The sequence below is a fragment of the Lytechinus variegatus genome, chromosome 11, assembly GCF_018143015.1.
Source record: "Lytechinus variegatus isolate NC3 chromosome 11, Lvar_3.0, whole genome shotgun sequence".
In the NCBI taxonomy this organism is placed as follows: domain Eukaryota; kingdom Metazoa; phylum Echinodermata; class Echinoidea; order Temnopleuroida; family Toxopneustidae; genus Lytechinus; species Lytechinus variegatus.
Window position 1 is genome coordinate 21,069,075 of NC_054750.1, and position 227,143 is coordinate 21,296,217.

Consider the following 227,143-nt stretch of genomic DNA (forward strand, 5'->3'; position numbering starts at 1 on the left):
ATATAGGCCTATTTCTTATTTTACCTGGGGCGGGGGAGGGGCTTGCCTAAAAAATCCAATCAAGTTTGGACAATATTTTACTCGCAGTTCAATAATTCCTTTTTTATAGTATATGTTCTATACATAATCTACTCGGTTTAAAATGAAATAAACGAAAAAAATAGCGCAATTCCAATTAATGGTTTTATACGAGATTCCAAAACCCAAAAGTTCAGGTGCACAAGGGGACCCATGTCCAACCCATACACTTCTTAAATTGGCTGTCGTAGTATTATTTTCACATGGATGATTATAGGATCTAGGAGGGGCCGAGGCCGAGGGGTCCCTATTAATTGGAGGAGCAAAAAACAGGGGAAGAAAGAAAAAGAAGGGGAAGGAGAGAAGGGAAAAAAGAAAAGAAAAAATACGAGGAAGGATCTAGTGAATAAAATACGATGAGGAGAAGACTTGAACAAACAATTGCAAAATCTTTCATGTTACTAAAGGCTCTTGCGCTTCGCGCTCACATTGCATGTCCTTGCTCAATAGACCGATATGTAGCTTTAGATACCCAATTTTGAAATTAATATATAAAACACATTTCAGCTCGGATATCGTGCTTTCAATATTTTGTTTGAGCTCTGTAAACTCTGTTTAATGGTCTAAATATCTAACATCTTCAGCTCACGCATTATTTGATTTGCCACCAAATAGGTCTATATACCTACTCAATCAAGTTCTCAAAATATCCCTGAAATTTTCAGGTATGACGCGTAGGCCTATCAGCCAGTGCCGCACGCTCGCATTTTGATTGGTGAGAAATGTATACCTCTATATTAATTCTATAACAAGCTACTTAAAATCCATATTTCATGCCAATTAATAAAAAAGAAGCAAAATCGGCTCCAGTTTTGCGCTCGTATTAATCATGTTAATTGATTAATAAGTTTACCCAAGCATCATATTCATAATTACAAAAATGTCCACTTTTCAGGCCTTAATATCGCAAATTCCACGCTCTCATTAGGCTTATCAGATTAATAAATAAGAAAATAACATTTTCATGGATTCATATCATATCCCATTTTTTTAGATTTTATAAATCTAACTCTTCCGAAAGATTTTTCACCTATATATAACTTTCTACCCCCACATGAAAGTCACTGTCACCTTTGAAAAAGAGATGTCAAATGGCTCAACTTGCCCCATTTGTGGGGATAGTTGGGCCACCTTCTGGGGTAAGTTGAGCCACAAAAACTATGTACAAAATGTATGGGGGGGGAAGAACCACCATGTCAATTTTTTTATTTAAAGTCTTTTCACTCACTTATTCTCTATAAATACCAACATCCTCTAAAGGAAAGGAACAGTTATGTAAATTTGTTCCTTTCTGCCTGCATATCGATGGCCTTTTAAGGTCTCTTTGTATTTTTATATACATTATCATAAGAATTACCATGGCTCATTTTGCCCCATGTTGGTTTGCTCAACTTACCCCAGTCCTAACTTAATGCGATAATTTCGCATCAACACATTTCTTATGCATCCATCATGTAAAAAACTACAAGAATGAAGATCCATACCTGGACTAACAATGTTCATCTTATGTCTTTATTATGTTTGAAGACGTGTGCATGTAAAAAGCACTTATCTATTTCACACCTTTTATACTTTTGGGGCTGAAATTTGTACATGTATTTTTCCCTCTAAAAAAGTATTTTTTATTTCAAAGTTGAAAAAAGTGGTGGGGTTAGGGGTTATGCAATATGGGTCATCAATACATGCCATCACCACGATGTCCGACTCATTCATTATTGGCCTGGGGGCGGTGGCTCAACTTGCCCTGGCCGCCTTCCCCAACACCTAAACAAAATACTCTTTGTAATCATTGTAATCATGAACATGATACTTATCTCACTCATCAAATATTGCGAGCGCGAAGCTCGCAAAATATTTGAAATTCTGACCTGAAGAGGGGCATTTTAAGGGCTATTTTAAGGAATTCATGAAGAGAAGATATATTTCAACAATCCACTATTGCGGACGTAAGCACGGACTAGAAATATTTTGTATTCAGACCCAGGGCCGTCATTCCCACCGCCTTTTGTTTTGGCAATCTAACCTGAATAGGGATATTTTGAGAACTAATACAGGAAAATAATAGGTACCTGATGAATCAAATTTTCGAGCGCGCCGCGCGAGCAGAAAATGTTAACATTCAGACCATAAAACCTTTACGGAGCACTTTTTGAAAATCAATTTGTAAATCAAACAAAACAATGAAAGTTTGATTTCCGAGCTAAAATATGTTTTGTACATTGACTTCAAAATTTGATATTTTAAGCTCCATATTAAGCAAGATATGTAAATCCCCTAAAAAGCAATGCGATCGAGCGCGAGGTGCGAGCGAGCATTATAATAAGTGTGACACGAAATATTTTATTTTATTATTTTCCAAGTCTTCACCTCATCTTATTTTATTCACTCGTCTTCCTCCACTTATGTTTCCCCTTCTTTTTTCTCCTCCCTTTTCCCTTCTTTTTCTTTTTTTATTTTTTCTTTCGATCCCCTTCCCCTTTTTTTTTTATGTTATCGGTAATTAGAGCCTCCACACCACCTAGTGGAAAAGGCCCAGCGACAGCCCTGCATGCAGACCTTAAGATGGGGCAATTGCGTTAAGTAGTCATGAAAAGGGAGCATATTTATGTCATGACATAAAACCATAACTCCAAGTGCGAGGAAATATATTTGTGTAGATTGACTTGAAAACGGGATGTTTAGTACAAAATGAATATATATCAAATTAAATAGATAATGCGAGCACCAGGAATGATGAACCCATAGGCCCTAAGCAAATTATGTTTCATAATGTTATGTAAAAATATTTATGTAATATGATCTTTATAAATATACATAATATGATATAACATAATATAATGCAAGGGCGGATCCAACCTTCGCCAATAGGGGGTCACCCATATTTTCCCCGATCGGCCGCTCGAAGATGATTTTTGGTTTCTTTGAAGGGGAAGTCCTAATAGTCACTTCTTAGCTTTATTCTTATGAATAAACATTAATATATGATATCATAATAACCTTATATTAATATAATGCGAGCGCGAAGTGCGAGCTAAATGTTTTTTGGAAATTTATGTAATGTTTCCTAAAATTTTGAACATTCTGGGCAATGTTTGTTATCCTGAAAAAGATGTGTATGCAAATGAATAATACGAACGTGAAGCGCGAGCAGAAATGTACTGATGGAAAAGATAATCGTTGAAGACTGCTTGCAGTTAGCCATGAAGACGTTACATATTTCAACAATCAAATAATGCGAGCGCGAAGCGCGAGCTGATTTTTTTTTTTCACATTTTTACCTAAGGAATGGAAATTTTAAGCACTTTTTGTAACTCAAACAGAATAGGTATATATTAATGCGAACGCGAAATTTCGAGATTTAGACCTACTAAACGAGACACTCTATTCAAGTTTCGTAAATCAAGAAAAGCATGAGTAGATTGATAATGCGAGCGCAGAGCACGAGCAGAAAGTTTTTATTTACGTTTTGAACTCATTGTCTAAATGGTACCTGTCAAGGACTGCTATTGCACTTAGTCATGAAGACGTTACATATTTCAACAATCAAATGATGCGAGCGCGAACCGCGAGCTGAAAAAGAAATCACATTTCTACATAAAGAATGTTAAATTTTAATCAATTTTTGTAATCGTAAGGATGATTATGTAACTAAACAATTGATGCTAGCGCGAAGCGCGAGCGGAAAAATTCTAGATTTACACCTAAAAATGAAACACACTATTCATTTCCTGTAAATCATGAAAATGATGAGCAATTGGAAATCTTCCTACATTAATATTGCGAGCGCAAAGCGCGAGCAAAAAAAAAAATGATATTGTGAAATTAAGCTGGATAATGATTTAAAGAGAACAAGCTGCATATCTGAGTGGGCATTCTAAATACATTTTTTAACATGAAAATCGATGAAGTGAGCGCGAAGCGCGAGCTTAAGATATTTGATATTCCGATCTGAAAAGGGTCAATTTAAACTCTGTATTTCAAACACTTTGTAGAAAACTTGTGAGGTGGATATGAATCGCATTTTAAAAAACGAGCTTATATGTTTTATTATTATTACTTTGTTTTTTTACATATAGACCGGGACATTCCAAGTACATTGATGACTATATCTTCTTTTTTTCAATTTGATTCTTAGATTAATATCTTTAGGGTTGCAAAGGTCTGGAAACTTTCCGGAAATTTTGGAAAATTTCCATGGAAAGTTTCGGGAATTTTCAGCTGCCGGGAATTTTGGGAATTTTCGGGAATTTTCATTTTTTCATGAAAAGTTATAAATTCTGTTTTTAAATACAAAATTATAAATTGATATTATCAAATATTATTCTTTCCTTTTGTATTTAATCTATTCTTCATTCTTTAAATTGCCCAGGGTATAACATACATGTATTCATCAAACTGTACAGACAATACATTATAGTACATGGATATGTATCAACTATACATGATGGAGCATTATGTACAAAATTAAGCTTATCAATTCAACATGAAAAAAAAATGAAACTTTGCGTTACACTATTTTTCATTTTTCTTTAAATGTCAAGGTTTTTTTTTTTATGTGAGAACCTGCCATTATATAACATTGCCCCCTATATGTACATGTAGTCTGCATGCACAGACCCTTATTGAAACTTTGATCCACAAGTGGGTCTTCACACAAGACTAGCATGAATACAACTTTCTGTTGAACACAAGAATCTTCTGTACACAAGTCATCGGCAGAAACCTTAGGCTGCATATTCAGACCACTTTCTTCGAGTGAAGGGTTTGCACTAGTCTGCTGTGCAAGGCCTTCACCCGAGTTAAGGGTCTGAATGTGCAGCCTACTCATGCTTTGTGTACTGAAGGCCCTCTCACTCAGGAAACAGCAAGATTTTATGTGATAGTCTTTGCGATGAGACCCACTTGTTGATCAAAGTTTCAATCAGGGTCTGTGCATGTAGACTAGGTTTGTATAGCAGACTTATCCCACCAGCAACTATGGTACTAGCTTCAGTCTTTAAATGGGCAAATCAGGTCCAGAAATGAAAAATGCCATATTACTAATTTATTTTAGATGCCCCCCCCCCCCCTCCACACCCAAATTTTTTTTGGGGGAATAATAATGGCTGACTTTGAAAACAATCAAGCAAGATGAATAATTTTTCACAAAGGGAGAAAAAAAACATGTACGAAGTTTGTTGACCTTTGACCTTGATTGAGATTAAGAAACTTCTATTAATTTCATATCTTTTGTACTATTAAATGACAATCTCATATCAGTTTCATTTAATTTGATCCAGTATTTCGAAAATAATGAACAAAATGTTTCTGTCTGAGAGGTTTAATTGAACTGAAATAAACTTTAAAGGAGAATGAAACCATTGGAACAAGATAGCTTGTGTGAAAACAGAAAAATCAAAGAAACAGATCAACAAAAGTTTGAGAAAAATCGGCCAAATAATGAGAAAGTTATGAGCATTTGAATATTGCGATCACTAATGCTATGGAGATAGCAAATTGGCAATGCGACAAAGATGTGTGATGTCACTTGTGAACAACTCTCCCCATTACTTTCGTATATATTTCACTTGAATTGTCTCTTTTATCACATCTATCCATAGATCATGTGTTCTTTCTACATGGGGGCATGTAATACATATTTTTTAAGAATACATCATGGATAAAGAGTTTGTATCATCATAAGAAAAAGCAAAAAGAGACATTTTGAGGGTATTTTTTTAGTCCACCAAAGGGAAAGTTGTTCATCAGTGACATCACACATCCTTGTCGCATTGCCAATGGGAGGATCTCCATAGGATTAGTGATTGCAATATTCAAATGCTCATAACTTTCTCATTATTTGTCCGATTTTTCTCAAACTTTCTTTATTCTTATCCTTTGATTTTTCTGTTTGTACACAAGCCTATTTGTTCAAAAGGTTTCATTCCCCTTTAAGCTTGAACCAGCAATCTGTATTTATACTCATCAAATTTACTATGCAAACAGCACCAAGTTCTCACTTCTGCTATGCAGAAATAAATGAAAGATAAAGCAATGATAATAAAATAGTAATAATAATGCAATCATGTTATAATCATTATTCGTAGTGATTGTCATTATCTGCAAAAAGGTCAGAATATTCAATAGGCATCATTCCATTAATTTATCCCTTGTGTAGAGCATTTGCAGTGTACATGTACTTCCATCGTACGTACCATTCAGCCACTGATACAATAAATCAACTTTTACATGAAATTCATTGAAATTCTGTCTTGTCTGACTGTCCTAGCATAATATTTGGCTTGAAACTTGCTGACAAAGCACAATCAAGCATCATCTACCAGGGTAATCCTTTTAATTCCTGTATATAAAAATCAGAAAATTGCTACTTTTTGAAAATGTCCAACCTTTTTTGAAAATTCCCAACATTTCTTGAAAATTCCTGAAAATTGCCGAAATTTCCCAAAATTCCCAATAAATTCCCTTTTTTTCCCATGGAAAGTTTCCATCACGAAAATTCCCGGGAATTTTGCAACCCTAAATATCTTATTTATTAATCAAATAAGCCTAATGTGAGAGCGCAAAATTTGTTGATATTATGGGGTGAAATCTGGACATTTAAAGCAATTTTGTATTTATGAATAAGATGCATGAGTTGATATATTTTGAACAATCATTGCAAGCGCAAATCGCGAGCCGAAATTTTAATATTCAGACCATAAAACAAAAAGTTTTACAGAGCACTTTTAAAAAATCAATTTGTAAATCAAACAAAATAATGAAAGTTCGATTTCCAAGCTAAAATATGATTCCTATTTTGACTTCAAATTTTGATATTTCAAGCTCCATATTGATATGTAAATAACCTAACAGGGAATGCGAGCGCGAAGCGTGAGCGAATATTTTTTATAGTGACATGAAAGATCTTACTTATTATTCTTTTCCTAGTCTTCCCCTCATCTTATTTTATTCACTCGTCTTCCTCTTCTTGTGTTTCCCCTTCTCTTTTTCCTATCTGTTCCCTACTTTTCCTTTTTTTTCTTTCTTCCCCCCTTCTTCATTTCTTTGCTCCGCCAATAGGGGGGGGGGCGGGCCCCTCTGCCCCCCTGGATCCGCCTTTGATACTGCATAATTAATTTTATTCTTCCCCCACTACGTTTCTCTTTCTTACTCCCTCTTTTTCTCCTTTTCTCCCGGTTTTTTTTTTTTTGGGGGGGGGCAGCCGATTGGGGGCACATGCCCCCTACGTCAATGACTGAAATTCATAGAAAAATGACAAAACAATAATTGAGGATATGACATCATCACTTCGCTCATTATGTTCATGCATATATTGTTTCACCAAAATAATTCAAAACTGAATATTCTTTGATTTTGATGAAATTTTCAGTGCTTCGTCTGAGTTTACAAGTTAAAGGAGAATGAAACCATTGTAACAAGATAGCTCGTGTGAAAACAGAAAAATCAAAGAAACAGATCAACAAAAGTTTGAGAAAAATCGGACAAATAATGAGAAAGTTATGAGCATTTGAATATTGCGATCACTCATGCTATATGAAGATAGCAAATTGGCAATGGGACAAAAATGTGTGATGTCACTTGTGAACAACTCTCCCCATTACTTTAGTATATATTTCACTTGAATTGCCTCTTTTATCACATCTATCCATAGATCATGTGTTCTTTCTACATGAGGGCATGTAATACATATTTTTTAAGAATACATCATGGATAGAGAGTTTGTATCATCATAAGAAAAAGCAAAAAGAGACATTTTGAGGGTATTTTATAGTCCACCAAAGGGAAAGTTGTTCATCAGTGACATCACACATCCTTGTCGCATTGCACATTGGAGGATCTCCATATTGATTGCAATATTCATATGCTCATAACTTTCTCATTATTTGTCCGATTTTTCTCAAACTTTCTTTATTCTTATTCTTCGATTTTTCTGTTTCTACACAAGCCTATTTGTTTCAAAGGTTTCATTCCCCTTTAAGTTACAGACTAGTAGCAATCTCCAATCTTTTGGTAATCTGTTAAAGTCAAATCCTCAAGTTTCTTGTTACTTGAGATCCCGCTTGAGATCCTTATGTAACTTACATGTATAAACCGTCATACTGATTATCAATCAGTCAAGAGAGCTTTTTCTTTGTTATCAAAATAATGAGTTTTGAGGATTTATAAAATATTAGTGAATATCAACCCCGATACAAACTGATGGTGAATTAGTGCCTCTGATGTGCGTTCTATATTGCTTGTTTGAGTTTTAAACATATTGAAATATGGCCCCTAGGGCCCTATAAGAAAATGTTGAAAATGCATGCATATACAAATATCGAGCAGCCTCCCTGGCGTTTAATAAGGGTGATTATTATTCATACAGACAATTTTAGAGCCCAAATACAAGTGTTATTTTGTTGGTGCACTCGACCCACTTAAAAAGTTTGTTGAACTCGCCTAATATTTTTTCCGAGGTGACACAATATTGAAAATATTGGACGACTAGAAGGGGAATTCCCGAAGTGTACGCACCACTCATCGCGCGCGCATGCAGTTTTCAATTGCAAATGCGCACTGTGTGTGGAACTGTGACTGCAGAGTGATGAACAATTCCTATTAAATTTTTTCTACAGAGGCTGCAGTAAATCTCTAAATGCAGAGAAAACCAACAACTGTTAGGAAGTTTGGAGTTATATTCGCTTTAATTTCATTTTATCCTATAATAATTTGAATATATTTTAGAAATTGAGGCACAGGAAATACTATTTTTTTGCATGATAAATCGAGTGCATAGCTTTAGGACCCCTTCTACATCGGGCGGCGAAATTAAGAGGTTTTCGAAAAACACGACGGGATTTTCGTATTAGTGAGTTTTGTGATATTTTCTACTTGGGTAATGATCTTTAGAATGTTTGCCACAAATTAGTGAAATATAATTTGTTGAAATATTAAAATTGTTACAGTTTTTATTGTTTGAAAACAAAGTGCGTAGCTTTAGGTCCCCCCCATCATACAGCAGAGTCAGAGTCTGAGGGCGGGAGGGAAAGTTAAAATTATTTGCTAAAATTCTCTGTATGAATAATAATCATAATACTGGATGTCCCATTTTTCGGTCAATACAAGGAAATATAGGACTCGCTTTGCAAAATATTGGACTCGTCTTCGACTCGTCCAATATTTATGCAAAGCTCGTCCAATATTTCCTTGTATTAACCTCAAGGCCATCCAATATTATATAAATATTTGCTGGTCCCCTTTCCGTTTTTTTTTCTTCGACGGAAGAGTCTTGGACCTAGATGATGAGGGAATTTCACTTTTTTTATTTTGTTTTTTCTTGCCGACCCCCCTCCCTCATACACAGTACACACACAAACACACACAATTTGAGCACCGCGGCGCGCGCGCAATCGAATCTGTTTGATATCGTGTGAAGTCTGAAGTGCTATGGGGGACTGGCCCAGCCTGGAGATGGATTCATCGAACTTGTCGTCGACTTCTCAGTCAAATGGTAAACTAGCCGGCATGCCAACTAACCATTATATTTTAAGAAAATACTTTAATAAAGATTTGAAAGTTTGATTAATTTTCGGCCTAGATGCACGAATATGCGCCAATTAATCCGTAACTCAAGTGTTGTTGCTTCCCTTTTTTTGGATGCCCCACATATGAAATTTTGTGTAGGGTGTAAGTCCGGGAAAGGGGGGGGGGGGGGGGGCGCGGCGTTCAGTAAGTGCGCGGTGGGTATGTGCCGCGGGCGTATTTTTTATTTACACCGCTGCTCCGCCAAAATTCCCAGAAATACGAAAGAAATGGCTTGCAGGCAAGTAATCTGTGTGCTCATGCAAAGGCCAAAGCTCTCGGAATTCCCGAGTGAGATTTGTACGAAGTTGAAATTGAATGAATCCAATTCCAAAAGTCACCCGAACTTGGAGTTGGGAGTCGTCCCGTGGCGTTACCACATTATTTTCTGAGGGTTTTTGTTGATATTACCGAAAAGGGTTTGTGACGGCTGATATGTGATTTTTAGTGAAAATGAATATGTAAGAGATTTTGTCTAGTAACGAATTGATGATGTTGAGCCAATTTCAAGTACTGAAAGAAAATGTTTACGAGGGCATTTTATTTTTAATCGTATTTTCCTACGGTATAGATCTAGACCTTCTAGTATTGACTCATTCTGATGTTTTCCCAACCTGAAATACTTTTCAAAATCACAGAGTATACATTTGCAGCAATGCTTAGTAGTGCACCTGTATATGGACAAAGTTCCAAATAGTAGCTGTGATAAATGAATGAGAAAGATGAAAAGAGCCCGAAAAGAAAGGGGAAGGGAGTGCATGGGAGTGCGAAGGAATAGAGAGAAAGGGTGAGGTGAGATACAAGGAGATTGATTTGGAAAAAAAAATATTGCGAAGAAAAAAAAGAAATGGGCCTTAAGCAAGAGGTGAGAATAAAAGAAGATTCTACCCAAGCAGAAAAATCAGATGAACAAAACAAAAAACGTTTGAGGAAAATTGGACCACTAAAAGAAAGGTATGAAATTTTAAATGGGGAAATCAAAAGACAAATTGCCGATTTTATGAAGTCATGGATGCACCACTAACCATTTATTTTGTTTACAAATGTATTTATACTGCAAAAATCATTATTTGACCAATCACATGATTTTTTCAGAACTCTAATCAAGTTTACATTTCATTGTTATATATAGGCCTTCTTTAAAATATCTATGCAAAGACCACTGTCGCCCAAATACAGTTGGGAGAATCACCAGGAATAGCGAGAGAGATGGTGAGTGCTTCAGAAAGGTGAAAAATTTAGAGGAAGAAAATGAATCTAGTCTAGCTGCAGCTAAGAACCCTAGTTCTTTGTTTCATGCATCTGAATGTCCGGAGGTGCGAACAAAATACTCATACGATTCCTACACATGTAGAATTAATATGAAATGCAAGCGGATAAGGTCGCAACAAACTAAACGCTTTTAACAAGCTATATGTCTATATTGAAATCATAAGGCTTGTTTTAAATGACCAAGTTATTATGAACGAAATCTAGCAGATATGCATGACGAAACGTGTGTGATCGCGTCAACGTGTTAGACTCTGGGATTTTCAATATTTTGGCCCGGAGGGGCCACTTACATTGACGAGTGGATACCATGCGCGACCAAAAAAACACGTAAAAAGGATGTCTTTTTCACGATAGGGCACGTTACGTACGTAACGTGATAAGGGTGTCAAAAACACAAAAATAATGAAAAAAGGGTATCTATTTCGCTAGGAAAATTACGTGTTTAGGGTCGAATTTGCGGGGATGATAAAACAAAATTAAAATGTTTTATAAAGGATGTCCTTTTGCCCCAACACTTCGTGTTTAGAGTCCGATTTGCGCGAGGTGTAGAAGATGGGGTCGTACTAAACCAAATAAGGTAAAGCCGACGACCGAAGGACCCGTAACAATAAAACATTTCTGTACTTGTTTAGGGGTTCATTTCAGGGAATATTTGCCAAGAGTATATCGTTTTGTTTCCAATACTTGTTAAGGGTAGGGTTTCACACGCCAATACTTGTTAAGGGGTGCATTTTCAGAATATTGAAATTACGTGTTTAGGGTGCTTTTTGAGACCCCATGGTCGCGCATGGTATCCACTTGTGAATGGAAGTGGCCCCCCCGGTATTTTGGCGGAGCAGTGGTGTAGATAAAAAAAATACGCGTGCCGCGGTGGCCTCTTGTCGAGGCCCTGTCAGCTGCTTTCCAAGCAAACATGGCGAAGCAAGGGATAGAGTAGCCTGGAGGCTTCAGGGGAGTAAAATTATTTCTACTATACATAGGCTTACTCCCCATGAAGCGTGGTACGGCAAAAAGCCAAAGCATAAGCCCACACGAAGTCGAAGGAGAGTATTTGGAGACAACAATGTTGCTCTAAAATACTTGATTTGTTTAACTTGCTTATCAGTATCACACAATTTTGTAAATGGAAAAGAGGTTCATTTCCCCCCATTAGGCACTTATAACGTTTTTTTATACAAAAAATAATACAAATATTAAGAAAAATCACGTAAAAAGATGAGCAGACACTCACAAATGATCTTGTCGCCATATTTCCGTCTTTGTTTGTAGCCTAGTTACAAGATGCGTATAAGAGAGGGCGATGATATCATGAGCAGTGCCAATTTAAAAAAAAAAGCTTCAATCGGCCGATGAACATCGTGAATTGTAAAATACTTGAATCCACCGTTAATTAATCAAAACGCTGGGAAAGATTTAACAGAGGTAATTAGTGTATGTATGAATGGCATTCTAGCATTAGCCGGTGAGGGTCTGGGCCCTCTCTGGCAATATGGCATCGTCCATTATTAAAGCTGATGTTAGCCTCTGGCGATTGCAAACTACCTGAGCCAGGGATTGCATCCCATTCATGCCCTCTGGATCTGATATGTGTCTCGAAGCTTGGCGAAGAGCAAGAGAACAAGATGGCGATGTAAACATCGGAAAGTTTTTTCCGTCTTCTCAAAATATTTTTCTTGGTTTTTCGAGAAATTTTTGTTAAAAGATGACATCAACATCATATAAATGTTGGAAATGAAGTTGTATCCCAATTACATGATTTAGGGCCAGGTCTTTTAGGAAAGTAGAAATCTCAGGGGCGAAAATTTCAGTTTTTTCGCGGTACACGCACATGAATGGCATGCAATCCCTCGCTCCGTGGAGAGTAAGCACTTGTTTGTGAATGATTTTTACTGGCCAGGAGCCTCCTGGCTATCCCCAACAGGAATTGTTTTGAAAATGTCATAGAAAGTCCTTTATTCACATTTGAAGGTCAATATGCCCTCTGCTTTTCCAAACATGCCAAATGTGATTGAGAATAGCTGTAAAGATCTAGTAGTTCAGTAGACTGATAAATCCGCTGTTTCAGAGGAGTTTTTCAACATTTTCTGATTTTTTTTTGTCCGACGGATGACGGCCATTTGGCTCGTAATGGTGGGGCAAAAAACCGCCTCTTACATGTAACTACAGCATCTATGGAGAAATGGACTTTTACTTTTTTGACTGGAGAAAAAGGAAGAAATAATAAAGATAAATTTATATGAAATACAATCAGCTATTCAGCTTATCTCCTTTCTGAAAAATATGCTGGAAAATAGTGAATTTTGATGACAAACAGATCGGGATCAGCCAGGTTCTTCTTCGATCGCTGTCAGCTGCAGCTGTGCTGACGGACGCGCCAGTGGATTGGCTGGGGCACTTTCGTACGCTCAGCTGTAGCTGCACTGACGGTGATCGAAGAAGAACCTGGGCCTGGCTGATCCTGATCTGTTGTGGCTGAAATTCAGGTTCTGGATCAGTGCCTGGTGGGACTGACATCACAAGATATTGAGCTCAAAGTCAGAGCTATTTTTGTTTGTTATATCGTTCTGTGGACTGTTTTTTTTTTCCTTCACTTTAGATGGTACCCCAATGTGGGGCATGATGTCTTCTGAAGATGAGGAAGCACTGAAGGATAAGTTCCAAGCTGAGAGCGAGAAGGTTATCCACATGTGGTCCCTTGGCAAGGCTTCAGCTGTTGGTAAGCTATCCTTTCAAGAAAAGCAATCAACATGATAACATTCCAACATTGTATGCATGTTTGGGAAGTAGACATGTCATGTGCAGAAAGGATGAAAGTTTTTAACTTTATCAGGGATGTCTAGGCTGAACACTGGAAATATTGAAATTGAATGAAAAAGAATAATGTATCCGCATTTTAGGTGTGGCTTATTTTGTTGAATTTTGCAACAATTATATTCATATCATCATGGATATGCAACCAATGATCTGATGGCGTCATCTTTCCACTTTTTGTCTCGCCTGCATAGCAGAGCGAGACTATAGGCACCGCTTTTATGATGGCGGCAGCAGCATCAACATCAAATCTTAACCTCAGGTTAATTTTTCAAATAACATCATAACTTAGAAAGTATATGGACCTAGTTCACGAAACTTGGATATAAGGGTTTATCAAGTATTACTGAACATCCTGCTTGAGTTTCTGGTCACATGAATGAACTAAGCATGTTAGGGGTATTTGTTGAATTTCCATCGTAACTTTAAATTTTTAGGGAGCTTATGCATAAAACTCAAACCTAAGACTAATCAATTATCACTAAACATCCTGTGCAAGTTTTAGGTCACATGACCAAGGTCATTTAGGGTCAATGAACTTTGGCCATGTTGGGGGTATTTGATGAATTACCATCATAACTTTGAAAGTTTATGGATCTAGTTCATAAAACTTAAACATAATAGTAATCAAGTGTCACTGAACATCCTGTGCAAGTTTCAGGGCACATGACCAAGGTCAAAGGTCCTTTGGGGTCAATGAACTTTGGTTATGTTGGGGGATATGTGGATCTACATTAGTTCATCAAAAATAGGCTTAAGGGTAATAAAGTATAAATGATTGTTTTGCTCACATCTTTGATCAGATAATCATGGTCAAAGGTCATTTTGGGTCAGTGGACACAGTATTTTATTATCATATGAATGTTTTCTTTTGTGAATGATTATTCAATCTAGCTGTTTTCAAAGTCAGCACTGCTGCTATATCGAATTGCTTAATGCAGGCGAGACTGCCATAGGCATTCCACTAGTTATATTATTCAGGGATGCCACTCTTCACATATTTAAGTGTGAATTCAGAATTTTTTATAACTATTTTCAGCCATTAGAAAATGCCTTGTTCATGTAGAAAAGGGGTCATTCTAGATGATTTGCAAGATATGGGCTATCAATATGAATACTACACTTAGAAGAAAAAACTTTTAAGTAAGACTTCAAAATGCATCTAGGTACATTTCAAAATGCATAATAAAGATTTTTGTTTTATACTGACAGAAGCCACAGTTTCCGTGTTGAAACAAACTTTGTTTAGATTCGATTTTTATAGTGTATTCTTGGATGTATGTAACTTGAATATTTCTGTTTGATATGTACCATACAGCAGGTGAAAGAGAAAATAGTGACCTAGAAAATACAGAGGATATTGAAATTTATCAAATACACTTTCATTAATGAACTCTAAAATAGTCTAGAGCAGAATAAAGCAGATCTGGTAATAAAAATCCTGTTGACTTTTTGTGAATTGTCTACAGTATTTTGCAGCAAGGATATAGTGTGAACTATTGTCACAATTGTGAGTGATAAAGCACTCAAAATTTCTGAATTCTGGTCAGATTGCATGTACACAATGCATCAGGGTGTGGGAAATGAGTGACTTTCGTCCACAGAGTTTACTTTCAAAGTTTACTATAATGTTTACACTTAGTTCCCCAGCCTTACTACATATTCATTGCTAGAAAAATACATGATTGGAAAGACCAAGACAATTGCTTGACAATGGTATCCTTATTTTGACACAAAAGCAAGGATCAGAGAAAATATCGCAAAAGAGCTACATGCTTGTGATTTCGGTTTGAGCGGTTTAGATTTCCCCTGTACAAAAACGCCATAGGGAAAACAACAACCCTGACCGCGATTTCAATGCGCGGGGTCAGTCAAAACATCGCTTTTCACGTGCAAAGTCAATGCAGTGCAGATAGCAGATACGACAGTTTGGCTGACCGCGCGCATTGAAATCGCGGTCAGTCAAAACGTCGTATCGCTTTGTTACAGTGCATGTTTGCAATGGGATTTGCGCATTTTGTTAAAAAATGTATGGCATCAACGTGAAAATCCTCTCATATCTCAGAAAATAAAATAAATTGCTGCCTAGAAAATAGAAATTTAGTTATGAATAGAGTACATGTAGGACTTGTACTTTAATTTTATGCAAAATCTCAAAATCATGTTTTTGACCAAAATTTACTGATACGACGGTTCGGATAACCGCCGACGATGTATACATTCTGTCATGCAGCTCTTGATGTGGAATGACAATATTCTGAGACTATTGTAAATCCTACATAAAATGGTTAATATTTGTTGTTTTTCTTCACAGAGAAAGATGCTGCAGTTACATTTTTGGTGCAGCTTGGAGCTGTACAATTCTCTGTTCAGTCTGGCAGTAATCTCAAAGAATCTGAGAGAGGTTGGTTTCTACTTTCTAGCACAAAATGAAGTTGTTTTTTTTTTCTTGTTATGATGAAACATGCAGTCTGTAATCTGTTATTGCCAATTATTGTCAGATTTATTTCAAAAATTTGTACTTACATATTATTATTTGATATAACTCATAATTATTATTTAAGTAAACTGAACTCTAAGTGGTCATTTTCAAACGTGAGTGACACGACAATCGGAGAGGTTTAAGGGCTCATATCTTCAAACTTAAAGGTTATGAATCAATCATGACTACTATATCATATGGGCAAGTCCAAGAAAAGGTCACCCTAGAAGGCAAAATTTCATCTTTAATTTTAGAAGTTATCTTTGGTGGAGTAAGAAAGCCTAAATGTTGAATTTTTAAATTTCATTAAGAAAAATGTGATAATATGCATATTTATGCTAATTTGGGGCACCTAATTTGCATAATTGGTAAAATGGGCGTTACGTATGGGACAATTATAAAAACTCATAGAAAATAAAAACAAAACTTGTGAGATTTAGTCATAGGTGGGACATAGACCCCCTAACATCTTAATACTTATGAGGGAAAAAAAGTGGTGTCATCTAATTAATTATGCAAATTAGGTCTTGTCCAAGGATAGAATGTCCCATACGTAACATTTTGAGGATGTTTTTTTAAGTTATTTCTCATAATACAATACTTGTATTGTTGCATCTCTGGGAAGTTCTAATTTACAAAGTATGAAAATGTTATGCTACAAAAAGTTTAAAAAATAGAGTTTACTTTTTAATTAAAAGTTAATTAAAAAATTGTTACGTATGGGACAACATGTTACGTATGGGACATTTACACACAATGTCAATGGGGAGATTTGTGTACAAAGTGAATGGAGAAAAACAAATTTCAAGAGTGCTCTAAAGAGTGATTATTTACCTTTTCTTTTGTTTTTAAAGACTGATTTGTTATAAATATTGATTAATGAAAACAACTGAAGTGAAAAAATTGTGAAAATGGAAAAATATGAAAAAATAAAAAACAATAGAAATACATAGAAATTCATGAAACCATAAAAAACAAGAAAAAAAAAATGTTGAAATGGCTAATTTCCTTTTCAGTCATATCAAATATGTCTCAATAGAACATTTTAAAAGACAGAAACTCTTTGATTATTTCCATATTTTAAATTATTTCAATTTTTTTAATTATGGGAAAAATTGTGTACGTTCTCTATGGGGACAAAATGTCCCATACGTAACTGTCCCATACGTAACATGTCATTAATTTGTTTAATTAGAGTCTGTAATTAGAGGGATTTTACTTATGACATGAAACTTGCCTTAGATATACTAGAGTATTGTGACTTCTATCACACTAAGTTACAAGTTGTCAAATGAAATACTTTCAGAGAATTCTCAACTTGAAAAAAATGTTTTAAAAATTGTCTTTTTTCTGCGTCCCATACGTAACGGCCCATCTTTTCTCTCTAAAAGGTCAAGGTCAAGGTCATATCTCACCATTTTTTCCACGATTATTCTTCTCCTAGATGTCTACTGTCATGAGGGTATTCAATCTAATCAAAGTCAAATAACACTATTTTTCAGGTCATTGAAGCCTCTGAAATGTCCCATACGTAACGCGCGCGAATTCTTGGACTTGCCCATATACAATGTAGGACTGGCATGGGCCACTACGAGTTTGATTTGAATTCAACAATTCGTTTAGTAGATATGATTAAAAAACGGTGCGTGAGTGACACGACAAATTTTGGACATGGGTTTCTGACCACTAACACATATGGTTGGATTCGTGCCCAAGTAGTTGTCATGGAGTACTGTGAGTACCAGTAAATGGACATAAATAGTGTACCTATCTAACACATATAGTCAAAATCAATCAAACCTTCTCTATGGAAAATGGTATTCTCCTATATACCGTGAGTGACACGACATCCAAAACGTGAGTGACACGACAAGTGCAAAAATACAACATTTATCTCAACATTGAAAGTATTTTTTGCATGATGTAGAAGAGTAAAATACCATTAACCAAAACACAAGCTTAATTACATAATAACTGCTTTCTTTTAAGTTCATAATATGTCATCCATTTTGTATATGTGTAGTCTAACTTAGATACACACAGTACTCGATAAATAACTGAGCATGACTGAATTCGTTGGTGTTACAATCAAGACTGCCTTTATTTCTACTAGTCCACTATATATATTATACACTGTACATAACATGATATTCTCTGTGGGGCAGGATGATATTGATAAGGAAGTATAGACCAGATGGAGAGAACAAGGGGTTGTTCATGATGTGGTTAATAGGGTATGGTCAATGTTTACATAACAAGTCTGGAGGATGGAGACAGGGATGAAGGTGATCCTGTGAACGGAGGTATAACAGCAGTTGAGATAATGAAGCATGAGGGTGTGGATGAATAACATGATAGAATGACAGAATGAGAGGATGACTTGATGAAGAATGAAATGTGTGTGTATGAACACAATATCCCTCCCTTGTTTGGAATGAAACTTATATCATGGTTGTATCATCATAAGATCCTCACTATGCGATCACTGGATCTCAGTTCACAAAAGTATAAACTCATAATCATCATTATCATAAATGAATCTTTCTTTAACATGTATATTTCATAAATGAATTTCTGCTTGTTAGATTCTTGCAGCTATCAAAATTTCAAACATGCAAACATGCATAGCATTTGCCAATCTACTTGAATAAATCACATGAGAACTTTTATTGGTTTAATTTTTTTTTTTTTTTTTTAGTTCTGTATTGTACCTCTGGGGTTTCAGAAGTAATTTGTTAATACAACGAATTAGCTCAACAAATTTTACCTTTCTTTTTTCCTTTTTTTTTTTTTTTTTACAAAGCAATATACATATCGAACATAAAACCTGGGGGTCAACTTTATGAAATAAAGCCTCTCATCCAGCGTATCATAGAAAACCATTACCATAATATAAACAAAACATCAAAAGATCTACTAATACACAAATTTTCAAGAAATATGAGGATAGATTAGAAAAAGTACATCAGGATGTAGAAAGATAGGAAAACAAACTGAATAACTGATCAAAATAAATTTTTGTACACATAGGTGTATGAGCAGAAGCGGAAAGATAGAGAAAATCGAAAGAGGACTGAATCTGAAAGATAAAAGATTCGAAAATCACATGGAGAAACAAATAGAAACTTATTTACATATAAACATTCATGGTAAACAAAACTGTAGGTTTTAAGTTCAATCGAGTTCTGAAAATATTGAGAGTCTGAGAGTTCGAGTTCAGTATGTGATATAAAGATCCAAATGTGTAATTGCAAATTGTTGAACTGTTCAATGTAATGTGCGAATAAAATTAGAGTTATTGAAGTTTTGTTTACTCACGATAGATAGCAGTTTGTATTTCAAACTAAGGGGTTCCCTCTGTCATAGTAATTAAGACGACTGGGTTCCCTTCGCTCTCTCGTTGACCGGCGGGGTGCGGTTGAAGAGCTGTTGTCGTTAAGATGCGGTTGAGGAGGCACGTAATCGTCCTCGATATCACTACCGACGTCGTTATCGCTTAGGTGTTCGTCGTGTCCATGGTAGCGCTTCACTTTAGACAAGTGCCGCATCGTTGATTGATTATTCCGGGTGATTTCGACACAATTTCCTTTGATTTTGACAACTTTCCACGGTTGTGGATCATATCTTGGGGCCATTTTATTAGGTCTGGGCCTTAGTATAATCACCTGATCTCCTATGTTAATTGCTGATGTATTCCTCTTAGACTTAGCTTTATCAGCATCGCTCATTTTGTTTTTGTAGGCAGAATCAGCCTTTCTAGCTTTTCTGAACTCCTTGCTCATTTTCGATTTCGACACCGATGGCATCTTGGTGCGAAATTCGCGATTACACAGAAGGCGAGCTGGGGTCGCTTTTGTAGCGGCATGTGGGGTGGTTCGATATACAAGTAGAAATGACTGTAAGGCTTCGTTCAATTCTCTTCCTTCTTGTCGAGCTCGTCGGAGAGCACGAAGAACCGTCGCATTAAATCGCTCTACTGTCGCGTTCGCTTGCGGATGGTACGGTGCCACGCGTCGATGTTCGATACCGTTGTCGCGCAAGTATTCTTTGAATTCCGCGGACACGAACTGCGGACCATTGTCACTAACGATGGTGTTGGGGATACCATGAGTAGCGAAAATGCGTCGTAGGCGGGTAATGATGGATCCGGTTGTCGTCGAAGTGATGATTTCTACCTCAGGCCATCTGGAGGCGTTATCGACGACCACCAAAAGAGATTTTCCGTTCGGAAGCGGACCACACAAATCGATGTGTAAAGTATGCCATGGCTGTTTTGGCATTTCTGTAGGGCATATTGTCTCTTTTCTCGGCGGAGCTGATTCAACTTGACAAGCGGGGCAATGTCGGACCGCGTTTTCTGCGTCATCATCGATGTGGGGCCACCACACCTTTGTTCGGAGTGCTTGCTTCAATCGAACTATGCCTTGGTGAGCCTCGTGTGCGATATTCATTGTGCGTTGTCGAAGCGATCGCGGTATGACTACTCGGTGGTCACGTAAAAGTACACCACGTTTCACCGAGAGCTCATGTCTCACTTTGTAGAAGGTCGACATCATGTCGTCTTTCGACCAAGAGTTCGAACGAATGCTTGCCATGACACGTTGAAGTTCAGTATCACTGGATGTCACGTTTGCGATCTCGCTACGAGTCATTGCCCGGGGTACTGCATATGACAAAATAGCGTCAATGTAATCCTCTGCGATGTCACGTTCACGATTAGGTGCATTGACCACGGGGAGTCGAGACAACGGGTCAGCAGGATTACCTTTTCCTGGTACATGCTTGATTCGGTATTTGTAGGGCTGCATACGAAGAACCCATCTTTCCACTCTGGCAGGCGGCTTGCCTGTCGGGGAGTACATGAACTGGAGCGGTTTGTGGTCGGTTAGGAGATCGAACTCGGTGCCGATGAGGTACATGTGAAATCGCTCACAACCCCATACAACTGCCAACGCTTCCTTTTCTGTCTGGCTGTATCTACGTTCTACATCTGAGAGGGTGCGGCTGGCATAGGCTACTGGGCGTGTGATACCATTGACTGTCTGCGTCAAGATGGCACCCAGCCCCACTGGGCTGGCGTCTACACGTAGTTGGGTATCCGCTCCGGTGACAAAGTGTGCGATTACCTTGTCGCTAGTGAGAGCATTGCGAAGTTCGTCGAATGATCGCTGATGTCGTTTCTCCCACTTCCATGGTGTATCTCCACGAGTGAGCTCGCGAAGTGGTTCTGCGATAGAAGCGAGATTTTCAATCAAACGAGCACAATAGTTGACCAATCCTAAGAATGAACGAACTTCCTGCACATTCGATGGCGTCTTCGCTTGCCTAATCGCGTTCACTTTCGCATCTTCGGCTGAGACTCCGTCTCGTGAAATTTTGAACCCGAAGAATGTCAAACTTGGCTTGCAAAATACACACTTCTCAGCATTCAATGTGAGATTCTTTTCTTGCAGACGCTTGATTACTGCGTGAAGGCGGTGGTCGTGCTCCTTGTCGTCCTTTCCAAAGACGATGATGTCGTCAGAAATATTCCTCACTCCCTCCAATCCACTGAGGGCTTGTTGAATGGCATACTGATATATCTCGGATGCTGAAGACAATCCAAATATCAGGCGTTTGTATCTCATCAATCCTTTATGTGTAACAAAGGTGGTGATATCTCGAGACTCGTCGTCGAGTTCGACCTGGTGATACCCCCACTTCAGGTCGAGCTTGCTGAAGACTGCTGCTCCATTGAGGGCTTCTAGAGTTTCTTCTAGAGTAGGAATGGGGTGCCTTTCTCGCACTACTGCTGTGTTTGCTCGTCGCATATCAACGCACACACGTACTTCTCCGTTGCTCTTGGGGACGACGACGAGCGGGCTCGCCCACGATGTCGGGCCTGAAATCGGTTCGATTATGTCCTTGTCAAGAAGCTCATCGATCTTTCCTTCGACCTTTTTCCTGAGGTGAAAAGGAATGCGCCTTGGAGGCTGGGCTACTGGTTTCACTTCGTGGTCGACGTGGACATGGACCTGGTAATCGACTAGCTTACCAAATCCGTTGAATACTGCAGGATATTTAGTGATAATATCTTGCCTGTAAGTGTCCCGAATTGGAGTCTGGCTCTTGATATTATTCAAATCAGGGTGTATTGTCAGGAGCCCGAGAGTGATTGATGTCTCCCGACTAAGTAGACAGCCACCGTTGCCGTCGACGATGACGATCTTTGCATGTGTCGATTTCTTTGTGTCCACCGATGTCATCTTGCTCGTGAACTCTCCGAGAACAGGGAGCTGTTGCTTGGAGCCATATCCGAAAATTTTACTGTGACTGGGGGTAAACCGAAGTCGGCGATCTCGGCCTCTCATCCAGTCCCAAACCGTGCCGTCGACGATATTGACAGAAGCTCCAGAGTCAATGATCATGGGTACATTGTGTCCTCCAATATCTATATCCGTGCGAGTAAGAACAGTTTTCGCTGTGTGAACCTCAAAATTACATTCCTCGTCAGTGAGGTGATCATTTGGTCCCTCTGAATGACGATCCTCGTCGTTAACAGTATGAACAGGGGTGCTGCGAGTGCGAGGTTGACGAAACTTAGAACTTCGACATACCCGTCCAAAATGTCCTACTTTCCTGCACTTGTTACACGTTTGCCCTCTGGCTGGACAATCAGAGTCCCTTGATCTGTGTCCTGTTCTGCCACAGTTTCCACAGAGTTCACCTCCCGGCGACGTTCTCGGCGGTGGCGGTCCACGCGGTGGTCCACGTGGTCGACGCTCACCACGAGATTGTCCCGGATATGCAGTCACTTTTGATGCGTATTCACGGGCCAATTTCCCCTCCATCTCATCAGCTTGGCTGGCAGCTGCTTCGCTTGCTCGGGCGATGTCGAGAAGGGTTGTCAATGTCAAATCTCGTTCTCTTAACAGTCGTCGTCGAAGACTTGACGACGCACACTTGTCCACAAATTGATCTCGGACATGCTCATCCCGGTTGGCGAAATTACATGAAGAGGCGAGGCCTTTCAGGCGGGTACAAAAATCATCCACTGATTCATCTTGTCCTTGTTTGGCCTGCCGAAACAGATGTCGTTCAAACGCAATGTTGGCTGCTGGAGCGAAGTATGTAGTGAGGGCAGCGAGAGCAACATCGTATTCATTCTGCTCGTCAGTTGGGCTGCCGACTGTTAAAGTGTCAAAAAGTTCCTGGACGTCTGGTCCTGCGATATGCAGAAGAAGAGATTTCTTCTGTGCAGCCTGTGTGATGCCTGCTGCTCCTATGTAATAGGAAAAACTCCTCATCCATTTAGACCAAGCGGATGATGACCTCGATGATGACATCGAGAAAGGATGGGGCGGAGGGACATCGAGACGCTGAGCCATGTCTGCTGCTGGTTCGAAAAAGAAACTTCACCTCGTCGCCAATTTTGTATATGTGTAGTCTAACTTAGATACACACAGTACTCGATAAATAACTGAGCATGACTGAATTCGTTGGTGTTACAATCAAGACTGCCTTTATTTCTACTAGTCCACTATATATATTATACACTGTACATAACATGATATTCTCTGTGGGGCAGGATGATATTGATAAGGAAGTATAGACCAGATGGAGAGAACAAGGGGTTGTTCATGATGTGGTTAATAGGGTATGGTCAATGTTTACATAACAAGTCTGGAGGATGGAGACAGGGATGAAGGTGATCCTGTGAACGGAGGTATAACAGCAGTTGAGATAATGAAGCATGAGGGTGTGGATGAATAACATGATAGAATGACAGAATGAGAGGATGACTTGATGAAGAATGAAATGTGTGTGTATGAACACAATAATCCAGATGTTTTATTCTTGGTTTATGGTCATATTTGCCCATCAACTCACATTCCCTATACCATACCACACTGTCACACTACATGTAGGGCTTCTACCACTCTCCTCTTTAGAGGAGGAGGGGGCACTTGAAGGAGGTGTTATGAGGTCTTGGCATTGACATCAACTCAAACATTCTTTTTGTGGCCTGATATCATTCAAAACTTTAACTCTTTCTCCCTATCTGTATATGAAAGTTTACAGGTTTATACAATTCAGCATCCACAACGGATGGAATGATTTTTCCTTGTAAGAAAGGTATTCTCAATAGTCACTCACATCATCTGGCATGGTCTGGAAGCCAATGATGTCATGTATGACTCCCTTTTCTTGAAATATTGGATAAGGATATTATCCTCCTTAATATTTTAGACATTGTCCAAATAGGACTTGGCAGCTTCAATGTCTTTTTTGTACACTGTATCAAACCACGGTTACTTGGCTGCACACTTCAGATGGACTATTAGCAAATTTGTGAGAAACTTAAATAGGGATCAAGTTCAACTCATCAAGCATTGGTTTTTTCCTGAACACTGCTTGTATGTGGACCTTCCCAAGGCAGTACATGTAGGCACTGTACCAAAATTCAGCGCTATGCTTTTTGCTGGAATTTGTAAGCGCCTTTTCATTGCTAATTATTTGATCATATACCATACCACGGGAATCCAGGGAAAGCCACAAGGTGAAAGAAGCAGTCAGTACCTGATTCTTGCAGTTTGCTACTATTACACAACTACAAGTCATTAGCCTTTCCTTTTCTAAGCCCTTGGATGTCACACTAAATCCAATTCAACATCCCAACCAGGCTCCCTTTACACCTCAATAGCTTTTTCCCCTCGAGGTCCAGCTCTGTTCTTATCAGGGTACCCCCCCCCAAAAAAAAAAAATTGATCTACCCATCCAAAGTTGCTCAAATCAAAATGCGGTCTCGGTTGGGACTTGTTGGGACCTACATGAACATGCATCATTTTGTTGTAATGAATATGTGTAAATGCAAATCTGCTCTGAACACACATCGGCCCACTTACGGTAGTTTGCTGTTCAGACCCTACATGTAGTTAATCACTAGCGGTATGAATGGTGGCCGAACAAATAATGATTTTGAACTTGGCATGTAGCTGCTTCAAGCAATATCCAAAATGTTCTGTCAAATCTCAGTACATTCTCACCTGAAATGTTTGTTTTCTTGCAAATTTGTTTATTTCATGTCCTGGAATACAAGCTTTATGGCAAATGAAAAGGTTGATTTAATCAATCAGAAGGAAAAGAAAAATATTTTCTTTTCCGAATTTGAAAAAATGTTTGGTGTTCATGGTGATCTCTTATATCTCATGTACACTACTTACCACTAAAATTTCTGCAAATTTTAAAAAAGGATCCGTGACTTTTCTAGCTGAGTATAACAAAGAAATAACATTACTCAAAAGAAAGGTGAACTTTCTGCTTATTTCTGTAAATGAGACAGAGAATGTTCGAGCAATACCTAGGTATGACTTGAACCATCACCAACCCTTTATGCATTGTAAATATGTCCATTGCTTAAGTATAGTGGTTTTTCTCTTGATACATTCATAATTTTGTGTTGATTGATTATGTTGTTATATTCTTAATCACAGTACATTCACCAAAATATGAATTAGGATCCGAGTCTTCACAACAATGGAAAATTGTCAGGATTTTTTAAACCAAGGCAACCATGGAGAGGAGAGAAAATAGATGAACTCAATGTCAAATTCAATATTTCCATAAAAAGGAGTAAAATTAGGAAGATGGAGGAAATTATTAGCCTAAAATAGGCCTAAATGATGTCAGGAACAACATTTTGACTGTATCCCTGGTAAAACGTTTCAAAAATTACTGGATGTCCTTTTTTATACACAATATAATACCGTGAGTGACACAACATTTCGTGAGTGACACGACATTGTGAGTGACACGACACAACTTTGACAGTTAATTTTAGCTTTACCTTAACACATTGGACCAAGTTACTTTATATACAATAAGGTACAGATAAACTGTATTTGCTCCAGTACTGGGATAAATTAATTTTCAGAATACACAGCTCTAGAAAACTTTTTGCATTTAAAACGTGAGTGACACGACAACCAGTTTTGAAAACTTCGAAACCCAATTTTTTTCAGAAAAACACTTCACAGAATTTTTTTTTGCTTTTTAGGAGTTAGATACAATACACAGCTTGTATCTTGCCAACAAATGTGCTTCTAATACAAATTTTATATTGTGATAGGCAATATGTGAATTTAATGCAAAAATCAACATTTTGTAACATTTTATTTCCCTTGCATAAAATTCACTGTATCTCAAGACATAATTAATAATTTTATGTAAATGAAATGGAAAAATATACTTTAAGATGTCTAGTTTAAAAAACATTGAAGCCTAATGATTTCTAGCAAGTTTTAATTTTCACCCCCATGTCCACTTTTGTTTGAAAATGACCAAGTATAATCTCTTGGAGCACCAGAAATATTTTTGACTTTGAATAAGAAGTGATAAAGGATATCTGTATGAAAACAATTTTCAACCTTGCCAATTATTTGACTTTAGAATTTCATCTAAGGCAGACTTGCAGAGTTCAATATATTATTTGAAATGATGATAATTATTAATTGATCGAGTTTCAAAATAATAAATTTCATATAGTGTTCCAATTTCCCAACCTATTTAATGGGTTCATCTTTTTTTTTCATTGAAATATTTTGCTGATGTGAACTTTACCATAATGAGATGGTGCATGTTGAATCAATTAGAGCTCTAAAACAATAAGATATATTTACCAGTAGCTGGAAACTTTTAAATATTTTCCATCAACCTGTAGTATTTAAATATAATATGCATCTAACATCCATTGATATATCAGTGTCTGTAAGAAGTATTTGCTCTTTTTTTTCTTTTCCGTAGTGTCGATTCATTTTGAGGAGGATCAGCCAGTGGAGACACAGCATGTTGCTGCTGATGCATTAAAGCCTGGAAAGTATGTCTGCAAGAGAGAGAAATCTGTTAGGTTGCCTATAGCTTCACAACAAAACACTACCAAAGAGATAAATCCAGAGAGAAAGAAGTATTCATCATCATGGATGACGGAATCCGATGATGATGTTGATGATGATGATGACTATGACATCCGACTACCAGTCAGCACTGAAATAAAAGACCTGAGACTTAGAGAGTCGCCAAGAGAGACATATCCTTGTCCTGATTGCCATGCAATCCTACACAGCACATGGGAATTAGATCTTCACAAATTGCAGGATTGCGAAAAGGCCTTGATTCGTCATGTGTACAATTGTGACCAGTGTACAAGGTCATTTTTTAAAAAGGCCCTGATGATTTACCATTTACGTAAAGTTCACAGTTGTAGCTTGAATCCATCTGAAATAGTTCATAAGCTTCAGGAACTGAAAAGTGCAAAAAGGCAAAAAAGTGAAAAGGAAAAATATGAATTTGAGAGGAAATCTGACAAGGCACCTACCCAAAAATCTCACAGACGTCAAAGCCGGAAAGAAAGGAGAGAACAAAGAAAGAGGCGTAAGGCTGCAAGAAGAAAGAAAAGATGTGAAGAGGATGCTGCAGAACAAGAAGAAAAGAATCTCATGATTAATGAGGGAGAGCCTGCAGACGATAACACAGAAAATGAATCGTCAGCTATATCACCAGTCTCAGATGTCAGTGAAACTGAAACTAAGGAGGAGAGTCGTTGTTCATTGACCATACCCCAGATGGATGATGACCATCGATCAGTTGATGAGCGGGTAGAAGAAAACAGGGATGCCCCTTCGAATGACATGAAAAGGGAAAATGAAAAAATAATGGTCACCGATGATCAGGTGGACAATGTAGAGTCGGATGAAGCAAATAGAATTCGGGAAGCATCCGATAAAGGAACAATAGAAGATGATCAGAGTGACTCTGCTACCAGACAAAAATCAGCAGAAAATGGGGGAAGTGCTATCTTGTGCATCCTTTGTGATATGCAATTCGAGACATTTCATCAAAGAGGTAGACACATGCTTGAGGATCACAAGGAATACGAGGAGCTGGCATTCAAGTGCAGTACATGTGGGAAGGCGTTTTTGCAGAAATCTGTGTACACAACTCATGTCAAAACCCATATGGACAAGGAGGAAAGGGAGAAACACTATTGTGAATTATGTGGTAATGTATATTTGTCAAAGTATGATCACATTATCCATATGGAATGGCACAGCCAGAGATACAAATGCGAAACGTGTGGTAAGGTGCTTTCGACCAAAAGAACTCTTGAGAGGCACATTAATAGCGTTCACACCAAAGAGATCAAGTTCCCCTGTGAGATATGTGGAAAGGAATTCTACAATCCAGAGCGGTTGAGATGGCATGCCCAGAATCACATAGCAGAAAGGGAATTTGAATGTGATATTTGCGGAAAAGCCTTCCTCCGTGCCCGTTCGCTGAAGAAGCACAAAGAACTTGTCCATACGGATGCAGGACATTGCATATGCGAGGTGTGTGGATCAGCTTTCAAGACTCCAGGGAATCTGAGACAGCATGCTCGAACTATCCACTCTGATGAATATAAGTACTGTTGTGAGATCTGCGGTAAGAAATTCAAGCGCTCATCACACTTAAATGCCCATATGAAGGTCCATTCCGATGATCCAGCCGACAAGCGTTTCACATGTCAACTCTGCGGGAAGGGTTTTAGAGTTCAAGCCAAGTTGACTGTTCATATGAATTGGCATTACGACATCAGGTCGCATACGTGTGATGTTTGCGGTAAGTCGTTTCTGACCAAAGGTAACCTGACCAAACACATGTTCATCCATCAGAACAAGAAACCCCATCAATGTCATGTTTGTCTCCGGGAATTCACAGATCTGCCAGGGCTCAGGAAACATCTGGATGTTGTACATAAGATCATCCTGAAGAAGGTAATGACACAGAGAAATCCTCAAGCAACCAATTCAACAGAGCCAGCAAGGGTTGATGAACCTGTTGATAAACCTGATACTAGGTTATCTTCGCAATCAGCTTCAGGGCCTGACCACACCAACAGTGAAAGTGCAGCATTTGGTCATCAGACCACCTTTGACAGAGGCAATGATGGTCAAGTCCCTGAAGCCTCTGTCGGGTATGGATCGTATGCGCAGACTTGATATGTGAGCCCCTTATAGATTGTAAAGTCAAGGAAAAATGGAATAAATATTCTGTCTCGAAATATATGTATATAAAATGTGCCCCTTGTTTCCTTTCATCCAATCACATAAAGTAATGTAATTACGTAGAAATGACTTCGCAGTATACTCTGAACATTCATATGCATGTATTTACCAAACAAATTTTTTTTGTATGTTTTTACGAACAAGATATGAGGCATGTTTGGGGATAAAATAGGCAATTTCTTGTAAAAAAAATACAGAATTTGAAAAATATCGTAACTTTGAAGCCATATTTTTGGCATGAATATTCTATTTTGTGATATATTTGAACGAGGGTCACTGTTGCCATATCATTACAAATATGAGTATCTCACTCACTGTTTTTCTTAGTTCTTGATTTGGAGAAATATAGAGCAAATTTCTCATTTTATTTACCTTAAAATGACAACAAAGTGGAAATGAGAAATTTACATGGCACTTTCTAATCAATGGTAATCATTAGTTTACAGCAAGAAACGTTAGTATTTGTTTGGTTTGATGTATGCCTTTAAAGTTTTCTCACCTGAGAATAATTCTTGAGGTTTCTGCTTGAATCCGAGTGTTCTGAACAGCTGAATCTAATGGTATGCCATCCAGGCTACTGCTGGGTTCATTGGCAATGTGAACACAGTCATGTACAGAATGGTTTCATTACTTAAAGGACAAGTCCACCCCAACAAAAACTTGATTTGAATAAAAAGAGAAAAATTCAACAAGAATAACACTGAAAATCTCATCAAAATCGGATGTAAAATAAGAAAGTTATGGCATTTTAAAGTCTTGCTTATTTTCAACAAAATAGTTATATGAACGAGCCAGTTACATCCAAATGACAGAGTTGATGACATCACTCACTATTTCTTTTGTGGGCGATTCCACACTAGAACTTCAAAAATATCATAAATTTCAACATGCTTTCAATAAGTCATAAGTAGTGTAATATTTTACTATGATACCTAAATTTTATGAAAATTATGAGTTTTAACCAAAAGTGAAGACAGATATAGTTTTAATTGGGGGAACAATGGAATTTTAAATTTTCAATAATTTTGCTCATTGAATAGTCAAGTACAAACACCGCCTGAAACAATAATTTGCAAAGCAAGAGAAGATTGAAAATATTGCAGGTCAATAGAATAATATATCATTGATGGTTCCAAATAATATCTACAACATTTTCATGATCCATAATGGGGGCAGCCCTGATTTTTCCGAACATATTTTTTGCAATGTCCCGTACGACACATGACAATGCAAAAGTTTTTCCTACAATTTTATTTATGATGATGCAATTTCATAAAATCAGTTTCTCTTTGTTTGTCCCATGGGTGATCGATTTATCCCATAAGGATCTAATTACTGCCCTTCAGTTTTCAATTATTGTCCTATTAAAAGTTGTCCCGTACGACACACAATATAATAATGCATTTAATTGCAGGATTTGGATTCAGAAACCATGAATAGTAGGAATATTTAAATTCATTTAATTGATTTAACATAAAGTGAGCTGAAAAGTACTTTGTTTATCTCCATAGAACATGATATATGTGATTCTAAACATTTTAATTGATTTCATGTAGGCTTATTCTTTTGTGAATCCCTTCAGCTAAACTGGTGATTTTCACTGATCAGAGCAGGTTAATTTATTTTCATTGAGCATGAAAAGAAAACTTTTATAATTATTTCAACCTAGCCTGGAAGATGACTTCCTCTTGCATGCTAATGTGGAATTATTATAAGATGTGTCACTTTAGTACAAATGACCTTCCTCTGATCATGCACAGAATCTTCTGATCATGCGCAGAGTGGAACTACGAACTGGCTTATTAGTGAATAACATATATTTTGTGTATACAGGTACTGGAGAAAAAATCATGACTTAATTGATAAAAGGTTAAATGTTCACAGTGGGTGCATGAGGAACACATCTCATTTTCAATATACCTTGCACCACGTATATAATTTTTGAAAATCATGAGCGATGGATCCATTTGACTAAATGTTTCAAAAAGTGATAATGTTTTTATTTTTCAAGTGAGTGTTCAATACATTGATTCAGGCAAGGCATATGATTTGACTTCCCATCTAGTTTGCATCTCCAAGAAGTTCATCAGAGTTTGGCATAAAAAATCTACAAGTGCATTATTATATTTTCTCATTGCTGTAAATGTAATTACATTTCCTTATTTCTGTAAATGTTTGGCACAGGCGACGCCAAACAAATAATAATAATACATTTGCATTTTTTGTAAGTACTTCATTATGTGCTCTCATCTGTATGTTGGTTCCTTTCTGTTGTATAAAAATACCCATTCTATATATAATAAAATACAAAAGAACAAGTGGAGATATGACGTCATCAGCCCACCTAATGAATATTCATGAAGACATGCCTAGAACTCTCACTGGAATAATGAAAATCTTTAAAATTCAATAACTTTGGTATTTGTTGTCCGATTTTGATCAAATTTTCAGCATTTTGCTCTGTGAATTTTAATCTTTTGATTGAGATATAAATATCTTCAGCCCAGAGCATCCCTTGAAACTTGAAAATTGGTAAAAGATTGTTTTATATTGTTATTGGAAATGTTTTTTTATTGTTATTGCAAATGTATTTTTATTGTTATGAATCTTTTGATATTAATTATTTTTCATTTAGATATATATTTATTCATTCTGTTTCATTATCATTTTTTGGGGGGGTGTAGAACATGCTCTATATTTGTGTAATATTTATGTTAAATTAGCATTGTTATTGTTCCAATTATTAATTCAGAATTCTGGATTTCTTAGCACCCAACAGTTACCATAGTGAATGTCAAGAGACTATCAAGCTGCACATTGTTTAGGGGTAAACTTAGTCAAAGTTTAGTCTTTGTTGAAATAAAATTAGTCGTCCATGGAGGTAGTGTTATGTTGTCGTTGGGTCGATAAATTGCACTTTTCTTTCAACCAGACTTAAATGAGACGAATCAATGCAAGATGTAGAGTTCATTTACATTTATTAAAGATGATGATAACTTGATAATGATGATGACAAATATATGAGTAAGTCTGATGGTGACTTTACTCTGAAGGTGAATATAATATAAACTCTGCATTGCGATCTGATGTAGTATAAAATGTAAACTCTTCTGTAGCTCTAAACCAGAACTCTAATCTATATGCATGCTGGAACCAGTCTTGAAACAATTCTCTATTCTGACTTAGGTTCAGAAGCGAACTCCTTTTATATTGGTCTGGTCGAGACTCTCTACAACCAAACAGGTGTTGGTCAATCTTGGATGCTTGACCAAAACAATCTGTATGTCATAACTTTACTCTAAATTGGGTGAGTGTACATTTTAGTGAGAAGCATGCAGGAATGTGGTAAAGAAGAAACCCATAAAATGTGTGTCCGTCAGAAGTTTAGAGCTCTGAAAGAAGAATGAGTAATAGTTTCTTAAAGTTGGAATTGTTAAACATAAAGTTTCCTGTGATACTTCCTGTAGAAGTATTGATTAAGTATTGATTGTGTATTTATATTTATTGAATATGTGAGAAATCACATAACAGGAGATTGGATCAACATTTGCCTTCCCGAAAATCTTACAGGTGGATATCTCTCCCAAAACAGTCAACATTTTTTTTCCAAAAGTCTAACGCCCCAAAAAGCCTCCCCAAAATAAACATGGTTGTCTCTCTCGAACCAGCATGAATCATGTATTGTAATTTCACAAGATTTTTGCCTCACCTGCATAGCAGAGCAACTTTAGGCGCCACTTTTCCGACGGCATTGGCGATGTCATCAACATTGAAATCTTAACTAAGATTAAAGTTTTTGAAATGTTGTTATAACTTTGAAAGTATGTTGACCTAGTTCATAAAACTTATGCATAAGGGTAATAGTGTATCACTGAAGATCTTACCTGAGTTTGAGTTCACATGATTAAGGTCAAATTTCACTTAGGGTCAAACTTTGGCCACGTTGGGGGTATTTTATGGAATTGTCATAACTTTAAGTTTATGGATCTAGTTCATTAAACTTGAACATAAGAGCAACAATGTATCCCTGAATACTGTGTGCACATTTCAGGAACATGACCAAGATCAAAGGTCATTTAAAGGTCAATGAACTCTGGCCATGTTGGGAGTATGTGTTAAATTGGAATCATAACTTAAAAAGTTTACAGATTTAGTTCATGAAACATTGACATAATGGTAATCAAGTATGAATGATTGTTTTGCACATGTCTTAGGTCACGTGATCAAGGTCAAAGGTCATTTTGGGTCAATGGACATGATATTTTATTATCATACTAGTGTTTTATTAGCTTTTTCCAAAGGCAGCACTGCTGCTACCCAGGACCAAAATCCAGTTGAAACCAATTAGAGCAAAACCAATTGAAACCAGTTGGCCAACTGTTTCAATAGGGAAATTGGAACAACTGGTTCCAATTGAAAACCAGTTGCCAACTGGTTCCAGTTTAAAACCAATTGGGCAACTGGAACCAGTTGGCTATTGGTTTCAATTGGTTTTCAATTGGTTCCAGTTGTTCCAATTTCCCTATAAAAACCAGTTGAATCCAATTGGAGGCAACTGGTTTCAATTGGTTCCAGTTGAAACCAATTGGAGGCAACTGGTTTTCAACTGGAACCAGTTGAAACCAATTGGTTTCCAACTGGATCCAATTGGAACTTCCAGTTGGAATTAACTCAATTAGTTACAAATTAATTAGCATTTGCACTAACTATTGCTCATGCCAACACAGAAGCAGTGTTATTTGTCTATTAATACCAATGTAAAGGGCATTGATAAAATACAGACTTTCATATGTATATATTCATATTGGAGTTCTTCAAATATATGTATTTTTATTTGATGTAATTTGGTAACAGTTAGTGGTGTACTAATTATCTTTGAATCTGTTTTAATTATAATCTATAACATTTATGAACATGGTTTTCACTGCTAAGTATTGGAAACATCTGAAAAAAAGTGTGGAACTTCAAATTGAAAAAAATAAATAGATACATTGTAAATTATGATGAATCTCATAAAACATTAATCTGTGCACACTGGCAGAAAATATGCAAGTTAACTGGTTTCAATTGGATCCAGTTGGGTAACTGGAAAATTTCCAATTGGAAACCAATTGGAAATCATTTCCAGTTACCCAACTGGATCCAGTTAGGATTTCCAGTTACCCAACTGGTTCCAGTTTTATTTCCAGTTACCCAACTGGTTCCAATTAGAATTCAGTTACCCATCTTTCCAGTTAGAAGTCATCTCCAGTTACCCAACTGGTTCCAGTTAGAAATCATTTCCAGTTGGAAGTCATTTCCAGTTACCCAACTGGTTCCAGTTAGGATTTCCAGTTGCCCAACTGGTTCCAGTTAGGATTTCCAGTTACCCAACTGGTTCCAGTTAGAAATCATTTCCAGTTGGAAGTCATTTCCAGTTACCCAACTGGTTCCAGTTAGGATTTCCAGTTGCCCAACTGGTTCCAGTTAGGATTTCCAGTTACCCAACTGGTTCCAGTTAGAAATCATTTCCAGTTGGAAGTCATATCCATTTACCCAACTGGTTCCAGTTAGGATTTCCAGTTGCCCAACTGGTTCCAGTTAGGATTTCCAGTTGCCCAACTGGTTTCAACTGGAAATTGTTAAATTCCAGTTAAAACCAATTGAAACCAGTTGAAACCAATTGAAACCAATTGAAACCAGTTGGAAATCCAACTGGTTTCAATTGGATTTTGGTCCTGGGATATAGAATCGCGTAAGGCAGGCGAGACGGCCAGAGGCGTTCCACTTGTTTAAGGGAAATTCCCCCGCCTTTCACCCTTTTTTTTCAACCTTACTAGCTCATAAAAACCAAGGATTCCACTGAGATTGTCAGAGCCTGTGATTTCAGTTTTTCGACACCTGAACTTTCATTCTAATATATATAAGCTCAGATGTGGAGAATGTATCAAAAACTTTGATTTCCTTTCATCTGAAAAATATATATCAGCTAATACTAACGTGGAGCGTTGTGGCCCAGTGGTTAAGCCTTCTGACTTTGAAACAGGGTCATGGGTTCGAATCCCAGCCATGGTGTAATTTCCTTCAGCAAGAAACTTATCCACATTCTGCTGCACTCGACCCAGGTGAGGTGAATGGGTACCCAGCAGGATTAATTCCTTGAATGCGTGAGCGCTGAAAGGCAGCTGGAGCTAATAAAGCCTGGGTAATAATAATAACAACGTGCCTCGGAATAGAATATTTCTAGATAGATGGTGCTATATAAATGCCTCTTATTATTATTACTATTTGAAAGTATAAATAATTAGCATTTGAATAGTACCTTGGTTTTGTTTCTAGGACCATGCATAGACTTTTATACTAGCATATGACTGCAAAATAGCAGGCGGTCACTTCAACTGTCCATATCTTATGGACAATTTATGAGTTTGTCCCTAATAATGAAACTGATGTATGTATTTACACGTAGTTGAAACTTCATGTGGATGGTTTGCACCTTTCCAAAGACTTGTAGAATTTGATTGTACATTTTATGAAAAGGCCTACAAGGACTTAAAAGCTGTAACTTTAAATCTACGTCTGACAATCGGATTGTTGTGTGGGTTTATGAACTAAAAAGAATTCCATATTCTTGCATTTTAATGTCTCAATACTGATAAACTTTACTGTAAATATAATAATGGCAACTCACTCAATACTGTGGTACCTTTCATTTTGTTATTTTGACTCCACTGTAATGAGCCATTGGGCTTCCATGGGTATATAGAAGAGGGGGTATTTATTTTATCTCTTTTTTCCCCCTTTTTGTCTCGCCCACCAGAGGTGAAGGCGAGACTTGGGGATCCAAATGTCGTCTGTCCGTCACAAACCTTATCACACATAACTCTGCAACCGTAAGTCACTTTTCAACCAACTTGGATGGTAGATGGACTTGGGGGACCTGCATGTTAAGCTGCAGTCGGAGGTCACATGGTAAGGTCAAAGGTCATTTTCAGGTCAATGTTAATGTTTACATGCAAGACTCTTATGACACCTAACTCTGCAACCGTAAGTCACTTTTCAACCAAACTTGGTAGATAGATGGACTTGGGGGACCTGCATGTTATGCTGCAGTCAGAGGTCAAATGGTAAGGTCAAAGGTAATTTTCAGTGTGTTCCACTAGCTGGAAGCTCCTGAAGCTTAATTCTTTTTGGCTTTCTTTAAAGGACAAGTCCACCCCGACAAAAAGTTGATTTGAATAAAAAGACAAAATTCCAACAATCATAACACTGAAAATTTCATCAAAATCGGATGTGAAATAAGGAAGTTATGACATTTTGCACAACAGTTATATGCATATCCTGGCCAGTATGCAAATGAGGGGACTACATGATGACATCACTCACTACTTCTTTTGTATTTTATTATATGAAATATTCTGATTTTTTCACCCATGTCATTTGAAGTCGAGCTTTATTCTTCCCTGAACTTGTGGAGTTAACATTGTTCAACATTATGTATTTCAGTATACATCATTGTCAATTACTGCATAAATTGAAACATTGTATAATTGAAACAATAAAAAACAAAAGAAATAGCGAGTGTTGGACATCATCGACTCTCGCATATGCATTTTACTAAGTTGTGAATATAAACTGTTTTGAGAAAAATATATGTGAAACTTTTAAAATGTCATAACTTTCTTATTTTGCATCCGATTTTGAAGAAGTTTTCATTGTTATGCTTGTTAGATTTTCTCTATTTATTCAAAATCAAATCAACATTTTCCTGGGGTGGACTTGATCTTTAAAGCTTTCACTCTGTTTAGCCAAGTGATTTGTTTAAATTTCAATCTCGGGGTTATAAATCAACGAATTCCGTCTGCGCTGGATGACATTAGCTATTAACAAAGATACTTTGCTAGAATTCAGAGCTAGAGCTCCATACACGTACCGTACACGTACGTAGTCAACATGCGCGAGGCGCGGTGAGGTACCGGTACCGTACCTGTCGAGGAGTGAGTTGACAAAGCTGCGATGCTCCGTAGGCGGGGAGAAAGCCAGGAGAAAGTGACCGAAAGTCAAGGATCACAAAAGACGAAGTTGGAGCTTGCTTAGCGTGCAACAACGACGTCGACGATGGAAAGTAAGTAATTTTTTAACTAGACGTTTTCATAATGATATAATAGTCCATGTCAAGAGATCGACGATACTTGTGATTGGGAGATCAATTCTATAATGGCAAAACGATCGTGATACAGGGAGATTTAGCTTTAGTACAATTCGAATGATTGCTGTCACGGATTTGTGATATCCGTATAAGAAATGCGTGATTAAGAATTGCATGCGTAAGGAATGGAAATGTCCCGACATCCTTTTGAGTACCGTTATGTTGTCTCTCTAGCATTTTTTTTTATTTTGGAGGGGTAGGGGGCAGGTCTAATTTCTCCTTTAAAAGATAAAAACTGGTGTGGCTTTAAATTAGGCCTTAGGGTGACCAGATTTTACCAAATGAAATAGTATACGGGACATGGTGACCAGATTTCACAAAATGAAATACGGGAAAATCAACAAAAAACATCAACAAGTGTTACACCTGTGAAAATTATTGATTGGAAGGGAGGGTGAACGAAAGAATGAAGGAGAGAAATAAAAGACGAAAGAAAAAGAGATGAATTGAGAAGAAAGAAAGAAATAAATAAGGGGAAATTGAAGGGAAAAAAATAACAAAAAGAAAAGAAAGTCAGAATAAATGGATGAAAGAAAGAATAAAAGAGATAAAATGTTTTCGTCATTCTTTGAATTGAATACAGATAGAAAGAAAAAGAAAGGAATGGAAGGAGAATACAATGTGTGAAAGACGACATAAAGGAGAGAAAGAAAAAAAAGTAAGAAAAATGAGGAGGAAAGAAAAATATTTCCTTCATTCTTTGAAAGAAAGAAGCAAACAAAGACAGAAGGAAAGCAGTAAGGGAGGAGGGAAGGGAGGGAGGGAGGGAGAGAAAGAATAAGGAAAGAATTGAAAGGAAAAATAAAATGTAGAATGAAAGAAAGGAAGAAAAGAGGGACGAAGAATTGAAGTGAGGAGGGAATGAAAACATAATGGAAGAAGAGAAAGAATTAAAAGAAAAAGGAGAGGAAGGGAGGGGGGGGAAGTTTTCAGAAAGAAAGAAAATAAAAAAGGGAAATTTGATAAAGAAGACAGGTAAGAAAAAGGAGGAAAGAAATAAAAATGAACAGAGAGAGAGAAAGGATCACTAAAGACAAAAGGAAATGAAGATAGATGGAACAAAAACGGGCAAGCAGGAAGGATAAAAGGATGAAGAAAGAAGGAAAGAAAAGAAAGAAAGAGGGATAAGGTTCAAACTTCGAGCAAAAAAATCCAATCATCTAACAAAAATCATAATGATATTTGGTGTTTTTCAAATATATTTTTAAAATTAAAGTAAAAGGTTTTAGAAATGAATAAAATTTCAAAGAATTTTTTTTAACTTAAAAATTAGATGAAACTTCGCGGCATCATACACAACAAGACTCAAAACGAAAGCTGAAACAACTAGATCTAGTTATGAAAACTCAATAACTTGTTCCTCCGAGATTACATCTCCAAATCAGTAATCTGAGAACCCATAATATATAGTCATACAAATTTCCGCCGATTTTGTGATTATTTTGGCATGTTTGGTGGAGAGAATCTGCTCAGATCTTACATGCCACACATTGGCAGGAGGCCAGTTCATTTGCGATGTATTGGGCTTCTAAGAAAATCACCACAGAACTTGCAAAAGTTTATTTATCGATTTTATTGTTGTCTCTGCTTCGTCATCTGTTGGTTATTTTGATGAAAATTCGTCACTTTTAAATACATTTTGTTCAATATTCTGAAATACAGGACAAATAGGCGTCCCGGAAGGTTTGTCGGGACGCCGGGACAAAGAAGCAAAATACGGGACAATCCCGGAAATACGGGACATCTGGTCACCCTGATACGGGACAATCGGTCCAAGTCAACTCTGACTAAGTCTAAGCACGGCGCGATGCATTTCTAATTCTAGACCAAAACTTAAAAACTCTTCAGTCTGTATTTTGGTTGTTCCGTTGAACTGCGTTGGCTCACTCACCACTGAAGAGCTTGGAGGCCCTTTTGTACAGACAAGGTATTTTAGCAGTGACAGAGCTCAGAGCTACCAAGTCTCACACATTATGCGCGAGACTCAAGCATTTTGGACTCTTGTTCATCCCCTCAAATCTCTGTCTCACGCAACTATCACAGCCTATCTCCATATACATTGTACACAATGTCTGTGATCTCAGATTCACAGAAAATCTCACGCATAGCTGGTCTTTGAACTTGACATCTCTGCTACCAAGTCTCACACATTATGCGCGAGACTCAAGCATTTTGGACTCTTGTTCATCCCCTCAAATCTCTGTCTCACGCAACTATCACAGCCTATCTCCATATACATTGTACACAATGTCTGTGATCTCAGATTCACAGAAAATCTCACGCATAGCTGGTCTTTGAACTTGACATCTCTGCTACCAAGTCTCACACATTATGCGCGAGTCAAGCATTTTGGACTCTTGTTCATCCCCTCAAATCTCTGTCTCACGCAACTATCACAGCCTATCTCCATATACATTGTACACAATGTCTGTGATCTCACTCAGATTCACAGAAAATCCATTATGAAAAATACGTACGAGACATTTGGCTTCTTCCTGCTCGTACGCACGGGCGTCCGTCGATATAACACATGATATTTTTATGAAAATATGCACCCTTTTTCTTAAAAGTTGATGGAGAGGGGGAAAAATTAATTGTATCAAGTCGGGGTATTCAGTAATGAGTACAGGAGAAACTATATTTCACTGATTTTTATGATTCATCCCATTTGATTAACTCATCTATTCGTGTTTTGGGGCTAATCTTTCCCTTACGCATTGCTTTTTTGCAGAAGTTCTATGGAAAATGCACCTTTTTTCACACAAACTTTGAGACACTCTGTATTCATTCCCCCATTGCTCGAGAATGAATGGGCAGTTAACGACGAGGTGATAGATTTATTGAAGAATGGAATGTATATTTCATGAAAATGAAAGCCATTTCCCCATTGGATGTTATCTTCAATACGTGTTTTTTTAGATGAATTTAGTTGTCGAATCGGCTCTCCTGGCATTTGAAGTCTCTATCAGTGACGTCACTCAGGATCGTCATGCCTGAACCATCGGCCGGGCAGGGGTCGCAATGGTAGTATGATTTATGCATAATGCACTCGATTTATACAATAATCTTGTCCTCCCGTTCAAATGAATGTGAAACTCATAAAATTTTCATCAGGGCATTCAACAGGAGTACTGAAGTACACATTTCTTTGTTATAAGTGAATTAAAGTCCCTCCAGTGAGTTTGATCACCCCTATTGTGAAAATGTATCACCCCTAAATTGTAACACAGTCAGCTGTTTGCACTCAGGGTCACTCCGTTACCTGTGTGTGCGTTCAAGAGTTGTACACGATTTTCTGTCTCATTTAGGCAGAAATCTTTCATAATGCACGCATAGCTGGTCTTTGAACTTGGCATCTCTGCAGTAACGTAACGTTAGATCTAACAGCTGAAACAAACAAAATGTTTGCCATCTTTTCAAACTTTCACTTCTTAATAATTGGCTTTTATATCTAGTGCTTTATCAATCTATGACTGGATCCATAGCTTTATTCTTTAACTAAGTTTGATGAATAAAGTTTTAGATTGCTCCTCTGTATGATAAGATTGATTCTCTTCTTGTATTTTGTTTTCCTTTAATTCAAGTCCTGATATCTCCTTTGGCCTATCTATTAATGGCATAATTTCTCTTTCCTCTGTTTTCACTTCAGGCCCTTCACCCATGTGGGACTTTGTGTCTCCTGAAGACAACAAGGAAATGATCGATAAGTTCAGAACAGAAAGTAAGAAGGTCATGGACAGGTGGTCCTTGGGAAATGCATCTACTACTGGTGAGCTTGCCTCGCTGTGTGTGTATTGTGATACTATAACTGTAAAACATGGAAATGAGGCCCACATCACAAAGTTTGATAATTAATTGTGAAGTTGATTTGTTTAAGTCGTTGCATGTTTGAATCAATGCAGTCAAGTTTTAAAGTTAGCCCTGCGATCAACCCACTCGAGACTAAACGATTTTGCTGTAACAAATATTTTTGTAGACTTCAGTCTGCAAATATGTGGGCTTTGTCTCCAAGGGGTGATTTCAAGTTTCATGTTCTGCGTTGGTTTTGGTGTTGACAGCACGAAAAAGTTGCTGAACCAAGCTCCAACACCGAGCTGGGTTCAGAGGAACGATACCAATCATGTTATCGATAGCCTATGATGTCACGCCTCTGCGCTGCTGATCAACTCAACTTTACGCAAGAACTTCTCGACGACGGAAGTGAAATCGGTATTAAGAAATGACAGAAAAATCTCATGAATACAGAATGCACAGGCTAAAATCACTTCAAGAATCTGATAGAGTAAACATTATAATTGTCCAATAAATTGGTTAAGGCTTTAATGATTTGTTCTCATCTTAACTGTAAAAATCAAATTTTACGGGGATGTTTCATCCTGTTCGTGGGCTTCAAGTCGCCAACACCATATATAATGGTACACTTAACAGTGCAAAAGTCTTATATGATATAGTCACCAGGGCTCCGTAACAAAAAGGTTTGCGATGGATTGCAAATATGAAAGAACCGCACTGATTGGTTTCTGGTCAGTATTTTAAACCAAATGTGCCCGTAACATTGATATTGATTGGCCAGTTCATTTAGCGATTGATCGCTAATCTTTGTGTTACGGAGCCCAGGAGTGCATGGGTAGGGCTGATTAACCTGTCTGTTCACACATAAACTGAGTTTCGATTCTCCTGATTAAATAGACATGTTGACATTTAAAACAAAGCACTGCATTTCTGATACACCAGATATTTTACCCATCTGATTTTCTGTTCTTGGAGAATATTTTTTATGTAATAATCCTTCTTTTTTTTCAGAGAAAGATGCAGCAGTTTCTTTTTTGGTGCAGCTTGGAGCCGTGAGAATCTCTTTTCAGTCTGGTAGTAGTCACATACAATCTGAGAGACGAGGTAAGTATATATGTTTAAGAAAAATACTGAATTTTTTAAATCGTTATAAGGGCATTTTCACGGTAACTGACATTACAAGGCACAATTTTACACACTTTTCATTGTGTGTATGATTAGCTCTAGAAAAACAAATGATGAGAGTTTGCTTTTAAGCAAACTCACATTTATCTTTCATTCAAAATTTACAATTTCATTGACCCATCTCTGTCATGTTTTCTATGGATAAAAGAAACGGTACATCAGGTTTTATTTATAAAAAAAAGTCAATTGTCATTTTTTCCCTTAATCATTATGTACACTTTTAAACTAAATAATTGGCCATAATTCTGCATGTATTAATAGAATATATACAAAAGTCAAATATAAAATGGAGTAGGTATAGAATTTTTTTATTCATAATTTGGTAAATTGGGGCATCGGAGAAGCCAGGTTGCCTCTCACTGGTCTTCATCTTTGAACCAGTACAGAGGGATTCAATTATCTGTGGAATATTGTTTAGTTCAGCATGGAAGGTATCTTTTAAGAAACATTTGTTCTTTTTGTTGCTTTCATAGTGTCCGTCCAATTTGAGGACAGACCGCTTTTGGAGACAAAACATGATGGTCCTGATACAGCAGATCCCCTACCAATGAAGAATGAGGACATCGATAGCAGAGAACAATCAGGTGCCTTGACGTCTGCTTCACAAGCAAGCAGTTCCAAAGATGTGCCTATCGACAGTGGTGATGATGGGGACAATGAAAATTGTTCAGCATGGATGAGCGAACCTAGTGATGATGATGATGATACAGTAACTGCACAGGAGGATGATAGAAGTGCAACTCAACAACCAAGTGAGGAACACCCATGTCCTAATTGCCATGCAATCCTACACAGCACCTGGGAATTAGATCTGCACAAAGTGAACGATTGTGAGAAGGATCCCATCAAGTATGTGTACAATTGCGATCAATGCACAAAGTCATTTCTCAGGAAGCTTAAGCTAATTTCGCATTTACGCATTGATCATAAAATGACCCCTCATGATGTTATTGTAAAACTTAAAGAATTGGAAAGTACCAAAATTCAAAAAGGTTTGGAAATTGAGGTATCCAAGAAGGAACCACACAGACGGCAAGGCCTCAAGGAATCTAATGGTGAAAGAAAGAGGCAAAAAGTGTCAGGGAGAAAGAAAGAGGGTGAAGGGAGTGTACAGAAAGCAAAACGAACCAGAAGCGACAAAGCAGTTGCACCTCCGAAATTGAAGAGACTGTGTGTCCGTCTTAAAAAAATAAAAATGGACGATAGGGATGAATATAGTTCTTCCAGCAGGCAGACAAGATCTAGTGAGACAGCTGTGGTTTCTAATGTAGAAATAGCACCACAGAACTGTTCTTCTAATGATCATCAAATCCTAGAAGCCTTGGATGCTAAATACGATTGTGAGAGACGTGCTATAGAGGAAGTTGATGAAAATGAAATTGTGAGGGAAGAGAAGACAGAATGTAAAGACAATGAAAGACCGACTGTGTTGTCAGAGTCTGAGTTCAGTGAGGCTAGATCATTGGAAGAGAATGGCAATTCATTAGTTAACTTTCAGAGCAGTGATGACAAGGGATTTACTGATGAGAATGTAGATACCCCCTCTAGCCCTACAAATGAGAATAGGAAAGGAGAGGTTTTAACTGACTCGATTGTTGCTGACATCCCGGAAGTCATGTTTGAGCCATGTGAAGAAAGTGATCAAAAGAATGTTAAAATTAAAAGGGGAAGAAAGGTATGTGATCAAAATACATGTAACTCCACCATTAGTTCAAAATCAGAGAGTAAAGAAAGCATTTTCGGATGCTTGCTCTGTGATATGGAATTTCAAAAGGCTTATCAATACCACAAGCACATGTTTGATTGTCATAAAGAAAGCAGGCATCAGGAGTTCACATGCGGTACATGTGATAAAATGTTTTTGAAGAAATCATTATACACAACTCACATCAAAACCCATATGGACAGAAACAAAAGGCAGAAATATCACTGCAAGGAATGCAATAAGTCCTTCTTGTCGAAGTACGATCACAATTTTCATATGGACTGGCATGCTGAGAAATTCAAATGTGAAATGTGTGGTAAGTTGCTTTCGAGCAGATATACACTGGAGAGTCATATCAAATGTGTTCACAACAAGTTGAAGTACCCCTGCCACCTCTGTGAGAAGGTGTTTGCAAATGAGAAGTATTTAAAGTTGCATATAGAAGACCACGAACTGGGACGGAAATATAAATGTGAAGAATGTGGAGGAACCTTCATCCGTCCTCATCAACTGAAATCGCACAAGGAACTTGTCCATTCAGGTGCCTGTCAATGCCTTTGTGAACTTTGCGGAGAAACTTTCAAGACTCCACAGATCTTAAAACAGCACACTGACACTGTCCACTCCCTTGTTTACAAGTACTCTTGTGATGTTTGCGGGAAGAAATTCCAACGCACGTCCAACCTGAATCGCCATAAGAAGCTCCATTTCAATGACCCTATGTTGAGGCGTTTTCCTTGTACACTGTGCGATAAGCGCTTCCGAGATCAAAGCAAGTTGAATGTTCATATGGATTGGCATAACAATATCAGGTCACATACATGCGATATATGCGAGAAGTCGTTTTTGACAAAAGGTAACCTAACCAAGCACATGTTAACCCACCAGGATAAGAAACCTCATGAATGTGAGATTTGTTCCGTAGGTTTTATGAACCTGCCACAACTCAGGAAACATCTCAAAGTAAAGCACAAGGTCATTCTGAAAACAATGAAGACCAAGTTAGTTGAAGATGAACACCTAGTCAATAAATCTGCCGCAGGGCCACTTTTACCATCAGAATCAAGGTCTACAGACAATGCCAGCGATAGTCCAGTTCATCATCAAGAACACTTGACCAACGATAGTGTTTATCAAGTATCTGAGGTCAGCATTTATCAAGATCCTGAGCCCAGTGTCAGTGAAAGTGTTGGAGAACTGCTTCTAGGAATGATGACTTTGTAGATGCATGCCAAATATACATATATATATAGATATTTATATATATATATGTATATATATATATATATTCTGAATATTGCTCAGAAGCTTTTGTTTGGATGACAGATGCTTCTAATTTGGCAGTGAACTACAACTGTACTGTCATTGGGTGTACTTAAGTGTTGCTCTCCTGTGACTCTCAGAAACAGTGGGTCCTAGGGCCCCGTTGAATGAAAGTACTATTATGGTAGCTTTGCCATCCAATGGTAACTACCATGGTAATGCTGATCAACGGCCAATCAAAATAAGGATTCCATATAAGTTACTGTTGCATGGCAAAGCTACCATAATGCTAACTTTTATGCAATGGGGCCCATGATTTGAATCCCACCCATGTTGTCCATTTCCGTCAGCAAGGGAGTTTCCATGCTGTGCCGCACTGGACCAAGGTGTGGTATGGTGACCTGGGAGCATTAACTACAGTAATACACGTGCAAATGGTTCAGTTGTCAATTACATCATTGTAAAAACATCCATCCTGACCATAAGCTCCCTTGTAAACTGTAAAAGGTACAGTAAAATCTTGAAAACAATGATCACCTCTCTTGTAATTGATTGTGAGGCAAACTGTTCAGATATATCTAATAGAGTTTCCTTTTTACCAGTAGGTAGCTTCTATTGGCGAGTTCTTACAAGGAATCCATGTGGGTGTTTCATCAAGCTGACCATAAGCTACGAGTGACTTCGTGAATGATTGGTGATCCTTTCTTGTGGCAAATAATACACACCAGATTTTGATTGGTATGCCATGGATGGAGTTGCTATTAGAAAGGGTCACCAGTGGCCCATCCAGAGAAGGTTATGGAGTTTTGTCCCCACTAAACCAACTTGGCAGAAAAGTCTACCCACTGCAGAAACAGTTGCGTTTCAAAAGCATATTTAGACAAGTGTAAGTCTCTAATATGCTCAGATATAGTAGTTGTATCAAAACTATTATTTCCGTTGATGTGATCAATATATTAGCTAATACATATTTGGAAGTATGAATTGTAATGATACATTGGTTTTGTTTCTAGGACTATGCATAGACTTTTATAATAGCGTATGACTGCAAAATAGCAGACAGGTCACTTCAACAGTTGAACTGCCCATATATTATGGACAGTTATTGAGCTTGTCCCTAACAATGCAATCAATACATGTATTTACAATTGGTTGAAACTTCTTATTGTTTACACCTTGCCAAAGACTTGATTTAGCATAAATTGTAATTGTAAAATATGATTGTACATTTTATGAATACGCCTACATGGCCCATGATATGAGAGCATTAAAAGCTGTAACTTTACACTGACATCTGACAATATGAACGTGGAGTAGGTTTAAGAGCCAAAAACAATTCCATATTCTTGCATTTCATATCATTGCTGGTAACCATTGCTGTAAATATATATTTCTTGTAACTCACTGCATAATATGACCCGTTTTGTTTGGTTGTTTCGCATCCACTGTAATGAGCTATAGGGCTTTCATTGGTAGAAAAAGGGTTGCTATTTTATCTACTTTCCTTTCAAGAGAGGCCCCATTTTCTCTCCTTTTCTTTTATCAACCCCCTTTCCTTTCCCTTTTCTCTTTCTTCTTCTTCCCCCTCCATTATGTATGCTCCCTTTCCCTCTGCTAAGAGTAGATCTAGGATTTCATAAAAAGGGTCTAAAGGGGGTATCAAGAAAAAACGTTTGTCTCCCAAATATGTAAGTCTAATTTGTCAGAAGCAAAATGCGTTACAACAACAGCTTATTTGATGCTAATGGGAGTAATGTCCATGCCAAAACCTCCCTTTTATATGAGTCCATTCTCTCAAGACTAGAATGATATAATTAAAAAAATTAAAATAAAATCCTTTAAGATGATATAAAATCTTATTTCTGCAATTTAGAAATACATGCACAATATTAACACTTTTAATGCAACTTCGGCTTTGTAACACAAAGGTTAGTGATTACTGAATACTAAATGAAGTGGCCTATCAAGTCCGTTAATGCATGCACATTTTGTTCAGTAGACTGACAAGGAACCAATCAGAATTGTTCTTTCAAGTAAACAACTAAACGCACTGAACCTTTGTGTTGCTGGGCCTAGGTGAAAGAGGGGTCGAGAACTGAATTGTAAATGAACTTGGAAAGAGGCTAGTCTTCAGGCGCAGACCCTGATTGAAACTTTGATCAACAATTTGGTATTCACACATTAAGACCAGCACAAATAAATTTAAATCCCTGAATGACTGAGAGGGACCTTCTGTACATGAGTCAAAGGAAGGAACCTTAGGCTGCATATTCAGGCCTCTTTCTGTGAAGGAATGGTTTGAACTAGAAGTAAGAAACAACGGATTATAGACTGACATAGAGAGAGGGTGAGAGAAAGAGAGTGTAAAAGGTGAGTGGAATAATGAAAAGACCCTTCCTCTATTAAAATTGATATGAAAGGTATAAATTTCATTCAGAATGAAAAAAAATGGAAGGATCTCAATTCAATCTATACCTAAATTTCTGAACTGAGAAATCAGAAAACCGCACATGTGATCACTCTACCCCAACAAATCATACTAAATATCTACAATTATACAAATAATATAAGCAAATAATACTTGTAGTGATACAATCATAGATGGTGTAATAATTACTATTTTTCATGCTACATATTGATATCAGAATGAGTGTAAAATATATATTTTTTTTAACGATTACTTGTCCATATGTATCACTTTCAAGTTCGTTTCCTAATTTTATTTACAAACATTAATTGAAAGTCCTTTTGAAATAGTTCATACATTCTCATGAATATACTATTTTAGAAATTTAAATTTATTTTAGTCTAGAAGTGAGTATATGGCACATTCAGGATGGGCCAAGTTTGCAGAGATGCCAAGTTCAAAGACCAGCTATGCGTGAGATTTTCTGTGAATCTGAGTGAGATCACGGGCATTGTGTACAATGTATATGGAGATAGGCTGTGATAGTTGCGTGAGACAGAGATTTGAGGGGATGAACAAGAGTCCAAAATGCTTGAGTCTCACGCATAATGTGTGAGAATTGGTAGCTCTGAGTTTGTTGTGGATTTTCCAGAGCATGGGGTCCACTGGAGGTTTTCTTTCAAGCTTTCAGTTTCACCCTGTTATGCTCAACCTCTCAACAAATGTTTATGGTTTAAAGTGATGGTCCGGGCTGAAAAGGATTATATCTAAATAAATAAAGTAATATTCACAGAGCAGAATGCTGAAAATTTCATCAAAATTGGATAATAAATACGGTAATGAAGTTATTGAATTTTAAAGTTTATAAATATTTTGTGAAATCAGTTATGTCATGTGCACATCGTCATCAATATTTATTAGGTGGGCTGATGATGTCACTTCCCCACTTTCCTTTATATTATGTTACATGAAATCATAAATGTTTAATTTTTTTCATACATGTGTACATATATCTCCATTATGATGAAATAAGCCGTAGCAATAAAAAAATGATGCACTTGTCAATCCAATTGCTTTAGTTCTTGGTAGAAAAAATTTGGATAAACCTAATTTCATATAATAAAATAAAAAAGAACAAGTAGGAATATGACATCATCAGCCCACCTAATGAATTTTCATGAATACATGCCTAGAACTGTTTCACTATATATCTATAAAATTCAATAACTTTGTTATGTTTTATACGATTTTGATCATATTTTCAGCATTTTGCTCTGTGAATTTTACTCTATTTCTTGAGATATAAATATTCCCTGCCTGGCCCATACCTTTAAATTAATTTTTGACAGTTTTTGTGTTGAGACTTGGCAACTCCCACCACCCAAATAAAATTTCAGTGACGGTCTAGTCTGTTTCTAAGACTAGCGCAACTAACTGGCGCAATATCGCAATTCGCGAAAATGTGGTACGGTTGGGCTTGGCCTAGATAGTTGTACCCGAAATAAACTTCATGTAGGCCTAGTTCGATCAGCAAAGACATCTGGCCGGGAGAAAGTGACCGAAATACATATGAAAAGACGAAGTTGAAGCTTGCTTTGCGTGGGCAGCAACGACGTCAACGATGGAAAGTAAGTTATTTTCTATATAGAGTCCAACTCCCAGCACGTCAAGAGTAGAGGATTAGAATATGATAATAATATCATGGCACAATGATTGTGATACACGGGAATTTGGCTTCTGTGCAAATTGAATGACACTTATCACGGAATTGTGATGTTCGTATAGGACATACGTGTATAAGAATTGCATGCATGGGTAATAGTAACGACATCCTATATTGTATTCTGTGTAGTTTGCTTCCTTCAAAGTTCAATCCTGAAGATTCTTGCAGAACTTGGTGGAGTGTCAGAGATACTAAGTTCAAAGACCAGCTATGGTATGCATGAGATTTTCTGTGAATCTGAGTGAGATCACAGACATTGTGATTGTGTACAAAATGTCAATGTATGATGGGGTGTCCAAACTTCGCGCACTTTTCAAAAATATTCATCAGGCTTAATTTTGTCCACAAATTATTATTCATAATTTATACAAAACCAATTCAAGAAATAGTAACCACATTGACGGCAAGATCGTAAACTATAAAATCATAGACGAAAATGTAAAGTAGGTCACGGGGTTTCGCCGGTATCGCGATCTCAAAATTCTATTCCGATCGGCGAATGCGGGCTGTGCTGGAAAACCGTTCAGAAAAAGTGTGACCTAACTTCGCGCACCAAAGCTTTTGTGGATATTTAAACAAAGACTCAAGCTCAAAAAGTGAAATATTTATATCAGATTGATGGCAAAATGCTATGGAATCGGTTAGTACCACATTTAACTCACATTTTTTATGATTTCTGCTTGTAAAATGGTGATATCGTGATGCTTGTTGCTTTCTTCAAAACTGGCGCTAACGGTGACAAATTTGCCGATCTTTTGCCAATATTTTCATGAATACTGGACTAATCCTAAAGAAACTTTCAGCGAAGGGTAATTTTAGGTCGCTTTTCACATTGATGATGTCAGATTTTAAGGATATTGGTTAGTTTTGGAGATAATGACCGTCCGCGAAGTTTGGACACGCACGAAGTTTGGACTCACTGCCATAGAGTAGAGTAATAGGCTGTGATAATTGCGTGAGACAGGGGAGTCCAAAAAATGCTTGAGTCTCACGCATAATGCGTGAGACTTGGTATCTCTGGAGTGTGTGTCACAAGGGTAAAGTGCATGTGCCAAATATACACATGGTACAACACTAACGCCTCGAAATATGATTTTTGGGGGGCAAGGCCACTTTTTTGAGGGGCACTTTCACTGAGGCCAGGCAGCAGAGGGCTCCAAGGCCACTTTTTAAGGGGCATGTAGTAAATTATTCGTAGGTATAATCGGGGCTCCACACTAACCCATTTTTTCTACTGGTCCAACCTTTTCATGTTGGACCAGTAGATACCCAGTTTTTCAAATTTTTACTGGTCCGAACCTAAAATCTACTGGTCCCCAAAAATAAAGAAAACATTGAAAAAGGCGCAAGTTTATTTTTCTAGCCTTGTGTTACCCCCCCCCCCCCCCATAAAATGAAGGAATGAAGGACACAAAGAAAGCAAGACAGAAAGAAAGAAAGTAAGGAATGACGGAAGGAAAAGAAAGAAAGAATAAGAGAAAGGAAGGAAGGAAAAGAAAGAAATAATAAGAAAAAGGAAGGGAGGAAAAGAAAGAATAAAAAAGGAAGGAATAAAGAAGGAACAAAAATAAGAAAGAAAAAAAAAAGAGAGAAGGAAAGAAAGACAGAGAAAAAAAAATTTTTTTTAAAGGATAGAAAGAATGAAAGAACAAATTAAAGATAAAAGAGAAAATAAAGACAGTAACAAAAAGAAGAAAGGGAAGAAACAAAAAAACATTGAAAAGAAAGAAGGAAAGAAAGATAGGAAGAAAACAGAGGAAGAAAGCTAAAACTATCATCATAAATAATTTATCAATTTCTTTTTGGCTCAATTAGAATAGATGTACATGTAGCTACAAAAGAAAGTCAGAAACCAAGTGTATCAACACACATATAAATGCATATATTGGGCTAATATGTACTCAGACGATACACCCGAAACCCGATCTGTTTGAACCAAACAGAAGTGAAAATTTATCCTTTTACTGCTTACAAATGACAGAGTTACTCTAATTTTTAGGAAATATGGACATAAGAGCCTTTCATGAGTATGAACCGTGAATTTTGACAGTTCTGTGAGAGATTTCTGCCAGAGTTTAGCCAAGCTTCGTTCGCGCAGCCAGTAGAGAATTTACCACATGGGTTGCGTGGCTGGCTACACGTACACTTTATCTACTCTAGTAGCAATTACGTGCAATTCATTCTGCGTGTATTCTGTGTGTGAATGACAGAATTTATCGGGGGGGGGGGGGGAATGGTTTGCAGTGAATTTGACCATTTCTGGAAAAGTTATTGGCCCAACAATGGTTTTTATTACTGATCTTGTCGGACCCTTAAAATCTTGCTATTTTTGGAAAAATTACTGGCCCGACAATGATATTTTTTACTGGTCATGTCGGACCAGTAAATCTTCCTATTTCTGGAAATCTACCGGCCCGACAGTGATTTTTACCGGTCTGGGACCGTCGAACCGCCGCTAGTGTCGAGCCCTGAGGTATTACAGTTTCGCGGCGTGGGGGGGGGCTTTCCATAGTCGATGTTATACATCAGATTCATTACCAAACCACATTATTTACTTAAGAAAAAATGAACTTTACGCACGACTGGTGATACCTTCTTGAGCTACATGTAATTAAATGTGAATCTGATTAGCACCCAAGAAAGTATAACCAGTCGTATGTAAGTTGTTCGTAACTGACGAACAGCTTTATGAAACACTCCCATTCAAAGTACTGTACTTACGCATCGTGCGCGCTCGCCAGGACATTACAGCTCGCGCAACATTTGTGTAGTACGCAAACGGAGCTCGCGCTCGTCCATTCTTATGCTGCAGCTTACATAGCATAGGTAAAGCGCGCTAGCGGCCGGCCGGCCAGCTGTGTATAGCTAGCTCATCGTTCGGCGCGGCTTCGGACTAGACTGCATACATGCACTGGACGTCGCTGGTAAAGCTAAAGTATTGAATAATTTTTGAGATCGGAGAAAAGTTTTCCTCGCTCAGAAAAAAAGGTGCATACTTTCAAAAGGGGTACATTATATATCAGAAAAAGGGCACATTTATGAGAAAAAAGGGCACCACGGCCATATAAAAAAGGGCACATTTTTAGTGGCCGTAACTTTTAGCAAAAAGAAAAAGGGCATGACGGCCAGTAATGGGGGCATCGACGGCCATGGCCGTCGATTATTTCGAGGCCTGGTGCAAGTAACATTAACAGGTATTGATCTATCATCTAGCTGTTCACTCATTCAGTGAACAAGGTTATGATATAACCTTGTTCTCAGTTACATCTCCATGTGTTGCAAAATAAGGGTGGCAATGTTTGGCTTATTTTCTCTTTTTATATAGAACAAATGCTTGATTTTCTTACTGTGTCAGTTTTCATTACAGCTATTAATCATATAACTTGGCTCTTATGTGAATTTAATCCTTTAAATTATTTTTTCATAATTAAAAATAGAGATTGAAAAATGAAAATTTTCTTGTCATATTACTTTCCACCAATAGAGGGCGTACACAAAAATGTGCCCAAAATTCAAGATTTTGAGCGCTCTAGTGAATACAAAAATTATTCCCAAGTTACTAATGAAAAATAGATTGCAACTGTATGGAAAATAGTAATTTTGGTCACAAAAGTGATACTTTAATTGATTTTTTAAAGTGTGTGCTATATACAGCATTGGCATACCATAGTCCTACCTGTAGATTCTCCACAGGCAGGATGGTAGCAGTGAACAAGTGTAGCTGTTGTTGATTTTCGTAACTTTTAGTTGCAGTTGCAGAAAAACTAAGGCTTCAGTTGATGGCGGTGCTGTCAACATTTACTGGGAGAGTGTGATTTTTACCTGATTGCTAAGAAAGCATGAATGCTTGTAAGCAAGCAACCAGAGGACCGGCGGCTTAAGGTCCTCTCCGAAGGACCTGGTAGTACTGAGGATTAATAATGCCTTACCAAAGGGCACTAGCGCACCAAGTGGAAATCGAATCCGGGTCACCGGAATACGTATCCCCGCTCTGCCGGCTGAGCTCACATTAACCTAGGCCAGGGAGCTCCAGCGGGAGCCCAGGGGCTTACCGTGTATTTGGCCATAGACGTGACAAGGGTAATTTATGGTCAAAATATTTATCAAACTGAATTGTGAGAACAGAAATTATGCACTTGTTAAGGGGTGCATTTTCAGAATATGGAAAATACATGTTTAGGGTGCTTTTCGAGTCCCCTTGGTCGCGCATGGTATCCACTCGTCAATGGAAGTGGCCCCCCACCCGGGGAAAATTTTCATTTTTCAAGCACTATTTTTAATTTAAAAAAAGATAAATTAAAGAATCAAATTTACTTAAGAGCCAAGTTATATAATGAAAAGCTGTAATGGAAATGGAAACTGACAGTGTAAAACAAGCATTTGTCCAAAAGAAAAAGCCAAATATTGCCAACCTTATTTTGCCACATATGGAGATGTAACTGAGAACAAGGTTATATCATAACCTTGTTCATTGAATGAGTGGATGTATTGTGATATCGATTAAGTGTGAATCTAGCTGCTCTGCGTTGGATCATTTCAAGCTTGTAGATGTTCTTGGAGGTTGATGGATCCCAGACAGTAGATGCATATTCCACCAAAAGTCTGACGAGTGATTGGTATGCTGTTGCTTTCAACTTTGGAGAGTTTACAGTTTTCTTTGTAGGAAGGCAAGGGTGTTGTTAGCCTTTTGACAAACATTGCTGATGTGACTGTTCCACTTCAGGTCTGATGTGATAGTGCCACCAAGATATTTTGTTTCTTCTACAGGAGTAAGGATAGCAGTTAGCACCCTTGAGTTTGTACTGGTGTACAATCCTATTTCGCTTCCTGGTGACTGTGATGACTTCACACTTATTGGTGTTCAATTCCATCATCCACTTACTGGTCCACTCACGTAATCTGTTGAGGTCTAGTTGCAGCTGGTCAGCATCAGCATCTGACTGAACTGTGAGGTAGATGATAGCATCATCAGCAAATATTCAAACTCTTGACTTGATCAGTGTCACAATGCGACTGTAAGTCTATTTAGTGTTAACCCCTAGTAACCATTCAGCTTGTATATAATAAAAGGAATTTGGGTGGTTGACTCTTGTCATAGTCCCAGAGTCAATCAACTGTATCTTTAAGTAAGTGATCAAACCCGCTGTGGTGTAAGGATTAGAATTTTACTTTGACTTCTTGACAATCTTAGGTCATGAGCATTGGGTCATTTAACTTGATATATTTAGTTAAGTTCAATGGAGCTCTAAAATTCTATAGATGTTTGTTTTTATGTATGAGAGGAAAAGACTGTTGAGAATGTTTGAGATGGGAGTTTTGAATAGGTGAAATTAAAGCTTGGATAGTTAAGTAGTTTTAATTGGATATGTTCAGCGTGGAAGAGTAAAGCAGAGGAATATTGAGAATGTTAATGACTTTGTCTTTGTGAGAGTCAAGATGGAGTGGTGTTTGAGTAAAAGCAAATCAGAAATCGTTTGATTCTCGGGAGAGGAAGACCCTTCCACATTTGGTCTTAACTCGGAGTGTGAGGGTGTGGTTCTCGTAGGCCATTACTTTGGGTGAATGTTGCAGGCTGTGTAGTGCAGGCACAGCTGAGTCTTAATCCCCATCGTTGGCAGGCTGGATCCAGGCAGCACAGGCCAGGTAAAGCCACCACATCTGCCCTCATCTCACCAGGCACGACTGTTCCAAAGAACTGGACGAGCTGGGCTCGTACTTCATCCTTGAACTCAGAGTTCGTGACTTGTGATTCATCGGAGCAATCTTGTGGCTCTCAGCCCCCATCATTTCGTCCGCGAATCTGGACTGGCTTTTCGTCGAGAGTTCGCTCGCTTTACTTCGCGTCGTCGAAGCCACCGCAGCTCGCTCTTAGACGACTATATTCATCAGACCAACGATAGTCATTGACGATGTCGAAGGGGTCCTTATTCTGAACTATATAAATTATAACCAGATTAGATATACTACGGTCCAGTGTAGGTATTCATCCAAGTATAAACCCTCTTTTGATGAAACTTAATTGGTGGAATTAATAACCAAAAATATTGTCACGTTTGGATGCCAAATTATTAGGCCTTGATTAAATATAAATAAATCACTCTCATTAGATACATATTGCAACATATTCAGTATAGGTTAATTCATGCTGATGTTAACTGCTGAATACAGTTTGATGTTATGTTGATATGCATGTGATTCATGATTTAATTCTGATTATTCAATTTCTTTAACTATATGTACATTTATAGAGCTGGTCGCTCTGAATTAAATTTATGTTACATATAGATATTGAATGATTGTGTGATTATTGCAAGTGGTAACTACTTTCGTTTCAAGCAGAACCAAATCTATTACCAGACTGGGAATTTCAGTCCCAAGATCTGACAATCAGGCAAGTCATTGATATAGTAGAGAAAGAGGCAGGGGCCGAGGACAGAGCCCTGTGGCACGCCTGAAGTTACGTCGACTTGAGATGAACTACGACCATCCAGGAGCACTTGCTGCTTCCTGTTGTGAAAAAAGTTGGCAATCCAGCGGTTATTATGTCCTCTGACTCCATAGAACTCCAGTTTCCAGAGAAGGCGCTGGTGACCCACCTTGTCAAATGCCTTGCTAAAGTCCAGCACTAAGATGTCTGTCTGCTTTCCAAGTTTGAATGTTGTTGCTCAGGTCGCTTACCAGTCCTAACAATTGTACATGTAGCTCACATGACCTGTGTTGTCTGAAGCCATGCTGAAGAGGGTACAAAATATCCTGATGGTCTCCATGCTTCATGATGTTACTTGCAAGGATATGCTCCATCAACTTACATGTGATGTAAGTTAGTGAGATGGGTTTGTAGTTGCTTTGTTCTGCTTTATCTCCCTTCTTATAGACAGGCACTACATTGGCATTTCTCCAGTCCTGGGGGGCGTTTCATGAAAGGACTTGTTGGACGTTTTATCCGACAAGTCCCATTTTATCCGACAGTTACCATAGGAACAGTGCCCCTCAGCCAATCAAAATCATGGAAAGATGTCAGATCTGACAACTTGTCAGATGGAAATATTGATGAAATGCTCCTCTGGTATCTCCCTGGTGCTATAGGACTTCCTGAAGATATCCCTCTTGGACGGTGCAATAATACCTGATAGCTCCTTGAGTACTCGAGGATTGATGCCATCAGGACAGTGTGCTTTCCTTGGCTTTAGATTGTCAAGGCAAAGAAAGGGGAAGTAAGTCAGGAGGCACTGGAGTCTCTTCAGTGAATACTGATTGGAATTCATGGTTGAGTGCATTGGCCTTTTCAGTGGGGTCGGTAAGCTTCTTTCCAGCTGACTTGAGATGGGAAATTCCTCCACTGTCACTTCGGTTGAACTTAATGAAGCTCCAAAATCGTTTCATGGCCATGAATTGATTGTCTTCATCATCAGATCCATCAAAGATAGACTCAAGATATTTCCTGTATTCTTTCCTGATCTCTGACTGGATGATCTTAAGACTGTTGCTATACTCTTCAAGGTTAAATGGAAGAAGTCCTCTGGATATCAAGATGATTTTACATTTCTTGATAACCCTACTCCTTTTCTTGATGAGCTTTCTAATTCTTGCAGTCACCCAAGGTAGGTGGGCTCTGGGCTTCAACATTGCATGAGGAATGTGTGCCTCGATACCATTTTTGATTCCTGCTTCAAATATGTCCCACAATTTACTAGTTTAGGCTCCCTCGAGCCTGGATGATATTTTATCAGCGACTTTTGACATGCTGTCCTTGAACCCTTGCCAGTCTACTTTGCTGTAGACTGGAACCTATCTAGGCATTTGATGTCTTCTTGATGGTGTCATGTCCAAGGTCAGCAGAGGACAGTCATGATCCGATATGCCAGGAAGGACACTCGCGTTGAAGGCAAGGGTGGGATTGTTGGTGAGGTGAGGAACAAGTCCAGAGTGTGATGCTGTCTTGTAGGTTCTTCTACGAGTAGAGTAAGGCCATGATCATCCAACATTTCCCCAAACTTATGCTGAAGAGCAGGATGGCTTTCAGGATGGCTTTCACTGACTGGTTTGTCCAGTCCCAGCCTTGGAGGTTAAAGATGCCCCCGATGACAACAAGCTGACTTGAATTCAATCTTGACAGTGAAATGCAAGTAGGCTGGTCTTATCACCTTCATGTGGTTTGTAGTATGATGCAATATGCAGCGTCCTGATCCAGCCCTCTCAAGCTTGCACCATACAATCTCGCATTTTGTCTCCAGTTCTTTGACTCTGCTAGAAATCAAATCTTTCTTGGCTGCAATAAAAACACCTCCATGGGCGTCACCTGGTCTGTCACTCTGATAGATGTTATATATTTCAGTTTGGAAAATTGCATTATCTAAAATATTATTTGAAAGCCACGACTCTGTATCTAGGATGACATCTGGGTCATGTTTTGCGACAAAGTCTTGAAATGACAGTTTCTTAGCCCGAAGGCTTTGACAGTAGACATTAAGTATTCTTAGCTGGCGTCCCTTTGCTTTTGTAGCCTTTCGAAGTGGTGCCATATTAGGTCTGGTTGGAGATGAACCACGACGTGGCAAGTCAAAGGTTTCGTCCATGGATAAAGATGTAGATGATTCAATGTCATCATGATTCAGTGAGCTGTAGACATTTTCTGAGACCGCGAGGTTGGATCTGCTTATGTTGAGGATACCACAATGATATCCAGACCACTGCCCTGTGTCCAAAAGTATTGTACCTCGTGGAGTTAAGTCACACTCAGAGTGGAACCACAGTTTACATGGTCCTTCACACTTTACACCCTTTGACTTCCAAGTCACTACCTTGTGACATAGGCCACATGGGAATTTTGGCTTTCTGGGCATGACCAATATCAGATTGTATTGTCTCTCTTTGGCTTTTTTGGGGGGAGGGAGGGGGTTAGATCTTTGTCCGTACAAAGATAAAAATTGATGTGGCTTTAAGTTTTGATTATGCTGTATGAATACTTGTCCGGGTATCCTGGTAAGTTAGTGGTCACCCTGGGAACATCTGCCATGATAATGGCGCGTGATATGGCATATTGATCAGCACGTTAAAAAATGAAAGAAAAATGAATAAACTAGGAAATATATATTCAGATATAAAGCTCTAGGGGGGGGGGCAAGTGCGAAAAATTTCCTGGTCATATCTAACGTTATGACGAGGTCTAACTCGGGGAGCTCCGGCCCGCAAAGCAAGGCACAAACCCAGGAGCTCACCGTGCATTTAATCATACTCGTGGGACTAGGGTAGATTGTGGTCACAATAACTTGGAAAGTAAATTGTGAAAACAGAAATTATGCACTTGTCATGATTGTATGGATAAAGGTCTATGGTGTGGCAGTATCCTGACGTCGAGGCACAGACTGGAACCTCAAAAAAAGAAAAGTTCTGTCGCGATACCTCTTTCAGACTTCATAGCAAAATTACCGTTTGGGACTGGTACCAAGGGTGTAGGGCGCATGTGCGAATTTGATTAAGTCTATATATGCGCTAGTGCTATAGCTTTGGTCTGACTGGGTTAGATCAGCCCCTGCCACATTAAAAAGGATGAAAAGATCATGACAATGGCAAATCAATTAACGAAGATTAGTTTGTTTACAAGCTCAAGCCCAGTCGAGGAAAAAAGGGAGGTGTAAAAATTTTATCTGAACAAGCTTTATTTTTATGTGATTTATTTTCTGTTTCATCTGGTTTTGGGTTTGTTTTTTTTAGTTTCCACGTGTCATATACGCCTTATCACGTGCCAAATTGCGCACCAAATGAGGCACCATATCGCGCGCCACATTTGTGTACAAAACAAATGGTGAGTTGTTCACATAATCAGTCATTTTGAAGCACATTTGCCAATTTGAGGATCCCCATAGAAATTACAACACGACACTGCAAACTTCCATGATTCCCTTCTTAATGATTAGCTTTTACATGTAAATAGCACTTTATCAATCTACAACTGCTCAAAGTGCTTCACAATTATTACCCGGTCACTGGATTCATAGTTATATTCTTTTCTAACCAAGTGTATGAATAACGTTTTAGATTACTCTCATTTTATTCTGTCTGATAAGATTAATTATCTCCTTGTATTTTGGTTTCCTTTAATTCAAGTCTTTATCTCCTTTGACCTATCTATTAATGACATAATTTCTCTTTCCTCTGTTTTCACTTCAGGCTCTTCACCCATGTGGGACTTTGTGTCTCATGAAGACAACGAGGCACTGATCGATAAGTTCAGAACAGAAAGTAAGAAGGTCATCGACGGGTGGTCCTTGGGGAATGCATCCACTACCGGTGAGCTTGCCTACATTGTAGCTGTGTTTGTATTGTGATGCTATAAAACATGGAAAAGAGGCCCACATCACAAAGCTTGATAATTGATTGTGAAGTTGATTTGAATAATACTTTGCACGTTTTAACCAATGAAGTGTTATAGTCAGTTGGAGACTGAATGATTTGCTATAACAAATATTTCAAAAGACACCAATCCGCAAATTTGCTTTCTTAAAGGGGAATGAAACCTTTGGAAAAAAATAGGCTTGTGTAGAAACAGAAAAATCAAAGAATAAGAATAAAGAAATTTTGAGAAAAATCGGACAAATAATGAGAAAGTTATGAGCATTTAAATATTGCAATCACTAATGCTATGGAGATCCTCCTATTGGCAGTGCGACAAGGATGTGTGTTGTCACTGATGAACAACTTTCCCTTTGGTGGACTATAAGATACCCTCAAAATGTCCCTTTCAGTGCTTTTCTTATGATGACACAAATTCTTTATCCATGATGTATTCTTTAAAAATATGTATTACATGCCCTCATGTAGAAAGAACATTATGATCTATGGATAGATGTGATAAAAGAGGCAATTCAAGTGAAATATATACTAAAGTAATGGGATAGTTGTTCACAGGTGACATCACGCATCTTTGTCGTATTGCCAATTTGCTATCTCCATAGCATTAGTGATCGCAATATTCAAATGCTCATAACTTTCTCATTATTTGTCTGATTTTTCTCAAACTTTCTTTGTTCTTATTCTTTGATTTTTCTGTTTTCACACAAGCTATCTTGTTCCAATGGTTTCATTCTCCTTTAATCTACCATGGGTTAATCATTAACCCTAAAAGGCCCGGGGGAAGTGGTGGAATCCACCCACCTCCTTTTTTCTTGATAAATTTGCAGCGTGAAATATTTCAACCATGCTTGCTGACTTTCCTTCAAATCTCGCTCAACTTTTGAGATCAAATTTGCGATGCCTGGGTAGGCGGTTACAAAATTACGCAACATTTTGTAAGTGCATGTCAGACCCAAAACTGCTCAAAAACATGAATTCATGTACAAACCGAGGCAAATTGTGTATTTTGCAAAAATTCATAAATGTACATGTATCATTATTTCTACTTTTACTGATTAAACTAAAGTAATTTTGTCTTGTTTATGATCAGAATTAAGTCTGCAACAATTCCTATCCAAAAAGTAATAAAAATAAAAAAACAAGAAATGCATAAGAAGTTTTAAAAATAAAATAAAATACTGAACAAAAATTTTTTGATACCATTTTTGGGGGAAGTACCTGTACATTTGATCGGGATCCTACAAAGAGTCTGTGAATGAAAAATAGCAGTTTTGGGGCTGTATGATACTTGATTAGAGCATATGTTTTATTTCATGCATAAATTAGCATTAGTTCATGAATTACAAAATCTTATCTTTTCAAAAAAATTTAACCATAGGCCCTACAGCCTTGTAGATTTCATCGCACACTACCACCATGCAAATTATTGCGGCGCTCACGGGATCGAAGGCCGAGATCTCATGGCTGTGAGATGGGTCCAAATACCCTGGCTCTTTTAAGGTTAAACTTTGTGTTACAGGGTCCAGATTCCCAATGTGGCTGATTTTATAGACATCTCTTCCAGAGGAGTGAGGGGGGTTGATTTAAAGATAAATTCCAGTTTTGGTAACGGTCTCAAAATGACTTTTTACAGAATCTAATATAATGACCACCCAAGTGTCTGTTTGTATGAATACAAAATATGTGCCAAAGGATTCTGGGAGAAACTGTAATTGCTGAGAAATAAGCAAAACAAGCGCGGATTCGGTCACTTCCGTCGGGTCTTTATTCCAGCAATAATAATACACTGTCCCAGGTGTGCCTATCTGTGTTGGTGATCTTCAGTGTGAATGTTTTTCAGCGTAGATTTCAAGAATTCACAAAGTTCAGTTTATGTAACTGTACCAGATCTTCATCCTCGATGATATACTGACAATTAAGCCTGGTTTTACAGACTTTCTCATGAAATCAGTGTTTACTGCAACTACTGGAATTTCTATTTAAGCCCTGAAATTGTTTTCAAATAGTATACATATATACATGTACAATTTACTTCATATTAATGCTGTAGGGCAATTCTATAAAATGATCAACCTTTTTATACCTCCGACCCCCATATTTTTGAAGTCGTACTTCACTTCATAAACTGACTAAGTCATGGTCCTTTGCAAACATTACAGACTTTCAAAAGAACAAGAACTCAGAGACATAAAATTTCATGAAGGTCTCACATACAGGGGGCCGGATGTACATATTTTATGGAATTGCCCTGTAGTAGAATGGTGTAAACGTAATACTTTACACATGACTGATGACCATTTCTTGCGCTAAATTATCCCTCTTAGCACCTAAGAATTTCCATTGCTCATACAAGTTGTGGGTAACATTACAAACATCTTTATGAAATAGTCACCAGGATGTCATTTGATGGGCAGGGGCTGAATTGCCATTGATATGTTTTTTTTTCATGCATAAACAGAGTTTCAATTCAACAGATTTTGACTTTGAAATTTACAACAAAGCATTACTTTTTAATTCAGGACATTTTTACACAACTGATTTTTTTGGGGGTTCTTGGAGAATATTTGCATGTGATGTGATGATGTTTCTTCTCTTTTTTTTCAGAGAGAGATGCAGCAGTTTCTTTTTTGGTTCAGCTTGGAGCCGTGAGAATCACTTTTCAGTCTAGCAGTGATCACATACATTCTGAGAGACGAGGTAAGTTTATGTTTAAGAAAAATAAAATCATATAACATTTCGCTTGACAGATGAAATAACAGAAATTGCTGGTTCAAACTTGCAGTAAACTGTCATCTAGATGGGGAGGAATTTTATCTTTCATTTAAAATCTACAATTTCATTGACCCATCTCTGTCATGTTTTCTTTAGATAAAAAGAGTCTATCAAAAATTAAAAAAAACGTCGCACCGCTTCTGCCGCAGAAATTTCCTTGTGAGTGCTCTATCAGCTGCATTTCTTCTCCGATCGTCTTCGAATTTGGCATGAAGGTCGAGTATGGTATAGCGAAGAAGCCTATTGATTTTGGAGTGGGCGGAGGTCACATGGTTAGGTCAAAGGTCATTTTCAGGTCAACATTAAAGTTTACATGCAAGACTCTCTTATGACACCTAACTCCGCAACCGTAAGTCACTTTTCAACCAAACTTGAAAGGTAGATGGATTTGGGGTACCTGCATGTTATGCTGCAGTCACAGGTAACATGGTACTGTATGGTCAAAGGTCATTTTCAGGTCAACATTAAAGTTTACATGGAAGACTCTCATATGACACCTAACTCTGCAACCATAAGTCACTTTTCAACCAAACTTGAATGGTAGATAGACTTGGGGGACCTGCATGTTATGCTGCTGTCAGAGGTCACATGGTAAGGTCAAGGTTGAAGTTACAATGTAACATGCAAGACTCTTTCTCCGTAACCAAAAGTCACTTTTCAACCACACTTGGATGGTAGATGGACTTGGGAGACCTGCATGCTTGGGTCATTGTCGCCATGATAATTGTATTTTTTTGTCAAATTTCTGTGTGAGCTCAATATATCCCAATGACGGATGACGCAGTGGGTTCGGGGATACATGTGCTCGGCTGCGCGACCTGCCAAGCAGCTCTAGTTGTGCATGTATTAATAGAATATATACAAATATGAAATGGAGTAGGTATAGAATTTTTGTATTCATAATTTTGGTAAATTGGGGCAGGGGAGGAGCCAGGTTGCCACCCACTGGTCGACAACATTGAACCAGTACAGAGGGATTCAATAATCTGTGGAATATTGTTTAGTCCAGCATGGAAGGTATCTTTTAAGAAACATTTGTTCTTTTCTTTTGCTTTCATAGTGTCCGTCCAATTTGAGGACAGACCACTTTTGGAGACAAAACGTGATGGTCCTGATACGGCAGATCCCCCACCGATAAAGAATGAGGACATCGGTAGCAGAGAGAAGTCAGGTATCTTGACATCTGAGTCACAAGCAAGCAGTCCCAAAGATGTGCCAGTAGACAGTGGTGATGATGGGGACAATGAAAATTATTCAGCATGGATGAGCGAACCTAGTGATGATGATGATGATGATGATAATGATGATGATACAGTAACTGCAAAGGAGGATGATAGAAGTGCAACTCAACAACCAAGCGAGGAACACCCATGTCCTAATTGCCATGCAATCCTACACAGCACCTGGGAATTAGATCTGCACAAAGTGAACAATTGCGAAAAGGATCCCATCAAGTATGTGTACAATTGCGATCAATGCACAAAGTCTTTTCTCTGGAAGCTTAAGCTAATTTCGCATTTACGCATTGATCATAAAATGACCCCTCATGATGTTATTGTAAAGCTTAAAGAATTGGAAAGTACCAAGATTCAAAGAGGTTTGGAAATTGAGGCATCCAAGAAGGAATCACACAGACGGCAAGGCCTCAGGAAATCTAGTGGTGAAAGAAAGAGGCAAAAAGTGTCAGGGAGAAAGAAAGAGGGTGAAGGGAGTGTACAGAAAGCAAAACGAACCAGAAGCGACAAAGCAGTTGCACCTCCGAAATTGAAGAGACTGTGTGTCCGTCTTAAAAAAATAAAAACGGACGATAGGGATGAATTTAGTTCTTCCAGCAGGCAGACAAGATCTAGTGAGACAGCTGTGGTTTCTAATGTAGAAATAGCACCACAGAACTGTTCTTCTAATGATCATCAAATCCTAGAAGCCTTGGATGCTAAATACGATTGTGAGAGACGTGCTATAGAGGAAGTTGATGAAGATGAAATTGTGAGGGAAGAGAAGACAGAATGTAAAGACAATGAAAGACCGACTGTGTTGTCAGAGTCTGAGTTCAGTGAGGCTAGATCATTGGAAGAGAATGGCAATTCATTAGTTAACTTTCAGAGCAGTGATGACAAGGGATTTACTGATGAGAATGTAGATACCCCCTCTAGCCCTACAAATGAGAATAAGAAAGGTGAGGTTTTAACTGACCTGATTGTTGCTGACACCCCGGAAGTCATGCTTGAGCCATGTGAAGAAAGTGATCAAAAGAATGTTAAAATTAAAAGGGGAAGAAAGGTATGTGATCAAAACACATGTAACTCCACCATTAGTTCAAAATCAGAGAGTAAAGAAAGCATTTTCGGATGCTTGCTCTGTGATATGAAATTCAAAAAGGCTCATCAATGTCACAAGCACATGCGCGCTTGTCATAAAGAAAGCAGGCATCGGGAGTTCACATGCAGCACATGTGATAAAACTTTTTTAAGAAGATTAGATTATGCAAATCACATCGAAACCCATATGGACAGAAACAAAAGGCAGAAATATCACTGCAAGGAATGCAATAAGTCCTTCGTGTCGAAGAATTACATCACATCACATGTTCATATGAAAATGCATGCTGAGAAATTCAAATGTGAAATATGTGGTCAGGAGCGTCCAACCAAAAAGACTCTTGAGCGTCACGTCAAATTTGTTCACACCAAAGAATTCCCCTGCCACCTCTGTAAGAAGGTCTTTGCCAGAAACAAGTATTTAAAGATGCATATAGAAGATCATGAACTTGGACGGAAATATAAATGCGAAGAATGTGGAAAAGCCTTCCTGCGTCCTTTTCTACTGAAAGTGCACAAGGAACATGTCCATTTAGGTGCCTCTCAATGCCTTTGTGAACTTTGCGGAGAAACTTTCAAGACTCCACATATCTTGAAACAGCACACTGACACTGTCCACTCCCTTGTTCACAAGTACTCTTGTGATGTTTGCGGGAAGAAATTCAAGCGCACATCCGGCCTGAATCGCCATAAGAAGGTCCATTCCAATGACCTGATGTTGAGGCGTTTTCCTTGTTCACTGTGCGATAAGCGCTTCCATGATCAAAGCAAGTTGAAGGTTCATATGGATTGGCATAATAATGTCAGGTCACATACGTGCGGTATATGCGAGAAGTCGTTTTTGACGAAAGGTAACCTAACAAAGCACATGTTTACCCACCAGGATAAGAAACCCCATGAATGTGAGATTTGTTCTGTAGGTTTTATAGACCTGCCAGGCCTCAGGAAACATATGGAAGTAAAGCACAAGGTCACCCTGAAAAAAAAGAACACCAATGCAAAACTTGAAGCCACCAAGTTAGTTGAAGATGAACACCTAGTCAATAAATCTGCTGCAGGGCCACATTTACCATCAGAATCAAGGTCTGCAGACACTGCCAATGATGGTCCACTTCATCATCAAAAACACTTGACCGACGACCATGTTTATCAAGTATCTGGGGCCAGCGTTTATCAAGATCCTGAGCCCAGTGTCAGTGAAAGTGTTGGACAACTGCTTCTAGGAATGATGAATTTGTAGATGCATGCCAAATGAACCTTGAAGATTGAAATATATTCTGAATATTGCTCAGAAGTTTTCGTTCGGATGACGGATGCTTCTAATTTGGCATTGAACTACAACCGTATTGCCATTGGGTGTACTAAAGGGTTTCTGTCTTCTGACTCTGAAAATTACTATTGTGGTAGCTTTGTCATTCAATGGTAACTACCACGGTAACGCTCATCAACGGCCAATCAAAATCCAGGATCTTGGCAATTTACCATTGCATGGCAAAGTTATTGTAATGGGATTTGAATCCCAGCCTTGGCGTTCATTTCTGTAAGCAAGAGAGTTTTCCATTCTGTGCCGCACTCAACCAAGGTGTGGTATGGGGAGCATTTCGTGAAAGGACTTATTGGACGTTTCGTCCAACAAGTCCTGTTTTATTCGACAGTTGGCATAGTACATGTAACAGTGCTTATAATCCAATGATAATTAAGGAAAGATGTCAGATCTGACAACTTGTCAGACAAAAATGTTGATGAAACGCTCCCCGAAAGCATTAATTAATGGTAGTGTGCAAATTGTTCAGTTGTCAATTTCACCATTTAAACAAAAAAAAAAACTGGGGGGGGGCTGATTCCGCCCACCCCCCCTCGACATTTTTCGCAATAAATCCGACGCTCGAAATATTTTGACCGCGTCGCTCAATGACATTTTACTTTCAAGTCTCACGCAACTTTTGAGACCAAAATACGCAGTTCCGAAATACGCAAAATTTCGAAAGTGCATTCAGACCCCAAATTACTAAAAAATGTGAATTTGTCTACAAATCCAATGCTAATAGCGTTTTCAGCCAAAATTCATAAAATGTACCATTATATTGCCTTTTACTGCTCGAATCAATTAATTTTACCTTGTTTATGGCCCCAAAAAAGTCCCCGACAATTTCCTTTGAAAAAACAAAAAACAATAAGTCGAAAAACAAAGAAATACATAAGAAATTTAGAAAACAATAGAATACATAAGAAAAAAAATATGATGTTAAAATTTTTGTAAAATAAATTTGATCAGATGCCTATCTAGAGTATGTGAAACAAAAATAAGCATTTTAGGGGCATTATTTTATTAATTAGAGCAAACTTATGATTTTACACATAAATTAGCATAATTAATGAGCAATGAGACTTCGCGGAATTTGATATAGATTTGTTGATAATGCCATGGGTAATGCGTGTGCCAATTTTCGTCGCAAACGAATGCCGAGATCATAAGGGGGGGCTGATTCAGCCCACGCCCCCCCCCCCCCCCCCCCCCCCCCCCCCGTCTTCTTAGGTGTTGAAATAGCCCACTCTATTTTGGGTTAAAAGTTTGAAAGTTCCATCCAGATCAAACCATAACAGGTACAGTAAAATCTTGAATACAATGATCGCCTCTCTTGTAAACTGAGAAAATTGTTCAGATATATTTATAACAGTTTCCTTTTTTCAGGTAACTTGTATTGGTAGTTAAGCTGTTTCGTAAGTTATGAGTGACATGAATGATCCTTTCTTGTGGCAAATAATGCACACCAGATTTTCATTGGTGTGGACACAGTTCCTATTAGAAAAGGTCACCAGTCGCCCACCCGGATATGGTTATGGCCACATGCTAAAACAGAGGTCCTTGAATTAAGTCTCTAAAAGTAAAATAAACCCTTTTCCGTGAAAAATCAACACACGGTTAGTAGAAATACCGAAGGGTCTCCCGGGGGGGGGCACTTCCATTGGCGAGTGGATACCAGGCAAGACTTTGGGGTTTCGAAAAGCACCCTAAACAAGTATTGGAAACAAAACGGTAACCTTGACAAGTATTCCCTGAATTGAACCCCTATAAGCAAGTATGGCGATATTTCAATTGTTATGTCACAGAGTCCTGCCCACCTCCCACACCTTGCTCAAATCGGACTCTAAAGTCTAAACATAGTGTATGGACTAAATAGCTATTGGACCAACTTGTTATAGACCAGTTCGTAATTACTTCATGGGCAATTTTGGTCAAATGACCTTTCATTTCTTTCATCATGATAGGCAGATTTCAAAGCAAGATATTATGTAAGCTTGCCTTACATAGCAGGATGAAGAAATTGAATAGACCAGGTGACTAGAATAGCACACCAATGAACACTTAATGAAGGTATTTGTTGCATTCCTACTTTGAATGCATATCTTAGCATGTTGCACAATGTGCTTGACAAACTGTGAAATACCAGTCGTTCGTGGAAGCATGGTTGTTTTTGTGGATGTAAATGAATACCACAATTCAAAAGAATATATGAATAATCAAGACATCAAAGTTGGTGCTTATCTCATTAGATTTTAAAGTACCATGTCACTTTAGTACAAATGACCTTCTGATCATGCGTAGAATCTTTTGATCATGCGCAGAAAGGAACTACGAACTGGCTTATTAGACGGAATGGCATTAGACTAAAAGTACACCATGTGGTGAGTGGAAGAACTGATTGTAGACCAAATGATAGTTGACAAGTTGGCAATTGGACGAATCACATTCTTAATTTCTGTTAGCGTACTATTAAGACACTTTTTTAGAATAGTTGTCCAGCATGTACACCGCAAAGCGAGCTGCATGCATGGCTTCACAAATCCCTTTTTTCTTTTACACTGCCTGGTATGTCTTTAGTTCCAGAAACCCCATATTTTATTCTTGTAGTAAGTTCCTTAGACCCCCATTTCAGGGTTTCGTTGGGCACACCCCCCCCCCCCACCATCAAAATATGAGTCCCCCCCCCTCTCGAATCTCTTTCTAATACTTTTTAATCTCTTCTTTCCTCTATTGCTAATTTTCTTTTGATTCACAATTTAACCGCTTGATTCATCTCTCTTCTATCTTTTCCAATGTAAAACATTCCCCAAGATTAATGAGAAAAAAAATCATCTGCACAACAACTTCTTTTTAAGAAAATATGAAATGGAAATTTATTGACTATTTATTGATAAATATCTCTAGCTACAGTCCCACCTATGAAATCAACCCCGAATGGACAAAGTGTTTGCCATTAGTAATAACATGTAATAATTTTTGTCAGTCTGTGGTTGGTTTCATTATTTGACAATGAGACATTCATTTGAACAACATAACTTTCCTTTATCAATAATTACACATATTGTACAATGTATATAGATAGGTAGGATGAAAAAAAAAGAATCACACACAAAGAGATTACGTAGAAAACAGATATTGCACACGCTGAAGTGTCAGTGGCAGATTCAGGCAGGGATGCATCCCCCCCCCCTTATTTGAGAACCACTCATCTAGTATACAACTAATTGCTACATCCAAGAAAACTGTTGTCTCTTTTCAACAAGTCTATCCTTGACACCACTATAAGACTATACTAGCTCCCTTTTCAGGGGCGGATCCAGGATTTTCCAAAAGGGGGAGGGGGCAAATTTTTCGGAGGAAAATTTTGACAAGCCCCCCCCCCCCAAAAAAAAAGAAAAAGGATATTTTGTGCCCAAAAAAATTTGACAAGCCCCCAAAAACGAATTATTTTGCTTCTCAAAAGGGGGGGGGGGGCGGAGGGCCTGTGCCCCCTGGATCCGCACCTGTTATCCTTTTTTTTAATCTCGCAAAGATCAAGTCGATTTGCTCCCCTCCATTTCAGATCTGGATCTGCCACTGAGTTTCTTCTGTTACTTTCTATTATGAATTGAAATACATATACTATCAATGTAAACTTGAGATGAATGAATACTGAAAATGAATTATCATGTGAAGTAATGTACACCAATAAAGAAATTGATAAGATGAATTTGAATTATGCTGCAATGTAATTATTTGTGTACTATTTCTCCCATCCATATATATATATATGTATATATGCACAATAAAAATAAATTCTGCACACACATACCCACAGTTCGGAACATTGTTGCAGTGTTCTGCTACTAAGCTCTGCTCCTCCTTCAAGTCAGGTATTTTAGGCCTACCAACTGTACAGCTCCCAACTTTAATCTTAAGCGAGAAGGCCAATATTTTGAACCAGGATTTGAAATAAACTGATCTAAGGTTATAGTTTAACTATGGACAACCGATTGTGATGCAATAGTGACCGTCTTGGAATAATTACTAACAAAAAAAAACAAGACTATACTGTATATTTTCAACTTCATATTATTTTAGCCGGGAGTTGTGTTGAATCGTGTGCATGGTTCGTTCTTATTACTGAATATGCATACCTCTAAGAACATGAATTACCAACTTAAAGGGATACTCTGGGCCTAAGATATTTATATCCAGATAAATAGAGTAAAATTCACAGAGCAAAATGCTGAAAATTTCATCAAAATTGGAAAACAAAGTTATTGAAATTTAAAGATTTGCATTATTCCGTTTAAACAGTTCTAGACATGTATTCATGCATATTCATTAGGTGGCTGATGATGTCGCATTCCCACTTATCTTTTTTGTATGTTATTACATGAAATCATAATTTTTCATACATGTGTAAATGATGTGTCTCCAATATGATGAAATACGTTGCAGCAAGAAATAACTAATCAGTTGTCAATCCAATTGTTTTAATCTTGGTTGAAAATTTTTGAATAAACCTAATTTTATATAATAAAATACAAAAGAACACGTGGGCATATGACATCATCAGCCCACTTAATGAATATTCATGAAGACTAGAGCTGTTTCACCGGAATAATGGAAATCTTATTTGTCCGATTTTGATAAAATTTTAAGCATTTTGCTCTGTGAATTGTACTCTCATAATTGAGATATAAATATCGTCAGCGGCGAGCACTCCTTTAACCATCATAATTCAAATCAGAAAGTAAAAGTTATTAAAATGAAAATAAGAATCAATTGCAATTTCTGTTTTTTTTTACCATTCCCATATTACAGGAAACTCGGTGCAAAACAGAAGTTATGCATTTAGTACTTTATCCAGAGAAATATTAAAACCAATTTTTTTTTTTTTTACTGGTGCGGATCCAGGGGGCAGAAGATGCGGGCTCACCCTGTAAAATTTGAAAATATAATGGTGCACATCGTGAAAGGCAGGCCCTTTATGGTGCACCCCGTAGAATGCCTTTATGGTGCACCCCATAGAATGTCTTCATGGTGCACAACATAAAATGCCTTCATGGTGTACCCGTAGAATGCCTTCATGGTGTACCCCATAGAATACCTTCATGGTGTACCCCATAGAATACCTTCATGGTGTACCCCTTAGAATACCTTCATGGTGTACCCCATAGAATACCTTCATGGTGTACCCCATAGAATACCTTCATGGTGTACCCCGAAGAATGCCTTCATGGTGCACCCCAAAGAATACCTTCATGGTGTACCCCATAGAATACCTTCATGGTGCACCCCATAGAATGCCTTCATGGTGTACCCCATAGAATACCTTCATGGTACACCCCATAGAATGCCTCCATGGTGCACCCCAATAGAATGCCTTCATTGTGCAAACCATAAAATGAGCAACGATCCTAATATTTTTTTATTAACTCGACCACATATAAGTCTGATTCTAGATCTGCACCCGTTTTAAATTCGTTAACATACTTCCTGGATATATCAATTAATCCCATAATCTTTATTTCCTTTTTTCACATACAACATGTTTCACAATTTAAAAAAATGGACGGAATAATAAATTGCAAATAGAAGATAGCAGTGAAAATTATCTCAACAGATGGAAGTACCATCATTACAACATGTACATGAATGTTTCTCCCCAAAATTATCCATGATGATCCTATGAGAGCCAATAAATTTGTAAACCTCGCTCTAAAATATACATCTTATGAAAGTAAAGTCACCATCATTTCTATATGTTTAATCAGCACTTAAAGGGGAATCCAACCCAAATAAAAACTTGCTTTTATAAGGAAGGAAAAATCAGACAAGTTGATAGGTGAAAGTTTGAACAATATTGGACAAACAACAAGAAAGTTATGAATTTTTAAAAGTTGTAAATATTGGTAATCACTATACCCATGGAGACTTCAAATTGGCCGCATATGGGATGTCATAGTGATGTAAGGCAAGGACTACTCTTCCATGTACTCCCAATACATATTATGGCTAAAATGTCATTTTTCCCAAAAGTTCTATTTCAAATTATATTTTTCTCTCATGGGGACATAAAACAATATACTACCTGGGTTATATTTAGATTACTGCCCCAGGGGAATGAGTACTTAGGAGTAAACCACAAATCCCTGATAATAAAGTGCATGGCCTATGGGAAAGTTGTCCTTGCCCCTTATCATAATTTACTTACCCAGTTGCCAATTTGAAATCTACATAGTATTAGTGATCTCAATTTTAAACAAGCTATAACTTTCTTATTGCTTGTCCAATAACTTTCAAACTTTCACCATTCTGTTTAATTTATTTTTCTCCTTCCCAACACAACACATTATGGCCAAGGCTGGATTCCCCTTTAATTGTGTTTCCAGTCTGCTTGCTCTACATAATAAAAATCGGAAATTGATGCAAGTTTTCATTTTGTATAGACATATACTTTGCTAACTTCATACTCTCAGTTCAATACATCTTAATTTCAGAAATCTAGACCATTTACATATTTCAGATTGTATTCTCACATCACATTGCAGACACAGTTTTCAAAAACATGACAGAATTTTAAGAGGATAGAAAATTCCCAAATATTAGTGATTGAATTAATTTGTAGCATTGATTGCACAAAATAACAATCAAGTGCTAGGCTATGTCTCCAGGCCTGTCCATGCTCAGTCCTAACCATGTGTTCTTCACTGAACAACACATCCTCTCATGAGGCAAAACCATCGGAGTAGGCAATCCCCAGTTTCGAACCATGAAAAACCTAAATCACCCCAGGTCAGTTATTTAAGTATCTATACATGCATTTCTTGACCTCAATGGGTCTGAAAAGAACTAAACCACAATTACATATGCAGCGTGCCGATTCGAGCACACTCGCTCACCAGCGCATGCAGTCATTTTTATTACTCTTTAATAGTTTCCTTATTTTGGGGGCGACTTTGTTCGAAATTGAAAACAAATCAACATTGGATTTCTTAATACAATATGCCTTTGAAAACTTGATTGATTATCAAATACAAAAATTTAATTCCGAAGTGCCTACTCCAGGTAGAGCTGCTCTTACATGATATCAGCTGTTGTTTTACGGTCTACCCTCAGCTTGCCTGATAAGAGGGATTATCGGTGATACAGGGTTGATATCGCTTTGCATACGCACCATGACAATTCAATCAAACTGCAGCCCACCTGCGCATGTGTAGCCCCTCTTACGGTGCTACATAAGTGTAGAAAGAAGTTAAAAGAGATTAGTCTCTATTAATTTTGTATTGTAGTGGTTATACCCATATTTATGTAGCTACAGAACATACAGAGTGAGAGAGGAGAGAGTGAGATGACTTGCATGACCTTTTGTACATACTGAGAGAGAGTGAGCGAAAGAGAGAGCCAATGGTCAGTTCTGGCTAGCGTGAGTAAGGGTCAGCTGGTCCTTATTCCCAGAAAATAATGACGTGAATGTCATGAATGACGTAGAAGTATTTTGGGGAAAAGTTGATGGACTCTTCCATCTTTGCTACCCTAAAGGGGTCAGCAATTATTAGTTACTGGTTTTTGTTTGTTAAAAGAGATGACCAAGGATCAACAAGTATTTCTAGTTACACATTTACACACCCCTTCCCAAAAATAATGGTATTGTCGAAAATACCTTTATATAGAACTACTGGAGGCATCCTCTTCACAACTTTTGAGATGGAGAGAGAGCATCTTCCTCCAGACATCACTTTTCAATAATTTCCGTATTTTCCTGATTCTCAGGTAAGATCCAAAGTCATCCTTCCATATTTCAGTTTTAAGATAATTTAAGAACTGATCTTATAGATTTATTTTTGAATGTTACTTTTCCAAAATTGTCTTTTACACATTTGGCTTATTATCAATCTTCGATTGAATAATATTTTAAAGTTTAGTTTGATATATCTGATGATAGATACAATTCTATAGTCTACATCTTATTGAATATTTGAATTTCTTATAATTGTTACTAACCATCTACGATTATTGTTCATGGTAAAGCACTTGTTATTTATGATTGTCTAGCAGCGCGAGCATGGTGCGAGTTTTATAGTTGAGCCTTTTGAACTTTGCGAATTACAAATTTTAAGCAAGTCGCGAATCCAAAACAACTCAACGGTATTATTCTGGTCAAGCGGATAGGCTGAGTTCCCTATCTTGCCGCGTTAATATCGTGCGGACTCTAATGTATCTGATTAAAGACTTTCCTGAATATCATTGTGCTAAACCATTCTATTTTTATTGTTTTGATATTATGTTATTGTAAAACCATTTACTAATCCTAGTTGATATAAAAATATTTGAGATGAAGTTTGATATTTAATATTAGAAAATTTAATCAAGTTTTGATTAAATTACACAACTTTTGAGATGGAGAGAGAGCATCTTCCTCCAGACATCACTTTTCAATAATTTCCGTATTTTCCTGATTCTCAGGTCACTGGTCGTCTGACCATGAACAACATCCACGTTTATGTATTTCTGCACTGTTCTGTTATTGTTAAGTAAAAGATCCTCCCCCACCCAAAACGGTCCCGTGCTACACATGCAATCATTTTAATTTCTCTTTAACATTTTCCTTATTTCAGGCTGATTTTCTTTGTTCGAAATTGAAAACAAACATTGGATTTCTGAATACGATATGCCTTTGAAAACTTGATTGAATATCAAATATTATTCTGAAGTGCCTACTACAGGCAGAGCTGCTCTTCCGTAATATCACAGCTGCTGTTTATCGTCTAATCCTGGCTCAACGCTCAAGCTTAAATGTTACATAAGGGGGATTAATTTGGTCATGCAGGGTTGATATGGCTTTAAAATGAAATATCTTGGATCCTCCAATAAGGTTTATGTTAAGGGGGTACAAAACCACAGTTATGGGCCTGAACTACGGTCGTTTCTCCAACAAGGGTTGACATAATGTTTACTTTCTGTCATTGTTTCAAAAGCTAATCTCTCTTTGATCATTCATGATTCAGATCTATTATGTCTCCAGCAGCAGTTCTTGTGGATTCTTCAAGAAGTTTTGACAAACATAAGAATGTCATCTTTATCCATAGTCCTACCCATAAGGTTTGATGTAAAGAAAGAACCCTGCATGTTGCTGGTCATTGGGTTTTAAGTGAAAATCAAAAATTAATTTTTAACTCTTGACCTCCCAGTTGTGAGACGGATGCTCTACCAACGAAGCCAACACACCAGTTTTACCATTCATCACTCCATCACAACCATTCTGTTTCTATCAGCATTTCTTCTAGACTCTTCAAGAAGTGCATGGCAAACCTAGTCCCACCCAAGAGATTTGATGTTAGAACCTTTTTGCTATATAAGGGAAGAATGCATGTTGAAAGTCCTCAGGTTGACCATTACTCAGAACCGTTCTGTTTCCATCAACATTGCTTCTGGATTCTTCAAAAAGTTTTTGGCAAACCTGAGGATATCATCTTTATCTATAGTCCTACCCACAAGTTTTGATGTAAGTGAGAACCCCTTTGCTGAAGGAAAGAATGCTGCATGTCGATGGTCATTGGGTCTAACCAAGCAGAGGCGAGGGTAGACAAAGAGTGAAGGCAGGATTTCTTCTGTGATCTCATCTTTGTGTTCTTCATATCAAAGAAATAGAAAAAAAGTTTGGTCAATCTTCAGTTTATCCAAGACAACTATAATATGAACAGAACAGTTTTAGTATAGCGCATTACAGGTCTCAATGCGCTTTAGGAAAAGATGAGGGAAAGCTGCTGGTACTGCTTTGATATTATTTTCAGTTAAATAAATATGTTTTCAATGCAGATTTAAACTGCCCAATTGTATCAACTTGCCTTAAATTGTGTGGGTTACTATTCCAGAGTTCCGGCGCTGCGTGCGCAAACCCCCGTTCGTTATAATTTTTACGTATATAAATCCAGGTTCATATTTTATAAGTAACTAAAATGGAATTAAGAGTGCATGATTTTATGCCATATGTAGAATTGTGCATCACATACATAATATTGGACTTACCCAAATTCTGCATCTGAAATAACCTTACATTTCTAAAAGTACCTTTGCACTATGAAAATGCCATGCTCTACTAGTGAGTCATTGGTTTATATTTACTCGGTTTACAAGCAGTTGCATTTACATCTCAGATACAGTACTTTAATACCACATGGGCTAAACTTATTTGATCTATTAAATCAACCTTATCGCTCTTTGATTTACACTAGACTTTGTCTACTACACACTGGCCCGTATTCTGAAGTCAGGTTCTTAGACCAAGGCCTAACTCTGGGCTAAAATTATGGGGAGCCAATAGAAAGTAGACAAAGTGGATATACCCAAGCCACTTACCAACTGGGAAAGGAATGATTTGAATGTTTCTGCTTACCTAAGATGAGTCTTTGATAATAGACCGGAACAAACTGCGCAACCCATCTAGGGAACTCCTCAACATCCACCCAGGTGAAGACTATGTCCTGGTACAGATCATACGCTGAAGACAGTAGAGCCTACATGAATGCAGCAATCAGAATAGACTTGATTTCTTTAAGTGGGTTTACATGTCACATAATTGTGACTGTTCAACCAAGAGTTCAATCATGCGAGTCTTTAATTTCAACCAAGAGGACTTTTAAGTTCAACAAAGAGGGCCGTTATGTTCAGCAATGAAGGCTTTTAAGCTCATCAATGAGGGCTTTTAAGTTCAACCATGAGGGCTTTTAAGTTCAACCATGAGGACCTCTAAGTACAAGCACAAGGACCTTTAAGTTCAACCATGAGGACATTTAAGTTTAACCATGAGGACATTTAAGTTCAATCATGAGGACCCTTAAGTTTAACCACTGGGGCGTCAAGTTCATTCATAAGGGTTTTTAAGTTCAAGTACAAATCCTAACTTACATACTGTCCACCCTCACAGACACAGGTTCATTGACATTTGCTCCTGCAACAAATGCTCCTACTCAAAATGCACACATTAAGCAAAACATTAACCGGAGCTCCAAACCTTACCTCAAAGGTAAATGTAAAATTATATTTCAATTCAAAGAAGAAATAATGCAGAACATAGTGGCCTTCATTTATCATCATGTTCACCAATGGAAACCATGACATTATTAGGTTGAGTGATGCCTCTCAGAATGCTTGAAATGCATGAATAATTTTCCGATATTTTGGAGTTATATGAAAGTTTTAAAGATAAATGAAAGTAGTTGCAGTAAACATGAGAATGTGTGTGAAACCAAGCTTAATTGTCACTATATCATTGAGGATCTAGATCTGGTACAGTTACATAAACTGAACTTTATGAAACCTTGAAATCTACGCTAAAAAATGTTCACACTGAAGATCACCAACACAAATAAGCGCACGTGGGACAGTGTATTATTTTTGCTTTGAATGTCGGCCCGACACTTGACCTGAATCCCATGCTTATTTGCTAATTTCTCAGCAATTACACAATTTCTTCCAGAATCCTTTGGCACATATTCTTTATTGATACAAACAGAAACTTTGGTGGTCATTACATTGGATTCTGTACAAACTCATTTTGAAATCGTTATAACGGGAATTTATCTTTAATTTTTGAGCTTCCCACACACATGTACCTTTCCCCTGGCATTGTTTATATATATTTTAATTGGCCACCATTTCTAGACTTTTTTTAAACACTCGGCATCTTTAGACACACAATAGGTACACACCAAGTTTTTAATTGACACTTTTGAAATGGCTGCCAATCAAAACTTATATACACGATTCAAGGAAAAGAAGTACATGTATGAACAGCTCAACTTTGATTTGGTACCCAAAGCTCTGAAAATTAATTACACACATATATATATATATATATATATATACATATGTGTAAAGTTATACATGTACAACAGCTTTTGGCAACTCTTTTTTATCGGATTGGGTTCGCCCTAGCCATTAACCCGTCTCTGTGGACTAGTGGTTAAGGCACCGGCGTTCAAAGCTGGGGGCCCAGGTTCGATTCCCGGCAGAGACATTTTTTCAGCATCACCAATTTTTCCAAAAGGGTAGATAGCTCTGGGCAACCTTGATTTAAGCTACGCCTACCATTGTTCTCTTCATCCACTTCTTTACAATATATATATATATGTTACTAACCTGTTGAAATTCAGCACCTTCGTCCATCTGCTTCCTCGTAGCAAATGCAATGAGAACAGGTAATCCACTCTTAAAGACAGACCCCCTATGCTTCGTGTCAAATCCAACACTAAATCAGCAATTCAAAAATAGAATGAAAATAGACACATATTCTCATATCTACATGTATATTGAAATAATTAATCATATCAATTATTTCTGCTAGATGAGGGCATTTACTGAATAATGAGCGTGGGTTTTCTTCATAAATATTGTGCTATGAGGGCCAATGGTACATGTATTTTACACACATTTGCTCTGATGATAATTTCTTAATTTCTAAGAAGACGTGGGTTTAAATCCATGGTTTTGGAAAGGTTTCTTGGGGTAGAACATGTAAGGATTAGGGTTAAGAGTGGAGAATAATATTTAGTTCAACCATCTTATTTTAACTTTCGCTTACCGGTAATGGGAAGATTTCCAATTTGAACAGAGCAAATATCAATTGGCATTAGAAATTAACCATTTTTTCTTAACGATTCATCCATTTCTACCCATTCATTTTATCTCTTTATGAATATGTGTTACGCATAATTTGCAAAATCAGCGAACCTACGTTCATATGCTTTCTGACCACAGGCAGCCACTTTATCAGTAGAAATTTGCTTTTTATCTGAAAGTTTCACACTCTTCAGGAGAACCTGGGCATAAAAGTTTCAGTATCTATTCCTCTGATGATTTGAGTTCTCAGTGTACTATACTCTCATAATAGTAATAATAGCCAATTTTTATGAAGCGCTTTTCCCAGAATGGCCCAAAGCGCGTCACAGCATATTATACCCCGGTCATTGGATTCATTTCAATCAAGCACGAAAAGTGCACAATTTCCACTCCCTGGGGAGCATTCTTTGCATTCGTCGCAGCCACATTATGGCACTGGCAAAATCAAACATACAATATCTTTCGCATCCTACTGGGTACCCATTTAGCACCATAAACAAAATGAGATTCCAAGAATATTTCACAAGGGTTCAAACGTTACTTGCCTTGGGTCAAGCATTACTAACCTTGAGTATGCATGGAATGACGTTATAGTGAGATGAGTGACCGGCAACCGACTATGGTCCTCTACAAACTCAGTGATGAGGTCAGTACAGCCGGCATGGTCATCCTCACACCGCTGACCAGACCGAAGATTGTACCTTAAACAAATACATAAATCAAAGTTCTGTGACCATTGAAGATGGGCCTGTTTCATAAAACTTGTTATGACAAAATTTCCAATAACAGTTAAAATAAGCTACTGAAATCTTCCAATATGTTTGGCTGATAGTAATCTTGTTATTGAAAACAGGGTATTTATTATTATGACAAGTCTTTATAAAACAGGGCCGTGATCTTACTCTTAGAGAGAATGTTACACATTCCTACCTGAATATACAGATTATCTTAATTCTTAAATAATGACATATTTATTGTGCCAAAATGGGGTTATACTCTGAAAGCGATATACATATAGCATTCGCAGTGAACCACAAAATATGGCGATAGCAGTGGGGATGAGTATTCCCTTATCCATTCATGACAACAACAAAAAAGAGGTCAAAGGTCCTCACCATTTTAACAAATTTTTCCAAAAGCAGAGCAACAACAAAAAAAACCCAGAAAAATATCATAGGTTATCATTACAATGACAGGGTATTTTCTTACTCTCATTTCCACCCCGAATATATCCGAGTATATTCCAATTTTTGGTGAAATTGAGTTAAAATGGAAAATTGTTCCAATACAATGACTCATCTTGTGTGAAAATAATAAAGCTGAAATCATTTCAGAAATACCTTAAATAAAGGAAGAAAATCTGGTACGAGTGTAAGAAAAGTCCAGGCTTTTCTTACATTCATATCATAGTGCCCTCTCTCATTACTTCTACTACTTACTACAGAAGTCTACCATGTACATGTACCGTATATGAATGTAAGAATGACCCAAGTCCATATGATTTTAAAAACGACCCAAGTACACCAGACAAAAGGCCCCGCCCACAAGTAACATGAATATTAATGCTCATAAAAATCTACACTTAAATTTGTTTTATGATAATTTCTGATGTCTTTTGGCCAAATGTACTTTAATTGCCCAAATTTAAAAAATATCCAGATTTTTTGTTGACCTTTTTTATATTTATATACTTTTAAATTCATATACTTTTATATTCATATACTTTTATATTCATATAATTTTATATTCATATACTTTTATATTCATATACTTTTATATTCATATACTTTTATATTCATATACTTTCATATTCATATACTTTTATATTCATATACTTTTATATTCATATACTTTCATATTCATATACTTTTATATTCATATACTTTTATATTCATATACTTTCATATATACTTTTATATTCATATACTTTCATATTCATATACTTTTATATTCATATACTTTTATATTCATATACTTTCATATTCATATACTTTTATATTCATATACTTTTATATTCATAAACTTTTATATATACTTTTATATTCATATACTTTCATATTCATATACTTTTATATTCATATACCTTTATATTTATATACTTTTATATTCATATACTCTTATATATACTTTTATATTTATATACTTTTATATTCATATACTTTTATATTCATATACTTTTATATTCAGATATATTTTATTTAATATTCACAAATGTACCTGTGGGGAGTGTGGAATTTATGGATCTGGGAATCGGCCTCAGCTTGAAGAGCAGCGATGAGACTCCGCCCACTCGTAATAATCTTCGATGTCACTCCATCTTGTCGAAGCATCTCAACCTAACAGAAGGGACAAGGAGATACATATCATGTTTACAAAATAATACTTTTATGAAGACATGAAATTAACAAAGAGTTTTCATGATTATGAAAGTACCATAAAATCTGTTGGACTTTTTGAAAGAGAATTTTCACATGTCAGTGGATAAGTCATCTTTATGGTTCATGAATTTGTTATCCTTAAAATCAAACACTGGTAGGTCCTGCGGTACATTTGGAAACAAATTCAATGTAAATGACAATTGCACAGTAAGATATACATGTATATGAACAAGATACCATAGGTGTTGGTCCGCTTGCACTTTCTATTCATTGGGGGGGGGGATGGCGCTTCGTATTATGTAATATCCCCCCCACCTGAATAGAACTTTCTGCGGATCGACACCATTGCAAGATACAGATATAAAAAGAAACTTGCAGTTTTTATAAATTTAATCTTTCAAGGCTAAAAAAAATAAATTTGCATATTTTGTTTTGTTTGCTTTATTTCTGTATTCAATACTGGTTTTAAGCTTTGGCATGAAAAATTCCAATGCTATGTCTTGTCTGGCATCTAAATTAAATCAAAATCAATGGTCAATATCCCTTACCTTTCCCACGATCAATCTCTCCTCCTTGCTCGTTCTCTCTCTATCCTTCGGTCGGATGTTCTCCCCGTAAGCCGCATAGCACCTGGCCTTCCCATAAAGCCTTTCGCACGCGACCAGGAAGCAGTCCTGGGGGTACCAGCTGTCGACCCCACCCACAGACCTCAAGTATTGGCTAGCCAGGGAGAGGGGGTAGACGGTCGCTAGGAGGATCACATTGGTATACTGGAAGAAGAATGTATTCATTTCAAGCATGCAGAAATGGGGAAAGGACTTTCACAATTCAATTTCTAGTGTGCTCAAATGGATTCATACTTTGTTACATTTCAGACAACAGATAATTTTGCATTAATGATAATAATAATAATATGGTCCATTTATATAGCGCAGCTAATATAATTGCATATACTCTACTGCGCTTGATACTTGGTATCATATTACAAGTATTACCCGGCTGTAGCTGAGCCACCATATAGAAACTATATATTCAAGAAATAAATCCTACTGGGTACCCATTAACATCACCTGGGTTGAGTGCAGCACAATGTGGGTAAATTTCTTGCTGAAGGAAAACATGCCATGGCTGGGATTCGAACCCACGTCCATCTGGTTGAAAGACGGGTGTCGTAACCACTAGACCATGAAAGTCTTCTATGAAAAATGTTCAAATGATTCTTCCAAGAAGCCTCAACAAATTACAAATACACCTATTACTAATATAACAACCTGGATATGTCACAATATCACCATGCATCACAACACAAGAATATCTTTTGCTAATACGCAATGTTAACTGCATCAGTAGCTCATGAACACCATTGCAGTATGTGCTCAATCGTTTTTAAAAGATGACAACTTGCAACTTAATCAATTAATTTTGCTTAGAGCTTATTAGTTTATTCTCTTAAATCATATATCATCATTGAGCCAAATATAAACATGCTGACTGACAACTTAAAAGACTTATTCAAGTACCTTCTGTTCCTGTTTGATTTGTTGAAGAGTTTTGATCTGAACCCTCGGAAGAGCAACTTCAGAAAACCATTCCATCAACTCCTTTTCCTAATAAAAGAAATACATACATAAAAGAGGGAAACTCTCAATCAAAAACAATTTGAAGAATATAAAATAAATGTGATGAAGAGAGTGTGGGCATCTTCTCCCTCGTGGTATATCCATCTGGTTTAGTGCCAGATCCCATGGATCCAGCTTGGTTAGATACAATGTCATTTCACAGGTGAAGTTAGTTGTTAACAATGGAGGGCCCAATCAAAGTACTTTGATCCACCTCAGATACAAAATTGAAGAAATGTATTGACGATAAGAGATTAGTAATAATTTCAAATAAGATTGGCCTGAAAAAGGGATCAGCATAACAATGGTAACTTATGCCATGTTTATGAAACATCTTGCTCTTGCTAATTGATTGCACATAAGGGGAAAGGAGCAGTGGGCCTTCTGCACAACCCTGAGGTATGCCAAACTTCATAGTAGTTAAATATGAGGTGGGATAATGACCTCAACATTGAAAATCTGTGGTCTTTAGTTTTATCAAAACTTTAAACAGACTTCAACTCTTGTTAACACTGTCTTAGTACATTCAACTTGCCTGTAATAGCCCATGGTAATCCATACGCAGTGTATGCTCGTGATGATCAGGCGAGAGACACCTTTCACTGCTGTGCTGACCAAAGGTACGGAATGCAATCACTGTGGGGAATCCCCTGACTTGATGATGGTCACAGGTCACGGGGTCAGATGTACAGTTCAGTATGTAGGCAGACCCACCATCTAAATTCCGAGGAAAGAGAATAGGAGAGTGTTTCACAAAACAGTGACGTTAACATACAAATTTTCTCTAAACCAATCAGATGCAAGGACTTTGGTATGTAGCTTGTAACAACAAGCAGAGAAAATCTCTATTTGTTTCATAAAATGCTCCACAGTGTATGTATGTATGCATGTAATGGATAAAATTGTGGCAGAAAATATGTGTTATGAACAACCTTACGAATGATGGCATATGAAAAGCCTAATGTTTGTCTCAATTACATTGCTAAACTTATGTAGATATGTAGATCTTAATTTACATTTCGTTTTACTTTATAAAGCACATGCGTTACATGCACTTTGAACAGCACCAGCTCAAGACCAAAATATACCTAGTTCCTAAATTCTTAATAACCAGGATGCAACATTTTGAGCATTTGTGGACTGTGATTGTTGATATGTTTTCACTATAATCATTTCACTACAGTCACCAGAGTAGACCAATGATTTAGACCGATGCTATTCCAACTGAGCTATCAAGCCTCTTGATGTGAAGGAAACTCATCAACGAACTCAACAGCCACAGTTACCCTCTCAAACATGGCCTTCTGTCCTCTACATCTGCCAATCCAATCTGAATTTTGATAGAAGTAATAACCAATTGCAGTATTTAAATCAAATTATCTTATTATGCAACAGTCCAGAGGGCCATTTCATAAAGCTGTTCGTAAGATTAAGAATGACTGGTGAACCTTACGTTCTAAACCATTGCCAATGAACATTTTGGTAAATACCATTTACCACAAGAAATTGTCACCAGTCGTTCTTAAAGTCGCTCTAAACTTACGATCAGCTTTATGAAACACCAACCTGGGGGTGTTTCTCAAAGATTTCAGTATGACTTAAGTCGCACTTAAATGCCGACGCGTACATGATATGCAAAGCGCAATCTTATTGATCGATACGTAGTACTGCGCGTCCTGACCAAAGCGGCAATGCCTTTTATACCACACACAACTAGACATTTAAGTGCGACTCTAAGTCATACTTAAATCTTTGTGAAACACCCCCCTGATTGAAAGAAAACTCACCTATGAACTTGACAGCCTCAGCGACCCTCTCAAACATGGCCTGTTGCCTTCGACAGCTCCCGCAGCCATCTTGGATGAAGAACACTAGGTTTGTCTGAGGTTTGTCTTTCTTTCTTGATGTCTTATGAATATTCATGAGTGCCTGTAGATCTTCAGGCTTCATGCCTGCGTGTGACTTCTCAATCACCTTCGACCAGGTTGCATCAGTCAGTCGATCTATGCTCCCAATACGGCTCCGTGGACTGGTTTTCTAGGCAGTCAAAATAATAATAAAATCACATATGGAGGTGCCATCGTGTAGAGGTACTGGCACAGGCCTCTTAAAGGACAACAAAAACTTGATTTGAATAAAAAGAGAAAAATTCAACAAGCATAAAACTGAAAATTTCATCAAAATCGGATGTAAAATAAGAAAGTTATGGCAATTTAAAGTTTCGCTTATTTTCAACAAAATAGTTATAAGAACGAGCCAGTTACATCCAAATGAGAGAGTTGATGACATCACTCACTATTTCTTTTGTATTTTATTAAATGAAATATTCTTATTATCTTGTCATTGTCATGTGAAATGAAGTTTCATTCCTCCCTGAACACGTGGAATTCCATTATTTTAACATTTTGTGCTTCAGGCAAGGAGGTCCTAATCGTCAAATTCATCATAATTGAAATATTGTATAATTCAAACAAAAGGTGGGGGATTAACAGGGGCTACAAACTTACTGTGACAATAATTTCAAAGTAAATGATAGACTTAAATGTAGATACTTCTACATGAGAATGAGAAAACTAACAATTCTAAAACCCATTATATAACATACCTGACTTAATATATCCTCAACTTCCACTGTAACTTTGGCATCTCTTGGGTCATCAATGATGGTATTATCTTCTGTTTCACAGACTTTATTTATGATCGAAGGAGGTCCCTCACCCCATATGTCTTCCACCCCCTCTGTGGAAGTGTTGAGAGCTGTCATGCATGTCGGGGCTATCAGGCTGGACTCTCCCATTGATACCTGAAGGGGGTGGGATGAAAAGATAGAAACTCAAGACAAATGATTACACAAGAATGTTTTCAAATTGTTTTGGAGAAAAAATATATACAAAGTCTAGTAAATTGACTATTACAGACAATTAAGATACACTATTTCAAACATTAGGCAAAATATATAATTAAACAAGTGGAATGCCTCTGGCCGTCTCACCTGCATCACGCGATTCAGCATAGCAGCAGTGCTGACTTTGAAAACTACTATAACTCGCACAAGATGTTCAGTGATACTTGGTTACTCTTATTTCCACGTTTTATGAACTAGACCAATACACTTTACAGAGGTAGGATGATAATTCAACAAATACCCCCAATGTGGCCAAAGTTCATAGACCTCACATGACCTTTGACCTTGATCATGTGACCTGAAACTTGCACAGGATATTCAGTGATATTTGATTACTCTTATGTCCAAGTTTAACGAATTAGACCAATAAACTTTCAAAGTTATGATGGTAATTCAACAGATACCCCCGATTCGGCCAAAGTTCATTGACCCTAAATGACCTTTGACCTTAATCATGAGACCTGAAACTTGCACAAAATGTTCAGTGATGCTTGATTACTATTATGTCCAAGTTTCATGAATCAGATCCATAAACTTTCAAAGTTATGATGGGAATTCAACAGATATCCCCAATTCGGCCAAAGTTCATTGACCCTAAATGACCTTTGACCTTGTTCATGTGACGTGAAACTCAGGCAGGATGTTCAGTGATACTTGATTAACCTTATGAAGTTTCATGAACTAGGTCCATATATTTTCTAAGTTATGACATTTCAAAAACTTAACCTCAGGTTAAGATTTGATGTTGACGCCGCCGCAGTCGCCAAAGCGGCGCCTATAGTCTCACTTTGCTTCGCAGGTGAGACAAAAAAAACCCATATGAATGTCTCCATTTCAATTAGTTATACAAATAAATGTTCAGATATCAGCTACCATTAAAAAAATGTCAATCTATTTTCAATTATTTCAATTAATGATTGACCATAAAGCACATTTATTACCTCCATGTCATATGTTGACAATACCCATGTTGGATAATGGAATGGTCCTCCATCAATACTCTCTAATGTTATATCATTCTCCTGCAGGAAACTTCCAATAGCTGCTGGGGTGTTGGCTCCCTTGGGTAGAGCAAGCTGATGCAAAAATTTACCTGTAACCATTTAATACCAGACAAAAAAAAAATCCCCATCAAAGAACAATAAAATTAATCTAGCACTGAAGCATTATTAAAATTACTTGAAATTATTTTTAGGGAGATGATCAATAGTCATGATAAAAAGCATTTTCAGAATTCACGTGGTAAATTCAATCAAATACATTTCATGATTCATTAATTGAATCTTTATATCTGGCTACTCCACAAAATATGTTCAGTATGTCCCATCCTATGTGTGTGTGTGTGTGTGTGTGGGAACTCCTGATATGGTTCAGAGCTGTTTCAGAGTTCATTGGAAAATGTGTAATGCTCTGCTTGAGCAGGTCATGAAGGAAAGAAAGAATGGAGAATAGGTCAAACTACGGGATTATTTGATGGAATTGCTCATCTGCATCTTGCTTTGTCTTGGAGGGAGTTCATACACAGGTTCATAAGTTATGCATGCCTTTGCACACAACCAACAAGACACCCCATGTAGTTTCCTAAGTGTTGGATTTCCTGTACCCATTATTGAATTTTGAGAAAGAACTAAAATTTCCATTCAGTTTTAGTCTTATAAATATTGGAATTTGACTGTAGCTGACAAGAATCAAATCAAGTGAGAATCTAATTCAGCACCCAAGAACATGTTCCAGTCATTTTTAAAGTCATTTACTTTACTTCAGCAAGAAATTTACCCACATTGTGCTGCACTCAACCCAGGTGAGCTTTATGCGTACCTGGCATGAATTGATTCCCAGAAATGCAAAGCGTATTACATCTACTCTGCTAAAGCCACAGTTATTATGTTGCATTATAGTAGACTACGAGACTTCTGATAACGTAAGTGATAGGCACTAAATATGATTATGCTTACATCAATATGATTTCGAACCTTTTTGTTCCTTCTTTTTTCTTTCCTGTATATATACGCATATATGAATAAGTTGACAATATTTTGTTCATTTCCAAGGGAGATCCACACTTTATAAGCTTTGCTTTTAGTGGACCCCCTCATTTCCATTTATGCTCAATATTATTCTTTTTTTTTTTTACGAAGTAAGAATGCTTGTCTGTAAAATTGTACTTGATTTATATTACTTTACATTATTTTGTATTATGTTTTGAATGGAAATGGAATAAAGAATTGAATTGAAAAATAATTTTTGCACAGCTTTGTGAAACATAAACCCTTCAAACTCACATATTTGAAACATGGATAGCATATACTTGTATAGAATCCTTACCTTTGCCAATATCAGACTTCCTCCTGAAGAGAAGAATGAAAGGTATCCCATCTATCCCTCGAGCATTCACCCAACGTGGAACAACTGTGGATTGTGGATAAACACAGAAAAAAAACATTAATACAATAAAGTGGACACATCTCAATTGTACAAATTCGGAACTTGATACTAGTTTGATTTCAATTTCTAATCACCGACTGGAATAACTCTAATATCTATATCTAAGCATTGTTCTTTTCAATTCAAATCTATTTCACTTTGCAATAAAAAATACATTACAAATAACTATTACAATAGCAAAAAGTCACAACTAAAAAAATGTAAATATACTAACAAACATAAAAAGCAGTATAAACTTGCAAAGCAGGTTGCAGCCAGTAAGGAACTGCCCTTAAGATAGGCACATCATCTCTTAGCTTTAGTTAATAGAAGCATGAATGCATCGATTTTTATAGTCAATTCCGTCAGAAAAAAAAATGTAGAGATACGTAACTGACTCATTGAATTACAAAGTAAAATCACTTTCCACAAGGGCCATCCCATCTACATAAGGGAAAAGATCAGATAAGGTGATACCAGTGTTTTTGCTACATCAAGAGATTTTTGTGAAAAAACCTTCAAAAACTCTTTTTTCATGATTTTTTGTTCAAAGATAAATGAAGACTGCATAAGAATATCAATATGGTCGGTTGCTCCAACCAATCATAGCGCTGTGGTTCCGGCACCAACAGCATGCAGCTTACGGTATAAAAGGCGCACGCAGCGATTGTCCACTTCATTGCTTGACGAAGACTAGCAGGTGCAGTCGAAACGTCAAAATTTCAGTTTGATGAATCATGAGACAACAGATTATTTCCTTTACCGATTCTATACTACCACAATGATCAACATCTTCCGTACTAATATCAATATAACACAATTTTTTTTTTCAAATCAGAAGGGAGCACTATATTTATCAAGGAGGTCAAGGTCATTAAGATGCTTACTATCTTGCTGTTCTTCCACGTCCACTATGCCGAATCCAAGTTTGGCCCCATGGTCTTTGAAAGCCTTCACGGATTCCACAAAGGCATTGAGGTAAGGAACCACGCCCTCAGCCCAGTGAGTGTAAAAACATACCAAGATGGGCGTGGCACCACCACCACCACCAAAGACCTCTTTCTGAAAGTTATTCTGTTTAAAAGATTTAAAGAAATTAGAACACTGGTAACCATAATTGAGTAATAACTATTGGGACATTGCAAGAAAGTTACATTCAACTGCAAATAAAGTGCAAGTCTCGAATTCAAATGTTATTTGATGCTGCAAGAAACATGAGTTGGAATTAAACAATAAATATGCAGTTAATCACTGGATTTATGCTTGATATGAGGACTTGCGCTTTAATTGCACATATGGAGCAGTGTATTATTACTGATTAGAAAATGACCCAACATTTCGCTTAAATCCAATGCTTATTTTGCTAATTACTCAGCAATTACACAATTTGTTCCGGAATCTTTAGGCACATATTTTTTATTTCTGCAAAGGGACACATGGGTGGTCAGGTCATTGGATTCTGTACAAACTCATTTTTATATTGTAAACACATTTGGCATTTACTTTTAAGAATAAATTCTCTTCTTTCTTTTACTTATTACAATTTACTCTATCAATTCTGTCCTACATTATTTTTAGATAGATTGAGGTATTGTCTTCATTAATCCATCAAATACTACAAAATGAAGTTTTTGCCTGCTGATCAAAACCCAGGCCATATCTAGCAAATACTAACCACTGTTAGTGTAACAGCTGGTGATGTCTGGGAGATAATGAAGGGTTCAACAAACTTCGGGGTCACGAGCGGTTCCTCAAACCTTTGCAAAACTCGAAGACGCTTGTCTGGATATAGGATACAAAATATCAAATCAAGAAAAACATTCAACAGAAAGGAAGTATGTTTGTTTCAATTACTTATTTGTTACATTCTAATGTTTATGGCATATGATAATGTTCTTAGGGATAGATAACCCCAGGAATATGATAGTTTAAAAATTGATAATAATAACACTGATTGTGTGGATTTACAGAGCGTTAATAACGTCCAAATGTGTTCATGTTGCCCAGCAACAGTTTTCTTGGGTATAAACAAATAAAAAATACAAACAAAATCTAAAAATCAACCTAATGTGACAATATGAAAAAGATGTCAACTTTTGCTAATATATACAACTTTGCACCATTCATTAAAATCCTTAATTATCAAGGATATCTATTATTTTACACAAGCAGAGTAGAGGGTAGAAAGAGGGCATCATAAATCAATAATGTTATTAAGGATATTATACACATATAAGAATGTGTTCTGATGGAAAAAAAATCTACTAATTGATGTCATTTACATATTTTCACGTCTTTGGAAGCACAAACTAATACATTTTACAGGGATTTCCAAGGCTTCATGTTATAGGCCACTGCCCACATTATGATTCATCTGCCACCCGAATTTGGAATAAACTGTAACAGAATTTGATGCTAATGCTGATACATGGAATATCTTTAATACTGTGCAATGTTCTAAATCATCATACAAATACCTATGTTCAAATCTGTGATTATGCTATCATCCTTAATAAAATAAAAGTGAATTTTATATCTAGTTGTAATGATTTCAAAGCAACTGTACTATTGGCTATGATTATTTTGAAATTGATTTGGCCTTTACTCCAAAATAAAGGCTTTCAATCATCCAAAACTGCTATATTAGTATTCTTTCACTTAATTTAAACCTCAAATAAAATATACTTTTCATTCACATTTTCCGAAAATGAGCAAAATGGGATTTGTTCCAAAATTGGATTGTAATCGTAAGGCGAGCAGTAGCCTTTAAATGATTACCATTTGGGAATCAAAATAAAATTTCAAATGGTTACCTACCCCCTTTCTTGAGAGCTAGTATAGTGGGCTCTACTTCGATATTAAACTTGTTTTGAAGTGAACTCTCATTCACCGAGCCAGGATGAACTATGAAGAGCTGAAGATCACTTGGGTGTGATGACTTAAACTGGAAAGAAATATGGAAATATTGTTAATGAAATTAAAGAAGAAAAAAAAAAAGACAGAAAATATGTAATTTATAAATGCACTTGGAAAAAAAATGTTTAATGTAGTATTGTGGTATCATTACTGTATAAAAGCCGTTGAACTTAGGTTAATCATTATACACTCTAAATTGGCAATGCAATAAAAACAATTACATCATTGTTTGAAAATGCAAATTGCTTTCATCATTCATTTGAAATGTGTTATATTACTGGTTATATTTACACTCAAGTTAAAGTATGAAATGAATATAAAATTGAAATTAAACCTACAGGTTCAGAACTCAATACTTTACCTCTAACAACATCCGTTCGATTTCAAAGTGTTTTTCTTCTCCAGGAAAAGCAAGGATGGTCAGCTTGCGCCCATCAGAGGCAGCCTTCCGCAGAGCGTCTATGTTGGCTTCCATCATACGATTATGATACTTGTGAGCCTGCGATTGAAGTCATATTCACACATTGTTGGAATTGGTGTTAAAGATTCAAACATAACCAGGGGAGTGTTTCATGTAGAGGATAATTGGTCATTTTCATGAACTTATTTGTTCTGAGCCAATCAGATACAAGGATTTCAATAGCTTATGACAGTCTTCAGTGAAAAAAGTCACTATTTGTTTCATGAAAAGCCCCCCAGGATGAAGACCATGTTCTTGATTTATTTCAGATTCACATACAATGATTAACAAGTACAGAACAATTTACAACACATACAAAGGCTGATCTAGGATTTACAAACAGAGAAGGTACAGATGAAAAGTACTAATCTATAGTACCTACAATGTATAACCCTTTGAATGTTTTCATCTCCGTTAAATTTACAACATTGAACTCTTCAAATCATCTCTCAAAACTCACTTATTTCAGATGTGTAGTAATTAGCTTCATTGAGCCTGCCCCTATGAATGTTTTTAACAGAAATGATGTAATAGAAATGCTGTGGATCATCATCAAGTTCACAATGTACAGGTAATCATCTTTATCATCATACTTACAGGATATTCTTTCAAGGCAAACTTTGTGAATAGTTGAATACTAAATTAAAACAAGTGGAGTGCCTTTGGCCGTCTCACCTGCATCACGTACTTCAATATAGCAGAAGTGCTGACCAATAAACTTTAAAAGTTATGATGGTAATTGAACAGATACCCCCAATTCGGCCAAAGTTCATTGACCCTAAATGACCTTTGACCTTAACCATGAGACCTGAAACTTGCACAAAATGTTCAGTAATGCTTGATTACTATTATGTCCAAGTTTCATGAATAACATCCATAAACTTTCAAAGTTATGATGGGAATTCAACGGATACCCCCAATTCGGCTAAAGTTCATTGACCCTAAATGACCTTTGACCTTGTTTATGTGACATAAAATTTATGCAGGATGTTCAGTGATACTTGATTAACCTTATGTCCAAGTTTCATGAACTAGGTCCATATAATTCTAAGTTATGATGCAATTTCAAAAACTTAAACTCAGGTTAAGATTTTGATGTTGATTCCTCCAACATGGTCTCAGTTCATTGACCCTGACCTTTGACCAAGGTCATGTGACATGAAACTCTAATAGGATGTTCAGTAATACTTGATTAACCTTATGGCCAAGTTTCATGAACAAGGTCTACATACTTTCTAAGTTATGATGTCATTTCAAAAACTTAACCTTAGGTTAAGATTTGATTTGACGCCGCCGTTGCTGGAAAAGCGGCGCCTATAGTCTCACTCTGCTATGCAGGTGAGACAAAAAAAAACACTTGACATTATGACAACAAAGTTAAGTTAGTAAGTTCTTCCTAATCATAACATATCACACTCACCAAAAATTTGAACCATTGGAGGAGCATTTTCAGGTTCGGCCTGCCAGAGTAGTCCTCAGGCTCGGCTGTCCCGACATAGCACCTCAATGAAGGCAAAGCAAAGGGTGGAGATAAACCTCTCAGGGGCTGTTGTGAGGAAGGTAATAAAACAAAAGAAATGCCATAAAAGTAAAATGTTTCATGAAGTGATGTCATTGATTTTCATTGTCGATTGTCATTACCTATTGAGATTCTTATATCTCATTTGGTGAGAGCAAGAATGGGTTAAAAGTCTTAACCTATTAAAAATCGGCTCTGTTGGAATGCAGTGGATTCGTTTTCAACTGCCCCCTTCTTCAAAAAGAAACAAATACATAACCAAACAAATATATGAATAATAAAAGTTGTCAAGCTTCAAAGGTTAGTTTGGAATACAAGAATTATAAATAAATATAAAAGATAATAGAAACTCACAAAATGTACTTATAATGACATCAATTATCAAAGTGTAAAAAGTAAGTCTTATGAATAAAATACATGCTAGGGGTCAAACTTTTAGTATTGAAATACTTACTCCATCGGCCACATCATACGCTCCTACTTTCCAATTCTTGAACATGGGATAGGTTGATAGATTGGCCCATAACTTGGAAATTTTTCCCTCAAGGTCAAAATCTAAATCTGGAAAATGCAAAACAAGGTCATGCACTCATTTTTTAATTTAAATTACAGAATTGAATGCAAATGTAGAAAACACTTAAGAGTGATGATGACAATGATGATCATTATGAATAAGATTAAAATGATGGATACGCTAAAAAATAATTATGATATTGACGATGATGATGACAACGTTGATGATGGAAATGATGTTGAAAATTATTACGAAATAACAGTGGTGATGATGATGATGATGCTGATGTTGATCGTCAACAGTGTTATTTCTATTAAATAGATTCACTTTGCATTCTTTCTGATGACACAATAATATCCAATTAACACATAAATACCACAGGTTTTCTGACGTCAAATCAAGTAGAGCATTATTTATTCGAAACTTATCAAGTATTCTGGAAAACAGGTAAAATGCATTTGATTCCATCTTGTTTTAAGAGAGAATGATAAAAGATGTTTTGAACTTGGTATCCATAATTACAATGCAATCAAGATAAAGAGAATAATGGCTGAACTTCGCAAGCGAAGATTAGGAAGATTTACATGACTTTTTGTGACTATAAAGTCCAATTTTGGAGAGACACACTCTCCCACATCTTGGACATGGATGGACTTGCTCATGGGGGGCAGCGTCCTGAGTGGAAATACGGGCTTTCCGCCTTCTGCGTCCTTCCTCTAAGGCTGCACGATGTCCTGCTTCGAAGGAAGCAGTTGCCTTCTTGGTGCATTGCCTCCATGCATTTCGATTCACTGCATGCGCTTCCCACATATCATGGCTGATGTTACACAAGGACAGGTTGCACTTTAGAGAGTCTTTGTAGCGTTTACGAGGTGCACCTCTCTTCCGCTTGCCGGAGCAAAGTTCACCAAAGAGCAAAATCTTGGGAAGGCGGTTTTCCTCCATTCTGTAGACATGCCCAGCCCAACGCAGCTGCAATTGTATGAAGATGGCTTCGATACTTGGCAAGCCTGCTCTTTTGAGAACCTCAACGTTTGTCACATGGTCTTGCCAGCGAATCCTGAAGATGCTTCGGAGACATCGTTGGTGGAAACGCTCTAGGAGGCGTATGTGACGGCGGTACAAAGTCCAGGACTCTGCCCCGTACAGGAGTGTTGAGATGACAACAGCTCTATAGACGCTCAATTTAGACTCTGTTTTAAGGTGATGATTGTTCCAGACTCTCCTTCGTAGTCTGCCAAAAGCACTGTTTGCTTTAGAGAGTCTATTGTCAATTTCCTTGTCAAGTCTAGCATCATTTGAAATAGTACTTCCCAGGTACGTAAAGTGCTTGACAGCATTTAGCTCTGAACCCTCAATGAATATGACCGGAGGAGAGTATTCCGCTTGAGGTGCAGGTTGGAACAATACCTCAGTCTTTTTCATGCTGATAGATAGGCCAAATAACTGAGCTGATTCCGAGAAGCATGTAGTGATGCGTTGTAAATCCTGCTGGCTGTGTGCTACTAGAGCACAGTCATCTGCAAAAAGCAGTTCACGTACAAGATATTCCCGAGTTTTGGTGTGAGCCTTAAAGCGTCTAAGGTTGAAGAGTCCTCCATCTGCACGGAAACGGATGTATACTCCCTCATGTATATTTCTCATGGCCTGCTCCAGCATCATACCAAAGAAAATTGAGAAGAGGGTTGGAGCCAAGACACAACCCTGCTTCACTCCTGTGGATATCACAAAAGAATTAGACAGGTCACTCTTGTACCTCACTTGCCCACGTTGTCCCACATGCAGCTGCTTCACTATGGATATGAATCTGGGTGGACAACCTAGTTTCTCCAGAATCTTCCACATCCCTTCTCTGCTCACAGAATCAAAGGCCTTAGTGAGGTCAACGAAAGTTACGTATAGGCCTTTGTTTTGTTCGATGCATTTCTCTTGTAGTTGTCTCAGAACAAATATCATATCTGTGGTACTCCTGTTTGCCCTAAACCCACACTGACTCTCTGGAAGATTTGGCTCTGCAATGGTGGGCTGAAGCCTATTCAGCAGAATCCTGGCTAAAACCTTCCCAGCGATGGATAAGAGGGTGATACCACGATAGTTGGAACAATCTGCCTTTTCGCCCTTATTTTTGTAAAGGGTGGTGATTACAGCATCCCTTAAGTCACTATGCTAAAAAATAATTATGAACATGGGATAGGTTGATAGATTGGCCCATAACTTGGAAATTTTTCCCTCAAGGTCAAAATCTAAATCTGGAAAATGCAAAACAAGGTCATGCACTCATTTTTTAATTTAAATTACAGAATTGAATGCAAATGTAGAAAACACTTAGGAGTGATGATGACAATGATGATCATTATGAATAAGATTAAAATGATGGATACGCTAAAAAATAATTATGATATTGACGATGATGATGACGTTGATGATGGGAAATGATAATGTTGAAAATTATTACGAAATAACAGTGGTGATGATGATGTTGATATTGGCGTCAACAGTGTTATTTCTATTAAATAGATTCACATTGCATTCTTTCTGATGACACAATAATATCCAATTAACACATAAATACCACAGGTTTTCTGACGTCAAATCAAGTAGAGCATTATTTATTCGAAACTTATCAAGTATTCTGGAAAACAGGTAAAATGCATTTGATTCCATCTTGTTTTAAGGGAGAATGATAAAAGATGTTTTGAACTTGGTATCCATAATTAAAATGCAATCAAGATAAGGAGAATATTTGGCTGACATATATACAGTTGATGATTATAAGGTCAGAACGTGTAATAGAATGAAAGCAACTCTGTCTGTTTTACATTCTACCATTTTTTATGATATAAATGATATGGTTAAATACCAAGATAATTCCATTCAGATATTTAAAAAACACCTAAGAGCATTTCTAAAAAAAAGTTGAGACATACACCATTCTAAATAATTACCTTTCTGTGTAAACAGAATGCAGACTGGTGAATGTGTGCTTCTTTTTAGATGATATGGCAGCAATGTCTGAATGTATCTGGGAAGAGGTGATCTGTGCTCAGTCTCCTTCCCTCTGAGTTTTTCTGTTTGGTTGGACACATCATCCTGATTTGATACTGGAGTAGAGGCAAATTCTGCCCTGCTTTTTGCAGGATCATTTGACAGCCGATCATCAAAAATCAGTGACTCTGGGTCCACAGTTTCTTCACTGGCAGCTGCAGATGAAAATCAAAGATAATCATGACAATGTGTGATATTAAAATGTTAAAGGGGAATGAAAACTTTGGAACAAGTAGGCTTGTGTAAAAACAGAAAAAAATCAAAGAATAAGAACAAAGAAAGTTTGAGAAAAATCTGATAAATAATGAGAAAGTTATGAGCATTTGAATATTGCAATCACTAATGCCATGGAGATCCTCCCACTGGCAATGCGACAAGGATGTGTGACGGCACATGTGAACAACTTTTCCTTTGATGGACTATAAAATACCCCCAAACTGTATCTTTTTGCTTTTTCTTATGGTGATACAAACTCTTTATCTATGATGTATTTTTAAAAAATCTGTATTACAACATGCCCTCCTATAGAAAGAACACATGGTCTCCTGTTAGATATGATAAAAGAGGCAATTTCAGTGAAATATATACTAGAGTAATGGGGAGACTTGTTCACAAGTGACATCACACATCTTTGTCACATTGCCAATGTGAGGATCTCCATAGCATTAGTGATCGCAATATTCAAATTCTCATAACTTTCTCATTATTTGTCTGATTTTTCTCAAACTTTCGTTGATCTGTTTCTTTGATTTTTCTGTTTTCACACAGGCTATCTTGTTCCAAAGGTTCCATTTTTTAAATATTACATAATAATAGTATGTACTTACTAAATTGCCGCATTATGTAGAATTTCAAGAATCACTGAAGGTGATGGAATATAGGTCATAAGACACTCTTGCGATAACCCACACCCCATTCACTTTGTAATTTTACATGAAGTTCCTTCACCATTCAACGACTCTAAATAACATGGGAGTGTACTTGCAAATGATTTAAGTTACCGTGGTCAAATCCTAGGCTTAATTTTCCAATATGACTATAAGGCAAAATGTCTGGTAAAATAGTCCACATGACTGTATTCTTTTCCTATTTTTCTTTTGGTCGTGTCGCCAGGATTTTTGGCTCAGCTCAAATTGATTTTAACAATTGGGTTTAAACCACACCCCCTTCCTCGCTAGAGTCTATCTTCTAATTTTTTCCCCTTTCTCTTCTTCATATTTAGAGTTTGACTGATAAATAGGTCTATTTCCGTCTGGGATATGCTCCGCTCAGACTTTGTCTGGTTCTGTGGCATCCCCTCCGTCAATAGACCGATGCGGGCCATTGGGCTCGTAATGCCTGGTGGAGCAAACAACCGCCACTAAACTACGGCGTCTATGGAGAAAAGGGTCACTTTTGCATCCTCCTCGATTATAATACTCCTAAATTTTGCTTTTTTACAGGGTAAAAGGGAAGAAATAATCAAGATAAATTTATATTAAATACATTCAGCTCACCACCTTTCCCAAAAATATGCCGGAAAGTAGTGAATTTCCATGACAAACAGATCAGGATAAGACAGGTCCTTCTTCGATGAGCGTACAAACGTGCCAGCCAATCCACTGCCGCGTCCGTTCGCTCAGCTGTAGCTGATGGCAATCGAAGAAGAACCTGGCTGATCCTGATCTGTTTGTCATCAAAATTTGCTATTTTCAAGCATATTTTGCATAAAGGTGGTAAGCTGATTTTATTCGATATATTATGATTTATCTTTATTTCTTCCTTTTTCCCCCGTCACAAAGCAAAATTTGGGAGTATTCTACTCTAGTCTTGAGGAGGGTGCAAAAGTACACCCTTTCAACAAGTTTCTCCATAGATGCTGTAGTTAAGTGGCGGTTGTTTGCTCCCCCATTACAAGCCCAATTGCCATCATCCATCTGTGTAGGAGGACAAAAAAAAAATCAGAAAATGTTAAAAAAACTCCTCCGAAACAGCAAATTTATCACTAGGTTCAGTTAACGTTCATCATCTGATCAGTGAATGACCAATGTTTGTAATCTTCTCTTTTCTTCCTTCTTCCCATTCTTCACTGTCAATCCTATCACCCCTCCTTCTTCCTCTTCAATCCTTCCTCCTAAAATTATATAAACGACATCGGACATGACATTGTCCATGTTGTCAACTGTCACTACACTTCTTTTCCAAATATCACCACTGCAAAACATACGATGTGGGACTGTACTAAAAGTACATCCCATAAACTATAAAATTCAGGTCAATATCTTACAACATATGCTCTGAAAATAATAAGGATGTATAAGAGTTTACTATGCTTATTTTCTACATGTCGAATACTCACTTTGGTGACCAGAAACGACTGATAAAGCAAAAAATAGGAACACGGATGTGGATCCAAGGAAGCTAGCAACAGACGCCATAACTGTTCTTGTTTATTCGAGAGATGGCGCTCTTCCACTATGAGCAAGACCAATTGAGCATGCAGCTTCAGGTTAAATTAAATTGTTTAAGTATTAGTATATAATGGCAATAAAAAGGTTTGTGGGGATGGAAATTATATTCTATAATAAATAATTGTATTCTTATTTTTATCATGTTTTTTTGCACAGCATGCATGTAAACAAGAATTATATTAATATAATAACTAAATAAAATGACTTCTTTGCAAATTCAAGGTAGAGGAGATAACAGTACATAGGCCTATAGAGAGCCTGGGGAGAGAGGGGGATTTGGCGAGAACAATGGCATTATAAGAAATTAAATAAAAGGGGAAGAGATTGGGTGAAATAATGATATAATTTTTTTCTCTTTTAAACCAGTACTGGTCTTCTTTATTTCAATAAATATATACACATATATATGTACACAAACAAAAGTTTTACAAGTTTATTCCATTTGCTCATATTCATATACAAATTTTTCCTTTCGTTTACCTTTCTCAATATCATATCTTTTTTCCACAACACATATGAACATAATTTTCAAATTATAAAACTTCATCTTTTTCATTGTAACTAATGTTATCTTGTAACATTTTTAAATAGAATATAATGCATAATTCAAAATTAAAGTAATTTCTTTTCCTTTTTCTTTTCTTAGACCGTAAACAATATGCTGAGGCTTCAAACGAAAATTTTGAATTAAACATTTTCTTATGAGTGCTTCGACGTATTTCCAAAACTTATCAACCTCTATACACAACCAAAACAAATGAAATAAATCACTCAACTTATTGCACTCACTACAAATATCTGTGTTTCTTAAATTCCATTTTCCAAGTTACAGAGAGTAGGTAATAAGTTATACATAAAATTGAAATTAAAGTGGGCTATGGCATATCTTGAATACTTTTGAGTTTCAGTGTCCATGTAAACAACCAAGAATTCTTATTTTCTTCATCTAAAATTTCTCTCCAAAATAATTCGGCCCTTGATCTTTCAACATTTGATTGCAACATCTCTTGGTAAATTTGTTTTACTCAAGAGTTACAATTAAGCAATGTATTTACAGATGGCATATACGTGACTCATCATTCAAAATTGAATTTTTTAATTTTCTAAACAAAGCACGATTATTTTCTTTTAGTTGTTCTCTCCACATCTTTGGTATTGACATTATACAAACTGCATATTCTGACAATCATTGTCCATCAAGATTGACTAACTTTTCTTTTAACTTATTTACAGTAAGAACTATTCTTAGATACCAGATCACCAATGAACAAAATATTTGACCGTATCCAATTCCTAAATAACAACATCCTTCCATTATGTCTGATATTGTTGTTAAACCATAACAATTCTTTGCAAATCTCTGCACTTGAGATTATTTTTTTTCTTTCCTTAAAGGAATTTTTCTTTATTAAAAGTAAAATAGACATATAATATATCATGATAAAACTTTGGAATCGTTTTCAATGACAGGATATATTGTGGATCACACTTACAATTTCTCAAAATAAAGCTTCCACCTAATTTATCAAACCAATAATCAAACATCCATTTCCATTTTGATTTAGTGTCATCGAAATATTTGAAAAGCCATCTTAACTTAAAACTGTTTAACTCCCTGTGTTTAACTGTATACCTAGATCTAACATATTTGACAAATGTGACATTTGACAAATCACTAATTACCATAGTTCTTTTTACTTTGTGAATTTTGGATCCCCAAAGAAAGTTCATCATTAATTTGTCTATTTTTTAAGCAGGTCGTTAGGGCAAAAAATAATTTGAGCAGTGTATACAAATTTAGACAATATTAATGTTTTTAAGACAATTATCTTACCTTTATATGTAAGATTTCGTTGTTTGCAAATGTTAAGCAATCTTTCTATTTTATTAATTTTGTCCTTTGACCAATTAAGTTCGCAGCTCATAGATTCATGTCTGGTAAAAAAAATATACCAAGGGCTTTAACATAATTCTCAGCCCATGGAATATTACTTATCATTTCTAAAGGTTTATCTTTCCCCAACACTTGTGTTTTTACCTTGTTTAAAATAACACCTGAAACTTTTCCAAAATCTATTATATGCTCTATGACTTTATTTCGTGAATAATTATTTTGCATAAAAAGTGTCAGGTCGTCAGCTATCTGACATAACTTTATTTCTTTAGATTTTTCTCCAACACAAATTCCCTATATATCCTTATCACTTCTGACTTTGTTGCTGACAAACTCAACCGCTAAGATAAAAAGTAACGCAGATAACGGGCAACCTTGCCTTATCCCTCTATTGGGGTAAAATGTTTCTGTAAAATATCCATTCAAAAGAACGCAATTTGACATTTGTGTATAAAGAATCGAAACCCTTTTTCTGAACATTATTTTGAAACCATATTTTTCTAAACATTCATCTATAAAATTCCACTCCAGACTGTCGAATGCTTTCTAGAAATCTACAAATAATACAAGTAATAATGATATTATGTTTAAAGGACAAGTCCACCCCAACAAAAACTTGATTTGAATAAAAAGAGAAAAATTCAACAAGCATAACACCGAAAATTTCATCAAAATCTGATGTAAGAAAGTTATGACATTTTAAAGTTTCGCTTCATTTCACAAAACAGTTATATGAACGAGGCAGTTACATCCAAATGAGAGAGTCAATGATGTCACTCACTCACTATTTCTTTTGTTTTTTATTGTTTGGAATATGAAATATTTTGATTTTCTCGTCATTGTCATGTGAAATGAAGTTTCATTCCTCCCTGAACACATGGAATTCCATTATTTTAACATTTTGTGCTTCAGGCAAGGGGGTCCTAATCATCGAATTCGTAAAAATTGAAATATTGTATAATTCAAACAATAAAAAACAAAAGAAATAGTGAGTGAGTGACATCATCCACTCTCTCATTTGGATGTAACTGGCTCGTTCATATAACTATTTTGTTAAAAATAAGCGAAACTTTGAAATGTCATAACTTTCTTATTTTACATCCGATTTTGATGAAATTTTCAGCATTGTGCTTGTCTGATTTTTCTCTATTGATTGAAATCAACATTTTTCTGAGGTGGACTTGACCTTTAAGTGGTAAAAGGGCAAAGTATAACCAAGCGAAGTGTAAATATAAAAAAAAATAACCGATTCCCTTCCCCTCCCTTTATTTCGTTTTTCCCCCGTCTCTCTTCATTTTATCTACCTGTGCAGACTTTTTCTTTCTTTTTTTTTTAAACTCGTTCCGGTCCTTTGTTTGTTGTATTTGTGTCAATTTGTCCGTTCTTGTACCATTTCGTATCTTGTTTTCATATTTTTTTGTCATGCCTTGTTCTTGTATCGTTCTGTCACGTCCTGTTTATAACGTTTAGTGTCTTGTGTCCTATCAATTGATAAAAACGCTTCCACATTGTCGTACTTTGGTGCAAAATTATTGATTCAATTCAATTCTTTTATTTCATTTCCATTCAAAACATAATACAAAGTAATATAAAACAATACAAATCAAATATCATTGGGTCGTGTGGTCCAGTGGTTAGAGCATTGGACTCATAATCGCAAGGTTGTGAGTTCGAATCCCAACTCTGCCATTGTCTCCACTTTGATAAAAAGGCCCGAGAGTGATATCTGTCGTCTATAACGTCAGCCACTATGACTGATTAACCTAGACGTAAAACGTTTCATAGGTAATTGGTTATATGCCAGCTTGGCGTTTACCAGCAAAAAATGCTGTCCTGCCGAGTTCCTACGGGAGTTACCACAAACAAACAGAAACAAACAGAAATACAATTTTACAGAAGGGCATTCTTACTTCGTAAAAAAAACAGTATAATATAGAGCATAAATGGATATGGAAATGAAGGGGATCCACTAAAAAGCAAAGCTTGTAAAATTGTGGATCCCCCTTGGAAAAGAAGAAATTATAGTCGACTTACTATATGCGTACATGCATGTATTACAGGAAAGAAAAAGAGAAAAAGAAATCATAATTATTGACGGAAACATAATAACTGAACAAATGCAAAGCTTTTCACACAAACAGGTCTTCGTTGTAAAGGATATGTTGCGCAAGACAGGAAAAAAGAGAGAGGGGATGACAAGACGTAGAAGACAAGACAAAACAAGAGACAGGACAGTACAAGACAACTAATTTTTAAAAAGGAGTAAAACTAAGAATGGGAAAGGGCTGACCATGAACCAGCTTGATCTGGTGAAATAACAAAAGATATGACTGGACAATATAGATGAAAAAATAATAAAATAAACGTGAAAAAATGTAAGGATTATAATCAAGATAATGAAGTGTTAGTTCCGTTGCGAAGAATTATAGGAATTAAGCAGGATACGTTTGAGTTTACGTTTGTATGAATTCAAGGAGACACTGTCTTTAACATTATTAGCGAGTGAGTTCCAGAATTTAGGACCGTTGAATAGGAATGTATTTTTGGCCAGTAAAGTTCTGTAAAGTGGGATGTGAAGTTCGTCAGAGTGTCTCGTGGGGTAGTTATGATAAAATTGATTTTTAGGGAACATGGCATAAAAAATATGGGGAAGTGCATTATTATTATAACTATACATGAAGTGCCCTAACTGTAGTAAATACAGGTCTTTGACTTTCAACAGTTTACTTTGTAGAAAAAGTGAGTCCGTATGAGAACGGAAACATGTACTAGAATAATACGAAGTGCTTTCTTTTGCAAAAGCAACAATTTATCTAATAAATATTGATGGGTATCACCCCAAATAAGAATCCCATAGTTCAAATAAGGCAAGATTAAGGATGAGTAGAGCATTATTAATGATGTGGAGGGAATGCAAAATTTTAGCCTATTAATAATACCAATATTTCGTGAAATTATTTTGGATATATTTTCAATATGATTTTTCCAAGAAAAATCAATTCATCCATTTAATATTTATACTTAAAGCATATTACGACCTGACTAAGTAATGTCCAGTCCTATCAGTCTTTTCCCAAATACAAAAAGGGTAATGAGAGAGAGAGAGAGAGAGAGATAGAGGGGGGGGGGGTAAGTTATAACTCTGACTCATCGTTTCACGAATATATATAATAATCTAAACTGAATGGTGCCACGAAGGTAATTTAAGAAATACTTTTCTGACAATTAAAGCATCAAATTTTGAATGATTGATGCACATAATTACTCATACTGCTTTAGGCTAGGGGAGAAATGATTAAGGTGTAGATTATGGAATAAGGTTATTGGAATGATTTAATCCTTAATGCTTTTATCATTATCAATCGAATGATTTGCGCCAATTATTGAAATGTCTCTGATAATATTCATTACACGATGATAATTAGAGCAACAACTACGGCAATATGATGTCGATTGTATTCACAGAAATGTGTTATTATATTGCATCACAATGAATATGGGAAATGAATATAGTAAAAAAATCGCACGTCTCGGAGATCTTAATCATTTGATATTGCTAATTATTATGGGAATGAATAAATACGAATTCGTATTGTTCTTTCTGTTCTTATTCAAACGGAGTCTTATAAGGTATAACTCTGATTGTCAAAATGTCATTTTTACACCCCCACCCCATCCCCGCGGTCATTTCCTGCCCGGATATCCCCTACCCCCCACCTTTTGTAGACGATGACATCTGACAACGACGGTTTTGCCCTCTTTTGGCAATGAAAATAAAAAAACTGCTTGTCTCTCCGCTGACATGTCGGTTTCTCATAAATTAGTGCTTGCGTTAATTTACTTATATTTTTGAGAAAAAAGATACATTCCGATTCTGTTGTATCCTCATATACATTAATCAAGTTAACGACTGTTATCCTATTCACTCACTATTAGAGTAACGTCAAACACAGTGTGTCTACATCTAATGTAGATAACCATTGGAAGTTAATACTTATAAGATTTCAAGGAACAAAATAAAATGTGTTCGTTTTATCTATAGGAGGAAGAAGAAATAACCTGTCGAGATCTTTGATATAGCTCAGTTAAAGGTCAAGTCCACCTCAGAAAAATGTTGATTTGAATCAATAGAGCAAAATCAGACAAGCACAATGCTGAAGATTTCATCAAAATCGGATGTAAAATAAGAAAGTTATGACATTTCAAAGTTTCGCTTATTTTTAACAAAATAGTTATATGAACGAGCCAGTAACATCCAAATGAGAGAGTTGATGATGTCACTCACTCACTATTTCTTTTGTTTTTTATTGTTTGAATTATACAATATTTCAATTTTTACGAATTTGACGATTGGGACCTCCTTGCCTGAAGCACAAAATGTTAAAATAATTGAATTCCACGTGTTCAGGGAGGAATGAAACTTCATTTCACATGACAATGACGAGAAAATAAAAATATTTCATATTTCAAACAATAAAAAACAAAAGAAATAGTGAGTGAATGACATCATCGACTCTCTCATTTGGATGTAACTGGCTCGTTCATATAACTATTTTGTTGAAAATAAGCGAAACTTTAAAATGCCATAACTTTCTTATTTTACATCCGATTTTGATGAAATTTTCAGTGTTATGCTTGTTGAATTTTTCTCTTTTTATTCAAATCAAGTTTTTGTTGCCGTGGACTTGTCCTTTAAGTACTTGAGCTTTGTATAATTATGAGCGATATTTCACACACACTCATATTACGATTAAAATAAAAACATGTAATTGTTAGATATCATACGATCGCTTACAAGTATTATGTAAATGAGGAAAATTAAGTTGGTTTAAAACAGTGCATTAACAAAGAAGAAAAAAAAAACATTGTCAGGAAGATAATGAGATGATACTAACAAGAACGTGACTTGTGAACATGGTGAGAAAGAAGAAGAAGACGACGACGAAGAAGAAGAAGAAGGAAAAGAAGAAGAGGAAGAAGAAGAAGGAAAAGAAGAAGAAAAAGAAGAAGAAGAAGGAAAAAAGAAGAAGAAGAAAGTTGATGAGAAAGAGGAATGTACAACAATAATAGGCCTACTTTGGAATCATTTTGTATAGAAATTAATAAATACGGATTTTATTGGAAATTTGAATCAGAAGAAGGTGAAAGAATATACAATATTCGCTGGACAGCATCGTTAATGCAGTTGCTTATTTTTTATTTTTTTAAATTTTCTTTTCATTACATGACCATCAACTGGGAAACCGTGACTTTCTTCACACCTACCCTTTTTAAATGAGAAATTCGATATACTATTTCCATTACGGATTTACGGTGCCGCGATTGGTCAATGACGGATTTTTTTTCGCGTTTCTTCCGGCGGGCACTGGTCAACTCAAAGTGTGATCGTGAAATCGATATCAGTCGATAGCTCTTTGACTAAATTTGGTCGAAGCGAACCATATTAACTCATCTGATAGCCCCCCCCCCCCGCGAGGCGACTGCCTTAACACGGCGTCAGTGCAGAGTGACTCACATCTTTCATGAATAACACATTGTCAACAAATTATGCTTCCATTCATCCCAGGAAACCAAATATTTGTCCAAAATTTTAGATTTTTCTTCGAAGCATTACGTGTTTATTTGCTGCTTTGGAATTCGAGAAGAAAGTCGATTCATCAGCTTTATTATTTATTATAATAACCGTCTGTATATACTTAGTGGGCAAAATAATAGCCATCTTTACTTTTTCCTTTGGTGGGTGAAATATTCATTTGTTTTGATTGTTTAAATTTCATCGTTCATTAAAATATGATCGGCCCAGCTAAAGCTGAGGTGATAACAATAGCAGGGCCCGCTGGGAGAACAGTTTTCAGAACTGAAGAGGCTTATTATTATCATTGTTATTATCATTATTATTATTTTCATCATCATCATTATTATTATTATTACTATACTACTACTACTACTACTACTACTACTACTACTACTACTACTACTACTACTACTACTACTACTACTACTACTACTACTACTACTACTATACTACTACTACCACTACTACTACTACTACCACTACTACTACTACTACTACTACTACTACTACTACTACTACTACTACTACTACTACTACTATTACTACTATACTACTACTACCACTACTACTACTACTACTACTACTACTACTACTACTACTACTACTACTACTACTACTACTACTACTACTACTACTACTACTACTACTACTACTACTACTACTACTACTACTATACTACTACTACCACTACTACTACCACTACTACTACTACTACTACTACTACTACTACTACTACTACTACTACTACTACTACTTCTACTATGATAAAAAAAATAACCAGAGAAATACCAGAATTGTTAACATGATACAGTGAAAGACGTCAAAGGTTTTTAATGATTATTAAGATTCGAAAAATAAAAGGGGAAACTTTGGGGCATTAAGAAAGTGGAATATCTAGAATGCATTTTATATTCTATAAATTTTTAAAAGTATCACTTTTTTATTTACATTTTCATTTAAAAGGGGATCAAAATTGAGTGTAAATCTAAATAATGGTTCTGGGACGTATAGACACAGAAAACCGTTGTAATATATCAATATATGATCTTGAATTTTTAGGAAATAACTATAAAAACAAAATCAAGCTAGCCTTTTCCTAATACTATACAACTCTGATTTCAAAGAGATCATTGTAAGAGCAGAGGGGCAGCTAAGAGAATTCTTATTTCTTTAAACCTACAGGGTTCTTGTCAAAATGGATACTAATTCATGTATATAACATACTTATCAAAATTACAATTTTTTTGAATTCATTTAAAAATTCCTTTACATTTGAATATTTTTTTTTGGTATGATATAATGAATGGTATATATTAATCAGAGTGTCCATTAATATCAAACAAGACATCAAGGTGAATTTAATTTACCTCTCACGAGGACATTCAAAGCTAAAAATACATTTATTTTTGAAGGCCCTAAATTTTGTCATTAAACTTTTGTGCCGTGTTCCCCCCCTCGAATTTCTCGCAGATTTTATTTTATTGTCATTTTATCTCTGACTCTTTCTCTGTAATCCATATACAGCTTTCATTTTGATTTCTTATCTCACTGTCGCTGTGTCTATCTCAGTCATTTTCTCTCTCTCTCTCTCTCTCTCTCCATACTCTCTACTGCACCTTTTATTTCATTGTTTTCATTTAGCGTATACTTCTTAGTGGCTTCATGTTTTTCATGTCACTCTGTTGGCAAACGTCATGTTCTGTTGCCATGTGTCTACAAATGTCATTATAACTTATGCTGAATTAGTTTGAGGGGTCCACAAAATATGAATCTATAGTTTATTGTCATATTTCATTTATTGATTGCAGTTGATGTAATGCTATTCAGTTATTTCAAGTATAACGATGATACAGATTTTATTGTCGAATTGACTTAATTCTTTTGATCAAACTGTGTTTTTCATATTTGTATTTTGTTGGAAATAAAATAAATTAAATGAAAAATGAGATGAATCTATTGCCAATACACCATGCACCTGCATGAGGAATGTTCTGTCACCAACGGCGAAAACCATGTAGGCCTATATACATACAATAAGGTGTCACGCGCGTAAAACATTTCCCTATAGACTTGTGTGTTAAAATGGCACTTTTGAAAAATTCATTAAAAAATAAATGTGAAATTAGAGGGTGGAATGTTTACTACCATTGGATAGGATATATATCTGACATTCCATATCTGACCAGGAAAGGGTACCGTAGCCAGCTCATTTTAAAAATAAATCGCCATTTATGAAGATAACTATGAATGGATCAAATTCATCAACTGAAACAGTAAAATAGCCCTAATTAGTCCGCCAGTCAAAAAATAGTTCCAAGTCACTTATTTATCTTCCCAATTTGGGCGAAGGAAGTTCAGTAGTTACCATTTCTAGAATCAGTGTTAGATTTTGAATCATATTCATACATTTTTGTCAATCAGCAACATCAAATTGAACAAAATTTGAATGGGTTGGGTCGAACGGATATCTTGAGCCCTCCTGATGTAATTAGGCTCATGGCACCATAAGGGAGTTTCGATCATCCTCTGCCTAGATTATAGACTACTCTCATTTGCATGCCACTGAATTATGCATATAGGCCTATACGCACACCACAAGATTGGTTCCAGTCATATGGGGGAGTTCCCCCTGACCTGTACAAAAATTGACGTAATTTATATAAATAAATTCTTATAAAATCAATGATGCATCTCTGAGATTTTTTTGATCACATGAATATGAATTGGGACTGCTTCAGATAAGTCCAGTTTATTAGTATCATTTTATCCTTTTAGTATTTTATGGGGACTTTATTAGTTTCCCAAGACTGATGCTTCATCCATTCCATTCCGTGTTTTTATTTGGCAATTAGTCATGATTGACTATTTTTGCCAAACACTGTATGTAAAGTAGGATGAAAATGTTCTTATATTTTTCTTATTCATCTTTTTCTATGATGAAAAACTATTAATCAACATTTAAAAAATGGGAGAAAACCAAAAAGTCAACACCAACAATAAGCTTACAAAAGAAACAAAACACTGATGAATGACATCAGTCAAGGAGAGTCCTTCCCAAAAACGATAAAGGTTGTTGATCGATGATCTATAAAAATGATAATGTAATTAGCGTACCTACGGGGGGGGGGGGCAGAGGGGGCAGACTGCCCCCCTGACGAGTCACAGCTGATCCCTGACGAGCCACAAGTGGCCCGCCCCTTTAAAATTGAAGACCCTTTTTTCTGGTACGAAATCCTTTATTTGTGCATGGTTGAAGACCTTTTTTTTTTGCTTGTCAAATTTTTTTTCTGGTACGAAATCTTTTTTTTGCTTGTCATTTTTTTGGCGGACGAATTTGCATCCCCTTTTGAAAATTCTAGGTACGTCACTTAATAATGTAAAAGAACAGGAATCATCATCTAACTTAGCAATTAATGCGAGCGCGAAGCGCGAGCTGAAATTTTTTTGAGATTCTGTCTTAAAATTTGGACATTTTATGCACTTTCAGTAATAAACAGAATGGGCATCTAATTAATCGATGCGAGCACGAAGCGCGAAATGAAAAGTTTTGATATTCTGACCCAAAACTGGTCATTCTAAGCATTTTGTGACCATGAACATGCAGGATGAGTATTTCTAAACGACTGATGCGAGCGCGAGTTGATTTTATTTTATATTATGATTTGAAATTTGGACTTTCGAGTACGCATTACTAAACAACTGATGCCGCAGAGCGCGAAGAGCGAGATGAAAATTTTCTTCTTATATTCTGACCTAAAATTTGGACTTTCTAAGCACTAATCATGAACAGGATGGGCATCTAACTATAAGCATTAATGCGAGCAAACATGAGTTTGGAGTCCCCCTTGTGAAACATGAATTTGGCGCCCCCGGTCAAACATCAAGTTGGCGCTCCAAAGGTGGAATATGAATTTGGCATCCGTCATCCCTATGTCGAACATCAATTGGGTGCCCCTGGGTAAAACACCCCCCAGGCTGAACATCAATTCGGCGCCCCTATATGTCAAACATCTATTCGGCGCCCCCTAGGTCGGACATCAATTCGGCGCCCCCTATATAGCTTTGACATCAATTGGCGCCCCTAGGTATATTCGGCACCCCTTATAGTGAAACATAAATCCTTCTTATTTTTTCCTCTTCCCCTTTTTTCTCTTCTTCTTTCCCTTCCTTTTCTCCTTTTTTCTTTCCCTCTCTTTTCCTCCCTTTTTTCACCTTCCCGGGGGACCCGAGTCCCGCCGAAAGCCCCCCCCCCAGAATACAACGTTATTTTCCAAATAATTCCAAGTAATCTCAGTAAAATATATTTTCTGGGGTTATAGGCTTATTTGACCCATAAAGGTAAAGACAAAGAGAGAAAGATGTTTTATGTAATCAAGTGACAAGACAAACTGATTTGGATTGACGGAAAGAGAGACAGGCACTACATTACACCAAATGCAGAAGGCACGTTGTCAAATCCAGTCGCCCTCCAACCACGAGATGAAATGGCCTGATGATTTTTTTTGAGGGGGAGGGAGTGTCTTTGGAGAGTAATGTCAACTAAATTAGTTGATATGTCTTTATCTCCCCTCTAATTTTTCTTCCACATCGATTATTTTTGGAGGAATACTATTACTTAAAAAAATGTTTGGCCCTCTTATTGGTCCCATGTTTACTACTGTAAAAGTTTAACGCAAGCAACGTCCAGAAACGCCCCCAAAATATTGAGAAAAATAATAGGTGATTGAAGAGTATTAAAAGATGAATAGACCAGGTGGGGACCGTTTCATCAACATTTTTGTCTGACAAGTTGTCAGATCTGACATCTTTCCTTGATTCTGATTGGCTGATAAGCATTGTTTCTATGGCAACTGTCGGATAAACTGGGACTTGTCGTAAAAAACATCGGACAAGTCCTTTCATGAAACGCTCCCCAGGTGAAGGAATCGATTGAATTCGAGAAGAAAAAATGAATACATAGATCTTAACAGCAAGAACAGTAGTGAATAGGTTTGTTGTTGAATATTTGATAATTCAGAGAATTAGCCCGGAGAATTAGTCCTGTCAAATAGGCCAAAATAGCATGACAAATGGTGAAGGAATGTTCGCATCGATCGGATTCCTCTATTCTTGGTAGCCCTTAGCTCCGTCGCCGCGCCGGATCGGATCAGCGGAGCGCGCGCCGTAGAAGCGTAAACGACCGGTATAGTGTCTTGCGTGCAGAATAATAATCGTACACACTGCACTGTCCGAGAAGTCGATCGTCGGAGACTTCGCTCTTGGAAAAAACAGCTTAACTTTGTCTCTGATTCTGAAATATATATGCACACTTAGAACCTGGCTGTAACGAAGTTAGATCTAAAGATTCTTTTCGGAGTCATCTAATCACAACTGGACATTCTCTACCACTACCAGTTCCGTTTTTGGGGTGGATTCCACTACCAATTCCCGTGTACGAAATTTCGGGACTTGCTCACCGGCCCTTTGCGTGGCAAGGGGGTGCAGCGATTGTTATCAACGCAGATTGTGTCAAGATTGAGTTTGGTCTTGGAGCTGAATGAGGCAGTCTGCATAATTTGAAGTTAACAAAACGACATTGCCAAGCCGGCATTTAATCTCCTGTTCACATGACTCATAGACTTTTCTACCAACTTGGATACTGCATATCGTTTTAATTGGAATATCATTCATTAATTTACGGTAGGTATATTTGCAACTTGAAAAATTCTGTTGGGTTTGTATGGTGTGGTCTGGAAAGGAAAACCTTGTCTGACATGTTGTCAGTAGAGCAGAGTAGGCAATTGTCTCTTAATTTGAATTAATGATTATGTATGAGAGTGTGTAGTATAGTTGGAGAGAATAGTTTGCTAATTTATTACTAAGTAATAGGTCTATGGTACCGTACTGGTAATTAAAATTTCAAATATTTTTTTGTTGGTAAAAATTTTGAAAGAAATTTGAATTGATTTGAATGTTAGAGAGCTTGAGCCTTGAGTCGAGAGTGGAGTTCTGTAAAAGAATTGATGATTTTTTTAACTGACTACAGCTGTATAAATTGATACAGCTTAAGTGAATGTTATATCCCTGTAATTTCTGCATTAATGTTGCTTCATACATGCAAATGCAGGGTAACGTATCAGTATATTGCCAATCCCACATAGCAGTATCAGATTATCACAGAATACCCCCCCCTCAAAGCCCCTGTAAAGACCTCCATCTCCTTAAAGCTGACAAAATCCCACACGAACAAAAGCCTTGGATACAGGCACAATGAACCTTTTGAAAATCATCCACCCCCTTAAATCTTTCTGAAAGTTGCCTCCTTGAAGGGAGATCCTTATTTTCTCTGAGCTTTTTTCAAAGGCCTTTTTTATTCCTTGGGTAATCGCCTGCTTTGTAAAAAGTATTTAAGTGCAGAGTAACAATGGTGTATAGATTCTGTATCTAGGACAGCTGACTTGAGACCAGGGAATTGTACAGTACATGTACATCATATACATGTAGATCTAGGCCTGTATCTCATTTTCTTGACTTTATGTATATATTTTACCTAAAATTACATGTACATGTACTTGTAGTCATATCGTCGGCTTTATGCCAAAAGGGCCTTAACTGCTTTTGGCCATTCCGAGATAATGGCGTTTAAAGGTTTTGGCCTCTCTAATAATCAAAATTTTGTGGTCGTTTTTTTTGCTTTTGAAGCCAATTTCGATAAACGTGTTAAGTTATTAAGTTTTACATGAAATGTGTTAAATTTATTATAAAATATTCAGAACCCCTAAAATCGGGTTAAGGCCCTTTTGGCATAAGGCCGACGATATACATGTACTGTATACAGTCTGTGCAGTTCATTAATAATGCAGTATGTTCGTGTGTATATCTACAGTGAAATTTGAACATAATTTGTCTTTGCAACATTGATATTCACAGTTGACTGATAACTCTCATTGTACCTTTTTTTGTTTGAATATATGAAGATATACTTCAATGTATAACAGCAAAACAAATTTGCTATAGAGTTTTCATGTTTATTAGGATGTTTTTCAAGTAATCATACACTGTACATGATGTACATTTTTAATATTTAGTTCAATTTTTTTTAAACAGATAATTTGCAGTCATGTAGTCCCTACTTGTATTTTAGGCCTACATGTGTACACTGTACATAGGGTCTACATTTTCAGGTAAGGTTGAAATATGTATTTGCATCGATGTAGGCCTACACGGACATGTACATGTGTATGTGCATGTTCATTGTAAGAGTTGTCGTAAGGCCCTGTTCAGAATTAACCCTTGCAATTACGGTATATATCGTGTCATGGTGGCAGTATGATCTCCTCATACAGGCAGAGCACATAGCCTTCACCCTTCCACCCTGTCTCTTCTTCTTTCCATCCTGCATTATCCATTGGGATTGCATTGATTACAGATGACTTGTTACTAGTCACCTGTTTGTACTATGTAACAACATCATTCATGTGTTATGGAGGTGTTCACTTGTTTGTCAATGTGATGTCTGCTACATGTAGACAATGGTACAGGTAGATGTCTAAATCCCCTGTAAAAACTTATATAGAACTACATGTATTGGTTGGATAAGAGATTACACTTAAAACATTTGTACAATGTGGGTGTAAAATTTTGGATGTGATGTACCTGTACATGTATCTCGTCTGTCATCAATGTATCATGTATATTTTACTCATGTTGGCAGAGTAATGTATCTAAATTGTATTATCTCTTGACTGTTCTTTTTTTAGAAAGAGACACCTGTTTTAATACCAAGAACTATAACAATTGGAATGACAACTGATTAAGTGCATTAGTTATTATTGCCACAACTTATTTCATCATAATGGAGACACTACACATGTATGAGAAAAATGAAACAATTGTGATGTCATGTAATAACATAGCAAAAGGGGAAGTGGGGATATGACATCCTCAGCCCACCTAATGAATATTCATCACAATGTGCAAATAAATGTTCTCACAAAATATTGATAAACTTTAATTCAATAACCATATCTATCTGTTATCCGATTTTGGTAAAATTTTCGGCATTTTGCTTTGTGAATTTGACTCTATTTATTTACATGTAGATATAAATATTTTCAGCCCGGACCATCCCCTTAAATTTGATTACAAATGTGTTTATACACACCTATAAAGTTTGTTTTCATTTTGACTATGGGGAGGGGGTGCTTCCAATAGGAATTTGTTTAATTATAGTTTGAGTGACAGCAATTCACCACCAGCACTAAATCTGTAAGTCATAAATAGTCCAGAGTTATTTTTATTATTGATGAAATGAATAACAATGCAATTAAACCTGGCCATGTAAATTTGACCAACTCTGGTGATCACACAATCATAAGCCATCTCTCAAATATTGACCCCAAACCAAGGTCATCTGAAACTTTCAATATTTTTGACCCAGTGATAGTAGAGTGTGTGTGTTGTTATGAATTCATCAACCATTGAATGATGAGGCTAGAATTGACCCCCAGTGCAACTCAATTTGCTTTTCATCTTGCCTCTGTATGGGTCAATCAACATGGCTTGATTTACACAGGTGTGAGTTTACCTTTTTACTTTATTCCTCACCCCCCATGCAGTAAGAACGTGTACATGTAGTACAGTCTTGTTCAAGTGAATCATGCATTGTGCTTTAATAGAGATGTCCTTCTGGTATTACAGTATTATCATTATTTTTTATATTAGCATGGCAGTAGTAGTATCGAGTACTTTACAGTACAAATGTAGTAGTATTAGTAGTAGAATTAGCAGCAGCAGTTGTAGTAGTAGTAGTTGTAGTAGTAGTAGTAGTAGTAGTAGTAGTAGTAGTAGAAAGCACTTTGGCTATATACATGGTCATGTGCATTTTATTAAGGAGGGGTTGGAAGTTTAGATGGGTGGGAGGGGGCAACCTATTAAAGAAAGTTCTGAAGTTGCAGAATACGCATTGTGTATTTTCTATTACCAATCATCCAGGTATGTAGTACACTGGTTCCATTTTGCCAATCTGTTTTGTTTATGTCCCTGTCCAGTAGATTCTTCAAAAATGTCAATGGAAATATTTTCAATCATTTTTTTGAAAATATTATTCAAGAGCCAACTGTCAGTTTGAACACAAAAATAATCTTTCTGTGAACGTGCAGTTTCACCATGCTTGGAAATACTTTGACAGTGTGTAATTTCAAATCGTTATCAGTTGCAAGTGAGCCTCTCTTATCTTTTATGTTATTTATATTTTGATAAATATGCACGCAGTTTTGGCAGGTGAAGTAGTACAATTATGTTTACTTTCTGAAATTTATAATAAACGTTGGTGCTTGCTAGCACGTAAACCGGTCTCTGATGTGTGCGAAGACAAAATTAGATTGGACGTTGCCCAGGTTGAGAGTGAATCTTGAGTAGATGATATTTTTCATGAGAATTGTCAAAAAGATGGGAATCACAAAATTAGTGCTCACTCCGGGTATCACATAGCCCTGTTTATGGCAGAACATAAAATTGCACTTATTACAAACACTATACAGGATGTGAAAGAAAAAAATTCAAGGAAAATGTACCCACACTAAAAAAGATTCCCAAGATAAGGAGAAAATCTAAATTTTTACTATGACTCATTGAACTACACTCATCTGAAATTATCTCATACATTTATACTTCACCTGAGAAATTTCCCTGGATATGTACATGTAGTACGGTCATTGCATTTTTTTTCAAGTGGTCATCCATGGTCATTCGTCCAGTTGTATGGTGCATGGGATAGGCCCTTATGCAAATTGGCAGTGAAGTCACAGATTTTGATTGACACTATTGCGTGAGTCACAAGATTCCTGCATGAAGCTATGTATTCCTGATTTACTTCCAGTGCATCTTCAAGACACTGCCAGCCTGTCTTTCAGGCAATGCATTTTTTTTCTTGAATATTTTCCATAATTTGCTCTGGACATCAGATTTACAAAACTTGTACACCCCCCTTTACAGTATTCTCATACTAGCTTCTATTTTGCCTGTACAGATTCATATGATATGTAGGCATGATCCGCATTAATAATTCTACAGTGTATTTCCAGCTGAAACTGCACTCTCTGTGTGATGTTAAAGAAAGTTTGAAAAGAAACCATTCTAGTCTGGAAGCAAGACTTGGATATCCCTGGCATTGGAGGTTGCTAACCTTTGTTTTGGTGCTCTGGAATTGCCAACAGTTTGTAAAGGCACAATAAGTGTTAGTGTTTTTAAAGGTCAAGTCCACCTCAGAAAAATGTTGATTTGAATCAATGCTTGAAACAATTGAAAGGGGAATAAAAGACAGGGTAAACATTCTACTTTAAAGGACAAGTCCACCCCAACAAAAACTTGATTTGAATAAAAAGAGAAAAATCAGACAAGCACAATGCTAAAAATTTCATCAAAATCGGATGTAAAATAAGAAAGTTATGACATTTCAAAGTTTCGCTTATTTTCAACAAAATAGTTATATGAACGAGCCAGTTACATCCAAATGAGAGATTCGATGATGTCACTCACTCACTATTTCTTTTGTTTTTTATTGTTTGAATTATACAATATTTCAATTTTTACGAATTTGATGATTAGGACGTGCTTGCCTGAAGCACAAAATGTTAAAATAATGGAATTCCACGTGTTCAGGGAGGAATGAAACTTTATTTCACATGACAATGATGAGAAAATAAAAATATATCATATAATAAAATACAAAAGAAATAGTGAGTGAGTGATGTCATCAACGCTCTCATTTGGATGTAACTGGCTCGTTCATATAACTATTTTGTTGAAAATAAGCGAAACTTTAAAATGCTATAACTTTCTTATTTTACATCCGATTTTGATGAAATTTTCAGTGTTATGCTTGTTGAATTTTTCTCTTTTTATTCAAATCAAGTTTTTGTTGGGGTGGACTTGTCCTTTAAAGTAGAATGTTTACCCTGTCTTGTATTCCCCTTTCAATTGTTTCAAGCATCTGTTCCACCTCTCTTCTCATCTACTTTGGGTACAAGGCAAGTTCAGTTTTAAACACTCCCCCAACCCAGTTCTGAGAATAAACATTAAATTGTATTTTATAGCAGATTGATGAGATCAAAAGGTGTTTGCATTTGAAGTTCATGTACATTGTACAAGGTGCACTCTACATGCACTCATATGAAAGGCTGTGAGGTGTATACTAAACCCTGTACAAAAAAATAAAAAAAATCTATAAAAAAAAATGTGCTGCACCAATGGCTCCTGTGCAATTTTGCAATTCTAATTTTTTTTAAAATAAAAATTCTATTAAGCATCCTGCTGATATAAAGGTACAATGTAGATTGTTTTGAGAGTACATTGAAAAGCGCTACTATAATAGTTATTTTTATTATTGTTACCGTAATTCAAAATACATGTACAATGCTCAATGAAATGAACAATAACAGTGCATTTTAAGTTGAACATTACTTAAGTCCTGTCATACTGTAATATCCAGTAGGTAGACTCTGTCAGTTTGATGCTCTACCACTCTTGTCCGGAAATTAAGGATGAATGAATTATTTCCTGTATTGGAATCAAGTAGCTGAACTGTGTACTTCACCTCGGATTGTGATAACTCAATTATTCAATATCTCCCTTCAGAGATCATATTTCTCTATATTTTTTTTTCTTCTATTCAGTGGATATCTAGTTAAATTGTGCACTTTTTTGTACAATATACATGTACATTGTACACTGCCTGCCAAGTGTTCCTATGAATAAAAAAAAAGAAAAAAAAATGTTCCCATGACTTCCATTTAAAAACCCGTGCATTCCTATTTCTTTGATGATTTTAGTGTACACGTAGTAATGAATATGAAAGTCAAGAATAGTAATTTAATCATATTTCTTGGCTGTCAGAGTTGGGAGCAGAGATTTGTGCCATTTTGAATTTTAATGTACATGTACATGTATCATGGGATCAATACACATGTACATACGTACACTACAATAAAGCTTGTTGTTGATAGAGTTACATATAAATCTGAATAGATTTGATTGACAAAAAGCATATTACGAAAAATGGGGAAGAAAATACTCATTTGATATGAACAAGCAGATATATAGGTGATACTGTATCTCTTTGATATGAATGCGCTTTAACTGATTTATATCTTAATCGCATATATCGCAGATTGAAAGACTTTAAATTTATTGGATTGATGATTATTTGTGGCAAGCTTGAAAATGGAGTATTGTCAGTGATAATGCAATATTTTATGAATATGATGAGATGACAAGCTCCGATAAGAATGATTGTTGTCATTTGAGAGGTGCTGGGAACCTATTGTGTCAAAGTGGAATAGATAGATCTTTCATAAAGTTGTGCTCTGATGCAGTTTAACTGTTTTATTTGTATTTCTTTTTTTTTAAAGACTTTCAATATTACAACTTTAATACCATTTATTCAGTTTTCTACTCTGACAAAATTGATTTCAATACATTGTATACTGAATAAAACTTTAATTTTTCTTCATTGCATGTTCTTATGAAGAGTTTCTCTCTCTAGTCCAGGTAAAATAGGTATGTGTACATGAAAATGTTACTAGTAAAACTACAAAATCAGTTTGAAATTAAATAAATATATGAAAATTTATATAATTGTTTCCAATATTTTACATATTTGGATACAGGTTTCTTAAAGAAGAAATTATAGTACAGTGTCGTGCATTCATAAAATGTGAATGAAGTTCTTACATGTACAATTTTTTTGGAATTAATTTATTTGTTTTTAGGAAACAAATGTACATGTACATGTACATGTATATTGTACTCTTACCTGTTATACTTAACTATATCATACATTGCAGTTTAACACTGAGAAGGAACATGTAATTTAAACAATTCTGTATCTGTATATTTACAGCAGATAAAAAATCTACTCCAATTCTCTCTCTCTTCTCTTCATTTGATAGATCTGCGTAATAGCAGTCTGAATAGATTATCCCACAGCCCTTTTACAGCGCTTCTGGTTCCGTGCACTCGACCCCAATAAGCCTTCGTCTTCCATTCTTACATGTACCTCTCCCATTTCTTCACAAATGCTCCCAAGAAAATAATAAAGGGAGAGGGAAAACGAGATTTATCGCTCTTCATGGGCGCTGGGAGATTTTCCGCTGAATTTATTTTGGATAGACGGACAGGTACAATTGGAAAGCGTCCCAGGAGCGAGCCGTTTATTCTGTCTTTGTGTGGAGAAATATGTTTATTACTCGCTGCTCATCAGTATGGAAAATTCCTCTGATGGAAAAAGGGTTAATGGAACAGGATTTTTTTTTATGAGAGAGCGCAATGCAATATTGGGCGGAATGAAGCTCTTGTTGTGGTTTACCTTGCATACAATACGACTTTATTCAGTAAATTCAAACCTGCACGCAATCGCAATGCATTCATTTTTAATATATTGTGGTTTGTGCGATATGCAGATGGAATCATTTCGTACATGATCGTGTACAAGTACTCTTGCCCTTGCTACCGGCATGATAATAATAATGATGATGGGGGTTAAATCTCTTCCACTGAACCTTGTTTTAATTGGTTTATATCCTGTGCATGCCAGTTTAATTAAAAGAAATTAAAAGGCTTGCAACTGCATCACACAGTCTCTATCTCTCTACTCTGTCTCCCTATTACTCTCCTTTCCTCCTCTATCTTTGTAGTCTCTTTCTTTCTTCCAGCCATTAATCACTCCTTCATGTATTTTCCTCCCTTCTATATTAACTGTAGTTCATTGTATGGTGGATGATATATATCATGTTTTTATAAATTATACATATATTTATATATTTCATGGTTTCATGTAGGCCCTAGGGGGGGGGGGATGGGACTATTATTTAGATTATCTTCATATATATGCTTGTCTTTTTTAATAGAAGTCAGTATGTACAAATGTACAAGGGCTTATTTGCAACACATACATGTACAAGGTGGTTTTGGATATTTTGGGGCTACCGTAAATGCCACAACCATCCTGACCATTATATTTTTTTCACAGAAAGATGGTTATTTCTGCTCATATCCCTCTCTTTGTTTCAATAAAAAAAATTCCTCTTCTTGTCTTCTCTATGCTTGATTCTTCTATCCTACTCGGTCTGTGGATTATATTTATCTTGGATAAAAGCCATATCCTTTTATCACCTCTTTACTTTGTCTTTTCCCAGAAACTGGAAGCTATACCCCATTATTACTCATTCTCCTCCAACAATTCTTGACTTAAGCTTGAAAAGAAAAGGAGAAAAGAGATAAAGTCTTTTATCTCCTTTTCTCCACCTCTTTCTCATTCTGTTTGAAGTGTTCTTACACAGCCAATGCACGGTCCCATAGCTGTGTTTAGATAGCGGGGTCGGTGGTGTGTCGAGCATACTCAAAACCCTGCATTGTGCACACACATTATGCATTTGGAGGAGTGCGTTGTCTGGCATACATGGACAAGTCCGCTGTGCACTGTCCCATTACAAAGCCGGTGTAAGGAGCCGGTATTCGTATGCTGGCCATGTATAGGACATTATGTGGTCCATTCTTTCATTTCGCTCCCCCAAGTAAATCAATGCAGATGATAGTCTGAACTTTAGGTAATGGAAAGATGAATCATATACCAATATATTGTGAAGGCAGAATCTTGCAGAGTACACTGTACGTATGTACATGCATGTGTACAAAAATGAAAACAATTTTATGCCCATCGCTCAAATTGGGAATAGAATTGTACTCTACATACATGTAGTACATGTAGATATTTTTGAAGGCAGCATACATCTCCAAGCAGGCTATATCTACCTGTGAAATTTTCAAGTTTTCCGTAAATTCAGTTATAAAAGTTCTAAAGATATCAATTTTGAATTATGAGTAAAAGATGTTTGTTTCCACTATCATAATGGTGACATTCCAAATACGGTATCAAGAACTCATTTTGTTTGCATAGAAAACATGTGCATACAAAGCCCTGAACAAGGTGGTTAGCGATATTTTTTCAGACTATTTCTTCCCAAGTGCGGAATACAATTTGTGGTATCATTGTTTGAATAAATGACTAATGGAGGGTTGGTGTCCATCCATGTTGACTTCCAATGGCTTCATTTACTCAAGGTGCAGGTCAGTTTTAGTCTCTAAATACAGGCTCTTGTGAATCGACTTTTAATAATATTTTATTGAAATTCTCAATGTAATTTGCCATGCAAACCCTTTGCTTGAGGAAAGTGGTCTGGATACATGTACAGCCTAGGATCCCTGACTGACACTTATCCAGAGAAGGTCCCTCTTGAAGTTGCATTTCAGCTAGTCTTGTCTAAAGCCTTACATGTATGTATCAATCAAGGTCTGTGTATGTAGACTAATACTGGTGAGCTTTAAATTCATAGAGATTAAAAGTGTGCAATAAGAAATAATGTGTACAAAACAGACAGTTTCTCTTTATAGAAGAAAAGGGTCAAGATTAGTTGCTTTTTAATGCCCTTTTCTGTACTTACAGTATCTTTGACAATGTAGGGAACAAGATTTATTCACCTTTGATATCAAGAGTAAATGCATGGTGCATGGCAGTTGCAATTACGCTAGAAAAACTGCTTCACGCTTTCAGCAGTGATATCATTAGACTATCGATGGTGTCAAAGCATTGATTTTTATGCTGCTTTGTGGGGCTACAGTACAGGCTGCGTACGGTCAGCTCATATACTCCTGTATAAAAATAAGGGGAACTGATCCTAATACACTGTACGTATGTACGTCACTGCTATTATGATGGTGTTTGAAGTGACTGGTTACCGTATTCATTTATTCGGCCTTGGTGTGAAATTCGGGAGGGGGGTGGGGGTTATTAGAGTAAATATTGATTGCTGGCTCATTTGTAATATAACATAGCACTCTGATCTTTGGCATATTGCATTTGTGGAGATGGATTTAAAATTAGAAAAGCAAAATCAACAATACAATTTGAACATGTATTTTTTCAGGACCTGGTATTGACATGGGGGGGGATTTAAAATAATCCATAAACCTTAAAAACGTACCCTTTACTGTACATATACTTGTAGGCCTACATGTATATGTACACAATAAATTGTATTATTTTCATATTTTTGTTCTAGTTTCTATTTGCTATTAACAGTGCTCATTTACATGTAATAGTGGAGATAAATTCAATCAATTTTAAATGGAATTTGTCTATGGGGTCTCTATGAAGATGTACATGTAATTACCGGTACGCTACTGTATGTACAGGTATGCAAGGGTTGATTGTGAAAACCACAGGAATAATTATCAAGTGGTTTGATTTTGAAGAGATTCTGTTTTTGTTCAGGTTAATATGAATGCAATTTATAGACAGCTTTGTCAAGGTTATTGTGATTGTATTCCTGTGAACATACTTATTTGTCATACATGTTCAACATTTCAGACCGCCTCGAAGTTCGCCAGTTCCAGGTATTCTCTGATCGGGAAATTTACCCCGATCAGAAAATACCAGGTATTTTGGTAATGTGAAAGCAAACTACGCGTAATTTCCCCGAAAGAAAATACCCGCTAAATAGTAGGTACTTGGCGAAATTACGAGAACTTTCGCGGGGATTTTTCCAAGGTTGCAGGTATTTGGGTGATGTGAAAGCAATTTACGGGAACTTTTAACCCAGCGTGTCGTTGGGTATGGGTGCCGAGGGTGGCTGCTGGGCTAGTGATTTTGAATCTCGCGCCTTGCCTGCTTATACAGACCATACTGCGCATGCTCGTAACTTCAGGAACTTATCCCGAAAGGTATGTTTCGGGGCGGTGTGAATGCAGGAATAATTAATGGGTATTTTTTAGCATAAAAAAGTTCCTGTAATTTAACGGGGATTCTTGTGATCGAGGCGGTTTGAAATCACCTACACAAAGGGTCATTTCACACGATTGTGATTCATGAAGGAGACCCGTTAATGCTGATCATGGATCATATGCAATGAAACAATAGACCCCCTCGATATTCTATTGTTTTCACACAGATTAACCCAGATAAATTTGTCTGCTATGATCAAACACCGGAGGGGGTTGCTAGACACATTCAAGTGGTAGAAATTCACCTGATAGGAGTGTATAACCCAGATAAACACTCTCTCATGGCGCCATGGTTGGCCCCAAAGTTGATTACAGAACTCTACGTGTATCTGTACACGATCCTATCCTGTGGTCTGCTAAAAGATTTGGTTATGAAACATAACTGGGATATTCATGTATTTGTTTTGTTTGAAAATCCTGAAGGTGTTATTCACTCAATAAAAAAATGGTAATAAAGAGTAAGACTGTACATGTATATATTCCGTCATATCTATCTACATGTACATGTACATGTATTCTTGTACACATGCTCTGTCTGTATTAAATAAAAATTGATTGTTCTTTTGTGCCTTGAAAATATTTTTGAAAGTAAAATCCCTTCAATCCTTTGCTTCTTTATGCATCTACAGACTGATACTGCTTGTATGAACATTTTCTTCAGCAAGTTTGATGAATTATTTTGTAAGTTCAGGTTCAAAGGTCAAGGAATTTTACTGGGGGTAATTATAAAATTTTGTTATTTCTACTTATCACTCTATTTTTTACCATGTTCTTGCCTCCTCGTGATACAAGGACAAATGACAATGTGCTACCAAAATGTGAAAAATTACATTCATAGGACATATACAGGTAGGCTACAAAAGAGCCCAACACATGTTAAAATCATGACCAAATCTTCAAGCAGCCCCACAGAAAAGTCTTTGGGACCTATTCATCATCTGGCATCAACGGTAGTACAGTAAGCTTGCAAATCCTGAAAAATTGTATTTTTCTGTTCTCAAAACTTATTCTTATTATTAAGAAGTCCAATCAGCCTATGAACAATGTAACCGAGGTAAATGCATGTATGAAAATGCATGATCTTTTATCTGAAGAAATAAAGCACAATCAATTTATGAATATTTTACCAGAGCTACAGTAGTGTAGTTGAACTGGGTTCCCCCTTTTTCATTTGAGCCATCCATCTCATTGTCATGGTGCACATTATAAATCCTGGTTATTATGGATTCACCTGCGTTGTAAATCCTCATTAATATAACATTGCCAGAGGCTTCCCAAAGTTCCATTGACTGTCATCCAAGATGCATAATACAAAAATATCCATTCATTCTGATCAAACACACAATCCTTTCCGTCTTTATTCAAAATCCTCAATACCAAATGCAAATTCATCTTCATTTTCAATCCCTGACTACATGTAGATCCTGCGTGCGCGTACTGTTTTGATTTGATGCATGCCTATTTCTACTAATGTTTGAAGGATGGATCTGTCGGATTTCAATTTTGCAATTTGTCAAGGTCTTAACTTTAATCAAGGTTACATTTCTTTTCTCGTTTAATACTTCATCTTCTTTTACAGAACTCTTTGTCATTTTCTTTTGCCTACCCATTTTATCCTTCAATACATTATTCCTTTTTTCTCATATTGTACATTTTTTTTCTTTCTTTGTTCTGTAGATTATTAGATCCAGAGGATAAATTTTTACTTTTCACGGTGCATTTATTTTCCTAAATTCTGTGAAGTTCACTGTTAAACTTGTGAATGTTTAAATACCTGTACAGCCATTGTTACACTGGATCGTATTAACAAGATTGAGATATTAAAAGTATTAAAACTGAAGACAGGAAAAGGCCACAGACACTTGACGTATATAAATAGCCGTTCCCCTGAAGCAAATGACAATTGGATGGCATTGCTCATGAATTTGAAGTGTGTTTTGTGCTTCTTCTTTATATTTAAAGTGACTTTTAAGTTATTTTATTCATTTTGGTATTATTTTGTTTAAAGGTATTGTTTAACTTTGTGAGCAGCCGATTTAAAAAAATCTCAAACCAAGATGAAACATGTGTACAAGTGCATGTATTAGAACTAATAAACCCTGAAAACAATCATTATTGAGAATGAAAAGCTAAAACTACAAGGCAAACCCTGATTTTGTAAATAGATGTCTTATAGACGCCTAAATAATACACATAAGTGCATGGGATGAAATTAAGATGGTGTTTCCGGTCACTTTATATTTCAATTTTTGAAGCACTAAATAATTATTTTCGAACGCAATTTTTTCTGGGCTTCATTTTTGTAACATATCACAGACACAGGTGACAAGTGTGACCTTCTAGCTCAGATTTTTTAAAAGTCAAACCAATGTTAACCAATCACTTTAATCTACTTCGACAAAAATTACTGGGAATAGTGCAAATGTGTGAACACAAATTACAAAAGGCTTTTTCAATTCCAATAGGCCTATTAATATTTGTACCTCTTTACTTCCTGAAGAGTACAGATATTAATTCTCCACGTTTAAAGAAATTCTTGCTTCTTTTCCCAAACGTGTCATCACCATCTTCATCTCGCATCGTACTACCACCGTCAGGATATCTTAATGCTTCACCCAAGTTCACCTTAGCCCTATATATCATACTGTTGACAGGCTACTATGCACATTCTCATATCACAGGAGGATCACCTAGAGCTTTAACCTGCTCTAATTATCATCCCAACTCTCCCAAACGAACGGTAAAGATTTAACCCAATTATTTGCTCCAAATATGGAATAGGATTTCAGTAATCCAATACGCCATGTCGATGGGGGACGTTGGGTGGGATTGTGAAGAAAGGAGAAAACATAAATGGTTGAGAAGTCGAAATTTATAGTGATTTTGGAGTGTCACATGTGTCATCGCATTGTCATGTTTTATGGATGTGCCGGCAGCGTAGGGACTTCTGATGCCGTGTTGTAATGCCGGGGCATCGGGTTTCGCAGAAACCGAATATCATAAATCTTTGTGGCACTTGTGAAAGCATGTGCTTCAAATTTGTAGCCAGGAAAAAGATATGCACTTTTCTTGTTCATTATTAGTCAATGTGTAACTGTAGGTCCTACATGTATATTCTGAATGATATAAAAATTCTTACTTATGACTTATAGACTATTTGGAAATATATAGGCCTTCATATCATACTAGGCCTACATGTAAATCAATTAATCTGTGTAGTGACTGAAACTGAAATATTTATGTGATTCTGAGTTCCCCCTCCTCCAGTACATTTATAAAAATTTCGAGCTTTTCCCCTTTTTTCAGAAATAGGATGGAGAAATTATTTTGAAAATAGAAAAGGAAAATGGAAAGATACTCAGTGGTAAATGTGTTTCTTTAAACAAACAAAGTTTATGAAAAAAAATGAAAACTCCCATCTTATATTATTTTAATGGTTATTGTGATTGGTATGGCGAAATGATCTTTGTATTAGTACTGACACATGTTTAGTACAAAATGTTATTGTCAAAGTTGATTATGGAATATCTTCAGCATGCCAATGCATGCAGTGAAGTACTGCATAGTTTACATCCATTCAGTGGGACTCCACAGTTCAGTGAGTGACTTGATGAATTGCCATTGTGGTCATTCCCCACTCCCACTATTCTTATCTCACAAAGCTCTTCCCATTGTCTGTGTGCAGTGGATTGGTAGAAGTCTTTTGTTGTGGCTTGGCAGAGAACCAAGGATGGAATTTAGAATGGTGAAACATTGAGAAAAGGAAAACTTTGTTGATATTGTGCCTTTTGTGTGTGTAAAATGACTGAGAATGTGGTAGTAGGGTAGTGGAGAAGTGAAAGTAAGAAAAGAAAATTGATTGGGGAACCTTATAGACCTTTTGGCACTGGTTCTGTTGTGCAAGTGAGTGGAAAAGGGGTATTGTGTGGTGGGCGAGAATATAAAGATGAGAGAGAAGTTGATTGAAAGCAGAAAAGGAATGGTGATTATGATATTTCTGGAGGAGTTGTGGTTTAGCTTTATTTAGGCTAGCTTCTTGAGAAGTAATAGTCCCACCTATTATGATAGATGGTCTGTTATTCCCTGTTCTCAGTAAAACCCCAAGACCTCCTACCGAGCAGAATAATGTGCAATTCATGTCTCTGTGTGGAGTCATGTACGGTCTCATTTTACATTTTCGATCAAAATAATGAGGGAGATGAGGCGACGGAAGCATGAAGGAGTCTTGAGTGCAATATTAGCCCGAAGACCTCCAGATGAATAATTCATTGTGCCTATAACTTGTTTATTTGAAGAAAAAAAATGACAGAGGATTTTTACCAGGGAAACAAAGTAAGTTTGTAGTGTCACCACTTATGAAATAATAAAAATTGTGCATTTTTCAAAATGAATAATTGAATTTTAATTCTTTCAAATTGTGATTTGCAGGGAAAAAGGAATAAAAATGTTTGGTATTCCCGCATTCTGTGAGTTTGAAATAGTGTGAGAAAGGTGGCTGAATCCGGGAGGCATACATCTGTACAGAATAGCTGGAGGTTTGGTTGCCAAATTGAAGGAAAGGATTAAGTGTGTTTGGGGAGGACAATAAAGGCCAAAGGAATACTAGAAAACGATTTGGAGAGAAGTTAATAGTTTGGGGGTGACGAATTCAAATGCAGTTCCATTGTCAACCATGTGAACATTTCAAAACTGATGAAATAGAACTCCACATGGAGGATATTGGATTAAAGAAAGAGAGAGAAAGAGGATGAGATGGAGAGAAAAAGAAAGAGGCAAAGAGAACAGACAGAGACAAAAAAATAAAGAAAAAGAAGACAATGAAAACATAAGAAATGGTTCAAAAGGGGAGGGGCTCTGAATATAAGAAGGGCTGTGTTCACTTTCTGCAGTCGAAGAAATAAATGTTTTGATTCTGTATTGAGTGGTTCGCTGGTGATCTATTCAACAATGTACAGTCTGAAAACTGCGCTTGGAAATCTATCCCACCCGGGGGCTCTTTCATAAAGTTGTTCTTAAGTTAAGAGCGACTCTAAGAACAACTGGTGAACCCTTCTTAAGCGCTAAACCATCGCCAATTCAGTACCATGTACCACAAGAAAGGATCGGCAGTCGTTCTTCAAGTCGCTCTTGACTTACGAACAGCTTTATGAAACGCCCACCAGGCACCAGTTAATAGCAACTTCAAGACATCTGAATTTTTTCAGTTACAAGGTCCTGAAAAATCAGGTAGTCATGCCCTTACATTTCATAGAATAAAGTACAAGATTATGAGAAAGTGACGTGCAGAGATTTAGAATCATCAATCTCTATGGCCCTCCAAGTTTTCTCGAAGAATGGCACCGCTTGGAGATTCTCTCTTGGTTCAAAATCAAAGTGCTTTCTATGTTTTGGGAGTAATGGTGTTAATCGGAAGATTTGTCTACAGCTGGAACCCTCTGCTTGTAATACGTCTTCGGAGGATCTTCTGAGGCTCTTGGAGTTGGTTACATGTACATGTGAACTTGGCGGTGCAAAAGAAATGAAAGCCCTCCCGCCGGTTTCGATTCTCCGTTTCACAACTTTGGCCAAGTGTTTAGATGGGGTTTTTCAATTTCAGCCATGCCTGGGAGATAAGAGGAAAGAGAAAGGATTGAGTAAAGGAGAAAGGAAAAAAGGGGTTATAGAATGGAGATTCAAGTTACAAACGGGGGAATTGAATGTTCAATTTCCACCCGCTTTTCTGGAGCTTGTTTGGATGGGAACATGATCAGTCAACAGGCAGACTTTCAGTTCCAAGATTTAAGTCACCTTTAGCCTCTCCTAGCCATCTTGCACACATGCGGGTTTGGGTCGCCGGCTTTGAGTTATTTTCCTGGAATGCTCAAATAAATACCCTGCCTTACCGATGAGTTTGGAGTTTATTGGGAGGTGAAATGTTTGAAAGAATATGAAAGCAATAATAGACGAGGTGATGAAAACTCATAAAGAAATAAACTTTTACAAAGTTAAAGTCTGACAATCTTGATATGATTTTTTTTTTTTTTAATGTCACTTTGTGCTGTTAATACCAGCAATATTCTCATCATTAAATACATTTGTGTATATAAAAATTCCTACAAAAGGGCCAATGAATATCTGCTAGAATCGGTGGTTTGAAATTGCTGTAGATGGACCTATCGGCTCTTATCAAAATTATACTTTCAATATTCTGGACTTTTCATAATGGCATTTTCATGTCATGTTTTTGAAATTAATAAATTACATTTGTAATACATTTGTAACTCTTTCTAGACAAAAAAAGTTTGCTACTTTTGTCACAACTCGAACATCAAGCTTTTTGTGAGCTGCCTCAAAATTTTTGAATTTTGAGATACGAGGTTTAACCACTCCAGCAACAGTATTACAACTTCCTATCAAAGCAGCTGAGTAACTTTAGAATGTGAACTGGGCCAAGGGAGCTCATTTGAAAGTAGCTAGCTGGGATGTGACATCCAATACACTTCGGGAGACTCCATTCAGAAGTAACGACTGCCCAAAATAAAGTGTCTGATTAACAATTGATTTCGGGGTTCGAGGTTATTTGAAAGGCTACATTACTTTCCATGCTTCGAGTTCACCTTGTCTTTTTCTCTTCCAAGCGGGAGGTTTATCGCAGACACTTGATCGATGTAATAGGTGCACGGAAGACGGGAGAAGGGGATCGGATAACCTTTGCTCTTCAATTTTGCTTTATTTGAATAAATCTCATAGACTTCACTTGCATTACAATAAAGGAAGGTGTAGTGAATGTACATGCACAGCTTCCATTATGAAAAATCACTGTATATTGAACGAAATGACTTTTGTGACAAATGCATTTCAATATTATCAAGTAGAAATATCACAAAACAGTTTTTGATTTTTGTTTATAGAAAAACCAAGGGATTGCAAATATGCTGATCGATGTAATAGATGCAATGAAGACGGGAGAAGGGAATTGAATAACCTTGCTCTTCAATTTTGCTTTATGTATTTAAATAAATAACATAGACTTGGTTTGTATATTTAAAGGAAGGTGCAACAAATGTACAGCTTCCATTATGAATAATCACTGTATATTGAACAAAATTATTTTTGTGACAAATGCATTACAATATTTTGAAAAAAAACCACAAGACAGTATTTGATATTTGTTCAGAGAAAAACCAAGGAATTGTAAATACATGTTGATCAATGTAATATGTGCATGGAAGACCGGAGAAGGGGATTGGATAATCTTTGCTCAGATTCAATTTTGCTTATTAAATACATGTATTTGAATAAATATGAAACATAGACTTGCTTTGTAATTTTTGGAGTATTTAATTTCATGGCTTTTTTTTAGAACAATAAAATATGGATTTTTTTATTTCATTGTATAAGGAAGGTGTAATGAATGTACAGCTTCCATTATGAAAAATCACTGTAGATTGAGCGAAATGACTTTTGTGAAAATATTAATGCATTTTAATATTATCAAATTGAAGGGATCACAAAAAAATATTCAATTAAAGAGAGAAGAAAATAAAATCCCAGTACATGTTTTAGATTCATTATCAATTTCTGGATAAATTTACAAAAAATATATATTCAATTGAATTTCTTTGAAGAGCAATACAAAGCATTATGTACATGTAATAATTTGAATATCAAATTTGCACAATCCATGTTTTTCAAAAAGCACAGTGAGTACAATGTAATACCATTTTTACTTGATGAAATTAAGTTGTGTATGTAAAACAAAAAGTCATCCATTGTCATGTGTATCTATCATGGCTGCTTGTCTCATTTCAATTCCCTGGTTTGTTGTCCATTCATGTTGTACATGATGCAATCACATGCAGGATACACGTTCTCCTCATGTTGTTTTATACAGCATACATAGTTCATGTAGCACACCCATGAAGCACTAGATGATCTACATGTAGATTTTCATCATTGACCATGGACTCCTTTTTATAGTAAGTAGTTGATATTGCATTCAGTTGATGCTTAGATATCAGTACAACTAGAAAATATTTTAGAAGGGTCTCTGTGAACATCTGATTTGTAGGCATGAGTTGTACAATATTCTTGAAATCTATCAGAATTTCCAATTATTCAGTAAGGTGCAACTAATTCAAACATGTCTTTATCATTATTACTTGAATTAAATTTTGTATTTCATTGCAAGCAAAATTTTTCCATTCGATTAAAATTCATATCAGGGCTACATGTACATGGAGATATTGGCTTTCGACTTTATAGCGCTGTAACACATCAGGTTAATGTCACACACATGCAGTGATCTCTTTAAAATGAGCTCACCAAACCACCCTTTTTCTGCATTTTATGTTTATGGTGCATGAATTTATTCATGGAATCATGGCATTTGGCTGAAAAGTGTCAGAAATGTGAAATTATGATAATGCACTCACAATGGAGGGTAAAAGTGCCTCGAACACCTGTGCTGAAGAATGCTCGTTTCCAAGTTGAGAAGTTGAAGATGAGAGGCATTTGTGCAGAGAGAATTAGATTCTTAGAGGCTTTAAAAGTGAACGCTACAAAATTAAAAAGGCATGAAAAACACACGGCAGATGAAAAAAAAAGCAATTTATATGCATATAAAGGCTCTCTACGACTCTACCGTATAATGTATAAGAGGTATTGTAAAAAGCATTTTGGAGCAGTTTATTCAGACTGTAATAATGAAAAGAAATATTCTGTTTTGAATTGTATGTAAAATGTATTAATGCTTGATCCCCAAATGAATTAAATTAGTAAATCTACATTTATTGTAATTCTTATAAATAGCTGATTTATCATTTTTCATTGCAAATTTGTATTCAGTTTAACTTTATTACCAGTATGAAACAAAAATACCCAAAATCATTGACATGAAAAATCTGGAGGGGTCAAACGAGCATTGTGCCCAAAAAATTGGCCCCATAGCTTTTAATAGAGAAATTATCATTTTAAGGTGTATCCCTAATTGAAATTATATAGAGGGTCTCTTGCTTTGTACATGTAGCATGAGTGCAAAAGGCTGCCAGCTGAAATCGCTTCTAGTATGAACGGGCTAGATTCCATGTCTCATGTCGCTTCATTTCCGCCCGTTTTACTGCAACCTCACGCTCTCCTTCCACCCTGCGACCGGCGAATCGTACGAATCTCAAAGAGCTTCCTGCGGAAAGCAAGGTGCAGGCATGCCACCGGTCGGTCGGCATGGCGACCTGACTTGATTCCTGGTGGATGAGGGTTGAGAGGGGGTGAGGGTTGTTAAGTCAGGGCTTTTGGAGGTTCTGTCAAGCAGTGCATCACGTCAAGAGCATTAACCCTATGATTCCTGCACATCAGGAATGTTGGGAACTTTCATTGAAATAGTTGTGAGCAATGATTGGAGAGGAAAGTCTTAGTTTTGGAGTCATTTTTATTTCTGCCAATTTTAAAGAGATGTTGATTTTTTGCAAAAGTTTAACCACTTTGACTGTATACAAATTTAACATGGTCATGAACACATGCATACAGATACAATGTACATGTAGGGGGGGGGGGGCTGGGGCCATGGCCCCCTAAGAAATTTCACCATTTAGAAAAAAGTAAATAAATTAAGAGGAAAGAGTGATATAAAGTCTATCACAAAATAAGCTTTTCGTATCAAAAGGGTAAAAAATTTTGCATGCTCCTTCACAGCCTGTTAAATTGTGCTTCATGCACCATGATTGGTCCTTAAAGGGGTGGTCCAGGCTGAAAATATTTATATCTTAATAAACAGAGCAGAATTCACTGAGCAAATCGCTGAAAATTTAATCAAAATCGGATAACAAATAATAAAGTTATTGAAGTTTAAAGTTTAGCAATATTTTGTGAAAACAGTCATCATGAATATTCATTAGGCGAGCTGATGATGTCACATCTCCACTTTCCGTTTTCTTATGTTATCACATAAAATCTTTTTTTTTTCATTATTTCATACTTGTGTGAATAATACATGTATGTCTCCCTTATAATGAAATAAGTTGTAGCAATAAATACCTAATGCATCAGTTGTCAATCCAATGTTTCTAGTTCTTGGAGGAAAAAATTTGAATAAACCTAATTTCATATAATAAAATACAAAAGAACAAGTGGAGATGTGACATCATCAGCCCACCTAATGAATATTCATGACTGTTTTTACAAAATATTACTAAACTTCAAAATTCAATAACTTTGCTATTTGTTGTCCGATTTTGACGAAATTTTCGCCATTTTGCTCAGTGAATTCTACTCTATTTATTAAGCTATAAATACTTTCACCCTGGACCACCCCTTTAAATATTTTAGCTTTATTATACGCTATACTCTTTTGTTGATATTTGCAAGGGCCGGGATATATGGGTTGAATTTCGTTATTTCAGTGAGAGCTTTGATGGGATAAGACGTGAGTCATACATGTCGTCCAATCTTCCAATACTCTTCATGTCTAAAGGAGAGCCTCGTTAAATCCCCTGAAAATGAAAAGAGTAGAAACTTCACTTTTTATGAAGAAATATATCTCTGACTGCAATGAAGGTGAAATACATGTAGACTCTTAAAGAGATATTCTCAAACTCCTTCATTCATTCAGAAATTCATGAATTCTTTTTAAATCGATCTTCTGAATATAAAACTGATTTTTATGTCTTATTTTCGTTACAAATTTTAAGGAGAAAATTATTACTTAATCATTTAAAGCCTGGTAAATATTAAATCTTCTGTTCATTTTTGGGAATTTTTTTTAGGGAGCCCTTTCATTCTTTCATAGCTCCCTATTTCAATATTTATTCCATTACATTTTCTTCAATTCTTGGAGTCAAGATATAATGTTACAACAAGCACATTGATTCATGTACCGTACATGTTGTATCTATTGTTATCTGCGACTCTTCATACTGGAATTTACAACAAAAAATTATTGTAAATGGGGGCAAGTTGGTCCCTAACTAGGCTGCGTCCCTCACCATGACGTGTGCATGGAATTTTGACGAGAAAAGCTCTCAAGACTCCCCTATTGATCGGGAGTCTTGAGCTCATGAATATTCAGACGATGATTCAGTGGAAAAGAGAAGGCAATTTGTTAAGAATGATTGAGCAGTAAGAGGGGTATCGAAGCATGGGCATGATTGATTTGATACAGTTGAATGGAAAAGTCAGGAAGATATGACAAATGCGAGCACAACTGTGACTGTTTTACATAGGAATATGAAGAGAAATGTGAATGTGTTGTTTATACGTGTACATGTAGGTGTAATCTCTTGCATGGAGTGGATTAGTGTTGATCTGAAGAATAAATTGATTTGACAAAATGTTCTGTCAAGTCAAGTGAAATTAATTCCTTTTGTTCAAACACTCTGTACTCACATTTTACTCATTTTTATAGCCACCAAATTTACTTTGATAAAAGTTGGCAAAAGCTATCATTATTTATGTCTTTTGTGAGAGAACAGAAATAAAGATAAATTTGTGGTATAGATTAAACTTGTCCTCAAGAAAGTATCTGTTTTCATTTCCATTCATCCTTCATACATGTACTATGCAATCTCCGCTATAATAAATGCAGTTCATTCAAAGTTTTTTGCTTTGGTCACAAATACCTAATACAAACGCTGTACAATTTCATACTATTTATCGTGGAAGCGTTGTGGTGTAGCGGTTCTGACTCTCGCCTTGTAATCAGAGGGTCGTGTGTTCGAATTCCACCATGGCCTTGCGGCCTTTGGCAAGGTGTTAATCCACACTTTGCCACTCTCCACCTAGGTGTTAAATGGGTATCCGGTAAGATGTGATATGCCTAGCAATTGAGTCTTGAAACTCTTGTTGGAATGCTCCCCAGGGAGTGGAGAAGGTGCATACATTGTATGCGGGCACGCAAGGATCCGATGACTGGGGTAATAATATGTCTGTAAAGCGCTTAGAGATGTCGTTCAGATGTATTAAACGCTATATAAATGCGAAATATTATTATTGCTACATCAGCCTACATGTACATGTATGTACATGTTTAAAAATTGTTCGTATGGCGCCTGTAAAGGTATATGTGACCCTGTCACTACTTTCTCAACTTGAAAGAAATACATTGAAATTATGTGATTGCTTCCACCTTCTGATGTTTGTATATCTAAAATGAGGTATCAATAATTTTCCATAATTCTTTTCAGCCATTTGTGCTTGTACATGTAGCTATACAAGTAGGTAGTCAATTATCAAAGCAAAAGATCTAATACATCAATGCACATCTATTTGACTAAGAATAAACTACGTTACCCGATCATCATAATAAAATTATGATTTTTCTCTCAATGATATCCATTAGTACAATGTCACAGATTATATAAAACCGCACCTTGTTGTCTGTATAGAGATTGGACATGATACGAACGCTATCACCTCCCTTCATCACTGAGCATTCTATTAAAATCGTATGACCTTGGCGAAACGATGCTCCTCTCGCTTGCCTCGCTTCATTTAAAACTAATTGCTTGTATTATCCGTGGAGGCTGATGAGACCTATCTTTATGAATTTTTTATCATGTTTTCAAGCATGATCTTCGTGCAAACGAGAGGGCATTCTAATTTATGGAATTTTTATGAATCTATTTAATGTCTCTGCAATTTTTAATGTGTTTACAATATTTTGTGTCAATGGAATCTAGAAATATGTTCAGACTATAAAATGTCTTTTTCCTTTTGCCTTTTATTGATGTTTTGCTCATTTATTATTTCCTTTATTGTTTTGTTGCTGAAGTAGGATGTAAATAAAAATCCTGTTTGAAGTGGCATGATTTCGTCATTCAGTTTCTTAAACCAGTGCTCCTGATCATAACTTTTAAAAGCTAAAAATTATGTTTTCAAGCATGATCTTCGTGCAAACGAGAGGGCATTCTAATTTATGGAATTTTTATGAATCTATTTAATGTCTCTGCAATTTTTAATGTGTTTACAATATTTTGTGTCAATGGAATCTGGAAATATGTTCAGACTATTAATGTCTTTTTCCTTTTGCCTTTTATTGATGTTTTGCTCATTTATTATTTCCTTTATTGTTTTGTTGCTGAAGTAGGATGTAAATAAAAATCCTGTTTGAAGTGGCATGATTTCGTCATTCAGTTTCTTAAACCAGTGCTCCTGATCATAACTTTTAAAAGCTAAAAATTATAACACACCCTTTAAATATTACTTTTAAACTTTAATTTACAAATTTCTGTTTAATTACATGTAGTTCTTCCCATCATCATTCGTGTGACTCATTGTTATCTACAGGTATATACTGTATATTTTTCAAAGTATGAAAATGAATAAAAAAAAAGCCAATAAAGAGGAGTGAGAGATTAATATCATGAAATCTGTGTATCCCAGTGTGTTAATAATAAGCCAGTTCGTAGTTCCTTTCTGCGCATGATCAAAAGATTCTACGCATGATCAGAAGACGGTCATTTGTACTAAAGTGACATGGTGCTTTAAAATCTAATGAGATAAGCACCAACTTTGATGTCTTGATTATTCATATATTCTTTTGAATTGTCGTTTTCATTTACATCCACAAAAAACAACAATGCTTCCATGAACGACTGGTATTTCACAGTTTGTCAAGTACATTGTGCAACATGCTAAGATATGCATTCAAAGTAGGAATGCAACAAATACCTTCATTAAATGTTCATTGGTGTGCTATTCTAGTCACCTGGTCTATTCAATTTCTTCATCCTGCTATGTAAGGCAAGCTTACATAATATCTTGCTTTGAAATCTGCCTATCATGATGAAAGAAATGAAAGGTCATTTGACCAAAATTGCCCATGAAGTAACTACGAACTGGTCTATATGCTAAGCATTTCATTTTTCACTCCAATATTCACTCATGTGTATTTTGCTTCAAACACTCTATCGACGGACTTCCTTGATCCACAGTGTTTGAAATCGTCATGTGTAGACTGTGATATAACCTTCATGCCATCATAGATGAGCTTCAACGTGTATAAAAACCCCTTGCTATTCAATTTAGATTCATATTCAGATCTTGAAGTCATTAGCAGCACAAGCTGATGGCTTTTCCCCGCCATGCTCAATCAAACTCCCATTTGTCGCTCGTTTGGCGCTCGTGGCTGAGGGGGAGGGCGAGAAAAGTGTCTTGATGAGAGAGAGGAAGTGAGGAGTTCTGAAATTATTTATTTTTTTTATAGTAGTTTCTTACTGGGATATCACAAGTTGAAGAAAATTGAATATAATTTTTCCCTTTTTTTCATTTGCAGGATCTTGTAAAGCGACTGGATTAGCACTGAATCAGAGACGGGGGATTAGTTGGAACGTTAACGCAAGCACAAGGTATGTGACAAGCTTTAAGAAAATAAAAAATGACTTGCTTTTAATTAGCTAAATCTGAATTTGAATCAGAGGATTTCATTTCTGAGATAAATGATGAAGGGGGGGGGGGGGGTTTAAATTGTAGTGTAGGAAATAGAAATTTACAAATATATAAGAAAATTTCTTTTAACGGACAACAAGTTTTTTACAGCAGTATGGATGGGGGGGGGGCAAGGGGACTTAGAGTTGACTCTATAAAAATTGTTCAATATGCATAAAAAGCTATAGCAACTTCACATTTATATAATTGATAATAAAACTTCAGTATTGGGAATATCCTGGAATGAAAAACACTTCAGCAGAGATATTGATGTCTGAATTTGTTTGTGACGTGTCACACAGATGTGGTTGATCAGAGTGCGTACAAACAGTACTCAGTGAGGATGGTGAAAAGTTTACATCGTGAATCATAATATTGGGTATGCGCACGCTGCACTTCCTCGAAACGGCATGGCAATCAAGGCCTGGTTACCCACAAGTATCCGCAGAGTGGGTGTTTGGTTCTGTGCTGCTGCGGATTGGTTCCCCATGAGGCGACACGAAGAGGACAAAGTAGAGTTTAAAAAGACGACAGTCGTACTCTGTAGCGAAGATAATGCTCCAGCAAAAAAAAGGGTGGGGGTGTCATGTTCTACATGTAAATTCAAAGCATTCATTGTAGCGATGTTTCTCTCTGATGGTATAACTTCCCTAAAATCCTTGATTCTGATAAGATGTTGAACTGTTTATAATGGTAGTTTCATGTACCGTTGGATGGCAAAGTTACTACTCACTAAAATTAACAACCAGATTATGATAGTTAATAGGAACTTTTATGCAATCATGGGCCCTGACTTGTGACATTATTTTGAAATCAACATGTCAAATCCTCACAATGATGATTGTTTCTTTAATAGATTAATAAACCAATAAAGAAAACACGGCTGAATTCATGTACACGTATCCTTGATAATTACATTTTCAACCAAGACGAAAACAAAGCTGTGAAAATCGAGTGGGTTTGAAAATAACGGTGATATTACCTGGCTGGCTGGCTGACAAGGCTCTGATGAACTTAATTACTTTTTGCTTGAAGAGACATTGTCGAGCTTGAATGCATGGCCAACCAAACAGGTAGACTGCATGGTGGGAGAATACACTATTTTGGAGGATAGGAAACCGAGAGGCATTTGTTTCCTTTGTTCCTTTTAATACCAATCAATAGCTGTCCTATCTCTTGTCTGGTTAAATGTATCACATGTAAAACTATATCCGTGTTTTGAAATGTATTGCTTTTCGTCTCAAATGATTTCCAACTGGGCTATGAAAAGCCTATTGTGCATGTAGAATTTAAGCAAGCAAAGTTTTTTTCAATTTTATTCAAAGCTTTATAGTTCAAATATGAAAAGGAAAAAGTGTACAGTGATTGAGTCTATTAAAAATTATCAGACAGTTTCACAGTGTGTCTTTTCAGGGTTACTATCAGCACAAGATGTAGAACTGTTTCAATACCAAACTGTACTAGCAATTGCAACGGTAAATTTGAGATGCCATAAATATTAATGCTTGTACATTTTTAGTGATATTAGAAGTGATATTTTGGAATAGCAGTAGGGTGTGTACATTTTTCATTAATTTCATTTTTCTTTAGAAACAATACATGGTTACAAAGGCAATGTCATTTGAAATTAACAAAGAAAATCAATTTTATTCTGAATGTAAATACTGGAGGCACTATGTCTTCAATATTGTTATAAATGCACAGCATTTAATGTAGGCACAAAGGCTCAGGGGCTCTTATTAGACATTTCTCCTATAAAAATGTGCATGTCCCTCTTCGCTCATCAAATTTTATGATCCATATCGTATACACACCCCATAAATTTAATGACAGCAATTAAATATTAAGTTATGCTGACGAAGAGTGCTTTGTGTAGCGATGGAATGATTTAATGCAGTAAAAATGTTTTTGTGTAAAAACGATACCCAACAAAGTTAAGAATATAGTTGATTATGCAGGAAACCATGGAAACTGGTTTGATGAATGAACATTTGCATCAGTTGGATGATATAAAACTTCTTTCCTATACACGTACGATTGAATTATTAAAGCAATTTAGATGAAATCTGTAATTTTCTGCATTTTCCAAAATGGAAAAGGCAAATTCATCTTCCAGAGTTCCTCTCTCCTTTCTGCTTGCTGACAACAAAAATTACAGCAATTTTCATATTGATGGATGCCGTTTTCAAGCAATACAGAACACTTCGGTGACAGGCATGATGAATAAGTTTCATCGCGCTTTTGTAGGGGGTATTGAATCCGTCACACCATATGGAATGCATGTGATGTATCGTTGAGCAAACGGGGACAAAGCTTAGTCAACATGGAGGAATTGAGTTCGCTTTGGGCAAACTCCATCCACTTAGATGGGTATAAGATTTCAGGTGTTTGCTATGCATTGGTATTTAAATGGTAGTCTACACATCCCAGACTTTTATGTGACACTTTATAGAAGGATGCAGAAACTATTTTCTTGATATCGTCGCCTTCCCGCAGAAAGGCCGTTAATGTATTTTGGCGCCAAAGTATTGAATTTTGTTTTATTTCTGAAGTAGAAAAAGCATGTCATGAACTTTTTTCTTTTTTTTAAACCTGATGTGACATCATTATGACATAATAAGGAAAAACATTCCCATGTGCTTTAGCACATAAATGTAGACGCGTCCTTAGTCTGGGAACAAGATGCTTCTCGTTCAACGTGTGTGCACAGATTGACAGATTCACGCAAGCGGCCTTTCTGTGGTCACTGGATCAGCGGATTGCGCCTTTTTCTTCCCGGAAAAAGGGCGTTATGTATTCCTTCAGAATCCGTCTTAAGATAAAGCGTTTAGAGTGTTTTAACTAATTTAAACAAACAAAATATCAATGAAGAAAACATCTTGCTGTGTCAGAAAGTATGAGAATTAGGACAGAAAATAATACACCAGCTGCTTTAATAAAGCACAAAAATAAGGTCAAAACATAATTTATGTTTTCTCACCTATGCATTAACGGCCTTTCTACGGGAAGGCGACGATATGTTCCTGATTTTTTAAGTTTGCTTTGCTAGGCTAAATTATAATGTACCATTCTGCTTTAACCACGGTAGTCCTAGTACTATTTTTCAATCATTTTCTTAAAAGCTGTCTGATTTGTAGACTAACAATTTTATAACAATGCACTTGAAATAAGATTCATTGAAGAAGTTGAAAGTATATTGAAGAAATAGAAAGACATTAACAGTATGAAACTGTGTATAAAGTATTACGCCCTTCTTGCTCTGACTGAGGTGCTGTGTGCAGGCCAAGCTCTTACCACTATGTTTGCATACTGGATGTTTCGTCAGCATCTTTTATGCAAAAGCTGAAAAGAAAGGATGTGCCCTTGACGGCTTCAATTACATTTATTCATCGCAGCACGTTCATGTAATTTTTTTAAGGTCAATTTTTTGGAAATAAAGATACATGTACACATTTGAAGAAACTCGAATAAGTTTTTTTTTTAATTACTGAAAGTGAAATGGAAGCACATGGATAGAATAAATGTATAGAAATAGAAGTGCATTTTGTAATTACTTTTTTTTCAGTGACAAGGAAGTGAATATGTACCTCACCTATTGTACATTTAAGAAATATTGATATACATGTAATGTATCAGTTGACTTTGCGCTCAGGTATTTTCAATACTTTTCCTTGTTTGAAGCGCCGTGGTGTAGCAGTTGTGACTATCGCCTTGTAATCAGAGGGTCGTGTGTTCGAATCCGACCATGGCCTAGCGTCCTTTGGCAAGGCGTCAATCCACAATTTGACACTCTCCACCTAGGTGTTAAATGGGTACCCAGTAGGATGCGAATGCCTACATGTATGTAGTATGCCTAGCTATTGAGTCTTGGAACTCTTGCTGGAATGCTTCCCAGGGAGTGGAGAAGGTGCATACATTGTATGCGGGCGGGCGGGCATGCAAGGATCCAATGTCCGGGGTAATAATATATCTGTAAAGTGCTTCGTTCCATTAAACAAAGAAATGTACTTAATTTGAAAATCAATGTCAGATTCCTTTTCTGAATTTCACCTAAATTGTAATTTGTAATTTGCATTGCAGCAATAGACATTAATTTTACCCTCATTCATTCATTCATACAGACATAAAAGGTGTCAACATGGCTTAAGTTATTTACCAGTGTTTTCTCCTATCTGTCACATAAATATGACATCATTGTGCATCCTGAATGGTTCCTACATTTCAAACACAGTGGTGTTAAAACTACATTACCAGTGTTTACAGAGGATCACAACACACATGTTACACCAGTGTTAGATTTATGGTGTTAGTTCAACACCAATTGGTGTACTTGTAATGCCTGTTTGTCATGTACATTCAACACTATTTGGTTTCATATTCAAACTCCTAATGGTGCGTTGTTCTCAGAACACCAACTTGTGTCATTAACACCTTAGTTTTTAGCAGTGTAATGGCTGAATGTACATGTACACCTTTAAGCCAGTCATCATGTATTCATTCATGCAATTCTAGCCGGCCAAGTAGATGTGTGTAGGAGGAAGCGCCGTAGGTCTTGTTTGCCAACCAATATTTACCCTGACTGTGTCCTCCATCTATCCCATCCCAGTCTTCTTCACCAACCGATGGTGTCATGTCGTTTATGGACAGAACACTGTCCAGTTTGCTGCGGTCAAGTTTCTGCTGCAGAACTGACCCCCTTGCTCATTTGCCTTTGAAGAGGTAATCAAATAGACAGTCGTTCAAGTTCTTGGAGTGGTCACCAGATTTGCATTTTTAAATTTTCTTGAAAATTCTGGTAGGGTAGCCTTCAAGGTACCCTTTTGCCATGTTTCGTTAATGTATATGTACGTGCAGGAACACAGTCATCCCTCATCAGTCTGTGTTCTGTATGTACCATTCCTTGTGATATAACAACATGGTTAAACATCTAGCAAGGTGGAAACCTTCGAACTTGCTAGTTTGCATTATTACCATGCTAGTTGGTATTGGCCAGCAGAGTAATTTTTTATGCAACACACAGCCAGGTCTTTCTTTCCAAGAATATAATAGTCATGTGCATATAGGCTGTCTTCATATTTTTGATCTGTTAATTAGGCTTAATCTTTGATATAGATCTACAATGTCCGATGTAGAGGCACACACAGGACCAACCCACAGGTGCAGAAACAAAGCAGAGTTTCATGGTTGAGATGATTGTCTGTGAAAGAAACATTCCACTGATATTTCATTCATTCGTTTCAAGTTTCTGTTTCGGAAATATGTTGACTTTGTGAGAAAGTCTTGTCCTTGTGAGCATGGCTGGAAGCTAAATGCTCTGTGACCATGTCATTATCATAAGTTCAAAATTGGCATAATATGGGATTAAGTCAATGGCATTTGTGGTTATGTATGACTATCAAGAGAGTTGCCTTTTTGCAGAATAGAAAAAAAAAGTCTTGCCATGCTTTCACTTTCCCAACTTCCCTTTCCGCAATCCAATCAAGAGACCCTCATTCTTCAAGGTGTCTCTGATAAAGCAGAAGAAAGGTCTCAAGTCCCTCCAGACTTTCAAAATGTCATCAAGACAATTCTGTTGAGTGCTGAAAGGCTGTTAGTGCATCAGTTTCTGTACTGATCGTAATGCCTTTCTTGCACCCCACCAGCCATCTAATAAAATCTCACTGTAGTATGTAATGTAATGAAGGAATCTCTAAAGGTTGTATTCATTTGCGAAATGTATCTAGCCTTTGTATGTGGCCTTTGACCTTCCGGGTGGATAAACCTTTCAGCCCTGTCCAGTTCTTGATCAGGGAATATTGCTATGACCGACCCTCTTGGCGTATGATGACAGACCCTTGGACAAGTCAAGCACACATATTGTTTGTTAATTTTTTTTTTCATTTTAGGATGATTATCATATGATTAATGGGCCAAGGTTTATGCAGGAGTCCAGCTGACTGACCAAGTGTTTGTCTAACTCTGATTTGCAAAGATTCTTTTTAGAATTGTTGACCAACTGATGTCATTATCATTGTCCATGAAGATACAACGAAGAGTCAATACATATTGTTTCTATGTATGTAGATTGTTATTAAAAGAAAACCAACATTGGTGTAGATCAAAAGCACCATAGATTTAAAGAAAGAAATTAAATATGTGTGTGTAGAATTATTTGTACACAATAGCATTGATTCCCCCATTGTTGTATCTGCTCCAAAATGTAATAAATGATTCAGATTTCATGGAAAATCTGTTAACAGATCATAATATTTTTAAAAGAAAAGTTGAATGATACCATTATATTTCCTGTGTCTTCTCTTCTCTGATAAAATGGTCAGTTTTCAGGATACACTACATAAGATTTCCAAATGGAAAAAAAGGAAGCATTCAAAATAAACATGGTCATTTATCAGAATACACTGTGATTCTGACAAGTTTATCAAACTGAAAAATAAATAACATTTTGGAATACTAATATCAGTCTTTTGCTCTTAAATTAAAGTGTGTGTAAGTTTTAATAATTATATCAGAGGGATTTTAGTCTAAACTTGATGACAAAACATTGTGTTTGCAGTCAGTTCAACCTTCACCTCTGTTATAGTTGTAAAGATCAGGCCAAAACTGCCCTTGAATTTGTATGTCTCTGCTCAACAAAGTCTGATCGTTAAATTCAACAAAGTTGGGCAGACTTGCAGCCTCCACCCTGATAGATTATTGGAGTGGTGGTGATGTACTGAAAGAAAGAGAACAATAATGAAGATCAATGGCTCCTTATATTCAACACATAAAAGTTAATTGTCAATGTCAAAAAGATGGAGGACCTTGCTTAATGAGGTCCCTCTGTGACCAAATATTTTGGTGTTGGCTGTCTGTAGATTTTTGCTGGCCATTCCCAGTGGACATTAAAAGAATATATAAACAATGAAGGAATGATGGAACTAGTATTATGATCATTGTATAGAATCCATTCACTCAATTACAATGCTTTATCTATTGACCAGACTTTAAATTTTGGCTTCATTTTAACTTACCTACAGTATATTGTAGTCCTGTACACTCTAAATCCCAAGGAATTAAGATAAATCCAGATCGGCTGTGAATAGTGACCAGCCGAATTTTAAATTTTATTTCAAATCTTAAGGATTAACTTTTAAATCCCAAAAGATTTAAATTCAAATCTTTCAGATTTCATATCGAAAATGACGGGACACTAACTGCGCGTGCTTTCCGCGCGTGTCTACCACTTGTTAACAATTTTGTCATTCCTGAAAAAGTTCCCACTTTTATCCCTAGTTCCAATGATATAATGCTGATGATATCATATCATTTCCATTAAATAATTGAAATTTTTGCAAAGATGTCAATTACATTCGCGTTTTGGGGTAAAAAACATGCCTTTCATATAAAAAATAGGATGAAACTCAAAATCCTACTTTATGTCACCACAAACGATTTCCCACTCTTCCAATTTCGCTTGATGGTATCGTACAGCTTAATTCCCATGAGTCATTGTGCAGTTTTTTCTAAGCTTTACGATGATGTAAGAATGATGTTCATTGGTCAAACTTTGCGTTCGCGTTTTAGCTTTAAATAAACATGTGTCAGACCACAAGCCAATGGCAAAAGTTGTCATATTCGGGCCGGGCGCGTACTGTACCTAATATGCAGTGCAGCAGGCATGAGCCACGGCCGCCTTGCCCTAGCGTATAGCATTGGCGCGCGCAAGGGGTCCAAAAGGCGTAAAAGGACTTGATATGATATGTCAATCAACAAGGTTTAAATTTAAATCTTATATTCGGCTGGTTACTATTACTATTCACAGCCGATCAGGATTTATTTTGAATTCTTGGAATTTAGAGTGTATGTAGTGGCATCCTGTGTGGGATGCATCATGCAGTCACACACTTTTGCAATAAATCTTCTTGTTTTTAAACATTTCCATGTGACTGATTCATTTCAATGGACCAAATCTGCATGTAGGCCTATATGCAAATTATGATGAACTAAAAAAAACAAAACATGATGAATTGACCAGATTCACTTTGGATTTATTTACATGTAGGGCCCTTCGTTTCGAAAGGGTACATTCCAAACTGAATATGCACAGTAAAAATCTAGAGGAATAATGGCATTAAGAACGGCAACATTTAGGCCAAGGATAAAATGAACATACATGTGTAGTGATTTTGGATCTGCATCGTCTATGAATAATACATGAAGGAAAAGAGAATATATGGGTCGGACTCAAAGGAGGTGAGGAATGCACAGATGGAACAATTTCATACTTCTCTTTTGAACTGATATTTAATTGATTCTCCTATCTTTGATTTAATAATTCATTGATTTCCCTTGATGGCTAAATATTGGTGGTCTAGCCCTGCTTCACCAAATCATGCTCCTGCTGTCTAGCCAGCCATGAATTGATGGACGTTTGGGTTATTTGGTCAGCTCAAAGTGACCTCACAAAACAGTTGTTCTGGACTGAGAGAAGGCCTGAATGAAGGAATAAACCTTTGAGGATAAATGACTTTGAACTGTGATGAGCGATTTACAATGTCATTTATACGCAAGGTCGAAAAATATTGCTTGCCAAATGGTAGCCAAGGAGAAAACATTGAAGGCCCACTCATACATATTTATGTTTTTTTAGTGTATGTATATGTGTGAATATCATGACCAAAATAAAAGCTTGCAAGTAATCACATTTATTGGTTATCTCACTACTTTGCATGTTATAAAAATTGTTCACTTAAAAGTAGGATCACTTATGACATTTTGGATCTATTATAACAGAGTTGCAATTATAGTGATACAACATACTTTATCACTAAAGGAAGTAGACCCACGTGTATCACATGTAGGCTCTATATGTACAACTGTAGCACTTGGTACTCATTTCCTTTCAAGCACACATTTACAATACATACCGTCCTGAAAACAAGATTACCAAAATGTCTGTTTATAAAATCATCCACATTATACGTAAACAACCTATCACAAAGAAAATTCCCAACTTGTGTTAAATTCAAGAAACAGACTAAATGCACACTTTATCTGTAAATGAAAATGTCAATTCATCTTGATATCCAATTTGAAAGGGAAGACGAGACGATGATGTGCCTTCAATAGGCGAGGGGCATGGCAGGCACGATAAAGGGACAACCCGCTCCCGATGGGAGAATGCATCTACAGCTGTCTGTGAATGGCGGAATTTGGATTATTAATTTGCAGGATTCGGTTTCTTGTCAGTTCCACCGTTGCCTGGGGGAATGGGAAAGACATTGAGTGAATCCCACGGAATGGGAGGAAGATCCGAACCGTTCGTGGACTTGACTGCCTCTCGTTGCGCTGTCCTCGTTAATGTAAATGGAGGTGTGTTATGATGTGTTTAATGAACCGTGTTGTTCTACGTGGTATATAAATATGGTGTGCTTGATTAAACATGTCCAGTGTATCTGTATGTTTAGTAGAATTATTTTCAATGTTACTCTTAACAAAAATATATTTTTATTTTTAAAATAAAACCTAATGAAACAATCACGAAGCATCTATTTGAAAAAAAAAACTTGTCATGAAAGCCTGTCTAAGCTTTAGTAAGGCGATGGGGTTATAATGTAAGTTCTACCTGAAGTACGTCTACTTTTAAGTATCATATTCCAATCTCGGCAAAGTGTATTTTTTTGCCAGATTAGTTTGATTTCAATGGAAGTTGTAAGACTCCATTTGGAGATGAATTATCTCTATTTTTACAGAGTTTATAATGCATCTTTATAGCTTGATATGAAATTACAGAGCTGTCAAATAGTACTGATTTTCCGTATTTAGTACTGAAAATAGAGAAGGATACTAATGGTTTCATGCAAAATACTGATTTCTAAAGTTTCTGTTTATGTGTTGTCTTATGGTATTCCTGTGAAAATACTAATTTCCTCACCAAAATACTGATTTTCAGCCTTGAAAATACTGAAATGTTCTTGTTCAGGTTGGCAGCTCTGGAAATAGTTTTTTCAAGTGTAACCATTAAACAAATAGAAAGATTGAAATAAACAAAAGGAAAATGAATCTGTTTTTCATGCTTTGTTTGTTGGTGAATGATCTCACTTCACATTCATAAACATTAATTGTGACTTCATTCTTGATGCATGAGTCAACACAAATAACAAGCATTCCAACTACCCATCACCCCTGTCCCATATCTACAAATGTATCAAACATATTGATGAATCATTCTTTTATATAATTCATTTAACTTAAAAACAACTCGACTGTCCAATCTCTTCTGGAGGAAAAAATAAAATGCTCAAAGATCTGCCGTTCACCCGCCTGTTCATATGTGGATCCTATATTGGATTCGTTCGTCCCAGATGTTTTCAAGTGTTCATCCAAATACATTCATTCTGGTCTTTGAAGAGCGTGTCTATTGACTGTCTTTTATTAAAGGGATCTCCCAGTAACGGGGTTGATTCAGAGATGACATGCCACCCCCTCCCCACCAGCTATCACCATCCAATTCTAATCCTCCTCCACTATTGTTGTTCGATTTTATCTGGGGCCCCGTCTTATATGCAAAGAGTTGCAATTGATCCGATCAAACGCAACTATGGAAAGCCAGCAACATCAACATATAAAATGCATGTTTGATCAAAATATTTTCTTGATATGAATGTATATCCATGAATTCATAAATTTCTCGACAATTTGGTGCATTCTCCTTTGTTTACAAAGGACATTTTGCAAACTAGCTGTAGAAAAAATTATGGCACTGATGGATTTCCATAGAGTTACGATTGATTGGATCAATCGTAGCTCTTTGTAAGACAGGGCCTTGCATGGTCTCATTAGGTGGTTTCAGACCGCCTCGAAGTTCGCCAGTTCCAGGTATTCTCTGATCGGGAAATTTACCCCGATCAGAAAATACCAGGTATTTTGGTAATGTGAAAGCAAACTACGCGTAATTTCCCCGAAAGAAAATACCCGCTAAATAGTAGGTACTTGGCGAAATTACGAGAACTTTCGTGGGGATTTTTCCAAGGTCGCAGGTATTTTGGCGATGTGAAAGCAAATTACGGGAACTTTTATCCCAGCGTGTCGTTGGGCGCGGCGGCGTGGGTGGCTGCTGGGCTAGTGATTTTGAATCTCCCGCCTTGCCTGCTTATCAGACCACACTGCGCATGCTCGTAACTTCGGGAACTTATCCCGAAGGATGTGTTTCGGGGCGGTGTGAATGCAGGAATAATTAACGGGTATTTTTTAGCCTTAAAAAGTTCTCGTAATTTAACGGGGATTCTTGTGATCGAGGCGGTTTGAAACCACCTATTATTGATTTTGATCAGGGCCTAGATGAGATCATCCCCCAAAGAAATTTCATGAATAATATATGTTATCAGTGTGAAGGATTCCTTGAAATGTAGTCGTTCTTTAATATGCTTTTAGCAGATATCTATAGGCCTATTTTCGAGACACATCTAGATCTAGACTGGATGGGGGGGGGGGGGTAGGATGTGCTGGTGGTACTGGTTTGGATATGGAGTGGAATCGATTTTATCTGGTTGTTTTTTTAATTTTGATCAAGGCTTATGAGATCATCCTCAAAAGAAAAAGTGAAAGAAAAGGCATGCATAAAACATGTTATCAGTATTCCTTTAAGAAATGTATTCATATTTTAGTACTGCATCGATACACATTGTATACCAGAGACAGACATCGAGACCGAATGGAGATGGAGGGAGGGGGGGGGGGGGGTTGGAGAGTGGTGAGGGATGAAGCCCTTATTAGGGGATGAGTCATTCCCTATTTTTAGCACTCTTTTTATTGGGGGTGGGGGTGAGACTTGGAGGAGGGATTTTTAATATTTATTTCACATGTACACTTCCCGATTGGCTCTCTCTCCTGCTTTATTGCATTATTCCCATACCCGAAGCCTGCACTCAGCATTCAAATCAAACCCTTATTTAATTCAATCACCTATCATGATAGACAGTGACTTGCCTCATCATCAGTTCCTCCCACTTTAAAAGTGCACAGACGCACCAAATAGATGTCAATTTTCCAGTCTGTCTGTTCCATGTGAAATTATGTTTTTCATAAGGCGATTAAATCAGCAGGCTGTCTGTGGACTCGAAAAGAATTTGTTTCGAGAAGGACATTCGAACTGGAAGATATGACACGAACCTGCAGGAAATTTTCATGATCTTGTGAAGACTGATACAGTTAGTAGTTTGTACATGTATCTGTCAACACTGAAAACCGTTAGGATTTGTTTATTTCTTCATATTAGGAAATAAACGAATCATCCGCTCAGCCCAAGAGTAAACCTGAAAGTTTCTATTTCCACAGATGATAGAAATGCAAAACTAAATACTTGATGACTTCCCCGTTTACAGTTTAGTAAGATCTACAACCGAAGTGGATGTAATGCATATGTGTTAGTGCCTTGACCGCCATATGACTTGCTGCGTACAAGCATCCCAATGTATAACACATGGGCAATGAAATCTGCTTAATATAACAAGTATTTAGGGAGCTATTAATTGTCATCCTTTTCTTATGGCCTGTCTTATCCCACTGTCACCTTCACTTCCTCTCGACCATGTGCGTGTTAATACTTGCCCTGTTCACACTTGAAAATATTGTTTGGATTAAAATAAATATTTTATTTAATAGCGCTTTCAGACTTAAAGAAAAAAGATATAATGCAGTCGAAATATTAAGGCAATGAATAAAAATATTTTGTAGACCCTATAAAATTTAGAGCCTCTATTATACGATTAAGGATTTGCTTTTTGCATTGTCGTTAAGACAGCCTGAATGGGGTTTAACCATATATCTATGAATAAAGAAATCAATATTTCATTCTAGTTCACTATATGTTTTTTCTTATTTGTTTGGATTATTGGATTAATTAGAGTCATTTTAGAACACCCAAGAGAATATTTCAGATGAAATTATTATAACCAGGATCCATGTTGTTTATATATACTTTTTGCTGTTTCCTTTTTTTTTATTTGAAAGAAATATGATTCATTTTCAACAACATTGAAAATAAATTTCAGCCATTATCTGCTAGATTTTTTCTGTTCTCAGAATTATATAAGCCTAAACAGATGCTTGCTCTGTGGCAGAGAAAAAGTCATGTGGGTTAATACGGTCATGTCCTATCGATGGCCCCTCCATCATTCATGTCTAAATCCCATAGTACCATGGAGGCTTCCATGCTCTTGTGTCTCCTTTTGACATCCATGCATTAGTTATGATGGGTGCTATGATAGCAGAGGAAGGCATCTTTGTCAAATCCTCTCGTATCCCATCGTTTGGCCCCCGTCTCCATCTCCCGGCTTCTTCCTAAACCTCGGATCCATGTGGTTTTTAAGTCGTCAGGCTTTGAGCAGTCTATAGGCACTTATAGCGTGAGTACTTCTAGTAACTAGAAGCCGTAGCTGTATCGGCTTTCAGGGGAAGATATAAGGGCAAAGCTGAGGTAAGGGATGGAGATAGCGATACGTCCCTTCTCTTCTTGCTCTTCCAGTCAATGTATGCACCCCTTCTGTCGTTTTTTTCTGACTAACTCTCTCTCTTTCTATCTTCCTAACTCTCTCCACATAGATCCACTCACCCCTCTTTCCCACCGTGACACTTTAATCTACTTTTCGATCATTTCTCATCTTATTCCTTCCCTTTTCTCACTGTCTACCTCGCTCTCTTGCTCCTTTTTTCTATCTCTCTCTGTCTCTTCTATCTCTATCATTCTATTTCTCTTTCTCCCTGTCCTCTCACTTTTGCATTTTCCTTATCCTTCTTTTATTTTGTCCCATTTTTCTTCCTCTATCTTTCTTCATTTGCAGGTAGAATTAATTTCAATAATATTAATTCAAATACATGTACATTTGTGCAGCGATAAATCCTGTTTATTTTACATAGGGATAAAATATTGAAAGATTATTATTTATACAATATAGTATTCCTTACTCTAGAGACATTGTCAAGGGTTGAATAAAAGAATTATTTATAAGAAATTTCAGATATTCCTTGCTCTCACCATCTGGTTTAGTCCTTTTGGTGTCAAAGGATCAGAGATCGGACAACTGCCACATCTATTCTTTCATTAAAAGAAAATAATTTGGTCTTTGTTGATATGAACAATGATGGATGGTTACTGATCTCTATGGTTTTGTGTCCTGAGGCCGAGTCTTCAAGTTAAAGGTCACTTTATAGTTCTATTTTTCATTTGATTGATTACAAAAGCATGGCGATTCCAACAGAAGTCATATTAACAGGATTCTTTACTTATAGAAATCATTAATAAAAGATACAATGCTTGAAGCTTCAAATGCATACATAATGATATTTTCAAGTTATTGTGTGTGTGCACATCTGATTTTTTATTACTTTTAATTTTTCAGACTTGTTTTTTCCTTTGATATTAGTGAAAAAAAACCCTAAATAAATAAAATCTAAAATCAACTGATTGTGCATCATTAATAATGTTTGACATAAAGATGCACATTGGCACTTTGCTAAAACTCAAAAGAAACTACCTTCTCAAACAGGCAGATTTGTTATGATGAGAGCTATTAATCTTCCCTTTAAATCTGTGGTGTGGAGGTTTAGGATGCCTTCGTCCCTGTAATGCAATCCGGCCTGTGTTAGGCTTGGACCTCTCGGTAGTACTTGAACCTGAATCGAATGTCTCCTGGCTGGATGGCACTGATGAAGATCCCAGATGGGCGGCCATTTTGTCTCACGTGTAGAGTCCTTTGTGGTGAATGGAAATGACAGTTTCAGACAGGCACTCATTCATTTGATGGCCCCATAGTAGGAGATAAGGGATGGCGGTGGGATTTGGATCCTCTCCAGTGATGTGACTAGCCGTTCAGAGGTTTTTTTGTTTGATACCCAGGCATTCATTGGCTAGTTCAAAATTGGATGTTCAGTTATTTTTTTGAAGAATATATGCAATCTTCAACCAATTCTGCCATGTGTGGACAATTTATTTTTTAGTATTTCATCAGGGCCCTGTCTTACAAAGAGTATAGTATATGGAAATCCATCAATGTCATAATTTTTCTGTAGGAAATTTGCTCATTGTCCTTTGAAAACAAAGAGAAGCATACCGAATTGTCAAGAAAACAGTGAATGTATGAATTTACATGTACATCATTTCTACAAAATATTTTATCAAAAACATGTAATTTTAGATGTTGACGCTGCTGGCTTTCCATAGTTGCGATTGATCAGATCAATCGCAACTATTTGTAAGACAGGGCCCTGATTGTCCAAAATGTTTATCCCTTTTCTATGATTAATTTGTTTTTAGTCAAACCATGGACCCTATTAGGTCCAAGTAGATTTGGATCAATAGCCCAGGCAAAGCTACCTGTATATGGAAATGTTGAACTCTTGTCATTGTTTGTTGCTCACATCAATCCATGTCATATTACTGTTATAAGCTGCTGAAATCCTGCCATTTTATTGGACAATATCAAACTTGGCATTGAATTCTAATATTTGTCATTGATACCATGTTTTATGAGACCAGGCCCAGCTTCTCCAAGGCTTCTCTTACCAAATACTGATAGAACCCTAGTGATGAAGGGTTTAATTGGCGCACTCGCTCGCGTTAAATGATATTCAAATGTTCTCCAGAGGGTGAAAACGGTGTAAGCAACACCGCCAACAGAAACCCTTCCATCATTTAATGAACCGGAGAGGTTAGAAGGCCTAAACTTGAGAACTAATTGTCACTCTAAATTTTCTGTTTAATGGTTTGTTGGCAGAGTAAAGACTGTGGGTAAGAGACATGGGGAGCATTTTTCATGAAGAGTCTTGTCGGTGATTTTCACTGACTAATTAGCTCTCAGCCAATCAAATGCAAGGATTTCTAGTAGCATTTAACAATAATCAGTAAAGAATCACTATGTGTTTCATGAAATGCCCCCTTGCTCTTGAAACATTGTGATGCTGAAGATTACCAATTTTTATGGAAGAGGCTTTGTGGAGGGGGAGGGGGGTGGGGTGCTGGTATAGTTGTAATAGATCGGTTTTACTGTTTAACCACACAGTAATCTGCTTTTTGGCTTGTTTAGATCTGTTTTTATTCTGTTCAAACATACACAAAAAAGTATCAAAGTTTTCTTTTTCAATTTTCTCTTCCAGTTTAATGCGATAATTAGACTTTGATTGCCGGCAATGATTTTTATGAGCCACTCAATTTAGAGTTCAATTTTGGTTCCATGGGGGCAATTATAGACCTGTAAACCTCAGTGGTTACTTGAACTTTGATTTTAATATGGTTAGGGAAGATTTATCTCTTATTCCCCTTGTGACTGTATAGTACGGGTGACCTTTCATTTTCATGCAATCAAGAAGATATTCCTTCTCAATACAGTGGATTTGATACCAGAAAGGCATTAACATGCTGTACGTTGTAAATGTGAAATAAGCAGTAACGTCCTTATGAATCTGTGATAGCAGTGTTTGACTTGTTATTTTGTGAATGCAACCTTGGCTGGGAAGAGAAGCAGCGCCATAATGACCAGAGTTTATAGCCTTTGTACTTTGAGTTTGTTTGGACTTCAGATAATATCAAAATCATATACATGTAGATTCTATGGAGTCAGAGTTGTTTATCAATTCTTAACAGTTGTAATTGTGTTCTGTTGCCATTTTAACATGATGATACACTGTAAAAACTGTGGTGTTAAAACTGACACCAATTGGTGTTAATAGAAGTCCACACCCAGAGGTGTTAAAATAACACCTTAGAGATTGAACATAACACCAAAGAGTGTAAATGTAACAACCATAGGTGTTAACGCCTATAGGTGTAAAACTAACACCACCAATTTAATACCGGTCTAAAATAACTGGTGTGGTCCTCTATGTACACCGGTTTACACCACAGTTTTTGCTGTGTACATTAAATTTGTCAAGTATTATTAACAGAAAAGGAAAAAAACTTGGACTGTTCATTGCATTTGACTCAGCCGTACTCTGTAGCCATAAAAAGGGATGCCTATGTGTTTCACGTTGTATTGAACTGAAACAGGAGATCTAGAATAAAGTCTTTGAAACAAGAATTAAAAAAAAAGTAATGTGCTATCTAAGTTTGATGTGGACATACCTGTGCTAGAATGGTATTGTCGCGTATGATTGAAGATGACTATTAAAAAATGCATGAGCACCAAATGAAATGAAAACCGTTTGAATTATCAGTGTGATCTGCTGGAAGTTTGCCACAGGATCATGCGAGGGTGTCTTCAAAGGGTCCTACTATTGATGATAATTGGACGGATTAGACCCTTCGGGTTCTTTCATGCCGTACGCACGCAGAAGGATTTTTTTAAAACCAAGATTTAGAAGCAGAATTTGATTGGTTCTGATGGCATTGAACGGTGGCCAAACAAACAAATGGTTGCCTCACGAATCGCTGGAAGTGCCCGAATGTGTGCAGAGCGAATCACTCTATGTAAATGCCCCTGAGGCCAGATTTTCATCTCTCAGGATCAACATAATGGGTGCTGCTTTGTCCTTAATTAGATTCCATTTCTTCTATTGTTGTTGGATGATTTATAGGAGCAGAATGGAGACATCGGAATGGAAGGATGGGATGAAATAATGATGTTCCTTTCCCTTGGTTGATCCCCACAGTGCGTCTCATCTTACCTCCCAATTTTACTATCATGTCTTATCTATTATTCATCCTCTCTCTTTCTCTATTTCATACTAATGTAATATTTATATGATCATAATGAAATATTTAATGTGCAGAGAAGAGAGTTTTACAACCTTATTGAATGATGATCATAGCCTTTCTCCTGGATTTGAATTTGTCAGTGAAAAATCTACTTTATTAAAATGGTGCTTCCCTGAAGTGATGTGCCATCAGCAACAACAAGGCATTCCATGAAAAGCAACTTTTTTTTCTTCATTTACATGAACAGACTCTTCTGTATTTCATTTCAGCCTGATCAATGATTGTTTTTCAAATGAGATTTCATTTTTAACTCCCTATATTGTCTTTGAAGTCTGCATTGCTCCTAGATATAATAGCGTCAATCTTCTGCATTTTCTTTCTGTCATACTTCATCCTTGCATAGCCTAACCGTCCATCATCATCTAATCGAGAATCCCTCTCTGCATATCTCTATCTTTCTTAATGTCATCATAATTGAATCTCGAAGGACAACGGAATTTCCCCTCTTCTCATCCTCATCTAGCCTGAACTGCAGGTGAATAAACTGTGGAGTGTTTCATTGATCAAGCAATCAGTGATTTTTACAGATAACTTTGCTGTGAGCCAATCAGATGCATGGATATTGGTAGCTTATAACAAAACTCTCCAAAAATCACTGACTGCTTATTTAATGAAATACTCCCCTGATGAATGCATTTTTGATGGGGGTAGACAAATGATGGCCCGACAAAAGATGATGATATCAGTGATTATGAATGTGTATAATATATGCATGCTCCCGGGGGCTACCGTTGATTCGGAACATCGGCTTTGGATGCTTCGCCAACATCTATTCCTGGGCCCGCATCTCCATCCTCCTTCCCTTCTCTAATGAATTAAAACATGCCGTAATCCCACTCTGCCGCCGGGAGAAAGAGATTATTCAATATTATGATTTCATCGTCTCTATGAATATTTAAACAACAGTCAATGATTAAGGGAAACTAGTGAAAATAGGGGACGCGAAGGCGACGAGCAAGTGACGCATGATTCGGCCTTTATTTTGATCTGATCTTGAGATAATGAATCTGCACTGTTGCATCTAATTGAGCTAAATGAAAAAGCTAGCAACCCAATTTCCATTTTTTTTATCCCATTACTGTTATTACCCCTCCAGTTTATAAAAAGAATTTGTTTTATTATATGATATATGAATCATCACTGAGTATATTTAGCCTTGGAAAAATTGGATGAGGTTATTGTGTTTATGGATTTTATTCAAATGTTGAGGAATTTGGGGAAATCATATTGATTGTATGACCAATAATTTCTATTCTTCATACATTTTTCTTTGGCTGATTTAGTGTAAATAATTGTGAAATAGCAAAGTTTTTGAATGGGATTTGGTCAATTTCAAAAATTTAATTCTGGTCCTTGTCTTATTTTAGTTCCTTTCTTTTATTCCTTTATTTTTAGAACTTCTTTCTTATTTATGTTCATGTCAATATTTCTTGTCTCTGCATCTGTATTTGTCTTTTCATTCGTGCTTCTGTGAATCCCATTTCATGTCGTTCTTAAATTCTTTCATACGTGTAACATTTGAATATATTTTTGCATTAAGCGTGCCGTTTCATTTGCAAGAATTATGTTACTGGAGCTTTGCCTGTCTATCTTTTTTACTATTTCTTTGCTCTCTCTCTCTCCACTCCCTTACCCCTCATCCCCTCTCTCCACCCCCTCCCCCTCTTCATTCTGTCTCTACCCACTACCCTCTCTCTTCACTTCCACCCTCTCGCTCCCACTCCCCCCCACACTCACTATTTAGTCTCTTTCATGTTATCCTTGTCTGAATAATGAATAACACATCTATACATCCCTGATATTATTTCATACATGGATGCGACTTTGTTATTAAATTGTTCCAAGGCAGGCACTGGCCTGAAATGACAGAAATGCTCTTAACACACAACAGTAATAAATTTCACCAGACACAAATTCCACCTCCCCATACTACCAATTAAATATGGCATTGAAATGAACAAGATTCCAGTCCTGTGGTGCATTCTGTAAAGTTCACTTCGTTTAATTTACTTGGAAACGTATCCTTTTAGTGGATTATATGTCTGGGCCCCGCACCACTTCTTATGCGCAAACGTGAATGTAAAGCTGCCCCACTTGGAAGGAAATGCGTATGTCAATTGGCCCAGTTTGGACAGAGTGCATTAGCATGTCGCGTCTTTACACATGACCGCAACCCGACAACTTTTCTCATTTCGCTTTTTGAAATATAGCATACCCTTACTGAGCTTTACATGCTGGACAAAATCAAGTTTTTAATCAGATTGTTCTTTTCTTTGGGAGCCAATAGTGTTTGTTGCTATAGAGTGATGATTAATGTTGTTAGAGCCAGGAGATAAAATGCATATAATTTTTCCGAATTGATTATCAAATTTCCTTAAATAACATTGTAAAGTTTCATTGCTAAATGCATGAACTAAATGTACATACATGTATGAAAGTGATTCAGAGCAGGTTAAATTTTTTAATTGGCAATTTTGATATTATATCCCTCTTCAAATTGGCAACAGTAGTGTTCTTGCTGCTTCCATGAAACAAAATTCTATTCCTTTCTTTGAGAGCAACAGGAGGTATTGTTTCCGGCTGGTGTGGGATATGGAAATACATCCAGTGCCCTTTTTGCTTTCAGAGATGCAATGCACTTGCCACCCTTTTCATGTTATGCTATATGATGTTAGAAATTCTTTATTTCAAAAAAAGAAATGGCAGGAGGGGTGCAGGCTGTTGAATCTCAAGAGAGAGATGAAGATGATGTTCAATGTCGTCTGCCGTCTCTTGATTTATCATCATGCTCTTTCTCCAGCACATAAAAGGCGCTCATTATCCGTTCAATTCCACCACAAATGAAACCCTTAACTCTGCTCTTTACGACCTTAAATCTTCATTTTATGACCCCAAATCACCAATCTGATCCGAAAGTAAAACAATACATATTAATCATCGTATCACTCTCAGTCACCTTTACTCACCGAGATTCACAAATTTTCGCTGTTTCTCTGGAGGTGTGAAAAATAGCTCTCTTGTGATGTCATAGCCTTCACTGGGGCTGTACAAATGGTGTGTGTCTGCCAAGTGAGCGCTACATCATCAGCCAGTTTGAATTAGTCTCAAATGTCAGAATTAATTTTTGGAACTTCAGAATTGAAGAGCATGGATGATGAGATTGAAATCTATAGATATGAAGTATCTGAAAAGTGAATAATCAAGCAAGCTGTATCTCCCATACCTTATCAAAGGTTAAAAAAAATCAGAGATTGAAAAAAAAAATTTAAATAAAGGAAAAGAAAATTCTTTTCAAAATGAATTGATTCTATTCATTTTAATTACATGAATCTTGTTTTTCATTTTTACAGTTATCTCTTTATCTATTAATCAAAATTGATTTAGTACTTCTGACAAGATATCTATTTACATTTGAGTAGATTCAGCGTATGAAAGGGGGATTCTGGTTTGTATTGGGTTTGTGATGAGAGACTAACCTCTCAATAAACTCATCACGGCCGCCCTGCTGCGCTAGCCTGCCAGTTGTGATGGATCACGGTGTGATTAGTTATGAATCAGTTCGGTCTCAACCTGGCAGCAGACGGAACAAAACCTCATGGGATGCTAATTATGGAAAATTATGCGCATACATTTAAAAGTCTGAATTATCCATGCTGAGTTAGCCACCAAAGTTAGAGCAAAGAGCAAGGGAGCTCCGAGAGGGTACGATCCCGCTTCACGGGGTGACCCTGATCTTTGGACATGAATCTGTAACATTAAGTCTACATGTAGGGAGACTTAATTCTAGAAACAAACAAGGTACGGGACATTGGGAATGTTTTCTTCTCGGATGATGACACAACCTTATCGTGAGATGTTGGCCTAGTTCATCAGCTGAATCATTGACTAGTCATTGAAATGTGGAAAAATTACTTGTTCTTGGACTCTTATTGATAATTCTCCATAAGGTGTTTGATTGCTGATACGTTTTGTTTGCTTTGGACTGACCTTTGAAGAAGTTTGATTGGAACATGTGTAGAATAATGCATTTTGTGAGGAAATCATTTTGATAGGAAATCATTTTGATCGAATACAAGGGTAAGTATAGGCCTGTACCAGTAAGCCCCAGGCCCTGTTACATGAAAGTTACTGTAATAGTAACTTTGCCATCCTGTTATAAGTACCATGGCAACAACGCTCACAAGCCAATCAGAATCTAGAATCCCGTTAAATATACCATTGGTTTGCAGAGTTACTATAATATTAACTTTTTATGCAACAGGCCCCAGGACTCTATGCTGGTTCATCCAACTTGGATATAGGCTACACATAGGTCCGTTCTCATTACGCTTTCTAAAACTAGTTTACTGGAAACCGATTCAGGAAACCACTTTGGAAGATCGCTTTGCTAGCGTTCCCACTTGATAACACGAAAGTGATTTTCATAATCACTTCACGTAAAGCGCTCTTGTTGCTATGGAAATGCTCTCAGTGGGGTGACACGTTTCGCGCAAAACATCAAAACCGCAGCATATGCATTCTACACCTGTCGTGTGGAGTAGTGCGCTCAAAATGTGAGAAGATCGCTTCCCGAAGAACGGTTGTGTCCTCACTTATGCTAAAACCAGTTTAACGAGGCAAAGCGATCTTGAAAACTACATCGTGAGGTGGTTCACCAAACTGGTTTGGAAGATCGCTTCCAAGGACCGCTTTGACCATTCTCATTACGCGTTAAACTAGTTTCCACTAAACTAGTTTCCAGTAAACTAGTTTCAGGAACGTAGTGAGAACAGCCTCATAGGTACCTTCTTGTTGTGATAATCCGATCAACCTTAAGCATATATGGAAGTCCATCATTTTATAATTTTTCCTACAGGAAATTTGCACAATGTCCTAAAGTTGTAAAAGAGGAGCACACTGGATTATAAAAACAATGAACGGACGAGTCTACATTATATCGTGGAAACATTTTTAACAAAAATGCATTTAGATGTTGGTGTGGCTGGCTTCCCATAGTTGCGGTTGATTGGATCAATCGTAACTCTTTTTAAGATGGGGGGGGGGCCTGGTGTACAAGAATTTGGTCAGGTTGGCTATGGGTCTCTCCCTGTCTAGTTACTCACCAAAGGTTGCCCCTGATAAAAAAACCCTGATAAGGCCCCCTGCTTAGCCCCATATCATATCAAAACTCGCTGGCTATCCAAACAAGTCCTGCCCCATTATACCATTGTGACCGTAATCGAGCCGCAGTCATGTCGGCTTGTTTGTGGGCTGATAGGAGTAATCATATAGCAGGTTTGTGATATGAGCCAGTCAGGACCCAAGATGCAGGTCTATTGCGACCTTTAACCAGCCGTATGAGCGCTGCATTAATTAAATGTTGCTTTTGGTTCGGAAGCTTAAGATAATGTTTACTTCTTGAAGGAGATAGGTTTGTGTACCTTCAATCTGTCATCTATGAAACACCACGACTATCAGTAACTGAAACTGTTGGCGACACTCTTAACTGACTTGGTGGATATAAATGAACCAAACAGTAGTTGTTTCTCATCGGACAATCTTTGAAAGAATCGGTCCTTCAAGATAATGGATTTTCTAGAGCAGTTCCCTGTTCAAAGTCTGCATGAAACAGATTTTAAATGAGTAAGGTTATATAATTTCATTTTCTTGACATGGTTAATCATGTATTGTTAAGCTTCATTTTCATTTTGATGGCACTCCTATTAAAGGTTGTGTTCTTGAGCATTTTGCTATGAATGTTTATTGATAATTCTTGCTGTTTGCAAAAACTCTTTCTTGTCCTTTCTATACGATCAATATCTACCAGTATCGGTAATCTCCTTTGATCTATGCCTCCCTATTACACATCCATAAATGTTCCTGGCTTGAAATTAAATTGCATTATTGGGCTATGCATTTTAGACAAATGAATGAATGGAGAAGGTTAGATGCCACTTAAAAGTTGTGATGATGATAGAGTCTCAAGATCTAGAGGCTTAACAATGCGTGATCAATATCTTGCCTTTAGGTAAGATTGCGGACAAAAGCGATAGATGGATTAGTTCCAATTAAGCTCTAAGCATTTATGGAGATAGAATCACATTCAAATCTTGTCTTTATGGGGTGCGTGCTCTGTATAAATGATAATGGATAATGGCAGATAATATAAAGCAGTTAACTCTCCATCGAAATACAAAAGAGAATAGAGACCCTCTTTGAACAGAGAGGGAATACGTTTGATGGAGGTAGAATATGGGTTTCTGCTGTAAAAGCATTTTTTCTGTGGTCTGTAACATAAAAATTGGAGATTAATCGCCAAATGGACTGGCCAATCAAGATCAATGTTGATTGCACATTCTGTTCAAAATGCTGACCAGGAACCAATCAAAAGCATTCTTTGATATTGCTATCTGTCGTAAAGCTTTATATGGTCTGGGGGCGTGATCATCAGAAGACATAAGATCGAAAACATTGACAGAACTCATGCCCTTGGAGCAAATGAAGCAGCTTGATTTCGTTCAATCATGTGGAATCTATAGGAAAAGCATCCTCCTCGAATTTCAACCAACCTTTCCCTTCTCTTCTTTCAGACTATTCTTCAATTGGTGATCCAAACACTCCGAGGTTGAAGGAAGAGGAGCTTTTCACCAAGTTCTAAGAGGTAAGAATTACACGTTGTTGTTCTTGTTGTTCAAAGAGGAGATGAAAGTCAAGAGCAGGTGATTGGAAGGGAGGAGGTGATAATGTTTGGTTAATATGGCATTCATGAACTAAGTGGAGGTGACGTAGCTGAGTGGTCTAAGGTGCCTGACCTTACGATATGAAGTTCTGGCACCTTTTGGCCGAGAGTTGAGGTATTTTATCTTCATGGCTCTTTTTGTTGTCAAATTTAAAATAACATGGTTTTCAGCACATAGTTCTTGAATTTGAAAAACTCTGAATTATCTTATACTTTGCCTGCAAGTCGTAGTAAAAGTTTAAAGTTTCATACAATTTGTATTTATATACATTGTGACATCATTTAGAGATCTCATGAAGAAGGGAGAAGTGACGTCTCAAGGAAGCAGATCCTTTTCGGTTATCCCAAGATTTAGTTTTCTGCAAGGGAAATAAATTATCAATGTTTAAAGACTATTACAGTTATTCAAACATGGTAGGATCCATGATTTAAACAAGTACAGCGTCAATCTGATTCGTTCTTCAAGTTGTCTGGAAGTTGTAGCTGGCTGCTGGAAATCTTGAAGGAGTTGTTCATGGAAGACTCATTGTGAATGGTTTATTGTTCAGAATATTAAGTGTGTAGCACAGTTTTGAGGCGATATCAGAAGCCTAGCAGGTTGCATATTTCAGCTTGGATTATGTAAATCCACTTCTTTATTTTGGATCTGTTAGCCACCTGAAAGTCTTGCTTGAAATACAAATAATTATACTTTCTCATACAGCGCTGGCACACTACTTTATCAGAAGCCTCTAAGTACTTAGCAATAATGCAGCATAATTACCCAGGCTTATTCCATTTCCATCCCTTATTAAGGGTTTTCATATCCATTTGTATTCTCTTGTGGGAAATGATGCCTTAATAAGCCAGTTTACAGAGCTTTCTTAAACCACTTTTACATTGTGTTTTGGAATTAGCTTTATGCTATCTCCCTGTCTTGACAATGGTAAGGCTTTGTTGGCTGAGCCAGAGCTCTTCCGTCTGAAAGGGGTAAAATTGATTAAAATTTATGGCAGCAGGTATTGATGGGGAGGGGTATTTTAAGAATACAAAGTGATTTCTAGCGTTGTCCCCTCCCTCTCTCTACATTTTCCCACCTACATTAAGCATAATAATAACAACAACAGAAAAGGATTGTTATTCTTAGGGGGGTCTCTCTCGCTTTCTAAAAAAAGAAATAACAATCTCTTCGATCGATCAAGAAACGCAGGTAGAGGAAAGCCTGATAACTTTGTCACCCTGTCTATTAAGGTTGTCCAGTAATCCAAAATTAATTGACTTGAGATGGCCTCTTTTGGACTCTGATGGTTATATTGGAAAGCGGTACAGATCTAATGAATTGGTTGACATATCTGTATAATGAGAGCTTTCGAGATGCTGAGAACCCAGGTTACAGACCATAGGAGAACTTAAGTGCACAGTATTTGTCTCAGGCTACGTCAGCATTTCATGGTTAAAACTCAGATTTGAGACCGCGATTGTATGGTAAAAATGGTCACTTGAGCAACGCTAACATGCCCATTAGGAAAAAGGAAATCATCACTTCATCACTGTCATAACTGTACAATGTACATAGCTAATATCAAGTGTTGGGGAATAAATGCCTTTAGCTTGCTTTGTCTTGATCAAGGAGTATAAGATTGATGAAAGCTCCTTGACTTAATTAAGTCAAGAAAGGGGAATAACCATGAATTCATTCATTATATTTAAAATAAAAAAAAACTGAGGCAATTTATAATTTTTCATGCCAGCTTTTGCAATCTATTTTTGTTCTGCCCACCTGGGACTTGTCAAAAATCTTTAGGAGCTTTCAGGCTTCTTACTGCATATGAGGGAAACCTGAAGGATGCCTTACAGACTAAGCTAGGCATCAACAATCTATCTTCAGACTTCGCTGTGAAAAAAAATACCCAGCTTCTCTGTAGCCTTGTTGACATTGTTTCAAGTCGAGCTATCGTAGCCTCGGAGGAATCGATAAAGAAAAACATCAGGTTGGTTGATGTGTCTTCCTCCGAACGCCAAACATCTAACGATTATTGATCTGTAAAACTAAACGAGCTCACACATTTGTTCTAATTTTTGTTTTACACTGCCCACCTGGCTCTGTACCTGTACTCCATTCTCTCTCTCTCTCTCTCTCGAACTCCTTTTCCTGTTTTTTCACATCTCTCATTTTTTCTTTCATTCCTTTTCTTGATGTCTGTTGCTCTGTATTGAGACCTTCACCGAGATACATTCTCCCATCCTCACATATTTTGGCGACCTCTCTATCTCCATCTCTTTCTTTCTACTCTTCCATCTTCTTGTGTCACTTGTGTTTTGGTCTGTTTCTTTCTCCTGATGTGCACTTGTGCATTTTTGGCTCTCTCAATTTTTTTTGTGGAAGAGATGAAATGTTAAAATCGGCTTCAAGCCCTCGGCTTCTGAAAAGATGGGACACCATCCATTCAGTGAGATGTCAAATGGGGATGCCAAGCAGGTGCTTGTACACCTTGATGAATGGCTGTTCTAACCTGGATTTACCGATGAGCGAGAAATATAGAAGAATAGATTAACGAAGTATAACGTCATTCAAAAGGGATATTGCATTCATCATGTCTTATTTTTCATTTCTTGCAGTAGGCATGATGATAAACATTATATCTGCAGCCAAAATTTGGTAGAATTCTGTTCAACAGGGCTCATGTTATAGACCACATGAATACTCAATTAGCCCCACTGAAGTCAATGCAGTAATTGCACGGTTATAAATGTTAAGAATAAGGCTGTGGATGTTTTTCAGGCTTGTCTGAGATATGAAATGAAAACAAAATGATAAAAAATAAGAAAAAAAAAGAAGACAAAAGTGTGACATTATCACTTTCATATTTGGAAGTGGTGCATTTAAGAAGAGACAGCAAAAACCCTTTTCATGATTAAATCCCCCCAACAATATGGAATTTCATACGCTTTGTATGTAAAATTATATTGATAGTACAAGTTTAGATGGAGGAATTCAACCCCCCCACATGGACACTGTTATGTCAGTTTATGTTTTCCTTTCGACAATCAAGACCTATTGAACGCCCAGTATACAGTAAAACCAAGTGAATATTCATGCGCTGTTGATGTATTTCACAGAGTGCTTCAGCAGAACCCCATGTATACTCATGATGGTCCAGCAGTATTTGATTCCTGCCACCATTCAGCAACCATAGACCCACCAACCTAACCTGCAGTGTCTGCTTGAGTGAAGTCGAATATTCCATTATTGAATAACCAAGGTAATTCGGTCGACCTGACAATTGAGGCTCTGTGCAAATGTTTGTGATGTGACGAGGCCATCATTTCCCCCCCCTCTCTTGTCTATTCACCCGGCTGCCCTGCGCCTAATATGGGCAATTATGCGGCTTGTCGAAAGGGTGCAGTATTGATCTGAATCCAAGGTCGTCAAGATCTGTTATAGCTGAATAGTCCCATGTTCTTGTCACTGCCTCTTAATCCGGTATAGCTCGTATAATTCCCCTTTCATTCACAAGACAACTTGCACAATTAAATGCTTTCACGATGGTTTTAAACTTTTTTCCAGCAAGGCAACATGGGAGGTGCGTATTCCTATGAATACTTGTGAGTCGGTCGTCTTCAGTCGCTCGCTAGATATCTTACTATCCTTCAGTCCGGTTATTTGTCCAAATGCAGACACAGGCCAAACAGGATCAGGGTCCTGGGGGGTGTTTCATAAAGCTGTTCGTAAAGTTACGCACAACCTTACACACGACTGGAATATGTTCTTAGGTCCTACATTAAATTACATAGGGATATCACTCAGCGCAAGAAAGGACCACCAGTCATACGTAAAGTCATTCGTATCTTATGAACAGCTTTATTAAACACCCGCCTCTTTGGATTAAATTACATGATTCTGAAGATTAGACTAGGTCTACTGTGCCACTGCCTCCTGCATGTTCTCGAATGATCCAGAGTCGTTTCCGTATCAATCTCCAATGACTTCTGTGCTCACATACTAAACATATTTTGGCAGATCTATTAGATTCTGTAGCTGCCCAGAAATAGGAAAAAAGGTACACCTATGAGAAATTACCGAAGATAAACCAAAGAATAACCATCAAGGTGTTTCGTGATACAGCATCCTTCAGAACCTTACCACTAATGGACCTATTTAGGGTTATTATGCTGTAAATACTTATCAATCAATAACCTGTGAGGTAATACCAAGAAATAATGCATTCTGAAATTTAGTGATTGATGTGAATAGTTGTGGAATTAATTCATTGCTAGATAAAAAATCAAGTGGTTTAACTCGAATTAATTTCGAAGAAGCTATTAACTGACCTTTTGAATAAGCGGCTAGCTTGCGTTTTCAGCAACTTAAGTCACGTATCGTGATTTAAACAAAAAGTATCCAAGGGTTTATGTGTAATTGTGTATGTGTTCAGAATCATCTTTGAATAAAGAGGGAAAAAATTGGTTCAAACGTATTGTCAATGACTCATTTTTCATTTGTACACCGTTTATCCCTTCAGCCGAACTCTTTGCTCAGAAAACAAAATTGTTCAGAGAAAAGATCATGATTTATTTCTTTATTTATTGTGGTCAGAATGAAATGCCGATCAATTTGGGTAAAATAAAAGACATTTTTCATGTGATTCTCAAATCTTAATTTTCAAAGAATAGATTGTTAAATTAAGTGAATGTGGTCATAAAAATGCCCACTCATCAAGAAAAACAATACATAATAATATGAGAGATTCCTTTACATCGAAACACTTTCAAAATTTCTTTCTAAGACGGATCTTGTAAAATCTTGAAGTAAAACCACCTCAAATATAACCACTCTATGTTATGCTTAAATGGACATCTTCATCTTATTACAAATTTGTAATGCTTTTACTGACTTTGCAGAGTTAGACCTGAGCATGTTGCATGTCATGAAATTTAGATATCCTTCATTTCAGATGAAACTATTTCATGCCCCACTTGGTGGGTTGAAATGTTGATGAAATCGGCTTCATCTCGCCTGTTTTCTGCATCAGCTAGTTCGACTCATGCAGCTGAGTGGAAGACTTAATGTCCTGTAACCGCGGGGCAACATCATGATCTTTTTAAGCATATTGCTCCCATTTCTCCATCCACGGTCTCGGCTGAAAACATCCATTTTACATATCCTAATTCTCCTCTCCATCTCGGATGATATTCATGAAGTCCGGATCGACTGCTGATGTTTGCTAGACCGTGGCATCTTCATCTGGTCGAGGTCATTTCCCCAGCGACATGATCTTCAGTGTGAGATCGTCAGACGACGGAAAGATGAAGAAAAAAAAAGATGCATGGCCCAAGGCCACGTCGAATTTCGCACATGCTCGGCCACAAAATGATGCAAAAAAAAGACATGGATTGACTGCTTTGTAGTTCATGACCAAATGTAAATTAGATGCTTTGGTTTGTCTTGGAAGGGGAGATTATAATGATTGATGTTCTTGTTGATGCATTGATGTTCTGGCCTTGAGCTTATTAGGTTCAGATATTCATGATATCTGTGTTTTAGTTGCAAAACACTCTTTTAAAGGTTGTATAAAAGCTTAAACATTTTTTATACAAATTGTTGACAATGTGATATGTCCAATGGGTTTTTAGTCAATGCAGCAGTAACATTTCCCCCATGGCTGCCATACGACAAGTAAAAAACAATTGTTTTATCTGATTTTATTCAAACCATCCATATGCAGTTGGCACAAAAATGTAAAAACTGCAGTTTTCAACATGCTGAAGGGGTAATGTGACTGCAGCGTTGCTGTATAGTGGTGTTAGCATTATTATTTAGCATTTCTCTATGAGTATTAAAGGGCGTGAAAATAATTTCATGATATTGGGAATCTCATTCTCAGTGCTAACATGAAGATTGGAATTTGTCAAGGTGGTTGGTTATGCTTCATGTCTCAAGTTGGGATAGACATAAAAGCTATTGATAGGGGAGTGTTTCATGAAGAAAATTAAATGTTTCTTTGACAAGTGTAACATTATAAGCTACTGAAATCTTCTTCTTTTTTTTTGGTTGGCTTAAAACATATTTGTCAGTTTAAAATCAAATATTAATTTCTTTCATGAAACTCTTCCCTGGTCTTAAGTCACATGTCAATTTCAAATCTACTAAAACTTTGCTGTGATAAAAGAGTTTACGATACAAAGGTTGAATTCCGATTAGATATCACATATTAATGCGTTGTACTAGATTGTCACGGCGATAATTGATTGGGAGGAAGTAATTTGGATGTTTACATAGTTGAAATCAATTCAGGAAGTAATTCACCAAATTGATAATTGGCCGAATTGGGATGTGTGATTGAAATAAATTGCTTCACCGTTGCCTGATATATGCAGTATGTTCAGTTCGTACCTTTCTTACAATTGAAACTCTATTTTCAAAAATATTTGCTTGGTTTTTCATCTGTTTTTCATAGGTTGTTTACTAATATGAACATTTTTCAAATGCAAGTAAGAAACGCTGACAATTAACCACGAGCGTTAGATCGTGCACACACTGCAAATTGATTTTTACATTCTGGGTTAATCTCACCACTTGGTGCTGTATAACAGTGTATCGTAGGGAATGGTCGTGAGATAGGTTGAAAAACAATTTGTTCGGTCACTGACATCTCATCACATACTTATGAATGGGTGGATATTTCTTAATTACATTTATGTCTGATGGTTCCTTCCCAAATCCTGTAAGCCATTGCCATCCAATGGATGTGCGCGTCAGGGCTATCATTTTGTTGAAGGCAGGATCTTAAAATCCTTCGTTAAGTGTGTGCCCATCCCCACGGAGCTGTCTCGAGGCTAAGTGAGCACCAAGATGGAGACTTCTTGTCTATCCCTGCATCATCGAACCCAGAGGGCAGTGCGGATAGAAGATGGGGTTATATCGTGAGTCACTTTCCGAGACACCCGTTCGACCAACCGTCTCTGCGAGGGATACAAACTTATTGATTGGTCATCTCTACTGTCTATCTTTTTTCTTTTAGTTTCTATGCATTACTTGATCATTGGTTATCTGTGTAGGACTATCTGATAACATACCTCCAGGCTCCAGGTCCCATCTAATGTTCACTATTGTGTGATATCCACCTCTTGCATTTCATTTATTATTTAGTGGTGTCATTCACGCTTCTTGTTTTATTCAGTTCTGTCTTTTATAATAATATCGATAGTAATTAGGTATTGTGTAGCAAATATCACGTATCTAACATCATTCTTTATGCATTTCCTCACTCCCGTCCCTCGATATTTTTCATTTCATTGATTTATTCACCTCACCTCTCATCGGACACTCTGGACCCAGTAACATCAAGCCAGGCAATTGATTCTGGGGCAGATAGTTATGATTGATCATATGCAATTACTAATGCAATCAGTTGTAGAAATGATGCTGACATTCTCATGCTTCTTGTAACAGGGCCCTGAATAAGATATGATCATCGTGATGGGGGGGGGGGGGCAAGCCATGAACAGATGTTTGAGCATTTGGTTTATAACCCTGCAAAACTTCACCTAAACTTTTAGCCATAAGAGAAATAAACAAATGATATTTTGAAATTAATTCATCATGAATTGCGTTCATATATTTGTTGCATAGTACTCATTGAAAATTACCTTGGGCTTTGCTTGCATCAAATAGGCCAATCAAAAAGCAGATTAAAAATGAAATGTTTGAAAGATGTCATTCTGAGTGAACTTGGGATTTATCGACGTGGCGAGAGTGTACCCTGAGTAGCCATGATACTTTACGCCGTTTCAAGGGTATTCTAGAGAATACTGTTTCAAATGTCAATGTATATGATTACGGGCTTCACATTGACAATAGGGAACACAGTCGCTCATGTAAAGGACAGTATCGATGTAAACAACTTCAAGGAGGTGTTTGACCATATTTTGGCCCAAGATTTCATATTGAATATTCCAGGTAAGCAAGAACTTTAAAGGAGCTTCATGTGTTCTATGGTTTTTGTGATTCTGAGCGGTAACAGGGAAGGCAACTTGGCAAGTTCGAAAAGAGTCTGTTATCACCATTTTCATTAGAGTTAAAATCATGAAAAAGGAAATGTGGATGGTAAATTTCATGGAGTTTCCCAAAAGTTCCCTTTGAAAGCCAAGCTGAAGTAAATTACATTATCAAATTACATCTCCATCAAAATTTTTAAGGCTCTTACAGCGTAGCTTTAACATGCTACGATAACATTACCGTCAGTGCATGTACTTGTTACTTTGAGGAAAATTGTTTTTCTCTTCTAAACCTTTGCAACAAAATCACATTAGGCTGCGTTGGTGATGTTATCCATTTGGGGCCAGAAGGTATTAAAGACATATACCTGAGTCCAGCATTAACATGGGTCTTCACCCGCAAGGTTCGTTGATCCACAACGTGCATTATCACTGCACGTAATGACATCAGTTATGATTCCGAAGAGCTTGATTTCATTTATCAGCAAACCCATCATGGAAAATCACATTAGCTTGTGCCCTGAGATGCGGGTATCCTGAAACCGACGATCCACCATGTGCATTAGGGGCTACACGTTAAGACACCGATACAACAACATGTTACCTGCGGCTCATTGGTGAAGAATGCTAAGGTGGATGTGGGCTTCTGGCAAGATGCATTGATGACTCACAAGGGGGTAGATGGTTAATGTCAACAAGAGACAAGTAGAAGTAGAGTTTAAATCGCGATGTGGTGCATTACATTATAATGCGTGCTAGGCAATCGTAAGGCCATGATAGCGCATGCTATATCCTCTTGATGGGAGAATGTTATTAGAAGGGATGAAGCCAGGCCCCGGGGCAAATGCTCTTCCAGAATGTCCTCTGCCTGTACATTGATTTGAGAGAAACTAGGGTAGTGTTTCATGAAAAGTTTGGTCAGTGATTTTCATTGACTAATTTGCTGTCAGCCAGTCAGATGCAAGGATTTGCAGTAGCTTATAACAAGAGTAAGTGATAGTCATTGGCTATTTGTTTCATGAAATACACTCGGTTGAGAGGATGTGTTTCTTTCCTTGGAATGATAGTCAAAGCAAGTTGGAACCAAACTTAATGGTGAATGCTGATTGGTCTACAATGCTCTTGTCTACTTTCTGTTTCATCTTAAAGGGATGGTTCAGGTTTTAAGTATGAATAGCTTAATAAATAGAGTAGAATTCACTGAGCAAAATGCCGAAAATTTCATCACAATCGGATAATAAATAACAAAGTTATTGAATTTTAAAATTCAGCAATATTTTGTGAAAACAGTTGTCATGAATAGTCATTAGGTGGGCTGATGATGTCACATCCCCACTTGTTCATTTGTATTTTATTATATGAAATGAGGCTTAATCATTTTTTTCCTCAAAGAACTACAAAAACTGGATTGACAACTAATTTATTGCATTAGATGTTTATTGCTGCAACTTATTTAATTTAAGGGAGACATATTATTCACACAAGTATGAAATAATGATTTTATGTAATAACATAAGAAAACAGAAAGTGGAGATGTGACATCATTAGCCAACCTAATGAATATTCATGACGACTGTTTTCACAAAATATTGCTAAACTTTAAACTTCAATAACTATTATTTGTTATCCGATTTTGATGAAATTTTCGGCAATTTGCTCAGTGAATTCTGCTCTATGTATTAAGATGTATATTTTCTACCTGGATCATCCCTTTCATATTGCAAATGGTCTAATCCTAATTTGTCTATAATCCATTTGGTCTAATTGTCATGTAGCCCATCTACTATTTTTTCGTATTTTCACTTGTTCTATGTCTTCTCAATTATACAATAAATTAATAGAAGTCATTTTTCCTATTCTAGCATTAATCCGCAGTGTGAAGTTTGAGCATGAATTCAAACTGTTTTTCAGATAGTCAATGACAATTACTAGTTTCTGTGTTAAAATTACTGTTTCATAATGGTTTTGTGGAAGTAAAGTCTTGACTTGGAACATAATCACAGATATTTTATTGTTTTATTGTTGAAGAGAAAATGCTTGATTCAAACTGATAAAAAAAATCATGAAAATGTAAAAAAAAGAATGTCTGGGTATGTGAACACTGAAAAGACTAATTGAGACAACTTCAATACATGTTCAATTAAAGATTGTGATCACATCTTGGTGTAGGTGCCTGTTACTGTTATCAGCGGATTATGTGGTGGCAGTAGAACAGTCATGATGTTTTCTCTCATTTTGCCGGATGTGTTTGTGACTTGCGTTTGGCTATTGTACAGTGGTTAAGAACTTAAGACTGCTGGAATGGGATTACCGGATCTCATTTAATCGAAAACAGAGAGATTTATTCCGAGATTATCTGTCCTATGCATAGCCATGTCCTCCTCAAGACATCTCCATTACCTTCACCGTTACCGCAACGGGACAGAGGTGCCACATTACCAATAAAAACACAATGCCGTATGGGGCAACATTGGAAAGTGCACCCATTCTCCACTTACCAAAGTGTCTTATGATGGAGCAAAATCCTGCTGAAATGTTACCCTCTCTCAGGATTAGCTCCCAATTCCATCACCTGGCAGCCAAATCAGTGAGAAGTGAGTTCATTCAACTGATTGGAAGATAGGAGTTGACAGTGTAGTTTACACCTGATCAATCTCACCACATTCAGTCCCAATTTCTTTCTCCCTGGGTGCTTATGGTCGCTCAGCTTCATCTTTCTGGCCAACTTATTTGGACAATTTTCATCACACTTGGATGAAGTTGCTAGAGCTCTATGACTCACAAAATATAAGAAATTAAAGGTTAGATGTTACATTCATTAGGGGTTAGCTCCATGGTTTTGTCATGCAAAGACCAATTGCATCGAAAACTATTTTTTTTTAAATCAATTTTTTTTGTAGTTCAACCATCAAAATACTCTATGCATGCAAACTTCAGAAAAGCCCTGATTATGTTCAAAGGACATTCAATGATATTGGTTGGTTCTATAAAGTACAAAGAGTTGCCAACATTGACTTGCCATGTCAGATTAGGCATGTATTCTGATTTTTTTTGCACATTGCTGAAATAATTATGTAGTCCAAAGTTCTATTCTCCAGCAGATCATGGTTCAAAAGTAATTTCATTGTAGCCTTCTTGGTAAATTTGTTTAATTTCTATAAAAATAATAGATCTATTTTTTTTGGTTTATGCCTGAACTTGATAATCATTAAAGTTTCCCTTTAAGGCTGCTCCTTGATTCCAGGAATCACACCTAATTTGATTTCAGCATGAGTGTTGTAGGAGAGTTGAATGGGACTTTACCAAAGTGTCAGCAGGGGTCAGAGGCATCACGCACAGTTGGTTTACTGAACCCTCCAGAAAAGAGCCTTTGAACATCCTTGCAGAAAGCGAAACCATTGATTGTGCATGTTTTATTGACAGAAATGTGTTGTGTGAACACACTCTGATTGGACGGAATTAGTCAGCAGGAGTCAGCGGGAGTCAGAGGGATCATGCACAGTTGGTTTGCTGAACCCTCCAGAAGAGAGCCTTTGAACATCCTTGCAGAAAGCGAAACCATTGATTGTGCATGTTTTATTGACAGAAAATGTGCTGTGTGAACACACTGATTGGACAGAATTAGTCAGCAGGAGTCAGCGGGAGTCAGAGGGATCATGCACAGTTGGTTTGCTGAACCCTCAAGAAGAGAGCCTTTGAACATCGTTGCAGAAAGCAAAACCCATTGATCGTGCATGTTTTATAGATGGGTAATGGTCACCCGAAACCCCCACCCCTTCAAGACCTCCCTCTCTGTCACACCCTCTGTCATGCATTTTGTAGAAAGAACACCCGAAAAGATGTTGAGAAGATGAGGGGATTCCTAGAGAGGTCCCATGCCACATCTTGCACCTTGTCAGGGTGGTTGAAATCTTGGTGCTTGATGTGCGCTCTTATTCTTGTAGTGTGGTATTGATGACTTTCCTTCCCAACACGATGCAATTATTTTTTGGGGGGTCTTTGGAAGAACTGTCACTGGGCTTATAGAGAATATAATTCAATCAATAATCTCATTTAATGTTGCCTCCACTTTTTGTAATGATATTTGATAAGATTTAAGATGGTCATCACTGACCTGAAAATAAGTGGCCCCTTTATCTATTTGCTGAAATATAAGGAATACGATTCAAGACCGAATAAAAACTGTTCAATGTACAAGAAAATCACTTTCATGTAAACTACTCCATTCATTGAAATTCTTTTTGCTAAAAGTCATAGATTCGGAAATCAATCTGTCTTGGACTGAAATAATATTCTGGACAGACTCTTTGCTAAGGAATCAGAAGACTTTGTATGAGGTATTAACGAAACAGGGAATGGTGTTCATAGAATAAAGATAAGATTTATCTGTTGCAAGTGCATTGGCTTGTGCATCTTCAGATAATAGACGGTTGTGAGAAGTCAGATATGGGTGGCATGCCTTCTTTCCAGCTGGCCTGTAAACACGTAAATCACTTCAGTCTTTTCTCTTTCTTGATCAATGTAGAGGAGGGGGAGGGGTGCAGTACTTCTTCCTAATGAAGTCATCACTTAATTTGTCATGTCTGTATGGTCTTAGATGCAACATTAGGATAACCTTCGTTAACCTGCCCTGCTGACAGTAGCTCCTTCGTTCCCATTTGCAAGTTTAATGGCAGCCTCGCTTTCAAAGGACCTGCGCGAGAGAGGAGAGCTCGCAGGGACGAGCACTTCTTTATGTTCTGTAGTAGCTGAAAAACTAGAGGAAGATGGATTGATTGCATCTGGTAGGTAGTATTCCAAAGGAAGATTTACGTGATGCTGCGGAGATACATACTTTATTCATTTCAATTGCAATTTGAATGGGCCGCCATCGCAGAAAGGTCACGCATCTTACATTGATTTTCTGGTAGTGTGGAGTAGAATTCCAATCTCATTGAGGCTCGCTGTGTACAAATAGAAAAACCTGCCTAGTTATTTATGTAAACTGCCATCGGGATTTGGAAAGGTCGTGGGGAATGTGCATTTAGAGCATTCTCTAATGAAATGAAGTGCTGATCTTCTAAGGGGAAAATTGGGATTGAAAAAGGTCAAGCAAATAAAGCTCTTTTGAAATAAATGAAAAATATATTTCAAAGAAGCACTGCATTAATGGGAAACACAGCACAATGAATTCATTCTGTAAAATGCTTAAGAACAAATTACCACTCTTTTCCTTGCTCCATATTATTTCATGGTTTTATGATAACATGTCATATTTCTTGAGCTCCATTTTCCAATCTCAAATTTCTCTCATTAACAGCTCTCCTAATCAAAATATGTGTGATAACGAAATCAAACCTTGCCTCTCTATCTTAAAAATTAGTTGCTATTCAGCAGGACTCGATACCCCGCTCCCAATCTGCGCAAAATAATAAAGCTCACAGTATGGTGTCTCTCATTGGTGATATTAGGGGAGATGTCGGCTGATGATAAGTCTCTCCCATTCCAGTTGAAATTAGAAAGATTGTCATATTCTGGCAATGATGTCATGGACATTCAGCATTACCATATGAACAGTACTGATAACTGATTCAAAGCAGTAGATGGCAGGTTCGAATCACAAGAATCCCCGTTAAATTACAAGAACTTTTTAAGGCTAAAAAATACCCGTTAATTATTCCTGCATTCACACCGCCCCGAAACACATCCTTCGGGATAAGTTCCCGAAGTTACGAGCATGCGCAGTGTGGTCTGATAAGCAGGCAAGGCGGGAGATTCAAAATCACAAGCCCAGCAGCCACCCACGCCGCCGCGCCCAACGACACGCTGGGATAAAAGTTCCCGTAATTTGCTTTCACATTGCCAAAATACCTGCGACCTTGGAAAAATCCCCACGAAAGTTCTCGTAATTTCACCAAGTACCTACTATTTAGCGTGTATTTTCTTTCGGGGAGATTACGCGTAGTTTGCTTTCACATTACCAAAATACCTGGTATTTTCTGATCGGGGTAAATTTCCCGATCAGAGAATACCTGGAACTGGCGAACTTCGAGGCGGTCTGAAACCACCTACTGGTTCCAATTTTTTCTGACTTATGATTTATGATTTTTATACAGATCGAGCATACTGATCTTATGATTTTCATTACAGATCGAGCATACTGATCGTAAACAAATAGGAGTAATGCCGAAATTTTGTTAAACAAATTATAATTTCCTCCTATAAAAAGCCTCTTAATTTACTATGATTCAAATGTACTGGGTTTTTCTGATTGATCATAACTATTTTGCCTGTGAATACCCCTTCCCCTGAAATGGTCAAAATCAACCAAACTATCGCTACTATTAACCAATTGATAATGATAATAATACACAGTTCTTGTATAGCGCATATCACAATTATGAATAATGTCTCTTTGCGCTTCCAAAGGACTTGGATATTATTACCCCAGCTGTAGCTTGGCTGCCATAATTACTATGATTACAGTGCACACGCATTTCAAGGAATAAATTCCTGCCAGGTACCCATTCACCTCACCTGGGTTGAGTGCAGCACAATGCGGATAAATTTCTTGCTGAAGGAAATTACGCCATGGCTGGGATTCGAACCCACAGCTCCCTGTTTCAAAGTCCGGAGACTAATCCACTGGGCCACAACGCTCCACACTGATTATTTGGTTGTTTCTGACAATTTTTGTTTGGTCAAACACATAATTTACTTCAATAACTCCATACATCTACTTGATTTGCTAGTTCAGCCCTCTGGACTGCCATACCCGAATAGAACTCCCAAGGATTTAAAAAGCGCGAGCGCGCCCTCTCCCGTTCAGGCTTACTACCCATGATCACCGCGCAATTAGCGTCCATCTTCCTCTTTTGCTTTCGGCAAGCCACCTGTCAAGACGTGCTCAGATAAGTCTCCTAAGAGCTCAAATCTTTTGAGCTTTGGTATATTATTTTCGCTTATCTGTGGTGCATTCTCCCTTTTATTTTCAATCTTTCCATTTGTGTGTCAGATTGTGTTCAGAATTTACACTTGGCGTGACTTTTTAGACGTGTTTTTGGTGACACTTAAATTGTTTTTCTAACGTTTGAGTTCTCGTCGCGCCGCATCGCTAGCGCGTTCGCGAGGCACCGGGCTTGGCCTGCCTACGTGGCAGCAAGCCTTCACCACCTGTCATGGTTATTGTTCTTCACGTTCATAGCGTGGTGGCTTTTGGTGCCGTTTTTGAATTAAATTCTAGACAGCCTCTACACTTTGTTGTCGAGGGTGTTATTGTTATTTCTTTTTGCAGGTTGGGATCTTCAACTCTGTTCCTTCCTTGCTTTCTGGGATTGATTTATTAAGATTTTCGATTGATTATTGATTGATTATTTCTTCAATTCTCTTTCCTTTCTGTTCTGAATAAATTTCTTAATTGATATTTTATTCACAGGCGGATCTTAATGCTCAATTCCTTTTTCCTTCTGTTCTGAATAAATTTCTTGATTGATATTTTATTCACAGGCGGATCTTAATGCTCAATTCCTTTTTCCTTCTGTTCTGAATAAATTTCTTGATTGATATTTTATTCACAGGGGGATCTTAATGCTCAATTCCTTTTCCTTCTGTTCTGAATAAATTTCTTGATTGATATTTTATTCACAGGCGGATCTTAATGCTCAATTCCTTTTCCTTCTGTTCTGAATAAAATTCTTGATTAATATTTTATTCACAGACGCTTCGGGATTGTTTAATTCGGCTTACGCAATTATACCTGATGATTGTTTGGTTATTCAATCCCCCCTAAAAAAAAAAAAAAAAAAATTTTTGTTCTTTACAGGTGGGGTCTCCTTCCTGTTAGAAATTTTTGACCTGTCCCGGAATTGTTTTCTTCGTTCAATTCCCTCTTCCCTCCTAGTCTTATATATTTTTTTATTTCGACAGGCGGGCTCTACGATTCCCTTTGAGGATTTACTGTGTCGTTCTTCCTCTTGGAATCGTTACTAGAGACGTTCCTCCTTCCTCCTGTTCTGAATTTCTTTACCTTTCCACAGGAGGTTACCTTTTTCTCTTGGAAATTATCGTAAAATTTCTCTTATCTGGAATTATTTGTCTCTCAATCCCTTTTCTTCCTGCTCTGAAATGCTTGTTTTTGTGTTTCTTCGCAGGTGGAAACTTCGTTCTCTTCTGAACTTGCATTCATTTTTGAATTTTTGTTTCGAATTTTTCCTTCGGGCACAAAAAAAAAAAAAAAAAAGAGAATATAGTAGGGGAACCTTGTAGGAGATTCTTTTTTCAAAGTCTCCGACCTCCTTTTTATTTTCTTACAGGCAGATACCTAAACTATTCTTAGTTTCTTCCTCCCTACCCCTCCCCTCTTGTTTTGTTCTGTTTGCTCAAACAAACTCCCTTTAGGAGGAGGGAAAGACCACTCCGGTCTCCACCTTTAATCTAAGCGAGATCTTTGTAAAAAAAAAAAAAAAAAAGGAAAAGAAAAATTCTTGTTTTTCCTTTTTCAGGGTAGAGAGAGGTATCTTTGAATGGGACTAACACAGCCCCAGAGGACCTGGTGCCCTCCACGGGGACCGTCCCGATTGCAAGTTACAGAAGTCGGCCGCCTCCAGGCGAGCAGGAAGGACGCCGCGGTGAGCGCCCAGCGGCGGTGAGTATGAGGGTGCGTCGATCAGCATTCCGAATTTGCGGTCGGATGCTAAGAGAAGGAAGGCCGAGACTGTGGTGCCACGGTCTCGGACAAAGGAAAAAGTGGTAGCCAAGGCTTCCAAGCCTAAACTAGGTCCTGCCGCCGCAGCACCCATAGGGCTATGCGACCCACCGGCTACCGGGTCACCAGAAGTCCGGAGGGAGAGTGCGGTTCTCTCCCCCCGGCACAGGTCAGGATCTCTGCCGTATAAGTCGTCCTCCGTTGACAGCATCGGGAGAGATCGCCCAGCCCCTGACCGCGAGAGGCGTCACACAGACTGTAACCACAATCTGATCGTGACCACAATCTGACCCCGTCAGATTCGGGTGAAGTTTCGTTGTTGGCGGCCGCCCTGCCAGGGGCGGCAAATCGTAAGAGATCACCCGTGCCTCTTGTGCCTTCTTCTGCTCCGGCCACGCCGGCGGAGCCCGCAAAATAAGAAGAAGAAGAAGAGGTCGAAGGAGAGGTCGGCCAGCCCTGTTGCCATGGGCATTCCTCCTTCAGACCCTCTTATCGGTGGCCAGATATTACAGTCATACATGTTATGCTGCTATATTCTGCTACCGCGAGAGGCGTCACACATCGGGCTGTGACCACAATCTGACCCCGTCAGATTCGGGTGAATTTTCATTGTCGGCGGCCGCCCTGCCAGGGGCGGCAAATCGTAAGAAATCACCCGTGCCTCTCATGCCTTCTTCTGCCCCGGCCACGCCGGCGGAGCCCGCAGAAAGAGAAGAAGAAGAAGAGGTCGAAGGAGAGGTTGGCCAGCCCTGCTGCCATGGGCGTTCCTCCTTCAGACCCTTGTGTCGGTGGCCAGATGTTACAGCTATTCATGCTGCTACATTCTGCTACCGCGAGAGGCGTCACACATCAGACTGTGACCACAATCTGACCCCGTCAGATTCGGGTGAAGTTTCGTTGTTGACGGCCGCCCTGCCAGGGGCGGCAAATCGTAAGAAATCACCCGTGCCTCTTGTGCCTTCTTCTGCCCCGGCCACACCGGCGGAGGCCGCGAAGAAGAAGAGGTCGAAGGTGAGGTCGGCCAGCCCTGTTGCCATGGGCGTCCCTCCTTCAGACCCTTGTGTCGGTGGTCAGATGTTACAGCTATTCATGCTGCTACATTCTGCTTTCGAGTAGTGCGGGTTCACCCCACCCTCGACGTCTACTCACCCCGCTGATGCCCCTGAGCATCAAGCGAGACAAGTGGGCAATAACCACCAGACACCCGGGAAATCCTCGAGCGATTCTGTTAAATCGCCAGCCAGTGCACCGACTAACCGGGTGCCCCAAGATCGCGTGTGCTTTCCAGCATTTTCGTCGATCTCAGAGCACGTGTCCCAGCCAACACGCGGGGCCACCCCGGCGCTTACTGGACAACCCCCCGGTTCAGTCCATAGAGCGAGACTCCCTTTACGAGGACAACTCCTATCCCGCGGTCGACTTTTCAGTAAGCGCTCAGGCGCTGCTTGACAAGTATCTACCTCACATCTACCCTCCGAGTGGGGGTATTGATGAAGCAAGGGAGTCCATATTTTCTTGCCCCGCCTCTTCAGGCGCTCCGAGCTCAATCGGCCGAATTGGGGGTCTCGGAGAGTGACGGGGTCGCTCTAGACGAGGCGGCTCCTACGACGAGGAAGCCGCCAGCTCCGTGGGTGTAAACCCACCCCCGCTCTGCTGCTGCCCGGAAGCGCCAGGCTCCGGCGCTGCCGTCTCGAAATTTTCAAGCCTCTCGAGGCTAGCGAGAAGGCAGAGGCAGGGGGGGGGGGCGATTATTATGCAGGTTCTCCCGAATTCGCCCTCTACGTCAAGCTCACATACGGCGACGACTCCTTCAGCGGTAACTCTCTCCATTCTTCCCCCTAAGCGGGCCCGTAGATTGGAGGTATGAATCTCTTACATACCGCATGCCGCACTTCTCTCGTGAGAATGTTTGGCTGCTTTGAGAGGACAACCTATCACGTCCGCGGACCGTCCGCCCAGGCGACGGGACCGTCGCTTTTCTGGCCTGAACCTCACTTTCTATTCGAAAGTAAGGGTGCCCTGTCTTACTTAGCTCCTACCCTTGCAACGCCAGAGTCAGGGCTAGTACAGACACCCGTTCTCCAGCGATCGCCGCTGAAGAGAGGGCGACTCTGATATGAGCACCATCACCGCTCAGCGGTATGTCTCACTATCTCTTAGCTCTCCGAGCTTATGAGTATGTATATCGGATCTGAATGTCACGGCGATTAAAAGTTCTCCTGTGCTTAATAATCGCTATGCCTTCACCACCCGGTGCATTATGGTTATGTTAACCTATTTGTCTCGTATTCGGGCGGCTCGTACGAACCCTGCCCGAGCTGCCACCACCGGTCGTCCCCCCGGACACCGCCGGCAGCACCCGCACCGAATACGTGGAAGGAATCAGCTTTTCATATGCTAGATATCCCTCCTGTTGACATTCACAGCTGTTCCCCGAGTCTTTCCCGGTTGGGTAAACATCATCTCGGAGGAAAGTAACCGCCGTACATCTCATGAGATTGTTGGCTATGTACGTGCGTTCAAACTTGTTTAAAGCCCCAGGATTCTCTGTCGGCATTCTATGCCTACTTTCTGGGCACACCCACCGTACCGGGTCGGCGAGTTCACACCAAACTGTACACCGCCAGACCATCGGTCGAGCTCTAACTGTCTATCTTATAGACTGCCCTCTATGTGGGTCAATCTTGCGGGCGTCTCCGCCGCTCCCTCCTTGTGCGGAGTGGTCTACGGTGGATGTCTTTACCGTGCCCGTTAGTCGAATCGGCTTCTTTCTTAGAAATTTTTTCACGGCACACTCGAGTCGCCCGCATGCTGCTTTCATCCTCCTTCCATGCAAGGCATGTGGCCAGGGTCACCGCACGACCGAGGATGATGTAACAGTGGATGGATGTATGCTTATGCCTTCCTAACCACGATCACTACGACCCGCCGACTGTGGATGAGCCTCTCCATGTAAGTGATTTACTTCACTGGAGCTCTTCTTTTAGAAATTTAGATTCTCATCCCCCGCTGCTTAGGGCGTCATTTTTGCCGCCCCCCGCAGCTTTTTGGAGCTCCTTATCTTACCGATATCGGACTGTTCCACGCTGCCGCAACCGGCGCCGGCGGTGCTCGCTCTTACGATCACCTGAGAAACAGGCCTTGTGACTGTTTTCATAAACAACTGGTTCTCACCGCAGACTGATGGAAATTTTGTGATTACTTCCTCAAGTCTCCTTCGCTTGTTTCTTCAAGCGAGGACTTCGACACTCTTAGCCAGTTTCCGTCCCTAACTTGATAGGACAGGGCCGTTGCTACCTCATTCGATTCCGTTGGGAATGTAACGGTTGAGGTATCATATCTGGCGATGTCTGTTCGTTTAGAGCATCTCTTGATGGTCGTTTACACGTAATATCGTGACAGATTTTTTTTCGCCAGCTCCCTCTGGCGTACACTTGCTGCTGCTAGGGATTCCCCGCACAGCGGACAGCCATCGCAGCCTAGCCTCACGGGCTCTCTCGGCGATGGTGGCTTGAGCCAAGCCACCTCTTCCACCGCGGGCACTGCACCCTCAGATGGGTGCTTCAATCAGTATGGGAGAAAGGGGATCCTGAGTTCTCTCTCGATCACTCGGTCTAACACACTTTTGTCGTGATGTGTACCGCGCTGTATCCCTGACACGCCCGGTTGAGCTGTTTTGACCAGACTGCTCTATTCTACATAGGCAACATGTCCGCGGCATTCCTTATTAACAGGATGGCACTCAGTCGCTTTCTCGACCCTTGTCTGCCTTACGAGTGGTTTTCTTCCTAAATCCCTACTCTCCGTCGTTCCTGGTCCCCTTCGGACCGCTAGTAACTTTTTACCACAGCTCTCTATCAGAATTCTGCAGATTTCTGCCCTCACGCATTTGAGACAGATATCGAATTCTGGGCGCTTTCTCCCACGCGGAGGCTTCCCCTACAGAAATTTCCAAGCTTGCGGGAAGCGTGCGACTAGCTTGCGCAAGCTTGCGGCATGCTAGTAACTAGCATGCGGTTAGCTTAATAAGCGTGTGATATGCGTGCAGAGTATTAGTTAAGCGATCTTTTAGCGAGCAGGGACTGTTCGCTAGCATGCACTCGCTTATTAAGCGAGTGCCCTGCTAGTCGCATGCTAGTTACTAGCAAGCGGCACGCTTAAATTTCGGTAGGGGTTCTGAGATATCTCGCCTTCTCAGATTGGTCGATTGATCACTTACTGAGCCTTGAAAGCTTCAGTTTTCCGATCACGATTCTTGTTGAAATTTTCAACAAATTTCGATTCTTACGCTCTAGTCAGCAGGTGATGTTGTTCTCCTGACACTAGGCCGAGGGCCCATGATACTTAGTATTCCTGAGTATACAGGGCATTCCTCTCGAGGACATTTTTGAGGGCCGCCTTTTGGCGCTCAACTAACTCCTTCACTTCTTTCTACTTGAAGGACATTCCGTCCAGCGAGGCGAGATTTGCTGCTTCGGCGCTTAAAGCAGCTGCGGCTTTTTCCCCCCTCTCCCTAAATTTCGTTGTTTTTGTTTTTTCTTTTAAATTTTCTTAGGCTTACAATTGAAAACATGCCTCCCTACGGTTTGAGTCCGTGCTGGTCTAGCAAATCAAGTAGATGTATGGAGTTATTGAAGTAAATTATGAAAATACTTACCTGATTTTCTTATTTACGAGATAACTCATACATCTACTTGATACCCTCCCACCGACCCTCCGCCTTGCGTAGCAACATGTTTCAACGTATGGGCTTGCGAAAGGTGAGGAAGATGGACGCTAATTGCGCGGTGATCATGGGTAGTAAGCCTGAACGGGAGAGGGCGCGCTCGCGCTTTTTAAATCCTTGGGAGTTCTATTCGGGTATGGCAGTCCAGAGGGCTGAACTAGCAAATCAAGTAGATGTATGAGTTATCTCGTAAATAAGAAAATCAGGTAAGTATTTTCATAATCACCAATAGATATAGGTTATTTTGAGCAATGCTAGTAAGAGTAAAGTTTGGTTATTTTGGGCAGTACTTGAGCCCCAGTCTGGTACTATTGTTTGTGGTTGGTGGTCACACTCAGAACTGTTATCATTTTCAAGAAATCAATAAACATTGATCTGTTAGGCAATCTGTCAATGTTCTTGTGATCCACTTTGTAAGCTGTGACTGTCATTAGCATACGGCAAACTTTTGGGAGGTGACGCTTGGGGTTTGGAGGAGATACGGTGACCTGGGATTGGACTGGTTGATGATAGGGGGTGTGGGTTCATGGGGTCGCAACGATGGCTTGGCTCAGCGGGACACCAAAGGCACTCACTGATTTAACCATTGGTGTACCACATCACCGCATAGCACACAGACTGTTTTGGAAGGCATGCTCAAGCATGGATTGAGGATTTTTAGTCAGAGAAAGTAATTTGCGATTTATTGACAACGGCATTGTGTGATGTGAAGTCGTGTGGAAAGGATAATCATTATGTTTGGCCCTCTGTATTTCCTTGATGTAAGTACAGTAGCAATAAGTTTCAAGTACTTGTGCAACTCTTTTTTTTCTAGTATTGACTCTATGAAATTGGCATTCAAACTGGTCATGAAGTGACCCCTCGCCTTTTCCATATTATACATAATAACGCTGTCGTATTGTAGGTTCAACCTGTGTAAATGTAGCATCAGAAACTGCTTGAATGGAATGCTTTTTTACCAAAAATATAACCTTTTGGCCTTCTTAAAGGACAAGTCCACCCCAACAAAACTTGATTTGAATAAAAAGAGAAAAATTCGACAAGAATAACACTGAAAATTTCATCAAAATCGGATGTAAAATAAGAAAGTTATGGCATTTTAAAGTTTTGCTTCATTTGACAAAACAGTTATATGCACATCTTGGTCAGTATGCAAATTCATGAGGAACTGATGAAATCACTCACTATTTCTTTTGTATTTTATTATATGAAATATTTTTATTTTCTCGTCATTGTCATGTGAAATGAATTTTCATTCCTCCCTGAACCCTGTGGAATTCAATTATTTCAAAGTTATGTGCTCCAGGCAAGGAGGTCCTAATCATCAAATTCGTAAAAATTGAAATATTGTATAATTCAAACAAATAAAAAACAAAAGAAATAGTGAGTGAGTGACATCATCGACTCTCATTTTGATGTAACTGGCTCGTTCATATAACTATTTTGTTGATAATAAGCAAAACTTTGAAATGTCATAACTTTCTTACTTTACATCTGATTTTGATGAAATTTTCAGCATTGTGCTTGTCTGATTTTTCTCTGTTTATTCAAATCAAGATTTTTCTGATGTGGACTTGACCTTTAATAGTGATATAAAATGGCCTATTTTGCCAATCTATTGTTTGTTGGGGGCCAGAACGATGTTGAATCATGTTTTAGCAAATAGCGTAGAGAACCTCTCTTGCTCTGAACAAAAGATATAGGCCTACCGGTAGTCTTAGGGCCTAGCTGTAGGCCAACTTAGAAACCCATTCTTATTTCATTGTGTCATTTAATGATTTAATTCAAAGTATGCATCTCAGACTTCATATTTTGAACTTAGTACAGGTTGCAGTTTTGTCTTCTGTTAGTTTTATAAAGAAAATGAGAACAAGTAACTAAACTTTGCTTTGCCTTTGAGTTGTTATTTTCATATAGGACCTATCTATCTGTAGGCTTATATTGCTTCTTTGACACAGATATCGCTGAATTGGAAAATAATAACCCAAGGAATGATATTTGAGAAGTTATATGAAATAATTCATCAACATGTGTAGGAAGGCCTATCTATTTTTTTTTATCTTTCAATGATCCAAGGGGAATAATTTTTCAATAGAATGCCCATGTGTGCCTCAGGTATATGACCCACTTTTACCTTTGGCGAAAGGCTTTCATGGGATAATATAGTTAGCCTTGTTCAAGGATAAGTGCATTGTAGTCCAATGTCATCACTTTCAGTTATGATTTAACTTTGTCAGATTTTACAGCTTTCTTTTGATTAAGAAATATAAACCCCCTTCATTTACCTTTTTGCTCTATTATAACTTAGATATTGATGGAGTGAAAAAAGGAATATTTATGACAAATGATATGAAATGTGCCTTTCCTTTGAACTGAGGCTAGCACCTGCGGAGTTTAAGCCCCTGGTTTTATAAAGGGGTTAATGCCTAAGCCTTTGGGTGAAGGCATGCTGAACCTGAACTACAGTGATACAGATATTGCATCTTGAATAATACAAAAAGTTAAATATCATATTTCTTGTATGCTTCTGTGGGACGATATATTTATCACAATTTCAAGAAGAGCTTTCATTGCTGAAGAAAATGTCCTGTCAATTTGTGTTTGTTTTAAAAGACCAGAGTCTTTAAAAAGAATATTTTTCAAAGATTCACCATCACCTGTATTTTGATGTTGATTAATAAGGATGGAAATCTATTCTGTCTGATTTAATAGTATAACTTGTTTATTACTGCAACTGCGTAAGCATTTAATTGGTATTGCGTCAACTGTAGTCACATTGCCAGAGTAAAGTAAAGAATATGATTAACCATCTATTTGCATTTTCTTTTTGGGTTCACCGACTCTAAAGTTCGCGTATTACCGCAAACTTTGAAGTCTCTATTGGTGCATGGTGGTTTTAAAAACAGGATGATGTCAATGGTGAAGTACCGTGTTTTTGATTGTGCCATTACACTTTTAAAGTAAATAAATTCTAATTGTTTGTGGCGTTGAATAATTTACTCCAAATGTCATGGGTTTGAAATACATCCTGATTAGCTCTTGTTGCTTAACTAAAATACGTCTGTTTGCTATTTGAAATGAAATTGAATGGAGTAACCAACCTGTTTGTGAATTTGTGTCAAGCTGATAAAAGTGAACAACATGGACCAATATTCTGGCATCTTCTATCCATGGTCAATTTTGACCATATTTTGTTAGCCAGTCACATATTCAGGAAAACATTGATTATTTTGACCAATCAATTTGGAGGTTGCAGAGTTTGACTGGTCACTATTAACAGGCAGGGCTCATTTCATGAAGACTTGATATTAGCACAAGTTTATGATCAGCCAATTGAATTGAATGATTTCAGTAGCTTTTAACTGTTATCGCATATTTGTTAAAACAAGTTTATGAAACAGGTCTCCAATCTGGATGTATTCTAAAGCAGTGTAGACCAAAAGAGACATTAAGGCAGTGCATTTGCCAGTTGTAGACTGGCTCAGCCTGATTTGATTTAAAATCATATTTACCGGATGAGGGGGTGCATAAACTTTTTTCTTCATTTTTTACCGAAATTCAATCCTGTCTTTAATTATCTGTCTCACTTTGTGTAACACCTATTATAATTCCAACTCATCCATGTGTGGAAAGCCCTTTTCAGCTCTGTCGGATTTTGTTTCAGAAGAACAAATATTGAGGGTAACCATGGATATTTGTTTTTGGCAATATTTGACACTCTTACCCAGGTGATGACTTTGAGTAATGGGAGAGAGAGAGAGAGAGAGAGAGAGAGAGATAGAGAGAGGGAGAGACAGAGAAAAAGAGAGACAGCTAGAGACTGTGAGACATACAGAGAGAAACAGACAGGGAAAGAGAGACAGACAGGGAAAGAGAGGGGGAGAGAGAAAGAGAAAGAAAAATATTGGTTTCTGCTGTGCGTGTGAGAAAGTAATGAAAAGTATTGATTCTATTCGATGGAGAGGAGAAAAAAATGTGTGGGAAAATTCACTCAACCATTTCTTAAAAGAAGAATTAAAGTTGGGTTTGCAAAACTAACAGGGATGTTTGTAGATAAATAGACAATGAATTAATTTGTAGTTAAGGGATTCATGACATGTAAGTATGAAATTAGATTTGTGATAAAGTTTGATTTAGTAGTAGGCAGCTCTGATTTCTGTACAGACTCGTCATATGATCCAGATCAGTGTGCCTTGTAGTATAAAGGCCTGTTATGAGGAAAATATTAAGCAATTATAGATGTTTAAAAAAGTCACTATTGTGACGATTTTCAGTATCCCCACATCATTGCCATCATCGTGGTCATCATCACTTCATTGTTAATTCATTCACCACCACCACCACCACCATCACCACCATCACCATCATCATCACCATCACTACCACCACCATCACCACTACCACCACCACCACCACCATCATCACCATCACTACCATCACCATCATCATCATCCTCATTTCCACCACCACCACCACTACCACCACCACCACCACCATCACCACCATCACCACCATCACCACCATCATCATCACCACCATCACCATCATCATCATCATCATCATCATCATCGTCTTCATTATCGTCGTCGTAGTAATCATCATCATCATCATCATCACAGTCATCATTATCATCATCATCGTCATTACCATCATCATCATCATGGGCTTACAAGTGCCCAACAAATGTGAATGACAAAACTTCAATCTGTAGGCACTACTGTCTCTTGACCCGAGTATTATTATTTTGAAAAGAACTAAATCTGCAAAAGTTGCTTCAAAAATATGTTATTTGAGTTGTGTAAACAAGCTTGACAAGACAGAATGCCTGAATACCTTCTAGTATCATGAAGAAATTTTAATTCTCAAAATTTTGGTATTTTCTGACAGTCACAATCCCAGGTTTTTCATTCTGCTTCTAGTTCTCCAATGGTCTTTCCAATAGAGAACTACTTAAGAAAAATCAACACGGGGAAATCCTTCAATTTGGGTGTTTTTTTTAAAAATAGTTTGCGCTTCTTTCTCTTTTTATTCACTCCAGCACGTTGCGACTGATCAGTTGTTAGCATGTCTATTTTTTGACATCACTTTTCCAAGAGGCCCCCATTTATACAAGCAACATTATTGTCATTGTGAATAGAACGTGTAGGTGGATTTGCTTTAGGTATGTGCAGTGTTCTTGATGGGTACTCTCTGACAGTGACGTATACTGTATTTCTGTTCGTTATTTTGTAAGATCTCTTGTTCAAATACTAAGGGTTTTTGACGTCAATACAAGAATAAAGAAAGAGCTTTGTTGTGTTTATCCCTCTCATGCTTCGTATTATCTTTTGGACAGGTGTGAGAAATAATACAGCTCATTTGTCATCCTCTCTCGTCAGAATCCCTTACAATTTCATAAAAACAGAATAATAATATTTATTTTGGCTTCCTGAAATTGGACTTCAATCATTTAGCAATGATTTTCAACCAATTTATATTCTGAATATTCACCTTCAGAAAGTCAGATTATGAGAAATGAGAGGTCAATGTTTTGACTCTCCACTGAAGTATTAGTAAGGTCAAATTACTCAGCTGCCATTCAGAAAATGAGTCTGATCTTTGTCTTGTTTTGAGAATCGATTTATATAAATATGCAAAACAAACACTAAAATTGGATGGAATGCAGTAAAATTTGTATTCAGTCACTTAAATTCCTCCTTTGCTTTGTTCAAACAGAAGGGAGTGGAATGCAATTGACATTACCACCCCATAAATACGCATTGACTGTATATTGCTAAATTGCATGTTTGCAAGTTAAAGTGTTACTAGTTGCAGATTGCAACTTCCAATATAGATTTCAGAACCCGCAACCTGCACATTACATGAACCCATACCACAGGGTCTCGCCTCCAATCATCCACATGAGTGCAATCTAAATAAATCATAGGCTCTCATCGTGAGAATGTCCACTGAAAAAATTGTTGTTGCCCAATCCGAACCGCTCGACAGCCCTTCATAGCAAACTGGGTGTAACTGCAAACAGGGAATGTTTACCATGGAATCACCACATGAAAATTTCATAATTGGTGGTTAAATAGCTCCAATGAAAGGGCTTCTATTCAAATATTATTGCTAGTTATTGCCTGGAGACTTGTAATGTCATGGTCATGGCCAAGGCAATGTGATCACATTTTTGGTAATATTTTCTTTGGTCCCCGAGTCTGACGTCCATAAAGGAATTCATGTGTGTCTTGAATGATAAGTTCTTCTGCTCATCTTTTTTTTGTTGTTAACGTTGTGTTGCACTCACAAACTTGGAAAAACTTTTTGAAGATCAAAAAGATGTTTAACAGAATGTTTAAGATGCACCTTTCTATATTGACTGGTCAACCCCCATAGACCCAGATTTCCCCTAAATCCTCATATTTTCCATATGATTATGGAGTGGCACTTCTGGCCCAAATTGTCTTGTTATTTCCCTGTGATGAAAAGTGCCCCCCTTTTATACCCCATATATTTTGAAGGGATGATCGAAAGTGGTAACTCCTTTTTTACATGTAAAGAAGGGCTGCGGAATTCCGTCAACTTGCTGTGCGCCCCTCCCCCCTCCACCTCCATGTTTGAAATTCTGGAGCTGTCCATATGCAGTTGAAAGGCATTCATCGTGCAATCATAATACTTTGTAATGTTGCACCGAGTCCAGTTTGTACGTCTTACTTCCATGCACGAATAGTATCCCAATAAAATCAAGATTAGATACACGCGCTGGAGAAGAGTGGAGATTGCTAGTAATTACCAATAACATGGCCTGCTCGGCAATCATCGAATAGAACGAGGTAAGACTGTCGTGCAAAGCCTTGTAGGTGTTCATACATATTCAGCTCATTCTTGAGAGATAATTGGATTTACCATTACAATCAATTTGCTTGGAGTTGATTTAATTCATCAAAGGCATTTTATTTCATTTACACTATTCTCCAATAGTAGGCAGGTGTAGTGGTCATGCCTCCAAGTAGGTGTATTAATATTTCATTTTCTTAATGAATTGCTGTGGTATAGGTATTAAATGGAAAAGTAGTCATATATGTAGTATTCTCAAGAGAACATAGATACTGTAGATCCCCTCAAGTCTTTGATTTTTGAAGTATTCCACGGGAAAGTAAGAAGGTAAATAAAAAAGATTGTAGTACTATTTGTAATTATTCTAAAAGGGCGATTTGTCTTTCAAGGTGAGACTTTTCATTACGTTTCCATTACAATAATGGGTTTTCGCCAGTCAAAGAAATCTAGTTCAATTTCAGTTTTTCACTTTATTTCAAACTTTTATCCATTACTCTGCGGAAACTATATATTCTTTAATGCATTTTTGATTTGTGAGCAATTTTGCTGCTAATTATTTCAATGCATATTTGATGCTGTTCATGGATAGCCCATATACCACGTTGGAGATTCACACCGCTTCCTTCAGATTTAAATAAAAAAGCTGGCTTTTTGTTCCTCTGCCTAACTGAAGATGATTGAAATATAGATTTTGAGATGAATTCTTTCACTGCTCAAGATTCAGATACATCCAGACAAATGCTTTCCTGGTTTACATGTTGTGCCGATGTTCCATTTTTTATTGGTGTAAATATCCAAGCTTTTTTCTTGCATTTAGGAAATTATAAAAAGACAGTTCCTCTTAAAATTGTCTTTAGACTGCAGTAATTTCAGGTATTTCTTTTAAATAGAGAAAAAGTCAGATGCGATTGCATGAAAAAAAAATGCATACTTGGAATCTGTCTCGTTTCCAAGATAGAAATCAATGACCTTTGCCTCAGTTGATAATAATCTACCTCGTCTTGAAGCCAGACTATCTTTTTCAATATGATTCTTCAGAAAACATTCTCCTTTTCCTCCCTTCTAAAATTCAGTCAAATGGATGTGTTCTGCCCTGTTACCTGCATGGTTCATCATGTCCTGACAGTAGAACCCCACAGGGAAGGTCTTTTCGATTTTGAAGTTACTCTGTGAATAATCTGGTGTTATATGTTCATTTAATTGATCTTTCTCTCTCTGAAGTGATGGAAGTTATCATGTTTTCTGATGATGGGAGTGTGCATGGTCTCTGTACGTATAGAGAGTCAAATCTGATATATTTGATTAGATTCCTCTCTTTATTGAGCCATAGGGGCAGCATACCTTTGGAAGACGTCTGAAGTTCTGATCGAATATTTACATCGCACACTGTGATTGAAAATGATTTCATGTTAACGAGGCGTTTTGTGTTTCATGAGGGAGACATGAAATACTTGTGAATCTAGATGAATACAATATTAAATCTCTGTCCATCCATTTCTGTCATATGTCTAAGAAGTGCAAGAAATATGCTGAACAGAGAAACATGACATGACTTCCTTTAAGGATTCATTCTCATTAAAGGTAAATGCTAGTTTTGGTAACGATATCAAAATGAGTTCGTACAGAATCCAATGAAATGACCACCAAAGTGTCTGTATAAATAAAACGTATGTGCCAAAGGATTCTGGTAGAAATTGTGTAATTGCTGAGAAATCAGCAAATAAGCACAGGATTAGGGTAAAGCGTCGGCCCGACATTCGAAGCTATAATTATATATACACTGTCCCTGTGTGCTTATCTGTGTTGGGGATTTTCAGTCTGAACATTTTTCAGCATAGATTTCAAGATTTCACAAAGTTCAGTTTATGTAACTGTACCAGATCTAGATCCTTTATGATATACTGACGATCAAGCCTTAATTGTTTTACAGACTTTCTCATGAAATCAGTGTTTACTGCAACTACTGGAATTTCTCTTTAAGCAAGCTCTCAATCAGTAAAAGTAAAATGTTTGATGTAGTATTAATTCTCCTACTTGGAAATAAATCCTTGTTGTGAAAAAGCCCCATGGAAAACATAACGGGTCATTTATATGGGACGGAAACTACCCAGTTCTGGAATCAAGAAATGGTCGCATGTAGTATTGTATTCTTGTCAACACGATACATTTAAAAATCCTGAAAGACCTCTGGGTAATCGGGTGGAGAGGAAGCTGCAGAGAAGGGAATACTCTTACATGGTCCCTAGATATATAAGATTAGAGTTTTAGTGTGAATGCCCCCATCAATGTAATTACTTGTGGGAATGTGTAGGGCACTGAGGTGGGAGATGGAACCAATCAAGGCATGTAATTCTGATAGATCTTCTGATGCAGATTAGATTTTCATTGCGAATACTTCCATCATTGCAATCACTCGAAGAACTTAAATGCCTTGGAAAGACACTTTCGTAGAGCGGAAGCATTAAGATCAGTGAATTGTTAAGGATCAGATTATTAGTGTGAACATCTCCATCAGTCTAATAACTTTAGGGACTTGTAAAGATACTCGGGTGGAAAAGCCATCAGATCGGGATACACATCTCCCCCCAAGTGGAAAATCGTGGAAAATTGCGGGAAAGCGCTATTTCTTACCGGTCCCAATCGCTGTGTCCATCAGATCATATTTGATAATTCAAGTGCCAAGGTAAAAAGGCAGATATGTTTTCAAGATGGCGTCTTATTCTACTGCCAGACTGATTAAAATGGTATCTAGAGAGAGAGAGACGAAGAAGCTGGAAGGAGAGGATCGAGGTTGTGAGTTTTCTGATGGATTGGAGGCTTGATTTGTTTATAGCTGTATTGATCAAGTCAGAAGATAGGATGGACACTCTTGAGGAGAGAAGAAAATGGGTCAAATTCCAGCAAAATCAATGGAAATTGTTCCTCAAATTTGATCAATTTTGATTTTCCGAAGGAGTTGATATTTTCCACATGTCACTTTCTCCTCCGGTTAAGTTTTATTGCGTGTATTATATCAAGTCAGTTTAGTTTCAAAATGAAAAAAAAAAATCATCCATATACAAAAAGATCGACCCCATTACTGCTCTTATTTTATCATTCCCTGACATGGAAAATGCAAATCATTGATACCAATGGATGAGTGTTACATGAAGCAATAGAAGAATAATTGTATTCCTACTAGTTGTTTACATGTATGACAACCAAACCAAGGTGAACAAACTTTTCACTCCCAAATTTCATTTCAGTTAAGTTCCGGTGAAGCTAATGAATCTTAACCAGTCTTGAAATGATTAAAGTCCATCGAAGAATAGGTAGGCCTATATGCTGTTAGGTTTTGGAATCAACCAAAATTATGATCAATTTTTGCAAATTTATGTTTTTATTTACCTAAATATTTTAGCTGTTCTCTTTTTCCCCCCAATTTTGTAAGATCATTTAGGGCATGGATCACTTGGAAGAGTCGATCTGAATGGAATATCAAAAAAGAAAGTAAACATTTTGTTATCATCTTTCCCCGCCAAATAGTTCCCTTTTAACTTCCGAAATAAACCAAGCGAAAACGTGACAATATCCATTTAAATTGATGTGATGTGTTTTGCCTGTTATTAGAATTGGTATGGGCTATCAATGCATCCCTTAATTTCCCAAGAATCTAGCAAGAATGGTTATTGTTGTCCCTGTACAGGCATGAGTGCTTATCACCACAATGCACCCCCCATTTTGAAACCGCAAATGATTCGGACTGGTATTTCATTTTCTGTTCCAAGTGTTCATCCTTCGTCCTCTGTTTACTTAGCATGTAACCCGAATGCCCATTGGTGAAAAGTACGACAACAGCAAGAAAAATACAAACACAATGGGCTCTTTTTCTCATTCATTCTGAAGAGGTGTAGAAAATCATCGACAATGGACAAGAATTCCAAACATATCTCTGCTGTGATTGATTAGGAGGCTCCTAATGGGATAAATAGCTGTCGTCATCGTAGCCTCAAGAGAAAGACGATTTTGTCGCATTGCGTTTGCAAAGTTGATATTTTGGAGATTCGGGAGTCTATTTGATTGTTTGGATGTGTTTGTTTAACCTTATTTACAAGCCTTTTCCCTATCCTTCATACTTGACTGCTATTGCCAACGTTGGAAGAGGACAATAATCACCCCGCATTCTGTCCGCAATTCATCACCCATTTGCGAGATCCCAATTGTGCCTTTTATACGTCCGCTCCGGCGAGCAGGTCACCATTTGCGAGTTGCTGCACCTACCGTTCGGTTGCACGCACCCCGGTGGAAATTTAACCAGGATTACTTATTCATCCCCGCATGAGACTGCTGTTGTGTTTGGACGTAAGCGAATGCCATTTGTAGTGACGGACACAACACCCCTCGTTGATGAATAATGACCATGACTTTGCCTGTTTAAATGCTGGATTTGGAAGAAAGGGATTGAAGCCAGGATATTGTAGGGTTTCTCTCAAGGATTTGACAGTCTATTACAACACTATCTGCGCTAGTGACTCTTTTCTTCATTTTTGGTGCACAGAAGTGGTCTGTTCATAAAAATCAGAAATCACAGCGGTTATTTTTTCTGCACTGTGCAGGTAAATGGATATTTCATGGTGTTAAAAAAAAACTGTTATGTAACTATCGATGGCTGAATCATATCATCCCTATAGGCCTATATGTTATGCATGGCATTTTATATTTAACATTATAGGGCCCATGTAGCTGAGACGCGGCTTAGTATAGAGGGAAAACATTTATGATTTTGTGGTATTATGTAACTATCGATGGCTAAATCATATCATTCCTATAGGCCTATGTGTTATGTATTTACATGGAATTTATTTTAATCATTATAGGCCCATGCAGCTGAGAAATGCTTTAGTATAGCGGGGAAAACATTTATGATAACAAACATGTTGTAGAGATATACTTACAGATTCTCAATGGGTTCTCCACTTGAATTAAAGTGGACATAACATCTGATTTTAGGGATGACCTAGTTATTACCCATCGACTTATATTTGTTTGATGCCATGAAATTATCCCTGAAAGCTTTTTTCTTGTGATATTAAGATTAGTGTATGGATCATTTTGAAGTTGACTTGGAAGTTATCTTTATTGATTGATCACTGAGAGTGAAGTTGGCTCAGTTGGTAATGCGTCTGCCTGTCGAACCAAAGTTTGTGGGTTCGAGTCCACCCCGGGCGGATGACTGAAGCCAGTGCGTTGTGTGTTAACGTCTCTCCCATGTTTCATAGATGCAGGCTATGTTACAGTGGAAAACACTCCGTCCCTTGGATAGGACATTAAATGGAGGCCCCTTGTAGAGGAGAACCTTTGCATGTTAAGAGTAGGGGGAAACCCTGGTGTAGTGGTCCACCTGCACTTCCCCAACCAGTTATATATCAGGGAAGAGAGACCTGCGGGTCACAGTGATTCAGTTCGCTTTTCTCCTCTTTGAATTTTGTTGATATTTTTATTTTAAAATAGATGCCTATATACATGTATGCGAAAATTATGTGTACTCTTTATTGGATGTGTTTTGATGTATTCAGTATGTCAATTTTCTTGTCTCTCATTAGATTTCTAAAAAAATTGATAATTTAGACTCCCTTTTGCAACATGATAAATTCATACTGGAATCATCTTCTCCATAATATACCAGGGGTCATTCACATTATCACATTCATGTTTATATCCATGTGTTTTCTGAGTTTTTTGTGTGTTTCAATCACAAATATGCTGTATATGCATTGACATCTTGTAGTGTCTAACTGTCTATATTGCATATCAGGATGTATTCCACTCTATAAATTAACGATAGTAGAATAATGAGGAGGCCCAATGAATGACTATTGTATCTTTTTTTTTCTTTTCAGTGATCACAAGAAAAAGGTGCATTCACACGGCAATGAACTGATACAATCATTTGAATCATGGAGCAGTGGAGGGTAGATTGTGTTGCAGTGGTGCTGCTAGCATTGGTTGTCATACTCACCATTGGACAGTCAGCTGCATGTAAGTTGACAACCATCCCTTACATTAATCGTATATTTAATCAACATGGGTCAGTTTCACAAAACTCGTATCAAATCAAATTTTCATTAATGGTTCATCCAAAAGAAAATGTGTATTATTTATTACAATACAGGGTTTATACTTGTGGGTTTATTAGAAATCAGACTTTTTAATGAGGGTTTAGGATTCTACAAAATCAAATTTTCAACTACTAGCAGATCTTCTGAGTGTATGGTGTGTTTTGTGTTGATTTGTATGTAACATACCTCTTATTGTCTAGGTTTGATTGAGAATATTGAAAGATGAATGGTTATGTTCTAAAATGTAGTCACTACATATATATCCATAGCATATTCACATAAGTATGGATCATATCCTTATTTGATAACATATGTGGCAGTTATTTTGGGAAACATTAGCTTGGGGGAAAATGAATTAAACACTTCAATTCTTATACACTTAAATCTCTGAGTCACAGATTCTGATGCTTGGGGCCATTTAGGAGCGAAACTTTTTTTTCAAGAACGTTGTATTTTCATTTCACCATCGTTCAACACACGGTTCTTCTTCTACCGTGGACCACAAACACTCTCCCACACCTTCAATCAATGAAGCACCGCACCTCAACATTTTGAAGATTCTGAATTTTGTTCTTCAGAGGCAGGCTGTCAAACAATTATGAGCTTGACTTCACACATTTAGTAGAAGGACAATTTGTCCTTTCACACCTTTTAGCGCCTTCAGACTATACCAGGGGCTGTCAATCAATGGCCCGTTCCATGTTACCCTCAATATTTCTCATCGTTTGTTACCTTCGTTGTGCGTCTCCTGCCTGGCTCCTGTGCAAGAAGAACTGTGTGTTGACAAAGTTCTGGTGTAAGAACTGGAGTTGAAGTGAGCACAAACTGAACTTTGCCTGAAAATTTTCAAGAAAGTGTTTTGAAACGATTCAAAACCTCTTGGATATGTGATCACTCTGATGTCATTGACAACAGTGATGATCCAGAAACTTTTGATGATGATCATGATGGTGTTATGGTACGGATCATGATGATGCGAATGATCATGGTGGTGATGATAATGGCATCAACAGGTACGATGATGACGATGACAACAGTGATGATGATGAAACTGACAATGATTGCGATAATGATGAAGATTGACATGAAGATGATCACTATTTTCATGATGATGCACACCTGATGGTCAACTCATCGAAATCCTGATTTAATATCGATGTCAGTTTTACCCTATGGTATTGAATGTTCCTTCACTTGCATAGATTGTCACTGGTCAATATTCATTTTTCATCCAGTGAGAAGTAGGCCTACTCGTCCAATGTCTGATCTCAATACGAAGACCTACACACCAAGTACCTGAAGATATCTACATGGACAATTGCTCTCTCTCTCTATGATCCATTTCCAAGTTTATCAATAACATGCACACTGCAATTATCTATCACTTTACCTTCTCTACCTTGCTATGACATCTCTCCACTTCCCACAGACCTTTAAAATGTGACAATTCAATAAATATCAACTTTAGAAGCAGATTTTCATTCTTTTCATCTCAAAACATGGAATGCTGGGAAAACTTTACCTCCTTGTTTCACATCAAACCCAACCCCGGTGACCTCTCGATCCACTCCCGATGTTGATTCTAGCCCAAAACACTCACTTTCATAACATTTTTATTCCAAATTTTTAAATAAACAAATTAGCACTCTTGACAATTTCTGTGTCTTCTTCGCCCTTCTCCAGGTGTGTAAGAATAATAAGGGAGGACTAACTTTGATAACTGGGCACTAGGTAGAATATTTTTCTTTCAGATCCCTGCCGTATTTGCTCTTATTGTGTGTGTATTTTCTTAGCCTTGAGACAGGGAGGTACTCCTAGATACGACTTGAAACCCATTTGAACTTGCGATGAGGTATATGTTGAATGTGCATGTATCATGAAATACACATTTTTATTTTGCCTCTTTGGTTAATGTTTGTATTTCTACATAGATTTAGTTGGAAGGTGAAATGTAAATATACAAGAAATGTCTTGTAGATGTAGAGTTGTTCCCCTCTCTAGTCCTTTTTTTTCATGTTTGGACTGTTTAAAAGTGGATTCTGTGATTTACCTGTACATTGTACATAGATCACTAAATTCCAATAGGCTGTGGATTGGGTTCACTACGATCATGTGTCTTGGTGGTGATGTCAAGACTTTGCTTGTCCTTGTTCATTAGAAACTCTAAATTGTTCACTTAATAACACACACCAGTAATATCCAGCTCATAAAATCAAGAGTCGGTCATTACTATTGACAGATCACCTTTATATTTTCCATTTAATCCTGTTGTAATTTTGCCCGACGCTGCTAACCAATGCCGACTATCACCTTACAATTCTAGACAGATGGGCATGAGATGCGTTTCATTGTGACTCAATTTGACAAAATTATGCGACAGATTTTTCTCATCCTCCCCCTGATCATCTCCAGCTGGGAAGGGGACTCTATTACGCTGGAGATGACACTGCTCAATTAATACCTTTCTGTCTTTTTTTCGACCCCGTTCTTTTTGTTCTATCTAATGCTGTTCTTCTCTGTCAGCATTTGTTGTATCACTTAGTTTGGTACACCTGGGTCAAGTTTGGGTTTCGTTGTTCACTTTTATTTGTAATCGCTTTCCCATGGAATAGATTGCCTTGACACTTCTGATTTCATTCCATTTGATATGCTTGCTACTATGTTCCTATTTCTTTATAGGAAGTTGGTAGAATGTTGGTAGTTCAGTTTGTTTCTGAACCTTTTTATAATGTATTGAGAGTTTTCCGTTATTTGCAAGTGCTGTATTCCCAGTGAGCAAGAACTAAATGCTATATACATGTATGAACACAGCAAGTTAAAGTTGACTGTAAGGAAAAATGATTTTAAAAATTATTCTGGAGTTAAATTTCTCATGTCAACGTAAACCTGACAGTTGATTGTTAAACCTCTCACCTCAGAATTTAGATTACATTTGGAAATGTGGACTGAGCATTATATGGTATACCTATAACTAGCCATGTCTCTAACTTGCTGCTGATTGAGGATTAAATCTAAAATGTGTGAACGCAGCCAGTGATAGTTGACCGAGAGATATCTTCTGGTGTTTGCAGAGGCATCACTTGAGAGTGCTCACACCCAAATACCAAACTCACGAGCTGACGCCAACTGTCAACACGACCCATCCGATCTCGTCCCAAGTTTCGTTCACCCCCTCCTTTCCAAGCGGGGCCGTTGATCCATTTGGATATCGCAGATGGGGCCCTTTCTTAGGTTAAGATAATCATGCCCTTCATAGCTTCATCTTGGTGTTATGAGTGGAGCCCATGGTAACATCCAAAACAAAAGCAGAGATATCCGTTGTCAGGGGCAAGTGCCCTTGCAAAAGATTGGGACTTCTTGCAACACCATTGAAAGATTTTGATGACTAAATTGGGAAATTAACATTTTGCTGGTTTCCCAGTACTGGGAATTCGCTTGTTTGAGTTATATTTTATTCTTATATGCAGTAATCACATCCTGATGATGGGTAGCAGATACCTGTGTACCGGCCAGTTCTCAGGATATAAGCTTACATGTGGCTTTTAACATCCCCTTATGCGTTGGGTCATTAGGGTTGGTAATGATCTGTAAGTTTGACCAGGTGTGCTCTCTGAGTGCGTAGGCTGAGAACTGAAAGTAGAAACCAGTGCAGAGAGACGAGAGTTGATAGGCCTTGCAAAAACATCTAACTAGACCTAATTCATTGGCCCATAAAGTCAAGGTAAAGGCCATAGAACAAGGTAAAATGGTTCCCCTTTCATACTAACATGTTTACACTTGGGAATTCATCTCATCTTACTTATGAAATGAATGATAAATATGGTTTGATATGTTGTAAAAGATATTCCTCCAAGAAATAATGGAAGTGTCAAGGACTCTTTTTTCAATGGGAGATGTGGAGGGGGTGGGATGGGTGTGATATGTTAGTTACTTTTACACTCTAAATTCCATGGATTTAGAACAAATTCAGATCAGCTGCGAATAGTGACCAGCTGAATTTTGAATTTATTTTAAACCTTAAGGATTAACTTTTAAATCTCAAAAAATTTAAATTCAAATCTTGTAGATTTATAATCAACAAGGTTTAAATCTAAATCTAATATTCGGTTGGTCCCTATTCACAGCCGATCTGGATTTATTTCAAATATGGGAATATGAAAATTGCATCAGGGGATTTGAAATTACCTTCTGATTCCACATGATAATTAGGAAGTATTTTCACATCCATTTGCATCATATAACAACATTTTACGTTCTTCACCATTGAAAACAATTTTTGAAGTAATATATATTTTACAGTGTGAAGGTGTTCTTTCTCTCAAATTCATATTTGTTGGAAAGACTGATGGGTTATTCTAAACATAGAAATACAGTTCTTGCGGCTGAAGCATTCATGTACATATTAAACCATGTGAGAAATAAAAAGAGATTTATACCTTTCTCTAGCAAAGTATCAGTTTGATGTATGAGCTTCTTAGTTTGAGATGAAGGCTAATTTATATCCATCTCGTTGATCTGATAGCATAATGGTAGAAAGCAACTCACCAAGTTTAACATTTCTTGACTTAGAAATTCAGTGTCACTGACTGGGATTCAAGGGCAATCAAACCCTTATACATATTTATATTTCAAGGAGAAAACAGCTATGTGATTACTTTGGAGATTGTTCATGCCGTCAGAAAAATGGTGTATACCTGTGTTTTCCTATCTCGTTAAAGAGAACCAGGTGAGGGTGATGAGGGGAAAGACACTTCCAAGAAGTTCCATCAGAGTTTACCACCTTCCTGGCAATGATTTGAATCAGTAGCCACCTTAAAGACATCCTTTAGAGCAGCGCTTCTCAAATGGTTGGCCGCGAGAAGCTCCAGAGGAAGAAAAAAAATGGGAGAAAAACTATATTAGCATGTTTCACAGACCTGGACCTGTCCGACAGCCCGAATATGTTACCGGTATGTTTGATCGGTCTACGTGGGTCAAACAAAGCTAAAGCATGCTTTATGCATGTTGCAATATGCATACACAGTATGATGGTTTCGATCTAAATTTGATGTGAACCTCATCATGTATGCATATTGTGTAGAATTTAGTTAATTGTCGCCCATTTACCGGACCTTTGCGAATGCAGTTAGTTCTTGAACTGTTTGTTTCGAACCTGCTTCACGGCTTTGTGTTCGTATTGCACGAAAACATACTTTCATCAAAATGGACCTTTTTTAAACGATTTAAAAAGGGCGAGGGAGGAAACAAATTGAAAAGTCTCTAAATATAACTGTAAGAAAATGTGACCCTGAATAGATTAAATTTGGATTCATCATGGCTGGCAGTGATGCAAAACTATAAGCAATGTGTGTCGAATGTTGAAAGTATTCAGTATTCTTGTTATTAAGTTGTTATGTTGTCATGGTTGTATACTTGTTTGGAGGAGGGGCTCAAAGGCCGGGCTACTGAAAGTTATACGCACTAGCTAACTGACTAATATGCTCATTATAACCATTGTCTATCTTTGAGACTAGACAAGTAGTCATATCGCTTTCTTAAAATTTTGGTAGGTGGGCCTCGAAAAAAATTTGAGAGTCAAAGTGGTCCTCGAGTAAAAAAAAGTTGAGAAGCGCTGCTTTAGAGGAAGATCCCATGTACTTAGCGATAATGGGTGGAGAATAGTGTAGGCAAGCGGATTGGAATGACCGCATAATGGGGGTAAGGAAGGAGTTTGAATGGCAATGAAGGGTAGTCAATTTTTTTTTCTGAAGGAAAAGGAACTTGAGGTATGTGGTGAGCGGGGATGATCATGAAGGGAGACAGAGATGTCGGGTCGGGGGAAGCTGAGACTGTATCAAGAGAGTGCTATTTGCGCTCCGAGGGATAGGAGATGAGATGATTGTGGATCTTGATGCTACAAAAAAAAAAAAAACCTGGATATTCTCACGGTTAGAAAGTCTCAGTGATGTCTTTGTGTAGTGCAAGGTGTGTAATGTGAATGAACCTGTTTGGATTACAACCCTCTGATGTTAAAAATGATATGGGATTTTTAGTGAATGTAAAAGAGATGTTCATACTAATAATTCTTGGTCTTGCAATGTCGTGACTGCCATTAGGATGTGGACATGAAATAGACAAAGAGGATTCACCAAGTAGGGATTTTCCCCACAAATCATCCTGAACTACACATAATTATGAACACTAGTGTGCATTTACCTGGGATATTTTTCCATCATCTATTAAGTTCATTTCAGGTAGTAGAACATGAAAGTTTGATATCAAAGGAGATATGGGATAGTGATGTATCGACGGACAGGTGTTCGAGGGACATTGCCTGGAGAAGGTGTGTTAGTCAAGGTCATCAGTGTGAATTGGGTTCTTCAGTAGTCAAATCGTTCTTCCCCACCTGCAGGCCGACCTGTAGGCCTATGCATTTTTTAGTAACCCTTTCCTTTTATGTCCTACATTTCATCGTTACGTTGGGCTTGGCAAAAGTCAACAGACGAGGAGAAGAACCGTAGAAAGAATTTTCTCACATGACCAGAGAGAATATATAAATATTTCATATCTTTCTCCCAAGAGGTGACCAAGCAGATTGTTACAGGTTCAGAGTCCACCTCCTTCAGGTGTTCAAGTGGCATAATTCTCATTCCAGTATCTTCTATGTGTATAGTTACTGAGGTATCGGTTGAATACATTCCGCCAAAACATTTCGCACAAAGTGTGAGAACTATTCCCAGAGATTCGCCAAAGTCACCGATGTAGATTTGCGATGATCTAGTTAATGGTGGAAAATAAGTAGATCATATCAATATTGCTTTTGTTACTTGAAAGTCATGTGAAGAACAGACAGGCAAGTTGCGCTGATTGAACACATGCTAGATAAACAACACCCTACACTTGTCGCTTTATGAGTGTTTGTGTCTTTGCTGCTGCGAGCGCTTGTCGAAATTGCGTGCAGCCCTTCATGATCTTTCCTTCGCTCTTCAAACATCGGGTCACGGTCTTTGGCAGGTCCTATCTAGCTCTGATTACCCCATCTTCTATTGGGAAATATTCATGAGTCATCTGCAAAGAATGTTTACTGATGATCACTGCCTTGAATGGTATTTGTATAAAATGTATTTGTTTAATGTAGTGATTGTCTAACGATCGGTCCTCTTTGTTATCTCACTTACCACTCAACGTGACATTTGGAAATGAGTGATATACATAAACCTTGTTCTGTTGACTGATAGAAATGAACTTTTTGAAACTTCCTGCTTTTAGAAAATTGTTATGATTGTATTCTAGCGATAAAGCAATACTAGGCTTCTATGCAAGCCATTAAGAAAGGCATGGGAAGCGTTTCACGAAGAGATTCTACATGTATTGCTCTGAGCCAATCAGACCCAAGGATTACAGTACCTTACAACTGGTGTCAATGAAAATTGCTTCCTGAAAAAGCTCCCAACGAACTGCCACTGACAGCAAGCAGCTAGGACGCTTAAAAAGCAGGGTGTTAAAACCGACATCTGATGTGTTAGAATTACACCTTTGAGATTGATTTGATACCAAAAGTGTATAGTAACAACCAATTGTGGTGTTATAATACCGATAGGTATTGAACTAACACCAAATATACAACACCAGAGTAAAATTACTGGTGTTGTCCTACAAGTACATGTACACCATGCAACACCAAAGTTTCCTGCATGTACCATCGAAATTGACATATCATGCTTACAATATTTAACAGTTATATATTGACAAACGGCCAATCCAAACATGCAATTTTCTATTTTCTGGTAAAAGTGATGACCATTTAAGAATGGTCATCGCTCTTTATTTCATTCTACATTTACTTGATGCAATACCCCAAGGTTTTCTCTGATGAGTTGGACAGGACGCAAGGTCTTCTGTCTCTTATGCAGCGCAATCCTTGTATGTTATGGAAACAGATCGTGTTTACTTTATCCAGTTTGGGGATCGTTTGTGAATCGTCTTGGGCTGACTTATTTGTGATCCCATTCAGCCAAGTGTCAATCTCACAAGGCAACAGCCAAAACGTTACTAAGTTGGCTTGATTGGTGGGCATTTCTTCCATTGACTCCTTGAATAATCACAGGAGATGTCTCCCTTTACATCTTTCACATACCTGTCCCCCTCTTTGTAATGTACACATCGATTCCGCAGTTTGAAATTAAAGGGAAGCCGTAGAACTAGTGTAAAGATCCCAAGGGTTTTATCAAATCTTAGGATCATTTATAGGGCAGCATACATCTTATGACCTCATGTTGTTTGTCTGCCATTAGGCTATTAAATGTATGAGTGTGTACAGTAAGAACCAACAGTTCATAGCTGCAAATATAGATTTGGTTTGCTTTTGTCTTGATATCTGCTTTCATTAAATAATGCTCTATAGCCACAAACCTAACATCTTTTTATGGCGATTTCTATTAAAGTTTTTATTAGCCTTCCTATGATGAAAATCTTGTTCCATGTAATCCCATAATTTATTGTGTAAATCTTTTATAATATTATGTGTATAGTTCATGGTTCCGAAAAATAAATTGAAAATGATCAGATTTAGTTCAGTCAGAATTAAATGTAAGAGCAATTAAAGTGTTGAAATTTGAGAGAAAAACAGTGATATAAGAATGTATGTTAATGCCAAGTCGTCCATCATTGTTAATTACAAACTGAAATAGAGAATTTAACTTGAATACTTTATTCCTGCAGTGCGTAATCGTGATCGGTACTAAGAATGATTAAAGTTCTTTTGTGCGGATTCAAACAGGCTGAAAAGAGCCAAACATGCTGTGGTTTTGAGGGCCATTTCTCCCAGCTCCCTCGCATACCGGTTCCTTTTTATGCATTCAGATCCTCCTGAAATTGCACTGGTTTTTGTGGTTTAGTTCTTCTCTTTCACGCTCCTACCTTCTTCGTGCAGAGATTGATTTTCGAGAGCTGGACTGGGAGACTCCCCCCCTTGCAGCTGGCCATGTTAAGTGCAGGAGTTTAAATGCTAAGGAGATTGTAGTGACATTGATACCCATATGACAGACAAAATCCAGACAAATGATTCTTGCTTTAGTACTTCAAATAAATCATTTCTGCAAAAATCTATCATTTATTCAATTTTAAAGACTAAGATCAGTCAATGCCCTTTAACATTTACCTGTTCTCCAGAAATAAAGAGAGAAATCAAAATTTGAGATTGAAGCTTTCTGACAATTTGATTGGAGTATTTATCCTCATTTATGGAACTCGAGAATGAGAGTAAACAAGAATGACATCCCCCTTACGAAAGAGAACATTTTTCTGGTGAGGAGAGCAAGTGGAATAACTTGAAATGAATGCTTTGAATGTGCCGTGTAATGAATACGACCATTATGCATGTGAAGCTCTTGAAATGCGTAAGACTGTCACTTTGCTCGGCCTGGTGCATTGTGGTTATTATTGTGTCCAACCCCTATCCTGACCCTTTTCAGTTTTAGAGTCATTTTCAAAGAAAGAAGAAAGAATCAAAATCAGCTTCACATAGCCACAGATTTAGCACTTGATCCTTTCTTCTGTGTGTATTGCACAACTTTTCTTCTTACCTTTATTGACTTTCGTTAACTTTCACTTTTCTAATACCTGCTATAAAGGAACAAAAAAGACATTCCTTTTCTTTTCAATGCATTTAGCATACAGGGTGTCTTTGTAATGTGAAGCAGTACCCATAGCAACTCTTAAAACTGTCCAAAATAAAAGCTGAACCTGTGAAGCCAAGGATTGAAAACTGTACAATATTGATAATGAAGATTGAAGATTGATTTATGAAGAACCTAAGACAGGGTCTCCATGTGCCCTACAGAGCAAGACAATTCAATAGAGAATGTACATGGTGTTGAAATAGGATATGCATTCCCAATATTCATTTGAGACATGGACAAATTTGGTGGGTATTTTAGCCAAAGATTCCTTTTCGAGATAGCTATGTATCAAATTGCAATTAAGACGCCAAGCTGACACACCAGCATCTGAATTCATCAGAAGAATAGCATTCTTCATAGGAGTTTGCCCTTTCACCTTGCTAGAAATTGAAACATATCTGCTTCTGAATTGGGAGACAAGGAGATGAAGATGAAAGAAACAGTATTGGTGATATCAATAGCCATCTTCTTTGTTGTTCTTTGAGATGCTGTCTCTTACAATTCCTGTATCTCTCTTTTTCACTCTCACTCTCTCCCTCTCCCCTCTCTCTATCTCTTTGGTGTTGACTGGTGTACATACAGAACCACATTGGTCATTTTACTCTTGTGTTACGTTGTGGTGTAAGTGTAACTCACATTCACACTTTATGTTATCTTCAATCTCTAGGGTGTAATTTTAACACCTCAGAGTGTGGTCCTTTAGGGACACAAACTGGTGTCAAATTTAACACCCCCAGTTTTTAGTGTTTACCTCTTTCACTTTCATTTTCTCTCTCTTCCGCCTCCTCTCCCATAACTCTTCTCTCTAACTTCTGTTTGTCTCTTGTTCTTTGCTTTGCTGTTTAAGACAGGTTTTTGATTTGCTCACGTGCCCTGGCTCTATACTTATCCTGATACTACAAAATCACTGAATAATGCATAGAAATCAGGATAACTTTGAAAAGCTGAAAGTGAAATGGAGGTTTGTCATCCCGTGTTTATTTCTCAAGAATGCCCCCTCTCTGACTTTCTGGATCCGTAAGATAGCTGGCAGTCATTTCTTGTCAAGTTTTATCCATCTGTTGGGAGAAAGATTTCATCTCCTGCTGGTATATCCAGGTAATGGAGACCCCTTGTCAGCTTCAGGAGAAAGACCTGACTATAGAAAAAATTATGATTATAAAAATAAGTCCAAATATGTAGGTCTTTATGATGAATATTAAGGAAGTTAGGTGACTTTATTTTTTGGTTCAATATACTCCTATCAAACATGAGAAATGTGTTCTTGAAAAAGAAAGAATATGTTAGAAAAAATGAAAAAACAAAATACATTCTTGACTTCTGAAGTTTACACGATGTTTTGCTTTATCTTTGGAACTGTACTTATGCGAACTTTCAAGAGCATTAAGTATTTTTTTATATCTTCTGCAGCCGTTACACAAGGTTTTGTGTAATTGCCAAATAGATTTCATGGAAGCTTTGTCAATTACGAAAAAATATTAGATTTGTCGTTGTCGATTACGTCTTTTCACGTCACACAAATGTGTCTGGGTAAATTTGCTTGTAGTTGGGGAATGCTGTCAATATGCTTGGATGGCAATGTTAATCAAATGATCTCCAATAAAACTGATGCTGCGGGTATTTCTGGGGCTATTTTTCAATGGGCGCTGTTTGCTGTGACACAACAGAGATAAAAAATGTTCAAATTTGTCTGCACTTTCTGGAAGTGCCAACCCAGGTTAGCCCAAGCTGTCACTCCAGATCATCATCAAAGACATTGGTGTTTAAGAAATTGTGCATTTGAGATTGGACGTCATTGCCTGACATGCATGCCATCGGAGGCACGGACCTAGGGACCTAAATGACAAGACCCATTTCCACCTCCTCTTGCATGACATGTGACATGGCTTTTGTCTCTTATTCTCTTTTCCTGGTCATGGAGTTACCATGATTCGGAGAGTGGGGATCCATTATGGAAATCGGAAACGGATCGCTTTATGACTTCACTGGGTTTCATTTGCGAATGCCGGTCACTCGTCTGCACCTGTAAGTCATCTTTAAGTTGGAGTTGACGCCGTCGCATCGTGACTCTGATCTTGATCATTTCTGATATATCTCAATGTGTTGAAGTGAACGAGCAGAGACTCTGGTTCTATTTTTATCATGGGGAAAGTAGAACAATCCATTAGGGCTTGTGTCCATGATGTGGTACATTTCCTCAACCATCCCGTCCTACATCTACAAGTTTGTGTGACATTTTGAGTGAAACTTTTTATCATTACAAGCCTTGATAAATGTACCGTGTTTTTTTAAAAGTCTTCTAACATTCAGGTTGCATTGAGCATATGACATCTTTTATCAGCAATGCAGGTTCTTGGATAGAAGTTTATTTTATTATTGAAGTTTCATTATTTAGATTGAGCCTATGAGACACCTTCTTCCAGCAATGTGTTCATGAATATATATTAAGGTCCATTCCTTTAATCTTTAATCCTGAGCCAAAGTCTCTAGATCAGATCATGCACACCACCAATCCTACTTCTAATATCAGTAGATGATCCAGTTTAACTCTGTTAATTTAAATGGGTCCATATAGAAAGGAATATTGTAGATGGGCTATGAACAATCAGGGGCCCGTAACACAAAGATTAGCGATCAATCGTACACTTGATTTTCACGATTGATCATACATTGTAGTCGATGGAATCAATCGTAGAAAAATGTTCTAAGCTTTGTGTTACGGGCCCCTGAATTTCTTTCTATGGCAATGCAATACAGGTGGCCAGTGGTAGTAAGAACAGGGTCATGTAGTCCTTGTCTATGGGTACAGGCCCATCTGGTGGAAAAGCCTTACTGAAAAAGTAACATGCACCCTGTGGTACACCCTCTTGCACGTAGGGTACCCCTGAAATGTATTCTACCCTTTCCTTTCCAATTCTTTGATCCATTCATAATCAATCCTCGTCTCGTCAGCCGCCAAGTGGAACTGGATTAAATGTTTAAACCGCGGAGTGGGAACTCAAGCATGCAGATATAACGTTCTACTGAATCTTGATTGAATTTTATCTGAAGGGGGGGGGGGGCTTTTTCATGATTGAAAACCCCGAGTCGTGGTTTAGATAGTGCTTTTACATTTTTTACAGGGAGACTGAAGATTCACATTGTATGGTTGATTACACGGACATGTATTTCATATTTCAATAGATCTCTGTCCATTAAATCATATATGGGGCATAATTTAACTGTGATAGACACCTATGAAGTCGAAGATATTAATAAAATCAAACAAAGATGAAATACATTTCAAATTGTAGCATTGTTCTTTTGTTAAATCCAACTTTTGTATATGTCTGATCATTAAACATATGAATTAAGGTCAAATAATTTTGCATTGACATGTTGCTATTACTCATAATAGCACAAATTCTTTCTCATTGTGGTTCTATGCTTTGTTTCACCTGTCTGTTTTCCCCCTCTTCTCTACCCACTCCATCCCCTGTGCTCCTCTATCATGTCTTTCTCACATTCTACTCTCTCTCTCTTTTCCCCACTCTTTTTATCTCCCATCTCTCTATTTGTTTGCTCGCTGTTTCTTCTATAACATTTTTTCTCTTTCACATATGTTCGTCGTTCTGTCTGTCTGTCTGCCTTTGTCTCTGTTTTTGTCTGTCACTACCTCCCTCCATCTTCCACTCTTTGTTTCCTCTTCTCACCCCCTCCCCTCTGTCTGACTTTAACATTTCATTTTCTCACCTTGCTAGATCAAACAGTTTGAAATACAATTGTAACCATGATATGTGTGGGTGTTAAAAGATATACAATTATTGTGGTTTGTGGTTATCTGTTTTTGAAATATATTGTAACATTCAGCTAATCACATATTTGCATTGCTACGTGATAGAATATGTGATCCTTATTAAATAAGATCATTGTCTACAGAGTTTCCAATTTAGCCCTCCAACTTTCATTATTTCATGAATTCTACCCAACCACAATTATGAATCAAATTAGTAATTTTTTAACTTCAAGATTATACCTTCGTTCATAATTTGCACACTATCATGACAAATATATGTTCATTAAAATAACAAAAACTATAAGTAAAAGAAATATTAATGATGCAGAAAAATGAAACTAAAATCACTTTAACCACAAAGAGGCATCTATAGTTAAAGCTGCTACGGTTTTTTCTAACTTTCTGAGAGGAGGAGATGCACTTCACCCATTTTTCTAGCTGTCCGATCTCATTACTGTTCACCTTCATTTTCATAAGCCAGACTTTGAGTAAGAATCGTGCTTGTACAAAAGGCAGCGCATCATGTTACGCTTTGGTTGCCCCCGAATCAGTCGCAATCTCCTCCCATTTTATATATTTGTTGCTCTGGCTGTCAAAGTAACAGTGCTCAATTTCTCTCTCCCTTTCTTTTTTACTTTGAAGATTTTAGGGCCTTTCTTTTCTTGGAGGATATTTTTTGGTTAGATTGGGTCTCCTTTGTGCTACATCTTTCTTTTTTTTCTTGTTGGTAGTAATATTAAAATATTTTGCCTTTCAATTTATATAGACATGATTTTATGATGATAGGGGCAAATAGACATGATTATGATGATGAGGCAAAATACAAATTATGTCTGATGGTTGATGAAAGATGATTTTTATTAAAATCTCATATATACAACTCAAATAATCTTGTATGCTGCTACAGTTCGATCAAGAGTAGACAGATCTACATCATAATATTATTGCAGAGAAGATATCCTGTAATGATGTCGCTTCTTCTAAATGTCAAACAAATTTAATTTCAGACAGGATCGTATCCATTCCACTGCCTAAAGTTGAGCAATGTAAAAATCAATACCATCCTTAGAAAGCGGTTTGCAGACTTCAGTGTTTTTATTTTCATGTTTCTACATTTAGGAATCGCCTTGTATGGATAAAGAAAAGAAAAACCGACTGGAAATAGTATATGAAAAATGAAAATCCAAGCAAACTGTGTTGACATATTATATTGATTATAGTGCTTTTAAAGTCCTTCTATATTTAAGTGTATTCTTCACTGGCTAATGCTTTTTCTATGCTCTGAATATTATTTTGGGTGTGACTGAGTATCAAATCCATATTTCAGCATTCCCATTCAAAGATATGTATATTTGCATTGAATCCTCAAAGTATAATATATTTAAAGAGAAATTCCAGTAGTTGCAGTAAACAGTGATTTCACGAGAAAGTATGTAAAAGAAGGCTTAATTGTCAGTATATCATCGAGGATCTAGATCTGGTACAGTTACATAGACTGAACTTTGTGAAATCTTGAAATCTACACTGAAAAATGTTCAGACTGAAGATCCCCAACACAGATAAGCGCACGTGGGACAGTGTATAATTATTGCTTTGAATGTCGGGCCCGACGCTCTACCCGAATCCTGTGCTTATTTGCTTAATTCTCAGCAATTACACAATTTCTTCCAGAATCCTTTGGCACATACATCTTATTTATACAAATAGACACTTTGGTGGTCATTTTATTGGAATCTGTACAAACTCATTTTGATATCGTTACCAAAACTAGCATTTATCTTTAACACTCATTGTGTTTTTTTGTCTTTTTTACTCACCTATGAATTGTGCCTAAGTGCCTCACTTGAAAATAATTTCTAAAAATGTCACAATCACTCTTCATGATAATATTGCAACTTTTCTTTTCACAGCTTAGTCTTTTTATCCAGAAATATGACATGGATGTTGAAAAATAAAGAAATTGGCATGATTCAAATGGAAAAAAAGAGACCGATGAGTGAAAACAAAACAACAAGACCAATGTTAGCTCAGAATATCTAATACCCCTTTCATAAACCCCATTAAAATGAATTAGGCGGCTAATAGCAGCATAATTTGGTCGTAAAATTGGAGGAGGACAAGAGTTATCCGCATTACTCTGATGCTGCTATTATCCGCATAATAGCAGCATCGGAACAAGATTTTGAGTTTATGAACGCATTTCCAAATAATGCGGATAATTGCCATGGTGCGGTCACAAGGTCACCCTTTTCCAACACAACCGCATCGGAGGGGGCGTGTCCAGTTGTCATGGCGATTATCCGCCTTTTTCAGGACGGGCGCTCGTAAAAATAATGCGGCTTATTTTCGGAGTTTATGAACGCAATTTTTATTGAATTATCCGCATAACTCTTAGGCGGCTAATTGGAGGATAGGTTTATGAAAAGGGTATAAGATTTTGTTGTCAGTATCAACAGTGTTCTTTGTTGTTGCGAAAAGAAATGTATTTATAATTTTTTTAAATTGAAGTTTCAGACATTGGTCTGAAAGGAATAGACTAGTAGTAGCAGCAAGAAATAATACTGCATCACCTCAACTGAATTGTAATTGCCCCTAGCCCCACATTCCATTGTCCACTCGCCAGCAGTGACCCCAGCGGCTGGGGTCAAGTGTGAGCCTTTACCTTAGCCTTGGTCATGTGACCCAAAATGGGTTAACTGATCTGGCATTTAAATCTTCTCCAGATGTAGACTAGTCTTCCTGTCAGACTGTCAATTAATAATGATATTTGGAACAGTAGAAATTACCATGACCAAAGGAATATATGAAGATTATGTTTATTGGGGGACATATAATTTGTGGGTTAAATAGTGGATATCATACTTGATGTTAGCCTCTAACATGATCAGATATTTTCTCTTGGATAGTCCGAGAGAATTCAAACTTCAGGAGAACAATCAGGACATGATATTAATATCGTCATCTTTCGTACCTTGCAAGGAGACATTTCTTTGTCGATCAAAGAGTACAATGAAACCATCAAATCAAGTGGCTTCAAATACCAGTTGAAAGGCATCGGTTGAGCCGTCCAATTACGGAGGATGGCATTTTATTTTTGGAGAGGCGTTTGATTTGTTTTGTAGCAAGCGAAAAACGAGATTGAGAGGTCACAAACTCTGTATGAACCTGGCTGTATAGTCTCCCAATTCATGGACAAACAAACGCTTCTATTGTAGTCAGTTTGTCACTATTTTGACGTTCAGAAATTGACGCTACAGAAGAAATAGTGGTGGGATTGAAATGTAATATTTTGTGTTGTGATGTCATGATGTATGTTAATGGGGGTATTTGTCACTGTACTTTTATTTGGAAAGAAAGGAGAAAAAATGATGAAATAGGAATATATCTTTCTCTTCTTGTTTCAGTTGCAGAGTTAAGTTACTTTTATGATGTCATTGTTTGTACATTTGCAGTTATATTAAGCTTAATTTTTTTCAGTCATATTCACAGTCATAGAATCATGCAAGCCTGATATTTATTTTTAGAGCATATTTAATACATTCTATTTTTGTGTAATTTCAAAACCTGTTATCTGTGTCACTTCTATTAAGTATCAAATACAAATACTATATTGTTCTGCTTCGCATTCTTCCCCCAAATTTTTGAAATCAAGCACTATTGTACACCTCTATTTTTAGAGATATATTCAAGATTCATCAGCGGCTCATGTTACATTTGGAATTTGTGGTAAATTTCTCTTTTGTCTCTTACTTTTGAAAGATTTGCTTTCTGCAATAATTATATTTAGAATATAAATGCTACTTTGTTCCTTAGAGTAAATTATCTGAAACAAAATAGAATTGGCCCGTAAAGAGTGCGGTAACGGAAGGACGTGTATCGATTGTATTCTAAGAATAAGAACCCTTTATAGTGAAACAGAGAATGTAATACTGCTATTTTTGTCTCTTATAGTTGGTATGTTTAATACTACATCTTTATTTAGAGTGCAATTGCCACTTTGTTCTATTTTGTTTGCTCTATTTGAATCTTTGCCTGACTGTGAATAATAATAAGAGGAAAACACCACTGAATATATTTACCTAAATAACCATGCAAACACTGCATGCCACATAAAGTGAGCTTTAAAATTGCTGGGTCTTTTATATCTATAGCTGGTACATTCCCTACAGAAGCCTACTCCTCGGCATTCATGCGTACACATTAAGTGCAAATGTTTGCAAGTATTTGCTCACGTCTGAGTGCGGAGGTGTGCAAAGTGAACAAAAATATCTAGCTGTTCTGTGCTTTCCCACATCGCTCTTCTACCATGTTTTTTTCCTTGTTAAGGTCCCCCTCGAGTATTTCACAGCCCGAGCTTTGATTAACCATGGGCGCTATGGACTGCTCCTAAAATGTCACACTCTTCATACCTCGATGTTTGCTCCTGACCTAAAAACGAAAATTGAGAGTAAAATATGAAATACATCACAGAGACGGAGAGAGGAGAGAGAAGGAAACAGAAAGCGTTGATAATGAGAGAAGGGTAATAGAGAGAGTGAGTTTGAAAGAAATAGAGACAGAGAGAGGGAAAGAGAGGTTTTGCTCAATAGGGTCAAGTAAGTTGGAAGAGAAAAGAAAAGATGCATGGAACAAGAGAAACGAGAGAGAGAGAGAGGGAGGGAGGTGTGCGAGCAAAATATAAGCAATGAGAGAAAAAGAGACAGAGGAAGAGCCTATGCGAGCAAAATATGAAAACATAACATCCGAAGAGGCCCCAGAGAGGAATATGATGCAAGCTAATGCATGTTGATACACATTCATGAAGATGAAATCCTAGACAGAGGCATGTAGGAACGAGAGACGGGTGTTACGAAAGTACAGTGAGGTGACATCCCAGGATTGGGAGGGGGAAGTGGGGTGAGGAGTGGTGGCAGCTCCCAGTGTTATTCATGCTTGTTACCTTTGTTTTTCGTTTGGAAACCACTCTGTTTTTAAACCAAATATTTTCGGGGAGAGTTCTGGTCTGTAACAATTGGGCAATATTTCATCGCTTGCTCGTCTGTCAGTCAGTTAGGTAGGAGAAGGCAGATATGAAAATATAGTTTTCATCAGAATCTCTCAGATCAGAGGGATAAAAGATTGGGGTGGTTGAGAATGCTTGGCTGGGAAAGGGAAGAAGTAAGAGACAGAGAGATAGACAGCAGACAGACTGACTGATGGACAGATAGATAGAGGGGGGGGGGGGGCAAGTAGATAGATTTTGAAAGGAAAACAAAAATCCAGAAATGGATAAGGAGAGGAGTGAGACAAAGAGCATGCTGAAAACCACTGAAAAAAAAGAATAAACATTCCTCGGCTAGCTTCTGTCATAATTTGGACCTTAATTTGACATGTGACTTTGGCAGGGTAATTTCCTGTGCCATCCAATTTGCACTAAGTCATCTCCAAAGTCAATCAAGAGCTCACCCCTTCTCTTCATCTTCATTGATTCCGTAAACTAATTGTGTCCTGCATCTTAATGATCACCATTATCACCGCTAAAACATTAAGAACCATGGAGCTAGCTCATTAAAGACTAGACGGCATCCACGCTATTCCCTATGGCATTCCAGCCTCATTAACATGGCTCCATGGTTTGCACTTCTAGCCACGCCAACGTCACGATCGGTGTCCCTGTCGGCCCTCCTATTCATGAAGCCTTGGAAACTCTCCCGGTGAAAAACTGCATAAAAACAGAATGAAGAAGAATAAACCTAAAAGAGTGAGGCGCTACTTTCTAGTTAATAATTACAGAAGGCTCCAAAATGATGAATTCTCTATTTGACATGCTTTTAATACTGTCTATTTAAAAGCCTTTTGCTCTTTTTATTAATAGCATATTGGAAAAACTTTGTTGTTGTATTGCTACTGAATCAAGTGGTACCACTTTGTGTAGATGACCGTTTTAAAACCTTAAATACATTGTCTCATCTTATATTGAGGGAATGACCCCATGCCTTTAAATAAATAGATTAATGATACAGTTACATTTTTATAGAAATTTATTATTGAAAATTAAAGCATACAGTTACAATGGGAATTCATGTTTGACTACCGAATGTTATTAATAAAGGCTTAGTATATGAATGAATTTGGCAGGGACTGAGGCTGGGGCAACAAACTTGCTCTTTGAAAAACAAGTTTACTTACTCCATGTAATCTAGAAATCTGGCAAGAGGACAGAATATTCTCGTGAGTGCAAACAATGCCACACCATCGGAATGGCACTTTCACACATACAAGCCGGCATGCGGGATGAATCCTTGGTGCGAAACTGGCCGTCCCATGGCTGTGAAGTTGGAAAGCTGTGCATACATTGGCATGAATAAATAATGATGCAAATTGACACAGTCTTTGTGTGGCATGGAACGAGGCAATTTGTTTATAGCATGGCCATTTCATGAATGTAGATTAATGATGTGCCACTTTGATTTGTTTTATATTTTTTCCACCCCTTTTCTATATTTAGTGTGAATTCAAATATGTAACAGTTGCACCTTACCTTTTCACCTGCTGTATAAATTGGAATGTTATTTAAAGTAAAAAAGATGAAGAGTAATGTAAAATGTAATGTAAAACAACATTTGTCAACAACATTTTAGATTTTTCCAATTTATTTTCAAGGGATTACAACCCCCTCCCCCACAACTTCACTTTATTTGGAAATGACCTTTAAAATAATTCATTAATAGAAGGGGGAACTATCCATTTGTAAGGCCTGCTCTAACTTGGAAGCTTGCTCCACATCTCTTACCTTCTTATTCATTAACATTTGAAATATGATGCACTGTCAATTTTTTTTTTGGGGGGGGGGGTGCAAAAGGGCATTCTCACCCCTCTTTTCTGTGGACCAAGTGTTCCTTAGCGTATACATCTTTAATCAATTTGCCGCTGCTATAGACAGGCCTCCAGCAATCTAATATTTGATCATGTTTAATTCTTAGAATGAAGAAGCCTAAAACATCTTCAAGTGGTCCCATGTCTGCAGAATGAACAAGCTACGGAATCAGATGAAAGTAAAGAAGCTGGTCCTCTCCATTGGCCACTTGAGTGGTCTTTTAAGTGGAGCTGATCCTCTGCGGAATGCCGTCAGTTTTTGTGTTTTATCTATGTTTTGTGTTGGATTGGGGTTAACCATTCCTTAGACTGTCTAGGCTAGGTATGGGGGGGGGGGGGCTTTGTCTAAGAAAAAGGTTTGAGAACAAAGCTTTGAAGAGTTTATAATTATTGCCACTCTGTACTCTATATGTAGAGTATGTGGAAGCAGTGGTGAAATATTCAGGTGCCCACGCTGGAAAACGATGCAGTAAAAATAAAATCAAAACAGTACTGCATGAACTTTTCATCAGGTCATTAGAACCAACACCTTTTTATCTTATGAGAGAGTGAGAGTAGGAGAGAATGATGAGATTAGAAGATGAAGGAGAAGGAGAAGCCAACTAAAACAGGGAGTTAGAGATTCATTTATAAAGGTCCATTGATATCTTCAATGTTTTCGTATTTTGATTCCCACATTATTAAAACCTCCTAAGCTCAGATTGGTTGTGCCTCCACACACACACCCAATGAACTGGAAGGAGGTGAACTCCGGTTCATTTGCCATCGTCATTTAGCACCCACCCTCCCAACCCTGGACCCCAGTACTTTATCATCTACTGCTGATGATGAGCCATGAGGCGTGCTAAATATGTGGTAGACCCCGAGAGTGCCAAACCAGGCCTCTTGAGCTGGCCAAACGATGTTATGATAAGCCCCTCCATCAGCACGCCTACCAAAATACACAGGTTCATAACAACATGGCCCCCATGAATAAATCGTACAGAGAGGCACAAAGAATCATACCATCCTGCAGTCATGCATCGAACATCTCCTGAAGTACTTTCTAGGCACGGTTCTGTCAAGATAAAAGCAATGTCACCAAAGTTTGCTTGCCACTCAAAGATAGCAAAAGGACCTGTACCTTCCTGGAAAGTAGTGATCTATGTCAGGTTTTTGAATGTTTGATGTGTGCATTTCTGTTGTACATTACATTCTGCTTCTCAAGACAATCAGTAACCCTGTAGATTTCTCGTACAGATCAGTCTTTGCCATATTTTCTTTGACATTATAAAGCGAATAACTGTATAGTGATAATGGGGTTGTTACTAAAAAGAAATGTCTTGATTTAATGTGATTTTCAAAACAAGATTTGAAGAAGCAATCATGGTCAAAAGGGAGATGAAGGAGACATGAAACAGAATTTCTGACTTTCAGATATGATCACGTCGTCTGTGGTCCCACACATTCACATGCATGTAATGAAATGGACAAGCAGTTGTCATATTCTTTTCTGATTAAAGACATCACAATGCCAACTTGAAATAGTAACAGGAAAAATTGTATGGGGGCTCTAGGCATTTTCACCCCAAATGCTCAAAATAGCACTGGAAAATGAATTGAAAAGCCCAGAAATTCCTCATTTACTCTGATGTTTAACTCTTTTCCAATATTGCTGATTTAGGTGAATGGTTGTGAAAAGCAGCCCCTCTCCTACCCCCCCAAGAGTTCATCCTGAGATTTCCAATTCTTGAAGCAGGACAGAAATGTCTGCTTCACCAGCAGCAATCTTTACAATCATCCATCTGAAGCTGTCCCATGCGTCTTATCGAGCTTCCTGCCTATCAACTTTCACGAGGCATCTACAAGTAATTTATCTATAACTGTTTCGCTCCTCTCTTTAACACTAGGATTCTGATAAATTGCCCAGGAATAAATCACTTGGGGACTCTAAAACTGCAGTCTCTGTATGGAACCTCTGTTCTAGTACTAAGGAGCCCTCTCTTCTTGATACTTAGCATATTTACTTAAGATTTTTTATTAACCTGTTAGACCTAATGGTTTCCCCCATTTTCAAGTGTCTGCCATTATCCCATCCATTTGATTACTCTTTATTTTACTTAAATCAGGCTTTTGCTTGTGCTCCATTTGGGTGGTTCTCTGTGTGTTTGATTCCTAGTTTTTCATGGGATTTTAGAGTATCAATAGTATTTTGTTTAGATCACTCTGTGCATGGATTACTGATTCTATCATTCATCCCATTCAATACCCTCCCATCCCTTGTCTCTTAATATTTCCCCTGACAATTCTTTCATATTTGGCATCCCACAAGGATAGCTCATGGGACCTTTTTGCAGGAAGTCATGAAAATATCTTCACTTTCTTCAACTATCTATTAATTCAGCTTTCCATGGCCATCTTATTTTTCAGTTTTTGCCTTTCCCTTCTTGTTGAATACATTACCAAGTATTCAGAGTATCAGGTTGCTCCCTAATACATCTAGTGGGTTCTTCAAACACATGTCGAATATATTCTTGTGGCAACCCAATCCCTGACGATTGTATCCTTCAGACAGCCCCCAACGGGCGCTGGGTTCAAACAACCATCACACTTAAATCCCTCCCGAAACCCCCACCCTGGGCACTTCAGTGTTAAAGTCTTTGAACTAGCAAACTCCTCACTGTATAATGCAAGTTTACTGGTTTCTTGTGGTTTTGTTTTACGTAGGTTGATATTGCCTTGAGTTGCAATCCATCCCTCTGAGCTGCATTTGTATTATAATCCAAGAATAAAATATACAAACGTTAAGAATAGATAAGCCATTTTCTTCTTCTGAATATGTGGTTCTTCTGCATGTTATGAATCAGAAATTTCATGAATATAAAAAGCTGCAATCGCTGGCAGCGGTGCACTATCAGAAACAAAGAAGTAAAGCTGTTGGTGGGATTTGACAAACTTGAACCTCATTGGAACAAAGCAGACAGGAAGATACCACAAAAATGATAGTTGTTGAGAGAGTGTATATCATAGCACGGAACAAAACACCCCAGCCCCCTCGATTTCATATCTACCCTGTGCGTTTTCAGTTCTTCTGTTATCACTCTGAACTGTGGTCTGTCAATCAAGCATCGGGTCAATGGCTTCATTTTTGTTATTTTTGCTGCTCAGATATTCCTAATGGTTTATGCAGGCTGATTATTTAGAAAGATGAACGATTTGCCCAGTGCAGGGAAATATCATTTGTTCAGCAATTTTCAACCCCCTCCCCCATACGATTATTCAATTCAGACATTTTTCTCTTCATTATATTTAGGGCCTACTGGAAATCTTTCATCCCTTTGTATAATAGTTACAGTTATTCCTTTACAATTCATAAAGGCTCAGTTCTTTAAAATTCATGTTTGAAATTATTTTTAATAGCTGCAAATCCAGCCCTTTATGCTTTGAGAAATAACATTTTTGCAATCAAATAAGTCAGAAAATTAAATCAATTCTTTCTGAACTGTTCCCTTCACTTAAAAATACTTTTGCAAGCCTTGAGCTTCAGTTTAAAAACCCATTATACTCATTTTTAGTTCACCCATTCTGCGATACCCAATGGGATACTTCTCATAGAGGTCTCCAATGGGAGTGGTCAATCTTGACCCTCTCCAACATCTCTCCTCCCAAACATCACCAAATATAAGATGTCTCCTGTCTGAAAGCAAATAGAGCTATTTAAGCGGAAGTTTTGGCTTTCCACTGCACCTGTACCCATGCCAGCGTGATGAGACAGGTGGAGCATCCAAGGTGTACTGTAATTACACAACTTCCGATCTCTCCCCATGCCCCCTGTGTTAGGTCGGGATGTCTCAGGTGAGAGGATGCTGGTATAGTACCTAGGGGTCCTGACTACAAGACACACAGCTCTGATCGTTGTGTTTGATGTCCAATGTGTAGAGGTGTACCATGTATGGTGATTCTTCTTCCAACCTGTAGGTTTCCAATCAAGATAAAAATCTACACATATTGATGTCCCTTTGAGTAGTTATGCCATCAAAGGAAAACTTGACCTTAGCTGATTAAGCAGATACTGATAATGTGGCTTTGGATTTGACCATGACAGGTTGATAAATGTTTGGCATCTATAGGTCGCTTTGTGGGGCGGTGTTGTATTTGGCATTTGATTATTCTGATTGAAATGGATGGCTTTGTCCAGCAGAATGATTCAATAACAGTTTGTTCATACTTTGGGCCTATCGTATATAAAAGTGGAATTTTGGATGCAACTCCAAAGCTTTCCCTCACTTATTGTGCCTTCTACGCTTAGCTCCATTCTGTCTACCCTATACCATCATTTACCATGGACTTTAGATTTGTTAAGCCTACATTTCTTTATATCCACCTTATAGGTACCACTGGTGGGTCCAGCTCACTTTTGCGAAAGTCATTGTAAACTGATAATTTTGCTATTTGATAGTGGGGCAGTATTGATGGGGCGTTGGTCTCCCAAGTTCCAACCCCCTCTCCCATAAATATTTTTCCAATCCGCTGTAAAAAGATTCTTTGTCAAAGACATTCTAAAGGAATATCTGTTAAGTATTACTTTGTGTAGGTGTTTTTCCACCCCCTTACTAATGCAATTTAAAGCATCAACATTGACCCATTCATTCAATTTATTTCGCATTCCAATACTCCCCTGCTTTATTAAGTGGAAATCACTTGATTTATTACGATACTGAGATTTGTACAAAGTCATTGCAGAATTAGATCTGTTTTGACAGAAACAATGTTTTTGTCTCAACTTGATTTGTGGCACTTCAATTGATTCGTTCAATTTTTTCCTCATTCCATCCAAAAACGTGATGAACTTGTTTCCTTTCTTCCCAATTGAACATGACATTCAGCATTGGTCTGTTTTTTCCCCATTCTGTGATGTCACAAGAGATCATCTGATGACCTTGTTGTTGACCTAGGAAGGACTCCTGCGGTGCATGCTGGGAATGAGAAACCAGGAGAGAGATCCTCAAATAGACAAGATCTAATTCCTGTGGAAATATTCAATCCCGATGTGAATTGTCACACATCAGCACTATTCCTAATAGAATTTATTAATATTCATTTTGGAAATTGTCTCTTAGATTGGAATCAATGCATCTTGCCTGTATTTGTTTACAAATAAGACAATTCTTCATTTTTCAGATCATTTTCCCAGGTGACAGATATGGCATATGATGCTTTTTGACATTGATAGATATTTGTCTTGTTTCTGTAATGCAAGGGTCTATCTTTTCTGAAAAATTGACTGGTCCTGTGTCATGCAGGGGTGTGAGCATGGGAGCTCTTTCTATTTCAGACTTTTTCAATTCTCTTCAGCTTTTTTCAGATCTTTTTATTAGTGACCACTCACACCCCTGGTCATGGCAGAATAGGAAACAGTTTGCTTGTACCATGGACCTACTCTGCTAGTAGGTCCATGCTTGTACTAAAGCCTCGAGAAAACACCCACCTCTTCCCCTTGCATAATAGATTTTGATATGAAAATGAAAAATGAAAATTAAAATCCATAATTTATTGTTCGAAATAGACATGAAATGAATACTCTGAAAATTTGCTTTGCCCAATTGATCGTGGGCCCAGCAGCCACCGTGCAGCGCCAGATCGATGAGGCTCTATCCCTTTAATTGTTGAACGCCAAACAGGGTAGCAGCAACTCCCATCTTTTAACGTCTCTTGGTCTGACGGGGATTGAACCCCGACCTCCCGGTTGTGAGACGGACGCTCTACCAACTGAGCCAACACACCGATATACGCAGGCTCATGTATGATTTGACATATTTGAACATGTCACCACATACCCATTGCCATGTTTTTATCGGGTTAATCAGCAACACTGCTTCCTGATAATAGTGTTGAAATTGTGGCTTTCAGCACCGTTGTATGCGATTAAGATCTCATACCAATATAAATCCCCCAATGTTTGACTAGCTCATTGTTCGTCAACAGAGGCATGAGCTTGTTTATGCGCCCACATCAAGTATTCCCTGTTGCGGAAGGCATTGTATTTTCATATTAAACAAGCCCAAGACGTTAATTGCTTTGAAATCTTGCGGAATATTTTGGCACTGGTCGTCAGCACTGAAGATGCACATATTCAAAAGCCCTCTAGTGCATTTACCATGCTGAGCTTGTCTCAGTTCACCAACTTGCAAGTCTAACCATCATTATTTTGTGACCTTTCCGTTTCTATGCCTTAGCACGCAAATTCTATCCCTTCTCGATGCCCGTCTCAGGTATATATTTTCCTTCCCCTGGGGGACTGTGATCTGTGCTTGGAAAATAGTGCGTCTGATTCTTCGTCCCATGGCATAGGGGTGAAATATATGCCTTTGACTATAATCAAATATGCAAACTCTTGTTTTTTTTCGGTTTTACGACAAATGTAAATGTCTTTTTTATAGGGGAAGATCAGTAATGATGTTAACGGATAGCGGGATATCAAAACAGCCTGAAGCAGAGAAAGATCGAGTGTTAAGCAGGAGGAAGAGAGTGCTTGAATTAAATGAAGGAAGCACAGAGAAATTTAAATACAATTAGGTCTGTTTATCATGCACTTGTTCGGAAAAGTGTGGTGAAAAGTGCAGAGACAGCAGCCCGAAAATTTCATCTCGTTTGCCTTTCCCCCTTGTGATCTTACACCACCCTGTCGCGCAGTGTGGCATGTGTTGCCTTCGGCTCCTGCATGCAAGCATATTGATTAACTTATGGAAAGGAAAAGAACATTGCTTGTGGCCTGTTTATGGAAGAGTTCTAACCTTTTCTTGGCAATATTTCTTTAACTGTATACACCCTACTAGGATGCATATGTTAAGCTGATTTTTCGTGAACCGCATTGCCTCAAAGAATAAGTGGAGTAACTGAGGAACCACCAAAGAATTAGCATTTGCCTCGACTTGATTCACTCCAAGTTTGACTTAATTTTTTTTTTTTAAAAGGAGAGAATATAAGAATTAAGGAAGATCAAAGAAAAGAAAGATGTATCATTGTATCATCATGGAAATGGTTAGGTCTTGAGTAAAGAACTTGAGAGATTTATAATCAAGACCCTTATTGATGTTTTTTATAAGTGCAAATATGTAATTATTACGTTTTTAATCTTTCTTTAGTGACAGACTTTTAATTGATGTATATCTCAAGATTTTTCCTTTGATGTAGTATTCTACTTACTTTGAAATTCCATCTTGAGAATTTGAAGGTGTGACGACTTAGAGAAAACACTTGCAAGATTTCCTCCCAAATCACAATAGCCCGTAGGTGAGATTTTAAGATTACGAGTAATAAGTGAATTGCGCTGTGCCTGTGTCGTATTGGAAAGGAGAAAAACAGGAAAAGGGGCAGAACTTCAAAGGAACTTGGAAAGAATGGCAAAAAATAGTCCATAAATAACCTTAGGTGAAAAAGATGAAGAAGAATGAAATAAGATAGCATAATTTGTTAGTATCACAACTCCTTTTGAAACTCTTTCTGTGCATGGTGCCCATGTTTAAGAGTATATTTTCATAGATCTTATAGTGGATATACTGAATATGAAATCTCTCCATCTCTATTTTTCCAATTCTGGAATTTATTTCTATTATCACTTAAAGCTGTTTTTACATCAAAATTGCATATGAAACCTACCCATTGACCCCCTCGTCCACAATCGATCTTCGAAATTGCAGTTTTGGCTGAATTTTGCAATAACCCTGTTTTGGAATATCAAATTCTCTGTATAGCATGAAACCTATATTCAGTTGAGATTCAAATGCCAGGAGGCAGGCAAAGAGTGATTAGAATCCATCTTGTATTTCAAAATATTTCTCCTTTGTGATTAAGAAGTGGGATAACGATGATTGCTTCTGAAGCAACCACGAAGATTGACCCTTTACCTTTTTCGATGGCCAACTCCTGTTTCTTAAGCAAATTCACAATTTTACCTCAGAAATGAAACCTTCCCCTGTCCTTTCTTTCTTTAGATTACCAATTTTCAGAAAATAAATTCATTTATATTTTGATTTAGGACTAGATTGGATGTTGGAAAGATATTTAATATCTCAGTATTAATAAAGCTAGACTGATGAACCCTGTTTAGTGTTTAATCCTGTCTTGAAGTACTGTATATTGTTGGTCTGATTTCTTTTAATATTTCACACTTACCAAACTATTTTTGGGGGAGAGGGGGAAGGGGCTCACTTGGTAATTTACATCCCATTTTCATCTTGCAGTTATAATATTTTCATTATCCTCCTCTGCTGTATATATAAATATTGTTGTTAAAAGCAGGATGACATTGCTTCATACCCTTCTCCCCATCCCAATTTGTTTTCACCTGCATCATTCATGGACAGTACATTTCTGGTGTCCATGTAGGAGGCGCTCTAAACAATGTGCACTTAATCAATTACTATTTAATCCAACCATCCCAAACAGCAATCAGTCCAGTCTCTCCGAAATGGCGCTTCTCCGATACCGCGAAAAGTCAACCCCAATCCCAGACCCTGGTTGCTAGGTATTAACCTATCGCATGTTGCATGCTTTGGATGTAAAAATGATATGATACGGGATGTTGTGAGGATGGCGTTACAGGGGTTAAAGGACATCTACCCCAGGTGACGTCAAAGATACGAGGCATGGAGAAAATTTCATTAGATTTTCATTATGCTGATGTGAGCTTAAGAGCCCGTAAAAGGTCTCCTACTTGCTCTCTCATTTGTAACAATTTCCCCTCTGCTCCTAGACCCGCTCTTGGGAGGTACAACTACACCAACCAAAGCCTGTCAGCTTCGTTTAGCCATGCCGTGTATGAAGAGGCCGATTCCTCAAATGAACTTTATGTTGTCTTCGGTTAGGACGGAGCACTTTTGCTATTTCTGTTTGCCGTAATTGGATTTGACTTGATTTATCAGAATGTACATTTTATGGCCATGTTTTGAGGAAGCGGTCAATGGGTGTATGTGTTTTGGTGATATTGCCTTGAAAAACATAGTATGCAATATTACCCAGGCTATGCTTTTCTTGAGGAACATGCTGTTTATGTGTTATTAAGAGACTACTTCCCAACCCACTGGTATTCTTGAGGTGCTATCTCAAACTGGCGTTTGAATGAAGTTTTATAAATGCAAAGCAAAGCAAATGAAGATGATTGAGAAATTTGATACGATTAGGTTAAATTTGACAAATGTTCCCCATCCACATACTCATAATCCTGCTGTGTAGTTCAGGAAATTGGGCATGCTCCTCCTTTGACAGTCTTGTCACATCAACCTATTATCCTCGGTATCTTTCAAGCGTTCTTGTCATTCCGTGAATCCATTGTAGAAACTTTCATCTCGGGTTCTCAAAGAACCTGACAGCCCTTTGCTTTGATGTAGGATGTTTGGGATTTTCGTCAAGTGTATGACTAACACTGACAGTCTTAGAAGGTTCTTTTTGCTTTAAAAAAAAATGAAGGGCAGATCTTGAGTAGGGGGAGGGCCAAGGGGCTGAGTCATGGATCTGACCAAACAAGTGTAACAGAAGCTTCCATGAAATTGCCTAGAACCGCCAGGGGAGCACTTTCAAAATGTATCATCTGGATGTTTGATGCAGTCATGTGAGGGATGTGCGGTCAGGGCGCAATTAAGACAGGGGGAGTAGTAACGAGGGATCAGGGTGTGAATGTTTCTGTGAGCTTTTATCGAAAATGTGGCCAGGTGGAGGTGAAATCGTGGAAGATGGAGCTGAAGATTTTGCAAGGGGTGATCATGTGGGAATTGAGCTGATATCCGCAAGGTATCTTTGTGCTTGGAATGAGAAGAGTTTACACTTTTGCAGGCCGTGTAGTGTGATAGTGATAGCCGTTTGTGCGTGCCGTCAGAGTGCTGTAAGAGGACCGAATAAGTGAGATGGGATGTGTTGAACAATTTAAGGGAAATTGCTTCAGATGGTTATTCGAGCCTTCCTTTGGGAAAAGGATTCATTTTTGGATGGGGTTGAAACAGAGTGAGAGAATGAACTAGAGAGCTGGAACGAAGGGGGTCAAATCAAATCAAGTAAAGGATAAATTTGTGCCATTCTGGAGCAATGCAACTTATAAGAAAGACACAACAATATCTTTGAAAAATCCCCATCTCATATTAAAACCTAATACAATTACGTTGGAAAGAGTGTTGGGTTCAGTCATGCACATAACATTATCGTTTTCACTTCTGTATTACTTTCCCTAGAAAAGTGCAAATTGTGACTCATTGCAGGGGTCTTAAAGAAGATGGAATATGCACTATTTTGTGAATAAATGTAGGGGCC

At 37.4% G+C, this 227,143-nt stretch overlaps 4 protein-coding genes and 1 long non-coding RNA gene across 6 annotated transcripts; 4 read left to right on the forward strand and 1 right to left on the reverse strand.

Moving 5' to 3' along the window:
• The first annotated feature begins 9,508 nt into the window (after positions 1 to 9,508).
• Positions 9,509 to 29,986, forward strand: LOC121423706 (zinc finger protein 37-like). The gene is made up of 4 exons (XM_041619135.1): positions 9,509 to 9,568; positions 13,508 to 13,627; positions 16,037 to 16,126; positions 26,987 to 29,986. Exons 1-4 carry the CDS (start codon positions 9,529 to 9,531, stop codon positions 29,218 to 29,220), a joined length of 2,484 nt encoding a protein of 827 aa, XP_041475069.1. The 5' UTR covers positions 9,509 to 9,528; the 3' UTR covers positions 29,221 to 29,986.
• Positions 29,987 to 37,052: 7,066 nt separating this feature from the next.
• Positions 37,053 to 46,920, forward strand: LOC121424378 (zinc finger protein 91-like). Its single transcript, XM_041620043.1, has 4 exons — positions 37,053 to 37,390; positions 41,124 to 41,243; positions 42,278 to 42,370; positions 42,925 to 46,920. Exons 1-4 carry the CDS (start codon positions 37,384 to 37,386, stop codon positions 45,378 to 45,380), a joined length of 2,676 nt encoding a protein of 891 aa, XP_041475977.1. The 5' UTR covers positions 37,053 to 37,383; the 3' UTR covers positions 45,381 to 46,920.
• A 2,383-nt stretch (positions 46,921 to 49,303) lies between these two features.
• LOC121424377 (zinc finger protein 91-like) lies at positions 49,304 to 67,114 on the forward strand. 2 transcript variants are annotated; one of them, XM_041620042.1, is made up of 5 exons: positions 49,304 to 49,454; positions 54,317 to 54,564; positions 59,720 to 59,839; positions 62,507 to 62,599; positions 63,735 to 67,114. In XM_041620042.1, the coding sequence occupies exons 3-5, from the start codon at positions 59,731 to 59,733 to the stop codon at positions 66,230 to 66,232; spliced, it is 2,700 nt and encodes an 899-aa protein (XP_041475976.1). In that variant the 5' UTR covers positions 49,304 to 49,454; positions 54,317 to 54,564; positions 59,720 to 59,730; the 3' UTR covers positions 66,233 to 67,114. The 2 variants fall into 2 exon arrangements, with proteins under 2 accessions (XP_041475976.1, XP_041475975.1); XM_041620041.1 differs by lacking the exon at positions 54,317 to 54,564.
• Positions 67,115 to 74,863: 7,749 nt separating this feature from the next.
• LOC121423637 lies at positions 74,864 to 93,685 on the reverse strand. The gene is made up of 18 exons (XM_041619044.1): positions 93,583 to 93,685; positions 93,030 to 93,155; positions 91,511 to 91,648; positions 91,051 to 91,177; positions 89,909 to 90,015; positions 89,121 to 89,307; positions 88,135 to 88,218; positions 86,751 to 86,902; positions 85,510 to 85,707; positions 84,692 to 84,941; positions 83,440 to 83,621; positions 82,806 to 82,892; positions 81,834 to 82,055; positions 81,125 to 81,243; positions 79,474 to 79,608; positions 78,428 to 78,536; positions 76,683 to 76,803; positions 74,864 to 75,918 (listed from the first exon to the last, which is right to left on the reverse strand). Exons 1-18 carry the CDS (start codon positions 93,625 to 93,627, stop codon positions 75,686 to 75,688), a joined length of 2,622 nt encoding a protein of 873 aa, XP_041474978.1. The 5' UTR covers positions 93,628 to 93,685; the 3' UTR covers positions 74,864 to 75,685.
• A 17,853-nt stretch (positions 93,686 to 111,538) lies between these two features.
• Positions 111,539 to 200,642, forward strand: LOC121424097. The gene is made up of 4 exons (XR_005971344.1): positions 111,539 to 112,285; positions 137,670 to 137,742; positions 162,122 to 170,209; positions 196,355 to 200,642. It is a non-coding gene; the product is annotated as an uncharacterized LOC121424097 (long non-coding RNA).
• Positions 200,643 to 227,143: the final 26,501 nt, after the last annotated feature.

Coding starts and splice junctions, on each gene's coding strand:
- LOC121423637 (XM_041619044.1), bottom strand. CDS start 93,627: ATGTTCAAGAATTGGAAAGTAGGAGCGTATGATGTGGCCGATGGA. Junction 91,649..93,029: donor TCCAATGGTTCAAATTTTTG/GTGAGTGTGATA, acceptor CTTCAATCGCAG/GCTCACAAGTATCATAATCG. Junction 75,919..76,682: donor TTATCAAAGACTCATCTTAG/GTAAGCAGAAAC, acceptor TTTGATATGAAG/AACACAAAGATGAGATCACA.
- LOC121424378 (XM_041620043.1), top strand. Junction 41,244..42,277: donor GGGAAATGCATCTACTACTG/GTGAGCTTGCCT, acceptor CTTTTTTTTCAG/AGAAAGATGCAGCAGTTTCT. Junction 42,371..42,924: donor CATACAATCTGAGAGACGAG/GTAAGTATATAT, acceptor TTGCTTTCATAG/TGTCCGTCCAATTTGAGGAC.
- LOC121423706 (XM_041619135.1), top strand. CDS start 9,529: ATGGATTCATCGAACTTGTCGTCGACTTCTCAGTCAAATG. Junction 13,628..16,036: donor TGGCAAGGCTTCAGCTGTTG/GTAAGCTATCCT, acceptor TTTTCTTCACAG/AGAAAGATGCTGCAGTTACA. Junction 16,127..26,986: donor TCTCAAAGAATCTGAGAGAG/GTTGGTTTCTAC, acceptor TCTTTTCCGTAG/TGTCGATTCATTTTGAGGAG.
- LOC121424377 (XM_041620041.1), top strand. Junction 59,840..62,506: donor GGGGAATGCATCCACTACCG/GTGAGCTTGCCT, acceptor CTTTTTTTTCAG/AGAGAGATGCAGCAGTTTCT. Junction 62,600..63,734: donor CATACATTCTGAGAGACGAG/GTAAGTTTATGT, acceptor TTGCTTTCATAG/TGTCCGTCCAATTTGAGGAC.